This window comes from Haliotis rubra, unplaced genomic scaffold, assembly GCF_003918875.1.
Source record: "Haliotis rubra isolate DU_JTF1 unplaced genomic scaffold, ASM391887v1 Scf239, whole genome shotgun sequence".
In the NCBI taxonomy this organism is placed as follows: Eukaryota; Metazoa; Mollusca; class Gastropoda; order Lepetellida; family Haliotidae; genus Haliotis; species Haliotis rubra.
The window spans coordinates 745,570-1,033,927 of NW_025766436.1; the positions used below are offsets into that span (position 1 = coordinate 745,570).

Sequence of the window (288,358 nt, forward strand, 5' to 3'; positions counted from 1 at the left end):
ACAGCATCATCATGTTGAATAATGAAAGGAAACACACTGATGATAGTAAATGTATTCATCTGACTTTAGTGATACTATCTGCAATAACTGTAGCTACATGGTGCTTAAACTATCACCAGGCTGACCGACAACCATCAGGTACAGGCATCTGCTCAACATACCAGCAACAGGCCAACCGCAACATATGCCCTGATACAAAGCGGGATACAAACCTGATCTCTACTTGATACATACCAAGATACATATCGCAATATGTGCCCTGATACAATGCGTGATACAAACTTTGATACATACCACAACATATGATACTAACCATGACACATGACACTGTTGATATCTGCCTGATGTATACCATGATGCATTTGTGATGCACACTCTGATGCATGAACATATAATGCTGTGGATATTCGGGCAGGAACCTCAGCACAGATATTAGGTGATGCTGGTTTAGTCAAACATATTGTTATGCTGTAATTCAATTAATAACTAATCTGTCAAGCTTATAAATTAAACATTCTTTAAAAATATCTAAACTCATCACTTCTGAAATGCGCTAACTGAATCAACCCACACCCTTTCCGTCATTACTGATTACAGATATAAAGAAGCGCATGTAAAATCTATCGCAAAGAACGTTGGTTGGTTTGTTGTTTAACGCCACACAAGACTGATTTTATGGGTGGGTGATTCACGTATAATGTACCCTTAAAAAAGTAGAGGAATTTCATGTTTGATTTACGATTGAAATATTTGGGAAAAAATATATCGGAGTCAAACAGTGTTGATTGATAATTATGAATATTTTGAGAGTGCATCATCACCACTTGCACTTCGGGGTCTTCCCACTTGGTTTACTCCTAAAAGTTAGACGTCCCAAAAGTCATACATCCCAATTGTCAGACGAACCAATCAGGCATGACTGTGATTACAACTTAGTCTTACCCACTGATATAATGAACCTGTCCCATACACTAACGAGATGGTTTTCACATTTTTACCGAAATACTTTAATCAGAATACTAACGTTGACAGTTAATCTAGAGAAAACTCAAATTGTTGTTTTTAGAAGAGGTGGACCCATAACGACAAATGAGAAATGGTTTTATAAAGGTGAACGTGTCTTAACAGTCGATTCTTATAGATATCTAGGTATTCCTTTTTCATCTTCTTGTAAATTTAATAAATGTATATTAGATTTATCATCTCGGGGTAAAAGGGCACTTCTAGAAGTACTACACCACTTATATAAATTAGATAATGTTGACTATTCTGTATTTTTAAAAATATTTCATACCCAAATTCAACCAATCCTTTTGTATGGTGCCGAATTATAGGGTATTAATACATTTTATAAGATTGAAAATGTACATTTAACTGCATGTAAGAAGTTCTTAAATGTTGGTCCCCAAACACCAAATGTAATTGTTTATGGTGAATGTGGACGTTACCCAATGTATATAAATGCACAACGGTGTTTCATAAAATACTGGCTTAAACTTGTTAATATGCATCAACAAAGAATTAAAATAAAGCTTATGATATGCTAATGTATTACAATATTTGTGGTTATAACTATGTTTCATATGGATTTGGTTATGTGTGGCTTTTTCAAGGTGTTGGTAAGGAATCCCAGTCTCTTCAAATGTTTAAACAAGTTGCAGTTGACATGTATATACAGTCATGGAATAGTACAATTGAAGAAAGTTCAAGGTATAAGCTGTACAGACAATTTAAAAGCCTTTTAGAGCCAGAAAAATATGCAACTATGTTAACAAATAAGAAACACAGAAATATTCTTACTAGGATCAAAGATTTTGCATGCTTGTATTTACGATGTTCTTTTTGATCAAAACAGGATTATAGATTTTTCATGTTTTTGAGTTTTCAGTAACCTAATGGAGTTACTTCCTTCCCAACTATGTTTTTACAACATAAACAATATAAAATAAAGTCATTGTCATTATCCATAATCTCTTCTCTTTGTGTTTGGATTAGTACATTTGGACTAGTCCATTAATTAACGAAGGTAAGAGTGTAGTGAACCTCCGTGCAACCAAACATAACCTTTGTTGTTTCAACGCGTCTAACTTTTGGGACCTCTAACTTTTGGGAGGATACCTCCCACTTACCCAACTCCTATTGTTCCAGTATGAGAAATCTCTGGGGCGTGATAATCCCTTTTAATCCCTTATTCTGTTCCCTGTGAAATAGTATCCAGGACCAAATGTGATAAGATATCAACTACTTCTGATTCAATGTTTATCTTTATTTATTGATTATATATATACAAGTTATCCAATTATACAAGTTAATACAACATCAACACTTTGAAATAAAAGTAATGAAATCCTATCACATATTACATGAATAAAACATCAATACATGCATTTCACCATGTCTTTTAGGAATTGAAGGAAGGTCTTAACTGCACTTCCTTTAGACCATAGTTGTTTGCACAGTAATCGCTCGTGAAAGATGATTGCTGTATGACGTGAAATTTGCATGTGTAGGTTTTTCATTTTGGAACTGAAAAAACAACAAACCCCAGAAACTGCTTAGAAAATAAACACTATCAACTGTGTGATGCAAGATGATTGTCAAAATTAATGGTCCACAGTGATTTATCGACCTTCTAGGAAACGTGCATCCGATGCGTTATGTGTAGGGGTGGTAATAAAGAGAAATGGTGGTGCGTACATAAGATGTCTGTCTTTGAAAAGTTTGTTAACGCTTATGCTTCCTATCCAAATCGAAAGTTCAGGTTCCTATACTTTTTTAAGAGTATAGTAGGCTGAGTAATGTCTATCTGTAGACTGCGTAATGCATAATATATAGGAGACCGAGTACGTGTATGACGAACACATATAGTAGGCTGAGTAATGTCTATCTGTAGACTGCGTAATGCATAATATATAGGAGACCGAGTACGTGTATGACGAACACATATAGTAGGCTGAGTAATGTCTATCTGTAGACTGCGTAATGCATAATATATAGGAGACCGAGTACGTGTATGACGAACACATATAGTAGGCTGAGTAATGTCTATCTGTAATGCATAATGCCGAGTAATGCATATATATAGGCTAGTAGACCGTAGTACGTGCATATATATAGGAGACCGAGTACGTGTATGACGAACATATAGTAGGCTGAGTAATGTCTATCTGTAGACTGCGTAATGCATAATATATAGGAGACCGAGTACGTGTATGAAGAACTGCGTAATGCATAGTAGGAGACCGAGTAATGTCACATATAGTAGACTGCGTAATGTCTATAGACTATAATGCATAATATATAGAGACCGAGTACGTGTATGGCGAACACATATAGTAGACTGGGTCATGTCTATCTGTAGACTGCGTAATGCATAATATATAGGAAACCGAGTACGTGTATGACGAACACATATAGTAGGCTGAGTAATGTCTATCTGTAGACTGCGTAATGCATAATATATAGGAGACCGAGTACGTGTATGACGAACACATATAGTAGACTGGGTCATGTCTATCTGTAGACTGCGTAATGCATAATATATAGGAAACCGAGTACGTGTATGACGAACACATATAGTAGGCTGAGTAATGTCTATCTGTAGACTGCGTAATGCATAATATATAGGAGACCGAGTACGTGTATGACGAACACATATAGTAGGCTGAGTAATGTCTATCTGTAGACTGCGTAATGCATAATATATAGGAGACCGAGTACGTGTATGACGAACACATATAGTAGGCTGAGTATTGTCTATCTGTAGACTGCGTAATGCATAATATATAGGAGACCGAGTACGTGTATGACGAACACATATAGTAGACTGGGTAATGTCTATCTGTAGACTGCGTAATGCATAATATATAGGAGACCGAGTACGTGTATGACGAACACATATAGTAGACTGGGTCATGTCTAAGTGCAGACCTCATATTGTTGTGTTTGTCTGCTACTTAACGCCGCACGGCTATCTGTAGATAATCGAATCTGGACCAGACAATCTAATAATTGATACCACGAGCATCAATCAACGCAATTAAAAGTAATATACACCGAGTAATATATGTGCTGACTGCATCATGTATTAGCACAGAGTGAATGATGTATAAAGGCAGACTGCATAGTGTACTATTCAAGATAAATGAAAAGTAGAAACCCACAGGAGTTATGAAATTGTTGATTTTGTCAATAATTATTCATGAAATGGTCAATATCAAAGAAATATTTTTATAGAACGGTGTTAGTCAGGAATTAAAAGCAGAATGCACATCAACGTTGTGACAATCATGTGCAGTCACTAGTGTGTGAATTAGTTTCCAAATTTTGCTAGCTAGTCGGGCTAGCTGTGTTTGAAAGTTACTAGCCTACAAAATAATTCACTAGCCCGAAATTTGAATGAAGAAACTAAGCAAAATATTACACAATAATCGATGAGAATAAGATATTGTCGGTATGACACGGATTTGTTTTATTTAAGAGACTGACATGTTTACAAAATGACCCCGTGAAAATTCTCCAGCCAGTCGGGCCAGTGACTGCGGAGACTTACTGGCCCGACTGGAATTTTACTAGCCATGGGTTACTAGCCAGTGGCTATTTCGCACACTGGTGCCAGTGGCTATTTCGCACACTGGTGCCAGTGACGATGACTGTAAAATGAAGACTGCCAAACGCAACATTGGAATAGGACGTCTTAAGGCTGGAGAGTAACAGTCCGTAATTGCACGTCATTTCAATGTGCCCCAGAGCTCCATATCTCGTTTCCGGGGTCGTAATATTTACTTTAAATTTAGCAGGAAGTGGAGCAAGAGTCACCGCCCCTACACCAGATCGCTACACCCGAGTCTTCCATCTACGTCTTCTACAAGTCACTTCCATCACAGCTGCAGATGTTGGCCTGGTTTGAGGAGGAGGACGGACCAAACAATCTGCTTTGGTCTCTCCATCTGAACCCGACAGAGCATCTGTGACATAAACCCGATAGACATGTACGTCAACGTCAACATACGCCCTAGACACTTGTACAACTGGACTTTGCCTTGAAGGAGATTGGAGAAGAATTTCACTGGATAGAATCCGTAGACGTATTCAGTTTATGACAAGGAGGTATACAGCAGTGATAACAGCACACGGATGTCACACCAGGTACTGATCGGGCCACTCCGCTCGTGGAGAATCAGCCATGTCAACAGAACACGCCATATTTCATCCTTGTATCAACCAAATTAAATAAAATACGCACAATCATTTGAACACATTATTTTTAAATTTGATGGCAGCCTAGACGTTTCCTTTTTTGAAAAGTGTACATCAGGTTAGAGCTAGTAGTGTCCAAGAGCAAACTATGTAATGCATAAGAATAGCCTGCATACTGTGTAAGCGCTGATCGGGGCGCCATGACAAGTGGGTACGGTGATATTATAACAAGTACAGGTGATTGCCCCTGTTCCATGGATTGTTATGATGCTCCTCGTTTTGCTATGTTCTATTTGCTTTTGCTTAAAATGGGTACTATGTGCAAATGTTATTGACGCCTTTATCTAGGACGCACTAATGATTTTATTAGTCAAAAGGACATGGCTATGAAAATGAGAAATATCATAACGAACACGTGTTTTTTCGAAATTAAATGCTTTAGATCATATGATTTGCTAAACAATCAACCACATTGTTTAAAATGAACCACAGCCATGTCGTACTGGCTTGTTAAATGTATTCTGCAATTGTAGCAACATATTGATTGGGTTACGTCACCGATGCTGATCCTGTAATCTCGTGGAATATCAATAGTTCTCCTCTTGATCGTCAAGGAATGTTTCCCGAATTATAGACTGTTGTAAGTTTTACATAACTGTTAACAAGTAATATAATCAATGTCAACAGCTACTTGTGGAGCTCCATTGTTGTCCTGGTCTCTGTGGTGGCCAGTCAGACAGACATTGGACTAACAACAATGTTTAATACCTACAGACATCACTGTGCCCAAACAACTCTGTCTGATATGCTCGATCGGAGGTTATGTATAGTTGGTGTGTAGATCAGCCACTCTTGCCCATCAACATTGTTCCTTCGACCGGCGCTGGGCATACACGGGGCTGAATCTTTTCATACATCTTCCAGTGACGACACCACAGTTCGGGGGGTTGGATTCATTGTTTACGTGAAGACCAAATATCACAAGACCATTGCATAAATATATCAAACTTACAAGTGGTGTCAGGTTTGAATGAATCTTCATGATCAATTTTGATTTGTTTTTGTTACAGAGGATTCTGCAAGCTACAGAGAAATGTTCCCTTCTCAAAAGCAATATCTCGAAATGTGGAAACCCAAACTGGATATTCGTCATGAGAACATTCATTTTTGTAAAGGCTAATTCTGTTTAAGTTTAAAAATAATTTTGTTGACAACCACTAGTGAAATGTTTTATTGAGTGAACATTCGTTGTGAAAACCTGCTATTTTTCACAAGTACATTGCCAGTTGACAATACACCTCTGAATAAACAAAACACATGAAAACAAACCTGCACTGTTAAAGACTATAGACTCCGGCCAAGACTGTGCAAGAACGAGACTTACAGGGAGATCAAGTACAAGTTTTATACGGAAGATACGTACAGTCGACGTTTCACAAAACCAATAGGGGTACAAGTGCAGTGCGAAACATATAATGTCTTTATCCGCTGAACATCTCAATACACCGCATGGGTATAATTGCAATACTGTTAACAGTTCTCTTAAGCATTAATCTTCTCAGTACACCACACGGGTATAATTGCAATACTGTTAACAGCTCTCTACATTCACTGATCTTCTCAGTACACCACACGGGTATAATTGCAATACTGTTAACAGCTCTCTAAATTCACTGATCTTCTCAGTACACCACACGGGTATAATTGCAATACTGTTAACAGCTCTCTACATTCACTGATCTTCTCAGAACACCACATCGGTATAAGTGCAATACTGTTAACAGTTCTCTTTAAGCATTGATCTTCTCAGTACACCAAATGGGTATAATTGCAATACTGTTAACAGCTCTCTACATTCACTGATCTTCTCAGTACACCACATGGGTATAATTGCAATACTGTTAACAGCTCTCTACATTCACTGATCTTCTCAGTACACCACACGGGTATAATTGCAATACTGTTAACAGCTCTCTAAATTCACTGATCTTCTCAGTACACCACACGGGTATAATTGCAATACTGTTAACAGCTCTCTACATTCACTGATCTTCTCAGAACACCACACACATCGGTATAAGTGCAATACACACAGTTCTCTTTAAGCATTGATCTTCTTCACTGTACACCACACGGGTATAATTGCAATACTGTTAACAGCACCACATCTTCTCAGGGGTATAATTGCAATACTGTTAACAGCTCTCATTCACTGATCTTCTCATTCACTGATCTTCTCAGTACACCACACGGGTATAATTGCAATACTGTTCACTGATCTCAGCTACATTCACTGATCTTATAATTGCACTTCTCTCAGTACACACACGGGTATAATTGCAATACTGTTAACAGCTCTCTACATTCACTGATCTTCTCAGTACACCACACGGGTATAATTGCAATACTGTTAACAGCTCTCTACATTCACTGATCTTCTCAGTACACCACACGGGTATAATTGCAATACTGTTAACAGCTCTCTACATTCACTGATCTTCTCAGTACACCACACGGGTATAAGTGCAATACTGTTAACAGTTCTCTACACGCACTGAACCTCTCAATACACCACATTGGTAAACATTATGGCCATTGTCGAAATCTTTGTATGGATAATATGAACCGCCTCAGTTTTGGCTGTTGCTAATTTTGCGTTATGCATAGTATGGTTTTCGTTCTGTTGTCTGGCAGGAAGTCTTCAATAAACACCAGGTTCTGGAGAGATTTAACTGAATCAGCTTGCAGCTTGCCGAAACAACTTGTTTGTTTTCAATTAATGCATAAGCGTCGGTCAGGAATTATTAATTTGGTTCTACAGCACGTGCACAGCTGTTATGTTTTTCATTTCTTACACACCTTTCCGTATTGATAAGACAGGAATTCTTTAACATGGTAGTATAATTTAGATATTCCCTGTCGATGAAGATCTGCAGAACAGTTACATTTGTCATCAGCTGCAGTCGCTGAAACCCCTGGGCGAGCCATCTCCAGTTAGAGCTGGCTACGTGTTGCAGCGATTACGGATAAGTTATCGTTGTAGTGGCTATGTTGCAAACATCTATGTATTCGTGAATTTGCACAACTTCCCAGACCCTTCACACCGATTCAACTATTGACCGGAGGCACATTGTAGTTGAGGTCTCCAGCTGCAATGTTTAAGATTGTTTTTACTCTAATGTATCTGAAATTGATACTTAATGTTTTAACAGGAATGAAAAATGACCACAGCACATGGGCCAAATGTACCGTTAATACGCGATAATTGAAAAGCGCTTCACAGTGAAGCTGTGAAATTAGGAACACGGGAAATATTTCCCTCATCCTCTACTTGAATATCGATGGAAACGGAGATCCAGGTGACTGACGGAGAAAATGCGTTTAAACGTTATATTAGACTTTTTTTTGTTCTTTGCGCGTGGCTCTCCAGATTAGTGGACGTATGTGTAATACACGGGGCTCTGAACGGTGCTTGGTTTATGCTCATAGCAATTTTTCATTCATGTGATTTTATGATCATGTGTTTACAAGTGTAGATCTCCTTATCAAATAGCGTTGATGGGATACTTTCTCTCGTGTGTGTGGCTTTAACTACCTTTATCAACAGATACTTGTTGCTATATACATAACTCTCCGTTGTCATCCTACGTGTTAGATATGGATCTTCCTATGTCTGTTGATGCTACGTGTTAGATATGGATCTTCCAATGTCAGTTGATGCTACATGTTAGATATGGATCTTCCAATGTCAGTTGATGCTACGTCTTTGATATGGATCTTCCAATGTCAGTTGATGGTACGTGTTAGATATGGATCTTCCAATGTCTGTTGATGCTACGCCTTAGATATGGATCTTCCAATGTCAGTTGATGCTACATGTTAGATATGGCTCTTCCGATGTCAGTTGATGCTACGTGTTAGATATGTATCTTCCAATGTCAGTTGATGCTACGTGTTAGATATGGATCTTCCAATGTCAGTTGATGTTACGTGTTAGATATGGATCTTCCAATGTCTGTTGATGCTACGTCTTTGATATGGATCTTCCTATGTCAGTTGATGCTACGTGTTAGATATGGATCTTCCAATGTCTGTTGATGCTACCTGTTAGATATGGATCTTCCAATGTCATTTGATGCTACGAGTTAGATATGGATCTTCCAATGTCAGTTGATGTTACGTGTTAGATATGGATCTTCCAATGTCTGTTGATGCTACGTGTTAGATATTGATCTTCCAATGTCAGTTGATGCTACGTGTTAGATATGGATCTTCCAATGTCTGTTGATGCTACGTGTTAGATATGGATCTTCCAATGTCTGTTGATGCTACCTGTTAGATATGGAGCTTCCAATGTCAGTTGATGCTACGTCTTTGATATTGATCTTCCAATGTCAGTTGATGCTACGTGTTAGATATGGATCTTCCAATGTCAGTTGATGCTACCGGTTAGATATGGATCTTCCAATGTCTGTTGATGCTACGTCTTTGATATGGATCTTCCAATGTCAGTTGATGCTACGTGTTAGATATGTATCTTCCAATGTCAGTTGATGCTACGTGTTAGATATGTATCTTCCAATGTCAGTTGATGCTACATGTTAGATATGGATCTTCCAATGTCAGCTGATGCTATGTGTTAGATATGGATCTTCCAATGTCAGTTGATGCTACGTGTTAGATATGTATCTTCGAATGTCAGTTGATGCTACATGTTAGATATGTATCTTCCAATGTCAGTTGATGCTACATGTTAGATATGTATCTTCCAATGTCAGTTGATGCTACATGTTAGATATGTATCTTCCAATGTCAGTTGATGCTACGTGTTAGATATGTATCTTCCAATGTCAGTTGATGCTACGTGTTAGATATGTATCTTCCAAAGTCTGTTGATGCTACGTGTTAGATATGTATCTTCCAATGTCAGTTGACGCTACGTGTTAGATATGGATCTTCCAATGTCAGTTGATGCTACGTGTTAGATATGTATCTTCCAATGTCAGTTGATGCTACGTGTTAGATATGGATCTTCCAATGTCAGTTGATGCTACATGTTAGATATGGATCTTCCAATGTCTGTTGATGCTACGTGTTAGATATGGATCTTCTGATGTCAGTTGATGCTACCTGTTAGATATTGATCTTCCAATGTCAGTTGATGCTACGTGTTAGATATGGATCTTCCAATGTCAGTTGATGCTATGTGTTAGATATGGATCTTCCAATGTCAGTTGATGCTACGTGTTAGATATGGATTTTCGAATGTCAGTTGATGCTACGTGTTAGATATGGATCTTCCAATGTCAGTTGATGCTACCTGTTAGATATGGATCTTCCAATGTCTGTTGATGCTACGTGTTAGATATGGATCTTCCAATGTCAGTTGATGCTACGTGTTAGATATGGATCTTCCGATGTCAGTTGATGCTACGTGTTAGATATGTATCTTCCAATGTCAGTTGATGCTACGTGTTAGATATGGATCTTCCAATGTCAGTTGATGCTACGTGTTAGATATGTATCTTCCAATGTCAGTTGATGCTACGTGTTAGATATGGATCTTCCGATGTCAGTTGATGTTACCTGTTAGATATGGATCTTCCAATGTCAGTTGATGCTACCGGTTAGATATGGATTTTCGAATGTCAGTTGATGCTACGTGTTAGATATGGATCTTCCAATGTCAGTTGATGCTACGTGTTAGATATGGATCTTCCAATGTCAGTTGATGTTACGTGTTAGATATGGATCTTCCAATGTCAGTTGATGCTACGTGTTAGATATGTATCTTCCAATGTCAGTTGATGCTACGTGTTAGATATGGATCTTCCGATGTCAGTTGATGCTACGTGTTAGATATGGATCTTCCAATGTCAGTTGATGCTATGTGTTAGATATGGATCTTCCAATGTCAGTTGATGCTATGTGTTAGATATGGATCTTCCGATGTCAGTTGACGCTACCTGTTAGATATGGATCTTCCAATGTCTGTTGATGCTACGTGTTAGATATGGATCTTCCAATGTCAGCTGATGCCACCTGTTAGATATTGATCTTCCAATGTCAGTTGATGCTACGTCTTTGATATGTATCTTCCAATGTCAGTTGATGCTACGTGTTAGATATGTATCTTCCAATGTCAGTTGATGCTACGTGTTAGATATGTATGTTCCAAAGTCTGTTGATGCTACGTGTTAGATATGTATCTTCCAATGTCAGTTGACGCTACGTGTTAGATATGGATCTTCCAATGTCAGTTGATGCTACGTGTTAGATATGTATCTTCCAATGTCAGTTGATGCTACCTGTTAGATATGGATCTTCCAATGTCAGTTGATGCTCTGTGTTAGATATGGATCTTCCAATGTCAGTTGATGCTATGTGTTAGATATGGATCTTCCGATGTCAGTTGACGCTACCTGTTAGATATGGATCTTCCAATGTCTGTTGATGCTACGTGTTAGATATGGATCTTCCAATGTCAGTTGATGCCACCTGTTAGATATGGATCTTCCAATGTCAGTTGATGCTACGTCTTTGATATGTATCTTCCAATGTCAGTTGATGCTACGTGTTAGATATGGATCTTCCAATGTCAGTTGATGCTACATGTTAGATATGGATCATCCGATGTCAGTTGATGCTACCTGTTAGATATGGATCTTCCAATGTCAGTTGATGCTACGTGTTGGATATGGATCTTATGATGTCAGTTGATGCTACGTGTCAGATATGTATCTTCCGATGTCAGTTGATGCTACGTCTTTGATATGGATCTTCCAGTGTCAGTTGATGCTACCTGTAAGATATGGATCTTCCAATGTCAGTTGATGCTACGTCTTTGATATGGATCTTCCAATGTCAGTTGATGTTACGTGTTAGATATGGATCTTCCAATGTCTGTTGATGCTACGTCTTTGATATGGATCTTCCAATGTCAGTTGATGCTACGTGTTAGATATGGATCTTCCAATGTCAGTTGATGGTACGTGTTAGATATGGATCTTCCGATGTCAGTTGATGCTACATGTTAGATATGGATCTTCCAATGTCAGTTGATGCTACGTGTTAGATATGTATCTTCCAATGTCAGTTGATGTTACGTGTTAGATATGGATCTTCCAATGTCTGTTGATGCTACGTGTTAGATATGGATCTTCCGATGTCAGTTGATGCTACGTGTTAGATATGGATCTTCCAATGTCTGTTGATGTTACGTGTTAGATATGGATCTTCCAATGTCAGTTGATGCTACCTGTTAGATATGGATCTTCCAATGTCAGTTGATGCTACGTCTTTGATATGGATCTTCCTATGTCAGTTGATGCTACGTGTTAGATATGGATCTTCCAATGTCAGTTGATGTTACGTGTTAGATATGTATCTTCCAATGTCAGTTGATGCTACGTGTTAGATATGGATCTTCCAATGTCAGTTGATGCTACATGTTAGATATGTATCTTCCAATGTCAGTTGATGTTACATGTTAGATATGTATCTTCCAATGTCAGTTAATGCTACGTGTTAGATATGTATCTTCCAATGTCAGTTGATGCTACGTGTTAGATATGTATCTTCCAATGTTAGTTGATGCTACGTGTTAGATATGTATCTTCCAATGTCTGTTGATGCTACGTGTTAGATATGTATCTTCCAATGTCTGTTGATGCTACGTGTTAGATATGGATCTTCCAATGTCAGTTGATGCTACGTGTTAGATATCGATCTTCCGATGTCAGTTGATGCTACCTGTTAGATATAGATCTTTGATATTGAACTTCCAATGTCAGTTGATGCTACGTGTTAGATATGGATCTTCCGATGTCAGTTGATGCTACGTCTTTGATATTGAACTTCCAATGTCAGTTGATGTTACGTGTTAGATATGGATCTTCCGATGTCAGTTGATGCTACCTGTTAGATATGGATCTTCCTATGTCAGTTGATGCTACGTGTTAGATATGGATCTTCCAATGTCAGTTGATGCTACGTCTTTGATATGGATCTTCCAATGTCAGTTGATGCTATGTGTTAGATATGGATCTTCCAATGTCAGTTGATCCTACGTGTTAGATATGGATCTTCCAATGTCTGTTGATGCTACGTGTTAGATATGGATCTTCCAATGTCAGTTGATGCTACGTCTTTGATATGGATCTTCCAATGTCAGTTGATGCTACCTGTTAGATATGGATCTTCCAATGTCAGTTGATGCTACGTCTTAGATATGGATCAACCCTATGTCTGTTGATGCTACGTGTTAGATATGGATCTTCCAATGTCAGTTGATGCTACGTGTTAGATATGGATCTTCCAATGTCAGTTGATGCTACGTGTTAGATATGGATCTTCCAATGTCAGTTGATGCTGCGTCTTTGATATGTATCTTCCAATGTCTGTTATCCTACGTGTTAGATATGGATCTTCCAATGTCAGTTGATGCTACGTGTTAGATATGGATCTTCCGATGTCAGTTGATGCTGCGTGATATATATGGATCTTCCAATGCCAGTTGATGCTACGTGTTACAGGTGTAACTGTGATTTGTCATCTAATACTAAAGCTTCCTTTATCAACTGACGTTACTGGTAATACGAGTTTTTTTTCATCAACTGATGCTGTATGTTATACCTGGGTTTTTCTTATATTACCCGGTGCTATATATTAAATGTCTCTGTCAATCAGCTGTTACTACATGCTACTAAGTACACTCTGTTTTAAAGACATTTTTCTGTTACCTCTTACTTAGGAGAGACATCCAGTATATAGTGTATTTTAGAATTATTAAATATTGACATTATATTCAAGAGCCGCGATGCACATGAATGCATGTGCTATATCTGATGGCAATCAAGGAATGTAATTTAGATGTGAATAATTTGTTTTTGTAATTGCGTTCAGATGTTATACACCCACAAGACGTCATCACATTTATCATAGTGATGTTACACATAGAAGCAGGTCAAATCTCATTAGTTCTGGTTGTGGCTGTCATTGTGTTGATACTCCGGGGTAATCAGGTCATCTCAAAGATACAAACGCGACTCTAATTAAAACCCCAAATCCCAGTAAACGCCAGGTTGGCAGTGGTTCACAAACAGCACCGGCATATTGCAAGCAGCATCCCAGTGCTGTGGCCTTTGTGCATGGCATATATTCATATCCTCAGTTCGGACTTAATCAGTTTCTAGTTTCGCTCCCGTGCTGTGTATACCGCTTGGGTTCTACTTTTGGACAAATATCAACTCCGTTATGTTGTATTGAATGTGAACAGAAGAGATGGAGCTCGTCAGTGCTCCTAGTAACTGCATGTGCCAGTATTAGCGTGGGAGTCATGAGTCGTCAAATCCGACAGACACCCAGTGCTGACTACACACCATCCCGGTACCACCATCCCAGCTGGACGTCAGGTAGCCGAGGGATCATGTCAGGTAAATACGCCTTTAGTTGATTAGAATTTATATTCTGCAATCGACACCTGAACACTTATGGTGGAATACGTCAACGTTACTTCACACGTCTTATATAACATACACATCACAATCAACACCAATATAACCAGATAAGCGTAAACCCGCTTACATGAGTAAATAGCCACTCAATAGGTCAACCAGATATAATAATAATAAATAATAAATATACACTTGTATAGCGCTTGTTTCCAGTATAATGAACTGCTCAAAAGCGCTTGTGAGCAATGAACTGTCCTGGGAATACACAGTCTAACAGTAGCAGACTTTAAACAAATGTGTTTTCAGTAGTGATTTGAATGATTCAAACTCAGGGGCACTTCTTATTTCAAGTGGGAGGGAGTTCCATAACTGGGGGGCTGAGATTTCGAAACTTCTCTCGCCAAGTGATGTACGAGCTGACGGAAGCTTCAAGAGACACTGGTTACAGGAACGTAGAGTTCTCTCAGGTTTATATTCTTGGATGAGTTCAGAAATGTATGCAGGAGCATCCCGGTGGATAGCACGGAATGTCAGAGTCAGCACTTTAAACTTGATTCTGTCCTCAACTTTGAGCCAGTGGAGATCTTTCAGGATTGGGGTGATATGTACTGATCTTCTGGTTCTCTTGATCAGTCTTGCGGCAGAATTCTGGACTTTCTGAAGTTTAAAGACAAGACGTTTTGGCAGCCCGAGAAGAAGGGAGTTGCAATAATCCAGATGGGAGATTACACAGGCTTGAACGAGCAAAGTTGTTGTTTTGTTGTTGATGAACTGTCGTATCTGACTGATGTTTCGGATATTCATGTAAGCTTTTTTGCAGACCCGGCTTACATGGCATTCAGCACTGAGTGTGGAGTCAAACATGACACCAAGATTTCTAGCCTCCTGGCTAGGTTCGATGACACAAGATGACAACTTAAGAATGGGAAGTGTTAACTTTGTTCTCATAGCTTTTGATGCAATCACAAGCATCTCAGTCTTTTCCTCATTCAGCTTTAAGAAATTCATGGTCATCCAAGTCTTGATGTCTTCTGTGCACTCTGCAATTCTGGAGAAAGCAGTATTGATTGAGGTTTTATCCTTCGGCTTGATATGGAATCCTTAAATCCAATACACATTTGTTAGGCGTTAATTGTTTTTGTTATGACCACAGACTTAGTCTTGTTCTCAAGACAATCCCGGATTCGACTAGACATACTCCTTTTCAAATGCCATATGTCAACTGGGTTTATTCGGTCCCATTGTTCCTGCAGGGCAGCGACAGGTTAGTTGGGGGTAGTTGCGATCGGTGCTTGTTGACAATGACGTATGCGCTGAAGTGGAATATCCCAGACTTGTACGTTGGTGACACGTCTTTACTGAGTGCTGGCCGTGGTAAGATGTTTTTTTCTCCTGTTGGAGTTACCTAGTAACAATACTGCTCTGTGTGCTCTTTCTTTGTCATCCTGAAACACATAACGACGCCCAGGTCACCTCCCAAATGGCACCACGTATGTCTGCAGGATGTCGTCACGGTGGTAGTACCCAGGGACACGTCCGTCAATATCATATAAATGTGTTCGGTCAGTTACAGTGATCCGACCCCACACCATTACAGAGCCACCCCAAAATTGATCGTCCTGTCTAACGTTAACGGTATGAAAACGCTGATTCTACGCCAATCTGTTCAAGAATGAAGTCCGAAGACATAAAGTTTGCCAAACGAGGAGTGTTCCAGCGATGTTGCTGTGAAGCTCATCTTCGGGTTGAGAAGCAAAGTTTCTGAAGTATAACATTCAATCTCCCTGTAAATGTTTCTTGATTTGAGTTATGCTTAGGATGTTAAATAGATCATCTAGATTACATTACATGCGGAATGGAGCAATAACGTAGATACCCAGGTACGAATTTATCAAGAGGAATGGATCCTCTGTTATATTTTGACGATGGTTTCGTAACACAGGCAATCTGATCAAACGGTCTTGTGTGTCAGTGGCCGCCTTGACCGACGTCTGTCATCAACGTTATTTGTCTGTTGTAATTACAATCTGCTAGTTCAATCTGCCATCATAACTTGCCTTGTTCCAACCTCCAACATGCCAGTTACTCGCAGCAGTTCTTGGATGTGACAAACGTCACATGTCATTACCGTCAAATTGCTTTTAAGACAATATCAGAATACCGGTGTGGTTTTCGTCACTGAAATCTACAGCAGCACATTTTTCTCGTTGTTATTGGCTCGTTTCTCTGTAAATTTAGAATTTTACCCCGACCATGTTCACGTGCACATCATGAAAAACGCTTGCATTACGTATTTGCACGAACTTCATAACATTCAGTGCGAATGGAACAATCATTTTCTGAATCCATATGCAATGATACTACTTTGTTCGCAACTAATATCAACCGTAAATGAAATATCCCCTACGTTTATTGTCAATTATAAGTCACCTTTAATAGCGAAAAAATTAAATTAAATTATAAAGATAAATAGTGCGTCTTGTTCAGTCTCATATCATCTATCATATAATGTGTTCTGGCATGCATCCACGAGAGTTTGATCCTTCCGTCCATTTGACAGCTTTCTCATCCTAACCAGACACTGATGTCAAACATACCACCACTTGACGTGTACATGTAGCTGTCTTTTGCCATTGGTGATACTATAAGGTTGACTTGGTTCTTTTGGAAACCAAATCCAATGCATCTAAAAGGATGTATACCTGTATAGCTGTAACTCCTTTTGAAATAGTTTTCACTAAAATAGTAAATGTGCACACTTATAAAAGAAGTTGCCTGATGTCGCGCGTTTGCATTTCCTTTTTACTCAGCAATAATTATGGGTTGTTTATCGGATTAAAACTCACTCCCCTAAGATGGTTTTAGTTTAGCGGTACCATAAGTTGTAACATTCTGCGCCAAAAGTCGATGTGCTTCATAAAGTTATCTACTTCTTTATAAACAACACTCACAATCACACATGTTTCAGAAAACGTACAGTTCAAGCACGTAGTTGAATGTAGTTGTCAAATCTGTAAATTGAAACGAGAAAACTTTTCAGAAATTTGAAAAATTATTGAAAGCGGAACTAACGTTTTTTTTATAACCATTGATTCGTGAAGGCCACACTATGGCTTGTAGAACTATGGAAATACAAAGTTCCTTTTATGACATCATTATAAATGCTTCAAGGAGCTATTATGATATACAGTATATATTTGCTTCCTTAACATGTGTGCCTATCAGTTGGTTGGTGAGTGGCGTACTGAGGTATGCATTCCCTTGCTGGTGTAATTGCTTTAAACCACTATCCTCAATAACCATATCTGTAGAGGCAACGACATAATTGAATCTTTACTCACAAAGCAATAATTTAAAGGTGACTTTTCATTAGTTACAGGGGTTCAAATGTTAATATTTGAACCGGTGCATGACTGGTCTCGGAAGAGACTGATATGATTGAGATGCTTGTCAAAGTGGTTGTGTTTGATTTTAAAATGGACCTTTTTTAATATTCGCAGATGGATGGAATATGTTGGTTGGCTGATGGCGGGTGTTCCAATGAATGTTTTGTATTTGTTTCATTTATAATGACAGTAATTGTTTGGTTTCATAATGGAAAGGAAATTGATATTGTTTTATATTTGTTGTGGGGTGTATGCCGTTTGCGTAAGCTCCTGTTGTATAATTTCAAGAAAACACGTAATACGGAAGATTCTCATTATATCAACATGCTCTAAATGTCACACTCGTGTATGAGAAACAAAAGGATAAAAGGATGGCATTAAGTAAATCACTTCAGGAATTCAGTAACAGTAAAATATACACGTCAATATACCTCGTGTTATATAAATTAAAAAGTTATTTGCCACGTACATGTATAAAACAACACCACGGCTATAAAACATTATCCGGAGAAGCAGATTCCATTGTACTTACTAGCCAATATATAAGTGAAAACTCTAACATTCTGTATCATATAGCCCAGCTACCTGACCTTTGCTTGTATCTATTCACATCTTGTAACGTCATGACCAGCCTATTATATGATGAAGCAACTGGCTGATACAAGCGTGAATACATCACATTGACACATGTTTTAAAGAGAGCAGGCAGGAATATCTTTCTTTTTTATCAAGACAATTATTTTCTCAGTCGACACAACGGGACCATCAGCTATGTTTCTGTTTAATCCTGTTCACCATGCTCAAGTTACCTTCATTGTAATCTTATTTGATTCAATTTCTACTAAAGAGAAAATTATGCCAAAAACTTTGGCTGAAATCCTTTAGTCGCCGAAAAAAGTAGTAATTGCTCGCGAAATCGTCTTAAATTTTATCTGTGAGTCCCAGTTTCAATCTTGACAAGATATTAAGCGGATATATGACCACGTTAAATTGCAAATAAATCAATCGAATCTGATTTGTATCCTGGGCTTGTCAACCACTCCATAACTTCAGTCTGCGTCCTCTGTAAAGTGAGGGTGGTGTTTTTATAATGCTGGATAATTTAAGTTTAAGAACGTTGGGCAGTAAACGCCCGGCGACTATGTGCTTGAGATCACCTACCAACAACAGATCTAGGAGTGTCATGCATATAGATTAGAAGGCAATTGCAATAAAACAGATCCAAAGCACAGGCATTTAGTGCAGCCCTCTCGATGCTGGTCTTGTCGTTTACACTACTCAAACGGTGTCAGAGGAATTAATTCCCGAGTCAACGCTTGATAATTTAATTTGGCAATTTTCTATCACGCTGGTTTTAACTAAGGGACGGAATTTATACCATCAGGATGATTTGTTTGATAATAAGCGCAGCACAACTTCCCATTAGTTAAGGATCAAAGCGAGAAGGCTTGGGATTTAAGAGATGTGAATATAGGGGATAAAACGTGTTCAAAACATGAAGTAGTGCCATGGCCATTCGCTGATATCATATCAGATCATGTATGTTTCCAGTCTAGACTACTATGCTTCAGTTTTTACTTGATTGGTCCTGCCTGATGTACACTGCGATCATTTAATCAGGAGGGTTGTTCCTGCCAGATGTATCGAACATCTGCTGATATTGGATATTGGAAACTTGATGATGGGTTTATGTGGAGATTGGGCTGATATGTCAAGTGTGTAACAAACTGCTGACGATCTGTATTTGCTGAAGACAGAAAGGACTCGCAGAGGATTCATGGATGAGACTAGACAGCTGGATTGACCACTCTGTATGGAAGGCAGTATATTCCAGCCGATGCAGTAAACATATAAATACATACCAAATACTGGAGCATCATCCCATTTCTCGCTACTCTCATCCCCTGTGTAATGTAATGGTGATGCGTAATGCTGAGGTGGGGGCGTCGGTTTGTCAACATTTAAGTGAAACACATATTTGTTGTGATATTTGGAATTTAGAAATGGGTAGATATATCTTCGAATCATGAAACATGTATTTGTCGACACTTAGATATAGAGGAAGTATTTCAGCGATGTCTTGAGGTATCTGAGAACTAACTACATGTATTACCTCAGACCTAAGTTGTATGTGCCAGCAATGCTCTTTCCAGTACGCCAGACTAGAAATCGATTTGATCCAGCGTTAAAGAGAACACTTACCTACTGGTCCATGGGTGAGAACTTATACAACCGCATGCCGTTCATATCGAATGCATATTGAGTTCATATAGTAAACCAAATTGTTTTGAAACGTTTGAATAAAACCAATTCCACAGATCCAGCATTTGTAACGTGACACCAGACAATTTGAAATCACTAAGAGCAAAAGTTACGAGTTGCGAGTGGGGCAGCAAGGCGAGAAAGATGCCTCTATATCAGGTAGACGGCATCGCAGTTTGCATAATTGTCCGTAGGAATCTTTCCAAATGTTAGCTATTTATTACACGTGTAAGGCCTTATAGAACTGACGCTAAATCGATATTGATAAGAAGAACGTCTATAGCAGGTGATGGTGGTATCGGCTTGAAAAACAGCATTCGACGTCTTAATCCTGATTTCATTCCAATTACCACAGCGGCTGGGTTGAAACTCGTTATGTGAAATCTACCATCTGAAGTCAAATGTGAGTCAAGTCAACCACGAGCAGGGCAATGTAAAAGATACAAAACACAAGTAATTGTCCGTCATCTCATGTGATAAATTACCAGAGTGGATTTCAATCAGTGTAATGAGATGTGCCGGAGGTTAAGTCTGGAAGTTCGCCGGTTCACAAAAGGATACATACCATCAAAGAAAAAATGTAATTACCAGATGCATCGAACTGTTTGTCTCAGACCTGGAATATGAAATCAAGCATTTCTGACGGGGATTGCCAGTAAGAGTTAACTTTTAACACAGATGCATATGTAAACATTCTCGCACGTCATTATTTGACATGTGTGTGTGGTTTGAACGTTCATTTTGTGTCACGCCTCTTGTCCTGCAAATATTATCTGCAAATGTCTAAATGAAAGCAACCATGACATGCAGCTTATGTCTGAACTTACCAATACATTCTCCATGACGTCTCAATACATGCAGCTTGTTTCTGAACTTACCAATACATTCTCCATGACGTCTCAATACATGCAGCTTGTGTCTGAACTTACCAATACATTCTCCATGACGTCTCAATACATGCAGCTTGTTTCTGAACTTACCAATACATTCTCCATGACGTCTCAATACATGCAACTTGTGTCTGAACTTACCAATACATTCTCCATGACGTCTCAATACATGCAGCTTGTTTCTGAACTTACCAATACATTCTTCATGACATCTCAATACATGCAGCTTGTTTCTGAACTTACCAATACATTCTCCATGACGTCTCAATACATGCAGCTTGTTTCTGAACTTACCAATACATTCTTCATGACGTCTCAATACATGCAGCTTGTTTCTGAACTTACCAATACATTCTTCATGACGTCTCAATACATGCAGCTTGTGTCTGAACTTACCAATACATTCTTCATGACGTCTCAATACATGCAGCTTGTGTCTGAACTTACCAATACATTCTCCATGACGTCTCAATACATGCAGCTTGTTTCTGAACTTACCAATACATTCTTCATGACGTCTCAACACATGCAGCTTGTTTCTGAACTTACCAATACATTCTTCATGACGTCTCAACACATGCAGCTTGTGTCTGAACTTACCAATACATTCTTCATGACATCTCAATACATGCAGCTTGTTTCTGAACTTACCAATACATTCTTCATGACGTCTCAATACATGCAGCTTGTGTCTGAACTTACCAATACATTCTTCATGACGTCTCAATACATGCAGCTTGTTTCTGAACTTACCAATACATTCTTCATGACGTCTCAATACTTGCAGCTTGTTTCTGAACTTACCAATACATTCTTCATGACGTCTTAATACATGCAGCTGTGGCATGTTTGTTTCTGAACTTACCAGTACATTCTTCATGACGTCTCAATACATGCAGCTGTGGCATGTGTTTGTTTCTGAACTATCCAATACATTCTTCATGACGTCCTAATACATGCAGCTGTGACAAGTGTTTGTTTCTGAACTTACCAATACATTCTTCATGACATCCTAATACATGCAGCTGTGACATGTGTTTGTTTCTGAACTTACCAGTACATTCTTCATGACATCTCAATACATGCAGCTGTGGCATGTTTGCTTTTGAACTTACCAATGCATTCTTCATGACGTCTTAATACATGCAGCTGTGACATGTGTTTGTTTCCAACTTACCAATACATTCTTCATGACGTCTTAATAAATGCAGCGGTGGAATGTGTTTTGTTTCTGATCTTACCATTTCATTATGTACATAAATCTGACTACATGCAGTCATGATACGGTACTTCGTTTCTTATCTAAAATGTGCACAGGCGATCTGAGCATACGTCTGTATGAATGCAGTCAAAGCATACAATATTTCTGATCTAACAACTTTATTTCGTGCAGTCATATCAATGAAATGGTAATTCATATTTTGTTTCTGATCTGAAACAAATTTCTTTCTAAATGAGACATGCATTCTGTTTCTAAACCAACAAATGCGATCTGTAATACTTCAATCTAAATGCAGTTATGATAATGTATTTGTTTTTCCTGGTCATTATAGTCAGTTGAGGGTCTATATAAAACGTCCAATACGCCAATGTTTGTACTTGCTCCAGTTTGCCTTCACTTAGCCTTCACCGCCACCTTCGCCGCCCACACTAAGATGAAACATGAGCTGTTTAATGGGGATTGACAAATTCGTATTTCTTTATTTGACTTTCATTCTAAAGCCGGCCTCTAACCTAACTGACTATTCAATATCATAGAGAAAGAGGTATGTGGGTGGGTCGGGCTGTGGTTGTGTGAATGGACGGGTTCAGGTAGGAGGTGGTCTCATATTGTATTCTATTCATACTTATTATGTTATATGACCCACTGGATGTGACATTTGAAGATGTGACGTGTGAAACTCTCGTCGATATTAACTGTGTTTGTGTGTTTGAAGCTCCATGATAAGGTTAGGATCAGCCCCAGAATTGCTAATGTGACAGTAATATATGCTACATTTTGTAACGAATTCATTGTATCACATTATTATTTTTGACGTTTTGGAATGGTGACAAAATAATGGCATCGACTCATACATCCACAGTAGTGTGAAACACTTTTAAAGTACCGGAGCCTTTCAGACATGCGTCTTCTAAAACAGTTAACACCAAGGGCCACACGAACCGTCACGTACTACCACAGTACTGGCCTCTTCTAAAACAGTTAACACCCCAGGGCAACATGAACCGTCACGTACTACCACAGTACTGGCCTCATCTAAAACAGTTAACACCCCAGGGCCACACGAACCGTCACGTACATCCACAGTACTGGCCTCATCTAAAACAGTTAACACCCCAGGGCAACACGAACCGTCACGTACTACCACAGTACTGGCCTCTTCTAAACGGTTAACACCCAGGGCAACATGAACCGTCACGTACTACCACAGTACTGGCCTCTTCTAAAACAGTTAACACCCCAGGGCCACATGAACCGTTACGTACTTCCACATGACTTGTCTGTTCTAAAACAGTTAACACACAAGGATCATATGTAGATTTACGTACCCCGCCATGGCTCCAAGCTTGGTCACGTCATACTTGTGACGTATACACTTGTGTTCAGTATACCTTCTAGCAACGATGTCGATTTGCTTGTGCATCAAGGTGTCCTCTTCATCCCAGCAACTGTACCACCTCGCGTCAATATTTACGACCTTCCGTTGTGTAAATTGACATCAGAAACAATCGTATAATATCCCATTTCTCTTTGAGGCAGTACTTTCATCTTGTCGTCCTGATGTTGTGTACTTGTGAGTAACATTATTCTTCAGGTTTCAAGTGTGACAGGTGATTGGGAGCATCTCTGTAGCTGTAGCTAGCACAGGTCATACCGACATCTTCCATAAGGGAAGACCTGCAGTCCCACTGACTTTTCTTCATAACCCTTGTCTTTGAACTGACGTCTTGCAGGAAAAAGGCATGTTTTTAATGTGAGATTGCTTTTTTAAGGGAGTTTAAGAGATTACCTCCTTGAAAACTTAATGTAACTGCTGAAGAAGTACTGTCAGACCCAATATTTCATCTTCCTCTCGCATTTACTGTGTGAAAAAATAGATTCGTCTGTCGATCCGCATTAGTTGTTTCCTTGTTACACTAGAAATGTAATTATGAATTATCTTGCCCAGGGCGCTCACGTGACTGCCTGAATATCAAGTTAAAATTGTCACTGTGATTTTATCATTATCTTAATTTTTGCCTAAGGTATAATTTCATTCAGTACGTGATTGGTTTAAAAGCATATATTTTGACTCCCCAAATTGATTGATTCAATTATATCTTTTTTTAAAATCCGAACACGCCTTAATGATAATACAAACGTTATTAAAGACCGCAGTTTGACTTGGGCAAAGTCCTGCTATTGATCATGTAATCGACTGCTTACTGTAGCTGCACCGCGATACTGATTCCCCACAACGCCCACTCAGGAGGGGCAGCGGGGACGGAAATTGCGAAAGGTATACGCAGGGTGTAGTGAGGGTGGGGTGAGGACATTGTGGACACAGGGTGTAGTGAGGGTGGATTCAGTCATGGTGGTGGTGCTGGGACTGCGAGCTAGTTGTATTGGTCTGCACACATTGTATGAACACACTTCCTCTGTATGGAGTCTGGAGAAAGTGGTTAATGCCAAAGTCCATCGACTAATGTAAACAGACACCAGTGAAGTTCACATTGCGATTCACCATGTCGGTCATAGTTTCACATAGAAATCATACAGTCTTTAGACATCAGGAACGCATTACAAATACAGTTTTGACAGTAATGCCAAAATCTGCTTACGCCATCATTTACGAACATTCTACATAAGAACGACCTCTGGACAAAATGCAGCCGGTCTGTTTAATGGATAACGAACTTGATTTATTTCGTATAACAGCATGTACGTGCGATTGGAGAAACGGTTTAAGAAAATTGCTGTGCTGTTATTAACTTAACGCTCGGAACGATCTTTTGATCTTTGCGTGGGAGGTCGGCACCAAGACAAACACTACAATCAAGTAGTTTCCCAGGAGTATCTGAAGGTTTGTAATTGACCAACATTACACAACTCCTTCAAACGTCAACCTGGAATAATTGTCTCCATGTACATATTTCATTTATGGTTTAAACAGAGTGAAACGAGAAATCTTCCATTTGATATGATTTTTAGAACACGAAGACAAACGATTATTTGTGAATGATGTCTGTGTGTCTAATTTCGAACAGCAGATGGCGGCGATTCCGGTTTCTGCTGAATGTAAGATGTTCCTGGCAGAAGCTGGGGTACGTTCCGGAGGGATGCAGGTCTTTTACATCTTTAACGATAACCGTTTTGATGCAGCCCGCATACACGGGTATCGTGCTGACAAATACAGAAAAACATCAGGGCGAATGTGGGAGCCGGATCCAACACCATGGGTTTTTGACACGTATCATCTCACGGCCGGGGCAACCACACGTATCATCTCACGGCCGGGGCAACCACTCGTATCATCTCACGGCCGGACCAACCACTCGTATGATGTCAAGGCCGGGCCAACCACTCGTATCACCACACGGCCTGGCCAACCACGCGTATCATCTCACGGTCGGGCCAACCATTCGTATCATCTCACGGTCGGGCCAACCATTCGTATCCAGGCCAGCCACTCGTATCATCTCACGGCCGGGCCAACCACTCGTATCATCTCACGGTCGGGCCAACCATTCGTATCCGGGCCAGCCACTCGTATCATCTCACGGCCGGGCCAACCACTCGTATCATCTCACGGTCGGGGCAACCACTCGTATCACCACACGGCCGGGCCAACCACGCGTATCATCTCACGGTCGGGCCAACCATTCGTATCCGGGCCAACCACTCGTATCACCACACGGCCGGGCCAACCACTCGTATCATCTCACGGCCGGGCCAACCACTCGCATCATCTCACGGCCGGGCCAACCACTCGTATCACCACACGGCCGGGCCAACCACTCGTATCATCTCACGGTCGGGCCAACCATTCGTATCCGGGCCAGCCACTCGTATCATCTCACGGCCGGGCCAACCACTCGTATCATCTCACCGTCGGGCCAACCATTCGTATCCGGGCCAGCCACTCGTATCATCTCACGGCCGGGCCAACCACTCGTATCATCTCACGGCCGGGCCAACCACTCGTATCACCACACGGCCGGGCCAACCACGCGTATCATCTCACGGTCGGGCCAACCATTCGTATCCGGGCCAACCACTCGTATCATCTCACGGTCGGGCCAACCATTCGTATCCGGGCCAGCCACTCGTATCATCTCACGGCCGGGCCAACCACTCGTATCATCTCACGGCCGGGCCAACCACTCGTATCATCTCACGGCCGGGCCAACCACTCGTATCACCACACGGCCGGGCCAACCACGCGTATCATCTCACGGTCGGGCCAACCATTCGTATCCGGGCCAACCACTCGTATCATCTCACGGACGGGCCAACCATTCGTATCCGGGCCAGCCACTCGTATCATCTCACGGCCGGGCCAACCACTCGTATCATCTCACGGCCGGGCCAACCACTCGCATCATCTCACGGCCGGGCCAACCACTCGTATCACCACACGGCCTGGCCAAACACTCGTATCTTCTCACGGCCGGGCCAACCCCTCGTATCCCCTTAGACTGCTAGCTGAACGAAACACCACGAAGTATTAGTATATGTTACGTTATTGACCTTCTTCAGAGTGCATCACCTGTTCATTCAATAAATCGCGTTTAACCAAGAAGTGTCGTTCAGGCCATGGGTGATGTTGGTCTGATACGTTAATCGGTTTAGAAGCATAAGCTGAAAATTCGGTAAAATATCAGTTATATGTATGTACATACATGTACAATATACACTTATATAAACAAATGGAGGTATACATATGTGGTTAGGTACAAAATTCGCTAACATGTAAAGTGAGTGATATATACATATAATAGCTATGGTAATTATTCGGTAAAATTAAATGTTCATTAAAATGTTGACTTCTGTAGTTACTAAATAATAGGGGCACAAGTCCGTTATGATGAAGCCAACGGGTTTCAAATGCATAAAAGGTATCACATGTGATGTAACAACGCTCAGATCTATATGGCTACATTAAATTGTTCAAGTCCCAGTGTGCTGTGTGAAACAAAACATTTAGTAGTTGCAGGATTGTTAATGAAGCCTGTGCACTGTTTTATAAGCATCTGAACCGTTTTATATTGAACCGTGTGTATTCCTTCTAGAACGGTCACCATTCGACCAACTGATAAACCTTGGTTTAATTCAGAACTTCGGAGAGAATGTAGAAAAAGAAATAGAATGAGAAAAAAGGCCCAAAAGACAAACCGTCTAGTAGATATTTTGGCTTATAAGAAACAAAGAAATAAAGTAAATAATATGAAATGTTATGCAAAGGATTCATTTTATGCCAGTCTCACAAACGATTTTTTACTTGATCTGTATTCTAGTAATAAAAATTCCTATTGGAAATTACTTCGGTTTTTGATTAATGATTCAGGATCAGTCACTTGCATTCCGTCTTTAAGACAAAATGATGCAGATGAAAACCCAACGTTATTCACTGATATGCAGAAAGCAGAGAAACTTAATCAGTATTTTCAGTCTATATCTAGTATTGATGAAGAAAACACAGATATGCCATTCTTTGACAAACGCACTGATTCTGTTTTAGATAGTGTAACAATTGATGTAAATGAAGTGTCCGATATAATCAAATGTTTACATCTTAAAAAAGCTTCTGGCCCGGACAGAATCAGTCATAAGTTTCTTAAAAATGTTGTACATTCAATAAGTATCCCACTGTGCATGTTATTTAATCAGTCATTAAAAAGTAGTATATATCCAAGTGTGTGGAAAGAAGCAAATGTAATGCCCCTATTTAAAAAGGGTGATCCCTCAATGGCCTCTAACTATCGGCCTATATCCTTGATCAGTTGTGTGGGCAAGGTGTTTGAGAGAGTGATGTTTAAACGTCTGTACAACTATTTTCATGCAAATCGATTATTGTATAAGTATCAATCAGGTTTTCAGTCTGGTCACTCAACTGTCCATCAATTAATTGAATTATATGACCAAATCTGTGCGGCTTTAGATGATAAAAAACACTATTGTATGGTTTTCTGTGATGTCTCTAAAGCTTTTGATCGTGTGTGGCATAAAGGTTTATTGTTGAAATTAGAAAAATACGGAATTCATGGTTCATTGTTAAATTGGCTAGCAGATTACATAAGTAATCGTTCACAACGCGTCTTTGTGAATGGAGCCCTATCCAAGCCGGGGTATTTACAAGCTGGTGTCCCTCAAGGGTCAGTCCTCGGTCCTTTCTTATTTCTTGTTTATGTCAATGATATTGCTGATGATTTAAACTGCTTGACACGATTATTTGCTGATGATTCGTCTCTTGGGTCATCTTCTCATGATCGTCTATTCATTGAAAGAGATTTGAATTCAAACTTGGAAAGGCTGCGAGCTTGGGCAAAGCGGTGGCTTATAACATACAATCCTGATAAAACTGAAGCAATCTTTTTCTCCTTGCAAAAGAATGTTGATGCACTAAATCCTTACTTTAACGGGGTTTGCGTCAAAACAGTTAATAATCATAAACATTTGGGATTAACATTTTCAAAAGATTGTAAATGGTCTGACCATATTGATAATATTCAAAAATGATATCTTCTCTACGTAAACTCAATTTTTTATTACCGCGCTCTGTATTGAATAGAATTTACGTAATGTTCATAAGACCCCATTTTGAATATGCGTGTGAAGTATGGGATGGATGTGCTAAATATCAAGCAAATAAATTAGAACAACTGCAATTAGAAGCAGCAAGAATAATTGTAACAGGTTTACCTAAATATACTCATCATGAACATCTGTATTATGAAACTGGTTGGGAATCTTTAGCAGAACGTAGGAGAAAGCGTAAACTTCGCCTTTTTTACAAAATACAGAATAATATGGCACCATCGTACCTTATTGATCTTGTTCCTGGGGATGTAGCATCTAAATGTAGCTATAATCTTCGCAACTCTGATGATGTCTCACTTCCTTTCTCGAGATTAAAATTTTCGTATGATTCTTATTTTTCATCCACAATTAGAATGTGGAATGAACTTCCAGTTGAAGTGAGAAAAAGCGAGTCATTGAATTCTTTTATATCGAATATTGTTATAAAACATAAAACTGCTCCTCAATACTTTGATTCTGGACCGAGAATCACTAACATCATCCTTACAAAACTACGTTACATGTGTAGCCAGTTGAATTATGATCTATTCCGTGCTGGTTTAAGAGATAACCCAAGTTGTTCTTGTGGAAATGTTTGTGAAAATTCTTATCATTACTTATTTGACTGTCAATTATATACAGTACAGAGAACTACCATGATGACTAATTTACGCAGTATTACAAATGTGGATATAACCTATGAGTTACTATTACATGGCAATGCAGATCTGACTGTTCACATAAATCAAAACATATTTAAAATTGTTCAAACATATATTTGTCATTCAAAACGATTTTCTTAATTGTTGCAATTGTTCCTCTTTTTCCCATATTTCTGCTCTGTTCTTCTCTGTCAATCTTGTAGAATGAATGTAAATAATACTATGTAAATACTACGGAGAGGGTGTTCTAAGTTGTATAACTTGTACCCAATCCTTTTCTCATGAATAAAATATGTTTAAAACAAAAACAAACAAACAAAACATAGTATGAGTATCTCATGTATTACTTCACCAACAAAACTGTTATAACTGTACTTTACTAGCTCGTGGTGATGTGTTGGAGTGTTTGTCATATAAGGCCATTAAACACACAGTCGACAAATCTTCAGATTTCACTATGTGAGAAAAGTAAAACGAAAGGTGATGGTGGGTGGTGTTTTCAGTGGGAGGCTGTCAGATACTTTCAATACGACCTTTCAATGGTGCGATACGTGTTATGAATTCCACCAGTTACTTGTGGTTTTCTCCATGTGACAAATTAATCCATCTCTAAGCATCGATTGCAAGCAATTACTGCCCGTCCAGAAGTCTAATGTGTAATGTTTGATTTCCTATCATGGAACTATTATTCCTATTAATCAGGTTGTTACGACCTGATGTTTGGCCTTCGTATCCACTCGTCAGCTTCAGCTCCCCATAATAACTCTGCTTATTTGTCTGCACACCGGCACAGCAATCACAGGTTTCTGGGGAACACAGTCAAGCAATAGATTGCCTTGTCCCGTATCTTTCCCACCTCGTGATGTATGCAGCTGCCAGAAAACTCCAGGTCAAGATGGTTATTGAAACGTTGATGTATCTTCCCTTGTAGACGAGTTTTTTACAAACGTCCTTCCCGCTGCCAGAAAATGGACACCCCATGTTTCTTAATCAACTGGTGCCATGATATGGAAAGTGTGCTCTTATACTAACCAAGATGATTTCATCAATACAGTTCTTCATCTTGACAAGTTCAATTGCACAAATGGTTCCACACTTCAAAATATGAATTTGACAGTCGTATTGATCTCGTCACCATGTCGGCACAGGGAACATGTCTCACATGTCCATCCATCATCGTAAGACAAAATTACATTTGCAGTCGTTGGACCATATGCTGTTTATTTGACTTCAGGGGGACACTAAGACTATGTTCATATTGCCGACACGAAGTTCCCAGATCTAAAGATATACTCAGTTACTATTAAACATTGTTACAGCAAAACAGCTGTTTGTACATAACTGGACTACACATTCTTTGTGTGACGAGGTGTACATATAGACAGTCGAACCAAATGTGTTTGCAACCCTCCTCTCCAACAACTTGTAGTCCGCATTTTAATTTAACCTACAAGGACTCGGGTAAGTTAACTTGTTGGGTTTCGACGAGTGTGCAACTCCTTCCTTCCATGTAGCTTACAGTCGCCATTTATCTCGGTCAATGTCCGTGTAACCTGTTGATGAAATGACAGAAAGGTTGAAAGTTTACAGACCGAAGTTCGGTGTGATTTACAGGCGGTGTGTGCAGGATGACAATGTGTTGGTTGTGTATGTTAATGGTGCTTCTGTGTAGTGATTATTGTAACCAGTGTTTATTAAGCTCTATACAATATGTAGTGTGTACACCATACAATTGTCACATTGACAAAGCAAGCTATCGGAAACAATTCACAGAGACAAGTGTATATTTTCCACAAATATCTCACCAGCGAAACATCTCACGGGAAAATGTATTAAAATAAAATTCTGTTCACCCCACTTCAATGCAACGATATAATCACTCGATAGAGTCACATTAAGCACACGTTGCATCAACACGCGAGTGAGGGGGCTGAGGTTTACTGCTATTATCAAAGTGTGGGGAATGGATGTTAAGGGTAAATGTGGAATGCTTACCAAGCTCAATGTACTACTTGACACATGTCAAAGAAACGGCAACTGATTTAGAAAGCTGTAGATAAATTGTTATTCATTTACATGTAAATGGTATATTATCAATGTATAGAACATAGTTTTAGACATCGTAGCATTATGTCTCTTTCCACATGAAAGGATTCCATTAAAACCAGATATTTCTTAAGTTAAACAAATCATATTTATGTATGTACTACCAAGTTTCTTCACGGTGCTTCACGTGACAGCGGTTTACAACCAGATACTAATAATCATGCACAATAAAACTAAAGGTAGATTTAGTAGAGAAACTTACGCTTTTGTAAATGTCAGAACAGTTAAGTAATCATGATAGATTGTGTAAATATCAAGGTCACTTCATGACTCTGGGAACAATATGTGGGTGACTGACAGTACATAGTTCATATTGACACAGAACGTGGGCAACACCTTAAAGTATTATATTAAAGAGAAGATCAATTGATATTGCCAGGAGAAATTGAATCCCTTCTCTCCTGATCATAGGCAAATTAGATATCGAAATAGCTCTGGTGTCAAATTAATGTCTGTTAAAGTACATTATTCTTTCACCCAGATGGGTAGGTTAGATGTTTTCATTAGCGTTTCCACTATTTAGTTCAGTGCAGGAAAGTAAAGATGTATCTCGTTAACTGAAAACAGAGAGGAGAAAACAAAGTTGAAGTCATGATCTGTTAATGACTGACAGAGTTTGTCAAGCAACAGTGTTTTCAAATCTAGTACTGACGATTTGCTATAAAATAGCCTTGTGTTTCACATATTAATCCACAAAGTGTTCACTAGAAACGCTTGATCTACTGTTTTCTGTCTCAGCAATTGACTCCTCCCCTCACAGTGTATTTCTTGAAGCACAGACTAGAAACATACGCTGCCTCAATAATAATTCATTCCAGAAACCCTCTATCCCTGACGTCAGGTTAGAAAATATGATGTTATATTCAAATATGTGGGTCCACACCCTTTCGGCTTAATCATGTTTTGGGTAAATCACTGTTCCATGTGTAGAGATTTGACGACAATTTATACATACAGTCGTTAGTGAGCACCCAGATTTCACATCTAATTGGAAGGAATTATATTGAGAGAAAAATCTTTGTCAAAGTGGTAAAAAAGAACTCAGTATTACAAGGTTTTTGACAGCTGAAGTACTAGAAGGCTCAAGCGTCTAAGGCGCAGCGTGCAGTTATGCAGATTTGCGTTGTTTGTGCACAACCGGGTTAACCTTCTCTCAATTCACTCTTTAAATTTCGGCTCTCATGGTGTTCACCCGACGCAAACATCTCTGGAGGTGTCCTCTGATCTTACAGCTTCGGATTATCATTTCTCCTTCGAATGATATTGTGTATTATTTATATATGTTATAGTGAATATGTAAAACCAGGGATCATGTGTAATCCCTGAAATTTCAGTGATTATGGATAATGTCTGATTCACTCAGTGATGATATATAATCACTACAGACATAATCACTGAAAAATAGACTAAAATAGCAGACATATTCCCTGAAATAACTTCTTGTGTACTTTTAGGTGTATTTCATCCAGAGAGGTGTAGAATTAGACTTTTGTATTAAGCAGGATAGAGACGATTCTTTACTACAATGGTGTCTTTACTAAATATAATGAAATTTATACATGTTTGATGTACATATAGTTCGGTTCATAATTATTGAGAACCCCATGAACATTTCTAAAATGCAAATAATAAGTTAAAATCTGAAATTACTAAGCATTTAATACTCGCTCATACCCTGTTGATTTCTGCAGGTATGACATTAATATTTTATCAGATTCCCGTTACCTCCCAGGCACAGTCTAATGCGGGTGGGCATACTCCTTATCAGAGAGGTTAGAGTTTCATAGGGGATACTGTCCCAATATCGCACTACCCCTCTCTTCATGTCTTCAAGTTTGGTGAGTCCCTTTTGGTTAACACTCTCCTTTATCATACCCCAAATCAATGGGATTCAGATTCGGGCTGTGTAGCTCATGAATAAACTGTTCAAACTGACATGAAAAATTCTCAATAATTATGAACCGAACTACAAGGAAATGTATGATGGACATGTTTGGAGAACATCAATTCAGAAGTCCAAAGTAAAACAAACCGAATTCCTCCTCGCTTAATTAACCCATTGATCTCTGCTATGTACCGATGCATTGTTGCCCTCGAATGAGGCAATGTCAAATTCCCTCATAAGCAGTAAGAAGGAATGTTTAATGCATTTACCAAAATTGCAAAACAATGAGATTTCCTCCTTGCTAATTTTTGACGATTTGATACTAACTGAAACTAATTTTACAACTTTTTGGGTGAGATATACTTTAAAATACACAAGACATGATTTCAGCAAATATGTCTAAATTAATAGTTTATTTTTCAATGATTGTGTATAATCCCTGAAAATTTCAGTGATTATATTTAATCAATATACATAATCACTAAACATCTACTTACTACCTAGCTAGCAATGGAACGAGCCCTTTTGAAAGACCGATGATGTCAACATTCTTCACACATATAGACAGCACATGTTCTCATGGTTTCTGTACCACTTGGTTACTAGAATTGTCACTATCCACCCGGCATCAGTCTTCAATATATCTTTACTGTGAGCTACATGTGAAATACAATAAAAGCAAAAGCATGAAGACACAGGCTTGACGTGTGAGCACTGTTTATATGGTGACAATTAAATACATGGTATTACAGTTTCTCATCACAAAATGTACATCAAACAAAAGCAATCCAAGCGACTGAATACAGAAATTAATTCAGTTAACACTTCAGAACACAATAATAACTAATGTTCAAACTGCCGATCTCGTCTCCTTACAAGTACAGCATGGAGTGTCAGCAAAACATGCAATGGTGAGAACAAAGGATTTCAAAGTGGGACATTCAGACTAAATCTGGCCAATTACGAAAACTCAAAAGCTTCCACATGAGCAATAGTTATGCACCACCTGAATCATAGATCTTGTTTCAAAACATGATCCAGACAGGCGATTACACACTGGCGCAAAAGAATGCACATGTAAAACACGTGCTACATATAATATCTCAAAGCTATGCAGTTCATAATTGCAGTACATGTACTACAGTTTTCTGACTGATTGAAATAACGAGTGTTCTAAAATTAACTTTTCTTGACAAGGCAAGGCAAGTATTCAGAAAATACATGAAGTTACTGACATGCATGCAGGGATGTTGCAACCTCGGTGCTTACGTGAATATTATGCAGTCGATGATTAGCCGACTTGTGAAGAAACACCTGTGAAGTAAAGGATCGTCCACAACCAGGAAGACCGAGGAAGACCAATGACTGTGACGCAATCCCATGCCCCGACATCTGCCTCGCTAGAGAAAACTGAATGGACATGGTATAGGGCCCATTGGCCAGATGAAAGTCGCTATATTCTACACGTTACCGACTGCCGTTAACGTTGTCGGGTATGGAGACGTCGTAGCGAGGCAAAATCACCAGATGATCCATGCAGATAAACCCTCTGGTGGCGAATGACATCCTTAGACCTTACCGTTCTGGAGTCGGTAAATATCAGCATGGCCCGAAATACAGTTTCGATTTGGAATTATTTAGGAAATGAAAGCACTTTGAGTGTTGTATCGTAACGAATAAAGAAAGAACTATAAAGAAAGATTTTAAGGCAAATTATATAAGGTATACTTTTACGTTCACAGCTGAATGAAGAAAAAAAATGACTGACAGTATTACTGGAAAGTATGCACAAAAAAATCAAGATTAGCACGCATACTGTAACACTCCAAATTTCCTGGCGGCGTCATGTTTTTAGACACATCATATTTGGTGAAATACTCATTGACATTATGCAAGCAATGTGGCCTCTGAGACACCAAATACACTAAATGATACATTCATGTTCAGGTTATTTTTAGTCATCATGAAACATAAATGTATACTTTCTTTCCCCAGGCAATTCATGCCTGCAGTAAATGTTACTACTGCATTGTGTGTTTTAATGTAAACCAATATTCATTCTGTTTCGTTTGGTAAAGGAATACATGTTCTACATGCTTACACTGAACATAGCCCCGCCATCGCTGGTGAGTTACATGAATAGACGATTCTTGTAATATGCTTCTATATATTTCACTGACTAGCAGTTGCTTGTCGGTTTTCATTAGAAACCAGAAGTAGCAACATTTTCTAAGGTGTGAGAAACGTGGAAAGAAACAACGTACGTCCATTATGTTGAATATTTTAAGTGGGAAGCTGTCAGATGCTTTCAATACGACCTTTCAAGGGAGTGATACGTGTTATGAATTCCACCAGTTACTTGTGGTTTTCTCCATGTGACAAATTAATCCATCTCTAAGCATCGATTGCAAGCAATTACTGCCCGTCCAGAAGTCTAATGTGTAATGTATGATTTCCTATTATGGAACTATTATTCCTATTAATCAGGTTGTTACGACCTGATGTTTGGCCTTCGTATCCACTCGTCAGCTTCAGCTCCCCATAATAACTCTGCTTATTTGTCTGCACACCGGCACAGCAATCACAGGTTTCTGGGGAACACAGTCAAGCAATAGATTGCCTTGTCCCGTATTTTTCCCACCTCGTGATGTATGCAGCTGCCAGAAAACTCCAGGTCAAGATGGTTATTGAAACGTTGATGTATCTTCCCTTGTAGACGAGTTCTTTACAAACGTCCTTCCCGCTGCCAGGAAATGGACACCCCATGTTTCTTAATCAACTGGTGCCATGATATGGAAAGTGTGCTCTTATACTAACCAAGATGATTTCATCAATACAGTTCTTCATCTTGACAAGTTCATTTACACAAATGGTTCCACACTTCAAAATATGAATTTGACAGTCGTATTGATCTCGTTACCATGTCGGCACAGGGCACATGTCTATCACCATCCATCATCGTGAGACAAAATTACATTTGACAAAGTTGGACTATATGCTCTGACGACCTGAGGAAGAACACGAAGCAAGATCGATCTGGTAGGTATGTACTCTTTATTTGATAACAAACAACCCAATGCATGAGTGTAGGGCTCTGCACTTTGTTCACATTGTTGATGCGTAGTTCTCAACTCTGAGGATACATTACCAAAAGAGGAAGAACACGAGGCAAGATCGATCTGGTAGGTATGCACTCTTTATTTGAAAACAAACAACCCAATGCATGAGTGTAGGGCTCTGCACTTTGTTCACATTGTTGAGACGTAGTTCTCAACTCTGAAGACACTCAGTTGACTTTACATTTGATTATGATGCAGGGTTTATAGAGACACGTCCCCTCAAACAGTTGGTAGTGATCAGGTACAGTGATACTGTAACTGCATATACAGTGTACAAACACATTCAAAACGTTTACTGGAGGAAATTAACTTTGTCTTGTGTGCTTCGAAATGGCAGCAAATCCCCGCATAAAAAGTTGCTTGTGAAATCGCCATTTGGTATGATGTTCGTAACCTGTTGAAACAGTAGAAGACTAGAACTTTAGATTCGTGTGATGTGTGTTTAAATCGATTCAAACAGGCGATTATATTGGTGTGATTTATAGTTGGTGTGTGTAGGAGGACAGTGTAAAGGCTGTGTATATATATAAATGGTGCTTCTGTAGTGATTATTGGTAAGTAGTTGTACTCACCAGCGGTTATACAGGCCATACATCATGTATTCTACACATTACACAGGAGTTCCACTGGCCACGCAAACTATCGGAAACACAGCGGCAAGTGTATATTTTCCTCAAATATATGTCGCCAGCCAGACATCTCATGGGAACACACACCTAAAACAAAGTCATGTTTAAACATTATTCTACTTTCACTGACACGATATAATCATTCGATATAGTCACACTGAGCACAAGTTGCATCAAGTGAGTGGGCTGAGGTTCAGTGCTTGTAGGAGCGTTTCAGCCATGTCACTCGGCGTGTCAGCTTAATGTGGAGAGGAAATTATCACTGATCATAGACGTTTACCACTTTAATGAAATATCAGAGAGCGCGAATGGGTGTTAATGTGGAATTCCTTACCAAACTCATGTTTCAGTGTGTAAGTAGCCGTTTCACGTGCACAATGAGATTGCAAAATCTGACACGTGACAGATTAGAGATATACAACCGCACAGATAAAGTTCTCGTCGGGCCATATCAAAAGTATAACTCCATGTAAATGGCATTACCAATGTATAAAAGATGTAGTCCGTTTGATTTCATTTGATACCGATGGATTGGTCACTAACACAAAATCTAATAATTGCAACAAAACCAAATTTTGCACAATCCCATGAAGTCGACAGACCAACTTATTTGGTATAAGAGAACGTGGTATTCCGTTTCTTTTTACATGAAGGGACTGAATTCAGACCGGAATCTAACCGAAACAAAGTAAATTATTGTATGTAAGTTATAAGTTCCTTGAAGACGCATTGTGTAATATATGCTTAACCTTTCCTTACTGTCAGAAGAGCTATTGAGAATATAAACATATGAATATACACTGTGGAAAGCAGCCTAATATCCGTGTCATATCAAGGTCACTTCCTGATACTGGGAACAATAGGTAGGTAACTGAAAGTAGGTAGGTCATATTGGCTGGGTAAAACAGACCGTAAGCAATCTTAGTGCTGCATTAAAGAGAAGATCAGTTAATATTGCTAGTGGAAATTAAGCCCCATGTCTAATTTAACGGCAAATCACATGTCGAAATATAACCCTGTGTCAAATTAATGTCTATTTTAGATTAATCTGTAAGCTGGATGAAGTAGCTCAGGTGAGTTTCACTGTATAGCGTAAAGTGAGGATGTATGCAGTTAATTGAGCGGAAAAACAGAGTAACAGGGATGATCTGTTGTTTTATGATATTGTTGGTTGAGGATTTATAAAAATCTGGTTCGACTTTCTTCTTTTAAGAATGTTCTTGTTTTGGATAATATTGCATGAAGTGTAAAAGACCTGATTTATATGATATTGTTCATTGCATACAAAGGTATTTTTTTCGTCTAAACTAGGTTCGGAACAAGTTCATAATTGCTTCATTTTTTGAAGGCCGAACACATTCTGCACACTGTAGTTATACTTAGCATGTTTTCGCATGGGCATTGTACCACTAGGTCCCTGTTAAGGCGACTGTCCACCCAACAGTGTTGGTTCGTTCTTGTTGTTTAAGGCCGCACTCGGCAATATTCCAGCTATATGGTAGCGGTCTGTCAATAATTGTGTCTGAACCAGACAACCCAGTGATCAACAACATGAGCATCGATCTACACAATTGGGATATGATGACACGTGTCAACCAAGTCAGCGAACCTGATCACCCGATCCCGTTAGTCGCCTCTTACGACAAGCATGGGTTACTGAAGATCAATTCTAACCCGGATCTTCACGGGTCTACCCAACACTGAGTGCGGCGTTACACAAGAAACATACACAACCCACTTGACAGTTACCGCAAGCAGAACCTAACTAAATACTGGAACTTTATTATACTTAGCTTAATACTTCATAACATTTAAAATGAATGCCAGAAATGAAACAAATATGTATACACTAATAGATAGTTGTCATAGAAATCTGAAGTAAAGATATACGCATTCATTATTACTTTAAATGCTACATCAAAAGAACGTGTTTTTACAATATACTGCCGTAATACAGCTCATGAGTAAAATCATGATCATAAACAAACAATCTACTATCTGCCATGCTGATATGTGTATATTTAACAAAATTTATCTCACGTTCGCCCTTGCATTTGTAATAAACTGTCTTGCAAAAGATTACGTCCACTTCAAAATTGGATTTGACTGAAAACATTATAAGGATTTAAGAGGTGGAAGATGCATGTGCAGTGAAAATAAACAGCTAAATGCCTTTTTCGGGTACCCAAAAAAATGCGCGTGCAGTATATTAAAGTCAGTGGATCGTTGCCAAAACATCACAGTTAATGAAAAAGCTCAAACGACATGCCACGGTAAACTTCACATCAGAGATCGAGGTTCTTAGGAATGATACAGATATTGCAAGAAACTTCAAACGAGCACCTGCATCCACCGACGTTGCATACAGACTGGCAGTACACAGGACAGGTCTAGATCAGGCAGACCACACGTGACGACGCCTCAGTATGGCCGGTACTGGTTACACAAAACCAAATGTTTTCGCACAGACTTCTATAGTTATATACTATATATTATAACGTTATGTATTTTTTAATCATCCAGGCTGTCAACAGCCATGTCATGTACACATTGGTACAGTCTGGTCTTTAATCTAAAAGAAAATTCCAGCATGCTTTGCCTGCCTATTTTCGAGCACCTGAAGCTGAACCCCAGTTCCGCACCAAATGCCACTTTCTTGAAAATGGAAAATATCTGTGCACACATTCAGGATAAGTCATCGTGATAAAAAAGGCAGCACTAGATATTAAACAAATGTGATCAGTTTTGATTACAGGATGGATGTACAATTACAAAATATAATTACCTTACACAATATCATCCAATCACAGCTGTCACATGCTGTCCAGTGTAGTACAACCTACTTACCCAATTTGCATTTGCAAGACGTCAGTTGACGATGTCGTAGATATTTCAGCTGATTAACCTTAACCCATGAAGATCATCGCCGAAGACAACATTAGGCAAAGACAGGTACAACCTGTACCATGTCTGACAGTGTGGTTTTTACTGGTGAAAACTGATTCTACTTGTATCATACTGAAAATCAAGCTCAAGTTAAACGTCTGTGAGCGTCAAGGTGTGGGTTTTTTGTGGAAAAGTGCATCCATGTGGTGGTTGCAGGTCATAGTTTAAGTAGGGGTTAGTGTAAGAAAAGGTCTTGTCATCTACGGATTCCCAATGACGTCATCAAGCGGAAGTGACTGACTGACTGACTGACTGACTGAGTTTGGGTTTACGCCGCTTTTAGCAATATTCCAGCAATATCACGGCGGGGGACACCAGAAATGGGCTTCACTCATGGTACCCATGTGGGGATTCGAACCCGGGTCTTCGGCGTGACGAGCCAACGCTTTAACCACTAGGCTACCCCACCGCCCCTCAAGCGGAAGTGACATCAGTCAGACGGCACTTCTTGGTGTGCATTTGAATTGAGAATGTCTAGGGTATATGAACCAACTTATCATGAATGCACAATGCCATTTGGAAAGTGGTCCAATGTAACACATGTTTTATGACAGAACGTGTAATCCCAGATATAACATGTGTTACATTGAACTGGTCATTTCAGTACATTCTGCACTTGGAGATTACTGGATACTGTGAAACTACGGGCACTATGTTCCTTGAGGCGTAATGAGCACATCGGCTTCTGTGGCATACTAACTGATATGATGCAATCAGCATCGGCATATACTTAGACAAACACTTACGAAAATTATGCATACTGTAATTGTGGATACTTACTCTACATTCTGTACTACATTTCGTTCCCATCACGTTTACACATGTAGTTAGGAGTCCCGGTGGAAGCCCCAAAATGATGCTAGACGTTCACCATACAAATGTATACCCTATATGTTTACGCTGGCATTCAGTAAGATACTGTCTACCCGGTATGCTTATAATTACTGCTTACCTTCTATTGAGCCATACCGGAGGAAGTCCCGAAGTAATACAAGTCTTAGACGTTGAAATTTTGGTGCAGCTCACAAAAACGGGTATCGGGCTGGGATTCGAACCCACGTTTAATTATAGACGCAACGCCCTATCGGACGATGTTACCTTTGCATTGGTGTACAGTTAATGACAAACTAAGATGTGTCTACCAACCAAAACCTCCACCAGACTAACAACGCGCATATGATGTTAACTGCGATCACCTCCCGATTTCTTTGTAACGGGATCGGTGGTGTACCGAAGTGACAACGTCTGCTGGCCAACAATACATGAACAATATATAGTGGACATACAACAATATTGAACAATTAGGATAAAACATGAGTGTTCCAGTATCTAGCATAATATGGTGATGAATGAGTGCTTCTACACATATACATACGATGGCTCCATAGGAATTAGCCTTTGGAGTTAAGTCAGACAGGGATGAATAGGTATATGAAGGTATAATAATATAGGTACACGACCTTGGAGTTGAAAAGCCAACAGGTTCGATTTCAAAGTGATATTCATGGTATCAAATTTGATATCACATCATTCAAATCTCAGTACGTTTTCCTTTGACTTGCCACATTAAATAGTGTACGTTAGTCCCAGTGCACGAAGTATGAGCATCGATCATGTATAACTTCACCAACAAATGTGTCATAACGTCATGTAGGTTATTAGCTTTTGGTGTTATTGGGATGTTTATAATGAGGTTGACCATTAAACACTAATTCATGAAAGCCACGGCATCAGTGATGAGTGATGTGAAGCACTCTGACTTTGGATGTTGCTGACTATCCATTTGTTTGATGGTATCATTAGAAACCAGCAGTAGCAACATTTTCTAAGGTGTGAGAAAGGTAAAACGAAAAGTGATGATGGGTGGTGTTGAATATTGGGAAGCTGTCAGATACTTTCAATACGACCTTTCAAGGGAGTGATACGTGTTATGAATTCCACCAGTTACTTGTGGTTTTCTCCATGTGACAAATTAATCCATCTCTAAGCATCGATTGCAAGCAATTACTGCCCGTCCAGAAGTCTAATGTGTAATGTATGATTTCCTATCATGGAACTATTATTCCTATTAATCAGGTTGTTACGACCTGATGTTTGGCCTTCGTATCCACTCGTCAGCTTCAGCTCCCCATAATAACTCTGCTTATTTGTCTGCACACCGGCACAGCAATCACAGGTTTCTGGGGAACACAGTCAAGCAATAGATTGCCTTGTCCCGTATTTTTCCCACCTCGTGATGTATGCAGCTGCCAGAAAACTCCAGGTCAAGATGGTTATTGAAACGTTGATGTATCTTCCCTTGTAGACGAGTTCTTTACAAACGTCCTTCCCGCTGCCAGGAAATGGACACCCCATGTTTCTTTAACAACTGGTGCCGTGATATGGAAAGTGTGCTCTTATACTAACCAAGATGATTTCATCAATACAGTTCTTCATCTTGACAAGTTCATTTACACAAATGGTTCCACACTTCAAATATGAATTTGACAGTCGTATTGATCTCGTTACCATGTCGGCACAGGGCACATGTCTATCACCATCCATCATCGTGAGACAAAATTACATTTGATAAAGTTGGACTATATGCTCTGACGACCTGAGGAAGAACACGAAGCAAGATCGATCTAGTAGGTATGCACTCTTTATTTGACTTCAGGATGACAAACAACCCAATGTTGGGGTGTGGGGCTCTGCACTTTGTTCACATTGTTGATGCGTAGTTCTCAACTCTGAAGATACATTACCAAAACTTGTTACAGTTCGTTCATAGCTGGACTATATTTGTGATGTGTGATGCAATGTAAACAGAGACTTCGAGTCTATTGCGTTAGCAACCTCCCCTGAAACAACTGATTGTGCTCAACTACTAACGCTAACATACAAGGACATTCGAATCTTTTCGGCTGGGGAAAGTTTGTCTTGTGTGTTTCGAAGTTGCAGTAAATCCAATCTTACTTGCAGCTTGTCATGTTGCTTTTTAGCACGGTGCCTGGCCATTGTCCGTGTAACTGGTTGACGAAATGGTAAAAAGAAAGTGATTTAGAATGTGACTTGCAGCCGGTGTGTGTAGGAGGACAATGTGTTGGTGCAAATGATGCTTCTGTGGTGATTATTTGCCAGTAGGTACACGCACCAGTGTTAAAAAAGCTCCATTCATTATGCATTCTACACATTACACATGTGTTCCATTGATCAAGCAAACTATCGGAAACACTTCACAGCGACAAGGGCATATTTTTCCCAAATATATGTCACTAGCAAGACCTCTCATGAGAAAATATATCTAAAATCATGTTTAAACATTATCCTTCCTTCACCGAAACGATATAATCAAACGATATAGTCACACTAACCACAAGCCTTTAATGAGTGGGCTGGGGTTAACTGCGTCTTAAAGCGTTTCAGCTTGTCACGGCGTGCAAAGAAGAGCCAAACTTACCACTGATCGTAGACGTTGAACTCTTTGATGAAAGATCAGAGGTTAGAATGGGCGTGTAAAGGGAATTTAGAATCCTTAACATACGCACATTTCTGGGTGAAAATATCCGTTTCTTGTACTAATATTGAACAATCTGACACTTGTTAAAATACGGGAAAATATAAACCGTATTGATGAAGGTCTCCTTGGACCATATCCAAGACGTATTATATGGTATTATTTATTATATGGTAGTATAAATTACGTTTCCTGCTATATGAAGGGATTGTAATATACCGTATTCTTCATGCATGCAACTACCAAGTTCCCAGAAGATGCTTCGTGTGACAGTGCTATATGAGGAGTTAACCATGCACGTTTTAACTGCACATACATTCAGCAGCGTAACTTTAGCCATTCTAAATGTCAGTACTGGTAGGTAAACACATTTAGATGTAGCATGAAAAGCTTCCTAATCCCTGTGTAGTATCACGGTAACTTCATGAACAACAGGAGGTTGAATGCAAGTAGAGAAGTCATACTGGGTAGTTAAACAATAGTCCTGACATAAAGAGACCATACAACCATGTTGAGTGGTTAAACAACATGGACAAAACATAGTCCTGACATAAGGAGACCATTCAACCATGTTGAGTGGTTAAACAACATGGACAACACATAGTGCTGACATAAGGAGACCATACAACCATGTTGAGTGGTTACACACCATGGACAACACATAGTCCTGACATAAGGAGACCATACAACCATGTTGAGTGGTTAAACAACATGGACAACACATAGTCCTGACATAAGGAGACCATACAACCATGTTGAGTGGTTAAACAACATGGACAACACATAGTCCTGACATAAGGAGACCATACAACCATGTTGAGTGGTTAAACAACATGGACAACACATAGTCCTGACATAAGGAGACCATACAACCATGTTGAGTGGTTAAACAACATGGACAACACATAGTCCTGACATAAAGAGACTATACAACCATATTGAGTAGTTAAACAACGTGGGCAGCACAAAGTGCTGACATAAAGAGACCATACAACCATAATGAGTGGTTAAACAACGTGGGCAGCACATAGGGCTGACATAAAGAGACCATACAACCATATTGAGTGGTTAAACAACGTGGGCAGGACATAGTGCTGACATAAAGAGACCATACATCCATATTGAGTGGTTAAACAACGTGGGCAGCACATAGGGCTGACACAAAAAGATCATACAACCATATTGAGTAGTTAAACAACGTGGACAGCACATACTCCTGACATAAAGACACCATACAACCATATTGAGTAGTTAAACAACGTGGACAGGACATATTGCTGACATAAAGAGACCATACAACCATATTGAGTGGTTAAACAACGTGGACAGGACATATTGCTCACATAAAGAGACCATACAACCATATTGAGTAGTTAAACAACGTGGGCAGGACATAGTGCTGTCATCATGAGACCATACAACCATATTGAGTAGTTAAACACCGTGGGCAACACATAGTCCTGACATAAAGAGACCATACAACCATATTGAGTAGTTAAACAACGTGGACAGGACATATTGCTGACATAAAGAGACCATACAACCATATTGAGAAGTTAAACAACGTGGGCAGCACATAGTGCTGACATAAAGAGACCATACAACCATACTGAGTAGTTAAACAACGTGGGCAGGACATAGTGCTGACATAAAGAGACCATACAACCATATTTAGAAGTTAAACAACGTGGGCAGCACATAGTGCTGACATAAAGAGGCCATACAACCATTTTGAGTAGTTAAACAACGTGGGCAACACATAGTGCTGACATAAAGTGACCATACAACCATATTGAGTGGTTAAACACCGTGGGCAACACATAGTGCTGACATAAAGAGATCGTAGAACCATATTGAGTAGTTAAACAACGTGGGCAACACATAGTGCTGACATAAAGAGACCATACAACCATATTGAGTGGTTAAACAACGTGGACAGCACATAGTGCTGACATAAAGAGACCATACAACCATATTGAGTAGTTAAACAACGTGGGCAGGACATAGTGCTGACATAAAGAGACCATACAACCATAATGAGTGGTTAAACACCATGGACAGCACATAGGGCTGACATAAACAGACCATACAACCATATTGAGTAGTTAAACAACGTGGACAGCACATAGTGCTCACAGAAAGAGACCATACAACCATATTGAGTTGTTAAACAACGTGGGCAGCACATAGTCCTGACATAAAGAGACCATACAACCATATTGAATAGTTAAACAACGTGGGCAACATATAGTGCTCACATAAAGAGATCGTAGAACCATATTGATTAGTTAAACAACGTGGACAGCACATAGTCTTGACATAAAGAGGCCATACAACCATATTGAGTTGTTACACTACGTGGGCAGCACAAATTGCTGACATAAACAGACCATACAACCATATTGAGTAGTTAAACAACGTGGACAGCACATGATGCCGACATAAAGAGACCATGCAACAACATTGAATATTAAACACCGTGGGCAACACATAGTCCTGACATAAAGAGATCATACAACCATATTGAGTTGTTACACTACGTGGGCAACACATAGTGCTGACATAATGAGATCATACAACCATATTGAGTGGTTAAACACCGTGGGCAACACATAGTGCTGACATAAAGAGACCATACAACAACATTGAATATTAAACAACGTGGGCAACACATATTGCTGACATAAAGAGACCATACAACCATATTGAGTTGTTACACTACGTGGGCAGCACAAAGTGCTGACATAAACAGACCATACAACCATATTGAGTGGTTAAACAACGTGGACAGCACATGTTGCTGACATAAAGAGACCATACAACAACATTGAATATTAAACACCGTGGGCAACACATAGTGCTGACATAAAGAGACCATACAACCATATTGAGTTGTTACACTACGTGGGCAACACATAGTGCTGACATAAAGAGACCATACAACCATATTGAGTAGTTAAACACCGTGGACAACACATAGTGCTGACATAAAGAGACCATACAACCATATTGAGTTGTTACACTATGTGAGCAGGACATATTGCTGACATAATGAGATCATACAACCATATTGAGTGGTTAAACACCGTGGGCAACACATAGTGCCGACATAAAGAGATCATACAACCATATTGAGCAGTTAAACACCGTGGGCAACACATAGTGCTGACATAAAGAGACCATACAACAACATTGAATATTAAACACCGTGGGCAACACATAGTGCCGACATAAAGAGACCATACAACCATATTGAGTTGTTACACTACGTGGGCAACACATAGTGCTGACATAAAGAGACCATACAGCCATATTGAGTAGTTAAACACCGTAGACAACACATAGTGCTGACATAAAGAGACCATACAACCATATTGAGTTGTTACACTACGTGAGCAAGACATATTGCTGACATAATGAGATCATACAACCATATTGAGTTGTTAAACACCGTGGGCAACACATAGTCCTGACATAAAGAGATCGTAGAACCATATTGAGTAGTTAAACAACGTGGGCAGGACATAGTCCTGACATAAAGAGACCATACAACCATATTGAGTAGTTAAACAACGTGGACAGCACATGGTGCCGACATAAAGAGACCATGCAACAACATTGAATATTAAACACCGTGGGCAACACATGGTGCTGACATAAAGAGATCATACAACCATATTGAGTTGTTACACTACGTGGGCAACACATAGTGCTGACATAATGAGATCATACAACCATATTGAGTGGTTAAACACCGTGGGCAACACATAGTGCCGACATAAAGATATCATACAACCATATTGAGTAGTTAAACACCGTGGGCAACACATAGTGCTGACATAAGAGACCATACAACAACATTGAATATTAAACAACGTGGGCAACACAAAGTGCTGACATAAACAGACCATACAACCATATTGAGTGGTTAAACAACGTGGACAGCACATGGTGCTGACATAAAGAGACCATACAACAACATTGAATATTAAACACCGTGGGCAACACATAGTGCTGACATAAAGAGACCATACAACCATATTGAGTTGTTACACTACGTGGGCAACACATAGTGCTGACATAAAGAGACCATACAACCATATTGAGTTGTTAAACACCGTGGACAACACATAGTGCTGACATAAAGAGACCATACAACCATATTGAGTTGTTACACTATGTGAGCAGGACATATTGCTGACATAATGAGATCATACAACCATATTGAGTGGTTAAACACCGTGGGCAACACATAGTCCTGACATAAAGAGATCATACAACCATATTGAGCAGTTAAACACCGTGGGCAACACATAGTCCTGACATAAAGAGACCATACAACAACATTGAATATTAAACACCGTGGGCAACACATAGTGCCGACATAAAGAGACCATACAACCATATTGAGTTGTTACACTACGTGGGCAACACAGTGCTGACATAAAGAGACCATACAGCCATATTGAGTAGTTAAACAACGTGGGCAGCACATAGTGCTGACATAAAGAGACCATACAACCATATTGAGTTGTTACACTACGTGAGCAAGACATATTGCTGACATAATGAGATCATACAACCATATTGAGTGGTTAAACACCGTGGGCAACACATAGTCCTGACATAAAGAGATCATACAACCATATTGAGTAGTTAAACAACGTGGGCAAGCACATAGTCCTGACATAAAGAGATCATACAACCATATTGAGTAGTTAAACAACGTGGGCAGAACACAGTCCTGACATAAAGAGACCATACAACCATATTGAGTAGTTAAACAACGTGGGCAGGACATAGTGCTGACATAAAGAGACCATACAACCATATTGAGTAGTTAAACAACGTGGGCAGGACATTATGCTGACATAAAGAGACCGTACAACAAGCAAAAAATTCAATTCAGTTCAACGAGAGAAAAAAATAGAAAAATATTTCTTGTATAAGATTAATGTAAATTTATCTGTCTCATAGACTGTACAGGTTTGTTGTTTTTCCAGTGTATAGCCTACTACCGGAAAGTAAGGATGCATTAGAAAGGAGACAGCATAGTCAAGGACATGATATGTTAAATAATATTGCGGTTCTAGGAATATTTGTTTAAATCTGAACCCAAGTTTTGAAATATGGCCTGCTTTACATAGAAATTACAAATTGTCCACTAGCCATACTAGACGTCCTTAACAAATATGTGTTTAGGACCCGAAGGACCGTTTGGCGCCTCGCTTCACAGTGTTTATTTTGTAGCGTAGACAAGAAACATATTTTGCCGTCTATTGAAATACCGTACGCAGCATGAAATAAGAAAAAACCCAGCGTATGTGCATCAGTGGAGATAGCCATATTATCTATCTGAAATTAATCCATTATTATTCATTAATATTTCAAATGAAATACCAAAAGAACACCATTTACAACTTACTAAAGTAACGAATTAGTAAAACCTGGTCAATATGCACGGAAATTGCGATCTAACACACTAACATGCCTATGTTTGTATGTATTTACCTGTGAACACTTTCAAACTCACTCTTGCATTAGGAATGAAAAGGCTGGAGTTGTATGAACTACAGTGGAAATTTCGCTTAACCCTTTTCGGGTACCCAAAAATGCACTATCAGAAATGATATAAAATGCAATGATCCGCCTCCCCTCCCGAGGAAAGTCAGTTTGAGTGTCACATGGAGACGTGTGGTGGCGCTGAAGTCAATACCTCGTGTGACCACCGTGGGCATCCAGAACTGCACGGCATCGCCTCGGCATCGAACGAATAAGTCTCAGAATCTCGTGTTGCCCAATCGCAGCCCACTCTGCCTGTAGTGCCTGTGCGAGTTGCTGAAGTGTCTGGGGCTGAGGGTTACGGCGTCGCACCCGCCTGTCCAGGGCATCCCACAGATGTTCGATCGGGTTTAAGTCCGCTGATCTTGAGGGCCAGGGGAGCACATTGATGTTGTGGTTCTGGAAGAAGTGTGACGTGCTGTGTGGGGCCTGGCATTGTCCTGTTGAAACAACTCCCTCTGGCGATCAATGATTGGAAGGCGGTGTGGGCGTAGGATTTCGTCACAGTACCGTTGAGCTGTCAGGTTGCCCTGGATCATCACCAAATCACTTCTCCTACGACAGGTGATCGCTCCCCACATCATAACACTTTCCCGGCCGAATCTGTCCACCTGGGGAACGCAAGCGTCGGTGAAACGTTCACGTCGACGTCCGTAGCTGTTCGATGACGCAGGTGATGTACCCGGATGTAGCGATCCTGCGCCCCAGTGGTCGCTCGAGGTCGCCCACTACGAGGGGCATCTGCTACCGCATTTTGCCGGCGATATCTCTCCCAGAGCCGTGAAATGGTGCTTTGGTGAACATTCATGCGTCGGGCAACTGCACGTTGAGACTGGCCAGCTTCAAGCAAACCAATGGCGATATGACGGTTGGCTTCACTTAGACGTGGCATTTTGCGTTCGTCAACAATATTCCAAATACAGTGAATAATCGACAGACAGCGATCAACCTTTTATACCCATCATTGAGACTATCTGATCCCGAACTTTCACGTGCATTACATGTGAATTGTGTATTCTGTGACACTACACGCCTAAATTGAAAATCATGCTGTTAAATACGGGTATTTTACGGATGGTGCGTTTTGTTGTGATGTTTCAAAACATAAACACCATAGGACTCATAAAAACAGAGCAAAACCTTTTGTAAAATGAATCACGTTTTAATTCATTGCTACATGAAATTGCTATTTTCATGATGCGTTTCTTTTTTGGGAGAGTATATATAGTTGTCAACCGGAGCCATATTGCAACATTAACCGAAGACGTGCAACCGTCGTCAGATTGTTTAAACGTTACATACAGACTGGCGGTACACCGGGCACGGCGAGATCAGGCGGACAACGCCACAAGATAACCGGTACTAGAGCACTTTGCATCTGCACAAGAGGTTCGTTACAGCGACGGAAACGGCAGCCGACGCATCAGTCGACACACTGTGCAACGACGTTTCCGGGTCGCAGATAGTCATGCCTACTGCCCTTTCGTGGACTGGACTTGAGTCATGAACATCGACGTCGAAGACGGCACCTGAGGTGGACAGTAAAAAGCATGCATCTCCGCCATTAGTGAGGAAGAGGTTTTTGCTTATTCCATAATCAGGTCGTAGTCATGTTTGTCGTCACAGGGGGCAATGGTAAACTAAGGCTGCATTCGGGAAGTACATCCATAAGAGATTGGTTTGGGTGACATTTGTCATGTATTAGAAATATACATCTTTATCGTTCCTTGGCTTACACTCTATGACATTTGTCATGCATTAGAAATATACATTTTTAGCGTTCCTTGTCTTACACTCTAAGTCTTGCATTCAGTAAAGTAATGTAGACCCTGTACGATACGTTCATTCAGTTGAATAATGTAGATCTTATGCACTTAAACATGCATTCACTAACTTAACATAAGGAGACCTGTCTTCTTCCCGTATTATCCCGCACTGTATGAAGGTTAAGCTCATGACAGCAGAGAAGAAGGCCAGCCCTCTCATTTACAGTTGATAAAACTGTTTAGTTCGAGCGGGCGCAGAACGTGGACTCAGCTGATTGGCTTAGACTGGCATATAAACTGACGATTTGCTGTCTGACTCTGAGAGTTTGGGTTCGAATCCCGGATGGGAGTCAAACAAAAATGTTCTAGAATCTGTACTTTACTGAGAAAGAGAGAACAATCCCAAATATACTCTTGGAATAAAGTAACTGTGCATTAATTGATGTTATGCCATTTTGAATGCAAAACGATAATAACATGACTTGTGGTGTCTTTCTTAATCACTGTTTAACTGTTGACAGGATAACAACAAAATGATTTGACACTAGGCATCGTGACACACCCTTGAGGAGAGTCAGTTGACAAATTCAGTACCATGTGTGTCCACCATTTGCGTTGATGCAGGATTGACAACAACGATGCACAGAGGTGCCTGACTCAAGCCAACAAAATTACCAAAATCTGTACGAAGAAAGTGTAATCCAAATATAACATATGTTGCATTTGTCCACGTTCTAAATGGCATTGTGTATTCATAGACTACACTAAACGCCAAAAGAAACGTTACCCCCCTTCCTTTATGACGGAGGTACTTATCTTCAGCTGGCGTTGTGATGCGTGGTCTTGGTCTGTCTACTGTGATCCCAGTCTGAATAAGTCTTATAACCGTGATACGGTGGCATCAGATCATGTCTTCTAGGCTCTCTTTATACCCTATAGAATCATTCTGCATGTGAAATGGATGTAAATACTGTTTGAATATTGCTGCGTTTGGCGATTGATATTGCTATGTTTCAAATGGAAATGGAAAAATGCTACTTTGCAAGCAAAAATGTTAACAAAGATAATTGTAGATGTTCCTAAACATTTTTTCACAATATCAAAGACACGTTTTACTTGTTTTCACTAATGCAAATAAGCAGAAAATGCTTTAAAAGACTGAAATCACAGGAATGATTATTTTACAATTTTTCACACTCTACAACAGTTGTTTCTTGTTTTAATAGTTGAAAGATGGTGACTTTGAATTGTTTATCATTGTCCCAAAGCAGAGTTTTATTTCAACCTTTCTTTTGGACATCAAAATCACTGTTATTGGTTTATTTCGGCATGGACGAATATAGGACAATTTAACTCTTCTGAAAAAGATGCATTTCACCCAAATATGAATGCATTTGAGAATGTTTTTCGTGATTTGCATAAAGCTGTGTTGTTAAGCTTTCTTGTAAACTAAAACCTTCTAAATATCTTTGATAGTTTTTCAGTAATTCATAAAGGTAGGAGGGTAACGTTTCTTTTGGTGTCTAGTGTATTTAGATCTTCCTCACGTGGTATATCCTGATTTCGCAGGAGATATTCGACTCACAATGTGAACCTACGATATCAACAGTTTCGCAAAGTTCATTTTATGGCCTAGCAAATCCCTCCCTGCCAATGTTCCTCGGTCCCTGTAAAATGTAGACAACGGTTTTTTATACCACTGACATTCGGCTGTCTACTGAATACAAGGGAAAAGAACACAGGGTATATTAAAGTTGTTAAATAGCCCGTGTCATTCTTAGCATCAATCAAAGTTAAGAATGTTTACGTTTTACTTAATTTAACGTCCACTAATGCACATTTCATGTAAAGCGTATCATGCTAGTTAGGATAAAATTATCCCTTCGATCGTTAAAACACTACAAGTCTTGTCCTGTAACAAAGATTAAACATCGTGTCAGTCACTGTGTTGTGAAAATGGGGCTGGCGGCTTCACGTGTTATGGCAGTGCTCTATGTGTGTCTGCACAGTTGTACAGAAGAAGCGTTTATGCACCAAATAATCATTTCCTCGTGTTTGATCCTCGGGGTATTCATTTACGTATTACACAATAACGTCAGTGTATTGTAATTACAGCACATAGGCCGCGCATTAGAATGGGAGGTGCGCCCACAGATTTTCGCTCAAGACATCAACGCTGATTTAAGGTGTATTACGGAAAGGTTCAAATTTCATTCGTATTAGGCTGTGGTTTCTCCTAACTTAGTGTACCGTGTAGCGACGTGAAATCAAGGCGAATCCATTATATACATCGCTGTTTCGCAGAAAAGCAAGCCATACTAATATACAGCCGTGTCAATGGTAAGAAGTGGTGTAAATACACTTGACAATGATCGATGAATGGGCTAATCTGGTTATGGTATGACATAAGTACATTTATTTCCGACACCGAAAGGTCTACCTGGTATAATTAGTGAGAGATTACCACGACGTTCTTGTTGAAAAAAACAAGTGTTTCTCGACATAAAGAGTATTTCAAAAGAAATCACAAAAATACTCGACCATGGATCTGTTGGCTGCAGCTGTGGTGTGCGGGAGGCGGAGCGCTGACGATTAACTTGTAGCCTGGTGTCTAAACTAACAGCTTTTGCCACCATTGTATGTATCAGCTGATTCTCGAAACCATAAGCTGTGCAATATCTGCAGGTATCTCCAAAGTGTGCCAGTGCGTACAGAAACGTCGATATCGTACAACGTGTAAGAGCTCCATCGGCACACATACCAACAACACTTCATGTTTCAAGTACTTTCATCGATACACATTCCAATAGTCAGATTTAACATTTAGTCTTCCTGAAATAACCAAACAATTTTCAGAAACAAACCAAGCTTAACAATAAGTTATAATACTGTCAAAATAATTCATTCCAGGAGTGAACCAATACTCCTTAACAGTAAGATTAACAGGCAAGGTTAAGGAGATTATACCCACAAATCAATGAGAGCGTGTATTTACATTCACTTGGCACCTTAAATTGTGTTTAATTTGCGAACAAAGAAAGCACTGACGGATAATTCCCGTAGTGTTTCCACATTGATGGTCTCCGTTTGAAGCCTTCAGCTTGTAAATTTAAATCTTGCATGTTATTTACAATGAGTAGTGTGAGGATTTGTCACCGAAGGAAGTAACACTGAAGCAAGTGAAGAGTTCTCACCGAAGGAAGTAACACTGAATCAAGTTAGTGAATGCTCTGTGCATCCTGGGGGGAAGGTGTGGGGCATGTTTGGAGATCACAGCGGATGCGTTATGAAAGTAAGGAATGCCCCTCCTCTGTGACGGAACACGCTCCACCCTATACAAGCGGCAGGAAAGTAAAAAATGCCCCTCCTCTGTGACGGAACACGCTCCACCCTATACAAGCGGCAGGAAAGTAAGGAATGCCCCTCCTCTGTGACGGACACGCTCCACACTATACAAGCGGCAGGAAAGTAAGGAATGCCCCTCCTCTGTGACGGAACACGCTCCACCCTATACAAGCGGCAGGAAAGTAAGGAATGCCCCTCCTCTGTGACGGAACACGCTCCACCCTATACAAGCGGCAGGAAAGTAAGGAATGCCCCTCCTCTGTGACGGAACACGCTCCACCCTATACAAGCGGCAGGAAAGTAAGGAATGCCCCTCCTCTGTGACGGAACACGCTCCACCCTATACAAGCGGCAGGAAAGTAAGGAATGCCCCTCCTCTGTGACGGAACACGCTCCACCTTATACAAGCGGCAGGAAAGTAAGGAATGCCCTCTTCTGTGACGGAACACGCTCCACCCTATACAAGCGGCAGGAAAGTAAGGAATGCCCCTCCTCTGTGACGGACACGCTCCACCCTATACAAGCGGCAGGAAAGTAAGGAATGCCCCTCTTCTGTGACAGAACACGCTCCACCCTATACAAGCGGCAGGAAAGTAAGGAATGCCCCTCCTCTGTGACGGAACACGCTCCACCTATACAAGCGGCAGGAAAGTAAGGAATGCCCCTCCTCTGTGACGGAACACGCTCCACCCTATACAAGCGGCAGGAAAGTAAGGAATGCCCCTCCTCTGTGACGGAACACGCTCCACCTTATACAAGCGGCAGGAAAGTAAGAATGCCCCTCCTCTGTGACGGAACACGCTCCACCCTATACAAGCGGCAGGAAAGTAAGGAATGCCCCTCCTCTGTGACGGAACACGCTCCACCCTATACAAGCTGCAGGAAAGTAAGGAATGCCCTCCTCTGTGACGGAACACGCTCCACCCTATACAAGCGGCAGGAAAGTAAGGAATGGCCCTCCTCTGTGACGGAACACGCTCCACCCTATACAAGCTGCAGGAAAGAAAGGAATGCCCCTCCTCTGTGACGGAACACGCTCCGCCCTATACAAGCGGCAGGAAAGTAAGGAATGCCCCTCCTCTGTGACGGAACACGCTCCACCCTATACAAGCGGCAGGAAAGTAAGGAATGCCCCTCCTCTGTGACGGAACACGCTCCACCCTATACAAGCGGCAGGAAAGTAAGAAATGCCCTCCTCTGTGACGGAACACGCTCCACCCTATACAAGCGCCAGGAAAGTAAGGAATGCCCCTCTTCTGTGACGGAACACGCTCCACCCTATACAAGTCGCAGGAAAGTAAGGAATGCCCTCCTCTGTGACGGAACACGCTCCACCTTATACAAGCGGCAGGAAAGTAAGAATGCCCCTCCTCTGTGACGGAACACGCTCCCACCCTATACAAGCGGCAGGAAAGTAAGGAATGCCCCTCCTCTGTGACGGAACACGCTCCACCCTATACAAGCGCCAGGAAAGTAAGGAATGCCCCTCCTCTGTGACGGAACACGCTCCACCCTATACAAGCTGCAGGAAAGTAAGGAATGCCCCTCCTCTGTGACGGAACACGCTCCACCCTATACAAGCGGCAGGAAAGTAAGGGAATGCCCCTCCTCTGTGACGGAACACGCTCCACCCTATACAAGCTGCAGGAAAGTAAGGAATGCCCTCCTCTGTGACGGAACACGCTCCACCCTATACAAGCGGCAGGAAAGTAAGGAATGGCCCTCCTCTGACGGAACACGCCCACCTCTATACAAGCTGCAGGAAAGAAAGGAATGCCCTCCCTCTGTGATGGAACACGCTCCACCCTATACAAGCTGCAGGAAGTAAGGAATGCCCCTCCTCTGTGACGGAACACGCTCCACCCTATACAAGCCCCTCCTCTGTGACGGAACACGCTCCACCCTATACAAGCGGCAGGAAAGTAAGGAATGCCCCTCCTCTGTGACGGAACACGCTCCACCCTATACAAGCGGCAGGAAAGTAAGGAATGCCCCTCCTCTGATGCACCCTCCTCCCTGACAAGCGGCAGGAGTAAGGAATGCCCTCCTCTGTGACGCTCCACCCCATACAAGCGGCAGGAAGAAAGTAAGGAATGCCCCTCCTCTGTGACGGAACACGCCCACCCTATACAAGCGGCAGGAAAGTAAGGAATGCCCCTCCTCTGTGACGGAACACGCTCCACCCTATACAAGCGGCAGGAAAGTAAGGAATGCCCTCCTCTGTGACGGAACACGCTCCACCCTATACAAGCGCCAGGAAAGTAAGGAATGCCCTCCTCTGTGACGGAACACGCTCCACCCTATACAAGCGGCAGGAAAGTAAGGAATGCCCCTCCTCTGTGACGGAACACGCTCCACCCTATACAAGCGGCAGGAAAGTAAGGAATGCCCCTCCTCTGTGACGGAACACGCTCCACCCTATACAAGCGGCAGGAAAGTAAGGAATGCCCCTCCTCTGTGACGGAACACGCTCCACCTCTATACAAGCGGCAGGAAAGTAAAAATGCCCCTCCTCTGTGATGGAACACGCGCTCCACCCTATACAAGCGGCAGGAAAGTAAGGAATGCCCCTCCTCTGTGACGGAACACGCTCCACCCTATACAAGCTGCAGGAAAGTAAGGAATGCCCCTCCTCTGTGACGGAACACGCTCCACCTTATACAAGCGGCAGGAAAGTAAGGAATGCCCCTCCTCTGTGACGGAACACGCTCCACCCTATACAAGCGGCAGGAAAGTAAGGAATGCCCCTCCTCTGTGACGGAACACGCTCCACCCTATACAAGCTGCAGGAAAGTAAGGAATGCCCCTCCTCTGTGACGGAACACGCTCCACCCTATACAAGCGGCAGGAAAGTAAGGAATGCCCCTCCTCTGTGACGGAACACGCTCCACCCTATACAAGCGGCAGGAAAGTAAGGAATGCCCCTCCTCTGTGACGGAACACGCTCCACCCTATACAAGCGGCAGGAAAGTAAGGAATGCCCCTCCTCTGTGACGGAACACGCTCCACCCTATACAAGCGGCAGGAAAGTAAGGAATGCCCCTCCTCTGTGACGGAACACGCTCCACCCTATACAAGCGGCAGGAAAGTAAGGAATGCCCCTCCTCTGTGACGGAACACGCTCCACCCTATACAAGCGGCAGGAAAGTAAGGAATGCCCCTCCTCTGTGACGGAACACGCTCCACCCTATACAAGCGGCAGGAAAGTAAGGAGATGCCCCTCCTCTGTGATGCCCCTCCTCTGACGGACACGCTCCACACTATACAAGCGGCAGGAAAGTAAGGAATGCCCCTCCTCTGTGACGGAACGCTCCACCCTATACAAGTCGCAGGAAAGTAAGGAATGCCCCTCCTCTGTGACAGAACACGCTCCACCCTATACAAGCGGCAGGAAAGTAAGGAATGCCCTCCTCTGTGACGGAACACGCTCCACCCTATACAAGCGGCAGGAAAGTAAGAATGCCCCTCCTCTGTGACGGAACACGCTCCACCCTATACAAGCGGCAGGAAAGTAAGGAATGCCCCTCTTCTGTGACGAACACGCTCCACCCTGTGAAAGTAAGGAATGCCCTCCTCTGGAAACACGCTCCACCCTATACAAGCGGCAGGAAAGTAAGGAATGCCCTCCTCTGTGACGGAACACGCTCCACCCTATACAAGCGGCAGGAAAGTAAGGAATGCCCCTCCTCTGTGACGGAACACGCTCCACCCTATACAAGCGCCAGGAAAGTAAGGAATGCCCCTCTTCTGTGACAGAACACGCTCCACCCTATACAAGCGGCAGGAAAGTAAGGAATGCCCCTCCTCTGTGACGGAACACGCTCCACCTTATACAAGCGGCAGGAAAGTAAGGAATGCCCCTCCTCTGTGACGGAACACGCTCCACCCTATACAAGCGGCAGGAAAGTAAGGAATGCCCCTCCTCTGTGACGGAACACGCTCCACCCTATACAAGCGCCAGGAAAGTAAGGAATGCCCCTCTTCTGTGACAGAACACGCTCCACCCTATACAAGCCGCAGGAAAGTAAGGAATGCCCCTCCTCTGTGACGGAACACGCTCCACCCTATACAAGCGGCAGGAAAGTAAGGAATGCCCCTCCTCTGTGACGGAACACGCTCCACCCTATACAAGCGGCAGGAAAGTAAGGAATGCCCCTCCTCTGTGACGGAACACGCTCCGCCCTATACAAGCGGCAGGAAAGTAAGGAATGCCCCTCTTCTGTGACAGAACACGCTCCACCTTATACAAGCGGCAGGAAAGTAAGGAATGCCCCTCCTCTGTGACGGAACACGCTCCACCTTATACAAGCGGCAGGAAAGTAAGGAATGCCCCTCCTCTGTGACGGAACACGCTCCACCCTATACAAGCTGCAGGAAAGTAAGGAATGCCCCTCCTCTGTGACGGAACACGCTCCACCCTATACAAGCGGCAGGAAAGTAAGGAATGCCCCTCCTCTGTGACGGAACACGCTCCACCCTATACAAGCGGCAGGAAAAGTAAGGAATGCCCCTCCTCTGTGACGGAACACGCTCCACCCTATACAAGCGGCAGGAAAGTAAGGAATGCCCCTCCTCTGTGACGGAACACGCTCCACCCTATACAAGCGGCAGGAAAGTAAGGAATGCCCCTCCTCTGTGACGGAACACGCTCCACCCTATACAAGCGGCAGGAAAGTAAGGAATGCCCCTCTTCTGTGACGGAACACGCTCCACCCTATACAAGCTGCAGGAAAGTAAGGAATGCCCCTCCTCTGTGACGGAACACGCTCCACCCTATACAAGCGGCAGGAAAGTAAGGAATGCCCCTCCTCTGTGACGGAACACGCTCCACCCTATACAAGCGGCAGGAAAGTAAGGAATGCCCTCCCTCTGTGACGGACACGCTCCACACTATACAAGCGGCAGGAAAGTAAGGAATGCCCCTCCTCTGTGACGGAACACGCTCCACCCTATACAAGTCGCAGGAAAGTAAGGAATGCCCCTCCTCTGTGACAGAACACGCTCCACCCTATACAAGCGGCAGGAAAGTAAGGAATGCCCCTCCTCTGTGACGGAACACGCTCCACCCTATACAAGCGGCAGGAAAGTAAAAAATGCCCCTCCTCTGTGACGGAACACGCTCCACCCTATACAAGCGGCAGGAAAGTAAGGAATGCCCTTCCTCTGTGACGGAACACGCTCCACCCTATACAAGCGGCAGGAAAGTAATGAACAAACCTAGGCATGTGTACACATGCTTATTTGAACGAAAGAAGAAATGGAAATGTCAAAAGTGAACACCTACATTTCGATTAAACCATTTTGAGTAACGCGATGGGAGATGTTGCTCGACAGCCTGACTCTTCAGAGTTTCTATGGCTGCACAACATTGACACACATCTAGCACGTCTGGTGTCACCTCAGGCAATTCAATTTGTTCATCCAGCAGTGAAGGGCACCCGGTAGGAGGAGATGATTACAATGATTGTAAACCTTCTGGCACCTCAAAGGTAGATGAGTTGCATTCTGCCCACGGAACTAAGAAATGGAAACCTGAGTGCCCAATCATCTGCTGACAGGGGTAATTATAATGTAGCGCGGGCGGTGAGGTACAGACCCGTGCAAAAGGTATTTGGACACTTGACGTAATTTCCATAGACTTACATGCTTTTTCAGTGTAGCATAAATAATTTTCATGAGGTGAGTTTAGGGTGGATCTGTGTCAATTCATCTCTGCTCTGTGCACATAATTTCAGTAAAATTTCCCGACTATTTAACTAATGACATCACATTTATCAACTTACGTGTGGTTCCACAATGTACAGTCCCATATGGCGCCATGTTAAAGGAGTTCACGGCACTGTACATATGTTGATTAAATTGTTGCCGTTCGATAAATAAGCAACGGAAAATTAAACAGAAATTATGTGATTGTAGGTAAGATGATTCCTCACACTGCGCAAAATTTGACTTGGATCTTAAATTAAATTCATGAAAATTATCTATGCTACACTAAATGAACATGTACGTCGATGGAAATTACATCAAGTGTCCGAATACTTTTTTGCACGACTCTGTAGCCTAGTGGTTAAAGCGTTCGTTCGTCACGCCGTAGACCCGGGTTCGATTACCCACATGGGTACAATGTATGAAGAAAATATCTGGTGTTCCCGCCGTGATATTGCTGGAATGTTGCTAAAATCGGTGTAAAACTAAATTCACTCAGTCACTATATGTAACGCAGTGAGCAGTTACTTGGTAGATTGAATTTATAATTGTACGTACAAATACACGTTCATTGTAAGTTATTGTTATTCGTCTTGTAGAAAATATTTGGAATAGTTGATAACCTGTCCGGCCGAATATCGAGTCCCATTTTGTTTTGACTTTTAGAATAGGGTATAATATGAACGGTTTATAAACGTACCTGTTTCTTCTGTGCTAACTAGCCCATTCACTGAAATCATGATCCTGACAAAACCTTATCAGTTGTGGTGGGCTATGGAAAAACGGGAAATTGTATATGTATGTGAACAATTTAGATTCTCTAGAGATCTCACTGATTATGGGTGTTTCCCGGGTGACCGGACATTACACAGTCCAATGAGATCATTATACACACGTTGCGATCTTTTCTTACTTGCGAAGAAAGTCAGAACAAACTCCAACAAACATATGCTTCATAATGAAATAACACTCACGTATTTAATAAAAACATTAAAGGATATTGATGCTTTATAGAAATGTATATGTGCATCAGTATGCAGGCGTAATGTCATGACGTATATAATCAAAGGCATATACAAAATACGATTATACCTCGCTGGTGAATGCAACATATTTAAATTTCGTATTGCATCTGCATGCAAATACATAATATAACCCACTGGTACAACTGGGTAAAGTAAGTTACAGTCTGTATGTGATGCTCATAACTACTGGCAGTGGAAGTAGCTACGAGTACATGTATGCCAGTAAGTAGATACACGTTCAATGATACAAGACTGTGAAGAGGATCGCTGTGGTCAGTGCTGGACAACAGGCGAGGCTTGTCCGGCTTAAGTTGGTTTGAAACCTTGAAACATAATGATTACAGTTGAAGCTAAGGTTTACAAATAAAACTGATAGAAATCTGCGCACGGAAGGTCAGTTATTAAACTGGATTCAGTTGCGGCAGCGGACTTAAAAAGTATTTCTGCGCGGGCTTCGATTAAAAGTTCAAAGCAACGTTATACAGAAAAATGGCAATGCTTTCTTTTAATACTTTATATACACGTTTGCAAGATACAGACAGTTTAACACATACTAGTAAATATAACTCTGACAGTTAAGTCATGGATTTTTGGAAAACATTTTGCAATACAGACAACTACATACATGCATAAACTACATACCACATGCCTTGTGAATTATGGATTGCGTTCACTGCTCCATTGAAACACGAAATGATGCATTTGTGTAAATATTGGAGATATATACTCTCCACAAAAAGAAACGCATATAGGAATTTCAACTGTATTTTTATGTTTAGTTTGAAACATCTCGTAGGCTTTATGAGTCAATGAAATATAGCGAAATTGCACACTGGGAATGCAGACTTATCCATCTTTGGCACAAACTCGAGGAAAGTCAGTTTGAGTGTCACATGGAGACGTGTGGTGGCGCTGAAGTCAATACCTCGTGTGACCACCGTGGGCATCCAGAACTGCACGGCATCGCCTCGGCATCGAACGAATAAGTCTCAGAATCTCGTGTTGCCCAATCGCAGCCCACTCTGCCTGTAGTGCCTGTGCGAGTTGCTGAAGTGTCTGGGGCTGAGGGTTACGGCGTCGCACCCGTCTGTCCAGGGCATCCCACTGATGTTCGATCGGGTTTAAGTCCGCTGATCTTGAGGGCCAGGGGAGCACATTGATGTTGTGGTTCTGGAGGAAGTCTCTAGTGTGACGTGCTGTGTGGGGCCTGGCATTGTCCTGTTGAAACAACTCCCTCTGGCGATCAATGATTGGAAGGCGGTGTGGGCGTAGGATTTCGTCACAGTACCGTTGAGCTGTCAGGTTGCCCTGGATCATCACCAAATCACTTCTCCTACGACAAGTGATCGCTCCCCACATCATAACATTTGTCGAGCGGTACTGGTCGCCGTAGCTGTTCGATGACGCAGGTGATGTACCCGGATGTAGCGATCCTGCGCCGCAGTGGTCGCTCGAGGTCGCCCACTACGAGAGACATCTGCTACCGCATTCTGCCGGCGATATCTCTCCCAGAGCCGTGAAAAGGTGCTTTGCCAGGCAACTGCACGTTGAGACTGGCAAGCTTCAAGGTGAGGTGAAATAGGGTTTTACGTCGTACTTGAGAATATTTCACTCATATGACGACGTGCATGTTTGTGTATGTGTATGTGCGGCTGCTTGTACTAGCCCAGACTTAAGCTGGTCTTATAGTGCTAGCCAACTGAGATACCATGCCGCAGTGAAGCATGAATCCCCACTCAGACACATCATACAGACTCCGAGCCGACCAGTCCTTGTTGTACCCATTAATGCCGAACGCCAGGCAGGGACCAACAAGTACCATATTTTAACGTCTTTTGGTATGACGCGGTCGGGGATCGAACCCGCGACCTTCCGCTCTCCGGGCGGACGCTCTAACCACTACACCACAGAGGCGGTCGGCCAGCTTCAAGCAAACCAATGGCGATATGACGGTTGGCTTCACTTAGACGTGTCGTCAACAATATTCCAAATAGAGTGAATAATCAACAGACAGCGATCAACCTTTTATACCCATCATTGAGACTATCTGATCCCGAACTTTCACGTGCATAACATATGAATTGTGTATTCTGTGACACTACACGCCCAAATTGAAAATCATGCTGTTAAATACGGGTAGTCTATGGATGGTGCGTTTTGTTGTGATGTTTCAAAACATAAACACCATAGGACTCATAAACAGAGCAAAACCTTTTGTAAAATGTATCACGTTTTAATTCATTGCTACATGAAATTGCTATTTTCATGATGCGTTTCTTTTTTGGGAGAGTATATGTAGAGAGGGGTATGCGACAGCAACAATGAATACAAGTTTTCTTGAAGTAGGTTGAACACACCCTACAAGGAAGAAGTTTTTATCTTATGCTGTGTACACCCCACCATGAGACAGTATTAAACCTAGCGCAGCAAGAACCAGTGGTTCACCTATGTTCAGTACGAGTCACAAAGCCCAACCACCCCAACTAAAGAAAATAGGAGCTGCACACCTTATTCACCGAGACGCTTTCAGGATAGACAGGAAGACATCTTGACAGCTAATTACGTGCACATGTCCGTTTTTATATTTCAGTGCGAATCCTTTTTGCGTATTTTAGCGGATCTCAGCTATTTGTAAAGGCTATCACGTAGGTAACATAAGTACTCACATTGTCTTCACAACGTGGGGTTATTTTACAGTATGTGAACACTGTACCAGAAGACTAGACGTCAACCTATCTGATTTACCATGCGATACTGTCATCACATCCAGATCAGTGTATACGTTCACCGCGTAAAACATGGCAGATACATTGCCGTGTGGATGTACTGTGTACCTGCTTCTGATACACATCTGGAGAGACATGGCAAGTTGTGCACCGGTCCACATCTGGTGAGACGTGGCAAGTTGTGCCCATGTTACAAGTCCTGACAAACCACCTCAGGAGAGAGAGATCATGCAGTAAACGTGCTACATCACCTGCGACATCACCTGCTGCAACACCTGCTACTCTTTAGAAGAGGGCTGGCATATTTACGTGCCTGCTACAGTACCTAGAGAGAGATGGTATGTACGGCATTTTCGTCACAGCACAATCTTATCATCTGGAAAGACGGAGAGAGGGAGAGAGAGAGAGAGAAAGAGAGAGAGAGAGAGAGAGAGGGAGAGAAAGAGAGAGGGAAGGCGAGAGAGAGAACGGGAGAGGGAGTCGGCAAGCTTTAACTGTTATTTATGTTGAACTTTCTCTAACTCGATGAGTCAATAGTACAGGAATATTCCAGATGTTTTAGAAGAGTCCAGACCAGCTTTTACTCCAAGTCTAACTAGCACAGCGATGTCCATCTCAACAGAAACAACGTGATACAACTGAAACACCATGTTACATTTCAAAACACAGAGACGACATGTCAATCAATCTTTATTATCTTTGTAGTGGAGGCCATAGGCCCAGGCTACACTTCAGGATTTCAGAGCGGTACATATGTGCATATATAGTTCAGAAGACAATAAGTTAATTTACAAAGTATACAAAAGGAAATATGATATTATTGACATAGAAGTGAATCTCTAAGTTTCATTGCATTGTGTATATAAATAGCTAGGTTTTTTACAGTACATGGATTGCCAGTTGACATGAGCATATTAAACTTATGTCAGACCCATGTTACAGTACCTCTACACACCTGAACAGCAAGGGCATGTAACATCCATGTAACCTGATACGCAGATGGAGAGAGAAGGCATGCAGTGCACCTGAAACAGCACTTGATACAGACCTAAGAGAGAAGGTATGTTGTACTCATGTTACAGTACCTCTACACACCTGAACAGCGAGGGCATGTAACATCCATGAATCCCTATACTCAGATGGAGAGAGAAGGGATGCAGTGCACCTGATACAGCAGTGGACAGCGAGGGCATGTAACATCCATGCAACCTGATACGCAGATGACTGCACCTGAAACAGCACTTCCCCGAGGGGAGGCACCTTGTACTCATGTTACAGTATAATATATATTTGTGTGTGTGTGTGTGTGTGTGTGTGTGTGTGTGTGTGTGTGTGTGTGTGTGTGTGTGTGTGTGTGTGTGTGTGTGTGTGTGTGTGTGTGTGTGTGTGTGTGTGTGTTGCCTGTGCTAGAGTAGTTAGCACTTATCTGAGATTGAGGTCAAGTTGTGCACCGGTTACAGCACCTGTTACAGCACCTGTTACAGCACCTGTTACTGCACCTGTTACTGCACCTTCCACACATCTGATTAGACATTGCCAGCACCACCAACGTGACAGGAGAGTTTTCCGAACTTCTTAATGAACCTCTCTGACTCACTGTCAGTCCAGACGCGGATCGAGTCGATACAACAACTGTGTGGATGTGCATCTCTTCCTTGTCTTCACAATGATGGGCGTGGCAAGGAAATTCGTGAACGGACAAGAAGTCAGACTCCATGATTTTTCATAACGAGTTCAAGATTTAAGGGTCTAAATGATCAGACACAACATACTTTCTACGCTTATCAACGTCAGTTTGGTGGTATTATGATCGGCTTCTCATCCAATGGAACGGTGTGTTGAGTAAGCAATCTAAGCCAAAGCAAACTGTATATATCTCTTGGCCGTACACATGAAGTATTTGATATGGCCCTTGAGATGGGTCTGACTGTGAGCCTCCTTATAGGCGTGAACAGTGCATTATTTCACGTGTGATCTGGTACGTACAGAACAACGCATCACCACCACCTGGCAGCATGTATCTTCAACGGCGTGCACGGTAAGACTGGAATTTGATATATTTGTTTGCTAACAAGCCGAGACAGTGTCTCTTATAATCACTACTGGCCACTGCCCAAACGATACATACAAGTGGTTATGCCATACATACATATATTTCCTACACGTTTTTCCGCCTAAGGTCTGTTTCATCAAGAGATCAAATTTCATTTCGTTACTGGCATTAATTATTTGCACTTCATGAAAGCAAAGATAAATCAGCTGCACTGAAAGTCTTAAATTTGTTTCATTCTTCTAAGAAAGCTTGTTGAAAGTATTTCCGTATTGGGTCTGTAAATTGGTCTCAACAGTGAGTTTACAACTCTCTCTCATAGTCTATGTGTATCGGTTACACCAACGTACATATTTACGTCCAGTTGTTCTGACAACCTTTAACGTAAATAGTGGTTGTGTATCGGTTACATCAACCTACATATTACGTCCAGGTGTTCTGACAACCTTTAACGTACATAGTGGATGTGTATCGGTTACATCAACATACATATTTACGTCCAGCTGGTCTGACAACGTACATAGTCTATGTGTATCGGTTACACCAACGTACATATTTACGTCCAGTTGTTCTGACAACCTTTAACGTACATAGTGGATGTGTATCGGTTACACAAACGTACGTATTACATCCAGTTGTTCTGACAACGTACATAGTCTATGTGTATCGCTTACACCAACGTACATATTGACGTCTAGTTGTTCTGACAACCTTTAACGTACATAGTGGATGTGTATCGGTTACACCAACGTACATATTACGTCCCGTTGTTCTGACAACCCTTAACGTATATAGTGGATGTGTATCGGTTACATCAACCTACATATTACATCCAGTTGTTCTGACAACGCACATAGTCTATGTGTATCGGTTACACCAACGTACATATTTACGTCCAGTTGTTCTGACAACCTTTAACGTAAATAGTGGTTGTGTATCGGTTACATCAACCTACATATTACGTCAAGGTGTTCTGACAACCTTTAACGTACATAGTGGATGTGTATCGGTTACACCAACGTACATATTTACGTCCAGTTGTTCTGACAACGTACATAGTCTATGTGTATCGGTTACACCAACGTACATATTTACATCCAGTTGTTCTGACAACCTTTAACGTACATAGTGAATGTGTATCGGTTACATCAACCTACATATTACGTCCAGGTGTTCTGACAACCTTTAACGTACATAGTGGATGTGTATCGGTTACATCAACGTACATATTACATCAAGTTGTTCTGACAACGTACATAGTCTATGTGTATCGGTTACACCAACCTACATATTTACGTCCAGTTGTTCTGACAACCTTTAACGTAAATAGTGGATGTGTATCGGTTACATCAACCTACATATTACGTCCAGTTGTTCTGACAACGTACATAGTCTATGTGTATCGGTTACATCAACCTACATATTACATCCAGTTGTTCTGACAACTTTTAACGTACATAGTGGATGTGTATCGGTTACACCAACCTACATATTACGTCCAGTTGTTCTGACAACGTACATAATCTATGTGTATCGGTAACACCAACGTACATATTTACGTCCAGTTGTTCTGACAACCTTTAACGTAAATAGTGGTTGTGTATCGGTTACATCAACCTACATATTACGTCCAGTTGTTCTGACAACCTTTAACGTACACAGTGGATGTGTATCGGTTACACCAACGTACATATTACATCCAGTTGTTCTGACAACGTACATAGTCTATGTGTATCGGTTACACCAACGTACATATTTACGTCCAGTTGTTCTGACAACCTTTAACGTAAATAGTGGATGTGTATCGGTTACATCAACCTACATATTACGTCCAGTTGTTCTGACAACGTACATAGTGGATGTGTATCGGTTACATCAACCTACATATTACGTCCAGTTGTTCTGACAACCTTTAACGTACATTGTGGATGTGTATCGGTTACATCAACGTACATATTTACGTCCAGCTGGTCTGACAACGTACATAGTCTATGTGTATCGGTTACACCAACGTACATATTTACGTCCAGTTGTTCTGACAACCTTTAACGTACATAGTGGTTGTGTATCGGTTACATCAACCTACATATTACGTCCAGTTGTTCTGACAACCTTTAACGTACATAGTGGATGTGTATCGGTTACATCAACGTACATATTACGTCCAGTTGTTCTGACAACGTACATAGTCTATGTGTATCAGTTACACCAACGTACATATTACGTCCAGTTGTTCTGACAACCTTTAACGTACATAGTGGATGTGTATCGGTTACACCAACGTACATATTACGCCCAGTTGTTCTGACAACGTACATAGTCTATGTGTATCGGTTACACCAACGTACATATTACGTCCAGTTGTTCTGATAACCTTTAACGTACATAGTGGATGTGTATCGGTTACACCAACGTACATATTACGTCCAGTTGTTCTGACAACGTACATAGTGGATGTGTATCGGTTACACCAACGTACATATTACATCCAGTTGTTCTGACAACGCACATAGTCTATGTGTATCGGTTACACCAACGTACATATTTACGTCCAGTTGTTCTGACAACGTACATAGTGGATGTGTATCGGTTACATCAACCTACATATTACATCCAGTTGTTCTGACAACTTTTAACGTACATAGTGGTTGTGTATCGGTTACATCAACCTACATATTACGTCCAGTTGTTCTGACAACGTACATAGTGGATGTGTATCGGTTACATCAACCTACATATTACGTCCAGTTGTTCTGACAACGTACATAGTGGATGTGTATCGGTTACATCAACCTACATATTGCATCCAGTTGTTCTGACAACTTTTAACGTACATAGTGGATGTGTATCGGTTACATCAACCTACATATTACGTCCAGTTGTTCTGACAACGTACATAGTCTATGTGTATCGGTTACACCAACGTACATATTTACGTCCAGTTGTTCTGACAACGTACATAGTCTATGTGTATCGGTTACACCAACGTACATATTTACGTCCAGTTGGTCTAACAACGTACATAGTCTATGTGTATCGGTTACACCAACGTACATATTTACGTCCAGTTGTTCTGACAACCTTTAACGTAAATAGTGGTTGTGTATCGGTTACATCAACCTACATATTACGTCCAGTTGTTCTGACAACCTTTAACGTACATAGTGGGTGTGTATCGGTTACATCAACGTACTAATTACGTCGAGTTGTTCTGACAACGTACATAGTCTATGTGTATCGGTTACACCAACGTACATATTTACGTCCAGTTGTTCTGACAACCTTTAACGTACATAGTGGATGTGTATCGGTAACATCAACGTACATATTACATCCAGTTGTTCTGACAACGTACATAGTCTATGTGTATCAGTTACACCAACGTACATATTACGTCCAGTTGTTCTGACAACCTTTAACGTACGTAGTGGATGTGTATCGGTTACACCAACGTACATATTACGTCCAGTTGTTCTGACAACGTACATAGTCTATGTGTATCGGTTACACCAACGTACATATTTACGTCCAGTTGTTCTGACAACGTACATAGTTGATGTGTATCGGTTACATCAACCTACATATTACATCCAGTTGTTCTGACAACTTTTAACGTACATAGTGGATGTGCATCGGTTACACCAACGTACATATTACGTCCAGTTGTTCTGACAACGTACATAGTCTATGTGTATCGGTTACACCAACCTACATATTACGTCCAGTTGTTCTGATAACCTTTAACGTACATAGTGGATGTGTATCGGTTACATCAACGTACATATTTACGTCCAGTTGGTCTGACAACGTACATAGTCTATGTGTATCGGTTACACCAACGTACATATTTACGTCCAGTTGTTCTGACAACGTACATAGTGGATGTGTATCGGTTACACCAACGTACATATTACGTCCAGTTGTTCTGACAACGTACATAGTCTATGTGTATCGGTTACATCAACGTCCAGTTGTTCTGACAACCTTTGACGTAAATAGTGGTTGTGGATCTGTGACATCAACGCACTTATTGCTTTGGTGTACGTATTGCCTTCAATTGAACCGACGATTCTTGGCGTTATGTTGTTGCAGTTGACGGTGTCGTGAACATACGTAGTACTTTTAATTGTTCAGACCATTCTTGGCGTATTGTAGACCATTGTTCAGACCATTCTTGGCGTATTGTAGTGGATGGCCTCACGAACATACGTACTGCCTCCAATTGTTCATCCGACTGGTGTCTCTTTCAGTTTCTTTCCTTTCACCTTACGCCAACTGTTTTGGAAATAGAGAACTATTAATTATCGGCGTTAAACACAAATCAACCACGCCACTTATATGGTATATAAATTGTTCCAAGTTGCATTCATTCAACATTGTGGACATTAGCAATAAAGTAATGTATATAGTGATCAGTCAGATGCCAGAAACATGTTTGTTTGTTTTGTATGTTATATATACTGCAGTATGTAATAATCGTTTCTGCTAGACAATTCAGTGACCACCCGATCGCGTTAATCTTTAACTGTAAACCTGTTAACTTGTTCATTTAAATATAAATGTATTTATTGACAGGGTCGTCATGATAACCAGTAACGCCGGAAAATAACAATATGAAATGATCACTAAAACTCACGGGTCACTCAGACTCGTTTATTCAATACTGCAGGCCATATGACCTGAGGTACAAGTTCACCAGAACATATTATTTTGTCACGTGGATTTGATATAATAGACAAAACTAATAATTAAGAACGGCGTGCATTAAATACATGCTTCAAATATAATGATAGTAATTTGATTGTTTGTGGATTTTGTGAAGAAATAAGTTTGATGAAGTTACATTTGTTTGGCACAACAGAAGTTAACCCAGGTAAATATTTCATTCAGAGTGCAGAATATTTTGGACAGGAAAATAGTATGTGAACTTCATCTTCGATGTTGAGATCCATGCAATGTTCACAGCAGATGTTATAGTCGTACTGTTGTTTCTCCTTCCTGTATGCATTTCCACCAGGTGAGGTGAGGTGAGGTGAAATTGGGTTTTACGTCGTGCTTGAGAATATTTCGCTCATACGACGTGCTTGCGTGTGTATGTGTATGTGCGGCTCCTTGTACTAGCCCAGACTGAAGCTGGTTTTATAGTGCTAGCCAGCTGAGATACCATGCCGCGGTGAAGCATGAATACCCCACTCAGACACATTATACTGACTCCGAGCCGACCAGTCCTTGTTTACCCATTAAAGCCGAGCGCCAGGCAGGGACCAACAAGTACCATATTTTAACGTCTTTTGGTATGACGCGGTCGGGGATCGAACCCGCGACCTTCCGCTCTCCGGGCGGACGCTCTAACCACTACACCACGGAGGCGGTATTTCCACGAGGCAGTAACGATAGGTAAGCATGTCTTGCCGTACCGGTAGCTCCCACAACTCACTCACTTTCAATAAATAATATTTGCATATGTTGACAGCTTGATACTGCACCTGCATGACGGCAGGTAAACAAACCCGACAATCATGTGATGGACCACACCTCCAGTCACACGGAAGCGCAGTTACTGATTATCTTGAAACTGGAAACAATGATGTGATTTTTATCGTCTGTTCGTTAAAGAGCAGTCTCGATTGAGCACCTTACAACCTTGCACAGCTCACGAAACCATCACATTAGGGTAGCTCCTGTATCCTAATACACATAGCATTTACAGAACTGTCTACAAGCAGGAAGCAAGTATTGCTTATTTGTCACAAGTGAATCCGTTTTAGAACCCCGTAGAGTTGGCGATTTTCTGTTGTCATTAGATAAATGTCAAGTTGAGACATCAGCTCAATTACCATTGTTTGAATGAGGACAAGTATAATCTGTTTTGGAGGTTATGATTGATGAGGTCAACTGAATTTCTTGACGACAATGCATTTATATAACGTCACGTAATTGATCTATTCCCTCACTTTGTGGACTTATGGGCATCAATTGAGATGAAGCACAAAGTATACAGCTCAGTAAAATTTCCTGCAAAGTCTTTCAGAAATAAGTCCGTGTCCTGGTTCCCCAGTGCCAATCACGGCAAGCCATAGATTGCGGGAGTTGGTAAGCTTGTTTTTTGTTTATGACATTATTTAACTATAGACAAGTTCTGGACGTGCAGTTATGACCCGCGTCTCTTGGTGAACCTGGTAGTCAAGTGTTGCTCTGTTTACTGTCCCCTGTCAGCTTAGTAAACACAAAATGTTACCAGCATTAAAACACCAACGCATATATACGTCAGAGACTCAGCCTACGCCGTGACACATTTGGAGGATCAGCCTGTCTTTATGTCGGCTTTTGGACACAAACCAGTTGATGTTGAAATCTATCATCATTGTGGAGCGATTTTACATCAATATGTGTCATGTAATTATGTAATATGTAAGATACGTAAGGCACAAATGGGGAAATGGTAGGCACTGAGTGGACGTATATCAGGCACTATATGGTGACATATCAGTCCTATATGGAGGTATGTCAGGCACTGTATGGTGACATATCAGTCCTATACGGAGGTATGTCAGGCACTGTATGGCGACATATCAGTCCTATATGTAGGTATGTCAGGCACTATATGGCGACATATCAGTCCTATATTGAGGTATGTCAGGCAGTATATGGTGACAAATCAGTCCTATACGGAGGTATGTCAGGCACTGTATGGTGACATATCAGTCCTATATGGAGGTATGTCAGGCACTATATGGCGACATATCAGTCCTTTATGGAGGTATGTCAGGCACTGTATGGTGACATATCAGTCCTATATGTAGGTATGTCAGGCACTGTATGGTGACATATCAGTCCTATATGGAGGTATGTCAGGCACTGTATGGCGACATATCAGTCCTATACGGAGATATACCAAACGCTATAAGATGATATGTCAGACACTCTATGGAGATATGGCGGGCACTAAACGGGTCCATGATTTCACACTGTAAGGTGATATGTTAGACACCGTATAGAGATATGTCAGACGCCATATAGACATCTGGTAGACGCGGAGATGTGTCCGGCACTATATGAACAGTGCCAGGTATAGTACAAGGCCAGTGATGTGACCGGCCGCAATGTAACATGTATACACCAACTCAAACACAGCATACAGCCATTATATAATACCAAGCAGCACCTCGGGCAACACAAAGTCACGTGTTTAGGTTTATTTTGTATGACCAAGGGATCGAACCACCGGTCGTCCACTCTGCGGTCAACAGGTCTGTCCACTGGACCATGTTTGACAATATGCGTGGATATATCAAGTAACATGTAAACAATCTTGGAGACATGGCTATATGGACATACACCAAACATGTCCATGACTCACCCTAGCCATGATATCTTGTGTACTCTACTGATGTGGACTTTATGGGTTTGTATTCCAAGGCCCCTACCAACCGGTACAGGTTTATTCGGGCTGATTGATATCCTCTCAGGGTTTAAAGCCAATAGAGCCAATGTAAGTATGATCTCAATGTCCCAGCGCTCGTTCCTGTCGATCACAGATAGTTTGTTGGATTTAGTATTGAGGGGTTTAGACGAAGAAATGGTATAACTCTAATAATCGACGTAGTGTCAAACTGAATTATAGAGTTGACCCACAATGTGGGTTAGTAAACGGGACACTTACAGCGTTGCTATGCAACACCATGATATGTTTTCTCAAGCTTAGTACTATTTGTCTGGAAGGTAATGACAAATCGCCTTGCCCCTTGTATGCAATAAGTCGAAATGACTGTGTTATGAACGTCTCATCGGTGTTTGTACCGACGAATCTAAAAGGAATACCATTCCATACATCTTGTTGTCGGTATCTGGAGGCTACACATACATGTGTGTTAAGAGGTAAATAGGCGCCTATTAAAATCAACAGTCCATACACAGTTCATAGGCTGTGACAATTATGAGCTATACCCATGGCTGTAAAGCATTATCTCTTCAACCAATGTTCAGGTACATCTTGTTATATATGAAATGGGTAAGACATATTTTATTAAATCATTTGGTTTTCAGGATGTTTTACATACACATTGCAACATGTGGTAACGTATTGCAGTCAAAAACTCCTGCTTAAGCTACAAGATCCCACTGTGTGTTCAGCGCTGAAGGCTGTTGTCCTACATATGCAATTACTTGAGGGCAAATGAAAGCGTGATATTATACCTTCGTTCCGACTTACAAAAATGAAGACGAGATTACAGATGACGAGGAATTAAATAAATGTAATTGCTGTCTCATTTGAAGTAAAAAACATAACGCTTGGGAATTTTGTCGCATCTGTTGACTCCCTCCATGCAGCCATGTGACGCCGTCATGGTCGTTCTTACAGGACATCCAGGGAGCGACAACAGCGGTATTAAACCATAAAGCTTTCCCTGACGTCATAGTGGGCGGTTTTAGATTACACTTTCCTGGCAATTACAACTCCATAGCCTGTCGCGTTAAACCCCCAAATGCACCGCGCCGGATATCAGAGCTAAGATCTCCAACACAACGTGTTTTTATGTCTTTTAGATATATTTCCTGTAAACTGTTAAACTATGTGTACTGCATTCCATTAGTGGGCCTACAATACTACATGAAAGAAATACATGACGCGTTTCTGTTTGTTTGACTTTGGTCTTCAACACGAATTGGCACTCCTGGTCACTGCTGGAAGTTTCCGTTTAATGTCTTGGGTTAGTGTGCTTAGAAATAACTATTTCAGATCATTTCAAGATTACTATCGTAACATCATCGTACCACATTAAAACTACTCTCCAGACTGTAAACGTTATTTTCAGAGCTTTAAAACTTTTTAAATGTAATTATAATGCGTAATGTCAACATAGCACATATCTGTCCACTTCATACATATCAGTGAGAAATGACGTTCACACCCTGTAGTGTGTAGGGTTATTCCCAACCATAATTCATTAGGGGCTGGTCACGTGACTACTTTTGGGAACCTACCTTGAGTTGGAGATGCCTAGAAAGTCCTTAGAGTATTGCAGTGAACAGTATCACAAAAACAGTTCAAAACAATAAAATAATCACCTTTGGTGATTACCAATTGTCCACCAGTAAACTCTACAACTTCATGACAAAACGAAACGATATGGTATCCACAGATAGACCAAACCATAAACGGTAGCTTAATTACAGAAGAAGAAGGCCAAGGGTTCAAATCGGACAAGGTGACCCCCTCCTCCTCCGCCACCCGTCCACACACACACACGCAAGCAACAAATAAAAGAACACACAAGAGATCCACGTGCATATATTTTAACTGTTCCAAAATATTTTTGTACCCCTATCTGTGAAAGGGAAATATACTGTTTTATCTCCAACTTTTAAATAGTCATCATGTGATGACTGTTTATCCTGAAATGTACATCGCGTCCGTTAGTTCATTTACCGTTACTATGAGGTACTGGGAAGAGTACTCCAGTGTTCCAGGAGTAGATTGCCGTGTGTTGACGCTGGACATACGGTCGGTCTCTCCCACTAATCCAGAGCTAGGTCTCGTCAGACGGAAAATTGCATATTGATCATAGTTTGATCATCACAGTGTTCCTGTCTGAGTGGTCAGCTTCCTGTCTGTCGCTTAAAGTACACCCAGAACAGTCCCTAACGTTTCCCTCCTCATCCCTTGCCTGTCGTTCACCCCTCCCCTTGACCGTCCTCTTCCATCCATGTCCACGATACTAGACACTCCTGATGGGTCTTCTTAAAATGTCTCTTTGCGTTCTATTTGGGGGATTTCCAAATGTGTCACAGATAAATGTGATTGCCCTTTTATTTCTCGGCAGACATTTGCCATACGAATAATGCACAAATGGCCTTTGAAATGAGGCATTGGCAGATGTTTTTGAGTGAGTGAGTTTGGTTTTACGCCGCTTTTAGCAATATTCCAGCAATATTACGGCGGGGGACATCGGGGGACATTGTACTCATGTGGGGAATCGAACACGGAAATCGGCGTATCGAGCGAACACTTTAAACACTATGCCTCCCCACCGCCCCAGATTGTTTTTGAAGAACACTTCCACATTTGAATGTGTACCTTCCGTTCCCGCGTTTATTTTTCAGGTGAATAGCTTATTTGCTTTTGTGTGTGTTTCTAACGGGTGCTACCAGTGGGGCACAATACGTTCACTGTTTACGCTCACCTGGTATTGACTATTTGACAGATATATTTAGTAACACATGTTTGTGATATGGTCACAATTGTACATCTGCCTTGAGAAGATTATATATATTATAAACATTGAATGGGTTTTGCGGATTCTATCTATGATATAATATTTTGTTTGACTGCCTACATCATGTATTTTGTTTTGAAATATCAACTGTTCAGTGAATACGGTCTGTATTGTTGTACACGCGAGCTTTCTCCACATGCAGATATATCACATCCACAGAGATCTTGGTCAGATATCGATCTTCAGCAACACATGCTCGTCGAAAGAGGCGACTAATGGGATTGGGTGATCGGGCTTAATGACTTGGCTGATACATGTCATCCTATCCAAATTCTCTAGATCGATTCTCATGATCACAATCACTGGATTGTCTGGTCCAGACGCGGTTTCCTTACAGAAAGTGTTGTGGCTGGAATGTTGCGGAATGCGGCATAAAACAACATACAAATGCTCTTGATGCATCCGACAACTTCTACAGCTACAATGTGTTGAACCTGCAGCGTACGGTTGGGACATGACCAGTTGTGTGTATTGTAGCTAGTTTCAGTGGAGATTTGTTGTCTTAGTTCAGAAGTATATAGCCAACGTCCTAACAAGTTTAAATACACTTATACAACACCTGACTTCAGAAAAAACAGTCAGCAGATCACGTGATAGCGTGTCTACCGACGTAACGCATAGCACGTCACACATAGCATGTCACACAAGTGTTTTGTTCCGGCCGTTTCTCTAGACTTTCATGCCGCTTTCTGTTTTCGTTTTCTCAGAGTTTGTAAATGTGTATCTAATAAAACTATTTTGGGTGAAGTAATGTTTTCACTTATTCACGTTCATGCTTTAAAGTATTAGATTACCGTGATCAGAAGAAGGCACCTGATCAGTGTTAAACCCTGTTTCAAAATTGCTGGATATATAGGGGAAATGTAACTGAGAGTTAGTAGCAAGATATTTATTGCTTACCTCTGGCTTTTCACCTGGATTGATAAGACAATACGTTTGACATATGTCAATCCTGAATAACCTTTGACAACGACTAATAGATAAATCGATATACAAACTGACAAGCAGATATTCACAATTCAAAATATCTTAAGCATTAACGTAAACTCAAATATATTCTTCAACCTGGTTTGTATACAACACATATACATTACATATCAATTATATCGGATTTCTGTAAACATCTCACTAAATAGTTTTTGATGAATAATGGCCGTTAACCTGAAGTCGCTGGCTATTCAAGCTTCAACGTAATGTTAAGGATGACGAGGGTCAGCTGATGGGGCATGACTACTCATATGTATAGGGATAAGAATACCCACCCCGGACTCGTCAGGAACAGATGTAAAGGAAAAACTTGTGAAACATATTACTGGGCCAGTGGAAACAGCGACAACAACAGGTGTTCGCGAAAGTCAAGGAAAGCAAATACCTCATGGCCTTCTGGAACTGTCTGGACGCGTTACAGAGTCAGGTTTTACCTTCAGGAAGTTGGCATACTGCGCACTGGCCAGTGGGATGATCACTGCGGAATGATGCAATTCATTAGTGAATGAAAAATTAGAAAAATAAGACGGTTATTTCACTTTGTTTAAGGTCTTGTTGGATCCCCAAAACGTCAGTCTATTTTTGAATCAGATTGTATAAAAACTCGCTGACAGATTTAGGGGATGTCAATAACAAGTCGTGATTTATTCCCAACATCAAAGCTATCGGTTGATTGTTTTAATGTGTGCCTATCAGACCTTGATACACCTTGCCTTTGTGGTACTGTGATGTGCGTTGATATCTGTCGTACAGAAGCCACTCCGTCACACGTCTGTCAAGAGGGGGTTGATCTCTACACTCCCGGGTCGTCCGTCTGTCACCTTCAGATCGGATGAATAACCTTTTTACCAGATACCAAAGGTCCGTTTTTCTGTCGATTAATTAGCTGTTCCTTAAACAGAAAAGGGATATGAAAGCTACCCTAACGGTAGTTTATCGTTACACAAGCAAAGGTTAAGGCGTCTGTCATCACAATACTTGTCTTCCACCAAAATGTTAAGCGCCTACGAATTGTTCGCCGCTTTGGATTTTCCTCCAACTTAAGTAAACACCCATTGATTTATACCTGTATCTAATATACCTCCGTCTAGCGGCGTTAACTGAGTCTCCCCATGCCCAGCTCAACACAGCTATCTTTAAACAATATACGGGAGACAGTAAAGTCCAATCACCGGGAATAGTTCCTTCCCAAAACTTACCATCAGTTAATGCTCAAACCTGAAATAAATAACTCGACACCATAAATACAGCAAACAGTAGTTTCCTTGATGTGCCCTACGTAACTGTAGACCCCTGGACAAGACAAAGAGTGAAGGAACAACTTGCATCCATACTCAAGCATAGGTTTTGATAGCGCACCTGAAAATAATTAGTTGCTCCAGGAATTACATGGCGCTCGACCGTACGTCATGAGAACAACTGGTTGGTCCAGGAACTTTATGGGGGTTGATGTTACGTCCTGAGAACACCATGGTGTTCACGGTGCGTCCTGTGAATAACATTTTGGTTTGAGGGATAACATGGTGTTCACGGTGCGTCCTGTGAATAACATTTTGGTTCGAGGAATAACATGGTGTTCACTGAGCGTCCTGTGAATAACCTTTTGGTTTGAGGAATAACATGGTGTTGACGGTGCGTCCTGGGAATAACCTTTTGGTTTTGAGGGATAACATGGCGTTCATGACGCGTCCTGTGACTAACCTTTTGTTTTTCAGGGATAACATGGCGTTCACGGTGAGTCCTGTGAATAACCTTTTGGTTTTGAGGGATAGCATGGCGTTCACGGATCGTTCTGTGAATAACCTTTTGCTTTTGAGGGATAACATGGCGTTCACGGTGAGTCCTGTGAATAACCTTTTGGTTTTGAAGGATAACATGGCGTTCACGGTGAGTCCTGTGAATAACCGTTTGGTTTTGAAGGATAACATGGCGTTCACGGTGCGTCCTGTGGATAACCTTTTGGTTTTCAGGGATAACATGGCCTTCACGGAGCGTCCTGTGGATAACCTTTTGGTTTTCAGGGATAACATGGTGTTCACGCAGCGTCCTGTAAATAACCTTTTGGTTTGAGGAATAGCATGGCGTTCACAGTGAGTCTGGAGAACAAGTTGGTTCCAAGGGCATGTATTAAGGGGGACATCTACAACACATTTCTTGTAGACTGTCTGGAACAGAAAAGTATATTAACCTGATGCTGTCTAAGTGACGAGTGACGAGGAATGACGGATTATATGTCAAACACGAGACTTACAAAGTTGTATTCCAGTGGGACAGATAGTCCGTCAAGAGTAGCTTTTTTATTTATTACCCCTCGTCAAATTCTTTCATTCGCCCATTAAACGAGAGGGGTAGACACATTTCCTCTTTGCCTGAAACGGCACCAAATCCCGTGAATTTCACAATCCAACCACAAGTCAAACAGTTCAATGTTAAAACATATTCACATGAAACAAAATATTCCAAAATTAAGCATTGAGAATAATTTGGTTTCATTTCTCATCAACATTAAGTACTTCAAAGTAAATGATTCAGGATATCTAATAAGGAGTGAGTGAGTGAGTGAGTTTAGTTTTACGCCGCACTCAGCAATATTCAAGCTATATAGAGGTGGTCTGTAAATATACGAGTCTGGACCAGACAATACAGTGATCAACAGCATGAGCATCGATCCATACAATTGGGATACGATGGAACGTGTCAACCAAGTCAGCGAGCCTGACCTCCCGATCCCGTTAGTCGCCTCTTACGACAAACATGGGTTACTGAAGATCAATTCTAACCCGGATCTTCATGGGTTATCCAATAAGGAGTCAGAGACGTGCAGTTTACGCCGAACCGTTCACCAACCAGTGTTGTCGTTGTAATTGCGCCCGGCTTACGCGATTATAGTGAAGAAATGCAGAAAACCTAGTGATTTCAACAACGTCAACTAATGATTCTGCAACAAGTATAGGTTATTCAAAGATTTTAAACAACAGTGTCAAATACAAACATATTGGGAACCTTATCTTGATGAGATCAGTCATGATGAGTGTTTACGGAGCAGGAAGTTACGGATCAAACATGTAGTTACTGGTCTTCAGTGTATGAAAGCCGAAAAACACACGATCTGTGCTGGGAGCAGTGCAGTCTGAATTAGATTAAATCTCTACGATACTTTCTGGAAGGCGTTTGTTCATCAGCCGACAGTTCAGGCTTGCCTATATGTTGAAAATTCGCCGTATATGTATAATATTATATATAAAGAATGTATGATTCATATCTGCATTTGTGACTTGTGAATTGGCTGGAGCGAGCGCGACATTGAGTTACAGGCGGCAGTGGAGGGTTTATATGTGGAAATAGGCCCAGCAACTAACTACCTTAACAGGGTCGATGGAAATGTCCCGGTGCTGACTTACAACAGTGAGTGGCGAATATACATTAGATGAATGGATGATTTAATGACCAGTGGCTTTTTTTACTAGAATCTGATTTAGGAATGTTGCCATGTTTGTTTACGTGTCTTCCTTGCAATATGAAATGGACGGTTTTTCGAGCAAATTTAATGTTTACAAAAATCTTTATGTTGTATGTTTATATGTTCGCTAAAAGTGCCAAAAGTGGAAAAACATATAAACGTATTCAGGAAAACGCTTGCTGCTGTAAATGTGCAGCCTTTTGTGCGCGGTGTGTATGTGGGGGAAATGAATGCAATTTATGAATGAATGTGGAAAGTAATTCCGGCAGCTGATCAAATGACAACATTTCTGAATCAGCTGTAACTGAAAATTGCAAACTCCTCATGGAGGTTACAGGAAATGTATGAACCTACATCTCCGTTACCGTATAGGTATTAATGAACTATAATACCTGTCCTGTAATCTCCTAGACATGGGACAAATAATCCGCAATTCATTCGACGTCGGGGTCTAAGTCTCCTGACCTTGCACCAGATATGCTCTGAAAGGGAAAAGGCACAACGCATCATTGGTCGTTGTATTCTGGTGAAGTTTGGCTGTTAGAAGACGTTGGTTAAGTTAACACACAAGTTAACTTACCAAGAAGGTGTTTTTAAGCTTACGAACTTAATTTACAAGTATTTATCACTTCAAAGATCAATAGATAAAAAAGATACTCCCTGGCTCTCGCACGTTAAAAATATATATTAGACAATACTGGACTCTCGTATGTTTATGAAAATCCCTCAATTTGTACTACCCAGTGGCTGGTCTCAAAAGTTGAACATATTCTTAAAGATCAATTTATCCAAAACTGGCACAATGACATTATTTCTAGTCCTAAGGGTATACACTATCAGCACCTAAAGCCATTTCCCAATTTTGATGTATATCTCCTCCTTCCAAAACGCATTTCTTTACCATTATTGAGATTTAGAACATGTAACCATAGTTTACCTATTGAGACGGGCCGCTGGTATAATATTCCAAGGGACGAGAGAACGTGTCAACTATGTACTTCTAAAAGCATCGCAGATGAATACCACTATATTTTTCATTGCAAAGCATTAGATACTTTGAGGAAAGAATATTTACCCTCCAACCTAACCTCTTCTCCCAAAGAAACAAAGTTCACGAAAATATTATCTGTAAAAACATCTCGAGACATAGTAAATCTATCAAAATATATCCTACATCTATCATCTCTTGTCAGAAAAAAATGTTAATATGTTGTTAACTGCCATCTTGAATTTGAATTTGTATTTGTATATATGTTTACAATATATGCTCTTGTACCACCAAGGTGGTTTATGAGAATAAAGAGTTGAATTGGTTACGATACGTGCACGTTATGCACGAACATTCTCTTCTTGAAACATGTGGACAAGCATGGAGCACAGACAGCCCAACTACTGGCACAAGTGTGTTGTCAAGGTGGTGATGTTTTTCCATGGACTATATGCAGTTTTCCCGCTCTTTATTACTTTGGACCCACTCCTAAAGATGCCATGTTGTCTTCCGCATTGCCCTCTTTCGGCGCTATATGAACTATTGGCGTCTGACTAGAATGTGTCGATTTATTTACGGTGGTGCAAGTCATTGCCGCGGAACATTCAAGTCTTGCAGACGATTTCTGATAACCTATCCAGTAACTTGAGGTCCGCTAGCCTGGCTCAAGTGGGCAGTGATTTGGGCTCAATTTCGTAACGGCTGGTCTCGAACTGATGGATCCTGACTTGTATTGTTTATCTAGTGTGTCCTGTAAGCTGCCGATCATTAACATCTTTGTGTCTGCAGAAACTTGTACCAAAGTCTGCAAATCACAGGCCGAGACACATGGAACATATTCACTATATGTGTTCTTCCACTTTGAAGCATATCAATAGCACATCAGGTTGTAGATGACGTCCAACCTGATCACAAATACGTCACTAAAGCACGAGTGCATGGATAATCATCAGTTCTAATGGCTCAGAGCGATTTGTAAGTGTCAAAATCAAGAAAGATTTCATCCTTGGACGACACAGACACAGGTCCTCGTGTCCTTGCGAAGATTAACGATTAAAAATATATTTTTTTTAGATGACCCCCGACTCGAAATGCTGCCCAGTATAATAACAAGGCCGGACACTTCGGTATATCCCACCCGCTTGCTTTGCCGATCGCTACGCTACCATCGCATGTAATCGATTAAAACTTAATGTGAACATAATCATGGATGATTAGCCTATCGAGCACCAATCATGAAACCTACCAATTCTTTATTGATATTTCTGTAAGTCGATTGAAACCCGATTTTGACTCTTAACTAAACGATCTTGGCACAAATGGATGACGATGAGTCCACACAAAACAGGGGTGATAGCAGTTTTACCATTTTTTTTATCACGGAAATCATAACGCCAATTTTGGTAAGGTTTATTTTGCCCACGAGTGTATGTTGATATATTTAACAGCTAATAACCATCATAGGTATTTATGGAAAACCTTTGAAAAGTAATCGTCTCATCAATTACTTTATGAAGTTTTACTGACCACAAGACAGGCAGGCTTTATTGATGAGATCATCTGATGAGACTTTATTCCCCCATGTGACGAAGTACACACAAGCTCAATACTTAAAATAGATTGTAATTACGTCCTGTCAATGGCGGTAATGTTGAAGTCAGTGTCTACAAGCATGGTGGCTGTGTGCCGTGCGGCACGGAATGCTGTTGTTATCACAAGTTGCCATATACCTGACCCCTACTATCTGGGCCAGTGATAAGTCACACTCTGTACTACACCGGGGTTTCACTGACAGCGGCCGTGCAGTGCTCAACCAAACTAGAAAAAGATTCAATAAAGCAGAATTTCACCTTGGTATTGAATGGTTCAATGGTCAGAAGCCTATCCCTTCCCACACGCTCTCGTTACAGGGATGTGAGTACAGACGGGATGGAGATCTCACACTGCAGCAAGTTACTGCGAACATGTCATCCTTTGCCATAGTCCAATGAATCAATGGAGTCAAAAACAGTTACTTAATGGCAGTGGAAACTACAGCGGATCACATTACCCACATCAATCTGTCGGTGACAAGTACCATCTGAAATAATGTTGACATAGTAGTGGTCAGTGGCAAGAGCTGCATGTATCATGAAACAGATTTGAAATATTGACAACATCGAGCAGTCGGCTGCAAGTACTATCTGTACCAACTGAAGCAATGTTGACGTACTGGCCAAATTATAGCAAGTACATACTACCTGTGCAATCCAAGTTTCTGTGCAGAATCGGATGTAGGAACAGACAATATGTGACGCCAAGGACCAAAACCCTACACCCAGGTTTTAATAACTGCCTTGTTGGTCTGACAGTTTCACACCGTCCCCCTAAACCCCCCTCCACCCCATTACTCACCCCACCCCCTCTTGTCAAACATATTTCCTGATGCCTGGTGTTCTTGCAGTGCACACCTTTCATCCAGTTGTCTTGAGCCTGGTGTTCTTGCAGTGCACACCTTTCATCCAGTTGTCTTGAGTCTGGTGTTCTTGCAGTGCACACCTTTCATCCAGTTGTCTTGAGTCTGGGGTTCTTGCAGTGCACACCTTTCATCCAGTTGTCTTGAGCCTGGTGTTCTTGCAGTGCACACCTTTCACCCAGTTGTCTTGAGTCTGGGGTTCTTGCAGTGCACACCTTTCACCCAGTTGTCTTGAGTCTGGTGTTCTTGCAGTGCACACCTTTCATCCAGTTGTCTTGAGCCTGAACTGCACGTGTTCTTGCAGTGCACACCTTTCATCCAGTTGTCTTGAGCTTCTGGTGTTCTTGCAGTGCACACCTTTCATCCAGTTGTCTTGAGTCTGGTGGTTCTTGCAGTGCACACCTTTCATCCAGTTGTCTTGAGTCTGGTGTTCTTGCAGTGCACACCTTTCATCCAGTTGTCTTGAGTCTGGTGTTCTTGCAGTGCACACCTTTCATCCAGTTGTCTTGAGTCTGGTGTTCTTTCACAGTGCACACCTTTGTTCTTGCACCCCTTTCACCCAAGTTGTCTTGAGTCTGGTGTTCTTGCAGTGCACACCTTTCATCCAGTTGTCTTGAGTCTGCACACCTGGTGTTGTCAGTGCACGCCTTTCATCCAGTTGTCTTGAGTCTGGTGTTCTTGCAGTGCACACCTTTCATCCAGTTGTCTTGAGTCTGGTGTTCTTGCAGTGCACACCTTTCACCCAGTTGTCTTGAGTCTGGTGTTCTTGCAGTGCACACCTTTCACCCAGTTGTCTTGAGTCTGGTGTTCTTGCAGTGCACACCTTTCATCCAGTTGTCTTGAGTCTGGTGTTCTTGCAGTGCACACCTTTCATCCAGTTGTCTTGAGCCTGGTGTTCTTGCAGTGCACACCTTTCACCCAGTTGTCTTGAGTCTGGTGTTCTTGCAGTGCACACCTTTCACCCAGTTGTCTTGAGTCTGGTGTTCTTGCAGTGCACACCTTTCACCCAGTTGTCTTGAGTCTGGTGTTCTTGCAGTGCACACCTTTCACCCAGTTGTCTTGAGTCTGGTGTTCTTGCAGTGCACACCTTTCATCCAGTTGTCTTGAGTCTGGTGTTCTTGCAGTGCACACCTTTCATCCAGTTGTCTTGAGTCTGGTGTTCTTGCAGTGCACACCTTTCACCCAGTTGTCTTGAGCCTGGTGTTCTTGCAGTGCACACCTTTCATCCAGTTGTCTTGAGCCTGGTGTTCTTGCAGTGCACACCTTTCATCCAGTTGTCTTGAGCCTGGTGTTCTTGCAGTGCACACCTTTCACCCAGTTGTCTTGAGTCTGGTGTTCTTGCAGTGCACACCTTTCATCCAGTTGTCTTGAGTCTGGTGTTCTTGCAGTGCACACCTTTCATCCAGTTGTCTTGAGTCTGGTGTTCTTGCAGTGCACACCTTTCACCCAGTTGTCTTGAGTCTGGTGTTCTTGCAGTGCACACCTTTCATCCAGTTGTCTTGAGTCTGGTGTTCTTGCAGTGCACACCTTTCATCCAGTTGTCTTGAGTCTGGTGTTCTTGCAGTGCACACCTTTCATCCAGTTGTCTTGAGTCTGGTGTTCTTGCAGTGCACACCTTTCATCCAGTTGTCTTGAGCCTGGTGTTCTTGCAGTGCACACCTTTCATCCAGTTGTCTTGAGTCTGGTGTTCTTGCAGTGCACACCTTTCACCCAGTTGTCTTGAGTCTGGTGTTCTTGCAGTGCACACCTTTCATCCAGTTGTCTTGAGTCTGGTGTTCTTGCAGTGCACACCTTTCACCCAGTTGTCTTGAGTCTGGTGTTCTTGCAGTGCACACCTTTCATCCAGTTGTCTTGAGTCTGGTGTTCTTGCAGTGCACACCTTTCATCCAGTTGTCTTGAGTCTGGTGTTCTTGCAGTGCACACCTTTCACCCAGTTGTCTTGAGTCTGGTGTTCTTGCAGTGCACACCTTTCACCCAGTTGTCTTGAGTCTGGTGTTCTTGCAGTGCACACCTTTCATCCAGTTGTCTTGAGCCTGGTGTTCTTGCAGTGCACACCTTTCATCCAGTTGTCTTGAGTCTGGTGTTCTTGCAGTGCACACCTTTCATCCAGTTGTCTTGAGTCTGGTGTTCTTGCAGTGCACACCTTTCACCCAGTTGTCTTGAGCCTGGTGTTCTTGCAGTGCACACCTTTCACCCAGTTGTCTTGAGTCTGGTGTTCTTGCAGTGCACACCTTTCATCCAGTTGTCTTGAGCCTGGTGTTCTTGCAGTGCACACCTTTCATCCAGTTGTCTTGAGCCTGGTGTTCTTGCAGTGCACACCTTTCACCCAGTTGTCTTGAGCCTGGTGTTCTTGCAGTGCACACCTTTCACCCAGTTGTCTTGAGTCTGGTGTTCTTGCAGTGCACACCTTTCACCTTGCAGTTGTCTTGAGCCTGGTGTTCTTGCAGTGCACACCTTTCACCCAGTTGTCTTGAGCCTGGTGTTCTTGCAGTGCACACCTTTCATCCAGTTGTCTTGAGTCTGGTGTTCTTGCAGTGCACACCTTTCATCCAGTTGTCTTGAGCCTGGTGTTCTTGCAGTGCACACCTTTCATCCAGTTGTCTTGAGTCTGGTGTTCTTGCAGTGCACACCTTTCACCCAGTTGTCTTGAGCCTGGTGTTCTTGCAGTGCACACCTTCATCCAGTTGTCTTGAGCCTGGTGTTCTTGCAGTGCACACCTTTCACCCAGTTGTCTTGAGCCTGGTGTTCTTGCAGTGCACACCTTTCATCCAGTTGTCTTGAGCCTGGTGTTCTTGCAGTGCACACCTTTCACCCAGTTGTCTTGAGTCTGGTGTTCTTGCAGTGCACACCTTTCACCCAGTTGTCTTGAGTCTGGGGTTCTTGCAGTGCACACCTTTCATCCAGTTGTCTTGAGCCTGGTGTTCTTGCAGTGCACACCTTTCACCCAGTTGTCTTGAGTCTGGTGTTCTTGCAGTGCACACCTTTCATCCAGTTGTCTTGAGCCTGGTGTTCTTGCAGTGCACACCTTTCACCCAGTTGTCTTGAGTCTGGTGTTCTTGCAGTGCACACCTTTCACCCAGTTGTCTTGAGTCTGGTTGTTCTTGCAGTGCACACCTTTCACCCAGTTGTCTTGAGTCTGGTGTTCTTGCAGTGCACACCTTTCATCCAGTTGTCTTGAGCCTGGTGTTCTTGCAGTGCACACCTTTCATCCAGTTGTCTTGAGTCTGGTGTTCTTGCAGTGCACACCTTTCATCCAGTTGTCTTGAGCCTGGTGTTCTTGCAGTGCACACCTTTCATCCAGTTGTCTTGAGTCTGGTGTTCTTGCAGTGCACACCTTTCACCCAGTTGTCTTGAGCCTGGTGTTCTTGCAGTGCACACCTTTCATCCAGTTGTCTTGAGCCTGGTGTTCTTGCAGTGCACACCTTTCACCCAGTTGCCTTGAGCCTGGTGGTGTTCTTGCAGTGCACACCTTTCATCCAGTTGTCTTGAGCCTGGTGTTCTTGCAGTGCACACCTTTCACCCAGTTGTCTTGAGTCTGGTGTTCTTGCAGTGCACACCTTTCATCCAGTTGTCTTGAGTCTGGTGTTCTTGCAGTGCACACCTTTCATCCAGTTGTCTTGAGCCTGGTGTTCTTGCAGTGCACACCTTTCACCCAGTTGTCTTGGTGTTCTTGCAGTGGTGTTCTTGCAGTGCACACCTTTCATCCAGTTGTCTTGAGTCTGGTGTTCTTGCAGTGCACACCTTTCACCCAGTTGTCTTGAGTCTGGTGTTCTTGCAGTGCACACCTTTCATCCAGTTGTCTTGAGTCTGGTGTTCTTGCAGTGCACACCTTTCATCCAGTTGTCTTGAGTCTGGTGTTCTTGCAGTGCACACCTTTCATCCAGTTGTCTTGAGTCTGGTGTTCTGGAAAACATCCCTTCCGCACCCAACTTTATATCTCATTCGGAGAGTCCCCTACCCACCAAGCCTTCCTCTGACTTCCTATTTCAATGATAGCTTTCTCGTTCACATCCACACACTCACACCCTGTTCTTGATGTAGTGACCTGTTGATCAATCGGCTGTCAACCGCTGATGCTGCCCGTTTAAAAGGAACACTTTCTTTATGTCGATGAGGGAAATTTTAAGATAAGTTTTTATCAACCTTTATCGTTTATCGGAAGTCAGTCAGTGGAAGACTGTGGAAGTTTCTGAATCGCTTAATCTTCTTCAAATACAAAACATCGTTTTCAATCTTGGACGCACTGAATACCATAGGGCGTTTTACAGGATTTCCTGTTGAATACATTAAGTTTTATGTGATTCTATTTTCAATGGTTTTTCATGTGATTTGTTTACCATGCCTGTGACCCTTGTATCGGAGATAATGTTAAGAACAAGGCAGATAAAAGAGGCGTCATTTATTCTATCATTTATTATCTTTTTTTCTGTATCATTTGTTTTCTTTTCAGCTTTGTCTGCAAACGTATAATGCATCGTTCTTAATTTGACTTACATTTTCTTTAGGTTGATTATGTAAATGTCACGTCCTTCTGTTGTATGTACGAAAGGCCGTGCTTGAACGATTCCTTTAATTCAATTTTTAAAAGTCGGTTTTAAGTATTTTGGAAAATTGATCTTGTTCCTGCAGTGTTAGAACTTAATCGCCCAAAGGCTTGGGAAGATCATTGCAGGATGATTCAATTACCTGGTATATACGATTATCTCTCGTGGTAGGCATTGATTTCAATCAATTTACGCGACGCAGCTGCCTGTTTAACAGTTTGAAGGGGAATGCCCCAGCACCTGATGTAGCCTTTCTCCGGGATGCCCATTGTTTCTCACAGGCGCTACTGATCTGTTGACATTACTTGCAACCATCAGTTGATCAGGACCTCTGCGATTCCCGTTTGCCGAGCAATTGAGGATCACGCTTTTGTGTATAAGTATAATGCACTTAGTAAAGACGAGGACATTAAAATCATATACTGTGTTCACTCTTTGCCCTTAAAGAATAACTATCAGTTTCAATATAAATTTGATATGTTTAAGCAACTGAAGTTTAAGATACGAGGGGTGATTGATGTGTTCTGTACCTCTCACTGAACGAGTATCAATAGGATTTACCTTACAACTTAACCCTGCATCCACTTTGATACAAACAGCGCATTTCAACTCAGTTTAGAAGCATGCCATGTCTTGGGTGTCCTAAATGTTTTCCACCGCTGCCATGGAATCGTTGTTCGTGTCAAACTCCGAGTTCGGAGTTTTCATAATGTTATGGAACAGATGGAGGTCTGATGGAGATCGGGAGGATAAGGTATTTGGGTTCGTGGCAATATTTGTGGATTGTAGCCATGGTAATGACTAGATTGTACACAGTCACATTGTCGTGATAAAAATGCACATCTTTTCTCAGCTTCCCATGTCTCATGGTCTTTGTTTCATCCCGTAATTGCCTCAATATACGAACTGTTTATTGCATGTTATTTTGGGCGACATTCCCCCGTGATGACACCCCTGGCATCCTAGACCACAGAGACCATACTATTTCCAGATAAATATGTCGCCTTCATTGGTTATGGTGAAGCCAACTGCCTCCACTTTTGTGGTGTGTAATGGTGAACACAGGTTTCATCCATGGTCTCAAACGCTTGCAAGAACATTTTAGAGTCAGCTTCAAACAGACTTAAATTATTACGAGACAAATTGTGTCTGGTGTGTGTTGATCAGATGGGATCAATAATATGATGGCCGCAGATTTTTGTCTTGCAACGGTAAGAAGTAACATTTCATTTTAATGAGACTGTTATACACATCCTATACAGGTATACTTTTGCTTTACAGTGTATCAGATTTATTCTGCACTGCAGATATACTTCTGCTAAACACGGCAGATATACTTCTGTTACACACTGTGGATTGAATTCTGCGACTAAGCGTTATAGAGCCGCAACCAAACACCGACTGACTGCTGTAGAGCCACAACCAAACACAGTCTTACTCCTGTAGAGCCGCAACCAAACACAGTCTGACTACTGTAGAGCCGCAACTTAACACCACCTTGCTGCTGAAGAGCCGCATCCAAACACCCACTGACTTCTGTAAAGCCGCAACCAAACACCCACTGACTTCTGTAAAGCCGCAACCAAACATCCACTGACTGCTTTAGAGGCGCAACCAAACAAGGTCTTGCTGCTGTAGAGCCACAAGCAAACACCCACTGACTGATCTAGCGCCGCAACCAAACACCCACTGACTGCTTTAGAGGCGCAACGAAAAAAGGTCTTGCTGCTGTAGAGCCACAACCAAACACCGTCTGCGTGATGTAGAGCCGCAACCAAACATCCACTGACTGCTTTAGAGGCGCAACCAAACAAAGTCTTGCTGCAGTAGAGCCACAACCAAACACCGTCTGAGTGATGTAGAGCCGCAACCAAACACCCACTGACTACTGTAGAGCCACAACCAAACACCGTCTTGCCGCTGTAGAGCCGCAACCAAACACCCACTAACTGCTTTAGAGGCGTCCACTGACTGCTTTAGAGGCACAACCAAACAAGGTCTTGCCGCTGTAGAGCCATAACCAAACACCGTCTGAGTGATGTAGAGCCGCAACCAAACACCCACTGACTACTGTAGAGCCACAACCAAACACCGTCTTGCCGCTGTAGAGCCGCAACCAAACACCCACTGACTGCTTTAGAGGCGCAACCAAACACCCACTGACTGCTGTAGAGCCGCAACCAAACACCCACTGACTGCTGTAGAGCCGCAACCAAACACCCACTGACTGCTGTAGAGCCACAACCAAACACCGTCTTGCTGCTGTAGAGCCGCAACCAAACACCCACTGACTGCTTTAGAGCCACAACCAAACACCCACTGACTGCTGTAGAGCCACAACCAAACACCCTCTGACTGCTGTAGAGCCACAACCAAACACCCACTGACTGCTGTAGAGCCACAACCAAACATCCACTGACTGCTTTAGAGGCGCAACCGAACAACGTCTTGCTGCTGTAGAGCCACAACCAAACACCGTCTGAGTGATGTAGAGCCACAACCAAACACCCACTGACTACTGTAGAGCCACAACCAAACACCCACTGACTACTGTAGAGCCGCAACCAAACACCGTCTGACTGAGGTAGAGCCACAACCAAACACCCACTGACTGCTGTAGAGCCACAACCAAACACCGTCTGAGTGATGTAGAGCCGCAACCAAACATCCACTGACTGCTTTAGAGGCGCAACCGAACAACGTCTTGCTGCTGTAGAGCCACAACCAAACACCGTCTGAGTGATGTAGAGCCACAACCAAACACCCACTGACTACTGTAGAGCCACAACCAAACACCCACTGACTACTGTAGAGCCGCAACCAAACACCGTCTGACTGATGTAGAGCCACAACCAAACACCGTCTGACTGATGTAGAGCCACAACCAAACATCCACTGACTGCTTTAGAGCCGCAACCAAACACCGTCTTGCTGATGTAGAGCCACAACCAAACACCCACTGACTACTGTAGAGCCACAACCAAACACCGTCTTGCCGCTGTAGAGCCGCAACCAAACACCCACTAACTGCTTTAGAGGCGCAACCAAACATCCACTGACTGCTTTAGAGGCACAACCAAACAAGGTCTTGCTGCTGTAGAGCCACAACCAAACACCGTCTGAGTGATGTAGAGCCGCAACCAAACACCCACTAACTGCTTTAGAGGCGTAACCAAACATCCACTGACTGCTTTAGAGGCACAACCAAACAAGGTCTTGCTGCTGTAGAGCCACAACCAAACACCGTCTGTGTGATGTAGAGCCACAACCAAACACCCACTGACTACTGTAGAGCCACAACCAAACACCGTCTTGCTGCTGTAGAGCCACAACCAAACACCCACTGACTGCTTTAGAGGCGCAACCAAACACCCACTGACTGCTGTAGAGCCGCAACCAAACACCCACTGACTGCTGTAGAGCCACAACCAAACACCGTCTTGCTGCTGTAGAGCCGCAACCAAACACCCACTGACTGCTTTAGAGGCGCAACCAAACACCCACTGACTGCTGTAGAGCCACAACCAAACACCGTCTTGCTGCTGTAGAGCCGCAACCAAACACCCACTGACTGCTTTAGAGGCGCAACCAAACACCCACTGACTGCTGTAGAGCCACAACCAAACACCGTCTTGCTGCTGTAGAGCCGCAACCAAACACCAACTGACTGCTTTAGAGGCGCAACCAAACACCCACTGACTGCTGTAGAGCCACAACCAAACACCGTCTTGCTGCTGTAGAGCCGCAACCAAACACCCACTGACTGCTTTAGAGGCGCAACCAAACACCCACTGACTGCTGTAGAGCCACAACCAAACACCCACTGACTACTGTAGAGCCACAACCAAACAACCACTGACTACTGTAGAGCCACAACCAAACACCGTCTTGCTGCTGTAGAGCCACAACCAAACACCGTCTTGCTGCTGTAGAGCCACAACCAAACACCCACTGACTGCTGTAGAGCCACAACCAAACACCCACTGACTACTGTAGAGCCACAACCAAACACCGTCTTGCTGCTGTAGAGCCACAACCAAACACCCACTGACTGCTGTAGAGCCACAACCAAACACCGCCTTGCTGCTGAAGAGCCGCATCCAAATACCCACTGACTTCTGTAAAGCCGCAACCAAACATCCACTGACTGCTTTAGAGGCGCAACCGAACAACGTCTTGCTGCTGTAGAGCCACAACCAAACACCGTCTGAGTGATGTAGAGCCACAACCAAACACCCACTGACTACTGTAGAGCCACAACCAAACACCCACTGACTACTGTAGAGCCACAACCAAACACCCACTGACTACTGTAGAGCCGCAACCAAACACCGACTGACTGATGTAGAGCCACAACCAAACACCGTCTTGCTGCTGTAGAGCCACAACCAAACACCGTCTGACTGATGTAGAGCCACAACCAAACACTATCTTACTGATGTAGAGCCACAACCAAACACCGTCTTCTCCTGCTGTAGAGCCACAATCAAACACCACTCCACTGACTGCTTTTTGAGCCGCAACCAAACACCCACTGACTACTGTAGAGCCACAACCAAACACCGTCTTGCCGCTGTAGAGCCGCAACCAAACACCAACTGACTGCTTTAGAGGCGCAACCAAACACCCACTGACTGCTGTAGAGCCACAACCAAACACCGTCTTGCCGCTGTAGAGCCGCAACCAAACACCCACTGACTGCTGTAGAGCCACAACCAAACACCGCCTTGCTGCTGAAGAGCCGCATCCAAACACCCACTGACTGCTGTAGAGCCGCAACCAAACACCCACTGACTGCTGTAGAGCCGCAACCAAACACCAACTGACTGCTTTAGAGGCGCAACCAAACACCCACTGACTGCTGTAGAGCCACAACCAAACACCCACTGACTGCTGTAGAGCCACAACCAAACACCCACTGACTACTGTAGAGCCACAACCAAACACCGTCTTGCTGCTGTAGAGCCACAACCAAACACCCACTGACTGCTGTAGAGCCACAACCAAACACCGCCTTGCTGCTGAAGAGCCGCATCCAAATACCCACTGACTTCTGTAAAGCCGCAACCAAACATCCACTGACTGCTTTAGAGGCGCAACCGAACAACGTCTTGCTGCTGTAGAGCCACAACCAAACACCGTCTGAGTGATGTAGAGCCACAACCAAACACCCACTGACTACTGTAGAGCCACAACCAAACACCCACTGACTACTGTAGAGCCACAACCAAACACCCACTGACTACTGTAGAGCCGCAACCAAACACCGTCTGACTGATGTAGAGCCACAACCAAACACCGTCTTGCTGCAGTAGAGGCGCAACCAAACACCACACTGACTGATGTAGAGCCACAACCAAACACCGTCTGACTGATGTAGAGCCACAACCAAACACAGTCTGACTGCTGTAGAGCCGCAACCAAACACCGTCTGACTGATGTAGAGCCACAACCAAACACCGCCTTGCTGCTGAAGAGCCGCATCCAAATACCCACTGCCTTCTGTAAAGCCGCAAACCAAACATCCACTGACTGCTTTAGAGGCGGAACCGAACACCAACTGACTGCTTAAGAGGCGCAACCAAACATCCACTGACTGCTGTAGAACCACAACCAAACACCCACTGACTGCTGTAGAGCCGCAACCAAACACCCACTGACTACTGTAGAGCCACAAACAAACACCGTCTTGCTGCTGTAGAGCCACAACCAAACACCCACTGACTGCTGTAGAGCCACAACCAAACACCGCCTTGCTGCTGAAGAGCCGCATCCAAATACCCACTGACTTCTGTAAAGCCGCAACCAAACATCCACTGACTGCTTTAGAGGCGCAACCGAACAACGTCTTGCTGCTGTAGAGCCACAACCAAACACCGTCTGAGTGATGTAGAGCCACAACCAAACACCCACTGACTACTGTAGAGCCACAACCAAACACCCACTGACTACTGTAGAGCCACAACCAAACACCCACTGACTACTGTAGAGCCACAACCAAACACCCACTGACTACTGTAGAGCCACAACCAAACACAGTCTGACTGCTGTAGAGCCGCAACCAAACACCGTCTGACTGATGTAGAGCCACAACCAAACACCGTCTTGCTGCTGTAGAGGCTCAACTAAACACCCACTGACTGCTATAGACCCGCAACCAAACACCGTCTTGCTGCTGTAGAGCCACAACCAAACACCCACTGACTGCTGTAGAGCCGCAACCAAACACCCACTGACTACTGTAGAGCCACAACCAAACACCGTCTTGCTGCTGTAGAGCCACAACCAAACACCCACTGACTGCTGTAGAGCCACAACCAAACACCGCCTTGCTGCTGAAGAGCCACATCCAAATACCCACTGACTTCTGTAAAGCCGCAACCAAACATCCACTGACTGCTTTAGAGGCGCAACCGAACAACGTCTTGCTGCTGTAGAGCCACAACCAAACACCGTCTGAGTGATGTAGAGCCACAACCAAACACCCACTGACTACTGTAGAGCCACAACCAAACACCCACTGACTACTGTAGAGCCACAACCAAACACCCACTGACTACTGTAGAGACGCAACCAAACACCGTCTGACTGATGTAGAGCCACAACCAAACACCGTCTTGCTGCTGTAGAGGCTCAACTAAACACCCACTGACTGCTATAGACCCGCAACCAAACACCGTCTTGCTGCTGTAGAGCCACAACCAAACACCCACTGACTGCTGTAGAGCTACAACCAAACAACCACTGACTACTGTAGAGCCACAACCAAACACAGTCTGACTGATGTAGAGCCGCAACCAAACACCGTCTGACTGATGTAGAGCCACAACCAAACACCGTCTTGCTGCTGTAGAGCCACAACCAAACACCCACTGACTGCTGTAGAGCCACAACCAAACACCGCCTTGCTGCTGAAGAGCCGCATCCAAATACCCACTGACTTCTGTAGAGCCGCAACCAAACATCCACTGACTGCTTTAGAGGCGCAACCGAACAACGTCTTGCTGCTGTAGAGCCACAACCAAACACCGTCTGAGTGATGTAGAGCCACAACCAAACACCCACTGACTGCTGTAGAGCCACAACCAAACACCGCCTTGCTGCTGAAGAGCCGCATCCAAATACCCACTGACTTCTGTAAAGCCGCAACCAAACATCCACTGACTGCTTTAGAGGCGCAACCGAACAACGTCTTGCTGCTGTAGAGCCACAACCAAACACCGTCTGAGTGATGTAGAGCCACAACCAAACACCCACTGACTACTGTAGAGCCACAACCAAACACCCACTGACTACTGTAGAGCCACAACCAAACACCCACTGACTACTGTAGAGCCGCAACCAAACACCGTCTGACTGATGTAGAGCCACAACCAAACACCGTCTTGCTGCTGTAGAGGCTCAACTAAACACCCACTGACTGCTATAGACCCGCAACCAAACACCGTCTTGCTGCTGTAGAGCCACAACCAAACACCCACTGACTGCTGTAGAGCCACAACCAAACAACCACTGACTACTGTAGAGCCACAACCAAACACAGTCTGACTGCTGTAGAGCCGCAACCAAACACCGTCTGACTGATGTAGAGCCACAACCAAACACCGTCTTGCTGCTGTAGAGCCACAACCAAACACCCACTGACTGCTGTAGAGCCACAACCAAACACCGCCTTGCTGCTGAAGAGCCGCATCCAAATACCCACTGACTTCTGTAAAGCCGCAACCAAACATCCACTGACTGCTTTAGAGGCGCAACCGAACAACGTCTTGCTGCTGTAGAGCCACAACCAAACACCGTCTGAGTGATGTAGAGCCACAACCAAACACCCACTGACTACTGTAGAGCCACAACCAAACACCCACTGACTGCTGTAGAGCCACAACCAAACACCCACTGACTACTGTAGAGCCACAACCAAACACCCACTGACTGATGTAGAGCCACAACCAAACACAGTCTGACTGCTGTAGAGCCGCAACCAAACACCGTCTGACTGATGTAGAGCCACAACCAAACACCGTCTTGCTGCTGTAGAGGCTCAACTAAACACCCACTGACTGCTATAGACCCGCAACCAAACACCGTCTTGCTGCTGTAGAGCCACAACCAAACACCCACTGACTGCTGTAGAGCCGCAACCAAACACCCACTGACTGCTGTAGAGCCACAACCAAACACCGTCTTGCTGCTGTAGAGCCACAACCAAACACCCACTGACTGCTGTAGAGCCACAACCAAACACCGCCTTGCTGCTGAAGAGCCGCATCCAAATACCCACTGACTTCTGTAAAGCCGCAACCAAACATCCACTGACTGCTTTAGAGGCGCAACCAAACAACGTCTTGCTGCTGTAGAGCCACAACCAAACACCGTCTGAGTGATGTAGAGCCACAACCAAACACCCACTGACTACTGTAGAGCCACAACCAAACACCCACTGACTACTGTAGAGCCACAACCAAACACCCACTGACTACTGTAGAGCCGCAACCAAACACCGTCTGACTGATGTAGAGCCACAACCAAACACCGTCTTGCTGCAGTAGAGGCGCAACCAAACACCCACTGACTGATGTAGAGCCACAACCAAACACCGTCTGACTGATGTAGAGCCACAACCAAACACCCACTGACTGCTGTAGAGCCGCAACCAAACACCGTCTGACTGATGTAGAGCCACAACCAAACACCGTCTTGCTGCTGTAGAGGCTCAACTGAACACCCACTGACTGCTATAGACCCGCAACCAAACACCGTCTTGCTGCTGTAGAGCCGCAACAAAACACCCACTGACTGCTATAGACCCGCAACCAGACACCGTCTGACTGATGTAGAGCCACAACCAAACACCGTCTTGCTGCTGTAGAGCCACAACCAAACACCGTCTTGCTGCTGTAGAGCCACAACAAAACACCCACTGACTGCTGTAGACCCGCAACCAAACACCGTCTTGCCGCTGTAGAGCCGCAACCAAACACCCACTGACTACTGTAGAGCTGCAACCAAACACCCACTGACTGCTGTAGAACCACAACCAAACACTGTCTTGCTGCTGTAGAGCCGCAACCAAACACCCACTGACTACTGTAGAGCCGCAACCAAACACCGTCTTGCTGCAGTAGAGGCGCAACCAAACACCCACTGACTACTGTAGAGCCGCAACCAAACACCGTCTTGCTGCAGTAGAGGCGCAACCAAACGCCGCCTTGTTCCCGTAGAACCACAACGAAACACCCTCTTGCTGCTGTAGAGCCACAACCAAACACCGTCTGAGTGATGTAGAGCCGCAACCAAACACCCTCTGACTGCTGTAGAGCCGCAACCAAACACCCACTGACTACTGTAGAGCCGCAACCTAACACTGTCTTGCCGCTGTAGAGCCGCAACCTAACACCCTCTGACTGCTGTAGAGCCGCAACCTAACACCGTCTTGCTGCTGTAGAGCCGCAACCTAACACCGTCTGACTGCTGTAGAGCCGCAACCTAACACCGTCTTGCTGCTGTAGAGCCGCAACCAAACACCCACTGACTGCTGTAGAGCCACAACCAAACACCGTCTTGCTGCTGTAGAGCCGCAACCAAACACCGTCTGACTGCTGTAGAGCCGCAACCTAACACCGCCTTGCTGCTGTAGAGCCGCAACCAAACACCCACTGACTGCTGTAGAGCCACAACCAAACACCGTCTGACTGCTGTAGAGCCGCAACCAAACACCGTCTGACTGCTGTAGAGCCGCAACCAAACACCGTCTGACTGCTGTAGAGCCGGAACCTAACACCACCTTGCTGCTGTAGAGCCGCAACCAAACACCGTCTGACTGATGTAGAGCCGCAACCAAACACCCACTGACTACTGTAGAGCCGCAACGAAACACCGTCTGACTGCTGTAGAGCCGCAACCAAACACCCACTGACTACTGTAGAGCCGCAACGAAACACCGTCTGACTGATGTAGAGCCGCAACCTAACACCGCCTTGCTGCTGTAGAGCCGCAACCAAACACCGTCTGACTGCTGTAGAGCCGCAACCAAACACCCACTGACTGCTGTAAAGCCACAACCAAACACGGTCTTGCTGCTGTAGAGCCACAACCAAACACCCACTTAATTCTGTAAAGCCGCAACCAAGCACCGCCTTGCTGCTATAGGAGCCGCAACTAAACACCCACTGACTTCTGTAGAGCTGCAACCATTTATCACATTTATCTTACATTACATCTGTCTCACAAGTGATTGTTTAGAAACGTATCTGCATTAATTCGCCCATTACATACCTTGTGAAACAACGCGTAAGAGATACGGTATATGATTTGTGTACCCTTGACCTTGATCATACAAACAAACAGTCGGGTGTGGCACTTAATCAGTGAATCAATCTTACTGAATGCACGCGCATGCACACGTTGACTGAATAAACTAGCACGACCTAAATAATTCCCAAGGGTGTCGAGTTAACCAGGTTTGAGTGATAACTCCGAATTCACATTCTCTCGATTACGGAAATCCGTCATGTGTTCATATTCTAATCGTTTACAGGATCTAAAAAGTTAGGATATCAGAGAAAAACATCGATTAGTCACTCGGCGTCTTGAAATGGACACACGACAATGCCTTACAAATCAAACTAAGACTCATAATTTCACACAGAGTCGTAAACATTAATATCAAATGCATTAACAGATTTATTTGATTTCTCTGCGGGTCTGTGGTCTTGGTCTGTAACAGGCGATCTAATTATGGATACATGCAGACCATACATCGTCAGCTGCATGCTTTCAACTCCGACACGGACAATTACATGCGGCGTCTTACAGCGAAAGGTTAAACTAATCTCCCCTATATGACAGAAGCAGTGATGAGTGGATATGAATGTCGACGAAGGTTAAGTGACATTAGAAATTGAGTTTGTTCAAGGGATAGAAGATTATAGTAAATAATGCAGCGACATTCATTGTCTGCAAAGCCTCTTGACTCAGTACTGACATGTGGGTAATATAATTCCTCTCCGACCTGGATAACCAGCACTGCTGGTGGTTAATATGACATAAGTGATGTATTGAGTCGCCGTACAGGAATCACGGGCAGATAGATGTCTCGGAGATGTGATCATCGTAACTGGTTATGCTATCCAAATGATGAATTGTTACGGTACATGTAAGTATATAGCGTACATGAAGTAAATAATAATATTGGTGGAAGAACCACCTGATCATGTATTAGTTTGAAAGGTCAATAAACACCCTATTCTGTGATTTCCTCATAAACCGACCCGTGAAGATCCGGGTTAGAATTGATCTTCAGTAACCCATGCTTGCCGTAAGAGGCGACTAACGGGATTAGGTGGTCAGGCTCGCTGACTTGGTTGTCATCGTATCCCGATTGCGTAGATCGATGTTCATGCTGTTGATCACTGGATTGTCTGGTCCAGACTCGATTATTTACAGACCGCCGCCATATAGCTGGAATATTTCTGAGTGCGGCGTAAAACTAAACTCACTCACTCACTCCTCATAAACCGGCATGATGCAGCTACAGAGTCTTCGAGGTGAAACGTATGGAATAAAGTCGCCCTGTTGCGTTGGTGAATACTGTCAGTATACTTTATGTAGCAGGTTGAAGCTAAAACCACAGAAACAATTATGTCCAAAAACACCGCTTGTTACAGTCCAAACTGACTTCGGTATAATCCTAAATATTATTACGCTAAATAGGGTGCTAACATAGACATCTCACAACACAGTGGCAACTCTCAAACTATTCTGGTCTTAAATATTTCACACGTTCTACTTCCTTAAATATATATACCATATCATATATCATGCATACGTAATGTGTTACTTCTTGTGACAGAATCATTGTGTCCGCCACAGCCGTCACCTAAGTCAAAGTCAAAACGAGTTTATTTCTTTTCATTGTCCTTTTGTGTTTTTGCCTCATACCTTCCACCCGCAGTTATCACCCCTGGCCAAACCAAGCCATTCTACCGCATACTGTTAAATAAACACAAGTGACTTTCTGCCATCTCCAGCAAAAATGCAATATGAGAAGAAAGAGAAAATATTTCTATTTGTGTGTCACATGTTATATATAAAACATACATAGACACCTTAAAACACTCAATAAAATATGACATCCGGCCATATGGCCTATGAGACACAAGGCACTACATTATACCTCAAAGAGACAGTAGTGAATAAATAAATATATATGTACTTCCTCCGAGATATTTCTAAAAGGACTTTAAAACATACTCAATCACATAGCAGTCTTCAGGGACGTCGCAACGTCAGTTGATCTTCCATATGATCACAGGAACATCACATACGTTATCAGCAGGACATCCACTCACAACTACCTGTTGGTACCATCCACAGATGTCTCCAGATCATTTGTGAGACCCAATCCTGGCGGCAGACACCAACGTTGACCTTTCCATTGCTGCCGACCACGCTAGCAGCGGGCAGGACATCAATATAAACAGGTCGTCTTGACTAATGAATCACGTTTCCCTATTCGCTGATCCGACTGCAGAAAGCGTGACCTGTCATCAAACGAATATGTCTGGTTGAAATTGATGATGTCTTTCATACTCATGTGAAGCATACTTGTTGACGTACAAGAAATCAGTTCTCGAAAAAATCTGAACAATTAATTGGCTAATTTTGGAGAAACAAAGTGCAAATAATTTTCCCCATTCGTTGTTCTTTATTTTAAATGAACTCCCAACCCAATCACAGATTTAAATATCCTAAAAATATTTCAAATCTTTATATTCACAGTGGCAGGTATAAATCTAGATGCAAGCCCCGAATTTACAAAGATTTATAAATTGTGTTATTATGGATCTATGCGATCTAGTCATCAACATGAAATATCAAAACGCTATTAATATGTGCGCATTAATAAGTAGAATATTACTATTCTTCTGTTCAACCTGATGTTAGTTTTCTGCGGGCATAAACGGGTTATTTTTATTTCTTTCAACTTCAAAGGTGGATAAATTTCAACTTTATCAATATTCCTTTGAGGTAACTCAAGATAATGATATGCTTGAAAAATAAATTGATTACTGGGTCCTGAACAGGCGTTAGTATGTGTAAAGCTTTGAGGCTGTTCCCAGGGCATGCCGTCCGCTCTGAATATATATAATTTTGAAAGTAACGAATAAACCCAATTAAATTCAAATGGAGTCCCAGTGAGTTGAGAGATTTGCTTGATTTAGGGCAGTAGGGAAAATACTATGTGGTTCAGCGACTGTAAGACAGGCTAGCCGTCCACTGGAATAGCATATCAGCAGACGCTGGGAGCAGTTCCTTGTCTCGGTTCATCTCCCTTGTGGAAAAGTGAATTCTTTGCGGGTTCTGCGCTGTAATGTAACGAACATACAGAATCTAATCAATATCCTTCAAATTTAGTCCCGGTGATGCCTTGCCCATTCTGCTTTTTACCGCTGAAAACTTGTTAGTTTAAACACTTTTTTCTCGCAGAGAGATAATTCTGTTGCTCAGTTTTTACACGAATGTTTGTTTTTGCTTTTGAATATTTGTGTATATCTGTCAAGGTAGTAATTGAGCTTTGTATGAGACTGTTATACGTGGTAGTAAATAAACACTTGTATTATTATTTTATCCTTCAAACTTCCGAAATGTAATCTGTTCTGATGTATCTTATTTGCCAGCTGCTGCAGGAAACGGACAGTTTAAAGTTTGGATGAACAAAGTCCATAACTAAATGAAAACATTGTGTTTAATTCTGATAACATGTATTTGTGGATGTTTCCTGTGGGATGTTTGTGTTGAGGGACGCTGTATGGAGATTGCCCTGAGCAGAGACCCGTGTGTCACTCTTTGATCATCGGCCAGTATCTGAAGTAGAGGCATGCATCACTACAGTTCTTACAATAAATGTCCATGGCAGTCATAAATGGCACTCATTCATGGGGTTTGATAGGACGTAGTGCCATCTGTCATTTGCTTCACGTCCATGTGTATGAAATTGAATTGACGTGTCTGTTCAACTGAATGACTTGTTGATGAAATGCAGGAACATTGTTTGGTCAGTTCAAGCTATAAGTGCACGTCCCTCCTTTTTGTCCTTTCTCAGTGTCCGTCAAGTGTAACTCCCTCTAGAGGTTACAACTGACCGTTATAGGAACCAGCGTCCAGCATGTCCCTACACATGAACCACACACAGACAATACAGACAAACATGACCCTCAAATGGGGATTTAGTGGAGATGATTACCCACGACCTTGACCTTCGACTGACATTCAATGTTAATGTGCCTCAGCGGCGGTCGTTTTGTCTGATGGCTGGGTAATATGTCTTCCAGTGTGTTTAATCACAGCTTTAGCTTGTTCCTTTACATGATCAATGTTTCTACCATGCCTGTCTCTCCCTCACTAATTACGATATGTGTCGATATGCCATGCCAATCTCCAGATATTTACTCAGCGACTTGAAGGAGTCTTGTCCCAGATGAAACATTGCTTTGAATAGCAAGTAAATACGTTTCCTTCACTTGGGAACTTATTCCACGGAGGATGAGTTGTGTCTAATCCTTTCTGTTAGTTTGGAGATTTTATTTTCATTTCCGAAATCCATCGAGTGGTTTATTTTCACGACTTTACACAAAGTATGATTGGAAATCAGAAATCTTTTCTGAACATCATATTTGGAGTTGTCGACGTTTGCAAATGTGCCAGAGAAGATGGAGCTGTCTTCCTAAGGTCTGAATATATTCCTATAGGGAAATCTGATGCTTGGTCACGATTCCATCTCAGCCCCGGTAAGGTTCATTATGACGCCATGTGAATTTTCAATATTTCCAAAGCATGCATTCCACAGAATACTTATGGAAACATTTTAGCTGATAAGTTATCGCGATATGAGCCTTGTCTTACCGTCGCTTGTGTGAGTTTCAAACTACAAGTATGAGATAGCTGCTTCTCTCAGAGATAGATTAATGCTTATGCCTACCAAACTCTTAAACATATATATTAATCTTCATAAAACGACATCGCTCGGTCATCTATCAATTCTTTATTGTCAGTCTGGTTAATGTTACACTGGAGTCTTCATCAAATTTAAATATCCTTATTAAAGCAACCTAACATATCGCTGATCAACAGGTCTGCACTTCTTGCATTATCTTGAATTTATGAAATACTGATCGACATCGCTGGAGGGCGAAAACGCGAGAGATCATCCGGATAGCATACCCAATAGATCAAGGCCTCGGAAATCACTAGTGGTATTATAACTGTATCATAATGATACACACCGGCCTGGTGCCAAAATCGAAATACATAACCCAAAATAATAGACGTGCGGTGCTTCCTCGCCCCTGAATGACTGAAGTACACGTGATGAAGACAGTTTGACGCCAGTAAAGATTTCTCGCTTAATGAACTAACGTATGAAGAGTTTAATTTGTTATCTCCTTGTGAATGAGGATATCAATCTCGCCATTTACACGAGTTAGTGAGTGACGCCAACGCTGCGGATACTTTCTCTGCATGACGAGGATGTCACAGCTCCAAGAACTCTACGCCTGTCTACTCTGAGAGGATATCACCACTTCACGAACACTACCCTACGCTCGTCTACTCTGAGAGGATGTCACCCACGAACACTCCACTGAACACTACGAACACTACGCCTGTCTACTCTGAGAGGATGTCACCGCTCCACGAACACTACCCTACGCTTGTCTACTCTGAGAGGATGTCACCGCTCCACGAACACTACCCTACGCTCCACGAGGACACTACGAACACTACGCCTGTCTACTCTGAGAGGATGTCACCACTCCACGAACACTACGCCTGTCTACTCTGAGAGGATGTCACCGCTCCACGAACACTACCCTACGCCTGTCTACTCTGAGAGGATATCACCGCTCCACGAACACTACCCTACGCCTGTCTACTCTGAGAGGATATCACCCACTCCACGAACACTACCGCTTCTGTCTACTCTGAGAGGATATCACCGCTCCACGAACACTACGCCTGTCTACTCTGAGAGGATGTCACCGCTCCACGAACACTACCCTACGCCTGTCTACTCTGAGAGGATATCACCGCTCCACGAACACTACGCCTGTCTACTCTGAGAGGATGTCACCGCTCCACGAACACTACCCTACGCTTGTCTACTCTGAGAGGATGTCACCGCTCCACGAACACTACCCTACGCTTGTCTACTCTGAGAGGATATCACCGCTCCACGAACACTACTACGCTTGTGTCTACTGTCTACTCTGAGAGGATGTCACCGCTCCACGAACACTACCCTACGCTTGTCTACTCTGAGAGGATGTCACAGCTCCACGAACACTACGCCTGTCTACTCTGAGAGGATGTCACCGCTCCACGAACACTACGCCTGTCTACTCTGAGAGGATGTCACCGCTCCACGAACACTACCCTACGCCTGTCTACTCTGAGAGGATATCACCGCTCCACGAACACTACCCTACGCTTGTCTGTCTGAGAGGATGTCTCTGAGGATATCACCGCTCCACGAACACTACGCCTGTCTACTCTGAGAGGATGTCACCGCTCCACGAACACTACCCTACGCTTGTCTACTCTGAGAGGATGTCACCGCTCCACGAACACTACGCCTGTCTACTCTGAGAGGATGTCACCGCTCCACGAACACTACCCTACGCCTGTCTACTCTGAGAGGATATCACCGCTCCACGAACACTACCCTACGCTTGTCTACTCTGAGAGGATGTCACCGCTCCACGAACACTACGCCTGTCTACTCTGAGAGGATGTCACCGCTCCACGAACACTACCCTACGCTTGTCTACTCTGAGAGGATATCACCAGCTCCACGAACACTACGCCTGTCTACTCTGAGAGGATGTCACCGCTCCACGAACACTACCCTACGTTTGTCTACTCTGAGAGGATGTCACCGCTCCACGAACACTACCCTACGCCTGTCTACTCTGAGAGGATGTCACCACTCCACGAACACTACGCCTGTCTACTCTGAGAGGATGTCACCGCTCCACGAACACTACCCTACGCCTGTCTACTCTGAGAGGATATCACCACTCCACGAACACTACCCTACGCTTGTCTACTCTGAGAGGATATCACCACTCCACGAACACTACCCTACGCTTGTCTACTCTGAGAGGATGTCACCGCTCCACGAACACTACCCTACGCCTGTCTACTCTGAGAGGATATCACCACTCCACGAACACTACGCCTGTCTACTCTGAGAGGATGTCACCGCTCCACGAACACTACCCTACGCTTGTCTACTCTGAGAGGATATCACTGCTCTGACGAACATACCCTACGCTTGTCTCTGACCGCTCCACCACTCACTACCCTACGCCTTGTCTACTCTGAGGATAGGATATCACCGCTCCACAAACACTACGCCTGTCTATTCTGAGAGGATGTCACAGCTCCACGAACACTACGCTAGTCTACTCTGAGAGGATGTCACCGCTCCACGAACACTACCCTACGCTTGTCTACTCTGAGAGGATGTCACCGCTCCACGAACACTACCCTACGCTTGTCTACTCTGAGAGGATGTCACCGCTCCACGAACACTACCCTACGCTTGTCTACTCTGAGAGGATGTCACCGCTCCACGAACACTACGCCTGTCTACTCTGAGAGGATGTCACCGCTCCACGAACACTACGCCTGTCTACTCTGAGAGGATGTCACAGCTCCACGAACACTACCCTACGCCTGTCTACTCTGACAGGATATCACCACTTCACGAACACTACCCTACGCTTGTCTACTCTGAGAGGATGTCACCGCTCCACGAACACTACGCCTGTCTACTCTGAGAGGATGTCACCGCTCCACGAACACTACGCCTGTCTACTCTGAGAGGATGTCACAGCTCCACGAACACTACCCTACGCCTGTCTACTCTGAGAGGATATCACCACTTCACGAACACTACCCTACGCTTGTCTACTCTGAGAGGATGTCACCGCTCCACGAACACTACGCCTGTCTACTCTGAGAGGATGTCACCGCTCCACGAACACTACGCCTGTCTCTACTCTGAGAGGATGTCACCGCTCCACGAACACTAACACTACGCCTGTCTACTCTGAGAGAGGATATCACCACTCCACGAACACTACCCTACGCCTGTCTACTCTGAGAGGATGTCACCACTCCACGAACACTACGCCTACGCCTTCTATCTGAGAGAGGATGTCACCGCTCCACGAACACTACGCCTGTCTACTCTGAGAGGATGTCACCGCTCCACCCACGAACACTACGCCTGTCTACTCTGAGAGGATGTCACCGCTCCACGAACACTACTACGCCTGTCTACTCTGAGAGGATATCACCGCTCCACGAACACTACCCTACGCTTGTCTACTCTGAGAGGGATGTCACCGCTCCACGAACACTACGCCTGTCTGTCTACTCTGAGAGGATGTCACCACTCCACGAACACTACGCCTGTCTACTCTGAGAGGATGTCACCGCTCCACGAACACTACCCTACGCCTGTCTACTCTGAGAGGATGTCACCACTCCACGAACACTACCCTACGCTTGTCTACTCTGAGAGGATGTCACCGCTCCACGAACACTACGCCTGTCTACTCTGAGAGGATGTCACCGCTCCACGAACACTACCCTACGCTTGTCTACTCTGAGAGGATGTCACCGCTCCACGAACACTACGCCTGTCTACTCTGAGAGGATGTCACCGCTCCACGAACACTACCCTACGCCTGTCTACTCTGAGAGGATGTCACCGCTCCACGAACACTACGCCTGTCTACTCTGAGAGGATATCACCGCTCCACGAACACTACCCTACGCTTGTCTACTCTGAGAGGATGTCACCGCTCCACGAACACTACCCTACGCCTGTCTACTCTGAGAGGATGTCACCGCTCCACGAACACTACCCTACGCCTGTCTACTCTGAGAGGATGTCACCGCTCCACGAACACTACCCTACGCCTGTCTACTCTGAGAGGATATCACCACTCCACGAACACTACGCCTGTCTACTCTGAGAGGATATCACCGCTCCACGAACACTACCCTACGCCTGTCTACTCTGAGAGGATATCACCACTCCACGAACACTACCCTACGCCTGTCTACTCTGAGAGGATATCACCGCTCCACGAACACTACCCTACGCTTGTCTACTCTGAGAGGATATCACCGCTCCACGAACACTACGCCTGTCTACTCTGAGAGGATGTCACCGCTCCACGAACACTACGCCTGTCTACTCTGAGAGGATGTCACCGCTCCACGAACACTACACTACGCTTGTCTACTCTGAGAGGATGTCACCGCTCCACGAACACTACCCTACGCCTGTCTACTCTGAGAGGATATCACCACTTCACGAACACTACACTACGCCTGTCTACTCTGAGAGGATGTCACCGCTCCACGAACACTACCCTACGCTCTGTCTACTCTGAGAGGATGTCACAGCTCCACGAACACTACGCCTGTCTACTCTGAGAGGATGTCACCACTCCACGAACACTACACTACGCCTGTCTACTCTGAGAGGATATCACCACTCCACGAACACTACCCTACGCCTGTCTACTCTGAGAGGATGTCACCGCTCCACGAACACTACCCTACGCCTGTCTACTCTGAGAGGATATCACCACTCCACGAACACTACGCCTGTCTACTCTGAGAGGAGGATGTCACCGCTCCACGAACACTACCCTACGCCTGTCTACTCTGAGAGGATATCACCGCTCCACGAACACTACACTACGCCTGTCTACTCTGAGAGAGGATGTCACCGCTTCCACGAACACTACCCTACGCTTGTCTACTCTGAGAGGATGTCACAGCTCCACGAACACTACGCCTGTCTACTCTGAGAGGGATATCACCACTCCACGAACACTACCTACCCTACGCCTGTCTACTCTGAGAGGATGTCACCGCTCCACGAACACTACGCCTGTCTACTCTGAGAGGATGTCACCACTCCACGAACACTACCCTACGCTTGTCTACTCTGAGAGGATATCACCGCTCCACGAACACTACCCTACGCCTGTCTACTCTGAGAGGATGTCACCACTCCACGAACACTACACTACGCCTGTCTACTCTGAGAGGATATCACCGCTCCACGAACACTACGCCTGTCTATTCTGAGAGGATGTCACAGCTCCACGAACACTACGCTTGTCTACTCTGAGAGGATATCACCGCTTCACGAACACTACACTACGCTTGTCTACTCTGAGAGGATGTCACCGCTCCACGAACACTACCCTACGCTTGTCTACTCTGAGAGGATGTCACCACTCCACGAACACTACGCTTGTCTATTCTGAGAGGATGTCACCGCTCCACGAACACTACCCTACGCCTGTCTACTCTGAGAGGATGTCACCGCTCCACGAACACTACGCCTGTCTACTCTGAGAGGATGTCACCGCTCCACGAACACTACCCTACGCCTGTCTACTCTGAGAGGATGTCACCGCTCCACGAACACTACCCTACGCCTGTCTACTCTGAGAGGATATCACCACTTCACGAACACTACCCTACGCCTGTCTACTCTGAGAGGATATCACCGCTCCACGAACACTACCCTACGCCTGTCTACTCTGAGAGGATATCACCACTCCACGAACACTACCCTACGCTTGTCTACTCTGAGAGGATATCACCACTCCACGAACACTACGCCTGTCTATTCTGAGAGGATGTCACAGCTCCACGAACACTACGCTTGTCTATTCTGAGAGGATGTCACCGCTCCACGAACACTACGCTTGTCTATTCTGAGAGGATGTCACCGCTCCACCACTCCACGAACACTACCCTACGCTTGTCTACTCTGAGAGGATGTCACCGCTCCACGAACACTACGCCTGTCTACTCTGAGAGGATGTCACCGCTCCACGAACACTACCCTACGCCTGTCTACTCTGAGAGGATGTCACCGCTCCACGAACACTACCCTACGCTTGTCTACTCTGAGAGGATATCACCACTCCACGAACACTACGCCTGTCTACTCTGAGAGGATGTCACCGCTCCACGAACACTACGCTTGTCTATTCTGAGAGGATGTCACCGCTCCACGAACACTACGCTTGTCTATTCTGAGAGGATGTCACCGCTCCACGAACACTGCCCCACGAACACTACGCTTGTCTATTCTGAGAGGATATCACCGCTCCACGAACACTACCCTACACCTGTCTACTCTGAGAGGATGTCATCAGTCCATCACACCAAAGACATACATGCTAATCTTTTAGCGCCAACATCCAGCTCAGCGGCGTTTTGCTTTCCTTCGATCATTCGATGTCAGACTCTACGGCACATCGCATTTTCAATTTCAACTCCCTGATAAACATATAACTCATGCAGCCATTGAACGCACCAGGTTAATGTGGCTTTCCCATACACAGCTGGGTAGACTGGGAAACATAGTCACCGTACTTTGTCCACGTTTACTGTACATTGACGTACCCGCAACTACGTATTCATGTTGCCACCACGTCGTCATATGAGCGAAATATTCTCAAGCACGACGTTAAACCCAATCTCCCTCACCTCACCTCATGTTGCCACCATGTGTCATTTACCAACGGAAACGTGGGCTCTTTTAAGTGTGCAGGATTGTGACAACACTGAAATAGTCTGCACACAAAGTTGACTCCAAGGTTTTTGACACCCGGTCACAGGTGGATTCGATCCCGGCACTTCGCTGGATCACTAGCCTGGCGCCTTAGACAGCTCGCCCACCACGTCCCCAATAAGGACATGTCATTAGTCAGCATACCATATTTTCGTTGATAGACACAGCAGGGACATGTAGTGTTCCCTCCTCTGAAACCCCGAGGAGACATTATCAGTTATCCTCCTCTTCACTAACACCAATTGGTGTTATCAGGCCTTCCTCCTCCACAACCTCGCCATATTCCGTCATAAAGCCCAGATGATGTCGGGTATGCAGCGAAAATATGGGAAGGTCAAAACAAATAATAAGATGCTCGATTTCTATAACAAGATTTAGGTTCATAGTCTGAATTAGTACAATTTCTGGTTCTGCAGCTGTAGCTGAAAAGAAATATCCATTATCCATACCGAATGATGTTATTTAATAACCATGACTACCGTTACACGGACTGATAAAGGTCCCTTGTGATGAATGACCGCGCCGATGTCGATAATGAGCCATGCCGACAGACAGGCCTACTGCAATCTACAGTTAGCATTTACTAAATAAACAAACACACTTGAGTTACATGGCATTCCTTGTTACTTAACGCCTGCAGCTTTTGAACAAGGGCTATCTGATGCATCGTTGTAGCTGAGGAGCACAAGCTGTTAAGTTAGGGTCACAGCAACCACGTGAACTCCAGCATTCAACATGGATAATGCATGGCTTTTGCCACTTTGTATAACAAGATCGGCGATCACGTGGGAGTCAGCAATGACAAGTGTCAAAAGGCAAACATTTTGCTTTTCCACATGATCGTTTTCAGTGATTCTGGTGAAGGCATGCATTTCTTCATGTCTAATTGATGGCGTGACATTGAGTTGACAGGCAGTATACATCATAGAGGTTCGATCTGGGGGTGGGGGGTGGGGGGTTAGCGCGTCGTAGCTTCACAGCAAGTTTGGTGCCTGCATCTTTGATATCGTATTAACGAACACCTAGTTTTCCCAGTTTTGAAGGCAGTGTATATTACCTGCACAGCCGTGACATACATAGGAAACAGGACGAATGGCGGACCAAGTTTATAAATCAAACTCGCATGTCATGCACCACCATCACGAACAAAATGTTCACAAGACACAGCAGTACCTTTCACAATGTTCACAAGACATAGCAACACCTTTCACAATGTTCACATCCGTGTCACGAACAATGTTCACAAGAGTTAGCAATACCTTTCACAATGTTCACAAGAGTTAGCAATACCTTTCACAATGTTCACAAGAGTGAGCAATACCTTTCACAATGTTCACAAGAGTTAGCAATACCTTTCACAATGTTCACAAAACATAGCAATACCTTTCACAATGTTCACAAGAGTTAGCAATACCTTTCACAATGTTTACAAGAGTTAGCAATACCTTTCACAATGTTCACAAGACATAGCAATACCTTTCAAAATGTTCACAAGACATAGCAGTACCTTTCACAATGTTCACAGTAACAATGTTTAAAAGGCACACATGTCACACACAACTATTCACAAGACTTCTCACCAACAAATGCTCACCAGACATCTATCTCACCAGCAACTGTTCACCAGACATCTATCTCACCAACAAATGTTCACCAGACATCTATCTCACCAACAAATGTTCGCCAGACATCTATCTCACCAACAAATGTTCACCAGACATCGATCTCCCCAACAACTGTTCACAGGACATCTATCTCACTAACAACTGTTCTTCAGACATCTATATTACCAACAACTGTTCACAGGACATCGATCTCACCAACAACTGCTCACCAGACATCTATCTCACCAACAACTGCTCACCAGACATCTATCTCACCAACAAATGTTCGCCAGACATCTATCTCACCAACAACTGCTCACCAGACATCGATCTCACCAACAAATGTTCGCCAGACATCTATCTCACCAACAAATGTTCACCAGACAACGATCTCACCAACAACTGCTCACCAGACATCGATCTCACCAACAAATGTTCACCAGACACCTATCTCACCAACAAATGTTCACCAGACAACTATCTCACCAACAAATGTTCACCAGACATCTATCTCAATAAACAACTGTTCACCAGACATCTATCTCACCAACAAATGTTCACCAGACATCTATCTCACCAACAAATGTTCACCAGACATCCATCTCACCAACAAATGTTCACCAGACATCTATCTCACCAACAAATGTTCGCCAGACATCTATCTCACCAGCAACTGTTCACCAGACATCTGTCTCACCAACAAATGTTCACCAGACATCTATCTCACCAACAAATGTTCGCCAGACATCTATCTCACCAACAAATGTTCGCCAGACATCTGCCTCACCAACAAATGTTCACCAGACATCTATCTCACCAACAAATGTTCACAGGACATCTATCTCACTAACAACTGTTCTTCAGACATCTATATTACCAACAACTGTTCACAGGACATCGATCTCACCAACAAATGTTCGCCAGACATCTATCTCACCAACAACTGCTCACCAGACATCGATCTCACTAACAAATGTTCGCCAGACATCTATCTCACCAACAAATGTTTACAGGACATCTATCTCACCAACAAATGTTCGCCAGACATCTGCCTCACCAACAAATGTTCACCAGACATCTATCTCACCAACAAATGTTCACCAGACACCTATCTCACCAACAAATGTTCACCAGACATCTATCTCACCAACAAATGTTCACCAGACATCTATCTCACCAACAAATGTTCACCAGACAACGATCTCACCAACAACTGCTCACCAGACATCGATCTCACCAACAAATGTTCACCAGACACCTATCTCACCAACAAATGTTCACCAGACAACTATCTCACCAACAAATGTTCACCAGACATCTATCTCAATAAACAACTGTTCACCAGACATCTATCTCACCAACAAATGTTCACCAGACATCTATCTCACCAACAAATGTTCACCAGACATCCATCTCACCAACAAATGTTCACCAGACATCTATCTCACCAACAAATGTTCGCCAGACATCTATCTCACCAGCAACTGTTCACCAGACATCTGTCTCACCAACAAATGTTCACCAGACATCTATCTCACCAACAAATGTTCACCAGACATCTATCTCACCAACAAATGTTCGCCAGACATCTGTCTCACCAACAAATGTTCACCAGACATCTATCTCACCAACAAATGTTCACAGGACATCGATCTCACCAACAAATGTTCACCAGACATCTATCTCACCAAAAAATGTTCACCAGACATCTATCTCACCAACAAATGTTCACAGGACATCGATCTCACCAACAACTGCTCACCAGACATCTATCTCACCAACAACTGTTCACAAGACATGCAAAACTGTTTACAGGACATCCATGTAAGTCACAGTTGTTCACGCCCTATACTTACCTTTTCACAAGCGAACCAATTCACACACAACTGAAACGAAGGCAAGTACAGGTAATGCTGTGCATATGTTAAGTACATACGTGACATTGATTTGATCTATTTGGTATGGTATTTTGGCATTTCTTTTTCATACTTGCAAACGGAACGTTTGGGTACTGAAAGACTATTACTAGCGATTGATGACAGAAAAAGTGCAAATTACACACCTCAGCAAACATTAAAGAAAATTGTCTTATTTTGTCTTTAAGAGTGGTGGTTGCTCTTCCTGTGTGTTTGACGAGACTTGCACACAGTGGTTATATTGTGGGAACAATGTTGCACTGAGACAATAGTACTCTAACATCAGTGCTGAATACTGCTTTTTGCTGTTAATTTCTTAATAAGTGTCATATGATATACATATGTTATGTTTGTGACCACAATCTGCTGTCCATATATATGTAACAGTTCGTTTCATAATGTGGACACTGATAAACTGCGACAAATAACCATTTTCATCGATTATATGATTTTCTTTTAAATCCTAGAGTCGTTAGAGTTTAAAAGTATGACCCACTAACATTTACAGCCCAGGGTTGTCTGGACCCTAACTGAAGGTCTGTCTGCCTTCGCCTAGACATATTTCAAAGATTCCTTACCCACATAACTTCAAAGATCTTGCTTGACCAGAGATGTAATTGAGAGTATATTGCGCACATACAAAAACGCATTTCGGAAAGATCAAACATACCGGGTGGCACTTATCAAAGTCACACATCATATATCTTGGATTGATTCCATTTAAGTACACAAAAATAGTAAGCCCTAAGAGCTATCATGTAAAGGGTCCATCTTGAAGATGCCCGTAAGGCGGTTTCTGTATGGGTGCAGTGTCTTGCATGATGATTGCTGCGGAGGGATCTCTGTGAGATAGATGAGTGTACTTTGTTTGGTCCACTGTAGGAGCGAAATCTTGAAGGGGCTGTTTTAGCAGCTTTGTTAAGATATTTGATCAGGAAAGACTGGTGGCATCGGATGACGTTGTCTTCATTTAGTTCACAGAGATTTTTGTTGTTTCGTAAATCTTGTCAGGTGGCGATTCTTCGTTCTTTACGGCTTGAGCTAATGGTTGGTCTTCCTGTCGTTAGCGTATCCTTTCAACAGAGACCGGCATTTCCTACCATGTTGTGAACCGTTCACGTTGCTGCTATATATAAGGAAGAACAGACAAAGAGGGCTGTCATACCCGAGATCCCTCCCAAATTAGCAAGGTCGGGCTGTTAAGTACGCTTGTGACGGTTGATAGGATTACTTGCTATCGTGTTTTGGCATTACTCTGTGTGTGCAGACGAAAGGAGCGTTTAAGTATTAAGATAACAGGGATAAACACAGCCTTCCATAAAAAGCAGTTCCGGAGTCCAATACTTCAAACTAGAACTGCAGAAGGTGGTATTTCTGTTAGCTTTAGTGTTTGAACTTGAGGAATGATTAACTTCATACCAGTGTGTACTCGGCAAATAGTGGTAATGGTTATTGCGTGTTATTGGGTATTGATGTCATCACTGAAACAAAACTTCCATCTTGTCACAATTGTCACAAGATATCTATATGTAACATGTAACTGAAACAGAACGTCAATGTCACGCACTGTTTAAACAAGACATATATAGCACGTACACGTCACGCATGACCTCGGTGTCATGACCAAGGTGTTGCAAGACAGTCATTGAAACAAGAAATCCATGTCTCTCACTACTGACACGAGACATTATGGTCACGTACGACTGAAACAAGACCTATGTGTCGTGCACCTGTAAGACACAAGATATTCTTGTTACTTACTCCGTTCACAGGATGTCGTTATCACACCACACCACCATGGCACCTGTATCACTAACATCACCGCAAGACACCCATATCACTCACCTCAAACTAGGCACCCGTATTACATAACGACTCTCGACATCAGTGTCACGCACACTCGCCACATGACGAATGATTCTCTCTCACCAAAACCGTTCACGCCTACGCGAGCATCTACGTATACAATGATGTCTTTACGAAATAACGACCAAGTATTATATGTACATTTGGGGATATCATGTTGGTAATTGTCCTTGGAATAAAGATGGCCTCCCGCTGTTGCAGTATCAGATTAACATATGTGAAACTGTGTTAGGGATGCTCTAAGTCGACATCACATAGTTCTCTCCAGCTATATGTGTGATCTGATATGTCAAAACTCTGACGTCAAGGACAAAGGAACACCTACTGATATTATTTTGATAAGAAACTGATCCAATACAAGATAGTGATACGTGCATCACTCCGCCCTTGCTGTTTATTTCTAATAGAGTTTAATAAACTGAAACATAATACGATTGAGTGAAACCTTCAGGGCGAAAACCAATAATGCGAATTATTCCCACTGTCGACTCCATTTCGGTGTTGTATTCAGATAAACCAAGTCGCTACAACCTTCTTTGATTTGTTATACCAAGCCTATACTGGTGATGCCTTAGTTTGCGAGGTTATGTTACATATAAAACTCTCGACCCCAGACAAGCTGACGAGACATTGCTGCAGTTCTCCTCACTCCCCCATCCCCCATCACGGAGACCCTTCAATCTCCACCCACAATTTGCTATGGAATTAACGGTTCAGTCACACGGTTTTTCTCACCGAGATATTTCATTTTACGACTCAACGTATCCGATGTGGCTAATTTCAAGACCCCATAAGGACGAACGTTTATCTTCCTAAACCAGAGAGGGCTTATCATTTTTTATGGCTTTTCAATCGTCTTGCGTTGTGAAATCCACTGACAGACATAAAGAACGATGTAAAGCGAGGTGACTGACGATGTCGCTATTACCTAGCAGGGGACAAGACGATAGAATGACTCCTGTGGGTCTACTGTAGGGGGTGGTGAAAAACCCTCTGTGCCCACGGCTGTAATAGTGTGTGTCAGATTACAAATGAACACCGTATGGACCTGGGACAGTCTCTCGACGCTATGTACTACATTAATCAGACGTGTGAGAGTCATCGCGCCAAACAGTGCACTCGCATGCCTGCAGACAATATTCTACAAAAAAGCACACATTTCCAAACACGGAGACGCAGGAGCTTAGTATCTTAAGCTGAGGGATTTCACTGAAGCTTGCAATCTTAGTGTTCTTCCTTTTTTTCGGAAGGATATAATCAAATAGGAATCTTCAGTGATGTGGCAAGTAGAATAAGCTATGGGCATTTGTAAGATGAATTTATCAGGTAACGAATGTGAAAATAACACGGCATGAATGACTTTGAAGTCTGATTGTTTGCCAATCCCAGCCTAGTAATTCATAGTAGCTGCCCAGAATAGAACGTAGTGCTATTACGGAGAACTGAAAAACTAACACGATTTACAAACAAGATATTGGTACCCAGAAACAGCTTACTAGGTAAAGCCGAAAGCCCTGACTTTGGATCCATACCTTTTAGGAGACTTGACATACAATCTAGAGATTGATGTGTTCATGAATCAGCATCAAATAGTAACGATATCAGGTTTTGGTGAGCGTGTCCTGTCATATCAGCCTCCTGGCTGATAGTTAACCTAGTTTATTGTTTACTGCTAAAAAAGGAATGTGAGCATATAGTAAGTCGAAATAGGGGTTTGCATCGGACATCATTTGTGCCACTCTAGGGCCAAAGTTCGTCTTACATTTGTCTCCACGTGTGAAAACCTAAATATTGTAACCCTGGGAAAACTACTTCTGACATGAGCATGCTTGGTTTTAGCGCAATGGTTGCGAAATGTAAACATTAAAGACTGGCTAGAATATTGCTGGTGATACAGGAAAAGTCTACTACAAGAAAGTTGGAGTCAGCCCTTTAGTCTGGTGGTGAGTGTTTTGTAAGTCTGAATCTTAACGTATAAATCCAAATGTGAAACAGTGGAAGAGGACTCACTCCTTTATTACTAGCCCAGGTGGGTAAATAAGTGGATGGGAATTGGCTATATGATGGGTATTGAATGACATTAGACTTGAAATCTAAGTTGAACTTCTTCGCCAAATTGCCTTGTCAATCCCGAGAAGAATTAGGGATCCATATGCACAGAGAAACAGACCCGCGAGGTATTCCCACTGGTGCTCATGGGGATGCCAACTTGTGGTCCAAAATATGACATGTTTGCAATGAAGAGGCCGGATTTTCCATTCCCAGTAAACTTCAAATTCCAATTATGGAATTGTATCTATTGTCACAAGGTTTTCTTATAAATGCCAATGAATCAAGAAGTGAAGTGGGTTTTTCCTTACCTTTATCATGACGGCTATTTGATAAATCAGATGCCCTGCCAGAATTGAGCGTTATTCGTTTATGAGATTGGAAAATGTCAACCAACACCTTTGAATTTTATGAAGATCCAAATGGTATTAATTCCACTTTTGCAAACCTCAAGAACTTCCTTCCTTGCTCAATTTTTGAGACAGCTATTCTGTGATACATTTGCAATTTATTACCCATACGGGCTAGGATACACAGGTGATTATTTTTGTGATAATCACACATGTGCTTTTCGGTGATTCTCAACGTTGATTGGTCAGCTAAGCAGAGAAGAAATATGATTGGTTGACGGAACTACTTTTCATGGTCCAAGTTCATTGACAACGTTTACCATTTCATTGATAACTAGAACATGCTGTACTCACATATTCCGAGATCTAAAAGAGAAAACACAAAGGTTAAAGAATATGCTTTTTATTAGACGTTATTATTTTGCAATAAAATTGCGTTGTAAATAGTAGTCTTTTTAAATGATATAATCTTTAAAGAAAAACAAAAACAATCGTTTGCATTGTTTGTAAACAAACATGGCCGCCATTAGGCTAACCCCGATCAAGGTCAAAGACCTAGTTAAGGTTGACGGTGACCAAATAGGAAGATTGTTAAGAATTTTACAGCCCTTGAATTCCCAAAACCTGTTTGTTGTTAAAACTGAATTCGGGGAAATAGAAACAGCAAGATACCGACTAAAGATGTTATCTGCAAGTGTAACAAGTGAGTCGGACAAGGCGCCCATGCCACCAAACCAGAAAACAGCTTCTTTCTTACCGGAATCAGTGCTAAATGATCTTCCTCAAGATGACTTTTATATCCATGCATTCCTAATCAATCCGAGAGGGTTTGTCCCAGTATCCGATGCAGAGATTGACACATTTCTTAGACTCGGATTCCGACTAGAGTTATCCTTCTTGGAACTGCTGTACTCTACTGTGACGTGAGTGTAACACGCCTTCCACAGAACAAAATGTTGTTTAATCTTCAAACTTGTTGAGTTTCTTGACAGAAAACGTTTTCTATATGTATTCGCGGGATGGTTGTCTTTTCAATTTCCCAACTTTTAACCGTTGACTTTCACAAAAATTGACAGGTTTTGCCAGAGTGTGCTTCAACACTACGCCTTCACCCGTCACTAGACACACGTCAGTCGTGAATGAACGATGTTCCGGCGCACTGACTTGATCAAAAAAATGTTTAACTATTATGAAGTTCAATGATATATTTAAAAGATATTTTTATCATATTAACAAATGTTAATTAATTATTCCAGACATAATATTTTTGTTGTATTTTAAAGCGACTTTATGATGTACTATTTCGCATAGCGTAGTTATGTTATTACCGCTGGAGAAGTTAGGTTTAATACGCGCATGAATACGAATCAGCTGTTTGAGGTCACAAGTTCTGTCACCGGGTGTTTTTTATTTCTTGGTTCTTCTTTTTAAATTACATTATGGGTAATAGTGGGGCGGTTAAGGCCAGGATGTTGTTAAAAGCACCAAACTTGGCACACTGATACATTGAACAATTCTAAACATTTCTGGATATGGATCCACCTCAGTAGTGCCCCCTGGTGGCCGAAAATCCAAAATGGCCGCCAGTTTGACTGAAATCTCTAACTATGTCAGCCCATGCTCAACATATCATAATTATCTTGTCATATTCAGTATTTTATTAAGGAATTGTCTTCATAGTGCTGTATGTAATTTACATCTAGCATGTAGCGCCCCCTGGTGATGACAAATTTCCAAGATGGCCGCCAAATTTAGATTTCTATAGAATGTTTCAAATGTTTGTACACAATGTTGGTATTATTTGTTCAGATCAGTTTAATTTAGCATTTAAAAAATTCCTTGTTACCGAATGTTCTAGCTATTAATACCAAAATGATTTTCCTTGCACATTTAAAGTATTACTTTTTGTTATTTATAAAATAATTAACACATGATTAACATGATGAATACAGTATTGATCAACGATATTATGTTCCACAATGTTTATTGTTTTATAGCTATGGATTTTAAAATATATTCTGTTAATACACATATGTGTATGGCCTTTTGAAATGAGATCAGCACTTTTGCAAGTAGTATTGGAATTTTCTCCTTTGAACAATCTAAGATGGCTGCTTGTAGCAGTCGATGCATTTTGGAGAGCATTCTTGTGATGGATATTTCATTAATGAGGTACCCAAAGGTTGAATGGGAGGGAACATCAAACAAAGTTCAACTGATGGAAGAAATAGGAAGATCATTGTCAAGCAGCCGTTCGTCTATACTAGTGTACCCCCATTATGTTTTACCAAGACGGATCATTATGTGCCGCCTTTGAAATGACCTTTTACTCAAGATGAACATTGTGTTAACACAATACTTGATTATGAGAACTAGTTAATAATGATGTTTTCTCTCATGGGCAGCATACAACAATTGCGCTTATGCCACCGGTTTTTTAATGTGCACACTCTGTTGCTACGATACAACATTCAGTGAATGTGGTAAAGAAAGCTGTGGAGCAGTTACGTCCAAGTCATCCACCTGTATGCAAATGCTAAAACAATCCAGTGGAATTTTCCGGAATCATATGATGATGCCAGTTTCCTTATATCAGGTTTGGTGGATTAGGTATTGATGTAGCTGCGTTCAGGATCCTCGGATTTGACGGACAACTGCAATTTGCGAAGCTGGGTTTGCTGATTCCTTCATCAAGTGTACCCACCTTGCTAGAACAAGACATTCCATCAGATCACATCCGTTACACTCTTCCGTTTACACTCTACACTTTTTACGTTTAGACGTTAGTGTGATGCAAAGTCAGCTTCTCAATCCTAGTTTCAGTATTGGTCCTTTGTTCCTGAACTTGAACTTTGCACATTGTGCCTGGTGGGTGCAATTCGAAAAGCAGATTCCCCAAAGTATGTAGCATCACTTAACAGAGTAATACCATGGGTCTTTATGTTAGATCATGTCATCCTTATCAGTGGAACACTCAACACTGTACCACACATTTTGTTCTAGTGGATTTGTAGAACATAAAACTAAACGACCATTCCCTGCCATGGTACTAGATCAGGCTCATGAAGAAATCAATGCTCTTGTGAAAGGAGATGGAGGGGCAGTTGGACTGACAGAAAACCCATCAGGATGGGTGGTTGCAGGACCAGAAGCGTCTAGAATGATTCAATAATTCAATTCAATATGAGAGCTTTGTAAAAGAAAGGTTCATTGACAGATGAAGACCAATAAAGGAACCAATAAGAAAGAGCAAGCTGCCACTGTTTTTAAGACTGAAGACTTTTCGTCTTCCTATCTCATTGTGCATCACTTGAGGGTGACTGTGCGCTCTGTTTACCAGGTTGTACATATCATGTCTACCAAGAGAAGGGGACTTTCTTCGAGCATGCAAGTCAACCATGGCCTCCTTTATTGTCCAAGATGGGAGGAATTAGATTTCGTACAGACCTTCTTGAACAACTTGAACATATACAGGCGGCGCCACCAGATGCTACTCCAGAAGTTTCTGCAGTGATACTTGATGGCCCCATGATTGTGCAGATGCTTCATCCCAGAACATCCATAATGTTTCAAGTCGATATCCAGAATGTATTTCTGCCATACATGTTCCAGTATCTTGAACACCAGGACAGACAGGATATTCTTTGGGCCACCTAAACGTACAGCCTTAAAGCATTCACCATAGAAAAAGGTGGCAAGGGTCTACGAAGAATAGTCAAAGCATCATCCCTTGTGCGAAGTAACTGAGAAAGCTTCTTCTCAGTTAATGGGAACAAAGGTGAGCTTTTTGCACTGCATGCTTAACAGGTTTCTTCAACATAATTTGAAGGAAAACAAATTTACAGCACCCTTGAGACAAGAGTTGTACCCTCTCCTGAAACAGCTGACAGAAGAGTTCACAAAGAAGCCCACACTCGTCTTGTATTGCAATATCTGCTGCTTCACGTGGTGCGCTAAAAAGGTGCTGATTAGTACTGCTTACACAGACGTTGTTGTCATAACGATGACAAACATTCAACAGATACCTTCAGAGTATGGATATCATTTGGCCTGGGCAAGCACAAAGGATATATAGCTGGACATTAAATTGGAACTACCCTCTTTCCATCAAAATAAAAGGCATAGTCAGTATTGCACGCCTTCACCAATTGCGATGTAACTTCATTTTTTTTGGCCGGGATCGTGAAGAAAACTGCTTGGGATACTTGGAATGTATATCCTGAAGTCACCAAGCATTCCTGTCACTGGCAGATGTCCCAGCAGATACCTATACTGTATTTTACCCGACAACGCAATGCAATTCCTGGACAACGCTAGGTCAGGCACAAGAACAGTGTTATGAACTGACATACTGCACCTGTACGAAGTCTTGCACAGGCCTTTGTAAATGTTACAAAGCTGGTCCAAAGTGCACTGCTTTGTGCAGTTGTGAAGGAAAGTGTTTCCAGTGAGTGAGTTTAGTTTTACGCCGCACTCAGCAATATTCCAGCTATATGGCGGCGGTTTGTAAATAATCAAGTCTGGACCAGACAATCCAGTGATCAACAGCGTGAGCATCGGTCATGTATTATATTCTTCTGATGAAATTTACGCAATCACAGAGAAATAGTTTCTTTTTTACAATCTGGAAAGTACGTTTTAAATAACCACCTTACTTTGTTTAAGATATGGCCATGAATATCAGTACAATACATCTTTCTACAGTTTCAATATTCATGATCAGTCACTGGAAACAGACCCATGAAGGTCCGAGTTCAGTAACCCATGCTTGTCGTAAGAGGCGACTAACGGGATCGGCTGGTCAGGCTCGCTGACATGGTTGACACATGTCATCGGTTCCCAATTGCGCAGATCGATGCTCATGCTGTTGATCACTGGATTGTCCGGTCCATACTCGATTATTTACAGACCGCCGCCATATAGCTGGAATATTGCGTGTGGCGTAGAACTAAACTCACTCACTCACTAATAATACAACAGAATCGTTTACTTGCAAATAAGTACTGAAAGGTGTCTGCATTAAATTGTTCTCTGAAACTTTGCATTTGTAAAATACTAACCGGAATACTTCTTACATTATAAAGCATAATACCGACAGATCATACACAAGAGTGCACAAATATATACATTCATTTGTTGCTATTTTTCACAATATTAAATATATCTAGATATCATCAACTTATCCAAAACCAAAAGGTAATAACTTACAAATAACAGCAGTATAACAAGGCAATTTCTGAATATTTTAGCGGCCATCTTGGATTTTAATCACCACCAGGTGGCGCTGTGTAATAAATTGGGAATATGTACCTCACTGTTCCAATTAATCCTCTATGAAATACGAAATTTGACAAGATAATTATGATATATTGAACATCGATTACATTTTAGTCGAAATGGCGGCCATCTTGGATTTTCTGCCACCAGGGGGCACTGCTGAGGTAGATCCATATCCAGAAATGTTCGGAATAGTTCAATATATAAGTGTGCCAAGTTTGGTGCTCTTAACCCAAAGTGCACAATTTTTGCCTTAACCGCCCCACATAATAAATAGAACAACCAACTCGCCAATGCTCGGCACTGTGAACATTATTTCAACTCGGGCATATTTCCCGTAATCACTCGTACCTCGTTGGTTATTCTCTAAATATCCCTCTTATATCTCTGATTGTTATGGGGCTTTAGAATCAAGCACAAAAGGAATGGTGGCCTGTCACATATGTTTGTAATGTAATATCTAAACACTAGATGCGTCACAGTTTCAAACCATTGGTCAACAATACCACGTGGTATTTAGCAGTTTATTCCGCGGGATGTTATAATATTATGTTACTTCATAGAAACTCTGTTTCCACTATTCCTGTATCCATCGGACAGCTGGAGTGTAAATATTTCCCTGACGAGAAGAGACGGGACGTGTAAGGTGTGATCCCACGGCTCCTGATGTCAACGCGCCTTCTGTTTGCCCATGTGCCCCTGGGGTGATATCGACCGGCTGCACGACCGGACCAACAGTGCTGCTAACTAGCTCACTTCACCCACCTGGTTCGCTGACAATCCTTCCAACAAAAGCTAATGATAACATCAGTCTTACATTCATGTTATTGTAACTTGCCCTCAGTAAGCATACAAATGATCCTCTCGAGTACAGCAGAGGTAATATCTCCGATGCCAGGTTTTGTGGTGCATGTTATATATACACGAGGTCAGTACCAAGAGGGTTTCTCATACAATGTCGGTGTATGTTATATATACACGAGGTCAGTACCAAGAGGGTTTCTCATACAATGTCGGTGTATATTATATATACACGAGGTCAGTACCAAGAGGGTTTCTCATCCAATGTCGGTGTATGTTATATATACACGAGGTCAGTACCAAGAGGGTTTCTCATACAATGTCGGTGTATATTATATATACACGAGGTCAGTACCAAGAGGGTTTCTCATACAATGTCGGTGTATATTATATATACACGAGGTCAGTACCAAGAGGGTTTCTCATACAATGTCGGTGTATATTATATATACACGAGGTCAGTACCAAGAGGGTTTCTCATACAATGTCGGTGTATATTATATATACACGAGGTCAGTACCAAGAGGGTTTCTCATACAATGTCGGTGTATATTATATATACACGAGGTCAGTACCAAGAGGGTTTCTCATACAATGTCGGTGTATGTTATATATACATGAGGTCAGTACCAAGAGGGTTTCTCATACAATGTCGGTGTATGTTATATATACACGAGGTCAGTACCAAGAGGTTTCATACAATGTCGGTGTATGTTATATATACACGAGGTCAGTACCAAGAGGGTTTCTCATACAATGTCGGTGTATGTTATATATACACGAGGTCAGTACCAAGAGGGTTTCTCATACAATGTCGGTGCATGTTATATATACACGAGGTCAGTACCAAGAGGGTTTCTCATCCAATGTCGGTATATTATATACACGAGGTCAGTACCAAGAGGGTTTCTCATCCAATGTCGGTGTATATTATATATACACGAGGTCAGTACCAAGAGGGTTTCTCATACAATGTCGGTGTATGTTATATATACACAGTTTCTCATACAATGTCGGGTGTATGTTATATAGAGGTCAGAACCAAGAGGGTTTCATATACAATGTCGGTGTGATGCATATATATACATGAGGTCAGTACCAAGAGGGTTTCTCATACAATGTCGGTGTATATATATACATACGAGGTCAGTACCAAGAGGGTTTCTCATACAATGTCGTGTATGTTATATATACACGAGTCAGTACCGAGATTTCTCATACAAATGTCGGTGTATATTATATACGAGGTCAGTTACCAAGAGGGTTCTCATACAATGCCGGTGCATGCTTATATATATATGCGCAGGTCAGTACCAAGAGGGTTTCTCAAACAATGTCGGTGTATATTATATATACACGAGGTCAGTACCAAGAGGGTTTCTCATACAATGTCGATTGTATATTATATATATACACGAGGTCAGTATCAAGAGGGTTTCTCAACAATGTCGGTGTATAATATATATACACGAGGTCAGTACCAAGAGGGTTTCTCATACAATGTCGTGTATATTGTATATACACGAGGTCAGTACCAAGAGGGTTTCTTATACAATGTCGGTGTATATTATATATACACGAGGTCAGTACCAAGAGGGTTTCTCATCCAATGTCGGTGTATGTATATTATATATATAGGTCAGTACCAAGAGGGTTTCTCTCATATTATATAATGTCAGTACCAAGAGGGTGTATGTGTATATATACACACGAGGTCAGTACCAAGAGGGTTTCTCATACAATGTCGGTGTATGTTATATATACACGAGGTCAGTACCAAGAGGGTTTCTCATACAATGTCAATATATACGGTGTACATGTTATATATACGTTAGGTCACGTAGGTCAGTACCAAGAGGGTTTCTCATCCAATGTCGGTGTATGTTATATATACACGAGGTCAGTACCAAGAGGGTTTCTCATTATCAATGTCGGTGTATATTATATATACACGGGTCAGTACCAAGAGGGTTTCTCATCCAATGTCGGTGTATATTATATATACACGAGGTCAGTACCAAGAGGGTTTTCTCATACAATGTCAGTGTATATTATATATACACGTCGGTCAGTACCAAGAGGGTTTCTCATACAATGTCGGTGTATATTATATATACGAGGTCAGTACCAAGAGGGTTTCTCATACAATGTCGGTGTATGTCATATATACACGAGGTCAGTACCAAGAGGGTTTCTCATCCAATGTCGGTGTATGTTATATATACACGAGGTCAGTACCAAGAGGGTTTCTCATCCAATGTCGGTGTATGTTATATATACACGAGGTCAGTACCAAGAGGGTTTCTCATACAATGTCGGTGTATATTATATATAATAATTCGAGGTCAGTACCAAGAGGGTTTCTCATACAATGTCGATGTATCTTATATATACACGAGGTCAGTACCAAGAGGGTTTCTCATACAATGTCGGGTGTATGTTATATATACACGAGGTCAGTACCAAGAGGGTTTCTCATACAATGTCGGTGCATGTTATATATACACGAGGTCAGTACCAAGAGGGTTTCTCATCCAATGTCGGTGCATGTTATATATACCCAGGTCAGTACCAAGAGGGTTTCTCATCCAATGTCGGGTGTATGTTATATATACAGGTCAGTACCAAGAGGGTTTCTCATTATCAATGTCGGTGTATATTATATATACACGGTAGGTCAGTACCAAGGGTTTTCATAATAAATGTCGGTGTATATTATATATACACGGAGGGTCAATACCAAGAGGGTTTCTCATACAATGTCGGGTGTATATTATATATACACGAGGTCAGATACCAAGGGGTTTCTCATACAATGTCGGTATTACGTCATATATACACGAGGTCAGTACCAAGAGGGTTTCTCATCCAATGTCGGTGTATGTTATATATACGAGGTCAGTACAAGAGGGTTTCTCATACAATGTCGGGTGTATATTATATATACGAGGTCAGTACCAAGAGGGTTTCTCATACAATGTCGGTGTATTATATATATACGAGGTCAGTACCAAGAGGGTTTCTCATACAATGTCGGTGTATGTTATATATACACGAGGTCAGTACCAAGAGGGTTTCTCATACAATGTCGGTGCATGTTATATATACACGAGGTCAGTACCAAGAGGGTTTCTCATACAATGTCGGTGCATGTTATATATACGAGGTCAGTACCAAGAGGGTTTCTCATATCAATGTCGGTGTATGTTATATATACACGAGGTCAGTACCAAGAGGGTTTCTCATACAATGTCGGTGTATATTATATATACACGAGGTCAGTACCAAGAGGGTTTCTCATACAATGTCGGTGTATATTATATATACACGAGGTCAGTACCAAGAGGTTTCTCATACAATGTCAGTGTATATTATATATACACGAGGTCAGTACCAAGAGGGTTTCTCATACAATGTCGGTGTATATTATATATACGCGAGGTCAGTACCAAGAGGGTTTCTCATACAATGTCGGTGTATATTATATACACGAGGTCAGTACCAAGAGGGTTTCTCATACAATGTCGGTGTATGTTATATATACACGAGGTCAGTACCAAGAGGGTTTCTCATACAATGTCGGTGTATGTTATATATACACGAGGTCAGTACCAAGAGGGTTTCTCATACAATGTCGGTGTATGTTATATATACACGAGGTCAGTACCAAGAGGGTTTCTCATACAATGTCGGTGTATATCATATATACACGAGGTCAGTACCAAGAGGGTTTCTCATCCAATGTCGGTGTATATTATATATACACGAGGTCAGTACCAAGAGGGTTTCTCATACAATGTCGGTGTATGTTATATATACACGAGGTCAGTACCAAGAGGGTTTCTCATGTCGGTGTATGTTATATATACAATGTACGAGTGTATCCATTATATATACACGAGGTCAGTACCAAGAGGGTTTCTCATACAATGTCGGTGTATGTTATATATACACGAGGTCAGTACCAAGAGGGTTCTCATCCAATGTCGGTGTATGTTATATATATACACGAGGTCAGTACCAAGAGGGTTTCTCTCATACAATGTCGGTGGTGTATGTTATATATACACGAGGTCAGTACCAAGAGGGTTTCTCATACAATGTCGGTGTATGTTATATATACACGAGGTCAGTACCAAGAGGGTTTCTCATACAATGTCGGTGTATGTTATATATACACGAGGTCAGTACCAAGAGGGTTTCTCATACAATGTCGGTGTATGTTATATATACACGAGGTCAGTACCAAGAGGGTTTCTCATACAATGTCGGTGTATGTTATATATACACGAGGTCAGTACCAAGAGGGTTTCTCATACAATGTCGGTGTATGTTATATATACACGAGGTCAGTACCAAGAGGGTTTCATACAATGTCGGTGTATATTATATATACACGAGGTCAGTACCAAGAGGGTTTCTCATACAATGTCGGTGTATATTATATATACACGAGGTCAGTACCAAGAGGGTTTCTCATACAATGTCGGTGTATATTATATATACACGAGGTCAGTACCAAGAGGGTTTCTCATACAATGTCGGTGTATGTTATATATACACGAGGTCAGTACCAAGAGGGTTTCTCATACAATGTCGGTGTATGTTATATATACACGAGGTCAGTACCAAGAGGGTTTCTCATACAATGTCGGTGTATATTATATATACACGAGGTCAGTACCAAGAGGGTTTCTCATACAATGTCGGTGTATGTTATATATACACGAGGTCAGTACCAAGAGGGTTTCATACAATGTCGGTGTATGTTATATATACACGAGGTCAGTACCAAGAGGGTTTCTCATACAATGTCGGTGTATGTTATATATACAGGTCAGTAGAGGGTTTCATACAATGTCGGTTGTAGTATTATATATACACGAGGTCAGTACCAAGAGGGTTTCTCATATACAATGTCGGTGTATGTTATATATACACGAGGTCAGTACCAAGAGGGTTTCTCATACAATGTCGGTGTATGTTATATATACACGAGGTCAGTACCAAGAGGGTTTCTCATACAATGTCGGTGTATGTTATATATACACGAGGTCAGTACCAAGAGGGTTTCTCATACAATGTCGGTGTATGTTATATATACACGAGGTCAGTACCAAGAGGGTTTCTCATACAATGTCGGTGTATGTTATATATACACGAGGTCAGTACCAAGAGGGTTTCTCATACAATGTCGGTGTATATTATATATACACGAGGTCAGTACCAAGAGGGTTTCTCATACAATGTCGGTGTATATTATATATACACGAGGTCAGTACCAAGAGGGTTCCTCATACAATGTCGGTGTATATTATATATACACGAGGTCAGTACCAAGAGGGTTTCTCATACAATGTCGATGTATTTTATGCACTTAATCTATGTCATAACAGGGCAGATGAAGTATTATCTGATCAAGCCATGTTTAATCTCAAACTCTGATAATTGGTACATATCTGAGCAGTGGTAGCAACACTGAGCGACATATCATCTGTGTTGGATGGAGGGACGTAACTCAGTTGCCTGCCATACCGATGGCTCCCCTCCCAGACTACTTCACGCCAACCTAATGTCCATACAGGCCTTTACAGAGGAGCTGTCATCTCAGACCACTTTCATCATAAAGAATGGCGCGATTATATTATGTTCTTTTTCTATTTTTTGATACCGAAACACGCATATTTTAAGTTCCGACTTGCATCATGTTTATTCATTACGAGACATTGATTGGCTGTAGCCGTCAGTGTGACGACCGCTTTTATCCCTCAGTCCAATTTACATACGCTGAGCAATGTCGCGTGATGGCCTTCTTTCAGGTTTAGTCATTAAAACATAGCGCGTCAAAAACAAGTATCTACGGTTTTCAGCAATTAAAACGTTTGCACAACACAGTACACCGTAATACATGTATAATTAATATCTGTAAGCAGCTGGACAGATACTTAGCTGAGCAGACATATTCTCTAATCATATTCAAATGAGTACTGGAATCGTCACAAAAATTAGGTGTTTTTAGTAAATATTTGTATGAATCCAGAGCACTCGAGACCCAAAATGTATACCTGACGCTGATTCTCAGAACATACACCTTGTATTCCACCTTGGACTACCCCCACATGACACCTACATCCACCCAGCTAACAATTTCAGGTTGTCACAACGTTATGCTTTCGATCGTTGTTACAACGTTATTCTGTGGCCTCCAATTTACGTACATTCATTTTACGTCGCTGGCTAAAGTTGTTTTTTTTTTGCTAACGTATTGTACATTGTCTTAACGTTCTATTAATGTTAATAGTTGAATAGTTTTCCCAGTAGTGAACAGTACATAAGAAACAAAGCTGAAATCCACTTCAATGTTTATTCGTCACATTTGAATGTTGTTTTGGTCGTGTGTTTTCTGAAGTTGTAGCTGAATAGGGAAGAAAGAATCTCAAAGTGAAAGGTTTACAGAAAACTCTATCGTGACACCAAGTTATAAGAAACGTTGTTATAACGTTGTGAGGAGCCCAAAGCATAACGTTTCCTCAACGTAACCTTGCGACGTTGTTATTTCGTTCTGGCATAACGTTATAATACGTTATCAATCTACAACCAATCTACAACCTTCCCACGATGTTTCAAAAACGCTGTGTGTAAGCTGCATCCAGTGACAACAAACACGAGCTGCATCATCTAGTAACAAGACAGAGCACCTGCATCTAGTGACAACCATCAACAGCTGCTGAATGTGGCAATACACACCACCTGCATCTAGTGACAACCATCAGCAGCTGCTGAATGTGGCAATACACACCACCTGCATCTAGTGACAACCATCAGCAGCTGCTGAATGTGGCAATACACACCACCTGCATCTAGTGACAACCATCAGCAGCTGCATCTAGTGACAACCATCAGCAGCTGCTGAATGTGGCAATACACACCACCTGCATCTAGTGACAACCATCAGCAGCTGCTGAATGTGGCAATACACACCACCTGCATCTAGTGACAACCATCAGCAGCTGCTGAATGTGGCGATACACACCACCTGCATCTAGTGACAACCACCAGCAACTGCATCCAGTAACAACCATCAGCAGCTACTGAACGTGGCAATACACACCACCTGCATCTAGTGACAACCATCAGCAGCTGCATCCAGTGACAACCATCAGCAGCTGCTGAATGTGGCAATACACACCACCTGCATCTAGTGACAACCATCAGCAGCTGCTGAATGTGGCGATACACACCACCTGCATCTAGTGACAACCACCAGCAACTGCATCCAGTAACAACCATCAGCAGCTACTGAACGTGGCAATACACACCACCTGCATCTAGTGACAACCTGTGTCACCCATCAGCAGCTGCATCCAGTGACAACCATCAGCAGCTGCTGGATGTGGCAATACACCATTAACAAGTTGTAACAAGAAACACACAGATTAGTGCTACAGGCAAGCCTGACCCTCAAGCATGTCCCTATTTGCCATAGATATCAAAGGTTGAGGTTTTCACACGTTTCTACTGTATTAATCTACAGCGTACATGCGTGAAATAATTACATCCTAAGAATTTCAAATTAATTTTTCAAAGGTTCTGAAAGTCAATTTTCCAGATGGTGGAGTAAGTCCTCCCCAGGATAAGCATTGGAACCGTGTATGCAATACACACTAGCTTCCACAAAGGAGATTATGCTGGTATTCCATGATCCTGTATGAGCCGAGCGTATCTCAAGTACAGCGCAGCCAGTCAATGTAGGTAGTCGTATCTCTGTATTCGCACATGCAGGGCTCACGGCGCTTTACTGATAGAAACAGCAGATACAAGTCCACAGAGTCAGTGGGATTACAAAATCTTCACTTTCTTAACTTTATTACAGAGTTATTTTGAGAGCAATTATATAATACATTTTATGGTCGTTTTGCATGACCCAGAATTTGAGTGGGAGAGACCCAGTTCCGTGCGCAAGATGGTATACGTTTTATAAATATTTATGATGAACAGCTGGCACGATATGTGCAATCGAGGTGAAAGTCCCGTGCTGGAGGTCACAGGAGAGAGAGGATATGCATTGTCATGAGCTAGGTAATCGAGATTCTCTGGTGGACAAGCTTGTGTTGGAGATGTGTCACAACAAGGCGGTAGGTATTACATATTCATAGCTATCAGTAAGACCGTTTCCTCACCTCTTAGCTATCAGTAAGACCGTTTCCTCACCTCTTAGCCATTCTTAGAGCTAATTAACTCCTATGTTTGATTCAAACCGATGTAGAAGAATATGTTAAGAGCCATATTTCGTTTTACCTGATTATGTCTTGAAAACCTTATATAAATAATATTGCAATTATGCTTTGGAAAGCAATCGTCAGCATATTTTCCTCCCAACGCTAACGGCATTTGTCGTTTTGAATGAATAAAGTACTATTTAGAACATTAAGTACGAAATTTGATAATATAGCTCATGTTCGATTACTTAATGTGCTTGAGAGAAACCAAATGTCACGTCTGAGACAGCAAATAACCGATAAGCAGGAACGACATGTATTCGCATCAATCTCCACAAATCCGATGTTTCCGAAAACAGGCGGTTTGGTCATACACAAATACAAATGTCTGATGACTCTGTTTCGTCGATGCAATTTCCAAAAGACTACACTATTACTGTCTCATTCTAGTGTGTTTACGTGCTGAGTACGTGACATCAGTAACCCCTCCTGCAGTAAAGTAGCCCTGCTCCCATGGAGCAAGCCCAGGATGCAGGCGGCCAGGAGTGGAACAAGTGTGGAACGCTGATGTATATTTAACCAGAAAATAACCCAATGTGTAAAATAGCAATCGTGCACTATTTTAAGTATACGCCAAAGAATTGATTTTGCCTTCTCTTATTTGGTAAAGCATGTGATTTGATTCTCCTTCCTTCCATCTGGTCTAAGGGCAAGCATTACTTGTCAGTTTTCTCAGGCATGTGTTTGTAAGAGCGTTACAGGATCATATCAACGCACGACCATTCCATGTTAGAATGCTCTTATAACGTCCCTTAATATTAAATCACGACACTTAATGTAAAATATATCAATAAACCTGCTCGTGTTGAACCGGTCCAGTGTTAAATTTGATCCGTTGTATTTTGCGTCTACTAATGATTGGAGACTTTCCGTGTTTCCGAGAGTAATGTAGTAAGGCAACGAGGGCTGGAATTACTTTAAACACTGAGGGAACTGATGTTCTTGCTCTCCCCTCAGGTGTGTATATGTGAGTGTGCTGCGTCACGATTCTCAAGGGCTTAGACAGACAGATTCATTTAGTAATGTTAGGCCAGTGGCTCATAATACAATTCAAATAGCTTCCTGGCATTCCCGAGCATGCTCTTGTACGCACAGTTTCGACAATATGTTGCAGAAAGTAAGCAATAATGTTTACAACAACACAGTAAATCAATAATACAGGAGATCAATAGAATGGGAGTTACAGAAGTAATGAGGAATGTCTCTATTTGGGTTTTTTAAATCTACCAGTAGCATCCAAGACAAGTAACTTATTTTAGTTTTACAAACCGTTTGTCTGTTAAATGGAAAGCATTCTTGCCGTACAGATTCGTGCCACTACAGACTACTGTAAAAGAAACCTGTGAACAACAAAACAAGCAATATATATATATATATATATATACCCTACCATCTGTTCCGTCACGGTCTTTGTCTCAAGGGGATATATGCCTCCAGGACCAGTGGTCCTCTCAAGAGGATATATCCCCCATGTTCTCCCAACGGGGTCTACTAAGAGGTATATCCCTAGAGTTCCGGTGGTTATCGCAAATGAATATTTTCCGTATGTTCCGGTGGTTCTTTCAAGGAGAGATTCCCCTGTGGATCCGGTGTTTGTGTCAAGGTATATATCCCTGGTGGTATGTTGTTGATATATAAGCTACATGTCCCTAGCATCCCGGTGTTTGTTTGACAGATGTACTCCGGTGTTTCTATCAAGATCATGTATCCCTGGTGTGGTCCTCCGGCATTTCTCTCAAGTGAATATGTCCGCTTTGTTCTAGTGTTCTCTGAAGGGATATATTCGTAATGTTCCAGTGTTTCTAGGGACATATCCCCTATGGCCTGGTGTTTAACACATGAGGATATATATCTACTGTCCCGGTGTTTTTCTCAGTATAATATATCCCTGGTGTTCCAGTGTTTTCCTCAGTGAAATATACCCCTGGTGTTCGCTCTCAAGAGGATATATCCTAGCTGCTTATATCACTTTGTATGTGCATCTACACAACTTCCCCTAACGTATTCTGTATTCTATGTGAACTTGAAGAAAACCGAACTTCATTACCATGTTTATAGAAGGGACAACCGTTATTTAACATATGTTTCCTTCAGGACGACCTACCTTCACCACAAGAAGGGTTCATCTACACCATTACTTACAAACACCTACACATGTACGACAGTATTTACACCAACCTCGAGGCTTAGGGATCTGTTCTTGTAACCTGACTCAATACAGCCACCCTTCCAGAGGGCAGTGATGCTTCTATGTTTGTAAACATTATATAAATTGATGACTGCAGACCAGATTGCTATGACCTATGCATGTTGTTTTGTCGTACAGCCCACTCCATTGCTGTTGATCACAACCTGCTTCATCGTGACTGAAGTGTTGCCATCAGTACAGGTTGCACCTGTCACAGACAAAAGAGCTTGCCAGTTAGAATGAACAAAAAATCCTTCTTATACCCAACACAATAATTCTTCGAAAATGCAATGACGCAGTTTTCTTAGTTCCTATAATGTAACGCCAACCACTGGACGTTGTGTAAAACGCTCCACTTATAAACATTTGTAACTGCATTTGTTGTTAGACTAAACAACCACCTTCTCACTGACAACTACTGATGTGGTATTTGTTTAGCTATCAAGACAACCAAAATATATCCCAAGCCATCTCTTGGGCTACTTCTAACTAGCACAGTTGACACATCACGACATGTACTGCTTTGTTACAATTATAATATACTTCTGGGAATGGCACATCTTCAAAGATTATATGTTTTTAGAATAAGATTCTATGTCCCCAATATTATATAATTAACCATTATTAAAATATAATGTTAATAATATAAAACTCTCCAGAATATAACATATCATGGCAACACCAAAACGTACAATGTATCTGTACCAAGATAAATCCAAAGGTTCTTTATTTTTAACTATGTACTATCATTGAACCATAAATGAATATATTGATGTAAATAATATAAATCAGCAGAATATAACATAACACTGCGCCATAACGTGAACCCTGGATGTGTGGACAAAACGTACAATATATCTGTACCTTGATAAATCCAAGAATTCTATATTTCAACTAGGTATTTTTCTGTGAAGCGTTCCTCCATTAGAATGCGTGTAGTCGAGTATGTGAGAAGGCGCTATTCATCTTCACTGCCAGTGTTGGTGCTGATTTCTTTCAATCTGCAACCACAGAAGCGGTAGTGATGTCAATAGCTACTTGGAGTCGCTTGTTGAATCGGGATGGTGATTGGTGGAGACATTTATCACTGAGATAGTCTTTGATCAGGTAGGACTTCCTCTTTGGTAATATATGTCATTGTTGTCTTTGGTGGACTGCTTCTCTGTTTACACATGATAATTGACTGATTCTTTAAGAGAAAAGCAAGAACATAAACTTTAAGCACTTCTGTCTAAAAGAGAAACATCAGAAAGAATTCCATCTGAATTGCCATAAACAGTATCTGCTTTTTTAATGGGCTTTAGAGATATAATGACTTGATCAACTTAAGGCTTTAACAATCATACTGAAATATAACTCCATGAATTAGCAGCACGTGTGTCAGGGTGGAAGGGTGTGAAGGAACACACAGCTTTTTACTGGAGACTCTCCATGAGAAGCTGAATCATAAATACACGGTTCGACCCCACTCATGTCACATGCTCCTTGTTAGCCCATACCGGCAAACGTTACTTACATGCCGAGACCTTCTTTATTATCAGAAAAAACACCCGATTTCATATTCAGCGTAATATTGTTTTTGACAGGGACATACTTTGATGAACTTCATTCAACAATCAATGCAACGCAGGCGACATTTATAACCGTGTAATGTATTTACTATCGTTTATCATCCATGGTACAGAACATAACAGATACTTAATCAGAAGGAGTTTAGATAATAAATACTAAATACAATACTGCTTTCATGCAGGCCAACGCTATATATATGCTCTCCTGTTACTTGGCTCAACCTGCTGGTAAACCAATCAACGTGCAGTCAGCGGAAGTGCCTCCTGCTTTATGCTATTTCCAAACATATAGACACAGAAACCTAATTGTCGAGAAATAGTTCCCAATGTTTAGTGCAACATGCCCCTTTCACTAAGGTAGTTGCGTCTATCAGTGACAGTCATGCTGGGAATCTATTTCAGTTTTATACACCGAAAAACAAGACAATCTGGCGATAACACGTCCCGGAAGTTTGGGGAGCTGAAGGTGTGGTGATGATCTTACAGGAAACACCATTGGTAATCGGTATCTGTACAGTACCTCTTAGTCTTTCCCTTCCTACCGAGAAGAGCTGGTAAACGTATAAATCGTAGCCATTTACTTTGGGTTTATGAAATAATAACAGTGGACATTTTTGTCGTTAACTGTACCAAATCAATTGACCATCTTTGTCATGGTTAACCTGTGTTTAGTCAAATGGGGTTGTTAATATTAATATCTACCTTGTCTAGATACGCTGTCAAACAATGTGAGGAAATGTGAATCATAACGGGAACATATTACAATGTACAGGAGTGATGTGGTGATAGGTTCACAGTAAGTAACAAGACGTGCCGATATCTTCCTTGTAGCAGGGAATCTCTGTTTATACACAATCGACGCCCTGCCCGAACGTGGTTTGTGCTTCAATAATCTGTAAGTTCTGTTTTCTGTATCTGAATTAGGACTTGTGTGAGCCGGTGTGTATTTTGTGTGACAGCATCCAGCAGAGAGCGGCTTCCCAACATGTAGTGTAGCCCTTACTCCCACACCTCATCACAATCTGATTCCAGTTAGTTGATCTTATACAACCTGGTCGATAACACCAGAAACTTGAGACACTTTTCAAGGACTTCATTGATAGCCCGAGTGTCTGTGAGTCTGTTATTGTTAAGAATGTGTGTGTCTGTCCTCGACTAAATCTATGTTGCCTTGTTCATATGTAGATCGATGCTTTGTGTGTGGCAGTCGGGATACCATGACAAGACGTACTTCAGGCCAGTGTGTAGACACTCCTCTGCACACGGTAATGTGTAAGGTATGTAGTTACAGATTATACGACAAATGTCCCTTGCGGAAGATACTAACATTTGAAATGGCGGGAAGGCTTTGGGACCTGCATTTACGGGTGTAACATATGCACAATACACTGTGATCATCCGTAGAAGATATCCATGTGGATCCGGTGTATTGATGTATGACATTTACATGAGATGGGCGGCTATGAGCCACATTATTCGTATTGATAGTTAGTTATTTGTGCAGCATGTAATCTCCATAACAAGCTGGTCGCGATGTAACCTAATAGCAGGTATATCTCTCACATTAGTGCTCCGTGTAGGTTCTAAATTCTTGAATTTCATAATAGCACAGTTTGTTACCGCTTCGAGACGCCGTGTGGAGGACACTGGCTCCATTTTACGACTACGTTTCACTGTATAATATGCTTCCGTAAATTGGATTTCAACTACTAGGGTCAATTATAAAGGAAAAAAACGATGATTCTGACAGAAAGTAAAATAATTGGTTAAGAGTTGATCGAGTTGTTAGGAAGTACAGCCAAGTCAGCCACGTGACTTTCCTCCTTCCGTGTATTGACCGTGGAATGTGATCATTGGTCAGTTAGCTGATGGAATCTGGACAGGTTGTTCGACCAGGGTCAGCATTTTCAGCTGCTGAGTAATTAACACGGTCTTTGATTTGTAACAAATACATATTTGAGTTCACCGTGCAGTTGATACTAAGAGTGTTTACATACTCTGTGTTTGTGCGAGCGTGCGTATGCTTTGGCACATGCGACGTACCAGGCAGCAGTGATGAGGTATATTGACAAGCGGTGTATCAGTGTGTTATGTTTGAATCAAGGCAGCAGTGATGAGGTATGTACACAAGCGGTGTATCAGTGTGTTATATTTGAATCAAGACAGCAGTGATGAGGTATGTAGACAAGCGGTGTATCAGTGTGTTATATTTGAATCAAGGCAGCAGTGATGAGGTATGTGGACAAGCGGTGTATCAGTGTGTTATATTTGAATCAAGGCAGCAGTGATGAGGTATGTAGACAAGCGGTGTATCAGTGTGTTATATTTGAATCAAGGCAGCAGTGATGAGGTATGTAGACAAGCGGTGTATCAGTGTGACTGTTATATTTTGAATCAAGGCAGCTGTGATGAGATATGTAGACAAGCGGTGTATCAGTGTGTTACATTTGAATCAAGGCAGCAGTGATGAGGTATGTAGACAAGCGGTGTCTCAGTGTGTTATATTTGAATCAAGGCAGCAGTAATGAGGTATGTAGACAAGCGGTGTATCAGTGTGACTGTTATATTTTGAATCAAGGCAGCTGTGATGAGGTATGTAGACAAGCGGTGTATCAGTGTGTTACATTTGAATCAAGGCAGCAGTGATGAGGTATGTAGACAAGCGGTGTATCAGTGTGTTATATTTGAATCAAGGCAGCAGTAATGAGGTATTTGGGCAAGCGGTGTATCAGTGTGTCATATTTGAATCAAGGCAGCAGTGATGAGGTATGTAGACAAGCGGTGTATCAGTGTGTTATATTTGGAATCAAGGCAGCAGTGATGAATCAAGGCAGCAGTGTGTTATATGAATGGCAGCAGTGATGAGGTATGTAGACAAGCGGTGTATCAGTGTGTTATATTTGAATCAAGGCAGCAGTGATGAGGTATGTAGACAAGCGGTGTCTCAGTGTGACTGTTATATTTGAATCAAGGCAGCAGTGATGAGGTATGTGGACAAGCGGTGTATCAGTGTGTTATATTTGAATCAAGGCAGCAGTGATGAGGTATGTAGACAAGCGGTGTATCAGTGTGTTATATTTGAATCAAGGCAGCAGTGATGAGGTATGTAGACAAGCGGTGTATCAATGTGTTATATTTGAATCAAGGCAGCTGTGATGAGGTATGTAGACAAGCGGTGTATCAGTGTGTTATATTTGAATCAAGACAGCAGTTAAGAGATATGTAGACAAGCGGTGTATCAGTGTGACTGTGATGTTTGAATCAAGGCAGCTGTGATGAGGTATGTAGACAAGCTGTGTATCAATGTGTTATATTTGAATCAAGGCAGCTGTGATGAAGTATGTGGTCAAGCGGTGTATCAGTGTGACTGTTATATTTGAATCAAGGCAGCAGTGATGAGGTATGTAGACAAGCGGTGTATCAGTGTGTTATATTGAATCAAGGCAGCTGTGATGAGGTATGTAGACAAGCGGTGTATCAGTGTGACTGTCTTATTTGAATCAAGGCAGCAGTGATGAGGTATGTAGACAAGCGGTGTATCAGTGTGTTATATTTGAATCAAGGCAGCAGTGATGAGGTATTTGGGCAAGCGGTATATCAGTGTGTTATATTTGAATCAAGGCAGCAGTGATGAGGTATGTAGACAAGCGGTGTATCAGTGTGTTATATTTGAATCAAGGCAGCAGTGATGAGGTATGTAGACAAGCGGTGTATCAATGTGTTATATTTGAATCAAGGCAGCAGTGATGAGGTATGTAGACAAGCGGTGTATCAGTGTGTTATATTTGAATCAAGACAGCAGTTAAGAGATATGTAGACAAGCGGTGTATCAGTGTGACTGTTATGTTTGAATCAAGGCAGCTGTGATGAGGTATGTAGACAAGCGGTGTATCAGTGTGTTATATTTGAATCAAGGCATCATGCTCTGGTATTCACCCCATGTTATGACGCTTTAACTGGGATGAGGTGAATTGATTCGTTGTGCTTGTGTTGGTTGGTACGTTCTGGCATTCCCTGGCGCTGTATACATTCAGATATACACATGGAATAATGTATCGCAACACCCCACATATTTCATAGTATCAATATGTTACCATTAACCATAGCAAAGGAACTTATTCAAACATCAATTTAACTAACTATTTGTATAAACTGACCCTAAAAGATTAATTGCATGGCAAATCTAAACGCCAAACAAAGGAAAGCTGTAGTTTATTCAGAGAAGCAAATATGTAAGAAAAATGACTCTTTCTGTAGTGCTGATAACGATGACCTTATGACGTGACCAACAAAGCTGCATACAATGCTCAAGGATTCACATAAGCACAATGACAATATCTATTGTAACCTCCATCAACTGCAATAGCATCAATGAGCCTCCTCCACGCTGACTGTATCAGACTTTAAATTTGACGTTGAGGTATTATTCATTCGTTATGGAGGGCTTGCTCCAATCACATTCAAACTACAATCACAGAGAAAAATTACCGGTCTTCCTATATGCGAGCAAAGCGAGCAATGGTTGGCACCGTACTCCCCTTGCATGGTTCGAAAAATATGACAATGTTTAATGTCAAAATAAAATATCGCCACCATCAAAGGTAAACACCCATTTCCTTAAGGGATGTGCTCTCAGATTTCCACCTTCATGTTAAATAATTACTCACGTAAGCTATATTCCATTCAACATTTTAAGCGATACTCGTGGCATATCAAAACGCTCTTCGTCTCCATTACCCCTGCCAGCTTCCGGTTCGACGGAGTGAAGGGACTGGGGAATTAACTCTAACTATACTTGTTGAATCACATGTCCGCCTTTGGAATACTAGCAGAGTTGCTTCCCTTGCTTCCATTCACGTGCTACGTCAGAAGACAAAAGGTGAGAACCCGGAAGTACAGACCCCTTCTCCCAACAATCATTCTGTCAACTGTCAGAAGTCTACGGCGCCAAATAAATGAAATTGAGGCTTGTGTAAAGTATATGTATGAGTTTCGAGAAAGCTGTCTCCTGTGCTTTACGGAGACGCGGTTGAACGGGACTGTGGACAACGCAAGTTTGGAACTCAGTGGATTCGGATCGCCGATTCGACTGGATAGACATACGGCAAGCGGGAAACGTGTTGGAGGAGGTGTGTGTGTTTATGTAAACGAGCGCTGGTGCAAGCAGCACGTGGTTCGAGAATTTATCTGCAACAAGGACATTGAACTTTTGTGCATTTCACTCAGGGCCTATTATCTTCCGAGGGAATTCGGACAAGTTTTTGTGACCAGTGTATATTTTCCGCCGGATGCTAATGTGAAACGAGCTGCCGACACTATTCACACCAATATGGACTAACTTAATGATTTTTCACCAGAGGCACCAAAATTCATACTCGGAGATTTCAATGCAAGTGACTTAAAACATGTTCTGCCAGCATACCATCAGTATGTGAAGTGTCCGACAAGATCTAGAAAAACTATTGACTTGTGCTATGGTAATGTGAAAGATGCCTACAAATCTTTTGCAAAGGCTCCGATTGGGACTTCTGATCACATTACTGTTTATTTAATTCCTTTGTATCGTCAAAAATTAAAGTCAGTCCTAAAATATGTAAAGTCATGGACGAACGATTGTTCAGAGCAGTTGAGATGATGTTTTGATTGTACAAATTGGGATATGTTTGAACATACTAGTGATAATTTGAGTTTACAAATACTGTAATTGATTATATAAATTTCTGTGTAGAACACATTGTGCCAGTCAAATGTATTAAAATATTTCCTAATAACAAGCCTTGGTTAACTAAAGAGTTCAAATCAGTTTTAAATGAAAAGAAAAGAGCTTTTGTACAGGGGACAGGGTCAAGGTTAAAGAGATTCAGAAAGAGATTGCTTGTTTAACAAGGAAGTGTAAAGATGAATACAAATCAAAGATTGAAAGACATTTTTCTGTAAATAATTTACGTAATGCATGGAGTGGCATCATTGGATCAAATATTAGAGCTCGACAGTTGGAATCCAGTGATGATTTATCGTTTTCAAATGAGTTAAACTCCTTCTACTCCCGATTTGATACTAGGTATTTTTCAGATGAAAGGAGGCTTGTATTTGAATCGCTTCCACCTTGTGAAATGTTGAATATATCGACAGATGATGTGATTAATTCGTTCGCTAAGACAAACCCACATAGATGTTGTGGGCCTGATAACTTGTTTGAGATTGTTCTTAAGGAATGTAGAGTGCAACTGGCTGTTATTTTTCAAAAGCTATTTCAGATATCAATTACTTTTCATAATGTTCCTATTCTTTGGAAAACCTCTAAAATTATTCCGTTGCCAAAAAAGAAAAATCCCTCTGTTAATAATGAGTTCAGACCTGTGGCCCTAACCTCTATTGCCATGAAATGTTTAGAACGCATTGTTAAGATCTTATTGCTGAATGAAATCAGCCATGTTCTTGACCAATTACAATTTGCATACAGAGCAAGGCATGGGGTAGAAGATGCAACAATCCCCTTGTTAAACAACATAATAAGCATTTAGAAAACTATGGTACTTAGGTGAGAATAATGTTTGTTGATTTATCATCTGCCTTTAATACTATTCAGCCTAATTTGTTAATTGATAAACTTTCCAAAATGAATGTTAATTCTAACATCATCAAATGGATTAATTCATTTCTAGTTAACAGCCAACAATTTGTACGGGTTAATAATGTGAAATCATCAGTTGTAAACACATCAACTGGCGCTCCACAAGGTTGCGTTATTTCACCAATTTTGTTTATATTGTACACCAATGAATGTGTATCCAACGCAGAAACATGTTCTACAGTTTGTTGGTAGGCCTTAATAGGGAATCAGAATTTAGTTACAGATCTGAAATTTCAAAATTTGTAGAATGGTGTAAATAAAACTTTTTATTTTTGAATGTGCAAAAACAAAAGAAATGAACATATATTTTAGAAAAGGTAAGTCAACAATAAATGCTGTAAGTATTGAAGATAATGAAATAGAATGAGTAACTGAATACAAACATTTGGGTACTGTCTTAGATTCAAAACTCTCCTGGACCGAAAACACTGAGAAAAAATATAGGAAAGGACACAAGAACGCTTGCATTTTTTGTGGAAGTTGAAACATTTTAAAATCGACCAAACTATCATGAAGTTATTTTACAAAACTTTTATTCAAAATGTCATAACCTTTAATTTCTTGAGTTGGTTCGGGAACCTGTCTGTCCAGAATAGACTCCAGAGTAAACTCTCAAAAATCGTAAATGCAGCGTCTAAAATTATTGGACTTCCTATCGAAAGTATCGTTAGTTATTGTGAGCAGCAAATTTCAAAATAGGCAAACAAAAGTTTAAGTGATCCTACTCACATACTGTTTTCGGAATATTCATCATTACCTTCTGGACGCAGGCTGCGTATGCCGACTTTAAGAACAACAGGGTTCGCCACTCATTTGTTTCAGTTAGTAGTAGTGTATAACAATAAATTCAGTGAATGATTTGTCTTCCAACTGTCCAAATTCTAGTCAATATCAATGTTTGTGTAATAATTTGATGCATTTATATCCTGAATATTTTAACAATCGTTTTATGGTTATCATTTGCAATGTTATATATGGCTGCTTTATCTTATCTTATCTTATTGTCCAAAGTCTGCTTTACTTTATCAAGTCTAATCCGGACCTTTCGCGATGATTTCCTTTACTGAAGTTGTATTAGATGTCACACAGTGTATTATTCGTTAATCGGTGTATTCGATGTCACACAGTGTATTATTCGTTAATCGGTATATTCGATGCCACACAGTGTATGATACATGAACCATTTTACTCGATGTCAAACAGGTCATTATTCATGTAAATTTCAGACATCGAGTGCATTATACACTAATCATTGTATTAGATTTCACATATTGTATTACACACTAATCGTTGTATCATATGTGTGTATTGCACACTAAATGCTGTAATAATTGTCACACTGTATTACACACTTATCATTGTATTAGATGTCACACATTGTATTGCACACTAATCGTTGTATTAGCTGCCGCATATTGTATTGCACACTAATTGTTGTATTGGATGTCACAGATTGTATTAAACACTAATCGTTGTATTAGATGTATCATATTGTATTACACACTAAGCGTTGTATTGGATGTCACACATTGTATTACACATTAATTGCTGTATTAGATGTCACACATTTTATTACACACTAATCGTTGTATTAGATGTCACACACTGCATTACTCACTAAGCGCTGTATTAGATGTAACACATTGTATTACACACTAATCGTTGTATCATATGTGTGTATTGCACACTAAATGCTCTAATAATTGTCACACTGTATTACACACTTATCATTGTATTAGATGCCACACATTGTATTACACACTAATCGTTTTATTGGATGTCACATATTGAATTACACACTAATCTTTGTATTAGGTGTATCATATTGTATAACACACTAATCGTTGTATTGGATGTCACACATTGTATTACACATTAATTGCTGTATTAGATGTCACACATTGTATTACACACTAATCGTTGTATTAGATGTCACACATTGTATTACACATTAATTGCTGTATTAGATGTCACACATTGTATTACACAATAATCGTTGTATTAGATGCAACATTGTATTATACACTAATCGTCGTATTAGATGTCACACATTGTATTGCACACTAATCATTGTATTAGATGCCACACATTGTATAACACACTAATCGCTGTATTAGATGTCACACATTGTATTACACACTAATCGCTGTATTAGATGTCACACATTGTATTACACACTAATCGTTTTATTAGATGTCACACATTGTATTACACATTAATTGCTGTAATAGATGTCACACATTGTATTGCACACTAATCGTTGTATTAGATTTCACATATTGTATTACACACTAATCGTTGTATCATATGTGTGTATTGCACACTAAATGCTGTAATAATTGTCACACTATTACACACTTATCATTGTAATAGATGCCACACATTGTATTACACACAAATCTGTGTTAGATGTCAGACGCTGTCTTATGCTTAAATTCAGACCTCGGACATTAGCTCCATGGAGGCACGGCTTTCAGGGTTTGAAGAGTTTGCTATGAGGAGTTATGTATTGTACAACGATGGTTCGCAAGAGCAGCTTTAGATGAGGTAGACGGGGTTCACAAGGGTTAAACTGTACATGTATATCCCACTTGTAACAACATTACGTGTAATCACTTTACCGACACATGATAAATGTCTTCCTTGGTATAATCTACGTTTAATATAATGAAAGGAGTGTGGAAATATTATTTCTGTCGTTTTAGCCAACATTGATAACATCTTATTAATATCACTTTTTAAGAAATCAGAGATGCAATTTATGAAGGTTTCTTTCAGATGTGTAAGATAGTCCATGACATATTAATCGATATAACCAGAAACTACTTGATAAGATACCAAAGATATTTACTCTGCGAGATTGTGTTTGTGAATGAAACACTCAGTTGAGTAGATTAGACAGGGTGGTTTCCATGTGGATTCCAGAGAAGCCTATGCCCCCAGTATCCAGTGTCATGGAGATCTTGTGGGTAACATCCTAACATGACGCCCATGTATAGATGACACCAGGATGGAACTAAATCTTACTGACTTCATCGACATAGCACTGACACTTCCACAAGTCAACCGAGATTAAAGTATAAAATTACTGTAAAGTCAGAAACTGAATTCTTCCCTTAAAAAGGCCACTAAAGCCCAACACATGATGACGCTGTCATCGCAAGCGCCAAGCAATCTGTAATTTGTGCGTTGGGCGTTCTTATGGATGATCATCATAGAACATTGATATGGAATGTATGAAAGCAATTCACCTTTACGAATTTACGTACATAGAATAGTTCTTGTGTTTTGCTTGTAATAATGATCACTTCCTCAAGTATCTCCAGCAGAAAGGGATTACTCTAACAACCAGCTTTTGGGGCGGATTAGGCGTCCGCTCGGCACGCCGAAGACCCGGGTACGATTTCCCACATGGATATAACATGTGAAGCCCATATCTGATGTCCCCCTCCTTGATATTGTTGGAATATTGTCGGATTATTGCTAAACGCATCTTAAAACCATACTCACTCACTATAAACCAGATTTCGAGAATAGTCCTCCCTTTCGAAGGTTTGAGAGGTGCGCAGCTGATTTCAGGAAGAGAAGAAGAGAGAGCCGAGAAGACGATCAGATGATCAAAGGTCATGTATATCTTCAGTTGCCACCACAAAATCAAATGGTGATAATACACAATCACTGATTATAGATTATCGACAACTCACCACGTGTCACAGCAAATGCAGAAGCATCTCTCATAAGAGAATACAGATCATTTTGCGGAAACAATTGTTTATGAAAAGGTTACGACACGCGCGGTTCAAAGGTTTGTGACTTCCTGATCAGAACTTTGACGGTTCAAAGGTTTGTGACTTCCTGATCAGAACTTTGACGTTTCAAAGGTTTGTGACTTCCTGATCAGAACTTTGACGGTTCAAAGGTTTGTGACTTCCTGATCAGAACTTTGACGGTTCAAAGGTTTGTGACTTCCTGATCAGAACTTTGACGGTTCAAAGGTTTGTGACTTCCTGATCAGAACTTTGACAGGTTCATCACGTCATTCTGAAGCAACCTCAGGTGATTGTGTTGTGCGACTAGTATCTATGGATGAGTCAGCACTATCAACCGGACAAAAACATCAGTGACAGCATTGGTAACGTTTAATGTTTCTTCCAAAGAAGGCGATGTCTGTTACATCAATTGGCAAGATGATGTCCGGTACTCTGGTATTTCAAAACTACTGTTGGACAACATCCCGAAAGGTCAGACCACTAATGGCCAGTGTTTTACCAATATGCTTAGATAACTGCATGAGAGTATCGAGGTTACATGTGGTGACATTTCACTGGAATTGTGTCGTTTTACAACCACAATGCACCTGTTCACAAATCTCCTATTACCATGGCCACAGTGCATGACTGTGGCTTAAACGCATGACAAACCGTCCTATTCACGAGATTTGGGACTGTTATATTTCTACTATACGCAACGTAAAGAAAGAACTTTCTGACAAGCCTTGTGGAATGAGTGAGTGAGTGAGCGAGATTTGCGAGATTTGAAAGGTATCTCAGTTACATCACATAATGTCAGCCAAAGGGACACAACTTTTCAGGACGAATTGCGGCGCCTAAGATGTGTTTGACATCCATGCCCCCTTTCTTCATCGCAGAAAAAACATGATTAATTACCACAGGTGAGATCGAGGCACGAAGCAAGGTTCAGAACTGTCAAGCCACCCTCATATTCAGGCACGTAGCTAGGCACAGAACTGTCAAGCCACCCTCATGCCCAGGCACGTAGCAAGGCTCAGAACTGTCAAACACCCCTCGTAGCCAGGCACGTAGCTAGGCTCAGAACTGTCAAGCCACCCTCATGCCCAGGCACGTAGCAAGGCTCAGAACTGTCAACCCATCCTTATGTCCAGCCACGTAGCTAGACTCAGAACTGTCAACCCATCCTTATGTCCAGGCACGTAGCTAGGCTCAGAACTGTCAACCCACCCTCATGCCCAGGCACGTAGCTAGACTTCTCAGAACTGTCAAACCCATCCTTCATGTCCAGGCACGTAGCAAGGCTCAGAACTGTCAAGCCACCCTCATGCCCAGGCACGTAGCTAGGCTCAGAACTGTCAACCCACCCTCATGTCCAGGCACGTAGCAAGGCTCAGAACTGTCAAGCCACCTCATGTCCAGGCACGTAGCAAGGCTCAGAACTGTCAAGCCACCCTCATGCCCTGGCACGTAGCAAGGCTCAGAACTGTCAAGCCACCCTCATGCCCAGGCACGTAGCTAGGCTCAGAACTGTTAAGCCACCCTCATGCCCAGGCACGTAGCAAGGCTCAGAACTGTCAAGCCACCCTAATGCCCTGGCACGTAGCAAGGCTCAGTACTGTCAAGCCACCCTCATGCACAGGCACGTAGCTAGGCTCAGAACTGTCAACCCATCCTTATGTCCAGCCACGTAGCAAGGCTCAGAACTCAAGCCACCCTCATGTCCAGGCATGTAGCAAGGCTCAGAACTGTCAAGCCACCCTCATGTCCAGGCATGTAGCAAGTCTCAGAACTGTCAAGCCACCTTCATGTCCAGGCACGTAGCAAGGCTCAGAACTGTCAAGCCGACCTCATGCCCTGGCACGTAGCAAGGCTCAGAACTGTCAAGCCGACCTCATGCCCAGACACGTAGCTAGACTCAGAACTGTCAACCCATCCTCATGTCCAGGCATGTAGCAAGTCTCAGAACTGTCAAGCCACCTTCATGTCCAGGCACAAGGCTCAGTGAACTGTAGCAAGGCTCAGAACTGTTAAGCCACCCTCATGCCCAGGCACGTAGCAAGGCTCAGAACTGTCAAGCCACCCTAATGCCCTGGCACGTAGCAAGGCTCAGTACTGTCAAGCCACCCTCATGCACAGGCACGTAGCAAGGCTCAGAACTGTCAACCCATCCTTATGTCCAGCCACGTAGCAAGGCTCAGAACTCAAGCCACCCTCATGTCCAGGCATGTAGCAAGGCTCAGAACTGTCAAGCCACCCTCATGTCCAGGCATGTAGCAAGTCTCAGAACTGTCAAGCCACCCTCATGCCCAGGCACGTAGCAAGGCTCAGAACTGTCAAGCCACCCTAATGCCCTGGCACGTAGCAAGGCTCAGAACTGTCAAGCCACCCTCATGTCCAGGACGTAGCAAGGCTCAGAACTGTCAAGCCACCCTCATGCCCAGGCACGTAGCTAGACTCAGAACTGTTAAGCCACCCTCATGCCCAGGCACGTAGCAAGGCTCAGAACTGTCAAGCCACCCTCATGCCCTGGCACGTAGCAAGGCTCAGAACTGTCAAGCCACCCTCATGCCCAGGCACGTAGCAAGGCTCAGAACTGTCAAGCCACCCTCATGTCCAGGCACGTAGCAAGGCTCAGTACTGTCAAGCCATCCTCGTGCCCAGGCACGTAGCTAGACTCAGAACTGTCAAGCCGACCTCATGCCCAGACACGTAGCTAGACTCAGAACTGTTAAGCCACCCTCATGCCCAGGCACGTAGCAAGGCTCAGAACTGTCAAGCCACCCTCATGTCCAGGCACGTAGTAAGGCTCAGACGTGTCAAGCCATCCTCGTGTCAGTAGCTGTAGGGAGTTACACACCTCCTAGATTGCAGACCGAATAAACAAACTAAAGCTTGTGTGATTTTGTGAAACATTTAAGAGTTTAGCTTAGATAGCATCGAAATTTAGGATCCTTTTGTATGTTTGTGGAAAGGGAACAATTCATGCAGTCGTCTTTTCGCAAATATAATATTTCACCATCGGATAACCAAATATTCGTGGCACAAAACATAAAGTGGGTGTACTAAGTGAGAATCGTTCTATCTTAATTTTGCTCCAGTGTTAATGATTGTAAATCTTTAGTTTACTGCCGTAGTTTGAAATAAATACCCACTTCATCAGAGCAAGGCATACACACTGACATAGCTACGACATCACAGAGAAACCGATCCCTACCAGTCTCCATAAAACATTAAATGTAAACATGATGGTGGGGATAATCCTACTTGGAGAAAGTTGTACTGGAGGGCAGTGAGTTTCAGTAGGGTTTCAACAACGTCTAAGGCGGGCAATGTCCTAAAATAGGTCGATTAACATGACATTCCTGTTTTTTGTAGGCATGAAATAAGTATTATAAAACTGCAAATACCGTGACGATGTAGAAGTAGCACCCCAAACTTTTAACTCTCACACCTGTTGCCAAATAGCACGGACTGTGTGCATGACGCTTGGTCGTGGCAGTGGTGTAAGCATTCAAGCAACGCAGTAATATGACGTCTTCATGGCTACAGGGTATTTGGTCATCTCGGTAACTTACGCCCTCTTCTTGAATGACAGGCTGTAATTACAAGGACACCGTGGCACATATATATCCCTATCAGACACAAGGACAGTGTATGTGTAAATATATGTATAAATGCTCGAGGTAATAACCGGGTTCTCGTGTACATGATTAACACTCCAGAGGATTGGCCAGAGGGAGCGAGTGGGACAGATTCTTTAGTATGTGCATAGTTACATGAAACTCACAAGTAAGGAGTTTGTCCTGGAGGCTGTTGCTTTAATTGTAAGTGTTTGGTGTAGACTTTGGTCCCCGATCCTTTAAAGATTAACATATCGATGACGCCGTATGCTTGCCTAACTATGCAACTGCAAAGATAATAAACTGCCCATGAGTATGTGTGTACGTGGGTGTGTTTTATTGTGTGCGTGTGTATTTGTATGTATTAGTGTTCGCATGTGCGTGTGTACGTGTGTCTGTGTGAGGCATTGATTTATACGAACCACTAAACTCCCACAAGCTATAAACACTCCTGGACAAGAGTAGCATTAGGTAATCTGGAATCTCAAAAATGGATGTCGTCTTACAAAGAAATCCAGATTTTCTTCTTGCATTACCGTTAGTGATATTCAATGAGCGTTTCGACTTCGCGAACGTGTCAGTTAAGAATCCATCAAATTGTTAGTCAAGGGAAAAACTTCAGTTGCTGAACTATCGCTGAACAGGAATATTTTGGCTTGACATTTCCATTCGATTTACAAATTTTGCCTCTTACTGTGCCCAAATGTGATGTGGGAATTATCCGCACGTTCGATTTCCTGTCTGGGAGTTGAGCAGAGCCATTTTGTGAAAGCGCAATAAATAACACTGGCGACCATACAAGTAACTACTGTACAGTGAGTTAGTCAGGCACATGATGTAATGCTTGAATAACATTTGTTTAGCTCCAACAAAGCATAAAAATATTCACGATTTTAAAAAATTAAACTCTTGAAAATGTAATTATATAATATTAGGTCAGATACTGTTCAGAAAGATATGTTCTTTATTCACTGTCTGGTCAAAAGCCGTTGTCTTATTCACTCTCTGGTCACACATTATGGTTGTATGATATCTCTGGACCTTTCAAACCTTTTTAAGGTTTATATTTGGTCTTGGATAATTATAATACCTAGAATTTGTTGTCGGGGAATCAGCTTGGGACCGCAACACCTTCAAATAACAGGGAGAAGCATCTATTTCTGGTCACTCTTTTATTCGGTGCATTTCAAGAGTCATTTACATTTCATAATAAAACATCAGCAAACAATGGACAATTCATACATTCTGAGAATCATGAATTAAGAATTACATGACCCTTACTGACAATGCATCTTGCAATAAACAATTGCAAAGATAACACGGAAGTGAAGACACTTTACGTGATGTAGCGCAGCTGAGAAAAATGTGTAGAAAATGATGAGGTAACGCTTCAGTAAGACACGTACTACATGAATCATCAATTACTAAAATAATCTTACACGTTTATGGAGAACGTATAGTATGACCAGAAATTATTGAGAATTTTAGGAATATGTTTAATTGGATTTCCAGTATAAACAACCTTGACCAGCTATCAAGTGTTTGGTTTCATTCAAGAGAGACAACTCTGTTAATCCTTTTACATTAGTTTGTGAAGAGTTATCCCCCTTTGTTTACTTGCTAGCAGACGACATTTTCAGTGATCCTCAGTATGAATGATTTAGAGATGAAGTTGATTTTAGAGTATTATAACAAGGACATCAGATCAGCTAAAGTGATTTCAAGTAGAACAGGCATCCCTTTGTCCACTGTTTATCGTGTTTTGAAAAATATTGCAAATGGATATGGCATTGAGCACCAGGGAGGCGCAGGTAGGCCCAGAAAAATTGACTGTCGGTGACAGAAGGCGGCTTGGTATTCTTGTTTCTAAAAACTAACGAAGGAGTTTAGAAAACCTATGGCTGGATATGATTGATAGAGGAACTGTGGCTGTCTGTAAGGAGACAATTAGAACTGAGCTGCATGCAATGGGTTGGCAGAAAAGTCGAGGAATTCCATCACCGATCATGGAACCTGAACAAAAGGAGCGAAAGTTGAACTGGTGCTTACAACATAGAAGTTTTAACTGGGACAATGTGATTTTCTCACATGAAAGTTCTGTGTGCAGGGCTGTTTCCTAATACACTGAAATTCTGGACCAAACAAACTGAAAAACCTTTGTATCAGCGCCAAAAGTACAGTCCGAAATTTAACGTGTGGGGTGGCATATCTGTGTTAGGGGCAACGCCCCTCTGTTTATTTGAAGGGAATATGAACAGTGAACGGTACACAGATATTCTCGAGGGACATTTACTTCCATCTGCTCACGTGTTCTATGGAAATTTGGGGATTTTCCAGCAGGACAACGACCCAAAACATCGTTCAAAGCATTCACAGGCCTGGTTTCGGACCCAAAATATGACATTATTAGATTGGCCAAGCTTTAGCCCTGACCTAAATCCAATAGAAAATGTTTGGGGACTTATGAAGGAAAGTGTCAATAAGAAAAATCTGACAAATATTGCTGAAATGAAAGAAGACGTGGTCCAATATTGGGACAGCATGGACCACGACTTTCTAACTTCTTTGATCAGTAGTATGCCCCGCCGCATTGAAGCCTGCATTGCTGCCCATGGTGACTTGACAAAATACTAACTGTTCATCTGTCTTTGAATCTGGATTTATGTTCTGCTAATATTCACATTTAATACGTGAGTAATGAGTGAAAACAATAAAAAAAGTTACAATCTTTTTAAAATTCTCAATAATTTCTGGTTCTATTGTAAATGTAAATTACTTTACTACCGTTGTCTACGTCCCAACAGAATACAACTTAAACAGAATGATAATATTACACAAATGATAAGATTACACAAATGAATAATATGACCAATTCATGATCTAGACTATCGTCAATTACTAAGGATTATATGCCGAACGTTATGTTATTGAATGAGCACAACGTATGAACAAAACAACAATGTCTATGTGCGCTGACGGGTTTTGCGTGTACAGTGGAGTTAACTCGCATGATATGCACATTGTTTGTGCATCACGGCACTTGTGCTAACATTGTTTGACACAACTCATTGTTGAAGACTTCATTCAAGCCATGGCCTACACACATTAATTGATCCAGGGTAGCATAAAACATTTGAATTATAGACACATATTAATCATTTAAAAATACATTGAAACCTGGTCAAACGTCCTGGTCGTTATTCACTGCCTGGTCAAACGTCCTGGTCGTTATTCGCTGTTTGGTCAAACGTCCTGGTCGTTATTCGCTGTTTGGTCAAACGTCCTGGTCGTTATTCACTGTCTGGTCAAACGTCATGGTCGTTATCCACTGTCTGGTCAAGCGTCATGGTCGTTATTCGCTGTTTGGTCAAACGTCCTGGTCGTTATTCGCCTAGTGGTCAAAGGTCATGGCCGTTATTCAGTGTCTGGACAAAACTCATAATGTTACATGACAGTTGTTCCGAGCGTAATGGTCAACTGCTGTCAAAACACATCTAGCTGATATAATATCAATGGACGCACTTGGGGATTAATTACTTGTCTCACACTTTCTGAGACGGTGATATGTTGTCCGCGATCGTTTTGGCGCTTGCAACTCATTTATCTTCAAACCGCAGATGATATAAGAAATTATTAGCGCTTGAAGTGTCGATATGTTGTTATGGCCCTATTTTTCAATTTGGGTCCTCAAGGAATCTAAACCGCTTCCACCACCGTACACTAAGGTCATGGCCAATGACGATCGGAGTATCATATATCTTAAACAGCCGCATGGAACTTCTGAAGACGCACCTTTTTCACCGCAAAAAGGGAAAACAGAATCAGTGACCGCCACGATCCCCATCTTATCTTTCACATCAGATTACTACCGCGGAATATCCAGCTTCTCTCTTCACTGAATGTGGAAAAACAGACTTTCTAGTTTTATGGTTCGAGTTTCATCGTAGCCCGAAAATTAAAAAAGATCAGTTTCGTAGTCATTGAAAGTTGGAAGCATTGCCTGTTAAGACGGGGGTTTAGTGCTAGGTTTAGAGGTTAGTGCTAGGTTTAGAGTTTAGTGCTAGGTTTAGAGTTTAGTGCTAGGTTCCGACCTCAGGTTCCAGGCTAATGTAGCAGCGGCGACTCCTCATAGTCGAGGTGAAAGCGAAACATTTACCTCATTGCTCATGTTGGTTTCAATGTATTAACCAGCACATCACGAACCAGTTTTAAAGCTACCCAAAGCCAAATGCATACATAATCTCTTTTTGGTATCAATCAAGGTAGTTAGTTTTTCTTATGTGAGTTGCATTCCCAACAGGTTGCATGGGGATGTCGTTGCAGTAGATGTTAGTGTGTAAGGTGTATGCTACAGAAATAAACTCTCGAACGAATTGCAGATTTAGGATTCAGATACACATGTTTTTGCTGCGGCTACTGAATGAGAATATTGCTCGGATTCAACAACGTGTCGACAACACTTAAAAGCGCTCGTAAAGCTAGGAAATGTCATAAACAGACTCGTTTAACATGTAACGGAACGCTCAGATGAGTTTGTACGTTTGAAATGATTGTAAACTGCAAATATCGTGACGATGTATAAGTAACACACACAACTTTTAACGTTCACAACCCTTGATCAATGGATGCTGATACTTGAAAGGAGGTATCCATTCAGTCGGTAGATACCGATACATTCTACTCAATCTGATCCGTATATTACCTTACTGCCTAGCTCCAAGTAGAGTGCAAGTACCAAGCCATTGGCAGCAATAGAATAGCATGAGATAGGACTGACCACCTGAAGCTGACGTCGTCAGTTGGCGACACTACGGCGATAGTGTAAATGACTTAATGCTACAAACACTGTTCCACAGTAGGTATTAATGGTAGACGAGAATAAGAAATATGCTGCTTAAAATTGCTTAACACAATGGTGTGCTTTATAGGCTTCCTTGACTTTGTCATCTGGGATACGTACAGATACACCTCGACGAGGAACCAACACGTTAGTGAAGTCTTGTGCGGCATGTTGGGCTTTCTTCATACATATCTCATTAGTAATTATATATGGGGATACAAATTATATCGGCGGAAATTCTAAGCCTGTTTCGACATGCTTGTTGACGTATTGACCTGGACAATCGTAAACAGTCAGTATCAACATGTACCAAGACAATACAACACATGTCGGGAAGAAAATACATGTCTCAGGGGTCTTGGCTTTCAGGTGGCTTGCCAACCAGGCCCCGTGTCCCGTGTATACAGGTATCTTTGTTATAGAGTGTATATAATTCATGTCCCCATTGCTATAAAACAGTGTTTGGTGAGGCGAAGCGATGAGATGCTAACAATGCAATCACTACCTCCTGCACATGCGGGCCACTGGGAGATTCTGCACATCACTGCGTCTCAATTTTCTAACGCCAGATCAATGGCAGAATACATAACAATCAACATGGATTACAGATATGCATTAAAATTACATAAAACGTATCATTCTGTTCGTTGTCAATACTTCTGTTTACGCCGCAGTGCATGGTACGTCAATACCCGAGGTTTAGAAGTGACAGACATTATCTAGTTAAAATCCTCACTGACATCCCTTACAGTGAGGAGTCAAAGCTGGACATATCATCACAAGACTGATGTACCACCACATGACGTTTCTATTATATATGCACGTCACTTCATTAAATAAAGTTGTCTGCAGTGGGCTAATGTATATTTTCAGATGTTTGCCCAGCGCAGTAATATTCGCAACTCACCAGCACTAAATTATTTGTTACTCCAACGTTCCAACTTTTACGTACATTGATGTTTGATGGTGTGGTCATTAAACTGCGGGTTCCCAGTGTATGACGGCGTTCATGGTTTAACTATAAGTCATGATTAAGGAGAGCCATTCAAACTATCGACTGCTGACGTTGCTGAAATCAGCCTAAACTACCACGGGGGATGGTCTATTTTATTACTAACTAACAGGGACTGATCGATATGATAAGAAGGGAAGGCCAAACATGGGTGTCAACATATTCAGTTATTACAAAACCTCTGAAGCATTAAGGCGAGATAGGTGACTTGGCTCTGCGATACATTACCGTACAGCAATACAACCAAAAAATATACACGATTTATCACCAATTTCCTTATCACTATACAAAATGTTCATGATAAATTAAACGTTTAACTCAGTTGCCTTGCAAGAGAGTCCTTTGCTTAATTTTCTTGTCAATATGAATAAAAACAACTTAATCGATTGCATTAAGTCCGTCTAAAGGTACTATCTATATAAAACCTGATGGGCAATATCCTAATTACGCCTACAGGCTGGTGTTGTTCAGAGACACCCTCTAGTGACACAAGCAACCTAGAAATAGGCTCATTGAAGGTAGTCTGGTCAATGAACACCCTAAGCCAGTACTGTTCGTCGAGCGAGAGGCAGGCATCGAGCAACGGTTAAGTATTGATCCGGGAATACTAGGCTCGGCCCACATATATCTCTCATTGGCCAGTGCGTCCAGTGACAAGTCTCCTCTCCGACCACTCACGCCAAACTCCTTTTCCTCAACTTGGCTTCTGCAAGAGAACATCAGAAAGCAGTCCTTGTCGTCTAGAAAAACTTCTCATAAGCCTTTGAAAAGGTTCTTATGTACTCCAAGTCTGTATTAACCATGAGGGTGTCTGAAGCTTCTTTTCAATTTCTACATCCTCTGAAATCAATCAAGTAAACGGTTTTGCATGGTTTCCAATTCTGTGAGCATTACATGACTGACCAAAAAACTGAAAATTGGTTAAATTGATGTTTTCTGCTTTCACAGTATTTTTGTTTTACTTTCAGATTGTCAAGACATGGGAGCAATGTTACAAGGGACGTGATGATGTACTGCAAGTTGGTTACCCCGCAATGTGACTGATGTGACCTCAGTGTTGCAGAGAGGCACAGAAGGCTGGATAACACAAGGGATTAGAGCATCCTCTCACTCCAAACATGTTCTTTCATGTCCCACGAACGTATGTGTACGTGTGATGGAAGAATTCCTATTTAACTCAACTCCAACCTATTCGGATAACACTACCACCAACTCCACTTCCTCAGGTGATGGGGTCATCGACCTTAAAGTAGCCATACCCGTGGGGCTAATTCTGGGGCTAATAGTGGTCATGACTGTATGTGGCAACGTGCTGGTGCTGCTGGCTGTGTTTGTCAACTCTCACCTCAGAAGCACCACAAATTATTTCATTGTTAACCTGGCAATAGCTGATCTCCTCTTGGGTACAACAGTTCTGCCCTTTTCTGCAAGTCTGGAAGTTCTAAGTTTCTGGGCTTTTGGCCAGGTATTCTGTGATGTTTGGGCCGCAATTGATGTGTTGTGTTGCACGGCCTCGATCATGAGTCTCTGTGTGATCAGTATAGATCGGTACATCGGGGTGACCCGACCGCTTCAACACTCTACCATCATGACAGAGAAACGTGCCGTGTATATCATCCTGCTTGTATGGATACTCTCAGTGACCATTTCCATAGCTCCTCTCATAGGTTGGAAGGAACCTCCGGATTCAGACCCAATGGTGTGCAACGTCACCACACAGCTAGGATATGTGCTGTTTTCTGTATCTGGTTCATTTTACATACCAACTTTCATCATTATGGTTGTGTATATACGGATATATAGAGAGGCTGTTAAACATTCAAAATTTTTGTCAACAGGGGTAAAAACTTCGAAAATAGATGAATGTGAGGGAGTGACGTTAAGAATTCATACGGGTAAGAGCCCTCAAACCCCTTCCCCAATGTACCAGAGTAGCAGCTCCAGTGAACACTCGGAGGGATCGGGTCGGAAAGCCGCCTCGCGACTTACATTAGCAGGAAGGATTGCCAAGTTTAAAAGAGAGAAAAAGGCTGCCAAAACGTTGGGGATTGTAGTAGGGGTGTTTATTTTGTGCTGGTTCCCCTTCTTCTTCGTCTTGCCTTTAGGTGAGTATCTCAATGCGATTCTACTTTTATTTGTCGTTTTCAGATAAAGATGTGTTGGTAATGACTTCATGTTGGATGTTATCTCGCGTGACATTCAGACGTGTCTGTCAGACCTGTCCAGCTGACGTTATCTCGCGTGATTCTGAACTCACAACAGAAAATTTGTTATTTATAGCATCCTGTCTCTTTCCCTCCCGTGAATGCCATAACCGCATAACACATTTCACAAAGGAGCGATCGGTGATGATATGTGTGCATTCTAAGTCTATGGTACATTACACGACTTACGATACAGCTCAGAAATATCGGACTTATCACCAAGGTAGTGTTATTCCAAATAAATACTTGTGAATCTATCACACAAGACATCCTTCATCGAATCGCATAAATCATATAATCTTTGAAAGAGACATGGAACTACACTATAGTACAATGTACCACCAAGTTTCAGGATTGTATTCAGGTGAGTCAGTCATGGAGCGTCAGTCAAGTGGTGCAGGTCTAGGATAGCATGACCACGACCATAACACCGACAAACCAAGGAACATATTGGCAAGTCCATCACCCAATCCTAGCACTTTATCATGTTTTGTTAGTTCAGTTATCCAAGTTTTAATGTTCAATCATTTTGGAGTCTTCCCCTCAAGAAAAAATGTAATTAAAGTGTCCGAATACTTTAACATCATACTATGCAACCTGTCACATGATAAAAACAACATTTGCCCATGATGTATTATCCAACTCGCTGATTCGGAGTCTCACGAGGTACGTGCGGCATTGTGATACAATTTGTAGCTTCATTAGATATAAGTTATTGCGTTCTTGCCATCTGGCGGTGTGTTCGTTTAAGTGCTGGAACGAGATGTTGTAAGAGAAACTAACGAAGTAGTACGATTATCAGACGGACAGATGAGCGTCAGCGGGGTGACAGGAAATTCAATATTGCGACAGATGGGCGTTAACTTGGGATACCAGGGATAAAGCAGAATAGCAGTCGTGATTTATACAAACAATGTGAGATATGAATTCAGCGCAAGCAATGTTTGCACAGACATATCTCATTGCTCATTTCAAATAATGGACGATTTAGCGAGTAGCAGCATGCATTAAGCAGAGGAACAGGTGATTTAGCGAGTAACAGTGTGAATTAAGCAGAGGAACAGGTGATTTAGCGAGTAACAGTGTGAATTAAGCAGAGGAACAGGTGATTTAGCGAGTAACAGTGTGAATTAAGCAGAGAAACAGGTGATTTAGCGAGTAACAGTGTGAATTAAGCAGAGAAACAGGTGATTTAGCGAGTAACAGTGTGAATTAAGCAGAGAAACAGGTGATTTAGCGAGTAACAGTGTGAATTAAGCAGAGAAACAGGTGATTTAGCGAGTAACAGTGTGAATTAAGCAGAGAAACAGGTGATTTAGCGAGTAACAGTGTGAATTAAGCAGAGAAACAGGTGATTTAGTAACAGTGTGAATAAGCAGAGGAACAGGTGATTTAGCGAGTAGTAACAGAGGTGGTGATTTAGCGAGTAACGGTGTGAATTAAGCAGAGAAACAGGTGATTTAGCGGTAACGGTGTGTAATTAAGCAGAGAAACAGGTGATTTAGCGAGTAACAGTGTGAATTAAGCAGAGAAACAGGTGATTTAGCGAGTAACGGTGTTAAGCAGAGGAACAGGTGATTTAGGAGTAACAGTGTGAATTAAGCAGAGGAACAGGTGATTTAGCGAGTAACAGTGTGAATTAAGCAGAGAAACAGGTGATTTAGCGAAACAGGTGCAGATTTGATTTAGCGAGTAACAGTGTGAATTAAGCAGAAAAACAGATTTAGCGGTAACAGGTGATTTAGCGAGTAACAGGTGTGAATTAAGCAGAGAACAGGTGATTTAATAACAGTGTGAATTAAGCAGAGAAACAGGTGATTTAGTAACAGTGTAAATTAAGCGAGTAACAGTGTGTAAATTAAGCAGAGGAAACAGGTGATTTAGCGAGTAACAGTGTGAATTAAGCAGAGAAACAGGTGATTTAGCGAGTAACAGGTGAATTAAGCAGAGAAACAGGTGATTTAGCGGTGTGAATTAAATTAAGAGAGAAACAGGTGATTTAGCGAGTAACAGTGTGAATTAAGCAGAGTAACAGGTGATTTAGCGAGTAACAGTGTGAATTAAGCAGAGTAACAGGTGATTTAGCGAGTAACAGTGTGAATTAAGCAGAGAAACAGGTGATTTAGCGAGTAACAGTGTGAATTAAGCAGAGCGAGTAACAGTGTGAAACAGGTGATTTAGCGAGTAACAGTGTGAATTAAGCAGAGAAACAGGTGATTTAGCGAGTAACAGTGTGAATTAAGCAGAGTAACAGGTGATTTAGCGAGTAACAGTGTGAATTAAGCAGAGCAACAGGTGATTTAGCGAGTAACAGTGTGAATTAAGCAGAGGAACAGGTGATTTAGCGAGTAACAGTGTGAATTAAGCAGAGAAACAGGTGATTTAGCGAGTAACAGTGTGAATTAAGCAGAGAACAGGTGATTTAGCGAGTAACAGTGTAAATTAAGCAGAGAAACAGGTGATTTAGCGAGTAACAGTGTGAATTAAGCAGAGAAACAGGTGATTTAGCGAGTAACAGTGTGAATTAAGCAGAGGAACAGGTGATTTAGCGAGTAACAGTGTGAATTAAGCAGAGAAACAGGTGATTTAGCGAGTAACAATGTGAATTAAGCAGAGGAAACAGGTGATTTAGCGAGTAACAGTGTGAATTAAACAGAGCAACGGGTGATTTAGTCGAGTAGCAGTGTGAGTTAAGCAGACTGACTGACTGACTGAGTTTGGTTTTACGCCGCTTTTAGCAATACTCCAGCAACATCACGGCGGGGGACACCAGAAATGGGCTTCACACATTGTGCCCATGTGGGGATTCGAACCCGGGTCTTCGGCGTGACGAGCCAACGCTTTAACCATTAGGCTACCCCACCGCCCCGAGTTAAGCAGAATAACAGGTGATTATGTGTGAATTAAGGAGAGGATCAGGTCCCCCACAATCTGTGTAAGGGGCATGTTAGTGGACAGGCGGCCACACCAATGTACGTTTAGCTTTTCGTCAGAGATAATCAGTGACCACCTTGGAACGATTGGGGTCTGTTATTGTCATCTTGTCGTTGAAAATGTCCTTTCACAATAAGCAAATAAGATCGGCTCTAATGTGTGACAGCGCCCCAAACCATGACCCTATCATGTTAAAGACTCGGGTGTCCTGGCTCACCTCTACGTCGCCAGAACGTTAGTTGCCATCTTTGTATCCTAGTCAAAGCCTTGCCCCGACTGTAAACATGGAGTAACAACATTGATGCTCAGCCCATCATAGGCGTTGGCCAGCTGAACCCAGTCTTTGCCGCCTTTGGTAAGCTGCAGCAAGACGCTTTACTTTCAGGCGGGCAGTACAGAGCCGGGTTTAGTTACTGACTGTGCAGTTGCACCACGCGATGATCATACATACGATGTGAAATTTCATTGACATTGCGTTAAGATGCAACACGACTATGTGAATGCAAACCACAACGATAGCTCCTGGACTAACGCTAGTCTCTGGCAATATATTTTAACAGAAGCAAGAAACTCTTTTATTTGACAAAGAGACCCAGTGAGGTGGGAAATCAGAACGTAAAGAAAGTCTAGACTCACTTCAAACATTGGGTGTAAGGGAGAATAACATGGTTCAGGGATTGTTGGACAGACTCCGATCATTTGTTATCTTAACCTTTATCGAAAGATGAGTAACACAGATGAATGAACAGATTAGAATATAAACAGAACGTATTATATTTATTCTGCCTTATCTGATGATATTCAGCAGTGAGAACTTTGACAATAACCATGATTGGGGACATGGCCGTGCTGCCCAGGAAGTGATCAGTCCTCCTTTGTCCTGGTCAAGTGGTGTTTCTAGCTTGACCAACAGTTGGGAATTCAGTCAGTATTGTTCATCATGCTATTGCGGACGCGAAGACTTCGGTTATACGTCAAATCTTTTCACAGTTGATGGTGCTGGGAGTGTACCACAATGGTGTCTTTGAGATCAGCCTTGGCGTTGAGGACCAGAAACTCAGAAGGGCTTGACTAAATTATCTTTCTGGTATCTTTCAATGGTTTCCCATTTGATTGAGACATGTGTTGTGTCTAACGGATACTGCCATATTTCATAGCACATGTAACACAGCTGAGCACTAGTAAAGTGAGACATTAAGCAATCCATCCTTCGTTGTAAACTGTTACCGTGACATTAAGCAATCCACCCTTCGTTGTAAACTGTTACCGAGACATTAAGCAATCCACCCTTCGTTGTATACTGTTACCGTGACATTAAGCAATCTACCCTTCGTTGTAAACTCTTACCGTGACATTAAGCAATCCATCCTTCGTTGTATACTGTTACCGTGACATTAAGCAATCCACCCTTCGTTCTATACTGTAACCGTGACATTAAGCAATCCACCCTTCGTTGTAAACTGTTACCGTGACATTAAGCAATCCACCATTCGTTGTATACTGTTACCGTGACATTAAGCAATCTACACTTCGTTGTAAACTGTTACCGTGACATTAAGCAATCCACCCTTCGTTGTATACTGTTACATAAACATTGAGCAATCCACCCTTCGCTGTATACTGTTACCGTGACATTAAGCAATCCATCCTTCGTTGTAAACTGTTACCGTTACATAAAGCAATCCATCCTCCGTTGTATACTGTTACCGTGATATTAAGCAATCCACCCTTCGTTTTATACTGTTACCGTGACAATAGGCAATCCGCCCTTCGTTTTATACTGTTACCGTGACATTCAGCAATCCATCCTTCATTGTAAACTGTTACCGTGACATTAACCAATCCACCCTTCGTTTTATACTGTTACCGTGACAATAGGCAATCCACCCTTCGTTTATACTGTTACCGTGACATTAAGCAATCCACCCTTCGTTGTATACTGTTACCGTGACATTAAGCAATCCATCCTTCGTTGTATACTGTTACAGAGACATTAAGCAATCCACCCTTCGTTGTATACTGTTACCGTGACATTAAGCAATCCATCCTTCGTTGTAAACTGTTACCGTGACATTAAGCAATCCACCCTTCGTTGTAAACTGTTACCGAGACATTAAGGAATCCACCCTTCGTTGTATACTGGTACCGTTACATTAAGCAATCCACCCTTTGTTGTAAACTGTTACCGTGACATTAAGCAATCCACCCTTCGTTGTAAACTGTTACCGTGACATTAAGCAATCCACCCTTCGTTGTAAACTGTTACCGAGACATTAAGGAATCCACCCTTCGTTGTATACTGGTACCGTTACATTAAGCAATCCACCCTTTGTTGTAAACTGTTACCGTGACATTAAGCAATCCACCCTTCGTTGTAAACTGTTACCGTGACATTAAGCAATCCACCCTTCGTTGTATACTGTTACCGTGACATTAAGCAATCTACCCTTCGTTGTAAACTGTTACCGTGACATTAAGCAATCTACCCTTCGTTGTAAACTGTTACTGTGACATTAAGCAATCTACCCTTCGTTGTAAACTGTTACCGCGACATTAAGAAGTCCATCCTACGTTGTATACTGTTACCATGACATTAAGCAATCTACCCTTCGTTGTATACTGTTACCGTGACATTAAGCAATCCACCCTTCGTTTTAAACTGTTACCGCGACATTAAGAAGTCCATCCTACGTTGTATACTGTTACCATGACATTAAACAATCTACCCTTCGTTGTATACTGTTACCGAGACATTAAGCAAACTACCCTTCGTTGTATACTGTTACCGTGACATTAAGCAATCCACCCTTCGTTGTATACTGTTACCGTGACATTAAGCAATCCTTCGTTGTATACTGTTACCGTGACATTAAGCACTCTACCCTTCGTTGTATACTGTTACCGTGACATTAAGCAATCCGCCCTTCGTTGTAAACTGTTACCGCGACATTAAGAAGTCCATCCTACGTTGTATACTGTTACCATGACATTAAGCAATCTACCCTTCGTTGTATACTGTTATCGAGACATTAAGCAATCTACCCTTCGTTGTATACTGTTACCGTGACATTAAGCAATCCACCCTTCGTTGTAAACTCTTACCGTGACATTAAGCAAAACCATCCTTCGTTGTATACTGTTCCGTGACATTAAGCAATCCATCCTTCGTTGTAAACTGTTACCGTGACATTAAGCAATCCACCCTTCGTTGTAAACTGTTACCGTGACATTAAGCAATCCACCCTTCGTTGTATACTGTTACCGTGACATTAAGCAATCTACCCTTCGTTGTAAACTGTTACCGTGACATTAAGAAATCTACCCTTCGTTGTAAACTGTTACTGTGACATTAAGCAATCTACCCTTCGTTGTAAACTGTTACCGCGACATTAAGAAGTCCATCCTACGTTGTATACTGTTACCATGACATTAAGCAATCTACCCTTCGTTGTATACTGTTACCGTGACATTAAGCAATCCACCCTTCGTTTTAAACTGTTACCGCGACATTAAGAAGTCCATCCTACGTTGTATACTGTTACCATGACATTAAACAATCTACCCTTCGTTGTATACTGTTACCGAGACATTAAGCAAACTACCCTTCGTTGTATACTGTTACCGTGACATTAAACAAAGCCCTTCGTTGTAAACTGTTACCATTAAGAAGTCCTCCTCGTTGTATACTGTTACCGTGACATTAAGCAATCCGCCCTTCGTTGTAAACTGTTACCGCGACATTAAGCAATCTACCCTTCGTTGTATACTGTTACCGTGACATTAAGCAATCCGCCCTTCGTTGTAAACTGTTACCGCGACATTAAGCAGAGTCCATCCTACGTTGTATACTGTTACCGTGACATTAAACAATCCGCCCTTCGTTGTAAACTGTTACCGTGACATTAAGCAATCCATCCTTCGTTGTAAACTGTTACCGCGACATTAAGGAGTCCATCCTTCGTTGTATACTGTTACCGTGACATTAAGCAATCTACCCTTCGTTGTATACTGTTACCGTGACATTAAGCAATCCACCCTTCGTTGTATACTGTTACCGTGACATTAAGCAATCCACCCTTCGTTGTAAACTGTTACCGTGACATTAAGCAAAACCATCCTTCGTTGTATACTGTTACCGTGACATTAAGCAATCCATCCTTTGTTGTAAACTGTTACCGTGACATTAAGCAATCTACCCTTCATTGTAAACTGTTACCGAGACATTAAGCAATCTACCCTTCGTTGTAAACTCTTACCGTGACATTAAGCAATCCATCCTTTGTTGTAAACTGTTATTGGACATTAAGGAGTCCATCCTTCGTTGTATACTGTTACCGAGCCATTAAGCAATCTACCCTTCGTTGTATACTGTTACCGTGACATTAAGCTATCCATCCTTCGTTGTATACTGTTACCGTGACATTAAGCAATCCATCCTTCGTTGTAAACTGATACCGTGACATTAAGCAATCCACCATTCGTTGTATACTGTTACCGTGACATTAAGCAGTCCATCCTTCGTTGTATACTGTTACCGTGACATTAAGCAATTCACCCTTCGTTGTATACTGTTACCGAGACATTAAGCAATCTACCCTTCGCTGTATACTGTTACCGTGACATTAAGCAATCCACCGTTCGTTGTAAACTGTTACCGTGATATTAAGCAATCCACCCTTCGTTGTAAACTGTTACTGTGACATTAAGCAATCCATCCTTCGTAGTATACTGTTACCATGACATATAGCAATCCATCCTTCATGGTAAACTGTTACCGAGACATTAAACAATCCATCCTTCATTGTAAACTGTTACCGTGACATTAAGCAATCCATCCTTCGTTGTAAACTGTTACCGTGACATTAAGCAATCCATCCTTCATGGTAAACTGTTACCGAGACATTAAGCAATCCATCCTTCGTTGTAAACTGTTACCGTGACATTAAGCAATCCATCCTTCGTTGTAAACTGTTACCGTGACATTAAGCAATCCATCCTTCGTTGTATACTGTTACCGTGACATTAATCCTTCGTTGTAAACTCGTGACATCCATCCTTCGTGGTAAACTGTTCCCGAGACATTAAGCAATTCTCCCTTCGTTGTATACTGTTACCGTGACATTAAGCAATCCACCCTTCGTTGTATACTGTTACCGTGACATTAGGCAATCCACCCTTCGTTGTATACTGTTACCGAGACATTAAGCAATCAATCCTTCGTGGTAAACTGTTACCGTGACAGTGAGTTTGCAACCCCTTAAAGCACGTGGTGGCCGTGTTGACAGGAAAATTGTCACTTAAGTCCCTCGAGGATTTTGAAATCGTTGACAGAAATGTCATCGACTACCCTTTCCGATATGTCCTTTCCAAGCTAACAATTTAACGTTATGCTTTCGTTGTTACAACGTTATTCTGTGGACTCCTATCTACGTCGCCACAAGCTTAAACCTATTTGATGCTAACGTGTTTTACATTGTCTAACGTTCTATTCTACCATGGATACGTGAAATGCTCGAATTTGATTGGTCAATCAATAAAATCAGACGGTATCAATTTGGATTGAAAATGCGTCTGATTTCAAGGCGCTTCACTGCGAACGTATACAACACTACCGCACTAGTTCAGCTTGGCCACGAACATGACTAATATCAACACAACAGATTGACGTGATGGAAATGCTGATGAAACATTTATTAAAACTCGAAAACTACAATTATACGATTTCTCCTCCACAATTATTAGGGAACCTCACTATCATAATTATTACCTTCTATTATAAAAATATTCAAACTGAATTACAGTACACAACCCCAAACATAAACAAACAATATCTAACATATAAATCAGAAAACCTTGTAAAAAATTAAAAATACATCCCTATTTATCCCTATTTGTGCGGCAAAACGTTCGTAAACATTTACCTACCTGGTAAATGGTATATTTGTTTCCGTTTAGAATGAGAAATTCGCAAGATAACGGTCAGGCGAAACACAAAATTTAGGCCACTCATACTCCATCATGTCCCGTTGCATCGTTCAAAATGTCAAAAATTGAACCACGAGAATTCCGCTCTCTGCCACCTTCCCCGCAAGGCTGCCACTGCTATGTTCGTACACTTTGAAAAGCTTGGCCACAATCCAGTCCAAAATGATGAGAACAATGTTCCAAGGAATCCCAAGTTAGTCGCATGTACACAAAGCAGCACTGTGACTCTTTTGTCGCATGCGGGGGTGGAGGCAGGTACGTGAAATCATGATCGACACTCGCCGGTCATAAAAATCAACAGTCTTTGATGAGTTACAGGTCATAGGTCGATCAGAAAAGGATGTTTTCTTCGATTCTGCAGGGTTCAGGTTCGACAGTCAGTCAAGTATTTTCCACTGTCACTTCGAATTTCAACCTTTCGCAAAATGTAAACACTGGCTCGTCCGCCATTTCAAACTGTTGCGTAACTGTCTACTTCCAATAAAATAAGTAGGTCAGACGAATCCATTATAGTGTGGCCAGGGGGGTACAGTAACACGGCACACAAAACAATAGGCTGGTTTCGGTCGTATGGAGTTATGCTTATAAAAACCAAGCTCTTAGGTGTTACATTATTGTATTGAATAAACAGTAGTTTGTTTTCTTTGGACAGAATATATTTTGTGTTGCAATGTTAACAAACATACGAACGGCACCTACCACTCCCTTCACAGACGAGTTCAATTCGCCTTCTCGTCCCATGCCGGATTACGCCGTGTCTTCCGCAGGACGAGGAAATTCGATGTTAAATCGGTTATGGTAGAATGGAGATAAACATACTGTGTTTTGAAATTAGATGAATGTTAGACCGAATTGATAGTCTCTAAATTTCATTTGAGGCCGAACGCGTTCGGCTTCAAATGAAATTTAGAGACTATCAATTCAAACGCGTTCGGCTTCAAATGAAATTTAGAGACTATCAATTCGGTCTAACATTCATCTAATTTCAAAACACAGTACGTTTATCTCCTAATTTAACATTGATAGTTGAATAGTTTTCCCAGAAGTGAACAGTACATAAGAAACAAAGCTGAAATTCACTTCAATGTTTATTCGTCAGTTTGCATGTTGTTTTGGTCGTGTGTGTTCTTGAGCTGTAGCTGAATAGTGAAGAAAGAATCTCAAAGTGAAGAGTTTTACAGATAACTCTATCGTGACACCAAGTTAAAAGAAACGTTGTTATAACGTTGTGAGGAGCCCAAAGCATAGCGTTTCCTCAAAGTAAATTTGCAACATTGTTATTACGTTGTGACATAGCGTTATATAATGACGTAATACTAATGCTGGGACAACGTTGTGTCATGGCGTTACCAATCCACAACCTTCCCACAACGTTGCGAACGTTGCAACGGCAGTGGTCTGCAGGAGGTGTGTCAAGTTTGTTTGCCCCACAAGATTATTTCTAGCATTCCTGGAAGTGTTTTCTTGATATAAAGACATATGTTTGTCAAAGATGGGTATTATGTTATGTATTTACCTTATCAAGGATGGGCATATAATTCTTTCATGCCTTGGCTGAGTACATACTACTTGTCAAGTAACCATGGTCTTAGTACAGTTAACGCACACGACAAAGCAGGGAACAGTCCATCGAAACATATAGTAGAAGTGCGATGTCTGATGATGACGAATGCATGAACGTTACCTACTGAAACCGATTTGTGTCTGGTTCACAAACCATGCAAAAACCCTTGGTAATATTGGCCCGACGTTATACGGCCAATCTCTGTTGGTACCATCATGTAAGTAATGCTTAAATCAATCAGTGAAGTCTCCATAACAATGATCGCCCAAGATTTTAGAGGAGAGAAAATGGAGCGGCACTACTGAAGAACCAGTGCATTATTGATGGCCAACGGCTATATATTTAGCTAGCACTTAACAAACGTAAATTAACTGTGATTTCCAGATACTGAAATTAACACGTCGACCCCGAGGCTATTGGTGACATATGACATTTGTAATGCCAACAAATCAGGGGGGTGAGTCTGGATCACGCACTGGCCGCCAGTGTGCCCGCAATGGAAACGGTGCAGCTGGCTCTGACATTGATTGGTAACCTGCAGATTAAAAAAGTGTATCGGCGTGACAGGAACTCTGAATATGGCCGCATATGTTCCCTGGTCACACAACATGAAGGGAAAATAGCACATCGATTCATATCGTAGGTGTATGTTACACAATTCTTGTCTATCACAGAACCGCATGTATTGTGTGAGATGGTAATACGACAGCATGGGTTGTATACTTGCTGTCAACATATATACTCAACAACCAAAGTTAAGGACCACCCTATTTTCAATATTAAAGTATTTAATGGTTCATATTATGATCCACATAATACTTAAATATTGAATATTGGGGTGGTCCTTGACTTTTTCTATTGAGTAATAGTTTGCCTTTCCCCAGATTTGTGTGGAGGCCGTTTGCTGTGAGACTGTGTCATGGACACTGGAGGAGGCTCCTTGCCGCATACAATTTGTGTGTGACCAACAGACTCGCCATACAGGGGGGTAGTAAACTACAACAATCAGTAATATCCGGTCAATGAAATATCGTCAGTTCATAAGATATTAAAAGGGAAAACGTCCCCATAAATGAATGTTTAAAACCAGTCATACCATAGTCCTCATTATCAGCACTTCACGTCTGACTGGATATCAGAGGTGAAGTGTGCTTCAACTGTTTCTGCAGGTAATGACCGAGTTCATAATTAACAAATTAACAAAACATAAATCGTCACTACTTGTTCTCAGAAAAGGTGATCATCTGTATATTCGGAAAGGAAGTTTAGGATGTCGGGGAATATAGATATGGCTACTGGAAATTGCTAGAATGCTCTGAAATTCCTCAGACCTGTCACTGATGTTCATTTGCTTTGAAATACCGCTGAAGAAGAAAACAAAATGTGTTGCATTGCTTTGAAGCAGCACATTGGTGAGACGACCTCAGTGCAGTGTTTTAAATAAGGCTCTAACTGAGAGATCCAGCACTAACTATTTAATAGTTAGTAGGGCATATATTATTTTCATCGTTTCACAATGTACCACACAAGCAACGTTTGTCAGTGGTGGGTCGTCTTTCCTCAGCTGATGTTCAAACCGGTATCAATTGGTTTGGTTATATTTAGCTCGTAGAATCTAATGAATGATAGTTGTGGGTTGAAACTATCGTGCAGAATGCATCACTGTGAGCGTCTTGCTAATGGCTACACAGAATGCATCACTGTGAGCGTCTTGCTAATGGCTACACAGAATGCATCACTGTGAGCGTATTGTTAATGGCTACACAGAATGCATCACTGTGAGCGTATTGCTAATGGCTACACAGAATGCATCACTGTGAGCGTATTGCTAATGGCTACACAGAATGCAAGATGTTTATAATTCGGGTCCACGCTGCCACAGACAATTCAGGACGAGAAATGTAGTTTCAGAGTCCCCACGGAACACTCTGGTTAGTGGGTGTCCACATTAAAAAGGTTTTTCTTATTTTCCTTTCGTGGTACTTTTGTCACGGTCGAGAGTGTTACATGGACCAATGGAGGTTTACATGACTGTAACTCTTCATACTTCTCTATCTTGACGGCAACATTAAAGTAGCCAAATTACTTTGGAGATAACTGAATATAGATATGTTATTTACATCTTTCTCATGTGCCCCAGCACATACATCAGTGGACCCAAAGAAGGCTTGGCGGAGTTAAGTCTGGGCAGCGCCATCGCTTTTACTTTTTTAAACATTCGATCGGGAATTTAATTTTCGTGAATACTTAAAGAGCTATACATTAATTTGTTTTTATTTATACGTGTACAAGTACCAGGTTCAGCCATTACTTTAGGCTGTGTACTATACCTGGCGATGCACGTGATCGCACACTCATGTCTTCCATGCGCGAGGAGGCACGTTCACCAAGACACAGGATGATCCTGGTGAAGTGGAGCCGTTGCTGGGGACAACAAGAGGGTTGAAAGTGAGACATTCAATTGACAGCCTCATTATCAGAACACATTAAGTTACGCTGCTCTGCGACTGATAACCTCAGATAGTTTAAGTTAAGCAATTTAGCTGTTTTAACTTGACATATATCTAACCCAGAAGGCGTTTTGTCGTGGCCCTTGGCCAGCCACATTCATCAGCAAAAGTAATTTAATGTTTTATTGGTAATTAAAGTGAAAATTGGAGGTTGTTTTTTAGAAATATTCCAAACTGGGCGCATGACTTTCCAGAAATCTCACAGTTTACAAACACATTGCTGTCATATCTCACCCTAGCATCCGGGTTTACAGAGCTCACCCTGACTTCCACAACCCAGACGTGTAGTCCTAGCCTAGATGTGTATCAGTCTTTCCCGCTGATTGGCGGGACTGATTGGCTGTTGGTCCCTCAGACAGTTCACACAAAATATACACGGAGCTAACACGGAAACAAGGAACAAATACCAACGTCCTGTCTTTATACTATTGACGTGATTAAGTAAATTGACCGCCCGAAATCGGATTAGTTTTGCACTACAGAGAAAGCACTGTAACTACAAAGAGAAAGAGTAATTCCAGTTATAGATGAAGGCACAAAATCAATAAAACATGGTTTTCCAAAGATAACTCATTCATGACGGGTACTTCTGTATTGATGTGCATTGTAGCTGATAAACACACGCGTGTATTACTTCATTGCGGTCATAATCTTCCAGGTATAAACAAACAGCAACATTTCCTTACTCCGGATGCTAGTGACTGATGAAGAACTGTTTGTATAGCTGAGGTTATTGTCCATTTGATAACCTTCAACACATTTCATTTAGAATTTATAAACTGCGCCTAACCATATAGCATACACAGTTCATCGTATATCAAAACACTGGGTAAGAGTGAGTGAGTGAGTGAGTTTAGTTTTACGCCGATTTTTCCAATATTCCAGAAATATCACGGCGGGGGACACCAGAAATGGACTTCACACATTGTGCCCATGTGGGGAATCGAACCCGGATATTCTGCGTTACGAGCGAACGCTTTAGCCACTAGGCTACGCCACCGCCCACATTGAGCAAGAATTATATGTCAGAAACACAATATTTTTGTGAAATGTTAGTGACAGATGGATTTTTAAAGAATACATTGGCATGATGCAGGATGTGCAATCCATTTTCTGGTAGAGAAACATATTCCAAAGTGCAAATATGTCTGACAGAAATTAGCGATCTGACTTGTAACAGTTCAAGACTCTATGCAGGTTACCTGTGAATATTATTGTCTTTTGAGCTGTATATTTTAATTACAATATTTGAATATTCGGAAAGGCTATTATTGCATATATTTATAAAGCATTTCATTACCTAAAAGAAGACTACCTATTCTGAAACAAATTACAGCATTAATCTGTCATTTAAATAGGCACATTCCTTTTCCAGCATGCTGGAATAGCTCTTTCAAAAAGATTAATTTAAATAGGTTTGTGTAAAATAATACACAGAGAATATACATGTCGAGAACTATAAATTAAATAAAATGAGGTGAGACTAAAACACAAGGAGGACAGGGACCAGCTGTAGCCGCTATTTGAAGAAATGGTTGTTGAACTACCCTTCGCGTAGATCTTTCGAACATCTTTAAAGAAGGTGGTGGAAATTAAACACAGGGTCACATAATCATACAAGCGTGTATGTGTTTAGTAATGCTGATAACACCCCTCGTCGTCAAGCTGACAACTCCAATAGGTAATTGTGATGGCCTCTTGGAGCATGTTGCTTGATGCTGTACAGATATGTAACACAGTTCCAGTTTGGTGTTGAAGCTAGTTATCATGTATAAAGGTGTCATATATATCCCCGAACTATATATTGCGATAGATGGTAACGTTGATCAAGCACCTGCTGATCACCTTCACGTCTACCACCCCCTTATTTACCATGGAGCTGAAGTGTCCGTTGACAGGTCTCTCTGCAGAATATTCCTTAGACATGTTAAGCCTAAATTATGATGACACATAGTCTACGTAATTTACACTGATCAGCTGTCATTTGAAATGACTTGTCTACCCCAGAGCCTCGTTCCTTGGAAATGGTCTTTCATAAGTTTTCTACTGAAAATATGGATTTCCCATAACCTATTGCCATATGCATGGATGTCCTGAGACTGACGCAGTGATAGTTGGGACACAACTACATCCCAGGGGAAGTACGTCTGGTGCCTGTCTCTCTGGTGCTTCACAGTTCAACCATGGGCCAACTGTAACAGTAGAGCCTCAGTAGTACATCACACTAGATACTTCCATCACATCAAGTGTGGGGAGGATGCAGGGTTCCACATCTTTATCTCCTTCTGTTTGGTGCAAAGGGCATTGTGCCATCAGGACATCGGACCATCAGGGACGACCGTCTTCCTGAAATATATACCTAAAGGATCACTTAGTCATCACAGGATCAAGATAAAATACAATGATCTATCACCAAAGGAATTGAACAAACCACATGAACGTCGTGCCTGACAAACACTCTAATATTGAGAAAACATTATTCTCGCGTATACCGGAAATCTCGTAAAATATTTCAGCTGAAATATTGACGTACAAATCGAAAAGTCATAATAGCGTTCGTATATTGATCCTAAAACTGATGTGCGTACCAGGTGTAGCACTTCGACCTGGAGTCAAGGGGTTTCTGCGAGGACAGCGCTGAAGCATTCAGTACTTGTACTTTACAAAGCATGCGGCGCTCCTATCTGGAAGTGTGCTCAGAGGCTTACTTTCAAATTCAAGTGGCTTAGGCTTAATCCTTTAAGTTTCTGTCTTAATACGTAATTCTTCATCAAGCTCGCTCCGCGTTTGCAACCTTTTAACCCTTAAAAAGCGATTCCGACAAGTGAAATTGAACGGAAATTAAAATGTTATTACGGTTGACATTTCTGTGAGTAAGAGCTGAATTCGAGAGGCACACAAACGTGAACACCTTCAACAGCGCTCAGTACAGAGGTAGCAGATTCTACGGCGAACTGATGACCGTGACTGTCAGCGTTACGTCATGATATTCCTGGTCTAGAAATCCAGCAGTCTAGTCCCCAGCAACGGTTTTGGAATATCTTCAGCTTTCAGCATCATTAGATATAAGTACAGGTGTAAAGGGGCTATGTATATCGTCCTGGTATAGAGGTTGAAATGCATGTCATGAAGGTCTTTACTATATGTTTCTGAAGTGCATGGCTTAAAGAACAAATTAAACCGTCATTTGAGTACATGATTCATGAACTGAGCTTTCTCGTTAATCGAGTTTTAGCCTCCACAAATATTACAAATACTGTACTCATAGGCCTCTCTCGGGGTTGTCGGTCTCAACGCGGTAGACCCTTTTGGTAATGTTCGGATTTGCACAAGGGTTCCAACAACACCAAGCAGTGTGAGCTGACATGTAGAGCTTATAATGGATTGTATATGGGATGTGTTTCTGTGTTTTGTCCTTACTTGTATCATCCATCTATTTAGATTTTCAAAATTCCCCATGATATGAAATGCCAGGATGGTCAACTTCATGCCAAATACTTGCAAATTTTAAGTGACTCAGTTCAAAACAGTGCACAGGAAACCAACATGAAACTACATATTCTGGTTTTATGTTGGTTTCCATTTAATGAAACTTCAATTGCAAATTCCAGGAATGGAAACCAACAAGAAACCTCTAACCTTAGTTTCTTGTTGGTTTCCATTTACAGAAATGCAAAATCAAAGAATCCAAAATGGAATCTAGTTGGAAACTCAGTTACTCAGTTTCAGTGAATGGAAAGCAACAGGATTCCCAAATTACCCAGTATACGGATGGTTTCCAGGTTTCAGGAAACCAAGTCATTTTTGTAGTGTACGTGCATAGAATATGCAAGCAATCCTTTTGTGGCGTCACTATTTCATGTAGTCACATGAATGTAATATTTAAAGAATATTTCCATATTCCAAAATTTGGATCAAGTTCATTCTATCACTTCTACTGGTGACTTTTTAAGTTCTATAGATATCTATATTACTCTCAGTGTTTTCAAAACGGCTTATATTATACCATACTTAAACTGAATTATATAATAGTTATGCACCAGAACACAATAAATAAACTCCACCGTATTTTTACAAATGAGGTAATATATTATGGATATATCAACATATGTTCGCCAAAATAACATTTGATACACATCCCGATCTCTGACAACACAAGCACACAACAGCTTTCACCCAGCACCAAAAAACTCCAGATGTTTTGGTTGTATGTAGTTTAATTGGTTTCTTCATTATTAAGTATTTGTGCACAGTTCGACCTTGGTGTTCTTTTCATGACATTTGAAGTTACCCTGTGAAATGATCCTGGTTGTCAGGGTAATTGTAAAATACACACGTAAATTTCGCTGGTATTATACAAAGACGGTTAGGGTACCAATTCCCATACCTGTGCGTGAAGACCTCTCCGATTTGGAGTCATAACGAAATAAAGATAAGAAATATGATGTTTAGTGGGATCGTTATACTCATCCCTTATCTATGTCCTCAATGGCGAGGAGTGTGGGGTACCTATCTGTATATCGTAGCGATCTAGCAATATAATGTTTAGTGGGATCGTTATACTCATCCCTTATCTATGTCCTCAATGGCGAGGAGTGTGGGGTACCTACCTGTATATCGTAGCGATCTAGCAATATAATGTTTAGTGGGATCGTTATACTCATCCCTTATCTATGTCCTCAATGGCGAGGAGTGTGGGGTACCTATCTGTATGTCGTAGCGATCTAGCAATATAATGTTTAGTGGGATCGTTATACCCATCCCTTATCTATGTCCTCAATGGCGAGGAGAGTGGGGTACCTATCTGTATATCGTAGCGATCTAGCAATGTAATGTTTAGTGGGATCGTTATACTCATCCTTATCTATGTCCTCAATGGCGAGGAGTGTGGGGTACCTATCTGTATATCGTAGCGATCTAGCAATATAATGTTTAGTGGGATCGTTATACTCATCCCTTATCTATGTCCTCAATGGCGAGGAGAGTGGGGTACCTATCTGTATATCGTAGCGATCTAGCAATGTAATGTTTAGTGGGATCGTTATACTCATCCCTTATCTATGTCCTCAATGGCGAGGAGTGTGGGGTACCTATCTGTATATCGTAGCGATCTAGCAATGTAATGTTTAGTGGGATCGTTATACTCATCCCTTATCTATGTCCTCAATGGCGAGGAGAGTGGGGTGCCTATCTGTATATCGTAGCGATCTAGCAATGTAATGTTTAGTGGGATCGTTATACTCATCCCTTATCTATGTCCTCAATGGCGAGGAGTGTGGGGTACCTATCTGTATATCGTAGCGATCTAGCAATGTAATGTTTAGTGGGATCGTTATACTCATCCCTTATCTATGTCCTCAATGGCGAGGAGTGTGGGTACCTATCTGTATATCGTAGCGATCTAGCAATGTAATGTTTAGTGGGATCGTTATACTCATCCCTTATCTATGTCCTCAATGGCGAGGAGAGTGGGGTACCTATCTGTATATCGTAGCGATCTAGCAATATAATGTTTAGTGGGATCGTTATACTCATCCCTTATCTATGTCCTCAATGGCGAGGAGAGTGGGGTACCTATCTGTATATCGTAGCGATCTAGCAATATAATGTTTAGTGGGATCGTTATACTCATCCCTTATCTATGTCCTCAATGGCGAGGAGAGTGGGGTACCTATCTGTATATCGTAGCGATCTAGCAATATAATGTTTAGTGGGATCGTTATACTCATCCCTTATCTATGTCCTCAATGGCGAGGAGTGTGGGGTACCTATCTGTATGTCGTAGCGATCTAGCAATATAATGTTTAGTGGGATCGTTATACTCATCCCTTATCTATGTCCTCAATGGCGAGGAGAGTGGGGTACCTATCTGTATTTCGTAGCGATCTAGCAATGTAATGACCAGGCACAATCTACACAAAGGTGATGCCTCATTCACTGGAATCCGGATTACACAGTGACCGATAACGAGAGACTGCGGAAACCAGCTGGTGCCTCATAGACTGGGGTAGCCCTTTCGATGGAGGACTCTACCCGTATTGCCGCTTGTCACTATCCGACTGACTAAGCGCGGGCCTTTGACGCTATGTATAAACCGCACATTGAAGGAAAACTTGCAATGTTTAGGAACCATTGGTCACTATCGAATTTAGAATAACATCCTATCATAAAGAGATTATAACGTTTTGTTTTGGAGTGATCAATATCTTTGATGAGGAAAACCACATTTATTCAGCTCACCAAGGCCCGCTGTTACACTGCATATTCAATTATATGACTCGTGCAGTTCTTGAAGACAAGAGTATGTTGTGAATCTGTTGAAAACCATTCTCATACAAACTGCCTGACATGCCTGGGCATATTATAATGCATACAAGTCCAATAAGCATGAAACGATAGCATTCGTTTTTACTGGTTGTTCTCCCATATCATCAGCTAAACTATGATTGCCATATCTAGAGTGTACATTTCCTTTAAAAATATCGAAGAATTGGAAATAACGTCTTGCTCTTATCGGTTGATCGCATAATCATTCATGAGAGAGCTCGTCTGTCCAGAATTCAAATCAAATCAAAGTATATGGTTTAGCGGACATAATAGCTGCCTCCAGATCAGTGGAATATATCAAGGACGACCATAGTACAATGTTCATAAGTTCCAGCACTGTGGAATCCAATACGTTCCGTTATATCAAGTAATGAGAAGGTGAGAACTGGTCGCTATTACTGTGGAGGAATTAGACATGCATGCATATCCACTGGAAGATTTCTTCCACCAACTTTTACATTAAATACTAGATAAAGCGGGGTAGGAAGTTTGACTTGACACTCAGTATTAATCATGTAAAGATTACACCAAGACCACTGTTGTCCCTGACCGCACGTCACCAAACAGCCAGGCTGCTGTCCTCGAAGGTTTCAGTCAATTTTGGAAAAAAATATTTTTTTGATGCATTAGGTCTTCCAAAATATGAACACAGTGCAATTTATGCAGGTTTAAAATCAGTGGGAAAAGTAACAACAAAATGTTTTGCGATAAAAACCCTGAAACGTAACCTGCATGATTGTATATCAAAATAGAAAGTCCAGTTATAAAATATAAATAGCATATTCGGATGACGTAAATGCTTCCAAAGTTAGATTGTATATATTATTTGTAGTATCTACAACATTGAGTTTCACCGATAAACCCATTATGTTCAATTTTGTCGCCAGATATCCATGCCTACAGTATCTTAAAATACGTCATTTCAATTCATGTGCATGTGGAAATGACGGGACGTTTTTAGGATCCTTTATAATTTAACATTCAAGTGAATATTTTAAAATTTTGACGGAAAACGTGAGTCGCCAACGTGTCTACAACTAGAACGCATGACTTGCTAATGTGTAATTGCGGCCTCAGTCACGACACGACAGAATCATCTGGAATGTTACTATTAAATATATTCCAATATTTGCTTGAGTCTTTAATTGCTAGGAAATGTAGTGCTTACTGTGCTACATTATATGACGATGTTGATGTTGACGCACCCCGATAAACATTTAATTGGACAATGAGAAAAGGACGTCGCGTTAGGACTGATTACGTTAATCCTATTTCAAACCATACCGTGTGTTGTGGATGTCTGGAAAGGTCATGAAAATATGCATTCGACAGTATAACCACTGATATGAAATAAAACCACCAACATATTGACTTATAATTTATACACTTCAAGACCAATATCGAAAACCGCCAACAGTATTGTGTCTGCGGATGGAATTCTTGGAAGGCAGGCAGTCAAAGACCAAGACCCAAAATGTACATACTATACATGTTAACTAGCCTAATTTGGCGCGAAAATTCTTCTGGATTCCAAATTCGTTCTTGATCAATAGGTTATAACCTGCTTACTAGAAACTTATTGTTTTGACCTTCATGGAAATTATATTGGTATTTAATCTACAACTTTCTAAATTCACCGAGAACCAGTTGCCTTCAAAATGGGGCGGTGGGGTAACCTCGTGGTTAACGCGTTTAGTCGTCACGCAAAAGACATGGTTTCGATTCACCACATGGGTTCATTAAGTGAAGCCCATTCCTGGTGTCTTAGAATATGGCTAAAAGCGTCATAAAACCACTCACTTTCTTCTTCAAGGCTCCTGGCGTTCTTTTTTCAGTGCGAAGATTGATGTACAGGTGTCGTAATGAAGGATCTGAGGTAAATCTAAAGGCGAATACGTCCCAGGGCTACCAAGTTATCTTGAGTTAGCGACAAGAACACGTCAGGAATAGCTTTGTCTATTGTTCATGACGTGAATGATATGAATCATGTATCACTTGCACTACATAACGTTATTGACATGAATCATGAATCACTTGCACTACATAACGTTATTGACATGAATCATGAATCACTTGCACTACATAACGTTATTGACATGAATCATGAATCACCTGCACTGCATGACGTTATTGACATGAATCATGAATCACTTGCACTACATAACGTTATTGACATGAATCATGAATCACTTGCACTGCATGACGTTATTGACATGAATCATGAATCACTTGCACTACATAACGTTATTGACATGAATCATGAATCACTTGCACTCACTTGCACTGCATAACGTTATTGACATGAATCACTTGCACTGCATAACGTTATTGACATGAATCACGAATCACCTGCACTACATAACGTTATTCACATGAATCATGAATCACTTGCACTACATAACGTTATTGACATGAATCACTTGCACTGCATAACGTTATTGACATGAATCATAAATCTCTTGCACTGCATAACGTTATTGATATGAATCATGAATCTCTTGTAGTGCATAACGTTATTGATATGAAGCATGAATCTCTTGCACTGCATAACGTTATTGACATGAATCATGGCTCTTTTGCACTGCATAACGTTATTGATATGAATCATGAATCTAACGCGTTTAGTCGTCACGCAAAAGACATGGTTTCGATTCACCACATGGGTTCATTAAGTGAAGCCCATTCCTGGTGTCTTAGAATATGGCTAAAAGCGTCATAAAACCACTCACTTTCTTCTTCAAGGCTCCTGGCGTTCTTTTTTCAGTGCGAAGATTGATGTACAGGTGTCGTAATGAAGGATCTGAGGTAAATCTAAAGGCGAATACGTCCCAGGGCTACCAAGTTATCTTGAGTTAGCGACAAGAACACGTCAGGAATAGCTTTGTCTATTGTTCATGACGTGAATGATATGAATCATGTATCACTTGCACTACATAACGTTATTGACATGAATCATGAATCACCTGCACTGCATAACGTTATTGACATGAATCATGAATCACCTGCACTACATAACGTTATTGACATAACGTTAATCACTTGCACTTGACTGCATGAACGTTATTGACATGAATCATGAATCACTTGCACTACATAACGTTATTGACATGAATCATGAATCACTTGCACTCCATAACGTTATTGACATGAATCACTTGCACTACATAACGTTATTGACATGAATCATGAATCACTTGCACTACATAACGTTATTGACATGAATCATGAATCACTTGCACTACATGTTATAACGTTATTGATATATGAATCATGAATCACTTGCACTACGTTATTGATATGAATCATGAATCACTTGCACTGCATAACGTTATTGACATGAATCATGAATCACTTGCACTGCATAACGTTATTGATATGAATCATGAATCTCTTGTACTGCATAACGTTATTGACATGAATCATGAATCTCTTGCACTGCATAACGTTATTGACATGAATCATGGATCTCTTGCACTACATAACGTTATTGACATGAATCATGAATCACTTGCACTGCATAACGTTATTGCACTTGCACTATAACGTTATTGACATGAATCATGAATCACTTGCACTACGTTATGAACATGAATCATGAATCACTTGCACTGCATAACGTTATTGACATGAATCATGAATCACTTGCACTACATAACGTTATTGACATGAATCATGAATCACTTGCACTACATAACGTTATTGACATGAATCATGAATCACTTGCACTACATAACGTTATTGACATGAATCATGAATCACTTGCACTACATAACGTTATTGACATGAATCACTTGCACTGCATAACGTTATTGACATGAATCATAAATCTCTTGCACTACATTAACGTTATAACGTGACATGAACATGAATCATGAATCACTTGCACTACATAACGTTATTGACATGAATCATGAATCACTTGCACTACATAACGTTATTGACATGAATCACTTGCACTGCATAACGTTATTGACATGAATCATAAATCTCTTGCACTACATAACGTTATTGATATGAATCATGAATCTCTTGTAGTGCATAACGTTATTGATATGAATCATGGATCTCTTGCACTGCATAACGTTATTAATATGAAGCATGAATCTCTTGCACTGCATAACGTTATTGACATGAATCATGGATCTCTTGCACTGCATAACGTTATTGACGTGAATCATGAATCTCTTGTAGTGCATAACGTTATTGATATGAATCATGAATCTCTTGTACTCCATAACGTTATTGATATGAATCATGAATCATGTCCTCGATTCCCTGAGAATACACAGACATACATTATGTAGGGTCATATGGAATCAATTCTGAACTATCTTCTCATGACTGCAGCAACGCGAATGCATGGAGTGCATCTTGTATGCAATATTTATCAAGTGAGCAATTCAGAGAGATCGCCTTATATCATGACTTATTTCCTTTTGTAATTTAATTTCCTTCATATCCTAACCAGATCGGAAGTCCAGTTGCATCAGCCAATTACACGATGAAGTCATATTAATACTGACATTGTTCAATAATCCAGAGGCAATCTTGGTGAGCTCAAAAGACAATATTCTAAAACACGTTCGGACGATGTAGTTAATGATAGCATATGAGTAGGGCGGGACAGAACCAGAAGGGAGACATCATTATGGTATAAAGTCTTAGCAGAACTATCCTTATGAGGAGCTTACATCTGCATATAGTTACTTGCTGGGTGAGTAGAGGTTCAAAGTGGTTAGGCGTAAGCATGAATGGGTTCATAGTTTGCTGTTTGACCACGTCGTCTCGCCCAAGAATATTATATCATAAACAGGTCAAAATCAAAGCTTCTTCAGTCCAACGTTTGGTCAGCTGATTATGTAACGAGCCCGTATAACTCAGTTTGGACAGTCCTGGGGTAATGCAGACCGACATACAGCACTGAATCAATGGGAGATTTGTACATTCACCTCATGAAGAAGTAAAACATTTTCTCCGAAACATTCGCTCCCTTATGTGTATCACTGTTTAATGCCATTCAGGTCTACTTATTTTAGTGAGTGAGTGAGTTTAGTTTTACACCGCACTCAGCAGTATTCCAGCTATATGGCGGCGGTCTTTGAATAATCGAGTCTGGACCAGACAGTCAAGTGATCAACAGCATGGGCATCGATCTACGCAACTGGGAACCGATGACATGTGTCAACCAAGTCAGCGAGCCTGACCATCCGACCCCGTAGTCACCTACTTATTGTAGTATTTGTACACGTCCATGTTGCACACTGGAACATATTAGTGTTGTTATTGTGCCGTATATAGTATACTTAAGAGCTAACTTATGGAAGCCAGTTGAAGATACAATCTGGATTATGGGCGTCCTGCATCCGCCCAGTGAGAGGTTTTGGTCTGGATAACGCCATGTTCAAATAACATTGGTTTTTATAACAGACTAGTCAATAGGCCATTGCTCTTAAATACGTGACAAATTACGACCGTTGCGTGACTTCCAAATATTGACTTCAAATATCCCTCTCAAAACTCACGCTGTTTGGATCTAAACGTCAATAGGTAAAATGAACGCGATTCATGGACCTGGTGTGTGTTTAGGCTGAGTATAGCATAGGGACCAGTCTTGGGATGTTTCCCAGGGATATGGGTGTATGCTTACAAGTGTGAATGCGTGCGTTCATGCGTGCGTGTATGGGTTCTTGTGTACAACATTATGTAAAAAGGATTTACAAGACTTTAACATCAGGGGTGTTTCATTAGTTTTAATTCCGTTCACCTGTTTAACCCGTTTGACCTGTGCAGCCGCGCCTTGAAATTATAGTTCACCAAATAAACAGACTCGCCGTAGCATCGCACACCTGAGACGTTCCAGCCAGAAGATAAGGCTCCCATATCAGCTGATATACATATATATGATATATTCCTGTCAGTACTGATGCGCCACCACAGATGCTACAAACTACTCGGGGAATGCAAGAGTACGGCTGTTTCTTTGCAAACTAAAGGCAACATGTCTTTTCTAACTCGGCGGGATAGCTTTTTTACGTTCATGATAATGTAGTACAAGTTATAGTTGATAACAGTGATTGTGAAACATTCTCTTCGGGTGAGTCACGTACATGATTTAATTTTCAAGTTATTAATATTTTTCCGATCGATCACTTCCTTAATATTTAACCTTGTTATTTTCAGTTTTAGAGAAAATCGAGAAAGGGAAAGATTTTGCATCACTATTGGTCAGAAATAATAATGATGTTACAACAGTAGGCCTCAGTTGCAAGCGCCAACAATAGGTGTTTGGTACACCACTCTGATCGCCTCTTGTGTTTGCTGTGATTTACACAAACGCTACATCACTCTGTATCAAGCTGACTACGGATATTGGTCCTCTAACTGTTTTCAGTATACAGTGGTTTTACAAAGTTTCGATTCTCAGCCTTTTCGGCCTTCCATCGTTTGTCTGTTATGTAAGTATAAGCGGTGACACCCTTTAAATAGCCAATGACAATCCTTTCCATAACCAACGACAAACAGTTTAGGCCAGTGCTTCGTGAAGTGTGTGTACCACCTCGTTGTTAGCTGGATAGTCCACCTGTGCAGATTAGAGAAGTCTGAATGTTTCCCACTGCATTAAGCTCATTCTTAATAGACCGCTTTGAAGTTGGTACAGATTACCGTTTCAATTTCTCAAGCCAGCTGGACTTTCCGGCGATCAGCAAGCACACCATCATGCCTCGCCAACATTCGCTGGTTTGAGTAATGATATCAGGAAGTGGTTTTGTGTTCATCTCCATGGACGTCTGTATCGTCCGCTACACCATGTACAGCTGTGATGTACGCAGACACGCACGTCGTTAGTCATTTTCCAGTATGTCTCACATCGTGCTCTGAGAAGCCATATTACACTGACTTTTACAATTCATCACCTGACTCATCAGCCAACAAACAACATAAATCAATACACAACAACACCAAAACGGGCTAATTGGACCTTCAGACCGGATGTAAAGACGCTGAGTGAGCTGTTCAATTCATTCAGAACTTCAACGTAACCGTAAAGGCAAACTAGTGGTACTATTATGAGTTGTTAAGGTGGCTGGACACTGGAGAGAGCCACACTGTGACAGTGTCAGTTGATTGCCTGATTCAGTCACCACGCTGGCTCAGACATGCAGTGTGAAGATGACTGTGGGGGCGCGACATTAGGCGGTACAGGTGAAAAGGTGAAGATTCACATAGAGCATGATCTTTAAGTGGCGGTCACATCTCACGGACACGCACACAGTTGACCGTAGTGCGGATGAACGTACTAGACCGTGTTTCACCTAAGTTAAACGTAGTTAGACATATTTTTATTTTATTTTAAGCGTAGTTCAACGTAGATCATCGTAGTTATGACCGTACTTTGAACTTCAGCAACCCCGTCATTTGGCTGTGGTTAGACCAAAACATTTCAACATGTTCTCAATATCTCAACGGTTGGCTTGAATACCAAGACCCTACTATTACCGTACTTTGAACGTGGTTCTCCCTTGTAGACCGTAATTGACCCTACTGCACCGTTGTGTTGACCGTAGCACACCGTGGTAACATAGCATTACGATAAAACTACGGTTTATTACTACTTCCAACCTACTTTACCCTACTTCGATCTAGTTCACCGTAGTGGCACTACGGTGAACTACGTTCAAATGAGTTACGGTCAACAACGTTTATCACCGTAAGATGTGACCTTGGATTTAGTCATATAACACTAAGTCACATCAAACTGCGAAATGTCGTTCTTAGTGTCTCACTCTTAGTAATCTCCGGACTGCCTACTTTCCTGTCTCACTCACTGATCACCCCCATGTAATCTCCGGACTGCCTATTTTCCTGTCTCACTCACTGATCACCCCCCATGTAATCTCCGGACTGCCTACTTTCCTGTCTCACTCACTGATCACCTCCCATGTAATCTCGGAACTGCCTATTTTCCTGTCTCACTCAATGATCACCCCCCATGTAATCTCCGGACTGCCTTCTTTCCTGTCTCACTCACTGATCACCCCCCATGTAATCTCCGGACTGCCTACTTTCCTGTCTCACTCACTGAATACCTCCCATGTACTCTCGGGACTGCTTATTTTCCTATCTCACTCACTGATCACCCCCTATGTAATCTCCGGACTACCTACTTTCCTATCTCACTCACTGATCACCCGCCATGTAATCTCCGGACTGCTTATTTTACTATCTCACTCACTGATCACCTCCCATCTAATCTCGGGACTGCCTATTTTCCTCTCTCACTCACTGATCACCCCCCATATAATTTCGGGACTGCCTACTTTCCTGTCTCACTCACTGATCACATCCCATGTAATCTCGAGACGGCCTAGTTTCATGTCTCACTCACTGATCACCCCCCATGTAATCTCCGGACTGCCTACTTTCTTGTCTCACTAACTGAATACCTCCCATGTACTCTCGGGACTGCTTATTTTCCTATGTCACTCACTGATCACCCCCTATGTAATCTCCGGACTACCTACTTTCCTATCTCACTCACTGATCACCCGCCATGTAATCTCCGGACTGCTAATCTTCCTATCTCACTCACTGATCATCTCCCATCTAATCTCCGGACTGCCTATTTTCCTCTCTCACTCACTGATCACCTCCCATGTAATCTCCGGGCTGCCTACTTTCCTGTCTCACTTACTGATCACCTCCCATCTAATCTCCGGACTGCCTACTTTCGTATCTCACTAACTGATCACCTCCCATGAAATCTCGGGACTGCCTATTTTCTTATCTCACTCACTGATCACCTCCTATGTAATCTCCGGACTGCCTATTTTCCTATCTCACTCACTGATCACCCCCATGTAATCTCGGGACTGCCAATTTTCCTATCTCACTCACTGATCACCTCCCATGTAATCTCGGGACTGCCTATTTTCCTCTCTCACTCACTGATCACCTCCTATGTAATCTCGGGACTGCCCATTTTCCTATCTCACTGACTGATCACCTCCAATGTCATCTCGGGACTGCCTACTTTCCTGTCTCACTTACTGATCACCTCCCATGTAATCTCGGGAATTCCTGTTTTCCTATCTCACTCACTGATCACCCCTCATGTAATCTCCGGACTGCCTATTTTCCTATCTCACTCACTGATCACCTGCAATGTCCTCTCCGGACTGCCTATTTTCCTATCTCACTCACTGATCACCTCCCATATAATCTCGGGGCTTCCTGTTTTCCTCTCTCACTCACTGATCACCTCCCATGTAATCTCCGGACTGCCTACTTTCCTATCTCACTCACTGATCACCTCCCATGTAATCTCCGGAATCTCGCTGCCTACTTTCCTGTCTCACTCACTGATCACCTCCCATGTAATCTCCGGACTGCCTACTTTCCTATCTCACTAACTGATCACCTCCCATGAAATCTCGGGACTGCCTATTTTCTTATCTCACTCACTGATCACCTCCTATGTAATCTCCGGACTGCCTATTTTCCTATCTCACTCACTGATCACCCCCCGTGTAATCTCCGGACTGCCTATTTTCTTGTCTCACTCACTGATCACCCCCCATGTAATCTCGGGGCTTCCTATTTTCCTGTCTCACTCACTGATAACCCCCATGTAATCTCGGGACTGCCTATTTTCCGATCTCACTCACTTATCACCTCCCATGTAATCTCCAGACGTTTTATTTTTTTATCTCACTCACTGATCACCTCGCATGTAAACTCGGGGCTGCCTGTTTTCCTCTCACTCACTGATCACCTCCCATGTAATCTCCGGACTGCCTATTTTCGTATCTCACTCACTGATCACCTCCCATGTAATCTGGGGACTGCCTATTTTCTTGTTTCACTCACTGATCACCTCCCATGGAATCTCGGGGCTGCCTATTTTCCTCTCTCACTCACTGATCATCCCCATGTAATCTCGGGACTGCTTACTTTCCTATCTCACTCACTGAATACCTCCCATGTAATCTCTCGGAACTGCCTACTTTCCTGTCTCACTCACTGATCACCTCCCATGTAATCTCCGGACTGCCTATTTTCCTGTCTCACTCACTGATCACCTCCCATGTAATCTCGGGACAGCCTATTTTCCTCTCTCACTCACTGATCACCTCCTATGTAATCTCCGGACTGCCTATTTTCCTATCTCACTCACTGATCACCCCCCGTGTAATCTCCGGACTGCCTATTTTCTTGTCTCACTCACTGATCACCCCCATGTAATCTCGGGGCTTCCTATTTTCCTGTCTCACTCACTGATAACCCCCATGTAATCTCGGGACTGCCTATTTTCCGATCTCACTCACTTATCACCTCCCATGTAATCTCCAGACGTTTTATTTTTTTATCTCACTCACTGATCACCTCGCATGTAAACTCGGGGCTGCCTGTTTTCCTCTCACTCACTGATCACCTCCCATGTAATCTCCGGACTGCCTATTTTCGTATCTCACTCACTGATCACCTCCCATGTAATCTGGGGACTGCCTATTTTCTTGTTTCACTCACTGATCACCTCCCATGGAATCTCGGGGCTGCCTATTTTCCTCTCTCACTCACTGATCATCCCCCATGTAATCTCGGGACTGCTTACTTTCCTATCTCACTCACTGAATACCTCCCATGTAATCTCGGAACTGCCTACTTTCCTGTCTCACTCACTGATCACCTCCCATGTAATCTCGGGACTGCCTATTTTCCTGTCTCACTCACTGATCACCTCCCATGTAATCTCGGGACTGCCTATTTTCCTCTCTCACTCACTGATCACCTCCCATGTAATCTCCGGACTGCCTATTTTCCTGTCTCACTCACTGATCACCTCCCATGTAATCTCCGGACTGCCTATTTTCCTATCTCACTCACTGATCACCTCCCATGTAATCTCGGGGCTGCCTATTTTCCTGTCTCACTCACTGATCACCTCCCATGTAATGTCGGGGCTGCATATTTTCCTGTCTCACTCACTGATCACCTCCCATGTAATGTCGGGGCTGCCTATTTTCCTGTCTCACTCAATGATCACCTCCAATGTGATCTCCCGACCGCCTATTTTCCTGTCTCACTGACTGATCACCTCCCATGTAATCTCCCGACTGCCTATTTTCCTATCTCACTCACTGATCACCTCATATGTAATGTCGGGGCTGCCTGTTTTCCTGTCTCACTCAATGATCACCTCCCATGTAATCTCCGGACTGCCTATTTTCCTGTCTCACTCACTGATCACCTCCAATGTAATCTCCCGACTGCCTATTTTTCTGTCTCACTCACTGATCACCTCATATGTAATGTCGGGGCTGCCTGTTTTCCTGTCTCACTCAATGATCACCTCATATGTAACGTCGGGGCTGACTTTTTCCTGTCTCACTCAATGATCACCTCCCATGTAATCTCCCGACTGCCTATTTTCCTGTCTCACTCAATGATCACCTCCCATGTAATCTCCGGACTGCCTATTTTCCTATCCAAGTTGAACAATCACAATGACAATCATGCCGCACGTAGAAGCACACGGAAATGATGTTTTATGGGAGGATTTGTGATCAAACATCCCCTGGGTGGTGTGAGTTCCCCATTCAGAATGGGACAACAGAATGATTTCTCGGCCAACTTAACTGTGATAAGTAGGTAATTACAACGTGTCATGTTTCCTCCACGCTGGACTAGATGTATTTACACAAGGACTGAGCGTGTGTCTTACGTCCCTCCCGTACCTCGTCCCCCGGAAGTGACGTATCGCGGCCACCGGGAGCTCATTATTAATATCCATTGTATGTCCACAATGTAATCACGTTATTGAGGGACTTGCAGGGGTTATCGATGGCGACCAGCTCACATAACTTAATGACCTGCCTGTCTGGTACGTCTTCAGCACTTCCGAGGTAATCGCCACTGTCTGGTGTGCAAGACAAGTAGTCCCGAATACCAAAGTGCAGCTGCGATGTCTTAAATTACTATCTGCACGTAAGGAAAATATACTTTTAACTAAAAACTACACAACCATCAAGCTCTGAAGCAAAGAAAGCAATCACGTTTCTGTAGAACCCCAGCTATCGAGCAAAACAAGAGACCGGCCATGATTGTAATTTGAACCGTCTTGTATATAATGTATGTATATTAGATATATAATATCGGGGCTGATGAAACAGCCTGTGGCTGTAAGTGTGAACGTTCCTCCACAGTACATCTGCCATACCTGTATCATCTGTTATCATTGTGACCTCCCTACCACTATTACCAATCAGAATGAAATACTATGGCATCCTTCGCGTGTGTTATCACCTCCTACGATAGACCGTTAGAAGGGTATTAGCTTCGGTCACCGTGCTGTTCAGCTGACACAATGGAGACATGTGCACACACAGATTTGAAGGAGCAAATATTTATATAAAGCCCACCTCCTCACATCATCATCCCGCTATAACTGTTTATGGCAGACGGAAACACCAGTCGATTGGGCTGAAGCCCGTAACACACATCCATAGTGGTGAATCAAAGGACGGTTATATATGATATCGCACATATACTGGGTAATGAAAAATATATGGCACCCGAAAGAGTATTTCACATTTGACAAGGAGCATTTGTTGGTCCATTAAGACACCGCGAAGTGAGCTGCGAGTGGTAGCGCAGCTCTTGGACACCAAACACAGATCCTGACAGTGAGAACACGTTTCCCGCCACGCTAGCCAGAGTCAATACCTCCGTGGTCTATACCAGACAGAAGTTGAGGCAGATGCTTCCTGTGATCGGTGCCTTTTACGTGATCAACTGGGAGTAGAGTATCCACTGTCCCAGACTCGGACATCAGGCGGGCCAGGCTACGATTCCTACACATTAACATAACCTATGTGTTCCTAGCGGCAGGGAACTTCACCATGTAGTAATTGTTTCGGAGTGGTCTGTTTACTGATCTAATCTTTAGTCTACGCATAACATTGCTATCGCACCAAGCAAGCAACGTACGTGGCATTTCAGCAATCACAAACGTTATACAAAATAAACCTGTGTATGTTGTCTCAACGTAGATAGTTTGCGTCATTTTGGCGGATACTTGTAAGATGCTGTGTTGTAAAGCCACCACAAAATATCCAGTCAGACTGATAAGTCCGTGTCTGTATTTCAATCGTATCAGTAATAACTTTTCATTGATTAGATTCTAAGCATTCTGTAAATACCGCTTAAATGTTTTTAAAGTTATTTTTCGAATCCCGGTCCGATTTTAATGTGACAATAAACAAAACAATAAAACCGCCTCGTCCAATCGAAATAAATGTTATAAATGTATAGAAAGATCAGTGTGGCCTTGTACTAATGTGTTGCCATTTTTGACTCCACATGTCTTGGCAGGTATCTGTGTTTGTCCAGGGGCTGTGTGACGCCATTGGGAACACAGAAGGATACAAAAAAAGATTGCTCAAGTGGCCATATTTATCATTGACGTTTAACGTTTCATATTCGGGACTTGGCATTAAGCAACAGGAAAATACATGCTCTAGATATCTAGGAAATTAGCGCATGGTGGTTTGGGAATCTCTTTGTTATTCAGACTATAGAGTCTTCAGTGGTAGAAGGACCAAAGGCGGCGTATGCCAAAGTGGAGAACAGTAAAAGACATGACGTATGCGCGGTTTAGTCTGGTCGTTGACTTTTCGTCGTTTTACGCCCAAAAAATAATTCAAGTGAGTGGACGTGCTTGTAAAGCTTATTGGTTCGAGTTATGATGAAAACAATGTTGACACTTCCATGACATTTCTTTTCACATGTCATATTGACCAGTTATCATGCAAATGGTATTAAATCTGACTTGGAGATTTGAAAATTGTATATATCTTTTGCAAAAACTGGCGCGGAGTTAGGTAATTAGTTGGTTAGTTGTAGGTGAGAGTTTTGAGTTCTTGATATTTGTCTGTTTGATGGGTGAAAGTTTGTATGGTTGATCGCACGCGATGTACGTCATGCTTCTCCTGGTAGATAAGGACAAACTGTATGGATGAACAACTTCTTTATTCAGGTGATGCGACGTTTTGATACAGATTCTTGTATCGCCGTCAAGAAGGTATGTATCGCATCACCTGAATAAAGACGTTGTTCATCCATAAAGTTTGTCCTTATCTAATTCTCCAACTTCCTAAATTACTACTCAGAGAAGTTAGGCTTCTCCTGGTCTGATGTTCAAGACGCTATGGCGGCACTTGCATGTGGATTCTCATTAGGGTTTATCATGTTGCCATGCTTGAATGTACAGTGAGACCTCAGATAACCGGACCCCAGATATCCGGAAACCTCGCCTTCCGGTCATAAGAAACCAATCTCTTACGTTATAAAAGTGACTGTCTATAACGGATGTTCGGTTTCCGTTTCCGGACAGTAAATGTAACAAACCCATTGGCTAAATCATCACAAAATTGACTCACTTAACCGCACGAAACCTTGATCTTCCGCTGACAGTGTGATGTGAAGCGCGAGAAACCCACGTGTCTTGAAGGTCATACTCCTATTAGACAATGCCGCAGATCACAACTGTGTGGATAATGATGAAGCCCCGATGGTCAACCTGCCACAGCCCCACCACTGCTCGCAAGAAACATTACGAAGGCCTCCTCAGCTATTTTGGGAACATCGGTGACCGTGACGACCTGGACAAAATGGTGTCCATCGTGTTGCAAAGCAGCGGCACCAAATGTAAGCAGTCCTCAATGAAAGACTTTTTCAAGACAATCGAATAGTTCAGTAAAGAAGCAATAGATTTAGACCTTGCAGTGGCCACTACGTAGTTATTAAAGTAGATATTAATAAGTGTTAACTGGTGTCTCAACCAAGTAGGCACAATAAAGATCAGTATCTAGCAAACATCTGGGGATCTTTCAAACACAATCCGTGTTGAGGGTGATGCATGACATGCAGTAATATATCTTTACTCGCATCTAACGCCGACAAAATGTAACCTGTACATAGTTTCGTCAAAAGGACATGAACTGACCATGTACTTGTCCACGCTGCGTACCTGCCTAAACATCTAGAGGTGTACCCCGGACTGAGGGAAAGCCAGGGTTTATCGTCAGGCTCAGCGTAACTTGACGAACGCTGCAGCCAAGTAATGGTGACGACCGGAGACCACTATAACTAGTTTCAGTCACAGTCTTTCCTCAGATGTATACGTGTGTGTGTAAAAATGAACTCGGATTCGTAAAAACACATTGTATTTCAAATATAAAAACTGCTGCATGTGGAAATAGTTATGTCATTCTGTAATAGAGGATCAAGTTATTGATTCGACCTTTAGGAACGTTTCATGTTGGATTACAAGGTTCTTTTGATTAAATGGAAGTAATCTGAATTGTGTGGATGGCGTTTTTCATATTGTGAAAGATAACAAACTTCTTTCAAAGCCAGATACTTTCGGAATTATAGTTATGCATTCGATCCACTTGTGTCTGGCAACTACAGACTGAAAGTCTTGTCTGATGGAGTCTGACTCAAACCACCTGTCAGATACACAAGTCATATTTGTCACACAAGTCGTACGTCAAGTCATAACTGACTTGTCACACAGGTCACACATACCTTGTCACACAAGTCACACATCCCTTGACACACTAATCACATAACCCTTGTCACAGAAGTCACATATTCATTGTCACACTAGTCAAATATCCCTGTCACATTAGTCATATAGCCCTTGTCACACTAGTCACACATCTCTTCTCACAGAAGTCACACATCCCTTGTCACACAAGTCACACATCCCTTGTCCCACGAGTCACTCATCCCTTGCCACACCAGTTATATATCCCTTGTCACACAAGTCACACATCCCTTGTCACACAAGTCACACATCCCTTGTCACACTAGTCACACATCCCTTGTCACACCAGTTATATATCCCTTGTCACACAAGTCACACATCCCTTAGCCCACCAGTCACACATCCCTTGTCACACTAGTCACACATCCCATGTCACACTAGTCACGTATCCCTTGTCACACTAGTCTTATATGTCTTGTCACTCAAGACACAATTACTCAAATCATCCAGCCTTGTCATACTAGTATTCGATGGCCTGGATAAATCACTCATTATAGTAATATTTCCTTACATGAGGCTGTACCTTTCAGTAGGCTCACGATGACAATCTATCGATGTAATAACAGTGAACTTTAGTTGAAAGCAAAACCCATTCAGTTAAATGACTACCTCATCCGTACTAGGAAGGGTCAAGTCCAGAAATATAAGGCCTTGAGCTTTCAGGAAACGATAATCTCCGTCTTTTACAAAGATAGTTTCGGTTTGCTTGTCTTCAGTAATCGATATGCCATTTGGTACAATATCTGACTGATAAACAGGATCCAACCAGTTTGTTATATGCAAGTGAATACCACGACAGTATCGACAGTATCCTCCTTTCACTTTAAGCATATCATATTCGCGTGATATAAGTGTAATAATATGATTCGCCCTCAGTACGTAAAGAGGTGTCAACCAGTCTATGACTTTAACTGTAAACATAGGATAACCTCTCCTTGATTGAGTGGGAAGTCCAACCTAAGGTGGGTGCCAGACGTTTAAACCCCACCAACACGGGGCTGAGATGTATATTGAACCTCCAAAGGCTGGAAACACCCGTGTCCCTACAAGTATCAGAAAGGGTTTATGTATGCATGTATATCATTATTGTACTGTTTTACACTGTATTGTGAAGGAATGACCATATATTAGTCAATATTTGAGAATATCGAGAATAAACGTCTTCCACGTGTTATATGTGTTACAAGTGTTCACTTTGGCTAATAACGTTGCAAATCCAGTTAGGTTTAATTTGTTCGTTTTCGATACACACATGTACACTGGAATCTACTAACACAGAGAGCAGATACCCAAATCTATCCTCCTGTAAAGTAACTGCTACTAATTATCACCATCAGTCAGGTCCGATTGATCCATTAAGTCCGTCTAAGATTAGCAGGAATCGTGGAAGGATCTACTCGTACGTAGGCTGGATGTGAACAATGGCCGGGCGCCGTGTCAGGGATATTCCACATACTCAGACAAATACACTCGAGAACAGGGCAGCTGACATGGTAATTCCGGTGACAACTGAAATCACGCGGTAATCTAATCTACTAAGTGGGGCTGTTGTCAAACAGGAGACAAGTGGTAATATTATCCTTATCAGCTTAACTTCGAGGTCGCTGAATCAATCGATTGTGCGAATTAAAAGTATTTAATGTGGTTCTAAAAGAATTATTACACTCGTGTTTTCATTATACGAAAGTGATTCGTTCTGTCGATAAATTGCTGCACTGCATCACATGAGCTGTGAACCATTTGTTTGTAAATATTTTTATAGTATCTGTTCATATATGTTGCTAGTCAAAATATTTTTGATATGCAAAGAATTTTCTGCAGAGACCTGTTTATAAGTTCAATCCCAACTTATCTGATTCAATATACAACTGGTGGTCATTCATTTTGGTGTTGGCTTTTTGTCATCTGTTCATGACCACAAGGTCAGTGAAAAAACCTGACAGTTTTCAATTCAAATGTATCGAATGTTGGTGCCAATGAGAAAGCGTTATGTAGTTTGGTATGATTTACACAATGTAGTGTATATCTATTTACACACAACATCGTCATAGCGCTGCAGGGATGGTGGTGTGGTGCCTGGTTCACGTGGCCCCGATGTTAGTGCTAGTACGTGACACAGTGACACTGGGACACTAATCGATCATCCCTATCTTGGTCACAAGGCCATCGGGGCGGGTGGACTAGGAACAGTGGAGAAAGCGTTATTGCCAATGATTAATCAAGTCGTCACGGTGAGATTGGACAGCTGCTATTACGTTGGTTTGACTTGTGACACTTCACATTTTATCTGAAGCAGTTTCTGTGAGGACTCTCCGAATCACTGTAAAGTGAGGGGACACTAGCCCCCGTCATCTCCGGGCAGTGAGGAGTCAAGTAATGTAGTTCCCGCCGACACCAGTTCTGCGGAGTAACCAACCACGTAAACGAGTGAAGCAAAGTGAAGAGGCCCGTAAAGTAGCCCACGCCGTTACCGCGCAGTGAAGAATAACGTTGAGTTAATAGAACACTTGGTTACCTTGCACAAAGGAATAACGTTGAGTACATAGACCACTACGTAACGGTGCCGTGATATTTACAATAAAAGGAACAATCTATTAACTTGTATAGTTAATCCACGCCAAGCAGCGCACAGCGTTACTGTGCAGTGAGAATGGCCATTGTGAAACACGTGTTGCAAAGCGAGGCGCCACAAAAAGTACTGTGTAGTGAGAAGGCGCATAGACTTGACGTCACGTATACTGTATGTAGGGAGCACGTACAGTATCCCACGCCATTACTGACCCATGCTTGGGCTCTGAGAACTGACCTCGCCGTAAGGTGTAAGAAGTAGGCAGTAGCAACAGTAACAGGCGACGTTAGCGTGCTGCCAGGAGGCACGTATAGTAACAGGCGACGTTACCGTGCTGCCAGGAGGCACGTATTGTAACAGGCGTCGTTACCGTGCTGCCAGGAGGCACGTATAGTAACAGGCGACGTTAACGTGCTGCCAGGAGGCACGTATAGTAACAGGCGTCGTTACCGTGCTGCCAGGAGGCACGTATAGTAACAGGCGACGTTAACGTGCTGCCAGGAGGCACGTATAGTAACAGGCGACGTAACTGTGCTGCCAGGAGGCACGTATAGTAACAGGCGACGTTACCGTGCTGCGAGGAGGCACGTATAGTAACAGGCGACGTAACTGTGCTGCCAGGAGGCACGTATAGTAACAGGCGACGTTAACGTGCTGCCAGGAGGCACGTATAGTAACAGGCGTCGTTACCGTGCTGCCAGGAGGCACGTATAGTAACAGGCGACGTTACTGTGCTGCGAGGAGGCACGTATAGTAACAGGCGACGATACCATACTGCTAGGAGGCACGTATAGTAACAGGTGACGTTAGCGTGCTGCGTGGAGGCACGTATAGTAACAGGCTACTTTACCGAGCTGCAAGGAGGCACGTATAGTAACAGGCGACGTTACCGTGCTGCGAGGAGGCACGTATAGTAACAGGCGACGTTACCATGCTGCCAGGAGGCACGTATAGTAACAGGCGACGTTAGCGTGCTGCCAGGAGGCACGTATAGTAACAGGCGACGTTACCGTGCTGCGAGGAGGCACGTATAGTAACAGGCGACGTTACCATGCTGCTAGGAGGCACGTATAGTAACAGGCGACGTTAGCGTGCTGCCAGGAGGCACGTATAGTAACAGGCTACTTTACCGAGCTGCGAGGAGGCACGTATAGTAACAGGCGACGTTAGGGTGCTGCCAGGAGGCACGTATAGTAACAGGCTACTTTACCGTGCTGCCAGGAGGCACGTATAGTAACAGGCGACGTTACCGTGCTGCCAGGAGGCACGTATAGTAACAGGCGACGTTACGGTGCTGCCAGGAGGCACGTATAGTAACAGGCGACGTTACCGTGCTGCGAGGAGGCACGTATAGTAACAGGCGACGTTAGGGTGCTGTCAGGAGGTACGTATAGTAACAGGCGACGTTACCGTGCTGCCAGGAGGCACGTATAGTAACAGGCGACGTTAGCGTGCTGCCAGGAGGCACGTATAGTAACAGGCTACTTTACCGAGCTGCAAGGAGGTACGTATAGTAACAGGCGACGTTACGGTGCTGCGAGGAGGCACGTATAGTAACAGGCGACGTTACTGTGCTGCGAGGAGGCACGTATAGTAACAGGCGACGATACCATACTGCTAGGAGGCACGTATAGTAACAGGTGACGTTAGCGTGCTGCGTGGAGGCACGTATAGTAACAGGCGACGTTACCATACTGCTAGGAGGCACGTATAGTAACAGGCGACGTTAGCGTGCTGCGAGGAGGCACGTATAGTAACAGGCGACGTTACCATACTGCCAGGAGGCACGTATAGTAACAGGCGACGTTACCGTGCTGCCAGGAGGCACGTATAGTAACAGGCGACGTTACCGTGCTGCCAGGAGGCACGTATAGTAACAGGCGACGTTACCGTGCTGCCAGGAGGCACGTATAGTAACAGGCGACGTTACCATACTGCTAGGAGGCACGTACCCTGTGACATTACCGTGCTGCACATAGTCTGCGTTATCTGCATGGAATTACCTCAATCTACCAGCATCCTGCCGGTGTGTACTTTAATGTATAAGGTTAAACGACATTCCGTTATAATGAGATCATTATAATCTTGCTTAACTCAGATTGGTAATATGGATCCAAACGTATTTCATATTGTTAGTAGGGCTGTAACGATGCATCGAACTATCGATGGATTGCAATTGATGTGTCTCCGATAGCAATTAATCGATGACAGAAACGAAAAACTATCGATGCATCGATTGTATGTGTGACTATCAATAGTTTAGTAATTGACTTCCGTTGATAAATGCGCAGGGCAATTCAAATCTAAGAAAACTCCCGAGTTCTGTCTACAAGTTCTATTTTCTCTGCAACGACGAAGATAATTAATGAAGTTCTGATGACTTATTGTTGTATCTTTAATTTATATATCCAACTTTTCAGAATATCAGAAGTACGTGATGTAATGTATATATCTGCCAGCATTGCTCGAACCTGTAGTAGCATGAATTCCATAGTTGATAAAACTGCAAAAAAAAGAAATATAATTTCTAAATCAATAACCCAAACCAACAGAAATGGGTTATTTTATCATTTTAGACCCAATATACACTGTTTTACGACTCCCTATTTTTTTCAAAGTGTCAACAGATAAATGCTATCTGTGTCTAACTGTAGAGGATTGCATATAAGTGATCTTAACATGCGCGTATTCTTTTAGAGCGTATTCTTCATGTAAGATAATTCTGTGCCTTTGATATGTAAGATATTTCTTTGCCTTCTTTGCCTAGCGATATTGTTTATCTCGATTCCGCATTGGATATAACGCGCATTTCTTTATTCAACGACAGCGTTGCAACACCTATTTTGAAGAATTCAACCAATATCAAGGTAAGGGAAAATGATCCACTGTTGTTACTTGTTAGCTTGTAAAGATTAAATGAAGAGAATTACCTGGAGAATCAGCAGAGCTCAGCGTTTTCACAAACTGTCATATATTCTCACCAACATTGCGGTTAAGACTGGCAGTGGAATTTTCCCTGAACTCTTCTTGTCACAGCAACAGACATTGAATAATTTGCGGCAAGTCATTTCAAATTACAAAATCCCGCAAAACGTCTATGTAGCCTAGTTAATAACTACCCCTAAAAGGTCAGCGCGGTTGTTTTTCATCAATCAATGTCACCCCGTGAAAACACAGATCATCCTAAACAACTTTTGATTACTGTGCCGCTAAACCGTCAGCCCTTATTATTTGGAAATTATCAATCATGGGGAAAAAACAAAATGTACATAGTGATTTTCTTACAGAAATAATCGAACAGAAGGCTGCAGGAAACAATAAACATGAAGCTTTCTAAACAGAGATCGAAATGTTGGTTCCACAAATCACTAAGCCGTGACATGCGGAAGACGCTTCCAAAAGGGCAACATGTATTCCGAATAGAATCCAAGCGGGAAATAAGGGACGGCGTCACAACGGACATTCAATGGGTAGACGAACAGCTGTAAACTTAGCCTGTCTCACAGTCCCTGAACCACATTAATTTCCCTACTGCCAAGCTCTCTCTGCAGTGCTAAAGCCCTAAATAAAGCAAGTCTAGATTTCCTCAGTCTGAATCTCTGGTCTCCCTAGGGCTCCTTTTCAATATAAATGGGCTTGTTTGTTACTATCAAAATTATATATATTCCTTTTCAATAATAAATAAATGGGCTTGTTTGTTACTATCAAAATTATATATATTCAGAGACTAAGCCTTAATCTCTGGTCTCCCTGGGGCTCCTTTTCAATATAAATGGGCTTGTTTGTTACTATCAAAATATATATATTCAGAGACTAAGCCTAAATCTTTGGTCTCCCTGGGGCTCCTATTCAATATAAATGGGCTTGTTTGTTACTATCAAAAATATATATATTCAGAGACTAAGCCTTAATCTCTGGTCTCCCTAGGGCTCCTTTTCAATATAAATGGGCTTGTTTGTTACTATCAAAATTATATATATTCAGAGACTAAGCCTTAATCTCTGGTCTCCCTAGGGCTCCTTTTCAATATAAATGGGCTTGTTTGTTACTATCAAAATTATATATATTCAGAGACTAAGCCTTAATCTCTGGTCTCCCTAGGGCTCCTTTTCAATATAAATGGGCTTGTTTGTTACTATCAAAATTATATATATTCAGAGACTAAGCCTTAGTCTACTGTAAACTCTTCGCAATTTAAAGGTGTGTTCATACAAATGATGCCAATGTTGAGGAGAACCCGTCGACTTGGTTGACATTGTACAGCCCCAAACAGGATATAATTGTCCACCGTTTTAGATGGTCGTTACGTGTCTTTATATCATTTGGCGAGAATAAATCCAAGCTGCTATTGGCCGATTACAGTGTACAGCGTTCGATCCACTGAAAGCCCTTCAGACAAGTCGATAGTATCCCTCCTGCTTTATTGTTGGGTATTTCCAATAATCAAACCCATCTGTCCATCGGCCACCAACATGTTTTAAAGCTAAAACTAAACATTTTTTAAATAGCGACTTATTGGAATTACATTAGAAAAACCATAAAGTTCTTTTTTTATTGCAATGGTTTCTATGGAATCGATTTTCCTTTGAAACACAGTTTATTTTGTAGCATCACATTACATACTGAAACCACCTATTCTGACGACTTTCATATGCTACTTTGTTTGCATTGCATGAAGTCTTAAGTTTATATTTTGAAAGGGGCACGGGTGTCCTGTGCGGATTCCTTGGTTGTGCCGGTACAAGGTTTGGCAAGATCATACTTCTAGGTATGTCCGCATCAGTCGTCTGCTTGTGGGTTCCCATGAACGGCAAACGCTTGAGAACCTTCAGCATTTTGTTTTCTCCTCCAGCGTCAAGATGACACACCACTGAAACGTGGAAAGGCGTTAAACCAAACTCACTTGCTCACATAGCGATACGCGTTTGGAGACAAAGAACGACCCGATCATATTGATTCTGAGGTCGGAACATACGTTAGATGCACATATTGCCTTTAGAGACAATAACCAAAATGGATGACAAATGTGTTGCGTGGAGAGGTTTGTATCATGGGGATTTCGAAACATTTTATTTGACACGTTTTATTGTGAAGCATGATTATAAACCCACACAATTATTGATCAAGCATACTGAACTTCTTGATGATACGTAAAATGCTGTTATCGTTGTAATGTTGGCGGCAAAGGGGTTCTGATAGATGTTGATGGCAACACGTCAATGAAAATGTAAGTCGGAATATTGTATTTGAGATATGTACGTATTACGACATTGTTATGTCAAAGTACAGACAAATATGCGTCGTGTTTGTAACAAGCCAATGTTTCGAATTTACATCCATTATACAATAATTACACTGAGATACCCAACACCTGGAATGCATCCGAGCAACCTGATAGTGGGGATGAATGGAAACTTGTATTAGATGATGCCGGTGTTAGCCAACATTTAGCAGGGGGATTTCAGTAAAGGTCATGGTGTGCGTAGACGACTACAGCGAGGAACTGATTACATCGTGGAATCCCTGGTCTTAATGTGACCCCAGTGTGACATGGGCAGTGGGTCTGTAGGTCGGACTTTGTTACCCAAGCAGTCAGCCAGACAAGGAAGAAATCTCTTGTTATCTCCCTCATGAATAGGTAGAAATACGAACTGAATATACTCAGATACCAAACAGAATGACGAACATAGAAGTAAAGTAGTCGTGCTCGTTGTATGCAGTAAACGTAATCCTATCTTATCTTAGGTTTATGTGAGTCGTGTCCTGTGATTTCAATACTCGACCACGGCGAGCATCAATTTGCATCTCCTAAATACCCGTGGTGTCCGACAGATAGGCATGCCAGTCACACCCTAACGCCCAAGCTGCTGGATTGGAAACTAAACTCTTTTGTGAAATGGTGACCAAAATTAGATACATTTTTTAAAAAAACACAAGTAGTCCTTCCTCTATGTGGATAACTGTGTCGCCGACAGCAGTGATGGTTCGCTACAAGACGTCCGATCAGTCATGTACCATTCAGTCCTACCAGCATGTGGTGAGACGCCCGGGCTCAGTGGACGTTCACCACTATTTGCGCGATATATACTCTTGGTCCTCTCTAGTCCTTGTGACTGTCCGTAATATGCAGCTTGTGTCCAGCTTGTGTCACTGCTGGGACGGCGTCTCTAATCGGCAGTGACAGCGACACCTACACAACGACGGGTCTGCTGACCTCTGTGCGTTTGCAATCGGTGTCCGCCAAACCGCAGTCATGTGATCTGAATGCGACATGACAATATGGCAGACCACCGTTACGTATAGTTATTGGCTTTCCATCCACCTTTAATAAAGCATTGTCCGTTCCTTTGATGCCAATCTTCGACATTGCGCACGTCCAATAAACAAATCCACATATACTTCCTTTACCAGTCTGTTTACGTTTAAAAGTATAAACAAAATTATATCTGGAGCGGATTTTCTTGTTTAGTATAAACATGTTTTATTCACGTAAGTGAAAAGGATAGCTAAGAGGTTATTTCAATATTTACGTGATAAACATACAGAGAAACAGAGCCTGAAATGTGGCGGGTGATAATGAAAGATAGGTTTGTACAAGGAATTTAAAGTTACACAGACCCTTCAGTGGTTTTGACGATGGACGGCATGGATATCAGCTGATTATTCTTCACGGTCAGACTTGAAATACACTTAAGATCCTCGGTAAAGTAATGTCCACTCTATGATATACACATTAACACAGGCTATGTTTCACGTCAGTGACTTCGTAATGTTGCAACAACATCCTTGAATAACTCACCACTGAAGTACCCAGTGTGCTACAAGTCAGTGAAGTCTTAATGATGCATAGCTTCGATGGATAAGACGTCACTGAAGTACCCAGTGTGCTACACGCCAGTGATGTCTTAATGATGCATAGCTTTGATGGATAAGACGTCCCTGAAGTACGCGGTGTGCTACAAGTCAGTGATGTCTTATTGATGCATAGCTTCGATGGATAAGACGTCCCTGAAGTACGCGGTGTGCTACAAGTCAGTGAAGTCTTAATGATGCATAGCTTCGATGGATAAGACGTCCCTGAAGTACGCGGTGTGCTACACGCCAGTGATGTCTTAATGATGCATAGCTTTGATGGATAAGACGTCCCTGAAGTACGCGGTGTGCTACAAGTCAGTGAAGTCTTAATGATGCATAGTTTCGATGGATAAGCGTCACTGAAGTACGCGGTGTGCTACAAGTCAGTGAAGTCTTAATGATGCATAGCTTTGATGGATAAGCAGACACTGAAGTACGCGGTGTGCTACAAGTCAGTGAAGTCTTAATGATGCATAGCTTCGATGGATAAGACGTCCCTGAAGTACGCGGTGTGCTACACGCCAGTGATGTCTTAATGATGCATAGCTTTGATGGATAAGACGTCCCTGAAGTACGCGGTGTGCTACAAGTCAGTGAAGTCTTAATGATGATAGTCTTGATGGATAAGACGTCCCTGAAGTACTTTGGTGAATAAGAGTGAAGTCTTAATGATGCATAGCTTTGATGGATAAGACGTCCCTGAAGTACGCGGTGCTACAAGTCAGTGAAGTCTTAATGATGCATAGCTTTGATGGATAAGACGTCCCTGAAGTACCTGAAGTGAAGTCTTAATGATGCATAGCTTTGATGGATAAGACGTCCCTGAAGTACGTGTGCTACAAGTGTGAAGTCTTAATGATGCATAGCTTTGATGGATAAGACGTCCCTGAAGTACGCGGTGTGCTACACGCCAGTGATGTCTTAATGATGCATAGCTTTGATGGATAAGGCGTCCCTGAAGTACGCGGTGTGCTACAAGTCAGTGAAGTCTTAATGATGCATAGCTTTGATGGATAAGACGTCCCTGAAGTACGCGGTGTGCTACAAGTCAGTGAAGTCTTAATGATGCATAGCTTCGATGGATAAGACGTCCCTGAAGTACGCGGTGTGCTACAAGTCAGTGAAGTCTTAATGATGCATAGCTTCGATGGATAAGACGTCACTGAAGTACCGGTGTGCTACTGTCAGTGAAGTCTTAATGATGCAAGCTTTGATGGATAACGCGGCTGCAGTCACTGAAGTACGCGGTGTGCTACAAGTCAGTGAAGTCTTAATGATGCATAGCTTCGATGGATAAGACGTCCCTGAAGTACGCGGTGTGCTACACGCCAGTGAAGTCTTAATGATGCATAGCTTTGATGGATAAGACGTCCCTGAAGTACGCGGTGTGCTACAAGTCAGTGAAGTCTTAATGATGCATAGTTTCGATGGATAAGCGTCACTGAAGTACCCAGTGTGCTACAAGTCAGTGAAGTCTTAATGATGCATAGCTTTGATGGATAAGCAGACACTGAAGTACGCGGTGTGCTACAAGTCAGTGAAGTCTTAATGATGTATACCTTCGATGGATAAGACGTCACTGAAGTACGCGGTGTGCTACAAGTCAGTGAAGTCTTAATGATGCATAGCTTCGATGGATAAGACGTCACTGAAGTACGCGGTGTGCTACAAGTCAGTGAAGTCTTAATGATGCATAGCTTCGATGGATAAGACGTCCCTGAAGTACGCGGTGTGCTACACGCCAGTGATGTCTTAATGATGCATAGCTTTGATGGATAAGACGTCCCTGAAGTACGCGGTGTGCTACAAGTCAGTGAAGTCTTAATGATGCATAGCTTTGATGGATAAGACGTCCCTGAAGTACGCGGTGTGCTACACGCCAGTGATGTCTTAATGATGCATAGCTTTGATGGATAAGACGTCCCTGAAGTACGCGGTGTGCTACAAGTCAGTGAAGTCTTAATGATGCATAGCTTTGATGGATAAGACGTCCCTGAAGTACGCGGTGTGCTACAAGTCAGTGAAGTCTTAATGATGCATAGCTTCGATGGATAAGATGTCACTGAAGTACCCAGTGTGCTACAAGTCAGTGAAGTCTTAATGATGCATAGTTTCGATGGATAAGACGTCACTGAAGTACCCAGTGTGCTACAAGTCAGTGAAGTCTTAATGATGCATAGCTTCGATGGATAAGACGTCCCTGAAGTACGCGGTGTGCTACTTGCCAGTGAAGTCTTAATGATGCATAGCTTCGATGGATAAGACGTCACTGAAGTACGCGGTGTGCTTCAAGTCAGTGAAGTCTTAATGATGCATAGTTTCGATGGATAAGACGTCACTGAAGTACCCAGTGTGCTACAAGTCAGTGAAGTCTTAATGACGCATAGCTTTGAGCGATAAGCAGACACTGAAGGACGCGGTGTGCTACAAGTCAGTGTAGTCTTAATAATGTATACCTTCGATGGATAAGACGTCCCTGAAGTACGCGGTGTGCTACACGCCAGTGATGTCTTAACGATGCATAGCTTCGATGGATAAGACGTCCCTGAAGTACGCGGTGTGCTACCAGTCAGTGAAGTCTTAATGATGCATAGCTTCGATGGATAAGACGTCCCTAAAGTACGCGGTGTGCTACACGCCAGTGATGTCTTAATGATGCATAGCTTTGATGGATAAGACGTCCCTGAAGTACGCGGTGTGCTACAAGTCAGTGAAGTCTTAATGATGCATAGCTTCGATGGATAAGACGTCCCTGAAGTACGCGGTGTGCTACAAGTCAGTGATGTCTTAATGATGCATAGCTTCGATGGATAAGATGTCACTGAATTACCCAGTGTGCTACAAGTCACTGAAGTCTTAATGATGCATAGTTTCGATGGATAAGCGTCACTGAAGTACCCAGTGTGCTACAAGTCACTGAAGTCTTAATGATGCATAGCTTCGATGGATAAGACGTCCCTGAAGTACGCGGTGTGCTACAAGTCAGTGAAGTCTTAATGATGCATAGCTTCGATGGATAAGATGTCACTGAATTACCCAGTGTGCTTCAAGTCAGTGAAGTCTTAATGACGCATAGCTTCGATGGATAAGACGTCACTGAAGTACGCGGTGTGCTACTCGCCAGTGAAGTCTTAATGATGCATAGCTTCGATGGATAAGCAGACACTGAAGTACGCGGTGTGCTACAAGTCAGTGAAGTCTTAATGACGCATAGCTTCGATGGATAAGACGTCATTGAAGTACCCAGTGTGCTACACGCCAGTGATGTCTTAATGAAGTCCTAACTTCGATGGATAAGACGTCCCTGAAGTACGCGGTGTGCTACACGCCAGTGATGTCTTAATGAAGGCCTAACTTCGATGGATAAGACGTCCCTGAAGTACGCGGTGTGCTACTCGCCAGTGAAGTCTTAATGATGCATAACTTCGATGGATAAGACGTCCCTGAAGTACGCGGTGTGCTTCTCGCCAATGAAGTCTTAATGATGCATAGCTTCGATGGATAAGACGTCACTGAAGTCCGCGGTGTGCTACTTGCCAGTGAACATCCTTGAACTAACTTCTTATCTTCTAGTCAGTAAAACAAACCATTGTGGTTTCACGGTAATATTACCGTCTTCTGAATCGGGTTTAGATTCTCACAACTTTATGGTGTTTTGTGCTTAATAAGTAAACAATGCCACATGCTTGTCAGAAGGTTATTAGCGTAACTCTACCAATAACGTATGCGTAGTGCTTCAAATAGGTCGATGTGATTACAAACCTTGAACCGGTTGATGGCTCTATGTCTGCCAACATTCTCACAGGCAACAGTGACATGGCTTCCCCTGAGCATAAACAGAATCACTGACAGGGGAGGAAACTGGACAGATTGTTTATTATGTAACCAAATATGTGGCCAGGAAATAATTAACTCTTTAGATACAGTTGTATATTTACCCGGATATTTATTCCCGTCGCCTCCGCCTTGAGTTGGTATGAAAACCAACTTGTTGCTGGGAAGCACTGCATGTGTGAGGGGTAAATATTTGCATACAGAACACTGACTAATCAGGACAATGCATGCGTGCCAAATATTCTCTGCACCATTGCTATGCATCATATCACATCAGTTCCATCCCTTCTCGTTCCAACCCAACCTACAGACAAATATCAGACTTTAGTGTGCCAGTAGGATTAACGTTGTGAAATGAAGCTAGATATTTTGACGTACTGTACAGATTCCCACATGCATATGAGTCCCATCAGCTTGGACAGTTTAAGTGTACGTGTCCTCAACCCTCCCAGCTGAAGATAGATCTGTTAACCTACTCCATCATCTATCGTCTCACGCCACAATTCGGTGTGCAGAGTTGCGTCACTTGGGGATTTGGGGTGAACTTGATTGTAGGTTTGTTGGCACCATACCCGTGCACGTGGGTGAAGGTCTGCATCACTCCGGGCTTTCCTCCCACATACACCAGACACGTCGTAGTACAACTGACATATCGTTCAAGGTTAGCGTCAACTCACAGACTACCAGGAAAACGCTCTCTCTCTCTCTCTCTCTCTCTCTCTCTCTCTCTCTCTCTCTCTCTCTCTCTCTCTCTCTCTCTCTCTCTCTCTCTCTCTCTCTCTCTCTCTCTCTCTCTCTCTCTCTCTCTCTCTCTCTCTCTCTCTCTCTCTCTCTCAACATGACCTGTCAGAAGTAGAGTGAAACATAACGCGTGACATGTGGCTCTATTAATATCGACGGTTTAATATGTCCACTTGAATGCCCAGGATTAAACAAGATACTAATCACTCCGAATGAGAACATGTTTTTGTTGCATGTATGTGAATTGAAGGATGTTATCTGCTCGTGACAGACCAGAGTGCAAACACCTGTAGCTGGAAATTAGAGAAAGGGAGTTTATCATGAAGTGTTTTTTCATTGTAGTCCCAGATCCGTTGTCTAACATGAAGCTTGCGGGTGGCAGATGCTGTAAAAAATCCTCTATGAGCATCCCAAAAAGATTATGTCAGATAGAGCACTTTGAAAGCTTTCAATAATACTTGGTATGATGTTTTCGATGAATATTTAAGCCCGCGCCTAAAACTTTGGGTGTGTTTGAATGTATTACGCTGACAGCTGACGCCATTGGAATGTTTCGTAAGAACACATTATATCGTAGTTGATAATGTTCGTAAGCATTGATCCCACACACAGAGCTGGCTGCCTCTCTACCAACACGGCACTGACGGGGATAGCGTGGGGATAGACAGTCACATTATAAGTAGGTACACACACCCTGATACACACACCCTAAACACACACCCTGATACAGAAAGAATGATATTAATTATAGACAGTCACATCAATACACAATAGGTAGTCACATCCTTACACAGTAGTCGTGATATCATTATGAGGAGGCAATCAAATATATAGCTAGTCACATCATTATAAATCAGTCAGTATTGTGTCAAATATATAGCTAGTCACATCATTATAAATCAGTCAGTATTGTGTCATTCAGTAGATAGTATAAGACAAAATATTATGGATCTCAACTTCTTGTTTATTCTATACCCAACGTTTCTGGGCTTTATGGTGAATGACGAAGGGGCAAGGAAAAGCCCAGAAACGTTGGCTATAGAATAAACAAGAAGTTGACATCCATAATATTTTGTCTTATAGAGAGAGAGAGAAGTTTATTCAGTAGTATTTGGGCCATAAGGCCTATGATACAGTTGACAAATACAATTTAAATTACACGTTATCATAAACATTTGAGTTTCATATTGATCTTATTTTGAATATCTCATTGAGATAGATAGCTGTTAGATGATGTACATTACTATTTTGTGACATGAAAATTGCCTGAATGGTTAGTGGGCCTCTGTAGACTGATTGTAGCTTCTGTAGATATAGAGTTCTGGCTTGATTATACTTGTCACAAACAAACAATACATGGTTCTCATCTTCATTAAGGTTATGATTACAAAGTTCACAGATGGGGTTGATTGCCGTTGTATTTTTATTGGTTCTTAGCTTGTTTATTTTGGCTTGTACTTGAATACCAACTTCTATATGCCTCTCAAGAACCTCATTCAGTAGGTGGTCATGTCAGAATACTGTTGTCAACGTTAAGAGACATTCAGTAATTCTGTAGGTGTTGTTAAACAAATCATTACATACCCTTATGTCTTTATAGCAGACACAGTTTTATCAAGTTGTATAAAAAATTTGTTTCTTCGATGAAACATATAGTAGTTTTCATATTACTCATTTGGAAGCATACAACAACAAAATGTGCATCGTATAGTTCGAGAATTCGCGTTCAGTTCAACGGTAGATGATCATCACGCAAACATTTAAAGCAAAAATGTTTTTGTGTGTGTATGTGTGTGCATGTGTATGTATGTGTATATATATACAATCAATATTTGTAAAATATATACTAGTGAGGAAGCATAAAATGTATGACTGCACTATAGATATGACGTGACGATGTGTACATGTAACCGCATGCTGATGCATTCTTACCAGCCACCATCCTCGTACCAGGGTAGTTGATGCCTACTGCGATTAGTCCTTGCCCTTAACCTGCAGAGTGCCTTTTCATGGCGCCCTATTCTTCCCTCATCTCAGGAACTTGGCAACACTCACAATGAAGAGCTGAACTTTGTTCCTTGAAAAACACGTAGATAACATACACTTCACTGACTGTTCAGGAGAAAGAATTTGTTTTCGTGATGTTTTGACGTTTCAGTGTTGGTCAGATATGCTCATTTTGACACGTGATCACCTGAGTATTGGTCACCTGTTGATTCCTTTTTTATTTTGTTTCAAATGCTGACACAGTTTTGGTCATTAAACAATGTTGGTTTGCTATCTCAGCTCAGATTTTGGTGTATTACCTTTGAAAGTGGTGATCCTTTGCAAATTTTGAATACGAATTTGGGTACAATGTTTTAAGCCCATTTCTGGTGTCCCCCGCCGTGATATTGCTGGAATATTGCTAAAAGCGGCGTAAAAACAAACTCACTCACAGAATACGAATTAGATTCAGGTCCCACCCTATACACAGATAATATATCTGCTGTGGAATATACATCAGTGATTCACACGCTGACATATATGAGGAACTAATCAGGTTTTCTTATTTAACACATTCCAACATATACTGGTCATGTGTCGGTGAGGCAGCATTTAGAATGGCATCAAGTGCAGCAGCAATAGGTTCAATAATGATTATTACTTTGCGCATTTCAATTGCCCTTCAAATATCCTCATGTTGAAATGCGGAATGAATGGCATGCGGAGTTTTAGATTCATTTGAAGAATGAAGTCTCTCCCAGAGGAAATACACAAAATGTTGTACTGTTGAGACCTGCTGTCGCCTGTCTCCCCCTCACGTCGGATTATGACACAACTTTGTTGTGAGTGACATTTCGGTGCAACATGGAAGAAAGCAGAGGAGACATTGAGAAAATTTATCCATAAGCGAGTCCGGTTAAGATCTCCCCAGTAATCCTATGCTTTTCTAAAATGGGGACGAAGGACATAATGCGTATTGTCAGGCTAAGTGACGTAGTTGACTGCGTGTCATCTCATACAGACTGCATGTCATCTCATGCATGTCATCTCATACAGACTGCATGTCATCTCATACAGACTGCATGTCATCTCATACAGACTGCATGTCATCTCATACAGACTGCGTGTCATCTCATACGGACTGCATGTCATCTCATACAGACTGCATGTCATCTCATACAGAGTGCATGTCATCTCATACAGACTGCATGTCATCTCATACAGACTGCATGTCATCTCATACAGACTGCATGTCATCTCATACAGAGTGCATGTCATCTCATACAGACTGCATGTCATCTCATACAGACTGCATGTCATCTCATACAGACTGCATGTCATCTCATACAGACTGCATGTAACGTTGCCGGTGATGACTGGTTCAGACTTATTCACAGACTTATTGCGATATAAACCTAGGGCAAAACAAAGCATACACTTGACAGTTTAATTTGACCAAAATGTCACCCACGTTGAAAATAGCCGTTAATGTAGCTGAAATATATAGACTTAAAAGAACATGCAAAGAACGAACAAGCATTTATACAGAAAAATAATATATAACTTTTGAAAGCCTTAACTAACCCTGTCCTCCAAAGAGAGCCCGAAATGTATTGTTTTCTTAAAACGTTTGATTGACTTCGGCTTTGTGTGATCTGTTTTGCGATCTGGACAGAACATCTCTAATACTCTCTAAGTCTACGGTGTTCAATATCAGTTGGTTGATTACATTGAGATCAGGTGTAATACCACTATTCAACAAATCGTGTCTTAGCTGTTGTCCTTCTGTGTTGGTGTATAACATTATATAATCTAAAGTCTGATGGTGTTAGGTTTTATGAGGAAAGCAGCCATAAATTGTAAACAAATATGAAATACAAGGTGGAACATGTAATCAATACACAAGATGTACTGGAATAATCAACTTGCATGAGAAACGTACTTGGTTTACTACAATCAGATTACACCCTATCTAAATGGAAAGGTTTTGAATCAATCGTGTTCCTTCCTCAGGTCTTATTCCAGACTTAGATGTTTCAATTATATTCTTGGTACAGCGACTCGCAGATATGAAAATACCATTTATAAATGTCACTTATTGTATTTCATGGAAACTGAAAGGTCTGTGTGGCTGTTGGAGATGAGTTGCACATGATTCTTATTCCGTTGTGTATTGAGGAACAACGTATGCTTCAAATATATAACTATTAACATATATATATATTTCTATCATGATGAGCAAACACACTTGCTAATGCTTTATTGAATAGAACTACCAGTCTGTCTTTCTGTTTATATGTCTGCATTGAAAAAAATATAATATACTGAAACAACATTTACTGAAATAATGAGAAGTATAAGGAAGACATTGTGTGTTGCTGTATTCAAGTGAATGTCTACGACAAGTTATGTAAAACATGATTACGATTCCGTTACGAACATCAAGTTTATTAGATATGATATTGAACACTGTCAGGGACCGACGGATGCTTGTAACACATAGGTAATGATTTGCCACACACAATCACACAATAGATTCATTTACTTCACGTCTCGGATTGACATAATTCACGAAAGGTAACAGCATAGTGATAATTGTTCACTGTTTACTGGTTGTCAAGAACTTGTCCCTCTCAAAGGCGTGGGCTAAGTTTCCAAAAGATTCCTTCTTCATCCTGCAGTATTGTAATGTCACCTCGGAGACTGATTACCATGTCGACCCCACAGATTCTTGATAAAGTCATCTTTGATATTCATCTTGGTTGGGTATCCACTTTGGAAGCATTTCCAGTAGGTCTGACGTCATATCTTAATTAAGACTTCAAAGACCGTGTGCTGAACCCTCTAAAGTTTCGGAATAGATTGTTAATGACCCGCGCATTTGCCGTAGTGGAATAGTGGGTTTTCTCTGCAATTCCTAGGCCTAAAACATACTGAATTAAATTATGCGTTCACCTAGATAGATACATATATACGTGCATGCATGCATACATACACACACACACACACACACACACACACACACACATACACACACACACACACACACACACACACACACACACACATACATACATACATACATACATACATACATACATACATACATACACACACACACACACACATACATACATACATACATACATACATACATACATACATACATACATACATACATACATACATACATACATACATACATACATACATACATAAAGAGAAGCTTGTTGTGACCTACTTGGAGTATCTAAGTATCACATGAAAGACATTATGTATGAAGCCAGTGATCACAGTAGCACTGTACTGACACTGTACCACTAATAAAGAGAAGCTTGTTGTGACCTACTTGGAGTATCTAAGTATCACATGAAAGTACATTATGTATGAAGCCAGTGATCACAGTAGCACTGTACTGACACTGTACCACTAATAAAGAGAAGCTTGTTGTGACCTACTTGGAGTATCTAAGTATCACATGAAAGTACATTATGTATGAAGCCAGTGATCACAGTAGCACTGTACTGACACTGTACCACTAATAAAGAGAAGCTTGTTGTGACCTACTAGTGTACTGACACTGTACCACTAATAAAGAGAAGCTTGTTGTGACCTACTTGGAGTATCTAAGTATCACATGAAATACATTATGTATGAAGCCAGTGATCACAGTAGCACTGTACTGACACTGTACCACTAATAAAGAGAAGCTTGTTGTGACCTACTTGATACCAGTGACAGAACCGACACAGAACCCTCGCTCCTGCTCCATATATCGGTATCCGTCCAAACGCCTCTCAAAGAAGTTACTCGTCTTCATAGAGACGTGGCAGTCTCAACTACGTCCAACATATCATCCATAGATGAGAGTCTTACAATCACCTAAACGTACATGCAGTATGTGTAATGTCCTCTGGATACTTTATGTATTCTCTGTTCTTACCTCAACTAATACGAGAGCTGGCTAAAAAACAAAAATACATAATGCATTTTTCAGTAATTGGGTATCTTAATTCATGAAACTTTAGAATCGAGATCAATTTGTAATAAACTATAAATTGATAGATAATACAGAACGAGTTAATTCACATAGGAAACATTTTTTGATAAATGTTGGTGAAGAAAGATCAAGGTTAAGCTGACCTGTTATTTACGAGTGTGCAATGGTGAGCACAGCGGAGAAATTGAGATACGAAAACCTTTTATTATTACTTTACGTCGGAATGAAAATTCAGGGCGTGCGGGAGTTGGGAAACACAGGCAAAATACGTACAGTCTAAAGATAACACACGCAATCTCAGTGTACTTCTACACGAGAGGCATACTGCGTAGAGAACACACGCTTAGATAATTACCATTCACAAGACCCCATTGAAATGTCATCGTCTAAACTTTGATATGGAACCATACCTCGGTCCGTGAGTCCACACATTTCACTGTGGTAATCACAGCACACATGCCTGGTCAACCATACTTGTTTGAAGCCATTATCTTTTTACTGAGCTTCTTGACGAACAACTTTAACCGTTCTTTTGACGATAACTGTTAGTGTTATAAAACTGTTGATATTACAACGTTCGCCCATCTTCCTGTGACGACAAGGAAACGTCTCAGATGGCGGGTCAGTGTTTCAAAGGCATCATCGAAATGATAGCAAGTTGCAACGTGTGCCAAGTAAAATATATGAATCGTGATATGACTAGTCAGAGCGTGATGGAGAACATGGGCAACAGGGGGCGCTCTATTATTAAAATGATCTCCAATGGATACTGCTGACTAAAGTAGAGACAAGTACAAACGATGTATTTTCTAATTGTATCTGACTCGCATCTTTAAACCTACCCAGTTTTCATTGCCGTATAGATGTATGTTGAGTAGTAGCCTATAACATGGGTATTCAACTTTACATTCTTTGGAACAAGAAATTCCGGAGTTAAGAACTCCAACCACTTAACGTTTATTATATTTTTGACAAATGCCCAAACTGATCATACACTAATATTGTTCCTCGTGTTTCAGGTTCGTTGTGCCCGCACTGCCAGATTCCGGAGATTTTCTTCAAGATCATATTCTGGCTTGGTTACTGCAACTCTCTCATGAATCCAATTATCTATGCGTGCTCCAGCAGGGAGTTCCAACGTGCTTTCAAACGTATACTGTTGTGTCAGTTCCGGCGGCGTCCAAGACTTTTCCAGCAGAAGAGTGAACGATCGTCGTCGATGGATGTGAGCCGCAGTCATTCTACCACCGAGGTGCATCGTCAGGCCTCCAGGATCTACAGGCCAGTGTCCCTCAAGGGACCGTCTTCCGCCAAAAAGGCAGTCCCTCAGGAGTACCACAGTGCCTCAAACATTCTTTCCAGGGGTACCCCCGACTCCCCCCTCCATAGCTTGCGAATATTCCAGATGAAGAGGAAAACCTACTGTGAGGATAGTGGTGATGACAGCAGCTGTAAGACGGAAAGTGGGACAGTGAAGACCTTGAATGACACACGGGAATCTCTCCTGCCTGATCAATGTCTTCACAGAGGCGATTCCTTGATACATCGGAGACAAAACTCCAGCACGTGTTTAGACGAAAGTAGCTTTGCCGATGATGAAGAATATGTTAACTCTGTTATTACGAACAGCAGGAATCATAAGAGAGTTAAAGAGACCACATATACCGTACCAGATGTCCCGCTTATATTGATTAGGTGTGATTCAGGATCAGATATTGATGAAACCACGCCATTCACGGCAGATTGTTCCAGTTAGTAATTTCAAACCACATGTTCTCCACCTTTCAAGTTGAAACACTTTGAGATGCATTCATATATGCAGGCGGCAGGCTGAGACTTGCCAGCGAGATGAACTGAGAGGCAATAGCCTTCACTGAAGGAGAGTGTGTGTTTTATGGTGGACGTAGAGGCAAAACCTTTTGACATGTCCCCAATCATGATGAAAACTGCTATAAAGCATGTATTGCACTTGAGGAAAATTAAATTCATTGACGTGCACAAGCGTTCAGCTCAACGTGCAAGTAAATATAGTTTTATACCTAACAGTATGGAAAATAACTGATGAACTATTTATGTTTAAGTGGTGCCCTGAGCTGCCAAAGCAATCAGAGAGAAGTATAATCAGAACGGGTCTAGAGATAAACAGATATGTAGACACACTTCCCAGTTGCAAGCAAGGCGAGGAAATAACTAGCTAGGCACCTGAGTAGAGAATTAATGTGAACGAGGCGATGAGCAGCATTATCCAAGAAGCTCTCCTACATGATTGATGACCATGAGTTTTTCTGCCAGATATTGAACCAGCGCTCTGATATTCCCCCCGAGTGAAACTGGTTGTATTTGACACTGTCTGGCTGTGAAGCCACTAGTATTGCCACTTGCTGCTACACGATCTGGTTGTTGGTGTCATTAGGGTGTATTGTGGAACACAACAATGACTCTATGCTTGATATGCTGACGTACATGTATGTAGTCAAAGTAGTTTGTGTATGGTATTGGATAAATTATATTTTTAACAAGATTGTTTTCGTAAGAGATTATTTCATTGATTGGTTATTTTATAATATTTCATATACATGCAATGTTCACATAACAATAATGCTACATGGACACTGCGCTCGTTATTATGAATGACACGTTACAACATGCTACCTCAAGGTACAATGCTCTTTCAGATGTCCAACATTAAAACGATGCCACTTTATACACACAACGCTCTCTATGATAAAAGGCATTACCTTTATTCTACTTCCACACATAGCGAGCGCTCTCTATGATGTCTGTCCAAATGGGTACAATGTGTGAAGCTCATTTCTGGTGTCCCCCGACATGATATTGCTAAAAGCGGCATAAAACCTAACTCACTCACTCACTCACTATGATGACTGAAGAATAACTGAATTTAACATCAATGCTGAACGCTCTCTCCTACGTCTGATATGTAGCGTTATGTTACCTCAACACACAAACCTCTATATTAGACATAATATGAAGCTTATTCTACTTCGGCATAGCACACACTGACACGACGTCCATCATACAGAGCGTAGTGTGTTGTGCTCGGTATTATTCATCATACAAAACGCTAAGTGATGAAATATTTTAAAATTACACGTCATTTGTCATAGAGAACACCGAATCTTGAAGTAGCATTGTTAAGCGTCAGTCATCATAAAAGAGCGTTCTGTGTTGAGTGGTAGTAACATTACTTTTAGTCACTATACAATGCCCGTTGAAGGGGCATGAAGTGTATCACCAGTCATCATAAAGAGCGTTGATTGCGGAAGTATTTCAAAGGTAATCTTTGGTCTTCCCACAGCGTTTGATGTCAAAGGATATAGGTCACACGCCAGTCGTCCTTGAGAGCGTTGTGTCTTGAAACAACATTATGCTGACACCAGTCATCACTGAGAGTACTGTGTGCTGCCGTACCATAACAGTACCTTACAGTAATTATAATGTGTGCTGCCGTACCATAACGGTACCTTACAGTAGGTATAATGTGTGCTGCCGTACCATAACGGTACCTTACAGTAAGTATAATGTGTGCTGCCGTACCATAACGGTACCTTACAGAAGTGATTATAATGTGTGCTGCCGTATTATAATGTGTGCTGCCGTACCATAACGGTACCTTACAGTAATTATAATGTGTGCTGCCGTACCATAACGGTACCTTACAGTGATTATAATGTGTGCTGCCGTACCATAACGGTACCTTACAGTAAGTATAATGTGTGCTGCCGTACCATAACGGTACCTTACAGTAATTATAATGTGTGCTGCCGTACCATAACGGTACCTTACAGTAATTATAAGTAAAAAGGTTGCGTATTGAATATTTCATTCATCAAAAGGACCATTAAGAGTTGAAGAAACATTTAATTAGATACCAGTCATCAGGCTTATCTGTTCAAGTAGGACAAATTGAAGTACCTCAAATTTACAGAATGTGTTGTGTGTTCAAGCAACTGAAAGTTAATCTCGCTTAGTCATTGAGAGCATTGTGTATTCAAAGGAGTACAGTTTTAATGTCAGTTTCCAAAGAGAGCATTGTGTGTTGAAGTAGCAGAATGTTTATGCCGTTTTGAAGCAGCACAAAGTTACACGTCAGTCTTTTCAGAGAGTATAGAAAGTTGAATTAGTGAAGTGACTCAATCGCACAATGCTGTCTGAAGTGTATCTTGACTTCAACACACAACGCTCTCCATGCAGAATAATATATACCCTTGTGCTACATCAACAATCCTGTTCTACCTAAGTCGGCAGAACTGCAGAGATTTGCCATCACAATACATACCGGTAGTATTCTGAATCGTACCAGTACTATTGTACAGTCACTCCATCAAAGCACATCTGTATAGCAACCTATAACAGTACCATTACATAATACGAGTACCGACAGGACAGGGCACAGTCATAGAAATTTGGCAGCTACTATACAGTTCCACTATCACGACACGTCAGTGTTGGCAGCTACTGTACAGTTCCACTATCACGACACGTCAGTGTTGGCAGCTACTGTACAGTTCCACCATCACGACACGTCAGTGTTGGCAGCTACTATACAGTTCCACCATTAGCAAACGTCAGTGTTGCCAGCTACTGTACAGTTCCACCATCAGGACACGTCAGTGTTGGCAGCTACTGTACAGTTCCACCAACAGGACACGTCAGTGTTGGCAGCTACCGTACAGTTCCAACCATCAGGACACGTCAGTGTTGGCAGCTACTGTACAGTTCCACCATCAGGACACGTCAGTGTTGGCAGCTACTGTACAGTTCCACCAACAGGACACGTCAGTGTTGGCAGCTACTGTACAGTTCCACCATCAGGACACATCAGTGTTGGCAGCTACTGTACAGTTCCACCATCAGGACACGTCAGTGTTGGCAGCTACTGTACAGTTCCACCATCAGGACACGTCAGTGTTGGCAGCTACTGTACAGTTCCACCAACAGGACACGTCAGTGTTGGCAGCTACTGTACAGTTCCACCAACAGGACACGTCAGTGTTACTGTACAGTTACACCACAGTTCCACCATCAGGACACCATCAGTGTTGGCAGCTACTGTACAGTTCCACCAACAGGACACGTCAGTGTTGGCAGCTACTGTACAGTTCCACCATCAGGACACGTCAGTGTTGGCAGCTACTGTACAGTTCCACCATCAGGACACGTCAGTGTTGGCAGCTACTGTACAGTTCCACCATCAGGACACGTCAGTGTTGGCAGCTACTGTACAGTTCCACCATCAGGACACGTCAGTGTTGGCAGCTACTGTACAGTTCCACCATCAGGACACGTCAGTGTTGGCAGCTACTGTACAGTTCCACCATCAGGACACGTCAGTGTTGGCAGCTACTGTACAGTTCCACCATCAGGACACGTCAGTGTTGGCAGCTACTGTACAGTTCCACCATCAGGACACAGTCAGTGTTGGCAGCTACTGTACAGTTCCACATCATCAGGACACATCAGTGTTGGCAGCTACTGTACAGTTCCACCATCAGGACACATCAGTGTTGGCAGCTACTGTACAGTTCCACCATCAGTGTTGGCAGCTACACCATCAGGACACGTCAGTGTTGGCAGCTACTGTACAGTTCCACCATCAGGACACGTCAGTGTTGGCAGCTACTGTACAGTTCCACCAACAGGACACGTCAGTGTTGGCAGCTACTGTACAGTTCCACCAACAGGACACGTCAGTGTTGGCAGTGTTGGCAGCTACTGTACAGTTCCACCAACAGGACACGTCAGTGTTGGCAGCTACTGTACAGTTCCACCACACAGGACACGTCAGTGTTGTTGGCAGCTACTGTACAGTTCCACCATCAGGACACGTCAGTGTTGGCAGCTACTGTACAGTTCCACCATCAGGACACGTCAGTGTTGGCAGCTACTGTACAGTTCCACCATCAGGACACGTCAGTGTTGGCAGCTACTGTACAGTTCCACCAACAGGACACGTCAGTGTTGGCAGCTACTGTACAGTTCCACCATCAGGACACGTCAGTGTTGGCAGCTACTGTACAGTTCCACCATCAGGACGTCAGTCAGTGTTGGCAGCTACTGTACAGTTCCACCATCAGGACACGTCAGTGTTGGCAGCTACTGTACAGTTCCACCATCAGGACACGTCAGTGTTGGCAGCTACTGTACAGTTCCACCAACAGGACACATCAGTATTGGCAGCTACTGTACAGTTCCACCAACAGGACACGTCAGTGTTGGCAGCTACTGTACAGTTCCACCATCATCACACATCAGTGTTGGCAGCTACTGTACAGTTCCACCAACAGGACACGTCAGTGTTGGCAGCTACTGTACAGTTCCACCATCATCACACGTCAGTGTTGGCAGCTACTGTACAGTTCCACCATCAGGACACGTCAGTGTTGGCAGCTACTGTACAGTTCCACCATCAGGACACGTCAGTGTTGGCAGCTACTGTACAGTTCCACCATCAGGACACGTCAGTGTTGGCAGCTACTGTACAGTTCCACCATCATCATACATCAGTGTTGGCAGCTACTGTACAGTTCCACCAACAGGACACGTCAGTGTTGGCAGCTACTGTACAGTTCCACCATCATCACACATCAGTGTTGGCAGCTACTGTACAGTTCCACCAACAGGACACGTCAGTGTTGGCAGCTACTGTACAGTTCCACCATCAGGACACGTCAGTGTTGGCAGCTACTGTACAGTTCCACCATCAGGACACGTCAGTGTTGGCAGCTACTGTACAGTTCCACCATCAGGACACGTCAGTGTTGGCAGCTACTGTACAGTTCCACCATCAGGACACGTCAGTGTTGGCAGCTACTGTACAGTTCTACCATTAGCAAACGTCAGTGTTGGCAGCTACTGTACAGTTCCACTATCACGACACGTCAGTGTTGGCAGCTACTGTACAGTTCCACCAACAGGACACGTCAGTGTTGGCAGCTACTGTACAGTTCCACCATCAGGACACATCAGTGTTGGCAGCTACTGTACAGTTCCACCAACAGGACACGTCAGTGTTGGCAGCTACTGTACAGTTCCACCATCAGGACACGTCAGTGTTGGCAGCAGCTACTGTACAGTTCCACCAACAGGTCACGTCAGTGTTGGCAGCTACTGTACAGTTCCACCATCAGGACACGTCAGTGTTGGCAGCTACTGTACAGTTCCACCATCAGGACACATCAGTGTTGGCAGCTACTGTACAGTTCCACCATCACGACACGTCAGTGTTGGCAGCTACTGTACAGTTCCACCATTAGCAAACGTCAGTGTTGGCAGCTACTGTACAGTTCCACCATCAGGACACGTCAGTGTTGGCAGCTACTGTACAGTTCCACCATCAGGACACGTCAGTGTTGGCAGCTACTGTACAGTTCCACCATCAGGACACGTCAGTGTTGGCAGCTACTGTACAGTTCCACCATCATCACACATCAGTGTTGGCAGCTACTGTACAGTTCCATCATCAGGTCACATCAGTGTTGGCAGCTACTGTACAGTTCCACCATCAGGACACGTCAGTGTTGGCAGCTACTGTACAGTTCCACCATCAGGGAGGCAGATAATAGACTTGTATGTCTATTTAGGTATTTTGATCAGGTCTGGGCAGCGTGGTTGTGCAGCATAGTCTGACACCGCGTCTCTGTGTCGAGCTGCGTCTCCATGTGTGTCCACCAAACACTACCAGACATAAACACACACAAACCTACACATACACACCACACACCCGCCCACACAAACGCAATGCAAGCACACACACTCACACTGACCAACACCCACTGACCAATACACCACCTCGGTTACAGTTTATCAAGAACAATTTCCTATTATAGTATCCTTCATCATCAAACCCCTCACAGTCCCAGTCAGATGTTGGTGGTGTCATAGTGTGTTCTCTACATGGTTGTACCTGGTGTCGTTTAAAAGAGTATGCGTAAACATCTATCAAACAACAACGGTGTGTGTATATACCACAGGATCACCACAAAGAGCTTTCATGATCTCTAATCAACCTCACTTTGTCAAGACATCTAAATACCATTGTGATACAAGTCCATTTCTATTTATCTCAAAGTTGAGAACGCTCAAATAATCTGGTATGGAGGAAATATGATGGTATTTGTGTACGGTAGCAGAATTTAGATGTAAGAAGAACTATTCAATAACAAAGGTATATATTAGAAAGGATGACAGCACGTTATATTGCGAAATCTAAATAAATCTGCTGTTTCATTAAATCAACCCCACTACCGTACAGTTGTACGTGACAATTCCTGCCATTAAATGATGTTGGTATGACACAACTCCACCTATTCTCTACCTTCCACTATCATTATAAGGCACCTTTGTTTCAGAAGAAATCACTTCTGGACGTTTATTGGGGAAATTCCAAGGCAACAATCGTCCCTCTCATCCTTTAGCTCTTTTCTGGCCTTGTTTTATAGGAGAGCATTATTGCCCTTAAACACAGCGAAGTCATTAGATCCCAGTTGAGCGCCACTTATTTAGAATTATTGTGGCCATTTATGGTATTCGCGAGGTTGATTGTTTACTTCAGACATTTTACTGTCCGATTTTGGCATAAAGTAGAACTATTTCCGTGGCAATAACTCCACTATGTCTTAGCCAGTCGATATAACATACGACACGCCACAACTACCACTCACAGTTACAGTCTGAGTAGTGTACCTCAACATAAAAGCAACTTCTTTTTAATATAGGACATGTGGGCTGGAGAATCTATTATAGCTGCTTCTTGGTATTCTATAAATGGATGTTCATTAAACGTAAAAACCTACACGGTTAAATAAGTTTATTTTCAGATCTGTTGATATGGTTCAGTGTTCAGTCGCGTTCAAAGTGGAAACATTCGGCAAACATTCCCAGCGCATTTCTTACAAGGATTGCAGTCCTCACACGCATTTCCTGTCACCATTCAAGAATTACTCCCGATACAATGTGCTTGAAAAAGTGATCGTTTCACAGTTTAATGGCAACTTGGTCTTATTTTTATATGTTTCGTTAATAATGTTCTTCACAATCTAAGAACGTGTTGATTTAATGGGTGTGAATATTAGAGGCAAATACAACCCTTATGGGGCTGTGTGTTAAGCAGCTGTCAAAGACACACTCAAGTCCACTTCCACTTCTCGACGTTCTGGGTTTTGTCAGTCAATAAAGGAAACCGTAATGCTATAATGGATTCATTAGAGACAAACTGAAGTGAATTAGACGCCTCTACTGTTGATGCTAATGACAGCCCTGACATGAAGACATCGGCATCTACAAATGGACTATACCTGTAGGATGAGCCCACAGAGAGCTGGCCAAGAGACATGCACCATGCGCTAGACTGCTACTCTCACCACTCCGGCAACATCATCACACGCCATGCTGCAGTGAATGGAAGAAGCTAGTTATCATGAGAGAATGGACAGACGTTGATGTTATATGCATAAGTGTCCTGCGTTCCAGCCGGTGGGTTCATGCATGAAGCATGTGGTAATCTTTTGTCACATGAGATCGATAGTTACAAATTGAACTGAGATCTCTTTTCTCATGTTGCAACTTTTGTCTGTATACTATAGAAACAATGTTCTATTCGAGTTAAAGTGAAAAAGAAGGTTGCATTTAAGACTGAAACAGGGCTGCATCTCAAAAACTATCAGACACTGGTTGGATTCAGGTGCTCTCCAGTACACTGGCTCCCGTTTAAACTGAGATAGTTACGTACACACATGTTGCTTTCAGTATATTTAGGCTGGGAATTCCTTAACGACTCCTGGCAGAAAAGAACATGCAGTTTGTTTGTGTCATCGGCTGTTGGGGGATAGAAGAGTACATGTAGCATTACTCGGTTTTAATTATCTGTGAATTCTCAAAAGTGTTTTCTTTGTATAGTTTCCCCGGTCGTTTTCAACACTTTTTATGCAAATGAATGACAGTTAGGTTTCGTAAACAAGGCATAGTTTGAATTGTTCCTCAATATCATTTGAAAAAAATCGTATTCATATCCTATTTTGTCCTTAGTGACTTCCTTCGTATCTTTTTTCTACCTGTCATATTATCTTGACTGCCTGGTGTGTTGGCTTCCGTTCAGCCACAGTGCAACACATGCTATTTGTCCAACATACGTCAGAAGTGTCGTCAAGGAGGAGTTGCAATTTGTTCTGTGATCCCATGGCAGGCAAAGTGACGTTAAGTAGACCCCGTGAACATCATGAAGCTACGCTAACGACCAGACAACAGATGTCATGCAATCAGTAGAAGTCTGGGAGACGTGGTATCGCCTTGGAAAGGTCTTCCAAAAATATCAGAATCTGGTTGAACTGGGACGCCAAAACTCGTAGAGCAAACATATACAAACACTATATCAGACTCATACTGCGTATAAAATGTGGCCAGAAAGTAAATAAAAACAAATACTGTCCATCTTAGTATACGTGTCCAGGTTTCCTACAAAGATGTACTCCTTAACACCAGGTTGAGGTACGTGTCCAGGTTTCCTACAAAGATGTGTTCTTTAACACCAGGTTGAGGTATGTGTCCACCTTTCATACAAAGATGGGCTCTATAACATCAGGTTGAGGTATGTGTCCACCTTTCATACAAAGATCGGCCCTATAACATCAGGTTGGGGTATGTGTCCACCTTTCATACAAAGATGGGCTCTATAACATCAGGTTGAGGTATGTGTCCACCTTTCATACAAAGATGGGCTCTATAACATCAGGTTGAGGTACGTGTCCACCCTACATACAAAGATGGGCTCTGTAACATCAGGTTGACGTACGTGTCCACCCTTCATACAAAGATGGGTTCTTTAACACCAGGTTGAGGTACGTGTCCACCTTTCATACAAAGATGGGCTCTATAACATCAGGTTGAGGTACGTGTCCACCTTTCATACAAAGATGGGCTCTATAACATCAGGTTGAGGTATGTGTCCACCTTTCATACAAAGAAGGGTTCTTTAACACCAGGTTGAGGCACGTGTCCACCCTTAATACAAAGATGGGTTCTTTAACACCAGGTTGAGGTATGTGTCCACCCTTCAAACAAAAATGGGTTCTTTAACACCAGGTTGAGGTATGTGTCCACCCTTCAAACAAAGATGGGTTCTTTAACACCAGGTTGAGGTATGTGTCCACCCTTCAAACAAAGATGGGTTCTTTAACACCAGGTTGAGGTATGTGTTCACCTTTCATACAAAGATGGGCTCTATAACATCAGGTTGAGGTATTTGTCCACCCTACATATAAAGATGGGCTCTTTAACATCAGGTTGAGGTATGTGTCCACCTTTCATACAAAGATGGACTCTATAACATCAGGTTGAGGTATGTGTCCACCCTTCAAACAAAGATGGGTTCTTTAACACAAGGTTGAGGTATGTGTCCACCCTTCAAACAAAGATGGGTTCTTTAACACCAGGTTGAGGTATGTGTCCACCCTTCAAACAAAGATGGGTTCTTTAACATCAGGTTGAGGTATGTGTCCGTCCTTCAAACAAAGATGGGTTCTGTTACATCAGGTTGAGGTATGTGTCCACCCTTCTACAAAGATGGGCTCTATAACATCAGGTTGAGGTACGTGTCCACCTTTCATACAAAGATGGGTCTGTAACATAAAGTTGAGGTACGTGTCCACCCTTCATGCAAAGATGTGTTCTTTAACACTAGGTTGAAGTATGTGTCCACCTTTCATACAAAGATGGGCTCTATAACATCAGGTTGAGGTACGTGTCCACCCTTCATACAAAGATGGTTTCTGTAACATCAGGTTGAGGTACGTGTCCACCTTTCATACAAAGATGGCTTCTGTAACATCAGGTTGAGGTACGTGTCCACCTTTCATACAAAGATGGCTTCTGTAACATCAGGTTGAGGTACGTGTCCACCTTTCATACAAAGATGGTTCTGTAACATCAGGTTGAGGTACGTGTCCATCTTTCATACAAAGATGGCTTCTGTAACATCAGGTTGAGGTACGTGTCCATCTTTCATACAAAGATGGTTCTGTAACATAAGGTTGAGTACGTGTCCGACCTTCATGCAAAGATGGGTCTGTAACATAAAGTTGAGGTACGTGTCCACCCTTCATACAAAGATGGGTTCTGTAACATCAGGCTGTGGTAAGTGTAGAAAAATGCACACCCTTTCAGCTGTGACTGAGCGTTGTCCAAATGTATGGTTCTTTTGTATTGGGGCTGCTCCATATACACTGTTGTAAGACGGAAGACCAATGTAACAGACAGACCGATTTACCGTTAAGACACCATGCAACATCTGTGACAGAATTCATTAAAAAAAAAAATTAAAAATATTTGAAAGTAGTCAGTGAAAACATTAAAAAATGTATGAAAGTATTCAGTGATCAATATGAATATATTGTTTTCTTCCAACATAGGTGCGTATTATTTTCCCTTTCCATTGGCCATCGGTACACTGGTCACAGACTGATCGATGTTCCGACATAACCCTCTGAAACATCATATACATATGTATGAATATGCAGACTGATGTTCATGTTGGAATGAGTTAGTGTTTTATTACACAGACAAATCGATGCACAACAAATAAGTCATTGATGGGACATACATGTACATATTGATATGCGTTGTGTAAATGCAGTATTCCACTTGGAGGTCGCTGACATGAACAGGCTTATGCATCTAGGTAATAAGAGCATAGCGCAACTCGTAAACAAACAGTGTTTACATAAGGTTATTTCTGTATGTCCCCGAGTATAATGAAGTGTCGTGACCGTCGTCTAGGGCTGCGTGTCCCACACCACCCAGTTACATGTACACAGTCCGGAAGTCTAAATCAATGCCACAAACATCAGAACATGATGTGTCGGTGTGTCGATATACAGGGTTTAGGAAAAGCGTCAGAATTTTTGCACCCCCAAAAAGCAGCACGATGGGCATGCAGTCATATCTCCTCAAAACTATTGTAGAATTAGCTGTACTGAAGAAACACATTGGCTGATGCCGTAATGACACATGTTCGTATAACGTCGTGCCCCCTGATTTTTGAGTGATGTGCATAATCTTCAATCATATTGATTGGAGCATTTACTCTGTGATGTACTGTTGTCATTCAATATTGCGCCATAGGCTTATATTTGATCTGATAAGGAACAAGCAGCGGCAGTCTTCTTGTGATCTAGACAAGGATCATCAGTTATGGGTTGAATTTATTTCTACATGTAAACGTGAATGGTTTACTCGTTACAGCACACACAGGATCAATAGAATTACTACAGGACGTCACTACATCTCTTGAAAGAGCCAAGGATTCAACTGAGTAGCATTTTGACATGTCTTTGTACGTACATAAGGTCTACACATTACATAAACTCCAGAAATCCTTGATGGAAAGTATGTCATGAGCCTGTAATCGCAATAACACACCCATCAGCTCCCACTACCTCGGTCGTCCACAAGCCCATGACAGTTTTACAACCTCGCAGACACAGCAAAACTGTCCCGATCACACTTCAATTACTATTTTATACACCCTCAGTTCCAGCGATTGCATTTTATCAATAACATTTATTGGTCCTTTTAGTGAGGGTATGTATGTGGCTATGATTGTAGTGTCTCAATGGAAGATATAAGTACAGCAATAATTACACTGGCTGATCGGGGGGAGCGCCTTCTGTTCTCAGGAGATCTCCTGCCTCAAGGTGCTTCATCTGTTTGTGATGCTGACCCTCCACAGCTTGATTGCTCAGCATTTGTGTGAACTGATCCTTCGACCTGATTGCTCTTCAATGAGGCCAATTGATTGAGCTCTCCATTACATTTCTCCTTGGGCACGCCGGACACCGGCCATATCATCAGTTCAGACCAAACAAAATGTGATTTTTCCGAGCCCTATATGCAGAGAGGAAATTGAAATGTGAAATCGTTTGGAAGCTATGTGGCCCTGACTGAGTGTTGTCTACCCACTGTATGTGATCTAAGGGCAAATCATACACGTTGCAGGATGCTGTGGGAACAGTTCCAGTGCAGTGTACGTTGATCTACAGCTACATGTGAATGAACACAAGTGTGCTATGCGTACGTGTGTTGCCCGGTCGTTACAATGCATGTATGTTCTGGGCATGAAGCACACAATCATGCGGTGGTCAAAATAGTACATTTGTAACATAACCTTAAAAATAAACAAATCTTAAATTATCTGCATCACGGAAGTATTTCTGCAGTTTAATACAGCACAAAGTACATATCATAAAGTATCCCAACACATAAGAACAACTGTGCACCCTGAAGTATTCCTACACATCTGTAGAACAATTGTGCACCCAGAAGTTTTCCTTAGCATCTATACAACTGTGCACTCTGATGCAATCCTAATCATCTGCACAACACATGTATACCCTGATGCATTCCTAATTATCTGTACAACATATGTATACCCTGCTGTATTCCTAATCATCTGCACAACTGTATACCCTGATGTATTCCTAATCACCAGTACGACAACTGTATACCTTGATGCATTCCTAATCATCTTTACAACAACTGTATACCCTGATGCATTCCTAATCATCTGTACAACTGTATACCATGGTGCATTCCTAATCATCTTACAACAACTGTATACCCTGATGCATTCCTAATCATCTGTACAACACATGTATACCCTGATGTATTCCTAATCATCTGTACAACAACTGTATACCATGATGCATTCCTAATCATCTTACAACAACTGTATACCCTGATGCATTCCTAATCATCTGTACAACACATGTATACTTTGATGCATCCTGATCATCTGTACAACACATGCACACATTGATGCATCCCTAATCATCTGTACAACACATGTATACTCTGATGCATTACTAATCATCTGTACAATACATGTATACCTTGATGCATTCCTAATCATCTGTACAACAGCTGTATACCCTGATTCATTCCTAATCATCTGTACAACACATGTATACCTTGATGCATTCCTAATCATCTGTACAACACATGTATACCTTGATGCATTCCTATTCACCTGTACAATACATGTATACCCTGTAGTATTCCTACACATCTATGCTACAATTGTATACCCTGAAGTTTTTCAACACGTCAGTACAACAAGTGCATACTGACAACTATCCACACAATATGAACGACATGACTGTCGCATTCTAACCCTCAGGGTAGGGACCAAATAGCATTATCTCACAGTGTAGTGTCGTCGAAGATAATTCATGGTTGCACCTGCAGATAAATTCTATTCCCAACTTAAGCACAGTTGCCAAACCTATTTTCCGTATTGCTCTCTGGAAGGATCAACCGATTTCTTCGGACTGGGGACAACTGATTGAAAGGCAGTGTTTACAAGGAATGTAATGAAAATGAAATGATCTTGAACATACATAGATAGCGATTACTTTGTTCAAAATATCTTTCAACAACAGACTTTGCTTTATCAAATTGGAATTTGACTGAAGAGTGAGTTACTAACGTTATCAGTGGCTGTCGCTATTATTCCCGCCTTACAGTAGTCAGAGCTGACTAATCTAAAGAAAACCCGAAAGCTGGACATTGGTAGTAGATGCCAAACACAACAAACAATTCATTTCACGCATAGTCTAGTGTTGGGGAGTACCTCCTACATCACCCGGAAAACTAGTGGATCAATCAGGATACAGACACGTCCAACGCATGTGACACAAACCTAGTTTGTGAAATCTCTACAAGGTTTGATAAAGCCAGGCAGGATTGCTCGGAGCTAACATGTCACAAGCTGATCTCCAAATCGAATTAAATGAAGACACTGGACCATGTCAGTATGCTTGAGACGACAAGGCGTGGAAGACAAGTCGCCAAACAACTTATAAAAACTACATTTTTCATCATGAGACGAATATTAACTAGATTTAAAGAAAATCGGGTTTAAATATGTACGTAACCCTCTCATTTATTTCTGGTCTGCGTTCCGTCAGGATCTCCTATTCTGCATACCCCACAGAACAATACACGGACTAGGAGCTAGACAACTTAACGCACCAAGACACAAGTGACCTACCATCGTATGTATATCCACCAACACATCCTTGGGTGATCGTTCTACGCCTTAATGGGTATAAATTGCACAGTTATCGTTTTCTCCTGATTGACTAGGCGTAAGTATGGTGGTATTTTGCCTGTCAGTCGTGAAATTAGGAGTCTGCAAGCTCGTGTACAGATTCTGAAATAGATTCCCAGGCTGAAACTGATGCGCCATCACCACCCCATTGACGAAGGGGCACATGGGCTATGTACAATGATATCACGTGTATTATTGTTCCCCCGGCTTTATAACTGTGATGATCATAAATGTGTCTGTGGCTGACAGCGTGTATGTTGTGCTAATGACTGTGACACTCTTCTAGTGCTCGTTAGACCAGCAGACCAATAAAACACAGCTACTCTTACAACATAACGAACACGTATGTCCTCTTTCGTGCATATCTCCATGGATGTTATTCACAATTTTTTCTAACACAAATATTGTTTTCTTATTACATGATAAACAAACAGATCTTATGTGACGACCGTTACTCCTAATACACGGAAAACAGGAAGAGCCTGTATCACTATATTGGAGGTAGCACATGTAAGATACGAAATCACACAGTATATAAAATAAAAAGTTACTATTTGAATTCAGAAATATACAGCAGCTATATGGACAGATCTTAACTCTTAGGATCAGGACTGCTGAACATCTGCGGAACACCCCTAATATGATAACACTATTCTCTGTCTAACATCTAGCAAGCAATAACATGACAATTTGAAACAACATTGGGACCACTGGTGTTCTGGAGCTGGCAGTGTATACAAGCTGTGTGTAGGAACTGTCAATGTATAGGAGCTGTTTGTGTGTAGGAACTGTGAAAGTGTAGGAGCTGCTTGTAGGAACTGTCAGTGTTATAGGAATTGTGTGTGTAGGAACTGTCAGTGTTATAGGAATTGTGTGTGTAGGAACTGTCAGTGTTATAGGAATTGTGTGTGTAGGAACTGTCAGTGTTATAGGAGCTGCTTGTATGTAGGAACTGTCAGTGTTATAGGAGCTGTTTGTGTGTAGGAACTGTCAGTGTGTATGAGCTGTTTGTGTGTAGGAACTGTCAGTGTTATAGGAGCTGTTTGTGTGTAGGAACTGTCAGTGTGTATGAGCTGTTTGTGTGTAGGAACTGTCAGTGTATAGGAGCTGTTTCTGTGTAGGAACTGTCAGTGTATAGGAGCTGTTTCTGTGTAGGAACTGTCAGTGTGTATGAGCTGTTTGTGTAGGAACTGTCAGTGTAGGAACTGTCAGTGTGTATAGGAGCTGTTTCTGTGTCAGGAACTGTCAGTGTGTATAGGAGTCAGTGTTGTTTCTGTGTAGGAACTGTCAGTGTGTATAGGAGTCTGTTGGTGTATAGGAACTGTCAGTGTGTATGAGCTGTTTGGTTTGTGTTTAGGAACTGTCAGTGTATGGAGCTGTTTCTGTGTAGGAACTGTCAGGAACTGTCAGTGTGTAGGAACTGTGTATGAGCTGTTGGTGTGTAGGAACTGTCAGTGTGTATGAGCTGTTTCTGTGTAGGAACTGTCAGTGTGTATAGGAGCTGTTTCTGAGTAGGAACTGTCAGTGTGTATGAGCTGTTGGTGTGTAGGAACTGTCAGTGTATAGGAGCTGTTTGTGTGTAGGAACTGTCAGTGTATAGGAGCTGTTTGTGTGTAGGAACTGTCAGTGTGTATAGGAGCTGTTGGTGATTAGGAACTGTCAGTGTGTATGAGCTGTTTGTGTGTAGGAACTGTCAGTGTATAGGAGCTGTTTGTGTGTAGGAACTGTCAGTGTGTATAGGAGCTGTTGGTGTGTAGGAACTGTCAGTGTGTATGAGCTGTTGGTGTGTAGGAACTGTCAGTGTGTATGAGCTGTTTCTGTGTAGGAACTGTCAGTGTGTATAGGAGCTGTTTCTGAGTAGGAACTGTCAGTGTGTATGAGCTGTTGGTGTGTAGGAACTGTCAGTGTATAGGAGCTGTTTGTGTGTAGGAACTGTCAGTGTATAGGAGCTGTTTCTGAGTAGGAACTGTCAGTGTGTATGAGCTGTTTGTGTGTAGGAACTGTCAGTGTATAGGAGCTGTTTGTGTGTAGGAACTGTCAGTGTGTATGAGCTGTTTGTGTGTAGGAACTGTCAGTGTATAGGAAATGTCAGTGTTAAAGAAGCTGCTTGTGTATAGGAACTGTCAGTGTATAGGAGTTGTTTCTGTGTAGGAACTGTCAGTGTGTTTGAGCTGTTTGTGTGTAGGAAGTGTCAGTGTGTAGGAGCTGATTGTGTGTAGGAACTGTCAGCGTATAGGAACTGCTTGTGTGTGTAGGAACGCTTAAGGTATAAAAGCTGTTTGTGCGTAGGAACTGACAATTTATCGGCACTCTGTGTATAGGAACTGTCAGTGTATAGGAACTGTCAGCGTATAGGAGCTGTTTGTGTGTAGGAACTGACGATGTATAGGAACTGTGCGTGTATAGGAGCTGTGTGTAGGAACTGCCAGCGTATAGGAGCTGCTTGAAGGAACTGTCAGTGTATAGGAGCTGTTAGCGTATAACAGCTGTGAGTTTATTCGAACTCTCTGTGGACTGGAGCTGCCAGTGTACTGGAACGTCTGGTATAGATGAGCTGCACTTGTATAGGGGCTGTTGTGTATTGAATCAATGTACAGGAGCAGTCAATATATAACAGCTGCCAGCGCATGGGGGCTTCGTGTGATAACGACCACATTCTGCCTCCCGTCCCCTGCTTGGTGGAAGGAGGTGATGAGAGAATACTTCAGTGAGGACAATCAATTATGTGTGGGGTTGGAGGAGTTATCAAGCATCCTCCTGGGATGTCCCAAGAGGAGACCAAGCCGCCATGCAACACCACAAATGCATACGATACTGTAAAGATTTATAATCCCTCGGAAAGCTAAGATCAACAGAAGGTCCATCGATATGAATAACAATTAACCCCTCTGAAGAAGGGCAGTAACACCTAATTACCTTGAGGACCACATTGACTATGATGTCACATAGACACGTTCAAGACTGATTCTGATGATCGATTTCCCCTGTTTGTAGCCCTCAGTCTATGCCAACAGTTGGTCATTCATTAAGATCCCAGATACTGCGTCTTCACGCCTTATCATACAGACTGAGCCCCTTGTCTGGAGATGGACAGTGTACATGATTATCGTCCCGTAGTAGGCAATTCGTAACTGAATTCAGGTCCAGGATTACCACTGATTCACCGATACTGGTGGAGTCGTTTTCCTTCTGAAACTGCAGGACGAAAGAACTGACAAAATATTGTCATGTAGAAGAAATTGTGTCGCATTTCAATTGTGCACTTTTTAGTATCCCTTTGATCCGTATCCGTTGTCCTAACTTACTGCATATGATCACTGTATATCACTTTGGTAATGTGATGTGGTAGGAAGTTATACTGACCCATTAAAACGACAGTGCCACACAATGAACAGTTCTTGCAATGTTTAGGTACACTGTGATACAATAATGGTGCAGCGATTCCTATAAAATGTCACATTAAGATGACGCTATATTTTCTAAGTCTCCCAATCGTACTACTCTAAAGCCTATTTACAGTTATCACCTCCCTTAGCCAGAACAGAAGGTTGTATTTGCAACCAGAAATGGTCTCAGTCCATTTTCAAAGTACTTTCTTTACGAGTTCATAGTCTTAGTAATGTCCTCCGTAGCAGCTAACAGTGAACGACAGGCAATAGTTACCGATCCCACATTAGAATTCCGGTACTAAACATTTCGGCTAATAAATCTCCAGCTCAAATAACGGAGCATCTTTATGCCACCTCCATGACCCTCTAAAGCTGACAGGAGAGTTTCGAACTGTCGGAGATAAATATATGGTTACGTACAAACTTAAATATAAATTGATATAAGAGAACAGTCAAACAAGGATGATGTGTGTGTATGATAGGGTAAAGCCATGTCAAGCCCGGTGCAGAACCTGTATTCTGAGAAACAGGGTTCAGACATAGAAGCCCAGGTACAGAACCTGTATTGTTGGAGACAGGGTTCAGACAGCAACCCTGGTGCAGAACAGTTTTGTGAGAAACAGGGTTCAGACATAGAAGCCCTGGTGCAGAACCTGTATTGTGAGAGACAGGGTTCAGACAGCAACCCTGGTGAAGAACCTGTATTGTGAGAGACAGGGTTCAGACATAGCAACCCTGGTGAAGAACCTGTATTGTGAGAGACAGGGCTCAGACAGCAACCCTGGTGCAGAACCTGTATTGTGAGAGACAGGGCTCAGACATAGCAACCCTGGTGAAGAACCTGTATTGTGAGAGACAGGGTTCAGACATAGCAACCCTGGTGCAGAACCTGTATTGTGAGAGACAGGGGTTCAGACAGCAACCCTGGTGCAGAACCTGTATTGTGAGACAGGGTTCAGACATAGCAACCCTGGTGCAGAACCTGTATTGTGAGAGACAGGGTTCAGACATAGCAACCCTGGTGCAGAACCTGTATTATGAGAGACATAGTTCAGACACCTTAGCAACCCTGGCGCAGAACCTGTATTGTGAGGAGACAGGGGTTCAAAGACATAACAACCCTGGTGCAGAACCTGTATTGTTAGAGACAGGGTTCAGACATAGCAACCCTGGTGCAGAACCTGTATTGTTAGAGACAGGGGTTCAGACATAGCAACCCTGGTGCAGAACCTGTATTGTGAGAGACAGGGTTCAGACATAGCAACCCTGGTGCAGAACCTGTATTGTGAGAGACAGGGTTCAGACATAGCAACCCTGGTGCAGAACCTGTATTGTGAGAGACAGGGTTCAGACATAGCAACCCTGGTGCAGAACCTGTATTGTGAGAGACAGGGTTCAGACATAGCAACCCTGGTGCAGAACCTGTATTGTGAGAGACAGGGTTCAGACATAGCAACCCTGGTGCAGAACCTGTATTGTTAGAGACAGGGTTCAGACATAGCAACCCTGGTGCAGAACCTGTATTGAGAGAGAGACAGGGATCAGACATAGCAACCCTGGTGCAGAACCTGTATTGTGAGAGACAGAGGTTCAGACATAAGCAACCCTGGTGCAGAACCTGTATTGTTAGAGACAGGGTTCAGACACAACAACCCTAGTGCAGAACCTGTATTGTTAGAGACAGGGTTCAGACATAGCAACCCTGGTGCAGAACCTGTATTGTGAGAGACAGGGTTCAGACATAACCCTGGTGCAGAACCTGTATTGTGAGAGACAGGGGTTCAGACATAGCAACCCTGGTGCAGAACCTGTATTGTGAGAGACAGGGTTCAGACATAGTAACCCTGGTGCAGAACCTGTATTGTGAGAGACAGGGTTCAGACATAGCAACCCTGGTGCAGAACCTGTATTGTTAGAGACAGGGTTCAGACATAGCAACCCTGGTGCAGAACCTGTATTGTTAGAGACAGGGTTCAGACATAGCAACCCTGGTGCAGAACCTGTATTGTGAGAGACAGGGTTCAGACATAGCAACCCTGGTGCAGAACCTGTATTGTGAGAGACAGGGACACTCAGACATAGCAACCCTGGTGCAGAACCTGTATTGTTAGAGACAGGGTTCAGACACAGCAACCCTGGTGCAGAACCTGTATTGTGAGAGACAGGGTTCAGACATAGCAACCCTGGTGCAGAACCTGTATTGTGAGAGACAGGGTTAAGACAAAGCAACCCTGGTGCAGAACCTGTATTGTGAGAGACAGGGTTCAGACATAGCAACCCTGGTGCAGAACCTGTATTGTGAGAGACAGGGTTCAGACATAGCAACCCTGGTGCAGAACCTGTATTGTGAGAGACAGGGTTTCAGACATAGCAACCCTGGTGCAGAACCTGTATTGTGAGAGACAGGGTTCAGACATAGCAACCCTGGTGCAGAACCTGTATTGTTAGAGACAGGGTTCAGACATAGCAACCCTGGTGCAGAACCTGTATTGAGAGAGACAGGGTTCAAACATAGCAAGCCTGGTGCAGAACCTGTATTGTTAGAGACAGAGTTCAGACAGGCAAGCCTCAGAACCTGTATTGTTAGAGCCAGAGGTGCAGAACCTGTATTGAACCTGTATTGAGAGACAGGGTTCAGACATAGCAACCCTGGTGCAGAACCTGTACTGTGAGAGACAGGGTTCAGACATAGCAACCCTGGTGCAGAACCTGTATTGTTAGAGACAGGGTTCAGACATAGCAACCCACAGTGCAGAACCTGTATTGTAGAGAGACAGGGTTCAGAACAACCCTGGTGCAGAACCTGTATTGTGAGAGACAGGGTTCAGACATAGCAACCCTGGTGCAGAACCTGTATTGTGAGAGACATGGGTGTCAGACAGGGTTCAGAACCTGCAGAGGCCTGGTTCAGACAGAACCTGTATTGTTAGAGACAGAGTTCAGACATAGCAACCCTGGTGCAAACCTGTGCATTGTTAGAGACAGGACTTCAGGCATAGCAACCCTGTTGCAGAACCTGTATTGTGAGAGACAGGGTTCAGACATAGCAACCCTGGTGCAGAACCTGTATTGTGAGACACAGGTCAGACAAAGCAAGCCTGGTGCAGAACCTGTATTGTTAGAGACAGGGTTCAGACATAGCAACCCTGGTGCAGAACCTGTATTGTGAGAGACAGAGTTCAGACATAGCAACCCTGGTGCAGAACCTGTATTGTGAGAGACAGGGTTCAGACATAGCAACCCTGGTGCAGAACCTGTATTGTGAGAGACAGGGTTCAGACATAGCAACCCTGGTGCAGAACCTGTATTGTGAGAGACAGGGTTCAGACATAGCAACCCTGGTACAGAACCTGTATTGTGAGAGACAGGGTTCAGACATAGCAACCTTGGTGCAGAACCTGTATTGTCAGAGACAGAGTTCAGACATAGCAACCCTGGTGCAGAACCTGTATTGTTAGAGACAGGACTCAGGCATAGCAACCCTGTTGCAGAACCTGTATTGAGAGAGACAGGGATGAAACGTAGCAAGCCTGGTGCAGAACCTGTATTGTTAGAGACAGAGTTCAGACAAAGCAAGCCTGGTGCAGAACCTGTATTGTTAGAGACAGGGTTCAGACACAGCAACCCTAGTGCAGAACCTGTTTTCTTAGAGACAGGGCTCAGACATAGCAACCCTGGTGCAGAACCTGTATTGTCAGAGACAGAGTTCAGACATAGCAACCCTGGTGCAGAACCTGTATTGTGAGAGACAGGGTTCAGACATAGCAACCCTGGTGCAGAACCTGTATTATGAGAGACATAGTTGAGACATAGCAACCCTGGTGCAGAACCTGTATTGTGAGAGACAGAGTTCAGACAAAGCAAGCCTGGCGCAGAACCTGTATTGTTAGAGACAGGGTTCAGACATAGCAACCCTGGTGCAGAACCTGTATTGTGAGAGACAGGACTCAGGCATAGCAACCCTGGTCCAGAACCTGCATTGTTAGAGACAGGACTCAGGCATAGCAACCCTGGTTTAGAACCTGCATTGTTAGAGACAGGGTTCAGACATAGCAACCCTGGTGCAGAACCTGTATTGTTAGAGACAGGACTCAGACATAGCAACCCTGGTGCAGAACCTGTATTGTGAGAGACAGGGTTCAGACATAGCAACCCTGGTGCAGAACCTGTATTGTTAGAGACAGGGTTCAGACATAGCAACCCTGGTGCAGAACCTGTATTGTGAGAGACAGGGTTCAGACATAGCAACCCTGGTGCAGAACCTGTATTGTTGGAGACAGGGTTCAGACATAGCAACCCTGTTGCAGAACCTGTATTGTGAGAGACAGGGTTGAGACAAAGCAACCCTGGTGCAGAACCTGTATTGTGGGAGACATAGTGCAGACAAAGCAACTCTGGTGCAGAATTTGTATTGTTAGAGACAGGGTTCAGACATAACAACCCTGGTGCAGAACCTGTACTGTGAGAGACAGGGTTCAGACATAGTAATCCTGATGCAGAACCTGTAATGTGAGTGAAACGGTTCAGACATAGCAACCCTGTTGCAGAACCTGTATTGTTGGAGACAGGGTTCAGACATAGCAATCCTGATGTAGAACCAGTAATGTGAGTGACAGGGTTTAGACATAGCAGCCCTGTTGCAGAACCTGTATTGTGAGAGACAGGGTTCAGACAAAGCAACCCGGGTGCAGAACCTGTATTGTGAGAGACATAGTTCAGACATAGCAACTTTGGTGGAGAACCTGTATTGTGAGAGACAGGGTTCAGACATAGCAACCCTGTTGCAGAACCTGTAATGTTGGAGACAGGGTTTAGACATAGCAACCCTGGTGCAGAACCTGTATTGTGAGAGACAGGGTTGAGACAGAGCAACCCTGGTGCAGAACCTGTATTGTGAGAGACAGGGTTCAGACATAGCAACCCTGGTGCAGAACCTGTATTATGAGAGACATTGCAGAGACAAAGCAACCCTGGCGCAGAACCTGTATTGTGAGAGACAGGGTTCAGACATAGCAACCCTGGTGCAGAACCTGTATTGTGAGAGACAGGGTTCAGACATAGCAACCCTGGTGCAGAACCTGTATTGTTAGAGACAGGGTTCAGACAAAGCAACCCTGGTGCAGAACCTGTATTGTTAGAGACAGGGTTCAGACACAGCAACCCTGGTGCAGAACCTGTATTGTTAGAGACAGGGTTCAGACATAGCAACCCTGGTGCAGAACCTGTATTGTGAGAGACAGGGTTCAGACATAGCAACCCTGGTGCAGAACCTGTATTGTGAGAGACAGGGTTCAGACATAGCAACCCTGGTGCAGAACCTGTATTGTGAGAGACAGGGTGCAGACATAGCAACCCTGGTGCAGAACCTGTATTGTGAGAGACAGGGTTCAGACATAGCAACTCTGGTGCAGAACCTGTATTTTGAGAGACAGGGTTCAGACATAGCAACCCTGGTGCAGAACCTGTATTGTGAGAGACAGGGTTCAGACATAGCAACCCTGGTGCAGAACCTGTATTGTGAGAGACAGGGTTCAGACATAGCAACCCTGGTGCAGAACCTGTATTGTGAGAGACAGGGTTCAGACATAGCAACCCTGGTGCAGAACCTGTATTGTGAGAGACAGGGTTCAGACATAGCAACCCTGGTGCAGAACCTGTATTGTGAGAGACAGGGTTCAGACATAGCAACCCTGGTGCAGAACCTGTATTGTGAGAGACAGGGTTCAGACATAGCAACCCTGGTGCAGAACCTGTATTGTGAGAGACAGGGTTCAGACACATAGCAACCCTGGTGCAGAACCTGTATTGTGAGAGAGAGTTCAGGGTTCAGACATAGCAACCCTGGTGCAGAACCTGTATTGTGAGAGACAGGGTTCAGACATAGCAACCCTGGTGCAGAACCTGTATTGTGAGAGACAGGGTTCAGACATAGCAACCCTGGTGCAGAACCTGTATTGTGAGAGACAGGGTTCAGACATAGCAACCCTGGTGCAGAACCTGTATTGTGAGAGACAGGGTTCAGACATAGCAACCCTGGTGCAGAACCTGTATTGTGAGAGACAGGGTTCAGACATAGCAACCCTGGTGCAGAACCTGTATTGTGAGAGACAGGGTTCAGACATAGCAACCCTGGTGCAGAACCTGTATTGTGAGAGACAGGGTTCAGACATAGCAACCCTGGTGCAGAACCTGTATTGTGAGAGACAGGGCTCAGACATAGCAACCCTGGTGCAGAACCTGTATTGTTAGAGACAGGGTTCAGACATAGCAACCCTGGTGCAGAACCTGTATTGTGAGAGACAGGGTTCAGACATAGCAACCCTGGTGCAGAACCTGTATTGTGAGAGACAGGGTTCAGACATAGCAACCCCTGGTGCAGAACCTGTATTGTGAGAGACAGGGTTCAGACATAGCAACCCTGGTGCAGAACCTGTATTGTGAGAGACAGGGTTCAGACATAGCAACCCTGGTGCAGAACCTGTATTGTGAGAGACAGGGTTCAGACATAGCAACCCTGGTGCAGAACCTGTATTGTGAGAGACAGGGTTCAGACATAGCAACCCTGGTGCAGAACCTGTATTGTTAGAGACAGGGTTCAGACATAGCAACCCTGGTGCAGAACCTGTATTGTGAGAGACAGGGTTCAGACATAGCAACCCTGGTGCAGAACCTGTATTGTTAGAGACAGGGTTCAGACAAAGCAACCCTGGTGCAGAACCTGTATTGTGAGAGACAGGGCTCAGACATAGCAACCCTGGTGCAGAACCTGTATTGTGAGAGACAGGGTTCAGACATAGCAACCCTGGTGCAGAACCTGTATTGTTAGAGACAGGGCTCAGACATAGCAACCCTGGTGCAGAACCTGTATTGTGAGAGACAGGGTTCAGACATAGCAACCCTGGTGCAGAACCTGTATTGTGGGAGACATAGCGCAGACAAAGCAACCCTGGTGCAGAACTTGTATTGTTAGAGACAGGGTTCAGACATAGCAACCCTGGTGCAGAACCTGTATTGTGAGAGACTTAGTAGAGACATAGCAACCCTGGCGCAGAACCTGTATTGTAAGAGACAGGGTTCAGACACAGCAACCCTGGTGCAGAACCTGTATTGTGAGAGACATAGTAGAGACATAGCAACCCTGGTGCAGAACCTGTATTGTCAGAGACAGAGCTCAGACAAAACAGGCCTGGTGCAGAACCTGTATTGTTAGAGATAGGGTTCAGACACAACAAAGCTGGTGCAGAACCTGTATTGTTAGAGATAGGGTTCAGACACAACAAAGCTGGTGCAGAACCTGTATTGTTAGAGACAGGACTCATGCATAGCAACACTGGTGCAGAACCTGCATTGTTAGAGACAGGGTTCAGACGCAGAAACCCTGGTGCAGAACCTGTATTGTTAGAGACAGGACTCAGGCATAGCAACCCTGGTGCAGAACCTGTATTGTGAGAGACAGAGTTCAGACAAAGCAACCCTGGTGCAGAACCTGTATTGTGAGAGACAGGGTTCAGACATAGCAACCTTGGTGGAGAACCTGTATTGTGAGAGACAGGGTTCAGACATAGCAACCCTGTTGCAGAACCTGTAATGTTGGAGACAGGGTTTAGACATAGCAATCCTGGTGCAGAACCTGTATTGTGAGAGACAGGGTTCAGACATAGCAACCCTGGTGCAGAACCTGTATTATGAGAGACATTGCAGAGACAAAGCAACCCTGGCGCAGAACCTGTATTGTGAGAGACAGGGTTCAGACATAGCAACCCTGGTGCAGAACCTGTATTGTGAGAGACAGGGTTCAGACACAGCAACCCTGGTGCAGAACCTGTAGTGTGAGAGACAGGACTCAGGCATAGGAACCCTGGTGCAGAACCTGTATTGTTAGAGACAGGACTCAGACATAGCAACCCTGGTGCAGAACCTGTATTGTTAGAGACAGGACTCAGGCATAGCAAGCCTGGTGCAGAACCTGTATTGTGAGAGACAGGGTTCAGACATAGCAACCCTGTTGCAGAACCTGTATAGTGAGAGACAGGGTTAAGACAAAGCAAGCCTGGTGCAGAACCTGTTTTGTTAGAGACAGGGCTCAGACATAGCAACCCTGGTGCGGAACCTGTATTGTGAGAGACAGGGTTCAGACATAGCAGCCCTGGTGCAGAACCTGTATTGTGAGAGACAGGGTTCAGACATAGCAACCCTGGTGCAGAACCTGTATTGTGAGAGACAGGGTTCAGACAGCAACCCTGTTACAGAACCTGTATTGTAAGAGACAAGGCTCAGACAGCAACCCTGGTGCAGAACCTGTATTGTAAGAGACAGGGTTCAGACAGCAGCCCTTGTGCAGAACCTGTATTGTTAGAGACAGGGTTCAGAGAAAGCAACTTTGGTGCATATTATTCTTTGTTCTCGACGACAGGGTTCAGACATAGCAAGCCTGGCGTAACACTTTCCTCTGCGAGGCAGGGTTCAGACATAGCAAACCTGGTGTAAAAATTTCTTATGCGAGACAGGGTTAAGACAGAGCAGGCCTGGTGTAAAAGTTTCTTGTGCGAGACAGGGTTCAGACATAGCAAGCCTGGTGTAAAAGTTTCTTGTGCGAGACAGGGTTAAGACATAGCAAGCCTGGTGTAACAGTTTCTTTTCGAGACAGGGTTCAGACATAGTAAGCCTGGTGTAAAAGTTTCTTGTGCGAGACAGGGTTCAGACATAGCAAGCCTGGTGTAAACGTTTCTTGTGCGAGACAGGGTTCAGACATAACAAACCAGGCTAGCTATTCTCGAAACATTCGTAGCCCTACGAACTTTTTAAGCCTATTCTTAACATATTGGCTACGATCAAATATGAATTCTTAGGGCTACGAACGTTTCGAGAATAAGGGCCCTGTTGCAGAACTGTCTTTGTTTGTGAGCGGTTACCTCGATATCACGTCTAATGCAGGACCTTGGTTGTGACAGGGTACAGCTTGTTTTAAGGGCCGGTGCTAAATCTTCTTCATGTGAGACAGTGTGAGACAGACATAGCAAGTCTGGTACAGGACCTTCTTTATGTGAGACAGACAGGTGAGACAGACATAGCAAGTCTGGTACAGGACCTTCTTTATGTGAGACAGGGGGAGACAGACATAGCAAGTCTGGTACAGGACCTTCTTTATGTGAGACAGGGGAGACAGACATAGCAAGTCTGGTACAGGACCTTCTTTATGTGAGACAGACAGGGTGAGACAGTCATAGCAAGCCTGGTACAGGACCTTCTTTATGTGAGACAGGGGGTGACAGACATAGCAAGTCTGGTACAGGACCTTCTTTATGTGAGACAGGGGAGACAGACATAGCAAGCCTGGTACAGGACCTTCTTTATGTGAGACAGGGTGAGACAGACATAGCAAGCCTGGTACAGGACCTTCTTTATGTGACAAGCAGACTGCAAGCCTGGTACAGGACCTTCTTTATGTGACACAGGGTGAGACAGACATAGCAAGTCTGGTACAGGACCTTCTTTATGTGACACAGGGTGAGACAGACATAGGAAGCCTGGTACAGGACCTTCTTTATGTGACACAGGGTGAGACAGACATAGGAAGCCTGGTACAGGACCTTCTTTATGTGACACAGGGTGAGACAGACATAGCAAGTCTGGTACAGGACCTTCTTTATGTGAGACAGACAGGGTGAGACAGTCATAGCAAGCCTGGTACAGGACCTTCTTTATGTGAGACAGGGGAGACAGACATAGCAAGTCTGGTACAGGACCTTCTTTATGTGAGACAGGGTGAGACAGACATAGCAAGCCTGGTACAGGACCTTCTTTATGTGACACAGGGTGAGACAGACATAGCAAGCCTGGTACAGGACCTTCTTTATGTGACACAGGGTGAGACAGACATAGCAAGCCTTGTACAGGACCTTCTTTATGTGAGACAGGGTGAGACAGACATAGCAAGTTTGGTACAGGACCTTCTTTATGTGACACAGGGTGAGACAGACATAGCAAGCCTTGTACAGGACATTCTTTTTTGTGAGACAGGGTGAGACAGACATAGCAAGTCTGGTACAGGACCTTCTTTGTTTGTGAGAGGCTATCGATATCAGGTCTCGTGAAGAAGGTACTTTGTGAGACCGCACAGTGATACCAGGGCTGGTGCAGAATGATTTTCAATGTAAAACTGCATGTAGAAACGTGTTGTTTCCATCTAGGTCACGAAACTTGCAGTGGCATTGAACAAGGTACTAGTTTAAGCACAACATTTATGATATGCATGGATGATTCGGGCCAGTTCGAAATAACATCAACAAATTTGGAACACATACTTTCTGATTAACTGGACCCAAACCCTTAGAACAGGATTAATGTAGAAGTTTTCTTGCTGGTACATTTCAGGCACTAACAACGATGAAAAGAATTGGATTGAAACAACTTAAAATACAGGCTTCTAAACATAGTTCCTATGTATTTCACAAGAAAGGGCTCTGAGAATAGAACACAATATATCAAGCAAATATTTTGATTCAAGATATCGCTGACATTTACAGATGAATTTTTTACGAGAGCCAAAGTCGTGCATTATCAGTATGGGAGATCTTTCGACGTATGACGTATCGAAGTAAATCAATTTCAGTCATGTCATCAACAGTATTTGAGAAGGTTGTAATCAATATTGTTCATGAACATGAATATGAACGCATGAATGGAAATGATGAAAACAGTTTTCACAGGGTACACCACATTGCCAGTAATTGGACGGAACCTTCTCACTGACGTCCTGGAGATATCATCTGACTGCAGGATTAATTTGTTGGTCGGAATTCAGTTAGTGGTATCTTTACGTTGTATACAAATATGATCTGGGACTGATCATCATTTATCGCTTACATAAATTTTAAGTTTCTGTTGTCATATTATCCCAAAGCCTTATTGTTCAGGACCACAAACGCCGAAGTGAATAAGTGTTGCATGTTGTCAGTAATGAATGGAAGGGTTATATTCAAAACGAGGTTCAATGACCAGTTTATAGACTGGGTAAGTGTTTCAGACAGATGTGTACCATTCTTTTAACAAGAACTTCGCACCATTTTGAATCTTAAATAAACGTAAATGGGACAGCTTATGTGTGTGAATATCGAGTGTTTGTATGCATCTCAGTATCGTACGGCGTCCCTCAGACAGTGTCCTGGCAGTTGGTCATTACACCGATTTACACACGAGTGAGTACAGGGGGATTCAGTGCACATTTAAGCGGCAATTAATCTCCTGTAAACACCCCGGTGTCCTACACATGAGGCATACTTCACTGCATCCGTCACACTGCACTTCTAATGAAAGTCTGTGGCACAAGGGGGAGATTGAGTTAAAACGGAATGGAAGACGGTATCAATTGTGCATCAATTTGCTCTAGCAACCAGAAGGGATTCACATCAGTCCAGTGTCAGGTTATTATGCTGGAAAACGCGCATAATTCTGCTACCTGAGGAAGTCCCATCTCCACGGATCTCCTGGGCTGCTATCCCTTTTATAAACAGGCAGCCCCTCCATAGTTATACTGGACAACACCAGGCAGTCCCTCCATAGTTCTACTAGACAACGCCAGGTAGTCCCTCCATAGTTCTAATGGACAACGCCAGGCAGCCCTTCCATAGTTCTAATGGAAAAAACCAGGCAGTCCCTCCATAGTTCTACTGGACAACGCCAGGCAGCACGCCAGGACAACATCAGGCAGTTCTACTAGACAGGCACGCCAGGCAGCCCTCCATAGTTCTACTGGACAACACCAGGCAGTCTACCGGACAACACCAGGCAGTAGTTCTACTGGACAACGCCAGGCAGCCCAGTCCCTCCATAGTCCTACTATAGTTCTACTGGACAACATCCATGAGGCAGCCCTCCCATCCTTCTACTGGACAACGCCAAACACCAGGCAGTCCATAGTTCTACTCAACAGGCAGCCCCTCCATAGTTCTACTAGACAACGCCAGGCAGTCTACTGGACAACATCAGGCAGCCCCGTCCATAGTTCTACTAGACAACGCCAGGCAGCCCCTCCATAGTTCTACTGGACAACACCAGGCTGCCCCTCCATGAATCTACCGGACAACATAGTTCTACACAACGCCAGCAGTACCTCCATAGTTCTACTGGACAACGCCAGGCAGCCCCTCCATAGTTCCTACTGGACATAGGCAGCCCCTCCATAGTTCTACTGGACAACGCCAGGCAGCCCCTCCATAGTTCTACTGGACAACGCCAGGCAGCCCCTCCATAGTTCTACTGGACAACGCCAGGCAGCCCCTCCATAGTTCTACTGGACAACGCCAGGCAGCCCCTCCATAGTTCTACTAGACAACGCCAGGCAGCCCCTCCTTCCCTAGATCTGTCCTGAGCACTGCGGTATATTGTATTCGCAATGTTTTGAATGTTGGACCAGACACGTTTTACACTTTGATGAAATTGTCTGTCAAAATGATTTATTCCCTGCGTCTGGTTTTGTTCACACGGCACCACCACCCCAGACTCTGACCACAATTACTCCCAACCCTGGATGGTTACACAAATATAGACCTGGAGCTGCCCTACAAACCGACAATCTTCTCTATGTCAGCATAGCAGGACTATTTACTGCATTCTCGTAACAAGCCAACATTAAGTGAAATACAATCACCTGATTTCCTTTGTAATCCAGTATGACATTGACCATGGTCCCCCTAGATAATTAACCTGAGGCTAAGCCCCTTGTCCTCATGTGTTGTACAAACTCCCTCAACGTGTATACCCTCATCAGCGTTCGTACACGACAAACCAAGACATAACTGACCACACACTTCTCCAGAAGACCCCATTCCAAAATCTAATATTCTCATTCACTTAAACCGTAATCGATGGAATGAAGTGGGCATTAGAGCCCCGATTTCTCTTACAGCGATTGCCACAGGAAGGAAATTTCCTTGATAAGGGTAATTCTGGTATTGTCTGGGCTAACATAAGATTTCACCTTGGTGTCAGTACTCATCCCCTTCCATTTATCAACTTTATACGTTCTCTCAGGCACGCGCTTCCCCATTACAATCCGCGTCCGCAGTGGTCTGTGCAGGTCTGGCAGAGGACAGTAAGTTCTGTGTTCGTTAAGAAGCCAGTGAGATCGTCCTGTTCCGCAGCGACTGTGTTGAGAGAAAGTTACGTGTCATCACAAGCTGAAATACACCGTTGCTGCTGTACCAAGACTGGATCCTGTGAGGTTTAAAGTTGTGGGTTGACAAATATAAGGTTTCATCCAACAATGGTTGAGGTTAGTGTTATCGAAACAGCAGACCAATCCGAAAAATTGGGGATCACGAGAAAAAAAATACGCAAATGAGGTAAACAAGGAGGAACTACTTTTAATCCACATTAATCGATTCGGTATCTGCTGGCTCAATGTACTATTGACGAACGTTCCAAATATGTTTAGATAAAGATTTTCCTATTTGCGGCGATAATGTACACAAACACTGGCCCAAATCATTTGGCACTATATTTCAAATGGGAAAGGTCATCAAAACACTATATTCATTGGCGGGTGAGTTCGTATTTTGTGGCACGAAAGAGGACTCTGCTAATAATCTTTATTTCTTTGGAACAAACAGGTTGGTAACTGGTTTCGCTGGTATTTTGTTGGGTTATGAGTGCCTGTTATAACTGTCTATGTAACGAGATAATAGTAATAAAGACGGATCAGGTGCAGTTTATATGGTGTTTGTTGCATATACACATTAACTTACGGTATTTCTGTCTCCTGCTGGTGGGGACGTAAATAACGCTTGCTTAAAAGACGTTTCCAAAGCATCGTTTATGATTGTCAACACCTATTACGTGGGAAACATAAGGAAAATGTTTAGTCAAATTAACCAGGGAAGTAATATCGTTAGTCATAATTTAGGAAACAGTGGTCACGTTCTTCTCACAGTTGCATTTTACCTAGACAGATTATGACACACATTTAACATGTTTAACCAAAACTACCTATCCCATATTTGACTGCATATATTAACGAATTGTGACCTTTTTATTATAAGCGGCAGGTACACTGGCTTGAGGCTGGCCTGAACCCATGCGCCTTGATGACATCATGTGAGTATGCGTCCACTAACTATCCAACGCAAAGTTACTTACGAACGTCCGAAACAAACCCACCTGCCTATGACAGACATCTGTGATGTACAAACATTATTTTATAGGGTTTCAATACGATCATTCTGCGTTTAGAGTGACGCTTTCGGGCTAAGCCCTTACACCACTGTCAACTATTAGCCATCGTAGATACGCATATGAATGTCAGAAAACCATTTTGTTATCAGTGTTGAGTAATGGGTTGAGCATGACGTTCGCTTCTCTCATTAAGTTAAAAACTGATTATAGTAAAAATGTTAAAGAAATACAAAGGTATTGTATTGTAATGAAACCTATTCACAGATGTACACGCAATTCAGTTAAGAGTTTACATTAATGTCATACTGAATTTGGAGGGATGCTTAAGGAACAGCCATGGTGAATTTCCATATTTATTGATTTCCTGAGCGTAAATGCCTTCATTGATTAAGTTTAATCTGTATGAACGTTTGGTTAAGCAGATCATCTTGTGGCTACTTTCGGCTTCAACGTTGACATTTAGTACGGTATCCTAACTTGATATTTGTTTTGAAAAAATACTTGCAAAAACTAATCATTAAACTCCCAAGGACAAAACGATATTTATATTGTAGCCTATTCTTCATTCTAAAGTGAAATTGCGACTGAAGTAGATGCCTTGGAGGCAACATCTGACGCGTGTCTTTCCTGCTTGAAGTGGCCAGTCTATACGCAAACAGACAAGCCTTATCGGTACCCCTCTTTCACTTCTTTGCCATTGTAGGTGGAGAAACGTTTCCACTGGCAGTTGTATGAGTTTATTTTGCCAACCAGAGGAGAGTTCTGAAAGTCAAGTGTTTGTTCAGTACGGAAAAGATAACACGATTCCTTCACCATTGGCCATTTAGAGGCAGTCTCATCTTCCCAGATTGCAGAGTTCAAAGTAATGACCATTGCTTACCAATCGATCGGCGTGCATTAGTACAGAACATACGTGCAAACCCCTCCATACCCATACCTCTAACATTTCAATATCATTTAATTCCCCATATGGGATGTGGTCGCAGGGAGCACATACAAAATGTCTGTAAGTGACTGGCAGGAAATATGGCATGCCTCGAGTCACTTACATAAGGCATAATACCATTAGCTTTACAGTTGGCTATGCTTGCCTATTGCGTGAGATACTTGAGGAAAGCTGCCTTTGTGACTTCTGCAACAACCAGTTTGAAGAGCGCAGTTAACCTGGCGGAACCGACACTTAAAACGTTTTTCGTTGGTCGCATAGGGCTTCACCTTTGCGTGACTTACAACGAAACATTGCTGATTGTGCGCAGAAGTTCTAGAATTTTGCATCGGTACCCAGAAATAGATTGGAATAAATGTACTGCTTCGATCTACTCAGGGTCGAAAATGGGTTTCAAGAGCTTTGAAGAAGTAATTGGTAAGTCACCATGGTATGACAAGCCCAACGATCGATTTAATGTCGGGGAGGAAGGTGTCATCCCCTTTCGGAACGTGCCCAGCTCGCTGGGGCTTCATTACCTCGCTGTCCCGTCACGCTAATAGCGGGACTAACAACGGCCTAGCTCAAGTCAAACTGCCCACAAACGGACACATGGCGGCGCCCCACCTAGCATCTTCCGACTCTCCTTAAATACCTGTCCACTAATCATAGTTATTGTATAACTTATTACCTACTGAGCTACGATGTTGCCCCGTGGCGGTGAATGGAGGCGTATATGTGGACAGTCAACCTGAAATATTGTTTGTAATTGGTCGGATGGAACAGTTAGTTGTGCTCCACACCAGTCTCGTATTACTAACCGTTCGAATATGATCTGGTTAAGAATGAAGACATTCAATAGCCGTCACCGTGGTGTTGAGCTGACGAAGATTATATTTCTTGAAATGTAATAGTGATATGTCCATCAGTTCCTGCCTTGTTTTGTGGCGTATTTTCTGTTTTCTTGAGAAACACTTGACACAAGTTCGTGGTATTGTATTTGTTCAATATATAACGTACTTCGCTGAGATGGAGTTACCTTATCGTGGGAGATCAATATAGGAACTGGTGTTTTCTTAGTGAAACACATGAGCAACCTTGGAACGGATTACTATGGTTTTGATGAGGTAAATGTCAAATAAAGGCAAAGTCTGGCGGTTGAGCAAGTAGAACGAAATGGTTCACTCAAACCGTCATTTACTGACACATGAATTAAATAGGACTCGTCTAAAACTCAAACACACTTTGACCCAGAAAGCTGACATATTATTATCAATAACAAGCTACATACTTGCAGGCTATTGCCCACGGACATGGGAGTTTGGAGTTTCCCTGTCACCGCCCGGGTATCCTGGCAGCAGGTCGCTGTGGCAGTTGATGTAGTCGCACACTTGCACAGCGACTTTAACGCCGTCACCGGAAGCTCCGGACGGATATTTCTGTCTGGGGTTTAATGAAATACGCAATTTGTGCAGCAGAGAAAATTGCTTGCTATTTTAAGCCTGTTAGTTGAGTTGTGCATTTTGGTTTAAATAGTGTTAGTAAAAGTGATTGTGTTCGTGTGTTCGTCAACATGTTCACCCGATCGGTGTAAGAAGTATCAATTCAAATCGGAATACACATTTTGTATATGTTATCTAAACACGTTCAGGGTCCAATCCCAGCCTAAACACATATGAAATATTTTCATATTTTTAAATATGGTTAGTGTTCAAAAACTTTTAGAATTAAAACATATTAAAAATACATATTATGTATCATCATACAATGTAAAATTCAAAAAGTTGAATATCATTAGGTCAGATTTGGCAAGATGTATAATATATCGTGAAATTATATATTCAAACCAAATCAACAATACATAACAGGACTGACTATGTACTGGTAGCAATATACACGTACAAACACTAAGCTAAGCAAATGGTGACTGAAAAACACACGATAAAACCATACATAGAAAGTTCCCTTTTTATATAACCTACACTGAATTACAAGGAACGTGACGAGTCTTTTCCACATTTAGGCTCGAAGCACGTTTAGCTGTTTAGCACAATGCTAAATACGTTTAGACCTGAACAAGTCAATGATACGGGACGAGGAAGGCGTTTAGGTTTGTGTTTACGATCTGAAAACCTTTTTACGGTATAGACTTCAGCTTGGTGAAAAACTCGATCATCAGTCTATTGTGTGTTAAATCTCCTGTCAAGTGAGAGATGGCGTCGATATCCCCTCACTGGCCCATGTCAACCAAGCACTTTCCATAACGAGGTATCATATATAGGTTGTTTTTGTGACGTTATCCTATTGTTGACGGTGGACATCATGGCCGGCTCTATGTCACCACTGGTCATCCGACCTTTTGTACTGACCAGGACAATATCCCACTTACCATATATATTAATTACCGCACCAGCGTACTGCGGGGTGAGGCAGGCCAGGCAGTCGGTCATCAGAATCCTCCTAATCACAAGTCCCAACGCTAAGTGATTTGACTATGTGTCTTGGGGCTTGTGTCTGCATCCAGAACCGTTTATTAGCGCGTTCTGTCTCCTCGAGCAACACACCGTGGAATGGGTGGGTGGCGATTTGGCTAGTTGTGTACATGGACGTCAGAACTAGTTAATGTTAATGTTGCTCGGACCAGATGAAATCTAGATGCTCTAATTCTACACCGAGTCATTTCCTATAACACGATTCAAAGTAGGAAACTGCATTAAATTTCATTCTTTAATCCAACGGTGTCAAAAGACAGACGATAAAGGTTAGTCACAAACTGACGGGACGAGACTGCATGGAAACCATTGTTCAAAATAAGCTTGTAACACCATATCAGTATATTCTCACAAGTAAAAATATTCAGAATGATTCGAAATGTAATATTTATTTTCTTGTACAGTAAGTTCACTTTGAACACTTTGTGTAGACGTCGAAGTGAAACAACTACGATGACACTGGCCTGATGATATTGTTCTCAGGACACCAATCGCTGCACGGCTGTGTTTTCATATACCAAATTTATCTGAATGCTAATAAGCTACATTGAGAAATATCATGTTTAGACAAGTGGTATTGCTGTTACTTTGTCATTATGTTCCTTTCAGTTGTCCTCTATTTGTTAAAGATTCTTCCCTGTCTTGTCTGCATGTCCCTACAAGCAGTTTTACACTTGCCAAAGCTACCTAACCTTCCTTATCCACACGTCATTGAGATGGCTCTAGGATTGTCAGAGATATGTCCCTTCCTTGTCCACACGTCATTAAGATGGCTGTAGGATTGTCAGATATATGTCCCTTCCTTGTCCACACGCCATTAAGATGGATCTATGATTGTCAGAGATATGTTCCTTCCTTGTCCACACGTCATTGAGATTGGCTGTAGGATTGTCAGAGATATGTCCCTTCCTTGTCCACACGTCATTAAGATGGCTGTAGGATTGTCAGAGATATGTCCCTTCCTTGTCCACACGTCATTAAGATGGCTGTAGGATTGTCAGAGATATGTCCCTTCCTTGTCCACACGTCATTGAGATTGGCTGTAGGATTGTCAGAGATATGTCCCTTCCTTGTCCACACGTCATTAAGATGGCTGTAGGATTGTCAGAGATATGTCCCTTCCTTGTCCACACGTCATTGAGATGGCTCTAGGATTGTCAGAGATATGTCCCTTCCTTGTCCACACGTCATTGAGATTGGCTCTAGGATTGTCTGATATATGTCCCTTCCTTATCCACACTTCATTGAGATGGCTCTAGGATTGTCAGAGATATGTCCCTTCCTTATCCACACGTCATTGAGATTACCTGTAGGATTGTCAGATATATGTCCTTCCTTATCCACACGTCATTGAAATGGATCTAGGATTGTCAGGGATATGTCCCTTCCTTATCCACACGCCATTAAGATGGATCTAGGATTGTCAAAGATATGTCCCTTCCTTGTCCACACGTCATTAAGATGGCTCTAGGATTGTCAGATATATGTCCCTTCATTGTCCACACGTCATTGAGATGGCTCTAGGATTGTCAGAGATATGTCCCTTCCTTATCCACACGTCATTGAGATTGGCTGTAGGATTGTCAGAGATATGTCCCTTCCTTGTCCACACGTCATTAAGATGGCTCTAGGATTGTCAGAGATATGTCCCTTCCTTATCAACACGTCATTGAGATTGGCTCTAGGATTGGCAGATATATGTCCCTTCCTTATCCACACGTCATTGAAATTGGCTCTAGGATTGTCAGAGATATGTCCCTTCCTTGTCCACACGTCATTGAGATTGGCTCTAGGATTGTCAGAGATATGTCCCTTCCTTATCCACAGGTCATTAAGATGGCTGTAGGATTGTCAGAGATATGTCCCTTCCTTATCCACACGTCATTGAGATGGATCTAGGTTTGTCAGAGATATGTCCCTTCCTTATCCACAGGTCATTAAGATGGCTGTAGGATTGTCAGATATATGTCCCTTCCTTGTCCACACGTCATTAAGATGGCTGTAGGATTGTCAGAGATATGTCCCTTCCTTGTCCACACGTCATTGAGATTGGCTGTAGGATTGTCAGAGATATGTCCCTTCCTTGTCCACACGTCATTAAGATGGCTCTAGGATTGTCAGAGATATGTCCCTTCCTTGTCCACACGTCATTAAGATGGCTGTAGGATTGCCAGAGATATGTCCCTTCCTTATCCTCACGTCATTGAGATTGGCTCTAGGATTGTCAGAGATATGTCCCTTCCTTGTCCACACGTCATTGAGATTGGCTCTAGGATTGTCAGATATATGTCCCTTCTTTATCCACACGTCATTGAGATGGCTCTAGGATTGTCAGAGATATGTCCCTTCCTTATCCACACGTCATTGAGATTGGCTCTAGGATTGTGAGAGATATGTCCCTTCCTTATCCACACGTCATTGAGATTGGCTGTAGGATTGTCAGAGATATGTCCCTTCCTTGGCCACACGTCATTAAGATGGCTGTAGGATTGTCAGAGATATGTCCCTTCCTTGTCCACACGTCATTAAGATGGCTGTAGGATTGTCAGAGATATGTCCCTTCCTTATCCACACGTCATTGAGATTGGCTCTAGGATTGTCAGAGATATGTCCCTTCCTTATCCACACGTCATTGAGATTGGCTCTAGGATTGTGAGAGATATGTCCCTTCCTTGTCCACACGTCATTGAGATTGGCTCTAGGATTGTCAGAGATATGTCCCTTCCTTGTCCACACGTCATTAAGATGGCTCTAGGATTGTCAGAGATATGTCCCTTCCTTGTCCACACGTCATTGAGATTGGCTCTAGGATTGTCAAAGACGTGTTCCTTCCTTGTCCACACGTAACTGAAATTGGCTCTAGGATTGTCAAAGACGTGTTCCTTCCTTGTCCACACGTAACTGAAATTGGCTCTAGGATTGTCAAAGATATGTACCTTCCTTGTCCAGAAGTCACTGAAATTGTCCATAGGGTTGTCAATGGTATGTACCTTTCTTGTCCACACGTCATTGAGATTAGCTCTAGGATTGTCAAAGATATGTACCCTTCTTGCCCAGACCTCATTGAAATTTGTTACCTTGACAGTTAGCCTAGTATGTATAGACAACTCCACACACTGCTGATATCAAACTACATTTGTACCTTGACAGTTAGCCTAGTATGTATAGACAACTCCACACACTGCTGATATCAAACTACCTTGACAGTTAGCCTAGTATGTATAGACAACTCCACACACTGCTGATATCAAACTACCTTGACAGTTAGCCTAGTATGTATAGACAACTCCACACACTGCTGATATCAAACTACCTTGACAGTTAGCCTAGTATGTATAGACAACTCCACACACTGCTGATATCAAACTACCTTGACAGTTAGCCTAGTATGTATAGACAACTCCACACACACTGCTGATATCAAACTACCTTGACAGTTAGCCTGATATAGAAACTCCACACACTGATATCAAACTACATTTGTACCTTGACAGTTAGCCTAGTATGTATAGACAACTCCACACACTGCTGATATCAAACTACCTTGACAGTTAGCCTAGTATGTATAGACAACTCCACACACTGCTGATAGATAGTATGTATAGCCCAGTAAGTATAGATAGTATGTATACCCAGTATGTATAGCCTAGTATGTATAGATAGTATGTATACCCAGTATGTATAGATAGTATGTATACCCAGTATGTATAGCCTAGTATGTATAGATAGTATGTATACCCAGTATGTATAGCCCAGTAAGTATAGATAGTATGTATACCCAGTATGTATAGATAGTATGTATACCCAGTATGTATAGATAGTATTACAGCCCAGTATGTATAGATAGTATGTATAGCCCAGTATGGATAGATAGTATGTATAGCCCAGTGTGGATAGATAGTGTGTATAGCCCAGTATGGATAGATAGTGTGTATAGCCCAGTAAAGGATATGTGACGGCTAGAGCTGCTGTAGTAAAAAAAATAACATAGGAGCATCAACACTAGACTGCTTTTGTAGAAGGCTTCATGTTGTAAAGGGTATGGAGTTATCAAACAGGAACCTCAGCCTTCGGATTTTGTTACACAGGGATCTTATGTCGACAAGAATACCTTGCAGATGACTATGGACTGGGCCAGGGACTCCTTTCACAAAGCACTGAGGTGATCGTAAGTCACCAAGGTAACCTTAGTGCAATGTTAAAGAATGGGAGTTAAGGTTAACCGTAGTAAAGGTTGCTTCGTGAAAGGAGCCCCTGATCGGTGTGTTGATGCAGCTTTACAGAAGAAACAGTACATTGAAAGTGGTGTTGATTCATCAGAAGGAGCAGCAGCTCGGAGTATCAGATGATAACAACACCTGACTTAGCCAGTGGGGGAGTGTTAACATCCGTGGTTATCACAAGGACACCCAGCTTACTCAGCTCCCCTCAACACACCATGCACACATGCTGTAATCTCGAATATTTGGATTTCATTTTATTGTTCAAAGCAGTTGAAATAGGTTGTGTTTTCCATCGATAAGAGGCTGCCCCACACCATGCCCCATGGAGTACTGTGCGTGTTTGAAAACTGGTTGTGTTGGCGAGGGAAACTATATCCAAATTACTGTTCTGCTATGATTGAATTTAGCCCACTACAGAACATCTACTGTTGGGATTACAAAACATCAGAGGCTTGAAGTATTTTTGTTATTTGATTACGTTTACGTGAAAATCTTTATTTGTATTTAATCAGATTATGGGGAAACGGCAGGGCGGGCTTCTCAATCACATTGTTAGAAAGTGAATGATCGCCATTGAAAGACACTGTCGTATCTATAAAAACGTTTCCCTTACAGAAAAAAAACACTATTAGACCAGGTTATGGATCATTTCACATACTTTACTGTTCATGTAGCTGAGTATCACTGTGACGATGTTCACCTACACAGTCATTCTTCCAATATTTAGTGTCACCAACATTGATATTTGAAAAGGGAAAAGGTAAGCCAAGGTCTCTCAAAGCGCCTATGCTATTGAAATAAGGTGTAGTCTCAGTACTCTGTGTACCCATATTTCAGATATCTCTGGTAACGTAGACACGTGCTTCTGGTGTGTAGGCAAGCAAGGTAAAGTTATGTTTAGATACAGTACCACTTGAGTGGGGTGTATAGGTTATATTTAGATACAGTAGCGCCTGGTTGGGGTGTACAGGTTATGTTTAGATACAGTACCACCTGAGTGGGGTGTATAGGTTATGTTTAGATACAGTAGCACCTGGTTGGGCTGTACAGGATATGTTTAGGTACAGTAGAGCCTGAGTGGGATGTATAGGTTTTGTTTAGATACAGTAGCACCTGATTCGGGTTTAAGGGTTTGTTTAGATGCAGGGGCACCTGGTTGGGGTGTATAGGATGTGTTTAGATACAGTAGCACCTGGATGTGGTGTATAGGATCTGTTTAGATACAGCAGCACCTGGTTGGGGTGTATAGGATGTGTTTAGATACAGTAGCACCTGGTTGGGGTGTATAGGATCTGTTTAGATACAGTAGCACCTGGTTGGGGTGTACAGGATCTGTTTAGATACAGTAGCACCTAGTTGGGGTGTACAGGATATGTTTAGATACAGTAGCACCTAGTTGGGGTGTACAGGATATGTTTAGATACAGTAGCACCTCGTTGGGGTGTACAGGATATGTTTAGATACAGTAGCACCTGGTTTGGGGTGTACAGGATCTGTTTAGATACAGTAGCACCTGGTTGGGGTGTATAGGATCTGTTTAGATACAGTAGCACCTGATTCGGGTTTACAGGATCTGTTTAGATACAGTAGCACCTGGTTGGGGTGTACAGGATCTGTTTAGATACAGTAGCACCTGTTTGGGGTGTATAGGATCTGTTTAGATACAGTAGCACCTAGTTGGGGTGTATAGGATCTGTTTAGATACAGTAGCACCTGGTTGGGGTGTACAGGATCTGTTTAGATACAGTAGCACCTGGTTGGGGTGTATAGGATCTGTTTAGATACAGTAGCACCTGGTTGGGGTGTATAGGATCTGTTTAGATACAGTAGCACCTGGTTGGGGTGTATAGGATCTGTTTAGATGCAGTAGCACCTGGTTGGGGTGTACAGGATCTGTTTAGATACAGGAGCACCTGATTCGGGTTTCCATGATCTGTGTAGATACAGTAGCACCTGGTTGGGGTGTATAGGATCTGTTTAGATACAGTAGCACCTAGTTGGGGTGTATAGGATCTGTTTAGATACAGTAGCACCTAGTTGGGGTGTATAGGATCTGTGTAGATACAGTAGCACCTGGTTGGGGTATATAGGATCTGTTTAGATACAGTAACACCTAGTTGGGGTGTACAGGGTCTGTTTAGATACAGTAGCACCTGGTTGGGGTGTACAGGATATGTTTAGATGCAGTAGCACCTAGTTGGGGTGTACAGGGTCTGTTTCGATACAGTAGCACCTAGTTGGGGTGTACAGGGTCTGTTTCGATACAGTAGCACCTGGTTGGGGTGTATAGGATCTGTTTAGATGCAGTAACACCTGGTTGGGGTGTACAGGATATGTTTAGATGAAGGAGCACCTGATTCGGGTTTCCATGATCTGTGTAGATACAGTAGCACCTGGTTGGGGTGTATAGGATCTGTTTAGATACAGTAGCACCTAGTTGGGGTGTATAGGATCTGTTTAGATACAGTAGCACCTAGTTGGGGTGTATAGGATCTGTGTAGATACAGTAGCACCTGGTTGGGGTATATAGGATCTGTTTAGATGCAGTAGCACCTGGTTGGGGTGTACAGGATCTGTTTAGACACAGTAGCACCTCGTTGGGGAGTATATGATCTGTTTAGATACAGTAGCACCTAGTTGGGGTGTACAGGATCTGTTTAGATACAGTAGCACCTGGTTGGGGTGTATAGGATCTGTTGAGATACAATAGCACCTAGTTGGGGGGTATAGGTTATGTTTAGATACAGTAGCACCTAGTTGGGATGTACAGGATCTGTTTAGATGCAGGAGCACCTAGTTGGGTTGTACAGGATATGTTTAGATGAAGGAGAACATGGTTGGGAAGAAAAGGATCTGTTTAGATACAGTAGCAGCTGATTGGGATGTACAGGATCTGTTTAGATGCAGTAGCACCTGGTTGGGGTGTATAGGATCTGTGTAGATACAGTAGCACCTAGTTGGGTTGTATAGGATATGTTTAGATGCAGTAGCACCTGGTTGGGATGTATAGGATCTGTTTAGATGCAGTAGCACCTGGTTGGGGTGTAGAGGATCTGTTTAGATACAGGAGCACCTGGTTGGGGTGTACAGGATCTGTTTAGATACAGTAGCACCTGGTTGGGGTGTATAGGATCTGTTTAGATGCAGTAGCACCTGGTTGGGGTGTACAGGATATGTTTAGATCCAGGAGCACCTGATTCGGGTTTTCATGATCTATGTAGATACAGTAGTACGTGGTTCGGGTGTACAGGATATGTTTAGACGTAGTAGCACCTGGTTGGGGTGTATAGGATATGTTTACATACAGTAGCACCTAGTCGGGGTGTATAGGATCTGTGTAGATACAGTAGCACCTGTTTGGGGTGTATAGGATCTGTTTAGATGCAGTTGCACCTGGTTGGGGTGTACAGGATCTGTTTAGACACAGTAGCACCTAGTTGGGGAGTATATGATCTGTTTAGATACAGTAGCACCTAGTTGGGGTGTACAGGATCTGTTTAGATACAGTAGCACCTGGTTGGGGTGTATAGGATCTGTTGAGATACAATAGCACCTAGTTGGGGTGTATAGGTTATGTTTAGATACAGTAGCACCTAGTTGGGGTGTACAGGATCTGTTTAGATGCAGGAGCACCTAGTTGGGTTGTACAGGATATGTTTAGATGAAGGAGAACATGGTTGGGAAGAAAAGGATCTGTTTAGATACAGTAGCAGCTGATTGGGATGTACAGGATCTGTTTAGATGCAGTAGCACCTGGTTGGGGTGTATAGGATCTGTGTAGATACAGTAGCACCTAGTTGGGTTGTATAGGATATGTTTAGATGCAGTAGCACCTGGTTGGGATATATAGGATCTGTTTAGATGCAGTAGCACCTGGTTGGGGTGTAGAGGATCTGTTTAGATACAGGAGCACCTGGTTGGGGTGTACAGGATCTGTTTAGATACAGTAGCACCTGGTTGGGGTGTATAGGATCTGTTTAGATGCAGTAGCACCTGGTTGGGGTGTACAGGATATGTTTAGATGCAGGAGCACCTGATTCGGGTTTTCATGATCTGTGTAGATACAGTAGTACGTGGTTCGGGTGTACAGGATATGTTTAGACGTAGTAGCACCTGGTTGGGGTGTATAGGATATGTTTACATACAGTAGCACCTAGTTGGGGTGTATAGCATATGTGTAGATACAGTAGCACCTGGTTGGGGTGTACAGGATCTGTTTAGATGCAGTAGCACCTGGTTTTGGTGTATAGGATCTGTTTAGATTCAGTAGCACCTAGTTGGGGTGTATAGGATCTGTGTAGATACAGTAGCACCTAGTTGGGTTGTACAGGATATGTTTAGATGCAGTAGCACCTGGTTGGGGTGTATAGGATCTGTTTAGATCCAGGAGCACCTGATTCGGGTTTTCATGATCTATGTAGATACAGTAGTACGTGGTTCGGGTGTACAGGATATGTTTAGACGTAGTAGCACCTGGTTGGGGTGTATAGGATATGTTTACATACAGTAGCACCTAGTCGGGGTGTATAGGATCTGTGTAGATACAGTAGCACCTGTTTGGGGTGTATAGGATCTGTTTAGATGCAGTAGCACCTGGTTGGGGTGTACAGGATCTGTTTAGATACAGTAGCACCTAGTTGGGGTGTATAGGATCTGTTTAGATACAGTAGCACCTAGTTGGGGTGTACAGGATCTGTTTAGATACAGTAGCACCTGGTTGGGGTGTATAGGATCTGTTGAGATACAATAGCACCTAGTTGGGGTGTATAGGTTATGTTTAGATACAGTAGCACCTAGTTGGGGTGTACAGGATCTGTTTAGATGCAGGAGCACCTAGTTGGGTTGTACAGGATATGTTTAGATGAAGGAGAACATGGTTGGGAAGAAAAGGATCTGTTTAGATACAGTAGCAGCTGATTGGGATGTACAGGATCTGTTTAGATGCAGTAGCACCTGGTTGGGGTGTATAGGATCTGTGTAGATACAGTAGCACCTAGTTGGGTTGTATAGGATATGTTTAGATGCAGTAGCACCTGGTTGGGATATATAGGATCTGTTTAGATGCAGTAGCACCTGGTTGGGGTGTAGAGGATCTGTTTAGATACAGGAGCACCTGGTTGGGGTGTACAGGATCTGTTTAGATACAGTAGCACCTGGTTGGGGTGTATAGGATCTGTTTAGATGCAGTAGCACCTGGTTGGGGTGTACAGGATATGTTTAGATGCAGGAGCACCTGATTCGGGTTTCCATGATCTGTGTAGATACAGTAGTACGTGGTTCGGGTGTACAGGATATGTTTAGACGTAGTAGCACCTGGTTGGGGTGTATAGGATATGTTTACATACAGTAGCACCTAGTTGGGGTGTATAGCATATGTGTAGATACAGTAGCACCTGGTTGGGGTGTACAGGATCTGTTTAGATGCAGTAGCACCTGGTTTTGGTGTATAGGATCTGTTTAGATTCAGTAGCACCTAGTTGGGGTGTATAGGATCTGTGTAGATACAGTAGCACCTAGTTGGGTTGTACAGGATATGTTTAGATGCAGTAGCACCTGGTTGGGGTGTATAGGATCTGTTTAGATACAGTAGCACCTAGTTGGGGTGTACAGGATATGTTTCGATACAGTAGCACCTGGTTGGGGTGTATAGGATCTGTTTAGATGCAGTAGCACCTGGTTGGGATGTACAGGATATGTTTAGATGCAGGAGCACCTAATTCGGGTTTCCATGATCTGTGTAGATACAGTAGCACCTGGTTGGGGTGTATAGGATCTGTGTAGATACAGTAGCACCTGGTTGGGGTGTATAGGATCTGTTTAGATACATTAACACCTAGTTGGGGTATACAGGGTCTGTTTCGATACAGTAGCACCTGGTTGGGGTGTACAGGATATGTTGAGAGGCAGTAGCACTTAGTTGGGGTGTACAGGGTCTGTTTCGATACAGTAGCACCTAGTTCAGGTGTACAGGGTCTGTTTCGATACAGTAGCACCTGGTTGGGGTGTATAGGATCTGTTTAGATGCAGTAACACCTGGTTGGGGTGTACAGGATATGTTTAGATGCAGGGGCACCTGATTCGGGTTTCCATAATCTGTTTAGATACAGTAGCACCTGGTTGGGGTGTATAGGATCTGTTTAGATACAGTACCACCTGGTTGGGGTGTATAGGATCTGTTTAGATACAGTAGCACCTAGTTGGGGTGTATAGGATCTGTGTAGATACAGTAGCACCTAGTTGGGGTGTACAGGACATGTTTAGACGCAGTACCGCCTGGTTGGGGTGTATAGGATCTGTTTAGATACAGTAGCACCTAGTTGGGGTGTACAGGATCTGTTTAGATACAGTAGCACCTACTTGGGATGTACAGGATCTGTTTAGATGCAGTAGCACCTGGTTGGGGTGTATAGGATCTGTGTAGATACAGTAGCACCTAGTTGGGTTGTATAGGATATGTTTAGATGCAGTAGCACCTGGTTGGGATGTATAGGATCTGTGTACATGCAGTACCACCTGGTTGGGGTGTAGAGGATCTGTTTAGATACAGGAGCACCTGGTTGGGGTGTACAGGATCTGTTTAGATACAGTACCACCTAGTTGGGGTGTATAGGATCTGTTTAGATGCAGTAGCACCTGGCTGGGTTGTACAAGATATGTTTAGATGCAGAAGCACCTGGTTTTGGTGTATAGGATCTGTTTAGATGCAGTAGCACCTGGTTGGGGTGTACAGGATATGTTTAGATGCAGGAGCACCTAATTCGGGTTTCCATGATCTGTGTAGATACAGTAGCACCTGGTTGGGGTGTACAGGATATGTTTAGATGAAGGAGAACCTGGTTGGGAAGAAAAGGATCTGTTTAGATACAGTAGCACCTGATTGGGGTGTACAGGATCTGTTTAGATGCAGTAGCACCCGGTTGGGGTGTATAGGATATGTTTAGATACAGTACCACCTACTTGGGGTGTATAGGATCTGTGTAGATACAGTAGCACCTAGTTGGGGTGTATAGGATATGTTTAGATACAGTAGCACCTAGTTGGGTTGTATAGGATCTGTTTAGATGCAGTAGCACCTGGTTGGGGTGTATAGGATCTGTTTAGGTTCAGGAGCACCTGGTTGGGGTGTATAGGATCTGTTTAGATGCAGTAGCACCTGGTTGGGGTGTACAGGATATGTTTAGATGCAGGAGCACCTGACTCGGGTTTCCATGATCAGTTTAGATACAGTAGCACGTGGTTCGGGTTTACAGGATCTGTTTAGATACAGTAGCACCTAGTTGGGATGTATAGGATCTGTTTACATACAGTAGCACCTAGTTGGGGTGTATAGGATGTGTGTAGATACAGTAGCACCTGGTTGGGGTGTATAGGATCTGTTTAGATGCAGTAGCACCTGATTGGGGTGTACAGGATCTGTTTAAATACAGTAGCACCTAGTTGGGGTGTATAGGATCTGTTTAGATACAGTAGCACCTACTTGGGGTGTACAGGATCTGTTTAGATACAGTAGCACCTGGTTGGGATGTATAGGATCTGTTTAGATACAGTAGCACCTAGTTGGGGTGTACAGGATATGTTTAGATGCAGTAGCACCTGGTTGGGGTGTATAGGATCTGTTTAGATGCAGTAGCACCTAGTTGGGGTGTACAGGATATGTTTAGATGCAGGAGCACCTGGTTGGGGTGTATAGGATCTGTTTAGATTCAGTAGCACCTAGTTGGGGTGTATAGGATCTGTTTAGATGCAGTAGCACCTGGTTGGGGTGTACAGGATCTGTGTAGATACAGTAGCACCTGGTTGGGGTGTATAGGATCTGTTTAGATACAGTAGCACCTAGTTGGGTTGTACAGGATATGTTTAGATGCAGTAGAACCTGGTTGGGGTGTATAGGATCTGTGTAGATGCAGTAGCACCTAGTTGGGGTGTACAGGATCTGTTTAGATGCAGTAGCACCTGGTTGGGGTGTACAGGATCTGTTTAGATACAGTAGCACCTAGTTGGGGTGTATAGGATATGTTTAGATGCAGTAGCACCTGGTTGGGGTGTATAGGATCTGTGTAGATACAGTAGCACCTAGTTGGGTTGTACAGGATATGTTTAGATGCAGTAGCACCTAGTTGGGCTGAACATTATATGTTTAGATGCAGGAGCACCTGATTCGGGTTTATATTATCTGTTTAGATACAGTAGCACCTGGTTGGGGTGTATAGGATGTGTTTAGATGCAGTAGCACCTAGTTGGGGTGTATAGGATCTGTTTAAATACAGTAGCACCTTGTTGGGGTGTATAGGATCTGTTTAAATACAGTAGCACCTAGTTGGGGTGTATAGGATCTGTTTAGATACAGTAGCACCTAGTTGGGGTGTATAGGATCTGTTTAGATGCAGTAGCACCTGGTTGGGCTGTACATTATATGTTTAGATGCAGTAGCACCTGGTTCGGGTGTATAGGATCTGTTTAGATACAGTAGCACCTGGTTGGGGTGTATAGGATCTGTTTAGATGCAGTAGCACCTAGTTGGGGTGTATAGGATCTGTTTAGATGCAGTAGCACCTGGTTGGGGTGTATAGGATCTGTTTAGATACAGTAGCACCTAGTTGGGGTGTATAGGATCTGTTTAGATACAGTAGCACCTAGTTGGGGTGTATAGGATCTGTTTAGATGCAGTAGCACCTGGTTGGGGTGTATAGGATATGTTTAGATGCAGTAGCATCTGGTGGGGGTGTCTAGGATCTGTTTAGATACAGTAACACCTGATTCGGGTGTATAGGATATGTTTAGATGCAGTAGCACCTGGTTGGGGTGTATAGGATCTGTGTAGATACAGCAGCACCTAGTTGGGGTGTACAGGATGTGTTTAGATGCAGTAGCACCTGCTTGGGGTGTATAGGATCTGTTTAGATACAGTAGCACCTGATTCGGGTTTTCAGGATCTGTTTAGATACAGTAGCACCTAGTTGGGGTGTATAGGATCTGATTAGATACAGTAGCACCTAATTTTGGTGTATATGATCTGTTTAGATACAGTAGCACCTAGTTGGGGTGTATAGGATATGTTTAGATGCAGTAGCACCTGGTTGGGGTGTATAGGATCTGTTTAGATGCAGTAGCACCTGGTTGGGGTGTATAGGATCTGTTTAGATACAGTAGCACCTGGTTGGGGTGTACAGGATCTGTTTAGATACAGTAGCACCTGGTTGGGGTGTATAGGATCTGTTTAGATGCAGTAGCACCTGGTTGGGGTGTACAGGATATGTTTAATACAGTAGCACCTGGTTGGGGTGTATAGGATATGTTTAGATACAGTAGCACCTAGTTGGGGTGTATAGGATATGTGTAGATACAGTAGCACCTGGTTGGGGTGTACAGGATCTGTTTAGATGCAGTAGCACCTGGTTTTGGTGTATAGGATCTGTTTAGATTCAGTAGCACCTAGTTGGGGTGTATAGGATCTGTTTAGATACAGTAGCACCTAGTTGGGTTGTACAGGATATGTTTAGATGCAGTAGCACCTGGTTGGGGTGTATAGGATCTGTTTAGATACAGTAGCACCCTAGTTGGGGTGTACAGGATATGTTTAGATGCAGTAGCACCTGGTTGGGGTGTATAGGATCTGTTTAGATGCAGTAGCACCTGGTTGGGGTGTACAGGATATGTTTAGATGCAGGAGCACCTAATTCGGGTTTACATGATCTGTTTAGATACAGTAGCACCTGGTTGGGGTGTATAGGATATGTTTAGATGCAGTAGCACCTGGTTGGGGTGTATAGGATCTGTTTAGATACAGTAGCACCTAGTTGGGGTGTATAGGATCTGTTTAGATACAGTAGCACCTGGTTGGGGTGTATAGGATATGTTTAGATGCAGTAGCACCTGGTTGGGGTGTATAGGATCTGTTTAGATACAGTAGCACCTGGTTGGGGTGTACAGGATCTGTTTAGATACAGTAGCACCTGGTTGGGGTGTATAGCATCTGTTTAGATACAGTAGCACCTAGTTGGGGTGTATAGGATATGTTTAGATACAGTAGCACCTAGTTGGGGTGTACAGGATCTGTTTAGATACAGTAGCACCTGGTTGGGGTGTATAGGATCTGTTTAGATACAGTAGAACCTAGTTGGGGTGTACAGGATCAGTTTAGATGCAGGAGCACCTAGTTGGGTTGTACAGGATATGTTTAGATGAAGGAGAACCTGGTTGGGAAGAAAAGGATCTGTTTAGATGCTGTAGCACCCGCAGTTGGGGTGTATAGGATGTGTTTAGATACAGTAGCACCTACTTGGGGTGTATAGGATCTGTGTAGATACAGTAGCACCTAGTTGGGTTGTATAGGATATGTTTAGATGCAGTAGCACCTGGTTGGGGTGTATAGGATCTGTTTAGATGCAGTAGCACCTGGTTGGGGTGTATAGGATCTGTTTAGATTCAGGAGCACCTGGTTGGGGTGTATAGGATCTGTTTAGATGCAGTAGCACCTGGTTGGGGTGTACAGGATATGTTTAGATGCAGTAGCACCTAGGTTGGGGTGTATAGGATCTGTTTAGATACAGTAGCACCTAGTTGGGTTGTACAGGATATGTTTAGATGCAGTAGCACCTGGTTGGGGTGTATAGGATCTGTTTAGATACAGTAGCACCTAGTTGGGGTGTACAGGATATGTTTAGATACAGTAGCACCTGGTTGGGGTGTATAGGATCTGTTTAGATGCAGTAGCACCTGGTTGGGGTGTATAGGATCTGTTTAGATACAGTAGCACCTGGTTGGGGTGTACAGGATCTGTTTAGATACAGTAGCACCTGGTTGGGGTGTATAGGATCTGTTTAGATACAGTAGCACCTAGTTGGGGTGTATAGGATATGTTTAGATACAGTAGCACCTGGTTGGGGTGTATAGGATCTGTTTAGATACAGTAGCACCTGGTTGGGGTGTATAGGATCTGTTTAGATACAGTAGCACCTGGTTGGGGTGTATAGGATCTGTTTAGATACAGTAGCACCTAGTTGGGGTGTATAGGATATGTTTAGATGCAGTAGCACCTGGTTGGGGTGTATAGGATCTGTTTAGATGCAGTAGCACCTGGTTGGGGTGTATAGGATCTGTTTAGATACAGTAGCACCTAGTTGGGGTGTATAGGATCTGTTTAGATACAGTAGCACCTAGTTGGGGTGTACAGGATATGTTTAGATGCAGTAGCACCTGGTTGGGGTGTATAGGATCTGTTTAGATGCAGTAGCACCTAGTTGGGGTGTACAGGATCTGTTTAGATGCAGTAGCACCTGGTTGGGGTGTATAGGATCTGTTTAGATGCAGTAGCACCTAGCACCTTTGGGTGTATAGGATCTGTTTAGATGCAGTAGCACCTGGTTGGGGTGTATAGGATCTGTTTAGATACAGTAGCACCTGGTTGGGGTGTATAGGATCTGTTTAGATACAGTAGCACCTGATTTGGGGTGTATAGGATCTGTTTAGATGCAGTAGCACCTGGTTGGGGTGTATAGGATCTGTTTAGATACAGTAGCACCTAGTTGGGGTGTACAGGATGTGTTTAGATGCAGTAGCACCTGGTTGGGGTGTATAGGATCTGTTTAGATACAGTAGCACCTGGTTGGGGTGTACAGGATCTGTTTAGATACAGTAGCACCTGGTTGGGGTGTATAGGATCTGTTTAGATACAGTAGCACCTAGTTGGGGTGTATAGGATCTGTTTAGATACAGTGTTTCTGTTTAGATGCAGTAGCACCTGGTTGGGGTGTATAGGATCTGTTTAGATGCAGTAGCACCTGGTTGGGGTGTATAGGATCTGTTTAGATTCGGTTGTGTATAGGATCTGTTTAGATACAGTAGCACCTGGTTGGGGTGTATAGGATCTGTTTAGATACAGTAGCACCTGGTTGGGGTGTATAGGATCTGTTTAGATGCAGTAGCACCTGGTTGGGGTGTACAGGATATGTTTAGATGCAGGAGCACCTGATTCGGGTTTATATGATCTGTTTAGATACAGTAGCACCTGGTTCGGGTGTACAGGATATGTTTAGATACAGTAGCACCTGGTTGGGGTGTATAGGATATGTTTAGATACAGTAGCACCTAGTTGGGGTGTATAGGATATGTGTAGATACAGTAGCACCTGGTTGGGGTGTACAGGATCTGTTTAGATGCAGTAGCACCTGGTTGGGGTGTATAGGATCTGTTTAGATACAGTAGCACCTAGTTGGGGTGTATAGGATCTGTTTAGATACAGTAGCACCTAGTTGGGTTGTACAGGATATGTTTAGATGCAGTAGCACCTGGTTGGGGTGTATAGGATCTGTTTAGATACAGTAGCACCTAGTTGGGGTGTACAGGATATGTTTAGATACAGTAGCACCTGGTTGGGGTGTATAGGATCTGTTTAGATGCAGTAGCACCTGGTTGGGGTGTACAGGATATGTTTAGATGCAGGAGCACCTAATTCGGGTTTACATGATCTGTTTAGATACAGTAGCACCTGGTTGGGGTGTATAGGATCTGTTTAGATACAGTAGCACCTGGTTGGGGTGTATAGGATCTGTTTAGATACAGTAGCACCTGGTTGGGGTGTATAGGATCTGTTTAGATACAGTAGCACCTGGTTGGGGTGTATAGGATATGTTTAGATGCAGTAGCACCTGGTTGGGGTGTATAGGATCTGTTTAGATACAGTAGCACCTGGTTGGGGTGTATAGGATCTGTTTAGATACAGTAGCACCTGGTTGGGGTGTATAGGATCTGTTTAGATACAGTAGCACCTAGTTGGGGTGTATAGGATCTGTTTAGATACAGTAGCACCTAGTTGGGGTGTACAGGATCTGTTTAGATGCAGTAGCACCTGGTTGGGGTGTATAGGATCTGTTTAGATACAGTAGCACCTGGTTGGGGTGTACAGGATCTGTTTAGATACAGTAGCACCTAGTTGGGGTGTACAGGATATGTTTAGATGAAGTAGCACCTGGTTGGGAAGAAGTAAAGGATCTGTTTAGATGCTGTAGCACCCGGTTGGGGTGTATAGGATGTGTTTAGATACAGTAGCACCTACTTGGGGTGTATAGGATCTGTGTAGATACAGTAGCACCTAGTTGAGTTGTATAGGATATGTTTAGATGCAGTAGCACCTGGTTGGGATGTATAGGATCTGTTTAGATGCAGTAGCACCTGGTTGGGATGTATAGGATCTGTTTAGGTTCAGGAGCACCTGGTTGGGGTGTATAGGATCTGTTTAGATGCAGTAGCACCTGGTTGGGGTGTACAGGATATGTTTAGATGCAGTAGCACCTGGTTGGGGTGTATAGGATCTGTTTAGATACAGTAGCACCTAGTTGGGGTGTACAGGATCTGTTTAGATGCAGTAGCACCTGGTTGGGGTGTATAGGATCTGTTTAGATACAGTAGCACCTAGTGGGGGGGTGTATAGGATCTGTTTAGATACAGTAGCACCTAGTTGGGGTGTATAGGATCTGTTTAGATACAGTAGCACCTGGTTGGGGGTGTATAGGATCTGTTTAGATACAGTAGCACCCTGGTTGGGGTGTATAGGATCTGTTTAGATACAGTAGCACCTGGTTGGGGTGTATAGGATCTGTTTAGATACAGTAGCACCTGGTTGGGGTGTATAGGATCTGTTTAGATACAGTAGCACCTGGTTGGGGTGTATAGGATCTGTTTAGATACAGTAGCACCTGGTTGGGGTGTATAGGATCTGTTTAGATACAGTAGCACCTAGTTGGGGTGTATAGGATCTGTTTAGATACAGTAGCACCTGGTTGGGGTGTATAGGATCTGTTTAGATACAGTAGCACCTAGTTGGGGTGTATAGGATCTGTTTAGATACAGTAGCACCTGGTTGGGGTGTATAGGATCTGTTTAGATACAGTAGCACCTGGTTGGGGTGTATAGGATCTGTTTAGATACAGTAGCACCTAGTTGGGGTGTATAGGATCTGTTTAGATACAGTAGCACCTAGTTGGGGTGTATAGGATCTGTTTAGATACAGTAGCACCAGTGCAGTTGGGGTGTACAGGATATGTTTAGATGCAGTAGCACCTGGTTGGGGTGTATAGGATCTGTTTAGATGCAGTAGCACCTAGTTGGGGTGTATAGGATCTGTTTAGATGCAGTAGCACCTAGTTGGGGTGTATATATGGATCTGTTTAAGATACAGTAGCACCTGGTTGGGGTGTATAGGATCTGTTTAGATACAGTAGCACCTAGTTGGGGTGTATAGGATCTGTTTAGATGCAGTAGCACCTGGTTGGGGTGTATAGGATCTGTTTAGATGCAGTAGCACCTGGTTGGGGTGTATAGGATCTGTTTAGATGCAGTAGCATCTGGTTGGGGTGTATAGGATCTGTTTAGATACAGTAGCACCTGGTTGGGGTGTATAGGATCTGTTTAGATGCAGTAGCACCTGGTTGGGGTGTATAGGATCTGTGTAGATACAGCAGCACCTGGTTGGGGTGTACAGGATCTGTTTAGATGCAGTAGCACCTGGTTGGGGTGTATAGGATCTGTTTAGATACAGTAGCACCTGGTTGGGGTTTATAGGATCTGTTTAGATACAGTAGCACCTGGTTGGGGTGTACAGGATCTGTTTAGATACAGTAGCACCTAGTTGGGGTGTATAGGATCTGTTTAGATACAGTAGCACCTGGTTGGGGTGTATAGGATCTGTTTAGATACAGTAGCACCTGGTTGGGGTGTATAGGATCTGTTTAGATGCAGTAGCACCTGGTTGGGGTGTATAGGATCTGTTTAGATACAGTAGCACCTGGTTGGGGTGTATAGGATCTGTTTAGATACAGTAGCACCTGGTTGGGGTGTATAGGATCTGTTTAGATGCAGTAGCACCCTAGTTGGGGTGTATAGGATCTGTTTAGATACAGTAGCACCTGGTTGGGGTGTACATTAGATCTGTTTAGATGCAGTAGCACCTGGTTGGGGTGTATAGGATCTGTTTAGATGCAGTAGCACCTGGTTGGGGTGTATAGGATCTGTTTAGATGCAGTAGCACCTGGTTGGGGTGTATAGGATCTGTTTAGATACAGTAGCACCTGGTTGGGGTGTATAGGATCTGTTTAGATACAGTAGCACCTGGTTGGGGTGTATAGGATCTGTTTAGATACAGCAGCACCTAGTTGGGGTGTATAGGATCTGTTTAGATGCAGTAGCACCTGGTTGGGGTGTATAGGATCTGTTTAGATACAGTAGCAGTTCGGGTTTACAGGATCTGTTTAGATGTAGCACCTGGTTGGGGTGTATAGGATCTGTTTAGATACAGTAGCACCTGGTTGGGGTGTATAGGATCTGTTTAGATGCAGTAGCACCTGGTTGGGGTGTATAGGATCTGTTTAGATACAGTAGCACCTGATTCGGGTTTACAGGATCTGTTTAGATACAGTAGCACCTGGTTGGGGTGTATAGGATCTGTTTAGATACAGTAGCACCTAGTTGGGGTGTATAGGATCTGTTTAGATACAGTAGCACCTGGTTGGGGTGTACAGGATCTGTTTAGATGCAGTAGCACCTGGTTGGGGTGTATAGGATCTGTTTAGATGCAGTAGCACCTGGTTGGGGTGTATAGGATCTGTTTAGATACAGTAGCACCTAGTTGGGGTGTATAGGATCTGTTTAGATACAGTAGCACCTAGTTGGGGTGTACAGGATCTGTTTAGATGCAGTAGCACCTGGTTGGGGTGTATAGGATCTGTTTAGATACAGTAGCACCTAGTTGGGGTGTATAGGATCTGTTTAGATGCAGTAGCACCTGGTTGGGGTGTATAGGATCTGTTTAGATACAGTAGCACCTGGTTGGGGTGTACATGATCTGTTTAGATACAGTAGCACCTGGTTGGGGTGTATAGGATCTGTTTAGATACAGTAGCACCTGGTTGGGGTGTATAGGATCTGTTTAGATACAGTAGCACCTAGTTGGGGTGTATAGGATCTGTTTAGATGCAGTAGCACCTGGTTGGGGTGTATAGGATCTGTTTAGATGCAGTACCACCTGGTTGGGGTGTATAGGATCTGTTTAGATACAGTAGCACCTAATTTGGGTGTATAGGATCTGTTTAGATACAGTAGCACCTAGTTGGGGTGTATAGGATATGTTTAGATGCAGTAGCACCTAGTTGGGGTGTATAGGATCTGTTTAGATGCAGTAGCACCTAGTTGGGGTGTACAGGATCTGTTTAGATGCAGTAGCACCTGGTTGGGGTGTATAGGATCTGTTTAGATGCAGTAGCACCTAGTTGGGGTGTATAGGATCTGTTTAGATGCAGTAGCACCTGGTTGGGGTGTATAGGATCTGTTTAGATACAGTAGCACCTGGTTGGGGTGTATAGGATCTGTTTAGATACAGTAGCACCTAGTTGGGGTGTATAGGATCTGTTTAGATGCAGTAGCACCTGGTTGGGGTGTATAGGATCTGTTTAGATGCAGTAGCACCTGGTTGGGGTGTATATGATATGTTTAGATGCAGTAGCATCACCTGGTTGGATCTGTTTAGATGTAGCATCTGGTGGGGGTGTCTAGGATCTGTTTAGATACAGTAACACCTGATTCGGGTGTATAGGATATGTTTAGATGCAGTAGCACCTGGTTGGGGTGTATAGGATCTGTGTAGATACAGCAGCACCTAGTTGGGTTGTACAGGATGTGTTTAGATGCAGTAGCACCTGCTTGGGGTGTATAGGATCTGTTTAGATACAGTAGCACCTGATTCGGGTTTACAGGATCTGTTTAGATACAGTAGCACCTGGTTGGGGTGTATAGGATCTGTGTAGATACAGCAGCACCTAGTTGGGTTGTACAGGATGTGTTTAGATGCAGTAGCACCTGCTTGGGGTGTATAGGATCTGTTTAGATACAGTAGCACCTGATTCGGGTTTACAGGATCTGTTTAGATACAGTAGCACCTGGTTGGGGTGTATAGGATCTGTTTAGATACAGTAGCACCTAGTTGGGGTGTATAGGATATGTTTAGACACCAGATTCGGGTTTACAGGATCTGTTTAGATACAGTAGCACCAGATTCGGGTTTACAGGATCTGTTTAGATACAGTAGCACCTGGTTGGGGTGTATAGGATGTGTTTAGATACAGTAGCACCTAGTTGGGGTGAATAGGATCTGTTTAGATAGAGAAGCAACTGGTTGGGTTGTACAGGATGGTTGTTTAGATGCAGATGCAGCACCTGGTTGGGGTGTATAGGATCTGTTTAGATGCAGTAGCACCTGGTTGGGGTGTATAGGATCTGTTTAGATACAGTAGCACCTGGTTGGGGTGTACAGGATCTGTTTAGATACAGTAGCACCTGGTTGGGGTGTATAGGATCTGTTTAGATACAGTAGCACCTGTTGGGGTGTATAGGATATGTTTAGATGCAGTAGCACCTGGTTGGGGTGTATAGGATCTGTAGCACCTTAGATACAGTAGCACCTAGTTGGGGTGTATAGGATCTGTTTAGATACAGTAGCACCTGGTTGGGGTGTATAGGATATGTTTAGATGCAGTAGCACCTGGTTGGGGTGTATAGGATCTGTTTAGATACAGTACCACCTGGTTGGGGTGTACAGGATATGTTTAGATACAGTAGCACCTGGTTGGGGTGTATAGGATCTGTTTAGATACAGTAGCACCTAGTTGGGGTGTACAGGATCTGTTTAGATACAGTAGCACCTGCTTGGGGTGTATAGGATCTGTTTAGATACAGTAGCACCTAGTTGGGGTGTATAGGATGTGTTTAGATGCAGTAGCACCTGGTTGGGGTGTATAGGATCTGTTTAGATACAGTAGCACCTGGTTGGGGTGTATAGGATCTGTTTAGATACAGTAGCACCTGGTTGGGGTGTATAGGATCTGTTTAGATACATCTGTTTAGCAGTAGCCCTAGTTGGGGTGTATAGGATCTGTTTAGATGCAGTAGCACCTGGTTGGGGTGTATAGGATCTGTTTAGATGCAGTAGCACCTGGTTGGGCTGTATAGGATCTGTTTAGATGCAGTAGCACCTGTTTGGGGTGTACAGGATATGTTTAGATGCAGCAGCACCTGATTCGGGTGTTACAGGATCTGTTTAGATACAGTAGCACCTGGTTGGGGTGTATAGGATGTGTTTAGATGCAGTAGCACCTAGTTTGGGGTGTATAGGATCTGTTTAGATGCAGTTACCCTGATTGGGGTGTAAAGGATGTGTTTAGATGCAGTAGCACCTGTATCGGGTTGTATAGATCTGTTAAGAGACAGTAGCACCTGGTTGGGGTGTATAGGATGTGTTTAGATGCAGTAGCACCTGGTTGGGATGTATAGGATCTGTTTAGATGCAGTTACACCTGATTGGGGTGTATAGGATGTGTTTAGATGCAGTAGCACCTGTGTTCGGGTTTAGATCTGATTTGTTAAGAGACAGTAGCACCTGGTTGGGGTGTATAGGATGTGTTTAGATACAGTAGCACCTGGTTGGGGTGTATAGGATCTGTTTAGATACAGTACCACCTGGTTCGGGTTACAGGAACTGTTTAGATACAGTAGCACCTGGTTGGGGTGTAAAGGATGTGTTTAGATACAGTAGCACCTAGTTGGGGTGTACAGGATCTGTTTAGATACAGTAACACCTGCTTGGGGTGTATAGGATCTGTTTAGATACAGTAGCACCTAGTTGGGGTGTATAGGATGTGTTTAGATGCAGTAGCACCTGGTTGTGGTGTATAGGATCTGTTTAGATACAGTAGCACCTGGTTGGGGTGTACAGGATCTGTTTAGATACAGTAGCACCTGGTTGGGGTGTATAGGATGTGTTTAGATGCAGTAGCACCTGGTTGTGGTAAATAGGATCTGTTTAGATACAGTAGCACCTGTTTGGGGTGTACAGGATCTGTTTAGATACAGTAGCACCTAGTTGGGTGTATAGGATCTGTTTAGATACAGTAGCACCTGGTTGGGGTGTATAGGATGTGTTTAGATACAGGAGCACCTAGTTGGGGTGTATAGGATCTGTTTAGATACAGTACCACCTGGTTCGGGTTACAGGAACTGTTTAGATACAGTAGCACCTGCTTGGGGTGTAAAGGATGTGTTTAGATAGAGTAGCACCTAGTTGGGGTGTACAGGATCTGTTTAGATACAGTAACACCTGCTTGGGGTGTATAGGATCTGTTTAGATACAGTAGCACCTAGTTGGGGTGTATAGGATGTGTTTTAGATGCAGTAGCACCTGGTTGGGGTGTATAGGATCTGTTTAGATACAGTAGCACCTGGTTGGGGTGTACACTATCTGTTTAGATACAGTAGCACCTGGTTGGGGTGTATAGGATGTGTTTAGATACAGTAGCACCTAGTTGGGGTGTATAGGATCTGTTTAGATACAGCAGCACCTAGCTGGGGTGTATAGGATGTGTTTAGATGCAGTAGCACCTGGTTGTGGTAAATAGGATCTGTTTAGATACAGTAGCACCTGTTTGGGGTGTACAGGATCTGTTTAGATACAGTAGCACCTAGTTGGGTGTATAGGATCTGTTTAGATACAGTAGCACCTTGTTGGGGTGTATAGGATGTGTTTAGATACAGGAGCACCTAGTTGGGGTGTATAGGATCTGTTTAGATACAGTACCACCTGGTTCGGGTTACAGGAACTGTTTAGATACAGTAGCACCTGCTTGGGGTGTAAAGGATGTGTTTAGATAGAGTAGCACCTAGTTGGGGTGTATAGGATCTGTTTAGATACAGTAACACCTGCTTGGGGTGTATAGGATCTGTTTAGATACAGTAGCACCTAGTTGGGGTGTATAGGATGTGTTTAGATGCAGTAGCACCTGGTTGTGGTGTATAGGATCTGTTTAGATACAGTAGCACCTGGTTGGGTTGGGGTGTACACTAGTATAGGATGTGTTTAGATACAGTAGCACCTAGTTGGGGTGTATAGGATCTGTTTAGATACAGCAGCACCTAGTTGGGGTGTATAGGATATGTTTAGATGCAGTAGCACCTGGTTGGGGTGTATAGGATCTGTTTAGATGCAGTAGCACCTGGTTGGGGTGTATAGGATCTGTTTAGATGCAGTAGCACCTTGTTTGGGGATACAGTAGCACCTGTACAGGATATGTTTAGATGCAGCAGCACCTGATTCGGGTTTACATGATCTGTTTAGATATACAGTAGCACCTGGTTGGGGTGTATAGGATGTGTTTAGATGCAGTAGCACCTAGTTGGGGTGTATAGGATCTGTTTAGATGCAGTTACACCTGATTGGGATGTAAAGGATGTGTTTAGATGCAGTAGCACCTGTATCGGGTTTACATGATCTGTTAAGAGACAGTACCACCTGGTTGGGGTGTATAGGATGTGTTTAGATGCAGTAGCACCTGGTTGGGATGTATAGGATCTGTTTAGATGCAGTTACTCCTGATTGGGGTGTAAAGGATGTGTTTAGATGCAGTAGCTCCTGTATCGGGTTTCCATGATTTGTTAAGAGACAGTAGCACCTGGTTGGGGTGTATAGGATGTGTTTAGATACAGGAGCACCTAGTTGGGGTGTATAGGATCTGTTTAGATGCAGAACCACCTGGTTCGGGTGTACAGGATCTGTTTAGATACAGTAGCACCTGGTTGGGGTGTAAAGGATGTGTTTAGATACAGTAGCACCTAGTTGGGGTGTACAGGATCTGTTTAGATACAGTAGCACCTGGTTGGGGTGTATAGGATCTGTTTAGATACAGTAGCACCTGGTTGGGGTGTATAGGATGTGTTTAGATACAGGAGCACCTAGTTGGGGTGTATAGGATCTGTTTAGATACAGTACCACCTGGTTCGGGTTACAGGAACTGTTTAGATACAGTAGCACCTGCTTGGGGTGTAAAGGATGTGTTTAGATAGAGTAGCACCTAGTTGGGGTGTACAGGATCTGTTTAGATACAGTAACACCTGCTTGGGGTGTATAGGGTCTGTTTAGATACAGTAGCACCTAGTTGGGGTGTATAGGATGTGTTTAGATGCAGTAGCACCTGGTTGTGGTGTATAGGATCTGTTTAGATACAGTAGCACCTGGTTGGGGTGTACACTATCTGTTTAGATACAGTAGCACCTGGTTGGGGTGTATAGGATGTGTTTAGATACAGTAGCACCTAGTTGAGGTGTATAGGATCTGTTTAGATACAGCAGCACCTAGCTGGTGTGTATAGGATGTGTTTAGATGCAGTAGCACCTGGTTGTGGTAAATAGGATCTGTTTAGATACAGTAGCACCTGTTTGGGGTGTACAGGATCTGTTTAGATACAGTAGCACCTAGTTGGGTGTATAGGATCTGTTTAGATACAGTAGCACCTTGTTGGGGTGTATAGGATGTGTTTAGAGACAGGAGCACCTAGTTGGGGTGTATAGGATCTGTTTAGATACAGTACCACCTGGTTCGGGTTACAGGAACTGTTTAGATACAGTAGCACCTGCTTGGGGTGTAAAGGATGTGTTTAGATAGAGTAGCACCTAGTTGGGGTGTACAGGATCTGTTTAGATACAGTAACACCTGCTTGGGGTGTATAGGGTCTGTTTAGATACAGTAGCACCTAGTTGGGGTGTATAGGATGTGTTTAGATGCAGTAGCACCTGGTTGTGGTGTATAGGATCTGTTTAGATACAGTAGCACCTGGTTGGGGTGTATAGGATGTGTTTAGATACAGTAGCACCTAGTTGAGGTGTATAGGATCTGTTTAGATACAGCAGCACCTAGCTGGTGTGTATAGGATGTGTTTAGATGCAGTAGCACCTGGTTGGGGTGTATAGGATCTGTTTAGATGCAGTAGCACCTGGTTGAGCTGTATAGGATCTGTTTAGATGCAGGAGCACCTGTTTGGGGTGTACAGGATATGTTTAGATGCAGCAGCACCTGATTCGGGTTTACATGATCTGTTTAGATACAGTAGCACCTGGTTGGGGTGTATAGGATGTGTTTAGATGCAGTAGCACCTAGTTGGGGTGTATAGGATCTGTTTAGATGCAGTTACTCCTGATTGGGATGTAAAGGATGTGTTTAGATGCAGTAGCTCCTGTATCGGGTTTACATGATCTGTTAAGAGACAGTACCACCTGGTTGGGGTGTATAGGATGTGTTTAGATGCAGTAGCACCTGGTTGGGATGTATAGGATCTGTTTAGATGCAGTTACTCCTGATTGGGGTGTAAAGGATGTGTTTAGATGCAGTAGCTCCTGTATCGGGTTTCCATGATTTGTTAAGAGACAGTAGCACCTGGTTGGGGTGTATAGGATGTGTTTAGATACAGGAGCACCTAGTTGGGGTGTATAGGATCTGTTTAGATGCAGAACCACCTGGTTCGGGTTACAGGAACTGTTTAGATACAGTAGCACCTGCTTGGGGTGTAAAGGATGTGTTTAGATACAGTAGCACCTAGTTGGGGTGTACAGGATCTGTTTAGATACAGTAACACCTGCTTGGGGTGTATATGGTATGTTTAGATACAGTAGCACCTAGTTGGGGTGTATAGGATGTGTTTTTTAGATGCAGTAGCACCTGGTTGGGGTGTATAGGATCTGTTTAGATACAGTAGCACCTGGTTGGTTAGATACAGTGTACAGGATCTGTTTAGATACAGTAGCACCTGGTTGGGGTGTATAGGATGTGTTTAGATGCAGTAGCACCTGGTTGTGGTGTATAGGATCTGTTTAGATACAGTAGCACCTGTTTGGGGTGTATAGGATCTGTTTAGATACAGTAGCACCTGGTTGGGGTGTATAGGATCTGTTTAGATACAGTAGCACCTGTTTGGGGTGTACAGGATCTGTTTAGATACAGTAGCACCTAGCTGGGTGTGTATAGGATGTGTTTAGATGCAGTAGCACCTGGTTGTGGTAAATAGGATCTGTTTAGATACAGTAGCACCTGTTTGGGGTGTACAGGATCTGTTTAGATACAGTAGCACCTAGTTGGGTGTATAGGATCTGTTTAGATACAGTAGCACCTGGTTGGGGTGTATAGGATGTGTTTAGATACAGGAGCACCTAGTTGGGGTGTATAGGATCTGTTTAGATACAGTACCACCTGGTTTACAGGGTTACAGGAACTGTTTAGATACAGTAGCACCTGGTTGGGGTGTAAAGGATGTGTTTAGATACAGTAGCACCTAGTTGGGGTGTACAGGATCTGTTTAGATACAGTAACACCTGGTTGGGGTGTATAGGGTCTGTTTAGATACAGTAGCACCTAGTTGGGGTGTATAGGATGTGTTTAGATGCAGTAGCACCTGGTTGTGGTGTATAGGATCTGTTTAGATACAGTAGCACCTGGTTGGGGTGTACACTATCTGTTTAGATACAGTAGCACCTGGTTGGGGTGTATAGGATGTGTTTAGATACAGTAGCACCTAGTTGAGGTGTATAGGATCTGTTTAGATACAGCAGCACCTAGCTTGGTGTGTATAGGATGTGTTTAGATGCAGTAGCACCTGGTTGGGGTGTATAGGATCTGTTTAGATGCAGTAGCACCTGGTTGAGCTGTATAGGATCTGTTTAGATGCAGGAGCACCTGTTTGGGGTGTACAGGATATGTTTAGATGCAGCAGCACCTGATTCGGGTTTACATGATCTGTTTAGATACAGTAGCACCTGGTTGGGGTGTATAGGATGTGTTTAGATGCAGTAGCACCTGGTTGGGGTGTATAGGATCTGTTTAGATGCAGTTACTCCTGATTGGGATGTAAAGGATGTGTTTAGATGCAGTAGCACCTGTATCGGGTTTACATGATCTGTTAAGAGACAGTAGCACCTGGTTGGGGTGTATAGGATGTGTTTAGATGCAGTAGCACCTGGTTGGGATGTATAGGATCTGTTTAGATGCAGTTACTCCTGATTGGGGTGTAAAGGATGTGTTTAGATGCAGTAGCTCCTGTATCGGGTTTACATGATCTGTTAAGAGACAGTAGCACCTGGTTGGGGTGTATAGGATGTGTTTAGATACAGGAGCACCTAGTTGGGGTGTATAGGATCTGTTTAGATGCAGAACCACCTGGTTCGGGTTACAGGAACTGTTTAGATACAGTAGCACCTGCTTGGGGTGTAAAGGATGTGTTTAGATACAGTAGCACCTAGTTGGGGTGTACAGGATCTGTTTAGATACAGTAACACCTGCTTGGGGTGTATATGGTATGTTTAGATACAGTAGCACCTAGTTGGGGTGTATAGGATGTGTTTAGATGCAGTAGCACCTGGTTGTGGTGTATAGGATCTGTTTAGATACAGTAGCACCTGGTTGGGGTGTACACTATCTGTTTAGATACAGCAGCACCTAGTTGGTGTGTATAGGATGTGTTTAGATGCAGTAGCACCTATTTGGGGTGTATAGGATCTGTTTAGATGCAGTAGCACCTGGTTGGGCTGTATAGGATCTGTTTAGATGCAGTAGCACCTGGTTGGGGTGTATATGATCTGTTTAGATGCAGTAGCACCTGGTTGGGGTGTATAGGATCTGTTTAGATACAGTAGCACCTGTTTTGAGCGTACAGGATCTGTGTAGATACAGTACCACCTGGTTGGGGTGTATAGGATCTGTGTAGATACAGTAGCACCTAGTTGGGTTGTACAGGATCTGTTTAGATGCAGTAGCACCTGGTTGGGGTGTATAGGATCTGTTTAGATGCAGTAGCACCTGGTTGGGGTGTATAGGATCTGTTTAGATGCAGTAGCACCTGGTTGGGGTGTATAGGATATGTTTAGATGCAGTAGTCCCTGGTTGGGGTGTATAGGATCTGTGTAGATACAGCAGCACCTAGTTGGGTTGTACAGGATATGTTTAGATACAGTAGCACCTGGTTGGGGTGTATAGGACTGTTTAGATGCGGTACCTAGTTGGGGTGTACAGGATATGTTTAGATGCAGGAGCACCTGATTCGGATTTACATGATCTGTTTAGATACAGTAGCACCTGGTTGGGGTGTATAGGATGTGTTTGGATGCAGTAGCACCTAGTTGGGGTGTATAGGATGTGTTTAAATATAGTAACACCTGGTTGGGGTGTATAGGATCTGTTTAGATACAGTAGCACCTAGTTGGGGTGTATAGGATCTGTTTAGATACAGTAGCACCTACTTGGGGTGTATAGGATGTGTTTAGATGCAGTAGCACCTGGTTGTGGTGTATAGGATCTGTTTAGATACAGTAGCACCTGTTTGGGGTGTACAGGATCTGTTTAGATACAGTAGCACCTAGTTGGGGTGTATAGGATCTGTTTAGATACAGTACCACCTGGTTCGGGTTACAGGAACTGTTTAGATACAGTAGCACCTGGTTGGGGTGTAAAGGATGTGTTTAGATAGAGTAGCACCTAGTTGGGGTGTACAGGATCTGTTTAGATACAGTAACACCTGCTTGGGGTGTATAGGATGTGTTTAGATGCAGTAGCACCTGGTTGTGGTGTATAGGATCTGTTTCGATACAGTAGCACCTGGTTGGGGTGTACACTATCTGTTTAGATACAGTAGCACCTGGTTGGGGTGTATAGGATGTGTTTAGATGCAGAAGCACCTGGTTGTGGTGTATAGGATCTGTTTAGATACAGTAGCACCTGGTTGGGGTGTACACTATCTGTTTAGATACAGTAGCACCTGGTTGGGGTGTATAGGATGTGTTTAGATACAGTAGCACCTAGTTGGGGTGTATAGGATCTGTTTAGATACAGCAGCACCTAGTTGGGGTGTATAGGATGTGTTTAGATGCAGTAGCACCTGGTTGGGGTGTATAGGATCTGTTTAGATACAGTAGCACCTGGTTGGGGTGTATAGGATGTGTTTAGATACAGTAGCACCTGGTTGGGGTGTATAGGATGTGTTTAGATACAGTAGCACCTGGTTGGGGTGTATAGGATGCGTTTAGATACAGTAGCACCTAGTTGGGGTGTATAGGATGTGTTTAGAGACAGTAGCACCTAGTTGGGGTGTACAGGATCTGTTTAGATACAGTAGCACCTGGTTGGGGTGTATAGGATCTGTTTAGATACAGTAACACCTGGTTGGGTTGTGTGGGATATGTTTAGATGCAGGAGCACCTGGTTGTGGTGTGTAGGATGTGTTTAGATGCAGTAGCACAAGCAAGTGATCCGGGTACATGATATAAGTGAAGTTACGCTAAGATAATTATAGGAGACGCAGGACCTCGTCCGTATATGTGTATGCAGCACCAAGCTCGGTTAAATGGGATAAGTATAGGTGCAGCCGCACCTGGCTTGGGTGTATAAAACAGTGGGCACCTTTCAGCTGCAAACTACACGCTCGTATTCCGTGGCGTGGGAAATCAACCACTGTCTTGTTGGGGTTCGGCCTTTTCTCGGGAAAGTCCAATATGGTCTGTGGCGAACAGACGGATTAATGTGTGATAATCCATTACATGCTATATGATACACGTCGGGTTGCTCTACATAGCCGTTTGTCGGGATGGAATCAATTACACCAACTGCCGTGATTAATGTGCCTGATAAACACGTCAAATGTCGCCCCCTTAAAGTCGCTGTTTGCTGCCCGTGTTTACATGAATTGGCCCACAAGTGGTGTTGAAAAAACACAGCCTCTTCCTGTACACCCTAATTTAACACTGGTTTGTTATCATTTCGGATAATGCAAAGCGTTGGTAGAGTCTTGTTCCAGTTCTTCCCTATGTTATCCTGTTGGCAGTGTTATTCTACCAAAGCGTTGGTAGAGTCTTGTCCCAGTTCTTCCCTATGTTATCCTGTTGGCAGTGTTATTCTACCAAAGCGTTGGTAGAGTCTTGTCCCAGTTCTTCCCTATGTTATCCTGTTGGCAGTGTTATTCTACCAAAGCGTTGGTAGAGTCTTGTCCCAGTTCTAACCTATGTTATCCTGTTGGCAGTGTTATTCTACCAAAGCGTTGGTAGAGTCTTGTCCCAGTTCTTCCCTATGTTATCCTGTTGGCAGTGTTATTCTACCAAAGCGTTGGTAGAGTCTTGTTCCAGTTCTTCCCTATGTTATCCTGTTGGCAGTGTTATTCTACCAAAGCGTTGGTAGAGTCTTGTCCCAGTTCTTCACTATGTTATCCTGTTGGCAGTGTTATTCTACCAAAGCGTTGGTAGAGTCTTGTCCCAGTTCTAACCTATGTTATCCTGTTGGCAGTGTTATTCTACCAAAGCGTTGGTAGAGTCTTGTCCCAGTTCTTCACCATGTTATCCTGTTGGCCAAAGCGTTGGTAGAGTTTGTACTTCAAATGTTATCCTGTTGGTAGAGTCTTGTTGGTAGTTCTTCTTCCCTATGTTATCCTGTTGGCAGTGTTATTCTACCAAAGCGTTGGTAGAGTCTTGTTCCAGTTCTTCCCTATGTTATCCTGTTGGCAGTGTTATTCTACCAAAGCGTTGGTAGAGTCTTGTCCCAGTTCTAACCTATGTTATCCTGTTGGCAGTGTTATTCTACCAAAGCGTTGGTAGAGTCTTGTTCCAGTTCTTCCCTATGTTATCCTGTTGGCAGTGTTATTCTACCAAAGCGTTGGTAGAGTCTTGTTCCAGTTCTAACCTATGTTATCCTGTTGGCAGTGTTATTCTACCAAAGCGTTGGTAGAGTCTTGTTCCAGTTCTAACCTATGTTATCCTGTTGGCAGTGTTATTCTACCAAAGCGTTGGTAGAGTCTTGTCCCAGTTCTTCCCTATGTTATCCTGTTGGCAGTGTTATTCTACCAAAGCGTTGGTAGAGTCTTGTTCCAGTTCTTCCCTATGTTATCCTGTTGGCAGTGTTATTCTACCAAAGCGTTGGTAGAGTCTTGTCCCAGTTCTTCCCTATGTTATCCTGTTGGCAGTGTTATTCTACCAAAGCGTTGGTAGAGTCTTGTCCCAGTTCTTCCCTATGTTATCCTGTTGGCAGTGTTATTCTACCAAAGCGTTGGTAGAGTCTTGTCCCAGTTCTAACCTATGTTATCCTGTTGGCAGTGTTATTCTACCAAAGTGTTGGTGGAGTCTTGTCCCAGTTCTTCCCTATCTTATCCTGTTGGCAGTGTTATTCTACCAAAGCGTTGGTAGAGTCTTGTCCCAGTTCTAACCTATCTTATCCTGTTGGCAGTCTTATTCTACCAAAGCGTTGGTAGAGTCTTGTTCCAGTTCTTCCCTATGTTATCCTGTTGGCAGTGTTATTCTACCAAAGCGTTGGTAGAGTCTTGTCCCAGTTCTTCCCTATGTTATCCTGTTGGCAGTGTTATTCTACCAAAGCGTTGGTAGAGTCTTGTTCCAGTTCTTCCCTATGTTATCCTGTTGGCAGTGTTATTCTACCAAAGCGTTGGTAGAGTCTTGTCCCAGTTCTTCCCTATGTTATCCTGTTGGCGGTGTTATTCTACCAAAGCGTTGGTAGAGTCTTGTTCCAGTTCTTCCCTATGTTATCCTGTTGGCGGTGTTATTCTACCAAAGCGTTGGTAGAGTCTTGTCCCAGTTCTTCCCTATGTTATCCTGTTGGCAGTGTTATTCTACCAAAGCGTTGGTAGAGTCTTGTCCCAGTTCTTCCCTATGTTATCCTGTTGGCAGTGTTATTCTACCAAAGCGTTGGTAGAGTCTTGTCCCAGTTCTAACCTATGTTATCCTGTTGGCAGTGTTATTCTACCAAAGCGTTGGTAGAGTCTTGTTCCAGTTCTAACCTATGTTATCCTGTTGGCAGTGTTATTCTACCAAAGCGTTGGTAGAGTCTTGTCCCAGTTCTTCCCTATGTTATCCTGTTGGCAGTGTTATTCTACCAAAGCGTTGGTAGAGTCTTGTCCCAGTTCTTCCTATGTTATCCTGTTGGCGGTGTTATTCTACCAAAGCGTTGGTAGAGTCTTGTTCCAGTTCTTCCCTATGTTATCCTGTTGGCGGTGTTATTCTACCAAAGCGTTGGTAGAGTCTTGTCCCAGTTCTTCCCTATGTTATCCTGTTGGCAGTGTTATTCTACCAAAGCGTTGGTAGAGTCTTGTCCCAGTTCTTCCCTATGTTATCCTGTTGGCAGTGTTATTCTACCAAAGCGTTGGTAGAGTCTTGTTCCAGTTCTTCCCTATGTTATACTGTTGGCAGTGTTTTTCTACCAAAGGGTTTGTAGAGTCTTGTTCCAGTTCTAACCTATGTTATCCTGTTGGCAGTGTTATTCTACCAAAGCGTTGGTAGAGTCTTGTCCCAGTTCTTCCCTATGTTATCCTGTTGGCAGTGTTATTCTACCAAAGCGTTGGTAGAGTCTTGTCCCAGTTCTAACCTATGTTATCCTGTTGGCAGTGTTATTCTACCAAAGCGTTGGTAGAGTCTTGTTCCAGTTCTTCCTATGTTATCCTGTTGGCAGTGTTATTCTACCAAAGCGTTGGTAGAGTCTTGTCCCAGTTCTTCCCTATGTTATCCTGTTGGCAGTGTTATTCTACCAAAGCGTTGGTAGAGTCTTGTTCCAGTTCTTCCCTATGTTATCCTGTTGGCAGTGTTATTCTACCAAAGCGTTGGTAGAGTCTTGTCCCAGTTCTTCCCTATGTTATCCTGTTGGCAGTGTTATTCTACCAAAGCGTTGGTAGAGTCTTGTTCCAGTTCTTCCTATGTTATCCTGTTGGCAGTGTTATTCTACCAAAGCGTTGGTAGAGTCTTGTCCCAGTTCTTCCCTATGTTATCCTGTTGGCAGTGTTATTCTACCAAAGCGTTGGTAGAGTCTTGTTCCAGTTCTTCCCTATGTTATCCTGTTGGCAGTGTTATTCTACCAAAGCGTTGGTAGAGTCTTGTCCCAGTTCTTCCCTATGTTATCCTGTTGGCAGTGTTATTCTACCAAAGCGTTGGTAGAGTCTTGTCCCAGTTCTTCCTATGTTATCCTGTTGGCGGTGTTATTCTACCAAAGCGTTGGTAGAGTCTTTGTCCCAGTTCTTCCCTATGTTATCCTGTTGGCAGTGTTATTCTACCAAAGCGTTGGTAGAGTCTTGTCCCAGTTCTAACCTATGTTATCCTGTTGGCAGTGTTATTCTACTACCAAAGCGTTGGTAGAGTCTTGTTCCAGTTCTTCCCTATGTTATCCTGTTGGCAGTGTTATTCTACCAAAGCGTTGGTAGAGTCTTGTCCCAGTTCTTCCTATGTTATCCTGTTGGCGGTGTTATTCTACCAAAGCGTTGGTAGAGTCTTGTTCCAGTTCTTCCCTATGTTATCCTGTTGGCAGTGTTATTCTACCAAAGCGTTGGTAGAGTCTTGTCCCAGTTCTTCCCTATGTTATCCTGTTGGCAGTGTTATTCTACCAAAGCGTTGGTAGAGTCTTGTTCCAGTTCTTCCCTATGTTATCCTGTTGGCGGTGTTATTCTACCAAAGCGTTGGTAGAGTCTTGTCCCAGTTCTTCCCTATGTTATCCTGTTGGCAGTGTTATTCTACCAAAGCGTTGGTAGAGTCTTGTTCCAGTTCTTCCCTATGTTATCCTGTTGGCGGTGTTATTCTACCAAAGCGTTGGTAGAGTCTTGTCCCAGTTCTAACCTATGTTATCCTGTTGGCAGTGTTATTCTACCAAAGCGTTGGTAGAGTCTTGTCCCAGTTCTTCCTATGTTATCCTGTTGGCAGTGTTATTCTACCAAAGCGTTGGTAGAGTCTTGTCCCAGTTCTAACCTATGTTATCCTGTTGGCAGTGTTATTCTACCAAAGCGTTGGTAGAGTCTTGTCCCAGTTCTTCCTATGTTATCCTGTTGGCAGTGTTATTCTACCAAAGCGTTGGTAGAGTCTTGTCCCAGTTCTAACCTATGTTATCCTGTTGGCAGTGTTATTCTACCAAAGCGTTGGTAGAGTCTTGTCCCAGTTCTTCCTATGTTATCCTGTTGGCGGTGTTATTCTACCAAAGCGTTGGTAGAGTCTTGTCCCAGTTCTAACCTATGTTATCCTGTTGGCGGTGTTATTCTACCAAAGCGTTGGTAGAGTCTTGTTCCAGTTCTTCCCTATGTTATCCTGTTGGCAGTGTTATTCTACCAAAGCGTTGGTAGAGTCTTGTCCCAGTTCTTCCCTATGTTATCCTGTTGGCAGTGTTATTCTACCAAAGCGTTGGTAGAGTCTTGTCCCAGTTCTTCCCTATGTTATCCTGTTGGCAGTGTTATTCTACCAAAGCGTTGGTAGAGTCTTGTCCCAGTTCTTCCCTATGTTATCCTGTTGGCAGTGTTATTCTACCAAAGCGTTGGTAGAGTCTTGTCCCAGTTCTTCCCTATGTTATCCTGTTGGCAGTGTTATTCTACCAAAGCGTTGGTAGAGTCTTGTCCCAGTTCTAACCTATGTTATCCTGTTGGCAGTGTTATTCTACCAAAGCGTTGGTAGAGTCTTGTTCCAGTTCTTCCCTATGTTATCCTGTTGGCAGTGTTATTCTACCAAAGCGTTGGTAGAGTCTTGTTCCAGTTCTTCCCTATGTTATCCTGTTGGCAGTGTTATTCTACCAAAGCGTTGGTAGAGTCTTGTCCCAGTTCTTCCCTATGTTATCCTGTTGGCAGTGTTATTCTACCAAAGCGTTGGTAGAGTCTTGTTCCAGTTCTTCCCTATGTTATCCTGTTGGCAGTGTTATTCTACCAAAGCGTTGGTAGAGTCTTGTCCCAGTTCTTCCCTATGTTATCCTGTTGGCAGTGTTATTCTACCAAAGCGTTGGTAGAGTCTTGTCCCAGTTCTAACCTATGTTATCCTGTTGGCAGTGTTATTCTACCAAAGCGTTGGTAGAGTCTTGTTCCAGTTCTTCCCTATGTTATCCTGTTGGCAGTGTTATTCTACCAAAGCGTTGGTAGAGTCTTGTCCCAGTTCTTCCCTATGTTATCCTGTTGGCAGTGTTATTCTACCAAAGCGTTGGTAGAGTCTTGTCCAGTTCTTCCCTATGTTATCCTGTTGGCAGTGTTATTCTACCAAAGCGTTGGTAGAGTCTTGTCCCAGTTCTTCCCTATGTTATCCTGTTGGCAGTGTTATTCTACCAAAGCGTTGGTAGAGTCTTGTTCCAGTTCTTCCCTATGTTATCCTGTTGGCAGTGTTATTCTACCAAAGCGTTGGTAGAGTCTTGTCCCAGTTCTAACCTATGTTATCCTGTTGGCAGTGTTATTCTACCAAAGCGTTGGTAGAGTCTTGTCCCAGTTCTTCCCTATGTTATCCTGTTGGCAGTGTTATTCTACCAAAGCGTTGGTAGAGTCTTGTCCCAGTTCTAACCTATGTTATCCTGTTGGCAGTGTTATTCTACCAAAGCGTTGGTAGAGTCTTGTCCCAGTTCTAACCTATGTTATCCTGTTGGCAGTGTTATTCTACCAAAGCGTTGGTAGAGTCTTGTTCCAGTTCTTCCCTATGTTATCCTGTTGGCAGTGTTATTCTACCAAAGCGTTGGTAGAGTCTTGTCCCAGTTCTTCCCTATGTTATCCTGTTGGCTAACTCTATGTGTTATTCTACCAAAGCGTTGGTAGAGTCTTGTCCCAGTTCTAACCTATGTTATCCTGTTGGCAGTGTTATTCTACCAAAGCGTTGGTAGAGTCTTGTCCCAGTTCTAACCTATGTTATCCTGTTGGCAGTGTTATTCTACCAAAGCGTTGGTAGAGTCTTGTCCCAGTTCTTCCCTATGTTATCCTGTTGGCAGTGTTATTCTACCAAAGCGTTGGTAGAGTCTTGTTCCAGTTCTTCCCTATGTTATCCTGTTGGCAGTGTTATTCTACCAAAGCGTTGGTAGAGTCTTGTCCCAGTTCTAACCTATGTTATCCTGTTGGCAGTGTTATTCTACCAAAGCGTTGGTAGAGTCTTGTCCCAGTTCTTCCTATGTTATCCTGTTGGCAGTGTTATTCTACCAAAGCGTTGGTAGAGTCTTGTCCCAGTTCTTCCCTATGTTATCCTGTTGGCAGTGTTATTCTACCAAAGCGTTGGTAGAGTCTTGTTCCAGTTCTTCCCTATGTTATCCTGTTGGCAGTGTTATTTCCCTACCAAAGCGTTGGTAGAGTCTTGTTCCAGTTCTTCCCCTATGTTATCCTGTTGGTAGTGTTATTCTACCAAAGCGTTGGTAGAGTCTTGTCCCAGTTCTTCCTATGTTATCCTGTTGGTAATAGTGTTATTCTACCAAAGCGTTGGTAGAGTCTTGTCCCAGTTCTTCCCTATGTTATCCTGTTGGCAGTGTTATTCTACCAAAGCGTTGGTAGAGTCTTGTCCCAGTTCTTCCCTATGTTATCCTGTTGGCAGTGTTATTCTACCAAAGCGTTGGTAGAGTCTTGTCCCAGTTCCAACTCTATGTTATCCTATGTTATCCTGTTGCTCTATAATAAGAAGGGTTAATGTTTTGTTTTTGTGTATGTTTATATTTTGGTGAGTAAAGTGTCGTTTTTCGAGTCACTGGCAATATTTTCCTTTTGGTTATTACTGCCCTTCCTTGGTGCCTTGTTGTTGCTATGGCTATTGTTTCAGATATTGCCCGTTTGTGTTAACTGTTGTTCTAGTCTGTGGTAATATTGTTTTTGCGGGTGAAAGTTCGTTCCACTTATGCTGGTTATGTCTTTTTGTGTGTTGTGTTATTTGTCCAGTTTTTACCGATGCAGGTCTGTCGGAAGGGTTATTGTTCCAGCTCTTCATATTGTGTTAGTATTCCGGGGTTTTACCAATTTTTTCTCGTTGGTAGTGTGACAAGTTCTTCAGTTTGGTTGTGTTTTTGTTTCAGTTTGTGCACGTGTTGTTCTGTTGGTTGTACAATACTTTAGTATTTTAGTTCGACAATCAATAGTTGCTGAGTCCGTGTATATAAACAACCAAGCGAGATATATACTAGGCACCCAAAACCTGAACATATTATATAATGCTTGTGGAATCACACCAACG

At 42.6% G+C, this 288,358-nt stretch overlaps 1 protein-coding gene across 3 annotated transcripts; it reads left to right on the plus strand.

The window, feature by feature from the left end:
* The first annotated feature begins 14,172 nt into the window (after positions 1–14,172).
* LOC124278528 (alpha-1A adrenergic receptor-like) lies at positions 14,173–215,776 on the plus strand. 3 transcript variants are annotated; one of them, XM_046714257.1, is made up of 4 exons: positions 14,173–14,633; positions 137,472–137,563; positions 157,113–158,249; positions 214,283–215,776. In XM_046714257.1, exons 3-4 carry the CDS (start codon positions 157,301–157,303, stop codon positions 215,017–215,019), a joined length of 1,686 nt encoding a protein of 561 aa, XP_046570213.1. In that variant the 5' UTR covers positions 14,173–14,633; positions 137,472–137,563; positions 157,113–157,300; the 3' UTR covers positions 215,020–215,776. The 3 variants fall into 3 exon arrangements, with proteins under 3 accessions (XP_046570213.1, XP_046570210.1, XP_046570211.1); XM_046714254.1 differs by lacking the exon at positions 14,173–14,633 and adding an exon at positions 65,666–65,983; XM_046714255.1 differs by lacking the exon at positions 14,173–14,633 and adding an exon at positions 132,269–132,383.
* Positions 215,777–288,358: the final 72,582 nt, after the last annotated feature.

Coding starts and splice junctions, on each gene's coding strand:
- LOC124278528 (XM_046714257.1), top strand. CDS start 157,301: ATGGAAGAATTCCTATTTAACTCAACTCCAACCTATTCGGATAACACT. Junction 158,250..214,282: donor CTTCTTCGTCTTGCCTTTAG/GTGAGTATCTCA, acceptor CTCGTGTTTCAG/GTTCGTTGTGCCCGCACTGC.